At 38.4% G+C, this 288,358-nt stretch overlaps 6 protein-coding genes across 24 annotated transcripts; 5 read left to right on the forward strand and 1 right to left on the reverse strand.

Moving 5' to 3' along the window:
* Positions 1–30,141: 30,141 nt before the first annotated feature.
* On the forward strand, positions 30,142–31,284 carry BDKRB2 (bradykinin receptor B2; the record flags this gene model as incomplete). Its single annotated transcript, XM_080618221.1, has 1 exon — positions 30,142–31,284. The coding sequence occupies one exon, from the start codon at positions 30,142–30,144 to the stop codon at positions 31,282–31,284; it is 1,143 nt and encodes a 380-aa protein (XP_080474347.1).
* Positions 31,285–38,925: 7,641 nt separating this feature from the next.
* On the forward strand, positions 38,926–48,829 carry BDKRB1 (bradykinin receptor B1; the record flags this gene model as incomplete). The annotated part of the gene is given in 6 exon segments (XM_080618222.1): positions 38,926–38,961; positions 47,697–48,007; positions 48,009–48,429; positions 48,432–48,638; positions 48,642–48,783; positions 48,786–48,829. Coding segments are annotated over 6 exon segments (1,161 nt in total).
* Positions 48,830–77,935: 29,106 nt separating this feature from the next.
* ATG2B (autophagy related 2B) lies at positions 77,936–129,596 on the reverse strand. 4 transcript variants are annotated; one of them, XM_080619358.1, is made up of 42 exons: positions 128,943–129,593; positions 125,169–125,331; positions 123,150–123,302; positions 120,192–120,294; positions 118,688–118,850; positions 118,011–118,190; positions 115,290–115,386; positions 114,164–114,346; positions 113,342–113,496; positions 112,534–112,645; positions 112,115–112,376; positions 111,067–111,217; positions 110,465–110,557; positions 110,118–110,306; positions 108,408–108,681; positions 107,499–107,604; positions 106,229–106,421; positions 105,908–106,050; positions 104,603–104,760; positions 104,169–104,341; positions 103,726–103,873; positions 102,642–102,841; positions 101,675–101,755; positions 99,887–99,993; positions 99,410–99,502; positions 98,546–98,616; positions 97,477–97,553; positions 97,067–97,237; positions 96,538–96,679; positions 95,104–95,306; positions 93,912–94,138; positions 93,091–93,199; positions 91,038–91,232; positions 90,348–90,449; positions 88,575–88,653; positions 87,549–87,753; positions 86,545–86,614; positions 85,493–85,575; positions 84,926–85,047; positions 84,590–84,744; positions 83,450–83,599; positions 77,936–82,653 (listed from the first exon to the last, which is right to left on the reverse strand). In XM_080619358.1, exons 1-42 carry the CDS (start codon positions 129,102–129,104, stop codon positions 82,423–82,425), a joined length of 6,234 nt encoding a protein of 2,077 aa, XP_080475484.1. In that variant the 5' UTR covers positions 129,105–129,593; the 3' UTR covers positions 77,936–82,422. The 4 variants fall into 4 exon arrangements, 3 of the variants coding, with proteins under 3 accessions (XP_080475484.1, XP_080475483.1, XP_080475485.1); XM_080619357.1 differs by having other exon boundaries at positions 103,726–103,876; positions 128,943–129,592; XR_013957020.1 differs by lacking the exons at positions 77,936–82,653; positions 83,450–83,599 and having other exon boundaries at positions 84,709–84,744; positions 84,926–85,039; positions 103,726–103,876; positions 128,943–129,596.
* A 66-nt stretch (positions 129,597–129,662) lies between these two features.
* On the forward strand, positions 129,663–133,615 carry GSKIP (GSK3B interacting protein). Of its 8 annotated transcripts, none has more exons than XM_080619373.1 (4): positions 129,701–129,902; positions 130,530–130,621; positions 130,893–131,151; positions 131,760–133,615. In XM_080619373.1, the coding sequence occupies exons 3-4, from the start codon at positions 130,894–130,896 to the stop codon at positions 131,919–131,921; spliced, it is 420 nt and encodes a 139-aa protein (XP_080475499.1). In that variant the 5' UTR covers positions 129,701–129,902; positions 130,530–130,621; position 130,893; the 3' UTR covers positions 131,922–133,615. The 8 variants fall into 8 exon arrangements, with proteins under 8 accessions (XP_080475500.1, XP_080475499.1, XP_080475497.1 ...); XM_080619369.1 differs by lacking the exon at positions 130,530–130,621 and adding an exon at positions 130,175–130,405 and having other exon boundaries at positions 129,703–130,083; XM_080619370.1 differs by lacking the exon at positions 130,530–130,621 and adding an exon at positions 130,178–130,405 and having other exon boundaries at positions 129,703–130,083.
* A 97-nt stretch (positions 133,616–133,712) lies between these two features.
* Positions 133,713–162,735, forward strand: AK7 (adenylate kinase 7). Its single transcript, XM_080619366.1, has 18 exons — positions 133,713–134,594; positions 135,143–135,322; positions 136,422–136,530; positions 137,359–137,453; positions 138,402–138,512; positions 142,269–142,352; positions 142,952–143,040; positions 143,584–143,674; positions 145,066–145,143; positions 145,839–145,988; positions 147,254–147,382; positions 147,686–147,836; positions 149,347–149,475; positions 150,521–150,586; positions 151,410–151,607; positions 155,494–155,714; positions 159,648–159,806; positions 160,964–162,735. Exons 1-18 carry the CDS (start codon positions 134,505–134,507, stop codon positions 160,997–160,999), a joined length of 2,166 nt encoding a protein of 721 aa, XP_080475492.1. The 5' UTR covers positions 133,713–134,504; the 3' UTR covers positions 161,000–162,735.
* Positions 162,736–162,741: 6 nt separating this feature from the next.
* Positions 162,742–207,254, forward strand: PAPOLA (poly(A) polymerase alpha). 9 transcript variants are annotated; one of them, XM_080619364.1, is made up of 23 exons: positions 162,743–163,333; positions 174,722–174,892; positions 175,535–175,601; positions 176,992–177,073; positions 177,550–177,659; positions 179,622–179,675; positions 181,703–181,814; positions 183,133–183,222; positions 183,318–183,456; positions 184,945–185,017; positions 186,495–186,615; positions 187,498–187,582; positions 191,305–191,358; positions 192,141–192,260; positions 193,741–193,850; positions 196,449–196,570; positions 198,206–198,348; positions 198,961–199,061; positions 200,586–200,806; positions 201,204–201,269; positions 202,307–202,381; positions 202,581–202,649; positions 204,605–207,254. In XM_080619364.1, the coding sequence occupies exons 1-23, from the start codon at positions 163,326–163,328 to the stop codon at positions 204,698–204,700; spliced, it is 2,289 nt and encodes a 762-aa protein (XP_080475490.1). In that variant the 5' UTR covers positions 162,743–163,325; the 3' UTR covers positions 204,701–207,254. The 9 variants fall into 9 exon arrangements, 5 of the variants coding, with proteins under 5 accessions (XP_080475490.1, XP_080475487.1, XP_080475488.1 ...); XR_013957023.1 differs by having other exon boundaries at positions 162,744–163,333; positions 202,552–202,649; XM_080619361.1 differs by lacking the exon at positions 202,581–202,649 and having other exon boundaries at positions 162,745–163,333; positions 201,207–201,269.
* The last annotated feature ends 81,104 nt before the right edge of the window (positions 207,255–288,358 follow it).

The following is a 288,358-nucleotide window of genomic DNA, read 5'->3' on the forward strand; positions in this document are numbered from 1 at the left end:
ATCATGAAAACCTGTATTAAAAAATAGGTGTATGACAATAATCATTACGGGGGAAAAAAACCAAGATCACAGATATCAAAGTGGTAGGTACAACCTAAGAGAACCCAACTATCCCCTAAAGGAAACAAGCTTCCTTTAACAATGCAGGATCAGGCTTGCCTCAGTGCTCTTCCAGCAGCAAATCCACCTCCCAGAGCTGATTTTTACTTGATTTTGTAGTTTATTTCTCTGCAGGGATTCTTACATCCTCAGCGAATATGAATGATTGCTGGAAAGAAGTCAGATCTCCAATTTTAATAGAAAAGATTCTTTATTTCTTAAATAAGTGGGGGAAAAAAAAGACATCCAGACAAATGACATCAGTGTTCTAGGAAAGAATGGCAACACTTTAAAACATTACTTCTAAAGGCTTTTCTTACATCTACTGAAATGCTGACAATCTGATTAACATCTACCACTCATATTCAGGTCCTTTTCATGGCTTCCAAAAAGGCTTCCAGATACCCCCATATACATTTTTGTCTAAATGCTTGTGTTTCCCTCAACACCTGGTAAAAGTTATATTTTATTTTTGTCTTATAGAGAAGCCATTGTGCAAGATGACAAAATCTGAGTAGTTAGAGGAGATACTCATATTTTAATGATACCGAAAGATCCTTGGAAAAGAGAATATTGCAGCCTTAGCAATTGTCAGACCACATCTCTCAGTCATAGCTCCAAGCCTGCTAGAACAGACAGGAGCTAAAGTGGGAAATGCAGTATCTCGGAATAAACTTATTTTCTACTTGAAAAAGAATGCTGAACATTTCACTTACAATATCTTTTAGTCTGCATATTATAACAGAAATATGGATTTTTTTTGATTATTATCATTTTTTGCTTGTTTGTTTTTTGTTTTAAGCCAAGAGTACAAATCAGCTGGTGAACACTCCACACGTTCCTCCTGGCATCTCAAACAATGAAACACATGCTTTATTACCACTGCCCTTAATTCCAGCATCATAAGCTAATGGAGGCACAGAACTCTAGGATCAGCTAAAAGTGTTTACAGGATAATTCCTGATTTTAGGTCAAATAGCCTACATCCTCTTCATTGTTATAAAACTGAAAACATACCAAATGCCTTTGAAAGAGTCATGAACGCAGGACTGCAGGGGACATCCAAAGACCGCCTAGGTCATCTTCTTTCCTCACAACCAACAACACATAGCTTTTCCTAAAAAGATTAAGACTTCCTATGAAAAATACATCAGTGTTTCACTCTCCTTAGTGTTAGGATTTTTATAACATTCCGTCGGGATTTTCCTTGTCACAATCTACATCCATGATTTATTGGTAGCTTGAAACTGCGAGAATCTCCCATGCCTTTTTGTAACACTCTTCACATACCTAAGAGGCTTCTTTTCCTGGAACTGAAGAGCTCAAATTCTTTCACTTCTCCTGTATAGGCCATTTCTTGTAGATCTCTCGTTGTCCCTACACTTGACGGTTATTCATTTGATCCACATTTTTCTTGAGATGGAGCACCCAAAACTTGACGATACTCTTCTTTAAGCTTTACCACTCCCTGAATGACGAATAATTCTTTTATACACGTCTTGCTACATACTTTTTCCTTAATGAAAATATCCGAGGATATTCACGTGTTTTCATGCGATTTGGCTGTCTTATGTTTCTCTTGTAAATCACTATACTCTCTGCCTTCTATTTTTTCACATGGAGCTGGTTAGCTGAATGTGAATAGTTGGCTGACCAGCTGTAGCTCCCTATTCTTGTCCTTGCTGAAGTGAAAAGGTATGCTGCAATTCAGTTTTCATAAGGTGACTTTCTCCATTCTTCCAACATACTGAGGGGCCCTTCCCTGTTCTGAAGCAGTTTTTTCATTTTGTTTGGATTTAGTTGGGTGGTTTTTTAAGGAAAATCCCACCCTCCACAGAGATGTCATATAGCATTGTACTCAGTGCTTTAGTAGCAGCTACATGTAGCAGTCCTGTATTCACTTACAATCCATCCCTTCAGAGCTGAAGTCCCTTTACTCTCAGAGAAAAGAAAAAGGAATAGACCCATACCCTGCCCTTATACAGACATGAGGCAAAGCGGGAAGGAATATACATATTAGCGTGCAGCAGGATCAACCCAAGAGAGACTCCAACTGACATACTTATTCCTTCTAAGGGTACATTTCATACTACAGTTAAAAGGCCTCAAATTTTGAGCTCTATAAAAATCATAGAACAAATTACATCAAACAGCTTGGGCAGTTTTTGTTCCAATGAGATTTGTAAAGGAAAAGTATAAAAAGATAAACTCATCTTTCCATTCATATCCTTCAAAATATCAGCAACATAACTCTGCAGTCACCTGGTCTTCATACAGCTTGGTTGTAATATTCTTGCACACATTTAAGTTTGCACATATTTGTCTCTTTGTAACTGTACCAAGGTAATGTATCTTATTTCTTAAATCAGGGAGGAGTGATCAGAAAGGAACTGGTGGAAGTAATGCAAAGTTGATAATCAATTTTTTAGAAGTGAAAAAAGTGAGCTTGATTTTTAAAAATACCAAATTTTTCACTTAGCTGTTCATATGGATTAAATCCTGAGCAAAGGAGAGCTTTATTTTTAAAACACAAGTACATGTTTTCCAAGGATGTGTTTGTATTTCTTCTCCCAGTGCATTTCCACTTAAAAATCTAATTTGACAGAAAGTATGTAACATTTCAGTTTACACTGAATGAATGCTGCTGAATACCGAATTTACTGCTGTATACTGCCTTGTGTAAATATCAGAATTCTTGCCACAACCCTCAAAAAAATCAGTCTTTGATTGTAAAGGGTGCCCTAGAGCTAAGTTGGGAAAGAGAAGAAAATGTTAGGATAGGACAGAAAAAGAGGCTGTGGCTACTTTTCCCACTGAACTTTAGAAAGTTCTGTCTGTTCTGGCTTGTGTCAATATCCTCAAAGAAATGTAGAGTACTCTGTTCCTCTGCAGTCTGCCTTGGAAAGAAAATGGCAACTTTTACCAATAGGATTTCCAGCTCATCAGCATGGAAGAGCCTGCCTAAAAATAATGAAAGACCTAATTTTCACCGATAATCTTTATCAGTACAGGTTTATGGAAAACTGTTTTTTCTAAAAGAAGAGGCTTGGGAGGGAGGGTGCAAGTTTAGTTTCTGGAAGGAACCCAAAAGCAGAATTCTAGAAACTATTTAATCTGAGCAAGAACAGAGCAAGGATTAAGTGTGACATGAAACAATAGACAGGACAAAATTAGCAGTCATAAAACCAGTAAACGCTGAAGAATACATTGCTCATACCAAGATTATGGCAGATATGACTCACTAGTTGAAGGCGTGTGCTCTGGTAGCAGGGGGGTGTCAACAAGTTTATAGCCCAGTGCCAATCCTCTTCCTGCTGTTCAAACAAGAATATGCTCTGTAGCCAGAAGCTGATCAAAACAAGAAAACAAAAGAGGTGGACACTTCCACTGAGATTTCTGAAGGGTAAAGCAGTAGAACTCCAAAGTGAAAGGTCATTCACCACAACCGTTGGCTGTTACAGGTATAAAAATAAAAATTAAAAAAAAAAACAGATTATCATGGTCAGTTAGAAGGAAACTGGATGATGCAGCAGAGGCTTAGTAGCCAGCATTCATCATCCCCCATGTCACACACAAGTAATCCTAATCAGACTACTCTAGGAGTTCATGAATATGAAAGCGTCACCTTACCCAGAAATAAAAATAACCTTCCCCATCTCTGGTTTTGTTACAACCCAGCTGTCTTGTGTCCTTTTCCCGACCCTCAGCCAGAAGACAATAAATGCTTAGAATTAAGTCAGCCACGCTATTATGGGGACTATTACTGCCCACTGAGAAATCACTGGCATTCAGAAAAAGCAGAAAAAGACTCACATATATTTCCATTTGTAGCAGGAATTAGTCTCTGCCAGTAACTTGTCACTGTAAAAAGGTTAGAAAAAAATTACTTTTCATGTCTTTAGAATGAGATTATTTGGATTTTGCTAAATATGGTGGCCACATCTGTTTAATTTTCATTGCATTACTAACACATTGACCCAGAAAAGGACTAAAGCATTCGTTCCTTTGTTCCCTGCATACCAGATCAGCTTGTGGTTCAAGCTCTTGAGACACTTGTCACCACCTTGCTGCCAAAAGCAAACTCCCTTTTCACTTTTCTGGCTCAAGAAAGTGCCCAGTCAAAGCTTCCATTTTCTGCAAATGATTTCTGAAAAAACCCAGCACTATACTTGCAGGAGAGCACTTTTGAATCCATTTTTAAATCCTCTACCGAATTGGAAGTGTTATAAAAGTCAAACCCATCCCTTCCCCTACAATTTGTGGTTTGTATTAACACTTAGTAGGTGTGTGGATAAACTCAACATAATCAGCATGCATCGCTTTTGTGGGAGGTTGCATGAGGGAGAACCCCAATACGCATTTGGTTCTGTAAATTCGCTCCATAAGGAAAAGTTTCTCCTTTCACAAAAGGAAGTTGATAGGGTCATGAGTTATCATTTTCCCAGGAAGAGGCAACACGCTTTTTAAAGTAATATTAAAATAAAAAATTAAGTAGTTCACACTCAAAATCCCAAAGAACCTTACTCAGAGGCTAACCCTAATAGCTCATGTGTGTAGTCAGTTTGTCTGGAACTGTAGCATTACTTAACATTTCAGCTTTTGACTGTGCCATTTAGATGCAGCTCTTAAGAAAGAGACAGTAAGAAAGAGGAGCTGCATCCTTTCGCCTCCTGATAGATCAGCGCATGGCACTCCAGAGAAGTTCAGTAGACTGCACTGATCAGGAGTCAAATGGCATTACATTGTCCACTTGTCAGCTTTCAGCATGACTTCTAAGCCTCAGTAAAGAAGAAATACTTTGCTGCTAGATAACATTTCCTCTTCCTCCAGAGGAAACATTAAATAGTTAAAAGCATTAACTATTGCATTTTGTAGCTGATGCAGCGCTATTTAATTCTATGTAGTTGCAACAATTTCTACTGATAGAAAATATGCTACCAGGAAAGTGGCAGAAAAATGCTAGAAGGAGACAACAGTACATGCATACTGACCAGAGCAAAACAAAAGCATCAAAATAAAGACGTGGAAAGTTTTACAAAAGCAAGTTGCCAGCTATTTCATAGTGTATGCTACAAACCTATGACCAGCCATCAAAGTGCAGATAAACTTTTACTGTCATATTTGTACCTAAACCTTCATTTCCCTTAAGTAAAGCATATATGGACCAGAATATCTATAAAGACTGCCTTGGGCATCTGCATGACCTTACTAAGCCATAGTTCACCATATCTAAGTTAGTAGAGTTTTCATATAAATGATACAAGACCAAGACTTAAAGAGAATATATTGATCCCTGATGTATACGGCTGATTTTCACTGAAAATCCATTAGCTTTTTAAAATAAAAATAATAAAGAAAATGCAAAGAGTCCAATCACCACGGCATCCCAACTGGAATCACAGCAGTCTGTTTTGGCAGATTTTCACAGAAAACAGAAGGGAGTTTGAGTTTGGGCAGGACTTGATCCACACTAACATTTAAGCATATGAAAAAAACCCTCATGGTGCCACCTGAAGGGAAGTCAGGCTACAAGGACTCATAGGGGATGCAACTCTCTTCTCATCCTTCCCCTACAAAATCGCCAAATTCTGTGGTGCTCCCTCCTGTACCATGTTACTTCACTGTTACCCCAGTAATAGCCCAGCAAAGAGCAGATCACACAGCTACTCTTTCTACGCTTGTATAGCAGCAAACAATCAGTGCTATTGTCAGCCATTCTCACAGGTACAATCCTCATCAGCTACCTTAATTGGCTACTGTTGCACTTCATACTCATGCATCGAACAGACCATAGTTCATGCATTTGTTTAATTACGTAATTAAGATGTAATGCATTTGCATTACATCTCCTTTAGTAGAAATTAATGAATTAGTAAAAAAAGAGCTAAAAAAAAAACCAACTGGCAAAATTTCACCTGATAAACTCAGGAAGAGAACAGAATGCACTGGCAATTCTCAGCAAAGCTCAGTGAAACTGAGGCACATGGAGATTAAAAATCTTCTTCATCTCCAATTGAAAGTTATATAGTGTTGAACTATAACAGTTAATTTGGGGGTGCTCAATCCAAAGGATATTATAAAAAGGAAATATGCTTAGGTGATACAATATACGTCTTAAGTTGTACACTTGCAGAGTTGGATACAGACAGCAGCGCACATCCTTTGCGAAGTTCTCTCAGTATACAGAGGAATTCATAAATCTCAGCACTTCCAATAAGAACAAAAAAAAGAATCTGATGATTTCAATGAGGAGCAGAAGCAAGTTTCCTTCCTGAATGAAGGAGCTTAATTTGAGGCACATCGGTAACACTCTTCACAGGAAAATTTCAGTAACTGTGAAGATAGGTGCATTATCCAGTGCAGTTTTGGGTATTTTATTGTTTGGTTTTGGGTTTTGTTTCATTTTGGTTTTTTAAATATTTTCCCTGATGCCAGGCACTTACAGTCAATCCCATCTAATGACTACCAAGGGAAAAGCAAAAAAGTTTGATGCAGAACAGCAGAAAAGCAATAACATAAACCATAACAGCCTGCAGCACTGTATGTCAGAGCAGACAGGGGCACCCTTATGAAAGGCTTGGTCAGATAGAGCTGTTTGAGAAGTAGGAAAGACGTAATTCTGTTTGGAAATGCAGTGAAAAGCTGTAGAGTTGCCACTGAGTAGCAGAGATATGCCAAGCATTACCATGGGGATAAATCTAAATAGGATTACACTGCCAGCTCCTTGTGGAGGTTATAATCCCCTTCTTGGAGGTGTGACCAAATTCTGATTAAAGCTAGAGAAAGAAGGGCCAAGAGTTGCAGTCACAGTGACACTCCCTCCAATACTTCTGGAAGCACAGATAAAAGTCACTACTTCACCGTTTTTCCATCCCAATAACATTGCCTGCTGCAGCATGAGCTGACCTATCAAAGGTACAGAAAAGCAGAGTCCCCTGCTTGCTTTGCTCATTCCTTGGTCAGTAATCAGTGTCATGTCATCCAGTGTCATTTCCTTAGTCTCATCCAGTGCATATTCAACTTCTGGCTACACTGTTGATGATAGTTTTACTGCTAAAAGAGCATCACAGTATCCATTGCTCACTGTGGTTTTCTGTATGTACTTGCAAAGGGATAGCTTGAGATTCACTCTGCTACTTCCAAATATGAATCCTGCCTGTTTCACAAAACTGAAGAAGTTTGATTCTGACTGTGTACCTGTATGATACCAAGCATAGAGGATCCAGTTTTCAAACAAAGGAGGGTTTCCTCTGCTAAATAAGCTGCAAATATTTCCATCTTTGTTTCTCTGTTGTTGTTCTGTGCATTTGTAGTCAACATTTCACTCCTTAAAAGGCCTTTCAGGACTAAACCCATTATACAGTCCTTCAGTAGCTCATACACATTCTAAATTCTGATGAATTCAACACCCCCTTACAATAAGAAAAAAAAATACTAAAGTTATTTAGTTATAGGAAGGAAAAGACATCTTTAGGAATTAGAGAAATAAGATTTTAAAGTAAATGCAATGGATCTTGTTTTGAATGACCAGAAACATGTGGAAGAAAAAAGACTTTCTCATTCCAGAAAAAATCTGACCAAAATTGATAGTTGTTTAAACCATAATACATGCCAAGCAGCTGAAGCTCAGTGATGATACAAAAAGCTCACAGCTGATAGAAAACTGTTCACATACAATTTATTTAAGAGGATCAGACTCAGTACAGAGTAAGGAAAAGGAAAATAATTAGTGTCCTAGATAAAGTATCCCAATTTCTTCAGTCATTGAATGTAATCAGTGAACCTTGGGGAAACACTGAATTTCCAGGGGAAGTAGATACACAGACTTAGCTGCAAGGAAACCTTCTTTTGGGAGGTTGACCAGCATGCAGATACAAACAGACATACTTTAATAGCTGCTCTTCATCTGAGCACTGCTGCTTTCACTTGCATGGTCAATAGTCTAAGCCACCCATTGACACAGAGACTCCTGCTCAAACACTAACACTCAAAATTGTAGATCACTGTCAAAAAGCAAATGACTACTACCCTCTTCCAAACCTGGAAATGCAAAGACAGCTATAGCTTTGCCACTACGGTGGGAAAGGGCAAGAAATTCATTGAAAAGGTCAGCAATTTATCAGTAAAATCATGGGGTAAGATTTTTTTCCCCCAGAAAGTGCTAGCAATAACCCTGAGCAACTACCAAGGCAATGAATTATCCCATTATATTTAATTTTTACTCACTGCCTGTTGTCTTGAATTAATAGAGTCCAATATCTAGCTGTATTCTCTTTATTTCCTAGAGCAGGAATGCTCTCATGTAACCCCGTTCAAAGTGATTAAAGCTTTCAAAATTACAGGTAATGACTCGCCGCTGCAGAATCTTGCAGCCATCCAGGCATGGTGAGATTATTGCCCTAAAACTATAAATGAAGAAGCGATGGAGAGCAAGAGCCAAATATTTTCCACGCTCATGAGCAATCCTGGAAGCTGTTGTGTAAACACATGACTGTTTTATACACATAGTATGGCACTTCAATATTTTAACTGGATTTGTGTTGTTTACTTCCCATATTCAAGTATCAGCAGTCTCAATACTGCATACGGTAGACAAATGTTGCTTTTAAAATATAGTATGGGAGAAAATCCAGGAGCATGATGTCATCAACAGAGGGATGAGTCTGTTCTGTTCAGGGAGGGGCAGAAAACCAGAAGTTAGACTCATTCATACAACAGAAGGAGCTTGGCTGTTCCTGGAGACGTGTTGCACTGCACTTATTTGTATCTGCTCAGTGGTGAATTTGCAGTCAAGGTATGTTTCTGCTTCTCTTTACTATGAAAAGATCTCATTATTTAAATTCAGTATGGTTTGTTGCTTCTTGGAAACCACTTCTTGAATTCTTAATGTTTCTGGTTCAATGACAAAAGATGTGGTTAGTGTTCCAGGGACATAGAGGAGAAAAATAATTATTGTTAATTGGATTTTGTAACTTGCCAGGTTTTGCAAAGCAGTAGCATTTACAGAAAAGTGCTTTATTTCAAAGTTCCCAACATATCAAAGCCACAGAGCTTTTCACCTGCCGCTACTGAAAGGCAATGATTCCTTCTGTCCAGAAGATATTTCGTGGGCACACATTCTATCATCTCTTAAGAAAAAACAGAAAGTGTAAGAAACTAACTTTGTTTTCAGCTGAGAAATTACCTATAAAATAGTGATAAGAAACCAGAGGCAATACTTTTCTGTACATACTGATAATTTTCTCTCTGTTTATTATTTTGATTATAAACTTTGTGGGGCAGGAAGTGTGTATATATGTGTAACTTACTCTGCTTATCTGTTCGGTCTGAGCTGACTGAGTGACAAAGAATAAACATTTGAAGCTTTTTCTTACACTACAAAGAAGAAAAGTTTGGATGACTTTTAAACAACATTATCAGTTCCTTTCTAACACTTATATCCCAACAAAAAAAATGCAGGAGGAACATGATTTATAGAATGCTGATAAAAACAAAGAAAACCTTAGAACTGAGGTTGTAATTAGGACCATACAACAAAAAGAACAAAGGTTGAAATGTATGCTATAGTTTTAGCTATTCCTATTCCATTACTCAAGATCCTAAGCAGCCATCTTAATATAAAATAACAAAATATCCATGAAGCTGAAAAAGTTCAAATAGTTTTCCATTAGAATCCTAGTTTTAATACATACTCTTACTGATACCTCTTAAGATAAAAACATACTTTCATCTTGAACAGCTGTATATATTTTCTTAAGGAAGCTAGAAGACAGCTAGGGAATAAATCAGTTTTTACAGCAAAGCCTCTAAGACTGAAGTGTCAGGATATTGGGTAATATCAGTCATATGTTTTTTATCTTGTGCGTTGTTCTTTGAGAATGTGCAATCATTAAGAAGATAATTAAGAGAAGCATCTTTGCACCTCAGAATCATTCACAGACTTCTTGTTTTCAGTGTAAATAGTGAAAACACAAAGAGAAGGGGTAAATGTACCCAATTTAATAAAGATTTCAGAATAGTCAGAGCAGAGACACCTCCAGAAAATCTTTGTCAGGTTTTCCACTGGGCCATACATGCTAGAACAAGATTGAGTTACTCAGAGTTACCTGAACATTTTGTACTGACAATCCAACAAAAAACTGCCTTTCCTGCTTATTAGAGCTTCCTGGAATAAGGATTTCATTACTGCACTGGAACACAGCTTGAAGAAATTCTCACAGCTATGTAATATTTCATATATTTTCTCAGACAGAAAACAAGAGGAATTTGGGAGAATTTTAGCACATTCATTATGAAGACCTTAAAATTCATTGCTTAAGAATAGCCAGTGTTTGATAGTCTGCTTTTCATGGAAAGAAGGGAGGGGAAAGCTTTTAGAACCCTAAATCCCACTATTTTGAAAGTCACAGTAGGAAAAAAATCATATTGCAAGACCAGGGTAACTCATCAGAGAACAGAGCTCCGTTTTCAAAACAAATTCCTTCCCAGTAACTATGTCAACAGCAAAGGTACACCTGCACTCATTAGCAATGCTAATCAATATAAAGTTAAAAAAAACCCCAAACCCCGAGAATAAATGCCATTCAGATAAAACCTCTGCTTTTCTTTAAAAGTCACATAAGCCAGTCTTATTCTATTGTTATTCATGGGGGATTTTAACTCTCTCTCAGAACTCCATGTGCTTGAGTTTCCTCTACCTTATCTAAAGGTTTCTTTTCCTTCCTTCTTGCATTTAGCATACTTCAAGCGCCCAGCCATCTTTGTGCCTCTGCCTGGCCGACATGCAGCTGTAAAAAAACATAGTACTTTAAAGTGGAGGCGAAAGCTCTCCTTAGCCAGTCCTCTATAACTGGAGTAACTCTGGGTGAATAGGCAGCTACTAAAGAATAACACCCTTTGGGAGCACCCTCTGGGTGCTGACTCACAAGCTCAGTCACTGGCAGGCAGGTGGCAGAGTCAGCTTCTCTGGGTGCCTCTGATCAGGGATGGAGGCAGAAGAGGACATCCCTGTACCATGACAGCCCTGAGGTAGGTAGGCTCAACCACACTGGGAAAGAACAGAGGGTGAGAGCTCCACAGCAACATTAAATTTGGACTCTGCAGACTGCTGTCTTCATCTTCACACAAAGTTGCACCTCCTAGTGATCACCACAGTGGTGATACATTTACTTAGAAGAGATGCTAGTGCACTGGGACCGAGGGACCCTGATCAAGGTCCAATAGCCCACTAAGTTGAATATTGGATAACAGGCACAAACTGGATACAGATCACTAAAAAACACAAGGACCAAAGTTGCCTGCTAAAAGCATGCTCAGTTCAGTCTGATGATAATTAAGTCCAAAGCATTCAGACATTGTGGCACAGCTGCTACATCAAACTTCAACAAAATGCCTCAGGACTCTTGATGCTCCCTGAAGGGGTGGATTTGGCTTACTTTTGCTGCTGTGTTATATTTACCTCCTCTACATGTTAACTCCTTAGCTCAATTCAGCAAGGTTGAGCTGGTTTTTGTGATCACTGCAAACAAATCTGATCATCCAGGTATGCAGATCTGGCATTCTGAGGTATGCCAGAGTGATGACAGTTGCAAAAAAGGGCACACTTCAGACTATGGCTAATTTGCATAGAAAGGAGCTGTCAAAATGCAGAAATCTGTCTCTCCCACTCATGTTATCTGAGATTACAGGTAAACTCCACAGAAAAAGAAAGGGAGCTATGCTTAGAGGTCCAGGTCTCATTAATATTTCCAGGATTTATATATGTGTGCCTAAAGGCAGAATTGGCCATAGAAGATTTTTCCTCCTGCAGTGGTCTTTCTTTAGCAGAAGGGAGCATGCTGCAGGATCTCTTTGGGACTTGCACCCCTGTGTCTCCAGAGTTGCTTAGCCCCTTTGCCATGGTTATATGATTTCCTATCAACTGTCTGACTGAAAGGAAGCTGCTGTGGAGTACAAAACAAGGGCAGCAGGTTCCCCGCAAGAAGGGTGATGTGAGCCCTCTGCCCACACACAAGGAGCAAAGCAATAACCCAGGCCACTATTCCGATGAGAAGGGTAAATGACCTGCAGATAGTGGGCAGGTCAGTAAACTGGAACTGTTCCACCAGGTCAGCTGAGTGCTTTCATAAAAAGCAACTGTAAAGCCTTCTTAATTCGAAGGTGAGACCAGAACCTTGAGCAAGTAGAAAGACGGAGATATTGCATTATATGTCATTAGGGTTTATATTCACTAGATTTTATGTCACTAGGCTTAGTGCATCTCTCATCCTCTTCTCCAGCAGTCTTTCCATATAACAAGCTATATTCTACATTCTCTGTATTATATTTGGCTTCTGCTTAGATTATAAGATCCTCGAGGCAAAGCCTGTCCCTGTGCTTGCACAGCTATGGCACATTTATTATCATCGAAGCCTCCAGTCATAAGTATTACACAGATAGTATGGCAATATCTGCAGAGCCGTGCTCTGGGTCCTACCTCCTAGACCAGGACAAACAGCACACCAAGTAAACAAACAGATAAAGGGACATAAAAAGTGATACAATTAAGCACACAGGCTTAACTGTATAATTATATATATAGTATATATTGTATAATTGTATAATTATCCTCAGCTGTATTGAATGCTCACCGTGCCATCCCCATTAGCAGAGTAATGACAGTTTATAGCAAATGAGGTCTTAAATCTATTAGCAGAGATGAGTGATTTCCTCACCGGTAACCTGCTTACTAAACATGATAGCATAGCCACATCTTTTTTCTGGCTTCTCTTTCCAGAAGGAAAGATCTGTGAAAGGCTTGTTTTCCTAGCTGTGAAATCAGGAGACAAGAAAAGAGAAGAAATTATGCAGTGGGTGTTCCCTTAACTACCACAACAGGTAAACTTTGCTACGGGACACAAAATACGCTCCAAGTCAAATTTCAGCCTTTGTAACTGTGCAGCTTGAGCTCAACTCTGAACTTTGGTCAACGAATCTTACAACCAATCTCATGTCATCAGGTTATTTATTACAATGGTTTCATCTCAGTCTGTGGTATCTCAGCTTAAGGATAGATTTCTTATTTCTATATTTCTTTATTTCTTTAGACTGAGTCATCTAAATCAAACCTTCCAGACAGTTTGTACTCTGCAGAGCCCATCCACATGCTCCTCGTGCAGGATCTCGCTTTACCTGCCCAAGACCAGCTCACAGATGGCTATTCTCCTTGGCATCACTCAGAAAGGTTTGCTGTGCCTGGTCCTTCCAGCACCGGGTGCTGGAAACATGCAAACCACTTTCTCCAAGAGAAAAGAGCAAAACAGCAGGCAAATGGTTTGTGGCACTAAAGGTGACCAGGAAATGTTTGCTTTGTGGAAATTCTGTCTCCTCTATATACAACACATAGACATATGTGTAGACACACACATATATACACCTACATATAGACAAACATAGAGATTTATTATCACCTTGTCAGAGAAATAACATACATGTTCATCTACATAATCATGTTATCCATGTCCTACCCTTTCCTAGGGAACAATCCTACAAGGAACCACTACCACTTTCTTCCTCATTCATGGATTTTTACTTTGTACAAAATGATCAACAAATATTTTAATCAGACATTTCTGATGTGCCCATCTATTAGGATCAAGACCATTGCATTTGTTTATTCATCTCCTTTGCTTGGGCAAGGATCTTTTGGGTTTCTCTAGTTAATGCTGAAATTTCTAGGTCACAGTGATCTGGAACCATCCCTCATAGGCAGATTAAACAAACAAAAGTAGTTATCTTCTCACAAGCCTTCATTTTGTGTAGACGTTTACAGTAGGTAACAAAGTCAAATAACAAAGAAGATGGGCTACCTTTTTACAAAAACAAGGGTACTTCATTTAAAACTTAAGAGCTTTCTCAAGAGTTCTGCTGGTTTTCTTTTTTATTTACCTCTGTGAGTTGCAAGTTAATTTTCAAAGTGATACTATTGCAGTCATAATGAATCAGACATTAATGGAATTCATGAATGGCTGGGATATTGTTCACAGAAGTTTCAATTTATGTCATACTTTTTTAAGAACACCATATACAGGCATGTTGCATAAGACAGATGTGGGATCTCACCTTCTTGCTTACACCATTCCTCTAAGAAAAATCATTATCTTTTTTTTAAGAGTCACCTTAGCCAAGAAACTCCAGCCAGCTGGCTTAGCAAGAAGGACATTTCCCAGAAGTAGAAGGAAATAGAAATAAAGCAGAGTCAGTTCTGTGTAGGTGTTTCCTGCAACATTTTGGAAACGTTACTCTTGTTTGGAAATATAAGAAGACAGCTATTTGTTTCCTTCCGCAATAGATGTAGTCTACAAATTGGCATTTGAATCATGATTACAGCTCATAATTGTACAGTATGAGACATCTGGAATTTCATTCTGCTACACTTTTCATCTCTATCACTATAGACAGGTTTACTGTGTAAGTAGTTTCCACTGCACATTTGTATGTTTTTTTAAAAAGGATTAAATGGAACATATTAATAAGGTTTGATTTAGGATAAATGGACTCTGGTCAAACAACTTTAAAAAATTAAAGAAAAGCTTGACTTTAAATACAAGAATCAAACAATTCCAAATTTTGGACTGTTTTACAGTTAGGTAAAATAAGAATCCAGACTGTGTAAACTACCTAGGTTTTATAAGATTTTTAAATGAAAATCACAGGTAAAACTCTCTTAACTTTGGTATATACCTGACTCATGCAGGAATCTTTATTCATTGTTTGGTTTGGAAACTTTTTCCCTCTTGGGAAATTAAATCCCAATATTTAAATAATCCCCAAGATTAAATCTTTTTTTCCTTCCCTCCCTCCCTCCCTCCCTCCCTCCCTGTCCCCCTCCCTTTGGTCCTTCTGTCCTTTCTTCCTTCCTTCCCAGCAGCATCATTTCTCCTCTGCTTGTTTTCTATAACACCATTATGTTCTCTCCCAGAACTCATATCTGCTAATTTCCTCTTCACTTGTTCCTGTCCTGACATCCTGCCACGAGACTTGCTGCTTGCTGCAGAAAACTGTCATGTGCAATTCTACACAATACTTTATGTTCTGCAGCAGTTGCAAAAGTGATGGTACACAAATTCAAATATGACATGATTAACTTAAAACAGAACATTTTTCAAAATTAACAAAGCTGCTCAGAATACAAAATTTATGTTTCACAGAAAAATTGGGAAGGGCAGAAATAAGAAGTGAAATTCTCATCTAGAGTTAAAGAATCTTGCCATTTTTAACAAAACCAAAGCAATGGGAATGATTAGCATAGGTTAAGGATTTTGAACAAGGCATGTACCCCTTGAGCAAGTGCCTGGGGGATAAACTGTAGTTAGTTCAGCTCTTTCAGTCTCTTTTTCTAGAGCTGCTCCGTTTTGTAAAGGTAATAAAATCTAGTTGGCCAGACAGAGCATGGTGAGCCTGGGTCTACTGCTAAGCTGTTAGCAATCAGTATGTCTCCTACTTTGTTCAAGATCAGAAATGGCATCTTTAAAATATTTTATGTTAAATTCCCCAAACACATCATGAAAAATCTTTCTTTTAAAATCAGTTTCTCTAAAAACTGTCTGGTTTGATAGTCGCTTTAATAGGAAAATATAATTCCATTCCTCAAACATTTATTACATAGCTACAGCAATACATGAGTGTGAGGTGCCAGAAAGTGTGATCCATTAACTGTTGCCACTGTCCAGGCAGAAAAAGTTCTCCAAATTTGTGTCAGACTGCAGAGTCACCCCGTGACAACCCAACACCATGTGACTGCTCAATCTCTGAAGAATATTTGGGGTTTGTTAGCTTTAGGTACAACAGTTCTTTGAAGGAGCTGTGGAATCTGCTAAGATTCCAAGGAATCTGTCTTTCTAACTAAATTCTCACCACGTATGTTTTTTTCAACTCTGACATTCTGGAGAGAGCAGATAGACATATCTTTCTGGTGACCATGAGTGCCCAAACCCCATGTATACAGAGTGAAAAACAAATTGTCTGCACCAGATTCCAACAAGGCTCTGGTATCTGTTGCCATCAAAGGGATGACAAAGAGTTGACACACAGTTTAATTCCAGAACACTGGCAAAGCATGAAAAGGAAAAAATAATAATTAAAAAAAAAAAAATAATAAAAAACAAAACAAAACAAAAAAAAAACCACAACCAAAAAACTGCAATCCAAACACTGACTGTTGTAAATCAGTGCTGCAAATCACAGGGCTTCTCAGCTGCAGGAATGTCCTGAGCCTTCCAGACTTCTTAGTGTTGAAAGCCACAGGCACGTTTGTACAGTTTAACCACCACGTTGCTATCAGCATGTATTTGAATACTTCTTTCTTGCAACAGAAATACAGCGTACTCCCACGTAAGAACTGTTGCTATTAGAGTTTCCTTGGGTTTTCAGCAGAAAAACAGACAACATTTGGATGTATATCAAATTTTTATCTGCTGTGACTATTGAGGTAATTGCAATACAGTCCATAATTCACTATAGTTATTCACACACACACACACCACTACAGATATGTACATCTGGTTTTGAGTTTTTCTTTGTGATATACAGGCTGTGATGATTTTTAACCATGATATCTGAAAACTAACCTCTTTCCAACTGCAAACGCTTTGTGTAATGGCTGTGGGGAGCAGATGCATGAAAATAATATGAAATGATTGTGCCAGCTGCTCAAGCAACAGCCTAGCAGGACAGGTTTGACGTAGGAAGGACAAGGCAAAATGGCTTTCTAAAGTTTATCATTTAAGAAGTGAATCATGTTCCAAGCTAGGCTTCTCCTTGAGAAGGGAACTCAGCAGTGCTTGCACTGCTGCACTCTGCTTTTAGTAGTTAAAAGAGTATGGAGAAAACAAAACAAAGCAAAACAAAGCAACCAAAACAAAACACAAACCCTACCTATTCCTTTAGTAAATACAACCTGACATTTAGGCAATGAGTATCACGTCATGCTTGTATGGCCCTCCATGACAAAAATCAGTGACGCTGGGGATCATTCGCTGGTATGGTCCATAAGAAAAGTTTTTCAGGATGTTGAAATCTGAGTTTACAGTTTAATGTAGATTTTGGGATATGTCTACAGCTGTTGTCAGAGGTTCTAAATTAAAGGGAGGCCTTAAGAAGGCCACATGATAGAGATGCTAACTTGAACAACCTGAAGAAATATCATATCCTCTGTGTTCTACCTGCTTGAAATTAAAGCTGTAATTTCACTTGAACATTATACAGCTAATCAAACTTTCTAGCCCATTATGTTGTCAGAGCCCAACATGCTGTTTACTTAGCAAAACCACCTCTGGTGGCATTAGGCAAACACAAGGCATGCTAATTTATATAAAGCACAGATTCTGCTTGCGATGTCCTCTGCACTAGGGACTCCTCTGCTTGCACAGTTATCAGTGTATGGCTCAGCAACAGGAAAAGTAGTAGTGACCGAAACATTTCCAGCTGTTTGTGGGGATGATTTTGTAGTTGCAGATGCGTTTTGAAGACATAATACGACATTTTAGAACATCTACATTTTTGCAAAATGCAATAGAGATTTAATTACCTCCAGAGTAAAATAATCAGTTACCTGTATGATAAGAAATGAAGCAACCAGCAGCTGTCAAAGAAATAGTTATTGGACTTCGGGACAGCAACCTTCAAATCTTTGCTATCAGAGGCAATCAAGCTTTTCTCAAAGTCTGTACTTGTGAAAGACTGATGAAATGTGCAAGAAATGCTGCATTATTGCAAATATCCTTCACAACACTGTAAACATGATAGAGATTGGAGGCACTGGAGGTGGCAAATCTCTGTCTTTTTTTAAATGGCTGTTACAATGTTCTTAAGGTGCTAAAAGCAAAGTGCTTTCAGGGCACAGAGCCAGTTCATCTGAAAGGCAAATCTCTCCATTAAGTATTTCGTGCACATAGGGAGCAATATCTGCAAATATTTGGCCATTAGACCTTCACATTTTGCTTAGTCATCAGAACTTAGAGGAGCTACCTAGGGAAAACAGCATTTCTTTTTCAAAAGAGAATTTTGGGAAAACAGCATTTTTTTTCCAAAAGAAAGAAAATTCACCTATTTCTTTTCCAGCTTAGCTGGTTTTGGCATGGTACTTGCGATAGTTTTGATCTGTCTAGGTTTCAGGACAGTTTGTTTTCTAAAGCAGGAAATTATTACTTTAACAAAGAAATATAATCTAATAATAATATAATGTAAATATATTATTTATATATTTATATATAAATATATAATAATATAACTATATATAATAATATAATATGAATATGTAAAGAAATATAATCTAATAATATAATCTAATGGTAATCGTTCAAACTGCTCTTGATTAACTCAGTAGCATTTTATTTCATCATCACTGCATACAGGTTACCTTTGCTATTCACTGGGTTTAAGGTACATCTGCAACTTCATAGATGCATTTTACTGTTAGATACCATCAGACCTTCCATTTCACATGACATCAGATTCCTGCTATGGTTATTAAATTGGTTTCACAACATTAGTGCATTAAGGTCTTCGAATTTTGTAGTGGTGATGGGGTACAGCAATCTCTTACATAAAGCAGAGAATTCCTGTGGTGCCTGCAGTGCTCAAAGGAGGGGATACAATCCCTTTGACCCTATTACAACCTGATAAATTTACATGTTGTATCATAAAACTCAGGAAGTTTATAGTCTCCTATTTGTCTACATACTTCAGTGGACCTCGACATGCTTGTGAGGTGGGCTGATGCCAACCTCATGAAGTTTAACCATGCCAAGTGCAAGGTCCTACACTTGGGTCAGAGCAATCCCAGGCACAGCTACAGGTTGGGCAGAGATTCAGAGCAGCCCTGCAGAGAAGGACTTGGAGGTGTTGCTCAATGAGAAAATGAACATGAGCCGGCAGTGTGCGCTCGCAGCCCAGAAAGCCAACTGCATCAAGAGGAGCGTGACCAGCAGGTCGAAGGAGGTGATCCTGCCCCTCTACTCTGCTCTCGTGAGACCTCACTTGGAGTATTGTGTGCAGTTCTGGTGTCCTCAACATAAAAAGGACATGGAACTGTTGGAACAAGTCCAGAGGAGGGCCACGAGGATGATCAGGGGACTGGAGCACCTCCCGTATGAAGACAGGCTGAGAAAGTTGGGGCTGTTCAGCCTGGAAAAGAGAAGGCTGCGTGGAGACCTCGTAGCAGCCTTCCAGTGTCTGAAGGGGGCCTACAAGGGTGCTGGGGATGGACTATTCATCAGGGACTGTAGTGACAGGACAAGGGGTAATGGGTTCAAACATCAACAGGGGAAGTTTAGATTGGATATGAGGAAGAAATTCTTTACTGTGAGGGTGGTGAGGCACTGGAATGGGTTGCCCAGGGAAGCTGTGAATGCTCCATCCCTGGTGGTGTTCAAGGCCAGGTTGGACAGAGCCTTGGGTGGCTTGGTTTAGTGTGAATTGTCCCTGCCCTTGGCAGGGGGGTTGGAACTTGATGATCTGGAGGTCCTTTCCATCCCTAACTATTCTACGATTCTATGATTTTAGACCAATATGAAGATCAAGTAAACAAAACCCAAAAGAATGAAAGTCAGACATGGCACCATATGGACTCTAAGCTCAACAATACACTCAGAGCTTTCTGAAAGAAAATGCTGTAAACAAAGCTTAAGACACCAATGTGCAAAACTAGGCTGACCCAGTATCTCATACATCGTAAAACAAAAAGCACGGTAAGACAGTGTCAGATGTGTGAGAAATGTATGTATTGGCATGATAGGGCTTACCCTATCCCTGAAAAAACAGGCTCAGTCTTTGAGTGTCTCAGCCCAAACCTGTACCCTAGGCATGGGCTGTCTGGGATCATGGTAACCAGACATAGTTCCCATGAAAAATGCCTCAAGGAAGAATTCATTTGGGTGACTGTTCTTCACTTCTGCAGTGCTTCCGCAGTCCCACTCCTACTGAGGCTCCTACATTTTTCTCTCCTGACCTGAACTTAAATGATACTTGTTGGCTGAGCTTTTCAAATGAGCACTCATGGTTAACCTTACCTGTTCTTATATGGAAAATGCAAAAAAAAAAAACAAAAAAACAAAAACCAGAACAAAATACCCTGCCAGCCTTGCAGAGTGAGTTTGTGGTCACTTTTCTCCTGTTCAAATATTTTCTTCTCAGTTGTCAGAACATTTTGAGCAAACGTGCTACAATACACACAGAAAAAGTATAGATTCAGCTGTGACTTAAGTGCATTGTGTAATAGTAACGTGTCTTGCTGTAAGAGAATTAGAAAATTATCATCTTGGTTCAAGGAGACATAAAGCTGCTCAGGACTCCTGACACCAGGCTCTGGAACAGAGTCGCATTAAGTCTAAGGGGCAGGAATGGTGGGTACATGATGATTAAGCTCCTGAAGAATTAAAGATGGTTGGAGAGACTTGAGAATCGCAGCAAGTAATTCAGTATTTACTAGGAGACAGAAGAGTTGTGAAACTGACATTATAAATCTCATATTTTATGATATTTTCCTAAGGTGAAAGAATAAGATTCATGTCCCCACTTCTACAGTTATTTAAGTATTTATACTCATTTGAAATAGCTTCATAAAAAGAAAGAGTGTTAATCAATAAGCTTGTGGCCTCTTAGCACATGGGCAGGTGTATCACCTGAGTTCTAGGTTTTGTTCCAAGTTAAACAGAATGGAGACTTGAAAATAGGTTTCATCTGTCCAATGACTAGAGACAAACTAATTGAATTATGCTTGATCAACACTTGGATTTAAGAGCATCATATACTTCATTTCTTTGTAGACATGTTCTAAAAGCTGTGGATGAAGAAAAAAATTACTCAGTAAATCAGAACAACTTAAAATTTCTCAGAAGTGTTTGAACAGCAGAAATTGAAGTATGTACTGAGAAGGGGAGAAAGGCATTGATCATCTCCATTTTCAGAGTAGTTTGATAGTTTTTTAATTAATCTCCTTTCTCCTCTTGTGAACTATAATGGTAAAAGTTGATCAATAAGCACAGAAGTTTCTACTGTGTTTACCAATCCATTATGTAGAAAAGGGAAGGGAAAAGCTGCAGAGTGTCAGCATAGTAGAAATCTCCAGGAAAGCAAAAAGTTAAACCAGTTATTCAAGTTTGAATTTAACTTACAGAATGATTGCTGTGAGCACATCACTATGTACAGGTCTTGCATGTATAAAATTTTCAGTTCTTGATGGCCCCACAGTTGCAGATGTCATTTACTCTTATTGCCAAACTCCTTCAAATATTGGCAGAAAATTTATTGTGAAAAAAAAAACGGCTGAGGAATTTACCCTCATATTTCATTCCTTTGCCTAAACTGCACATTGCTGTGATATGTCACAAAACAACCCTAGAACAGTATTCATGGGATTTGGCGTTTTCTATTACTTATTTGTTTATATCTTTCCCCTTTTAATTTATTGAAGCTGATGCAGCCCTTCTCTGCAAGAGGAATGTTGTCACCCAGTGTATCACCAATGTCACTGCTTTTCTGGGATACATTCTGAAATCCAGTATCTATGAAAGGACTCGGTACAAAACAAATTACACATGTTACATAGCTTGGTCTCTAGTCCAACCTCTTGCTGAAAGGTGGATCAACAATGAAATCAAATCATGCAACTCTGGGCTTTATCCAGCTGGGCCTTCAATATTTCTGAGGCTGACAAGGTTGAAATTGAGTAATTCACTGGGTGGAGAAACTTGAAGATCCTATTGTTTCGATCCTGAAACAGCCAGCCTACAATGTTAAAACAATTACTTCTTGTTTCAGATTAAATAGAATTATTGTACTAAACCTGCTCCTTCAGAATTGTTGCAACATCAAGATGTGGAGACGTATGCAACATTTTGGAAAGCACTGCTAAGTAGAAAAGTTTTTAAAATATTGACAGCATGAAGTCAGAGGTCAAACATGGACAGTGATTCAAATACCATCACCAAATCTGGACTAAATAAAAACTGTGTTCATAATGAGATTGGACATTTTCCATATACAAATGTCCTGTGTTCAGTACTTCTCTCCAAACCAGTTCAGATTTTCCTCCTACTACCAGTTCTTGCAGCATTCCAGCCATTCTGTTCTTCTCCAACTCAGTTATAATCATTATACATTCAGATAATACATTTTGTCAGAATCATCTTAGTCACTAAATAGGGTACAGCACAGAAAAAATGACATTTCAAGTTATTTGGGGACAAAAAGTATGAGAATTTTTGGGAAAAGTATAACACTGGAGGGTCTAAAGTGAGTACATTCAAGATTTCTCTTTGGAAAAAAAATGTGCTACACAAAGTGCTTCATTGCACTTGATTGGGCTTGTGCACTTTCCACACCTTCTTTCAGTTGACTGAGATAGACAATATTGGAGTTGAGTGGCTTCACCTCTCACTCAGGGGGGGAAATTAATAGCCTCTTCTCACCTTAGACTCATTGTTATTGAAATAATTATTTTAGCAGAACAAGTTGGGTTTGATTTTTTTTTCATTTTTCTTAACATAATTGATGTAAATGCCTTTAACGACAACTGCTGAGCAATGGCTATCCTGCAGTGTGCTTTAAGTTTACAAGCCAAAGGGTCTCTAAAAATTCACTTTTCGGAGGTAGCTCCTCTGTATCTTTCCTTTATTGCCTTAATTCTCTGACAAAATATGGAGTTGATTCTAATTTAATTTTTTTTTTTTTTTCAAGTTTATTTTTGTCAAGCTCTTCAATCCGGCTTAACATGAAGCCTCATGAACAGCAAGGGCAGCCATATCATGGAAAGGGAAGTGAAGGGTGAATAAAGAACAGGAAATGTTTAAGCTAACATTGCCATGAAAAGCTTCCACTGACTTACAACCTCAACCATTTCATTATACGAAGACCGAAAATTAAAAATTCAAGTCACAGGGTCAGTAAAAGCAGAATATTTTTGGAATGTTTCTGGCACTTCCTCTATCTCTCCAAAACAACAAATGCCTCTTCAGTAAAACAGAATTAAAGCATATTCTGAGTAACTTCCTGATCACATTTCAGAGATGCCACAAGAACCACATAATGCCACCTTTTGATATTCAGTCAGTCAAAGATGCAAATCAAACCTCTTCTAAGGTCAAAGAAAGGGGTACAAGCAGTCACACTGGACTTGGATTAGATGGAAACAAGAGACTCAGTGCAGTTGGGATAGATGACAAAGATGGGGTTTTTTGCAGTAGTACAGGTTTAAAGAAGAGCAGGTTGAAATAGAAGATTCGAAAATGAGCCTTATAGATGAGGTATAAAATTTATGAGGAGGCCTTGCCTGCATTTATGTAGGTAGGAGTTCATCACAGGAGATGACTTCCATGTCCCAGCACACCTTTGGGTTCTTGCTGAGCAGCGCATCTGCTTATGCTACCCCATCATACGTGCTTCAGGCCTGGTAGACCTATAGGTGTGGAGCTAAAGGAGAAAATACATGTTTTAAGATTGTTTTGTTATAATCTCTTAACAGATGAAACCCCTTCTTTTCCTCACAAACAGACATAGTTCTGGAACCAAAACCTCCAAAGCCACTAAAATGAAACCCACCTCTCCTGTGACCATACCTATCAGATGGTCACAAATGAGGCAGCTTAGGAGAAATTTGAAAGCCTTTTAACAACATTTGAGTCAGTCAATCAGGTTTACACTCCAAGCTTCTGAGAAAGTAGTAGCAGTACTTATATAGATTTAGCAGGACACAGGGTTCCTTGCGTACACCTCACAGTGGAGGACAGCCCTTACCTATGGCAGCTTTTAAACTCCTGATATTTCTCATTTCAGTCACAGCAGATCTGTCAGGCAGATACCTTTTTACTTCTCACGGCTCTGACAGCTCCTCTGTTGCATTTGCTGTAGCTCTTGCACTAGCATGAAGCAGCAAGGCTGCCAGACCAATAGACACCACCAGGGCACACTTGGCTGCCCAGGCTGGGCTCAGGAACGATCAGGAGGACAAATCAACACAAAAAAATACATAGCATCAAAGCAGGCTTGGCTGTGACAGGAACAGAGGTTTGGAGGAGAGGATGTAGCAGACCTTGGGTGTTTTGCTATTTCTTGCTGTGGCTGACCTGCCTTCTAAAAAAGAACCCTGTCAGAAGTGAGCCAGTGCCCTTCTCAGTTTACAGCCACTCACTCAGAGCTGTGTTTTTCCTCCCAGCTTTTCCACCCCTCTGTGCCATTGAGACCTGAGTGTATATGTATGGCATGTTTTATGCTTGTATGCGTGTGTGTCTGTATGGCAAGCCAGCTATGTCTATCTGACAAACTTTTGGCCACTATTAACACTTTAAACCAGGTAATTATAAAATACTCATAAGGATGCTACAGACTGGGTGTCATACCCATCCTTCACAAGGCACATCCCTTGTTAAGAAATACCTGAAATAAATAGAAAACTAAGCTGCTCTCTAGGCAGCCTTCATCATGAATGATCATAGGTCACAGAAACCGCCCCATTTGGAGTAGAAAATTAGGGAGGGCTCGGATCTGCTGTCCTTTATCCTTGCACATTGGACTGTACAGGTTAACATCATGACTGCGTACCTACACTTTTAAAAATTTCACTGTTTGATCCACCAAACCACATTATAGGGGTTAATATTATAACAGCCTGAACGTTTATTTCTTTTAGGCTCCACCTCTTGTCTCTGAGGACTAAATTAGCAGGGTTAACATTATGACAGCCTCAGTATATATTAATTACAGATTTCACACCTTGTTTCTGCATATAACCAAGCAGATAGCGAAAGTCACAACAGCTTAAGATATGTGTTAAAAAGTTACTCTTTTGCTCCCAGAGAGAAGATTGCTGGAGTTAACATTGCAATAATCTGAATATTTACTATATAAGGAAGAAATTCTTTACTGAGAGGGTGGTGAGGCACTGGAATGGGTTGCCCAGGGAGGTTGTGAATGCTCCATCCTTGGCGGTGTTCAAGGCCAGGTTGGATGAGGCCTTGGGTGACATGGTTTAGTGTGGGGTGTCCCTGAGCATGGCAGCGGGGTTGGAACTAGATGATCTCAAGGTCCTTTCCAACCCTAACTATTCTATGATTCTATGATTTCAGGCCTTGTCCTTGGAAAACACCTACCTGAGACCATCATAGCAGTTTAAGTTATCCATGACATCTAGGCATACAAGCAAATGTTTAGCATAGTAGGAGCAAAGATTAACACCACTAGTGATGATACTAATAGATTCATGAGTCCAGTAGCTGTAGGGGTTCATCCAAATTCAAAATGGGTTGTGAAAAATGTTCACTTGATGCAGTGTGAGCATTTCCCCATTTGGAAAGTAAAGCATCAAATGGCTTAACTGTTCTGGAGCTAGCTCACATCTATTAGCAGCATTAACTGAGCTCTGAGCTGGCTTTTTCCTCTGCCCTTCTATTCCTTAGCTCACAGCTTTTGATCCTTAAAGGGCTTTTTGCCCTACTTCATCATATATAAGGAAGAAGTTCTTCACTATGAGGGTGGTGAGGCACTGGAACAGGTTGCCCAAAGAAGTGGTGAATGCTCCATCCCTGGCAATATCCAAGGCCAGGTTGGATCGACTTTTGGGTGACACGGTCTAGTGTGAGGTGTCCCTGCCCACAGCAGGGCTGTTGGAACTAGTCCTTTCCAACCCAAACCATTCTAAGATTCTACAATATCCTGCTTCTTTTCTTCCAAGACAATTCATAGGCCACAGCAAGTATGGTTGTAGCATAGAGGTTTTCCCTCCACACGACACTTATTCCAAGATTAACTACACCCCTGGACTCTAGGCATGATTTTCAGTTTGCTGATAATCTCACACCTGTTTTAGGGCACCCCATAGCCTCCCACTCTCTAAACCTTGCCATTTGTGCCCAGGGCTATTAGCAAAAAATATTCTGAGACAACATGAGTCAATGACTGACAATGTTTTTAGTGACTGTCAAGGATGAGGTAGCTAACAGTAGGAGGTGAACTCCAGCAGGGACAAATTCAGCCCCTACAGGAGTCCCTCATAATCAGTAATGATAGATTGCTTCAGCTGGGCAGTGTTTCAATAAAAACTGTCAGATAAAAGTTTTTTGAAAGTCGTACCTGAGACATTAGGCCTGTCTTGCATTGCACAGAAAGTATTTGTAGACAGTGTATGAAGATGTCACATTTATTTTCACTGAACTGTGATAAGCAAATGGCAAATCATGCCCTTTTCAAAACTGTGGTTGTGTCAATCATAATTTATTCAATAAACGCATACTTTAAATGAGTTTCCTGTGCTATAGAAAATAGCACCAACACATCATTTTAATAGGGTTTGTAAATAGACCATTAGCACCTTTCACCTTATTCACTCCCACATTTCTACTAATGCTTTATGGAAGGGCTTGGACCAAGAGCTAAGGACCAAGAAGGCAGGTTGGCATAAGCCTCATGTCATGGACTTGGTCACATCCTAACTAGCCTTTGCACACTGTTCCTAGACAAGAGTAATGTGATGTAACGTATTTATTTTAAAGTATTATAGAGTTTTCTATCAGAGAATAATTGTAGGAAAAATACTATAGGAAATATATAGGAAGGTTTTGAGCTGCTATTTGCTGTAAACTAATTCATGTTTATTGTTTTTCTATTAGACATATAATGAGGTAAAGGCACAGAAATTGCCAACATAGCCTTTATGACCACTCTCTGAATTACTAATGAATATCTTTTTAAATATATGCATACATGAAGCCTCAAAGATTAAAATAATACACTTAGAATTCCTTTTGCTGGTTCACAGCCTGCTACTAGCAGAAGAAATAGCTTCTGCTAATTGCATCACCCAAAATAGTTTCCCTGTTCTCAGATGACCTTTTGTTGATCATCCATTAGGATTTCAGTTCCCATGTGTTTTTACAGCGTAAAGTACCAACATATGCAGAAAGGGAGATTTGAAACTGCTGTTTGTAATTTGTTAATGGCATCTTTCACAGCCACAAAAGTTGGGCTTTGAGATATTTAAGTGTTTATGAATACCAGCACCTTGATGCCAGGCTTCACTATAGGGAGATTAATTAGATAACAGTATGGCTATCTAAGGTATCATTTAAGAACTCAGAAAATCAAAAATACCAAAAATATCAGGACAAAAATTATTTGCAGTTAATAGGGGACATAAGCAATACAAAATGTATCTATAAATACATCAAATGTAAAAGGATAATGAAGCAAAGTTTATGCCTGTTACGAAAAGGAAAATGGAACCAGTAACTCAGAGAATGATGAAAAGTTCAATGAAGAGTCTGTAGTGCTCTCAGAAATAAAGATCATGATCTGATATTTAAGATGATTGATGAGAACAATTGGATTTATGTGAATTAGGAAACAAAAAATTAAAGAATATATACAAAGTGGAGGGATTGTATATAACCCATCCTGTCATGGTTCAGGAATTTGGAGAGGAAATCTTTGCTATCAGTTTTTATGTCTGTGAAACCAAGAATGGGGACATTTCAGAAGCCCACAGAGGGGAAAATGCAATACCTATCTTTAAAAGGCACAAACAGCAGTGATTTATGAACCTGCCACTCTCATTTAAATACCTAGAAAGCATTACAGCAAAACAGCAAATAATTAATATATCCACATATGGAGAACAAAAAATAATAATGAAGTGAAAAGGAACTGCCATTGTAAACTTGCAAAGAATAAAATTGTGTTGCATTAATCCAATCTGGCCTAATGGATAAGCACAAGCAATAGATCAAGCATATCTGGATTTCAGTGAGGCTTTTGGTATTGTCCTATATTCCATTGTGCTGAAATATGAATAAAGTCACAGAAAAATGCACTATAGATGCAGGTGCTCTGCTATGCCAGGAAGGGCTCAAACAAAAATAAGATTTCTAACCAAAGCATTTACAACCTGCAGTAGCTGCTTGCTGCTGGAAGATTAAAAGAGGACATAATCAGAATATTGGTAATGTTGCATAGCATGCGCTGCAGGTGGTGTTTGCTTTCAGTACAGAATAAATAAATCCATACCCAGTACACATAAAAGCTCCAGAAAACCAGTGTCATCAAAACCATAGGTCATTGGATGGTTGTCTGCTAGAGGTAATGCTAAATAATAAAGAGACTCCACCAACTTATTCTCCAGATGCTGGTTGAAAACAATCAGAAATCAGAAGGATACAGTGACTTAAGATCAAGGTGGTTCTAACAATGATGAGGCTAATGAAGAGGCAGGATAGAGGATGGAGATATGTTCCCACAGTTAGATATGAGCTTGAAAAGTTGAGGTTGTGGAAGGATGAACTTGGAGGATGAGAATTTTTATGTTGTTACCCAGTTTCTGTAAATACTGTCCTTTGCTCAAGTTGTGAAGGACTGGAGGATTAGAAATACGTGTTGCTGACATTTTGGTTTGTGCTCATTAGTCCAGTTTAAGTTGCCTGTCTTCCAAGGTTCTCAGTGCCACTTGCCTGTTTTATTCAGTTAACCTGTCCTGCATGACACCCCTGTTACAATTTTTACAGTACAGTGAGAGTCTCCTTTATAAAAATACAGTCTTCTCTTTGCTGTTGGTTCTCAAGTACTACAGTGCTTAATTAAAAGTAAGTACACAAAATATGACCACCATTTTTTAGTAATTCTGCATCCAACAGCCAAATTTCTACATGCATATCAAGACCTGACACTTAACAACAAACAAATCTAGTAACCGGAGCACAAATGAGAACCCCATCTTTTCAGGAATTACAAATGTGTCCCCTTTTTACTTCCAAGTTACCAGCTGAGTCAGACGAATGTCTTAATGAAAAATGCATCTGAAAATCTTCCAGTTGACCCAAAAATAAACAGTGATATTTTAAAGACCTGGAAAAAGACAAACAGTATTTCTGTCACCCAGTCCAGAGAATTATATATACAGCTCTGGGAAGCGAATCTTGCATTAGAATACCTCAGCATTCATTATCTGAGTGCACAACAATAAAACCATAGTTAACATTTTAAAAGTACTGAGTGGATGCTGCATGCTCAACTTCCAGTTGGTTTCAATAACATTTAAATACACATCTGATATTTATGCCCGTCCTTACAGGAAGCTATATTTAATAGCTGTAACACCCCAAGCTTTTTGACCTGTAGAATATTTACAGTACAGCACCTGGATTTCAGACTGTTGTCTTGGACCCAAATTGGCTCAGTGCAGCTGGATTGCAGGCAGGTCCTGGCTTACATGATGACCACCATATTTGCCAAACTGCAGACCTATTAAAATCAAGGTCTCCCACAAAAGTGGTGCCATTTCTCTCTTCCATGAAAGAAGAAAAGAAAGAGAAAGCTTGCAGAAAGAGAATGTAGCACAGAGACATGAATACATGGGTGAATCCAGTGCTAAGTTGAGAAAAGCACAGTGCTTGCAAACACTGATCTTGCTCCTTGAGCTTTCAAAATGCAGACTAAAGATGCAAACTAAATGTGCGCTGTGACAGTCATAGTATTTGGGAAAAAATATGGTGTTGTCTGGGGAAGAAGGACCATTGAATTCCACCCAATTCTTGCTTTACAGGAGAGGGTGTAAAATGTTGAGGGACATGCCACGGAACTAGCAGCTTAACAATGAGCAACATGAGATTTGCAAGGTACATCTGTCCTTTAGGAGACTATGGCTATCAATACCCAAAGATAAGAAGAGAAAGTAATGTTGAATCTACCCAAAGAATTAAAAAATACTTGCTACAGCTTGGTTCTCGTGAATAAAGGCTGGCAAATGTTCTTTTCGGTTAAAATGTTGGTGGCAATGTATGCTGTTGGTTTATCCCCTGTTTCACTCACTTAAAATTTGTCCACACAGTCTATAGCAGTTTAGTCTGTGAGATCCTCTGCAAGCATGTATGAGAAAGCAACCCAGGGAATTGTAAGCCTGTTCAAAGCCATGCTTTTTAGGACAGTAATGAAAGCAGCATTAGGTTTTCTTACTGTGTCTTTTCCAGCAATGAGCTAGGTACAGCAATGTCATGTCACCTTTTTCTCTTTCTCTGCACAGAAATGGTTTCCATCACAACTGAAAACACTACGGAACTTTACAACATCATGGCCACGCAGGAGCTCACAGTCAGTCCAACAGATTGCAACAATAATTCAGGAGTTCATCAGCTGAATGAATATAAATGTATTAATTCATACGTATGGCAATGGCTGCAGGATTTTCAGCCTGGCTTCCTCTGGTTTATATTTATTCTTGGAGCATTGGAAAATTCCTTTGTCCTCATCGTCCTGTGTTTCCACAAGAGTCGCTGCACAGTGGCTGAAATTTACCTAGCAAACATGGCACTTGCTGACTTAATGTTGGTCTGTGCTTTACCTTTCTGGGCCATTAATATTTCTAATGGGTTTCAATGGCCTTTTGGCCTATTCCTCTGTAAAGCTGTCAACATAATGAGTAACATGAACTTTTACTCTAGCATTTATTTCCTGACACTTGTGAGCATCGACCGCTACCTAGCCTTGGTGAAAACCATGTCTCTTGGACGGATGCGACGAACTGTCTGTGCCAAATGGAACAGCTTTGTCATCTGGACATGTGCATTGCTCATATGTTCACCTACAATGGTGTTCCGAAATTTACACTATTATGCAGAATACAACATCACAGCCTGCACTCTTGTTTACCCAGCCAGCTACTGGGAGCCTGCAAACAACTGCTTGTTGAATATTGTGGGCTTTGTGATCCCACTTTGTGTAATTACCTACTGCACAATGCAAATCATCAAGGCCTTACGAAGTAATGAGCTACAAAAAATTAAGTTGATCCAGACAGAGAGGAGAGCCACCATGCTGGTCCTTGCTGTGCTTTTGCTGTTCATCATTTGCTGGCTTCCATTCCAAATCAGCACGTTCATTGACACAATCCGTTACCTTGCACCCACTCCTAAATGCCTGGAAGAAATCAACGACATAGTGACCCAGATAGGTACATACTGTGCCTTTTGCAACAGCTGCCTGAACCCAATCTTGTATGTAATTGTAGGGAAACACTTCCAGAAGAAGGTTGTGGAATTCTACAAGGACTTGCTCCCAAAGAGGTGCAGAAAATCACAGTGTGTGCAGATGGAAAACTCCCTGGACACTTTAAGAACTTCCATTTCAAATGAATATCAAAGGAAAAAGTCTGTTTTCCCACCACCGTGATAGCACAATTTGTTCATTACATTAAAAAAAGCCTTCTAACTTATCTGTCTCCACTAATATCAATCTACTACTAGTCAACAGAGTAAATGTGGTAGTATTCATCATTTGTAAGAAAGCAAGGGTTTGATCTTGATGGAAACTGCATACAGAGACTTGCATCTAATGCTATTGAATACTTTTCTTTATCAAATCCTCCTTTGTAGCATACTCACATATTCATGGATGAATAATATTTGACGCATGTAGTGTTTGCATTTCTAAGGTGTACATACACGTACAGACAGTACATACACGTACAGACAGTTGCCTGAATAGAGGCCTCAGTTCTGCCAGGATTGTGCAACTACTTATGGTACCCATACAGTTTGTTGGACTAGACTTCTGATAGAAGGGGCTTGTAGCTGAGTAAGTTCTGGTAAATGAATCCTGTAGGATTATTATTCAAATGGATTTTTAAGTTCAGCCATTTTTTTTCTGTGTTCAGACATCCAAAGTTATTTTGATTATTTGATCGACAAGCTGTTCCTTTTTGAGACTGCTCTGCCGCTGCTAGTGACAGGTTTACATCAGCTTGTATGGATGGAAAGTAGCTCTAAAAAAAAGGCAAAGGAGTACTGGAAGGAAGGCTGTAGCCAGCTGCATGAAGCTAGTAGAAGATTTTTTTACCCCTTCTACACTGGATAAAGGCATTCACTTACTCCTTTTGAATGAGTGAATATTATTTATTCATACCTACACTTCAGCTCAGACACTTAGTTTTCAATATTCACAAAAGATAATTAATATTGGTAATGTTATTTAATAGAAATATAAAAGTACAGCAGCATAAATGATGAAGTGGAAGAAACTGAGAACATGAAGGAGAACATTGCCTAAGAGTCTTAGAAATCTAACTGAAGCTAACAAGAGTCTAGAAAGATCAGAATATTCAGGAATGGCCTTTTCAGAGTCATACAGTGCCTACATTTTCTTTGTAGAGTTAATCTGAGAGATATTAATACAAGGTATCTTTTCCCTAACTGGACTCAATTAACTAAAGGAGGGAGAATTCAGGCTGGACGTGAGGAAAAAATTGTTTACAATAAGGGTGATAAAATACCGGAACAGGTTGCCCAAAGAGGTGGTGGGTGTGCCATCTCTAGAGGCATTATATTCTTTGGAGCTTGAATGGCACTATAAAGTTTCATTTAAGATGAGAAATTTGTATTAAACCTTCAAATAATTAAACCCGAAAGTGCTCTAAAAGTGTGTGGATGTACTGTAAAAACTATAGGATTTAGATCACCTCAGATGACTTATAGACAATTTCTATAGGTTTTCTTTAACAATCCAGTATAATCCTGTCACAAATATTTCTATTGTTCATTCTTTATACTGTCCGAGACACCTATGGGGAAACACTTCAAGGCTTTCTCTTATTTCCACTGTTGTCAATACTGTTTCATTCACAAGCATGCTGTTACACAGTCATTAAATAAAAGGAAGTCCATACAGAGATTATTCAGGAAACAGAGGAGATTTTTGAGTATTTGGTACTGAGAAGTAAAATATAAAAATGTTATTGTATTAATATGACATTAATTTAAATCTTGTAAATATATAGATATTATTTTGCTATGCAGTAAGCATGTACAACAGAAAATAAACTACTTTAAGAAAGTTTTGCTAGCATTTTCTTCTCTAGCCCTTATCCTGTTAGTCAGGAATGACTTGTCAGCAGTGCAACTGTTGCAGGTACTTTCTTTCACTTCCCATTTTACCAAAGGAAAATGAACTAAAACGGCAAAATTTTAGCTGCTTTCAAAGCTTTGGGTCAGCTTTCTTTTCAGGGCCCATTTCTGAGTGGTGCTGACCACCCTCGGACCCTTTGGAAGCTAAAATATGAATTAAGGCAGCTAAGGATACTGAAATCTTTCCAGTAGTTTTTCTCTGCACATGAAACTGCAGATACTACTTTGCTGTGTGAGGACCTAGGGTACACAAGAGCCTACAGGTGCTGTTTGCAGGATAGACCTTCTGCCTAAGGCCTTTTCTCTCAAAGCACGCAGACACCAGCAGCAGTGGAAAGCCCCTGCACCAGCCTCTGCAGACTGCACAATGTCAGCTCACAGACATTTGCGTTCTTGCCCAATTTCCAGCGCAGTCACACATTATGCAGTACTTTCATGTACCACTTGTGCCGATAACCAAACCCCTCAAAAGATAAAGTGCTATGTCCAAGTATTACATGCTGGCAGTTTACAGTCACAGGTGCTTGGCTCTGTTCTCACAGAAACAACTCAAAGTTATAGACAGATAGGAACAGCCTCATGCTCGCAGGCCCTTGTTCTCATGGGGGACTTCAACCACCCTGATATCTGTTGGAGTGAAGGTACAGACCGGCACAAGCAATCCAGGAGGTTCCTCGATTGTGTGGAAAACGACTTCCTTCTGCAAGTCACAGAGGAGGCAACAAGGAGAGGTGCCATGCTTGACCTTGTGCTCACCAACAGGGAAGGCCTCATTGGAAATGTGACACTCCAGGGCAGCCTTGGTTGCAGCGATCATGAGATGGTCGAATTTGAGATCCTCAGGACAGTGAGAAGAGCGTGCAGCAAGCTCACTGCCCTGGACTTCAAGAGAGCAGACTTTGGCCTCTTCAGGAACCTGCTTAGTAAGGTTCCATGGGACACAGCCCTAGAGGGCAGGGGGGCCCAAGACTGTTGATTGTTATTCAAGGATCACCTGCTCCAAGCTCAGGAATGTTGCATCCCAACTAGAAGGAAGTGCAGCAGGAGGGCCAGGAGACCTCCTTGGATGGATAAGGAGCTGCTGAGGAAACTTGGAAGGAAAAAAGAGTCTTATAAAAGGTGGAAGCAAGGACAGGTGGCCTGGGAAGAATACAGGGATGTTATCCTGGAAGTTAGGGACCAGGTTAGGAGAGCCCAGTTAGAATTAAACTTGGCTGGGGATGTTAAGGATAACAGGAAGGGATTCTATAGGTACGTAGCGAATGAAAGACAGACTAGGGACCTCATTTGGAGTATTGTGTACAGTTCTGGTGTCCTCAGCATAAAAAGGACATGGAACTGTTGGAACAAGTCCAGAGGAGGGCCACGAGGATGATCAGGGGACTGGAGCACCTCCCGTATGAAGACAGGCTGAGAAAGTTGGGGCTGTTCAACCTGGAGAAGAGAAGGCTGCGTGGAGACCTCATAGCAGCCTTCCAGTACCTGATGGGGGCCTACAAGAATGCTGGGGATGGACTCTTCATCAGGGACTGTAGTGACAGGACAAGGGGTAACGGGTTCAAACTTAAACAGGGGAAGTTTAGATTGGATATAAGGAAGAAATTCTTTACTGAGAGGGTGGTGAGGCACTGGAATGGGTTGCCCAGGGAGGCTGTGAATGCTCCATCCTTGGTGGTGTTCAAGGCCAGGTTGGATGAGGCCTTGGGTGACATGGTTTAGTGTGAGGTGTCCCTGCCCATGGCAGGGGGGTTGGAATTAGATGATCTTAAGGTCCTTTCCAACCCTAACTATTCTATGATTCTACGAGAAGGGTTCTTGGTAAAACGAAGGAAGATTTTATACTGAGCATTGCAAAGCTGGAGATGTCAAATTGTAATCACATCACCTTTTTATTCCTCTTTACCCTTCCCTTTTTCCTTTTTACCCGAGGCTGCCACTTCTTTCATAGAGGCTTTGGCCATGCAAATCTTGACTCTGCGTTCAGTCAAATGGAGATGGCTAGGGATCATCGCCAGAGGAACCATTGCCAGAGGAACAGCAGGGGTATCAACAGCCAGTTGATATTTCTAGCCTGCAAGTAGGTACGAGCAGGAATAATTCTCATCTTTTCACTGTCTGGTTTTTTTTTAGGTTACTATTGGCTTCACTTGAAATGCAAAATTACTGATCTTAATAGCTTTTAGCAAAAACAGCTGGCGTTTCTTGTGGATTGGACAAGGTTCCTGTTTTCTAGACAGGGTTTATGTGGAGAAGACATTATCTCAGTTCAGGTCTTCCAAAGCCCCAAACAGTACTTTGGCCATAAAATCGTCCTTTGACTCCACTCTTCCATCAGTACATTGTGGAGTTTCAACCTACATTGGCTCCTTCCATATTGTGCTGTTTCAGCCACTACAAACTGTAGTTATGTCCTGGGTTCAGCAGTAGCAGTCATTTTTTCTCCTTCTTAGCAGCTGGTGCAGAGCTGTGTTTTTGACTTTCGGCCTGGGAACAGAGCTGATAACACCGATGTTTGGTCTGACCAAGGGCTTTGTGAGTCTCATGCTCTGCCAGGGAGGAGAGGAAGCCGGGATGAAGCAGGGACAGGACACCTGACCCAAACTAGCCAAAGAGGTATTCCGTACCACAGCACATCATGCCCGGGATGTAACTGGGAGTTACCTGGAAGGGCGCTCTCTGCTCGGTCAGGTGGTATTGTATTCTCTTCCATTGTTATTTCTCTTATCATTATTATTATTGGTGGTAGCAGTAGTGATTTGTCTTATACCTTAGAATCATAGAATCATAGAATCATAGAATAGTTAGGGTTGGAAAGGACCTTAAGATCACCCAGTTCCCACCCCCTGCCATGGGCAGGGACACCTCCCACTAAACCAAGCCACCCAAGGCCTCATCCGACCTGGCCTTGAACACCGCCAAGGATGGAGCATTCACAACCTCCCTGGGCAACCCATTCCAGTGCCTCACCACCCTCACAGTAAAGAATTTCTTCCTTATATCCAATCTAAACTTCCCCTGTTTAAGTTTTAACCCGTTACCCCTTGTCCTGTCACTACAGTCCCTGATGAAGAGTCCATCCCCAGCATCCTTATAGCCCCCCTTCAGATACTGGAAGGCTGCTATGAGGTCTCCACACAGCCTTCTCTTCTCCAGGCTGAACAGCCCCAACTTTCTCAGCCTGTCTTCATACGGGAGGTGCTCCAGTCCCCTGATCATCCTCGTGGCCCTCCTCTGGACTTGTTCCAACAGTTCCATGTCCTTTTCATGTTGAGGACACCAGAACTGCACACAATACTCCAAGTGAGGTCTCATGAGAGCAGAGTAGAGGGGCAGGATCACCTCCTTCGACCTGCTGGTCATGCTCCTTTTGATGCAGCCCAGGATACAGTTGGCTTTCTGGGCTGTGAGCGCACACTGCCGGCTCATGTTCATTTTCTTATCGACCAACATCCCCAAGTCCTTCTCTGCAGGGCTGCACTGAGTCTCTTCTCTACCCAACCTGTAGCTGCGCCTGGGATTGCTCCGACCCAGGTGTAGGACCTTGCACTTGGCATGGTTAAACTTCATGAGGTTGGCATCAGCCCACCTCCCAAGCGTGTCGAGATCCCTCTGGATGGCATTCCTTCCCTCTGGCTTATCAACCGAACCACACAGCTTGGTGTCATCGGCAAACTTGCTGAGGGTGCACTCAATCCCACTGTCCATGTACTTACTAGATTGTTCTTATCTCAACCCATGGGAGTTACATTCTTACGATTATCCTCCCCATCCCTCCGGGAGAGGGGGGGGCGGGAGTAGAAACTGCGTGGCTGACTTGCCGACAGGGCTTAAACCACGACAGTTCTTTTTGGGACCCAACGTGGGGCCCGAGGGGTTGAGATAACGACAGATCTGACCAGAGTGTGTGTAATCGTATTTGTGATAAGCATTCATTTTTTTGGATTAATAGTCACTCGTCACTATGCTGATCTATTGGCTCTCAAAGTTGTTTCTCTTGATTTCACAGTTTCAGTATATTGTACTTTACTTACAGCCGGTATTTGCTGTGTTAGAGTTTTTCATGTGTGGGGTTTGGGCTAAGGTTCCTGTTTCATTGTACTTTATGGTAATGACTTGTAATACAATAGAGTCATTGATCATGAAGCTGATCTGGCTTATGTTCCCAGTGTGGTCACCACCTTTATACTTCGGGAGTTATATAATAGAAGCGCTTAGCAATTGCACATCTTTTTTCTCCTTCTCGGGTGGTCAACCTGTGAAGGAGACATTCTCTTACCCTCCCAGCCCACACACACCCCCTCCCCCCGACCATTTACAGCATCGTTTGAGAGTTTTGAAGTTTTTGAATGGCCTTTTAATACTGTTGAGACCGGTTTGCTGATTGTGATGGGGATCACCATGTTGGCACGCCTACAGAGTGTGTTTTGTCCACGACCATTACATCTGATTTTGAGAGTTAAGCAGAGTCAGGTTTGGGTCTTGTCTGGGGTTGGACAATGATATGCGGGAATCAGGGGATTTTCCCCAAGGCTGGACAGTCATGAGTGGCAGGGTGTGTGGGATAGTATGGGCAAGTATCTAGGTCAGTGGGCCCCTCCAGTGCTTTGGAATTCCACCACCGAACAAGTGCAAAATCCAGAAGAATTAGTACAACACTTAAATGAGGTGTGTTGTCACCCTGGTCATAACAGAGAAGGACAAATCATGGCAATGTGCTGGGGCTTGGCCTATGCTTACGGGGCCCTGTTCAACACTATCTAGCACCTTCAAAAGCAAAAAAATGTCCCTGGATCTGAGGGTAAAGCAACAGACAGCTTAGCTACCCCAGCTCCAAGCACAGCAGCTACACCTACCCCAGCGACAACTACAGCCACTACTCAAACTTCGACTGCAACAGACAGCTTAGCTACCCCAGCTCCAAACACAGCAGCTACACCACCTCCAGCGACAAGTACAGTTGCTACTCAAACCACAGTGATAATGAATGCAGCTAAACCAGAGGACCAATTCGTACCAATATCGGTTGCCCCTGTACGCAAGAGAAAAAGCAAGAAGGAGGCAAAAAGGGTGAAGCAAGATGAAGAAACAATGTATTCACCACCCGAGCCAGCATTTGATCAGGAGTCATCATCACATGACGAAGAAGAAGAAGAGGTGACTTCTCGATCTCAGACCTCAACTGAGTTACAGAATATGCGAAAAAGATTCTACCCGTCAACCAGGGGAGCACATCATCACCTGGTTGCTCCGATGCTGGGACAATGGGGCCGATGGTCACGAACTAGGAGGTACAGAAGCCAAGCAGCTGGGATCACTTGCTAGAGAAGGGGGAATTGACAAAGCAATTGCAAGACAGAAAAGGTCCCTCAGTCTTTGGAGGCAGCTCTTGGCAGCTGTGAAAGAAAGGTTTCCATACAAGGACGATGTTATGAGTCGTTCGGCCAAGTGGACTACTTTAGACAAAGGCATCCAGTCTCTGAGGGAATCAGCCATCGTAGAGATGATCTATCACTTCAAGCCGAATAATGGGGATATACCCATAGACCCAGATGAAGTCAAATGTACATGACCCATGTGGCGAAAACTTACACGGAATGCACCCTCATCATATGCCCATTCATTGGCAACAGTAACCTGGAATGACATAGTACCACCAACAGTGGATGAAATGATTCGTGAACTCCGAGAGTTCAAAGACAATCTCACCCCTTCCATCATCTCAGCTGTGGAAAAACTGTCCCAGGATGTCAAACAATTGAGGGACGATCTATCTGATTTACCCAGCTCCTCACGTGTACCAACACACATCTCAGCTATTAACAAAAGGTGTCCTATTGTTCAAGAGAGAAGTTATAGAAGGTATATGCCATGGGCCACCCTATGGTTTTACCCATGGGATCACAGAGAAGACATGACAAAGTGGGATGGAAAACCTTTGGAGGAACACGTGAGTGAATTTAAAAGGGGAACAAGGATCAAGGCTGATCATCCCATGAGAGCTGCGGCTTCAGTCTCTGGTGAGTAGGTTCCCAGATGGAGCGGAAGAGCTGATTTTACTCCAGCTCCTGTGATAAAGAAGAATAATCCCTTTCAACAAGACTTAAGTGTCCAGCGTTGTGATGACTGTTAGAGGGGCCCTGCCTCCAGCCAGGTGGAGGTAGGGGACAATCGGATTTATTGGACTGTGTGGGTCAGATGGCCTGGCACATCAGTCCCACAGAAGTATAAAGCTCTCGTAGATACCGGTGCACAGTGTACCCTGATGCCGTCAAGCTGTCAAGGGGTTTAACCCATCTATATCTCTGGAGTGACAGGAGGATCCCAAGAGTTGACTGTACTGGAGGCTGAGATCAGCCTGATTGGAAGGAAATGGCAAAAGCACCCCATTGTGACTGGTCCAGAGGCTCCATGCATCCTCAGCATAGATTACCTCAGGAGAGGGTACTTCAAAGACCCAAAAGGGTACCGATGGGCTTTTGGTATTGCTGCTTTGGGGACCGATGAAATTGAGCAGCTGTCCACCTTGCCTGGTCTCTCAGAGGATCCTTCTGTTGTGGGGTTGCTGAAGGTCGAAGAACAACAAGTGCCAATCACCACCACAACAGTGCACTGGCGGCAATATCGCACCAACTGAGACTCCCTGATTCCCATCCATAAGCTGATCCGTAGACTGGAGAGTCCGGGAGTGATCAGCAGGACCCGCTCACCCTTTAATAGCCCCATATGGCCAGTGTGAAAATCTAATGGAGAGTGGAGACTAACAGTAGACTATCGTGGCCTGAATAAAGTCACACTACCATTGAGTGCTGCCGTACCGGACATGCTAGAACTTCAGTGTGAATTAGAGTCAAAGGCAGCCAAGTGGTATGCCACGATTGATACTGTCAATGCATTCTTCTCAATTCCTTTGGCAGCAGAGTGCAGGCCACAGTTTGCTTTTACTTGGAGGGGCGTCCAGTACACTTGGAACCGACTGCCCCAGGGGTGGAAACACAGCCCTACCATCTGCCATGGACTGATCCAGACTGCACTGGAACAGGGGCAAGCTCCAGAACACCTACAATACATTGATGACATTATTGTGTGGGGTGATACAGCGGAAGAAGTCTTTGAGAAAGGGAGGAAAATAATCCAAATCCTGCTGAAAGCTGGTTTTGCCCTAAAACGGAGTAAGGTCAAGGGACCTGCACAAGAGATCCAATTTTTGCGAATAAAATGGCAAGATGGACGTCGCCAGATCCCCACAGATGTGATCAACAAGATAATGTCTCCACCAACTAATAAGAAAGAAACACAAGCTTTCTTGGGTGCTGTGGGGTTCTGGAGAATGCACATCCCAAATTACAGTTCAACTGTAAGCCCTCTCTATCATGTGACTCGGAAGAAGAATGATTTTAAATGGGGCCCTGAGCAACAGCATGCCTTTGAGCAAATTAAACGTGAGATAGTTCATGCAGTAGCCCTTGGACCAGTTCGGACTGGGCCAGATGTAAAAAATGTACTGTACACCGCAGCTGGGGAGAATGGTCCTACCTGGAGCCTCTGGCAGAAAGCTCCAGGGGAGACTCGAGGTTGAACCCTCAGCTTTTGGAGCCAGGGATACAAAGGATCTGAGGCCAGCTATACCCCAACTGAGAAAGAGATACTGGCAGCCTATGAAGGTGTTCAAGCTGCTTCAGAGGTGATTGGCACTGAAGCACAGCTCCTCCTGGCACCCTGGTTGCACGTGCTGGCATGAATGTTCAAAGGCAGGGTCTCTTCTACACATCATGCAACTACTACATGGAGTAAATGGGCTGCACTAACTACACAACGAGCCCGAATAGGAAATCCCAGTCGTCCAGGCATTCTAGAAGTCATCATGGACTGGCCAGAGGGCAAAGATTTTGGAATGTCACCAGAGGAGGAGGTGATGCGTGCTGAAGAGGCCCCACCATATAATAAACTGTCAGAAAGTGAACAGCAGTATGCCTTGTTTACTGATGGGTCCTGCCGTATTATGGGAAAGCATCAGAGATTGAAGGCAGCTGTATGGAGTCCTCAACGACAAGTTGCAGAAACTGCTGAAGGAGAGGGTGAATCGAGTCAGTTTGCCGAGGTGAAAGCCATCCAGCTGGCCCTGGACATTGCTGAACGAGAAAAGTGGCCAGTACTTTAAACTGACTCATGGATGGTGGCAAATGCCCTGTGGGGGTGGTTGCAGCAGTGGAAGGAGAGCAACTGGAACACAGAGGTAAACCCATCTGGGCTGCTGCACTGTGGCAAGATATCGCTGCCCGGGTGCAGAACCTGGTGGTGAAGGTACGCCATGTAGACGCCCATGTACCCAAGAGTCGGGCCACTGAGGAACACCAGAACAACCAACAAGTGGATAAAGCTGCTAAGATTGAAGTGGCTCAGATGGACTTAGATTGGCAACATAAAGGTGAATTATTTTTGGCCCGGTGGGCCCATGACACTTCAGGCCATCAGGGTAGAGATGCAACATACAGATGGGCCCGTGATCGAGGGGTGGACTTAACAATGGACACTAATGCCCAGGTTATTCATGAGTGTGAAACATGTGCTGCAATTAAACAAGCCAAACGGTTGAAGCCTCTTTGGTATGGAGGACGATGGCTGAAGTATAAATATGGGGAGGCCTGGCAAATTGATTATATCACACTCCCACCAACCCGCCACGGCAAGCGCCATGTGCTTACCATGGTGGAAGCAACCACCGGATGGCTGGAAACATACGCTGTGCCCCACACCACTGCCTGGAACACTACCCTGGGCCTTGAGAACCAGATTTTGTGGTGACATGGCACCCCAGAGAGAATTGAATCAGACAATGGGACTCATTTCTGGGATAACTTTATAGACACTTGGGCCAAAGAGCATGGCATTGAGTGGGTATATCACATCCCCTACCATGCACCAGCCTCCGGGAAAATCGAACAGTACAATGGGCTGTTAAAAACTACACTGACAGCAATGGGTGGGGGAACTTTCAAGCATTGGGATACGCACTTACCAAAGGCCACCTGGTTGGTCAATACCAGAGGATCTGCCAACGGGGCTGGCCCAGCCCAGTCAGAACTTTTACATATTGTAGAGGGGGACAAAGTTCCTGTGGTGCACATGAAGAATTTGCTGGGGAAGACAGTCTGGGTTATTCCTGCTTCAGGTAAAGGCAAACCCACTCAAGGGATTGCTTTTGCTCAGGGACCCAGATATACTTGGTGGGTAATGCGGGAAGATGGGTAAGTCCGATGTATACCTCAAGGAGTTTTGATTTTAGGGGAAAACAGCCAATGAACTTAATTGTATGCTGTTGCCTGCTGTGCAATATTTTTATAGCCCATCAACTAGAAGTCTGCAGGGCACCAGCGACTGGCCCTGACTTCCCTCCAACCATCATCCCAACAGAGAATGAACTTTGATAGAATCAGACGAGTTCTACAGTAAAGGAACGATTAGCATCAGCAGGCAAAGATCCAACACTGCACACTGCCTCTCCTGCCCCAAAAAACTGTTACAGGAGATGGAACCTGACATCATGGACCTAATGGACTCAGCAGCATTATAGAGATGGGTCCATGTACTAAGAAATGATCTCTTTCTCTCTGTGCATGTATGTGGATGTATATATATGTAAGAGCGATGGTATATTGAAAATGTGGGATGTGAGCATGACGTGAATGGTATGGAATAACGGGTGGATACTGTCCTGGGTTCAGCAGTAGCAGTCATTTTTTCTCCTTCTTAGCAGCTGGTGCAGAGCTTTGTTTTTTACTTTCGGCCTGGGAACAGAGCTGATAACACCGATGTTTGGTCTGACCAAGGGCTTTGTGAGTCTCATGCTCTGCCAGGGAGGAGGGGAAGCCGGGAGGAAGCAGGGACAGGACACCTGACCCAAACTAGCCAAAAAGGTATTCCGTACCACAGCACGTCATGCCCAGGATGTAACTGGGAGTTACCCGGAAGGGCACTCTCTGCTTGGTCGGGCTTGTTTCGGTGGGTGGTATCGTATTCTCTTCCCTTGTTATTTCTCCTACCACTGTTATTATTGGTGGTAGCAGTAGTGATTTGTGTTATACCTTAGTTATTAAACTGTTCTTATCTCAACCCGTGGGAGTTACATTCTTTAGATTCTCCTCCCCATCCCTCCGGGGGGGGGAGGGTAGTAGGAACTGCGTGGCTGACTTGTCTACAGGGCTTAAACCACAACAAGTTAGTAGAGCTTGATTATTACTGTACTATGATGCTACCAAAATCACTTATTAAGAACTATAAATCACTTCATGAGAGTTTAAGCTCTCCTTAATAATCACTGTCTATACTATGTGTGATTGAGTAAAGAAATCCAGCCAAGCTGAATGAAGAATTTTACATCACAAGGTCACATCAAAAACATTTCTTCTGTTCCAGAATAGATGAACAGCGACAGCAGATAACTGTGTTGATTTTCAAACCATTTCAATAAAGAAAAACAACCTCATAAATCATACTGTTCCAAAAAAATTAATTAGTTCAGATCATTAAATGTTCCAGCTATGTTAAGAGGAAGATTTTTAATGGCTGAACTGTTGGACCAAAAGCCATAACTCGGGAGACCTTTTGGATTTCTGCTGTTTGTCTACCACATAATTTGTGCAATAATTGAGAGGTCTCACCTCTGCCATCATCAAGATATCTGTTTAATCTTTCTGATCAAAGCGGCCCAGTTAGCATTTGTAAATTCTTATGCAGCTCTAGAGAATGCGTACTTTTTGCAGGAAAATAAGCATAGACAGAGTGGCTGAATATCATAACATAACCTAATGTGCTGTGAGTATCCCAAGTGGAAGACATCAATAGACAGTTACGTTTTAATTATGTATACACCGCAAAAACCTTTGAACTGTTGACTCCTATGTAAGTTGTTTTTAACTAACCCTTCAAATTCCTTTGATTTGTGGTCCATTACATTTGTGCAAACTATAAAATGTTAACAAATTATTATATGCTTTCTACAGGTTGAAATGAAGACCCTAGTTGCAAGGAAATAATACATTAAATCCCTTTTTGTATAAAGTTATAGCTTCTTATGTGGAGTTGTTCTAAGTTATTTAGAGGCTGGAGCTACAGCAGTGCCTATCCCTTTTACTTTTTTGCACCAAATACATAGACTCTCAATTCTGAATCTCTCTCCACTACTAAAAAAAGTTCTAAAGATGACAATGAAAAACAACTGAAAATACGAAACTAAATTTACAAAGAGAAGCTGGATTTGCAAACTAATATTTTGATCCCATTTTGAAGTGAAGAGTTTTGTAAGACTATAAATTTGAGATGCAGCTGCAGTTTTCATTCAGAGATCTGAGTAAATGTGGATGTTGGCAGCTCCTAGAGACTGATGTCCAAGCAAGGATGATTTCCAGACTCCTTGCTATTGCTCAAATGTTCTTCTTTATGGAAAAAATAATTTAAACTCAGAAATGCACTGGCGCAAGCAAAGAGGAAGTTTTGGAAAGTGTTTGATGAAGATCTCCTGTTCCATTGCACTTACCTTAATGAGTCAGTACGGGATGTGTTGTTTCAAGACTGGTCTCCTGTAGGTTATTAGGGTTCCCTAGGCAACACGTAATTCAAAAGACATTGCTTTTCAGAAACAGTGGAAATGGGATGTAGTGGGACCATGTTTCAGCAGCCCTTCCCATATACCTGTTGTGCTCTAACCCCAGCTCCTTGGCATGGTGCTCCCCCAGACTGGCAGAGAAAGGAGCTCCCACTACAAGAAAAACCTAGTTCAAAGTTTGTCTTTGTGTGCATTGGCACTGAGAGAGCTGTTCATGAGATTGTTTTTATTACAGCCATAGTTAATCATGCAAAAGAACTTTTAATTGACAAGGATCTGTACTTGAGAACCTTATTTAGTGGTCACAGGAGGACAAGCGTCACAGTATATGGCTTTTAAGATTTCACAATGAGCATGATATTTCACATGCCTTGAAAATTACTACAGCCAACATTTGGAGAAGTGAAAAAAAACCATATCCTGGGGCTTTCTTCCAAAATGCAACATCACGCACACTGTACATGGCCAACAAACCACACGGAACACACTCAGTTGTGCCTCAGGATGGATCTTTGAATCCTCTCAGTAACCTCTGCCCTGCTCTCTACCAACTGTTCCTGAATTTAGAACTTTACCTAAATCGCCAGGAAGCACAAGGATTAGGTATGTCTATCCAGTTTTTATCTTACCTTTATTACAATCATTTCATATACTTTTATGTATAAAAAAAACCTTTCATGCTCTCAGTTCTGATCTGTGCAGTCTACTAAGAGTTTCCCTTTCTTTTTTACTATGAAACTAACTCTGAGAGTCAGGATTAGTTCTCTTTATACGTAAAAACATGATCCATTTTATAAAATTTCTTTCCAGCCAAACGTGCTTAGCTGTTGACAGGATTTTCACTTTCAATGTAATCTACATTTAAAATTGTTCCCTAAGCTCAATTTGCATTTATTTAGTGTTTCCAGAACACATGATCCTAACTGGTTAATATGCATTAATAGTAATAGTGGTCATAAATTCACTGTATATTGAAATTAATCAGAAATGTGTTCAAAGCAGTAAAAATACATCATTATTTGAATAAAAGGTGACTGAAATGTGTTAAGTACATAAATCAGGAATTGTTCATGTGGTTAATTGCTGATTAGCACTACATACTTAAAAATACCTACAGAAGAAAATTCCCTTTGAAGAGGAAATGAAATTATACAGCTGAATATGAACTGTGTTTTCTGCCAAGAGGACATCTGGACCTCCAAGTTTATAAAAGGCTTGTGGTAGTGCTCAGACACTAGCTATTAGGCTCTGGAGAAATTTTTCCAATGACTAACTCTACAGACACTTCATGTACAATTGCTAGCTGACCAGGAAGTCATAGTTAGCTGCAGCTAAAATCTAAGTTGCACTGGGAAGTAAATGTTCCTGAGGTTTTTTTTAGTTTAGCTCATCGTGAATGCATCCGTGGCTCCAGCCCAGAGATCGTAAGCAAGGAAAATAAACCCTTCTTTTTCCTCTGTATTTAGTAAAAGTAATGATTCTGTTTACAAAAGGAAATATTTAACTGTTATATATCTTCTCCATTATTTTTTACATAGAACATTACAGGTTTTCTTCCATTGCTCTTACATCTTAGCCAGACACCTGCTACAACAGGGTTAGATTCCCACTGTCTTTTTAGTTTCAAATCCTCTCAAGTTATCTTAGTTTGCATGAAACTGTCAGTGGAAGAGATAACATTCAGACTATTGTGAGGGAAGACTGCCAGCTTGAGTGAGTTTATGAACTCAGATAAAACTTCACTGCTCTCTTAATTCCACAATGATAGAAAATGTTCTATGCATTAAGTACCAAATTGTGTGATGTGGAATATTTGTACTTAACCGATACCTAGAGGCATCGCAGACAGAAATATTGCAAGTGGCTGAGGTACAGACATCACTAAGGTTGTACATATATGTAAGAGATGAATGATGCTTTCCTCAGAAACTCTACCCTTAGTTATCTTCTGGGTGTAAAAATACAGAAACTTAAAGAGCAGAGTGAAATGGCTGTAGCAGAAAATTAACATTCAGGATGACTGATTGCAAAATACTGATTTTTTTTTTTTAAATGCATTCTACTTTATGACTGACATGCTCCACTTAAACATGAAATACTGAAATGTTTGATGTTATCATAGTCTCAGCAATGTCTTGTCTACCATAATGACTCTGAGACTGAACGCTTGCAAAAAACAAGATGCAGGCACTATTATCAAGCACAACATCACCAGGAGAATAGTCACCAGAGGAGGCAGCCCTGGCAACCCAGCAGATTTTCAAAGGAAAACAACATTTTACCTATGTTATCTTTCCTGCACTACCTCACACAGAGTTACCAGAGAGAAACAAAAGCATTGCTAATGCTACAAAAGCCTAAATGCTCTGGAGGCTGGGGCTGCCTCCCTCCACCTGCACTCAAAATGAAATTTTGAACTGGAGAGGAGTGCTGTGAATTTGGACCTGTAGGAGACCCTCTCTCCAGCCAAGATCTTCAGCATAGGATCTTGGAGGAGTCAATGCTTTATCATTATAATTGCTGACATTTGAGGGCAATAAGCTGTCTAATCTAACAGCAATGTTAACCCAAAGTTCAGGATCAGAGGAACTGAGAGGGAGCAAAAGAACGAAAAGTTAAACAAATGAGCGATGCACACGGAGAGTAGGTAGCATTCCTGGTGCTGGGGAAATGGGCATCATCCTGCTAAATTTATATATAATATGGAAAATAAGAGTAAGAGAAAGGGCAGGGAAGGGTGCACAGCTAGCTTTGTGTCACCAGCATGATTCCTGCTACCCTCAGGGAGCTGGAATTTGACTGTATCTGTTTCTGCATCAGTCTGGAGGAGACACAAAACTACTTACACTAAATTGGCACTTTCCTTCCTCTGTGCCACTGTAAACAATGGCAGCAAAGAGAGGAAATTTCGTAGGATTTAGAGGAATTTCAAAGCTTGCCAATATGAGAACATTTCTCACCATTGCACATACGAAGCATGGATTGATCTAGCCTGTAATAACCAGTGGGCACTTCCAGAAGTTAAATGTTTGTTATACCACTGATGGAAGACCTTTAAATGTTATGGTTCTTTTTTGCAGTCCCTTCCTCTCATTTCAAAGACATCTCCTGTTCACTTCAGAATTTTTTTAAAAACACCTGAAACTTCTCTACTGAATGTTCCCTCCTCAAACCAGAGTGAAATCAAGAGCAACTCAACTATTTGCCTGGACTTGAATGACTTGTGGGAAATCCTGTACTATATAGTACCCAAATATATCAACACTGTCTGTGTTATTGGAATGCTTGGAAATGCATTTGTTCTATTCACTTATTCACTGCACAAGGGTCCCCTGAAGAGAGCTGAAATCTACCTTATGAACCTAGCTGCTGCTGATCTTATCTTCCTCACATCTCCCTTTCTGGTCAGAGAACATCAGGAATGAATTTAACTGGTCATTTGGCAATTTCCTTTGCCGCAGCACCAGCGCATCCATCAGCCTGAACATGTACACCAGCATCTACTTGCTGGTGGCAGTCAGCATGGATCGCTATTTGACTTTTGTTCACACCTTGGACAACAGAGTGATACAGAGCAAAACTACAGCCAAATGGATCTGCTTGCTCACCTGGTTCTTTGGCAGCCTTCTCAGCATCCCAACCCTTATGTTTAGGACTGTGAAACACTTTCCCCTGTGGAATATTTCAGCATGCACTTTAGACTTCCCCACCCCATTGTGGGTAACAACTGAAAGGTTGGTATTCAACATAGCGGGGTTTGTATTGCCATCCACAGCAGTTATCTTCCTTAATTTCTCTACCATACACTTCCTAAAAAAAAAAAGGCAAGGGAATGCAGAGCACTCGGAATGAAAAGTTGCAAGGAGCACAAAGGCACAAAGGCTACCAGGTTGATCTTCACAGTGGTACTGATGTCTCTTCTGTGCTGGACTCCTTACCACTTTTTTGTGTTCCTTGATATATTATACCAGACAGAAGTAATCAAAGGTTGCTTCGGGGGGGAACTGCTCAACTTTGGTGAGTAGTTTGGTTACACTTTGGCTATCACCAACAGTTGCATTAACCCTGTGATTTATGTCTTTGCTAGGAAATACTTCAGCCAAAAGGCTTCAGAAGTTTTTTCACAGTTTATTCCTTGTGGATTTCGTTTGAGCTGGGTATCATTCAAAGTCAATATTTCAACATGTTTCCAATCAGGCATAATTTAACCTAATGGTTGTCAGTTTCATTTTCATCTTGCTGTTACAACTTATTTCAAGTGGTATTAAAAATTATTATGAATTGCACTGATCTGGCATTTACAGAGTAGCTAATTATATATTAAAGTAAATCACTCAGCTGCTTATTTGTCCTCAGTTTGCTTTTCTTTTTCTATGGTATCCATCCAAATGCATAACATGATACAACTGGAATTTTATACCAAAGGATCTGTCATCAGTTTTCAGTGACCTGAAAAAAACCTCTGTGACAGATATCAGAATTCTCACTTCTTTACAGAAAGCCATAAGCTGGCTAAACTTTTTACTGCATTGATCTGTGATGACAAATATGATCCCACCACTAATGCTATACATGAAATTATAATGTGTATTAAATAGAAAATATTAGTTTAATCTTCAGCTGATAGCTGCATTTGAGCAATTATAGAACAGCTCCAATTATTTTTAACAAGTTTTAAGTTGTTAAGTTCAAAGTAGCATATGGAAAATTGTAACGATTTTGTGCATTTCAAATATATTCAGTACATAAATATTGTACAAGACAATGTACCACAAAGAAAGTGTACATAAGCTGTAAAAAAAGGAAAGCAACCCAGTATCCTCTTTAAAATCTGACTTTTTCTTGATCCAGAAAATTTTACACAATTACTCATGAAATATCTAAAGATTCTTTTTATCTTTTATATGTGGAAATACCAGTGGTGGCCATTAATACTGTATTATTTTGGAATGTCTCTCATCTGAGGCAAATCCTTGGCTATATATTTATATTTTTATGAAACAAAATGAATAAACTGCATAACATCCCATTTTACACTACCCTCTTGTTCTTTCCTATATTTATTTTGCCTCTTTCCATGTTCCTTTGAGGAAGAGAAAACTGTAATTAAAAATCAGAATATAAACTCTGGTGGTGGCAGTAGTAATAATAATGATGACATAACAAGAATACACCAGACAGGAGATAAGAAAAAGGAAACTTCTTTTCCATCATGGCCACAACTGCAGAATAGACTCAAAACAACCGACATATCTATTCCCATAACTCTAAATGTGTGTGTACATACAGACATGGAAAAAAATAGGAGATATACTTGTAGTGCAGCCTATTCAGCCAGAGATAGGTTGAATGCAGAAAGGGGCATACAAGCACATCACTTGTATAACAGTTTATTTAATTTGTTATTATAAAGCCTGTTTGATCTTGTATTTAATGTAACAGTGCAGCATTTTCCGCAGTTTTTTTTAAGGTCACCATTTGAATATGGAATTCATCTCTTATTAATCATAGAAATCTGCCCGCTCATCTTCACTGCAATAATTTTAGTGTTAATTTTTAATAATTCCCCCAAACCTTTCGAATCTGAACAGTGGAAGACTTTTGAAGAGTTGGAAGTCTATCTTCCTGCAGTAATGGTTTAAGAATTAAGGGTGAATTAAGGGATAAGGAAGGAAGAATCATTCAGAGGTTTATTAGTTTCATTCCTTTAGGCTTTTTGAAATAAATGTCAGGGTTAGACATTAGCAGTAACAACAGAATGGGAAGTCCACTGACTCATCCAAGCCCAAAAAAATTCATTCCAGTCTATTGTAAACTATTGCACACTGCTTTTATTTAACACATCCCCTTTTGAATCCTTAAAAAAATTCCAAGCAGAGATATTTTCTGGGAAGAAAAGAAAAAAGAAAAGCTGAAATAATGAAAACATTTCCCACTATAAAGGGGGATCTTAAAAGGGAAAAAATATCTAGTCTTCTCTGACTAATGCTTGTCCATGTTATGCAATGTACACAAATAAAGGGGAAAACACTTCTTGAGCACTGTCCCATGTTTAGGGTATGAACTAAAAGATTGAAAATGAGTCTCTAATCTGAAATCAGTGGAAAGACTCACATTTACTTCAATGGGCAAGTGATAAAGGCTTTCCTGAAAATGTTGCTTCTATTTTACCTGTGCACAGATGTCAGGAAAAGCATCTGTAGCTTAAATACTACTTTAAACCACTTAATAGGGTCTTCCAAATCAATGAATCAATGGATTACTCTCCAATCCATATGTACGTAAATAAAAGTATTTTTTATCCATTAAGTAAAAATTATCAGCTTCTCTCATTACTGATTCTGTGAGGAAAAGATGAAGAATAAATGCAATCTACTCCATGGCAAATGCAAAATTCTATATGTAATCAGATATAATCCACTGCACAGATACAGCATGAAGAGTGAGAGACTAACAGCAGTTCAGCAGAAAAGGATTTATAGATTAAAAGTTGAACATGACCTAGAAGTCCCGTGCTGGTTTTGCCTTGAAGGTGTATATAACAGCAGGTAATGGACTTAAACTGTAGCAGGGGAGGCTCAGAATAACCATTAATAAAAACCTTTTACTGGTAAAGCTTGTGATAGGCTGCTTTGGAAAGAATTCAGCACCACAGCAATGGAAGCCTCTGAGACTACTTTGAACAGCTGCTGTTGGGAATGATACGTGTGTAGTCAGTTCTGCCCCTGCATAGGGGGGCATTTTTGATGATGTACAGCCCTTCACTGACTCTTTCTGTTGTGGTCAATAAGTAAAGTTTCCTTGTTTGTGCTTTCAGGGCTTTTCACGTATCACCTTTCAATCAATACTGAACTCATAGAATACCAAGTTGGAAGGGACCTCAAGGCTCATCTGGTCCAACCTTTATGTCAGCTCTGATTGATAGCTACTCAACAAATATTGCCAGACTCCACTGCCCATGGGTTATTCTTTTGAATAAGCACCCCTTTTACCTTCTCTCACTTTACTTCTCATACTCTCAATAAACAACGCAAGGGTTACTCATTAAAAAACTTCTGTGCTTCAATACTAGTCTTTTATAGTAAAGATCCCAGCAGCCTAAGAGCTTGCAAGTGTAATTTAACTTGTTCTCTCTATCCATCTATATTGAATTAGTATATTTTATAGTTTAATCATAATTTCTCTACGGCAAGGACTACCTTTTTGTTATCTGCTCAGGCCATGTTTCATGCCCAGTTTAGTCTTAGTTTAAAATACAGCCCTGCTAGCGCTACTGCAATGAAGTGACATTTAGGATTCACTGAAACTCATGTCAAGGAATATAGCTGATTCATTTCTAAAACTGAAGTTAGAAGAAAAGATATGGGTCACTAAAAATAAAGGCAGAAGCATTTTCAGAGATCAGTGGCAACATGGGCCTCTAGCCTGTCAGGAGTAATCTTCCTAGGAAGAAAGCTCTTAGTTATCCCTGTGGAAATCATACTAAATCAAGTAAAAACGTTGACTCTTCCATGGAAGAAAGCTATATGCACATAGTACAGATGTGCTGGAACTTTTAGCAGCCAGATCCCGTTCACACAGAGATGCTCAAACACAGTTGACTGTGACAGGGTTTCACAAGACCTGGTGACAGAGCAACAGGACCCACTTCACTGCCTGTGGGTGGCTGTGGGCCAAGGGTGGAGGACATGAAGGAAGCTGTTTTCTCATTGCCCTAGTGAGCTTGTTGGTGCACTCCCAGCAGAAAGAAAGGAACAAGAAACGAAAGCTCTGCCAGACCACAGAACCAGAATCACACTGGGGAAACAGGGCTGTGGCTGCAGGTTAACAGTGAACAGAGGCATATCTGATCGGAGACTGGGAGTCAAGAAACAGAGGATCAGACTGAGGGGAAAGAAGAAAGCAACTACCAGTGTCTGTGTCAGCCACTTCTCTATGCAGGAGTGTGTGGAGAAGCAGGTATCTCACACTGGCTAAAAGAAAGCATTGAGGGAGGAGATGAGACAGGAACTGGCTGTACTGGGAGACATGGCAGGAATCAGTATGTCTGTGCAGGAGAAATGGCTTTGACAAGGAACTGAGAAAGAGCTGGGACCAACTGGCCAAGAGGCCAGAGCAAAATATAAAACAGGGAAGAAGTGGCAGATGCCAAAAAAAAACCCAAAAAACTCAAACAAGCAAACAAAACATCAACCAAAAATCCTGTCAAAATTAAAAACGTTAGAAGAACATTGAGTTTACGAAATCAAGAATTCAGCGGCCAGGAAACATTTGGCCTAAGACTGCCCCTAGAATTTCAGCGTGGCCTCTTTCAATGTACAAGTTCTAATACCATCCTACGTGACTAAGCTTTGAATTTCCAACATTGCAGCTTAACCACTTCTGATTTAGCTTTGTGTCATCCTGCCTTATGTGGAAGAGAAACACACTTATATAAAACAGTGTCCTCAAGAAACTAAATCATTCATCCTGTGTATTAAAGAAAACCAGCAGTATTGATAGTAGACATCCTGCCTTGAATTTTACAGAAAGAAATCTTTGGAACAACGTATAATTAAACTGAAAAAATTTGCTGCAGTGAGATGATGTAAAGACAAATGAGTGTAATGATCATATATAATAATAAAAGATTAGAAGAAATTCTAAAAGAAGAACAATTACAATACTCTCATCACCACCGACGTAGGAGGGAATATCCCCTGTTCCTTGCAGCACAGTAGGATTCCTGACAAACAATACACACCACCCTTGGTCACTGGAAAGAAGGAGTGAAAACAACTTTATTACAGAAGAGTAAACAGGACTTTGGGTCCAGCAAGAGGGCAGGAGGAAGGCAGAACTGGGGATTCAAAAAAATCCTGTTAACTCAGGGAACACAGACGTTAGCTGGAAACACAGATCCCCTGGACTGGACCATGCAAGTGTAGCCCTACTTCAATTCTCCAGAACACACTGCATTGCAAATACCCATAATGCTGAGCAAGAGAAAGTATTAGCAAAGATCTTCTCCAAAGGTTAAGTGTACACCTTGTCCTTTCTTTCCTTTTTTGTTGCTGTTTCAAAAACCAGACAATCTTTCTGGATAATTACACTCTGCAGGTGCTCACAAAGAACCACGATTTGACCCATTCTCAAGTTTCACTTTGGTTATTAAGCATGGTTTGAACAGACCCAATTGCCTCTCAGGATCAATCCATGGGCAGCAATGCATCATACTACCTTGTGTGAATAAGGAATAAGCCTGCTTTAGCACTGTGCTCCTCAGTTTCTGGCTGGAGAACCTTCTCCCCACAACTTACTTTGGCCATGCTGTTACCACAAGTACAATAACTTTCTGGTGCCATCAAGCAGTGGTCATGGAGGGTTATTAAATTACACGACACAGTAAAAAGGGATCAATGAATTCCAGACTTCCTAGTTTTAAAGCATATGTGTGGCTAGTTGCAGTAAATTCTTAGGAAGAAAGATCTCTTCTGCCATCTTAATCTTGTACACTGCAGGTTTGTTCCAGCAAAATCTTCACTGTCTGCTAGTGATATTTTCTTTCAGGAGCCAAAACTTATTCTCCATCATAACTCTAATCTACAGCTAAAGCTGGGAGAGAAGTTCTCCTCTGGGAAGTAATTCGCACACAGAAAATTTCACACTTGGTTTCCTGCATTGCTATTTATCTATTTCAATTGGACAGCAAATCCTCAGCCACACATTAGGAATGAAAACAGGCACCATCATTTCCCACAGGAAGAGATGGAGTAAGTCTCACATCCATCACACAAGACTAACTCAACAGATAACCTGCAAGGTCCAAATCCTAGAAAAACTTTTTAAATTGTCCTAGTACCTTTATGATGTATGGACTAATGTACATTGCAGGTAACTATGGAGTGAGAAATGCTCATCGTTCAGCACTGAGAGGGGAATAACTAGAAATATTTTATCTGCAGCCTGAAGCACTCCTTATCTAAGTGACAGAACTATTCAATGAATAACAAGTTAGAGGCCAAAACCTCACTTCATCTATACCACAATGAACTGAATTTAGTGGTGCTGTACCTATTTGTACCAGCCAAAGGGCTAGCCCTGAACAGAGATATTGACTTTGACTGCCTACCATTGCACCATTTTAAAATTCCTATAATTTTTTCAAAGTCAAAAGAATTATAACAGTGTAAAAAGCAAGAGTCTCCTCTATTTTTCTCTAAGCTACACCTCTTACGTATAAAGCTTCTGATGAAAAAAATCTTTCACGTGACAAAACTGCTGGTGTGTACTGTGGAAGTTATTGGGGGATGGTGGGGTTTGCCCTTTTGCAGGACTAATCATGAAGAGACATAACCTTTGATCAACCTCTAATGACAAAGTGAAACTCTCATTAAGCTCAGTTTTGAAAAAGGTAAAACTACAAAATAATGCCAATACTTGATACTAAATATAATAAATAAAAACACAGTTAAAACATTTTCAGAAAGGGAAAAACCCAAGAAAATTTAAGGATAAGGCTGACTATTCTGCAAAACTTTAGTCAGTCTCTCAAGAATCACAAGAAGCATTGAACCTCTGAGTGAGGCCTCTTGCCAATATTGCTTAACCCTTATCTGCTGTTTGCATGCCAGCTTCCTGGCGTGGACACCAGTAATTCATAAGGCAAATCACACACAGCCAGAACATAAAGTCTCTCTGACATGGCAAGTGGTAGTCAGACAATGGGTGACTATATGTCTGATGGGATTTAAGGCCCTATAAATATCTTTATGGTTTAGGCATTATTGCAGATAAATAGTAATCTACCAGACTGGTCAAAATTATTTGTAAGAAGGTGTTACGACATTTAACACAGTTTTGTCTCTTGTCTTGCCTCAGACATTTGGATGTGAAGGGCTGCAAAGCTCCACTGGGTCAACTAAAAAAAAGGGCTCTGCAACTGTAAGAAAACTGCTTTGTGCAGCATCATCAAATACATATCCAGGCAAACTTACTTCTTCCCAGAGTATGGGCGAAAAGGAATACACTGCTTTGTTTAACAACTATTTCAGAGCTGTTAAATAATAACTCATCACCACCAGGCTATCATGGAAATGTTATCATTGCCCTATTAACATAAAAAGGAATTAATGATGGCAGAAGATTAATGCAACAAACTGAATTGTAGGTGTATGGGAACATATGTAGACTGCCATTTGTCAATGGTATCAAAATCTCTACAGCAAGGCCTGGGGTACTCTTCATAACTTGATAATAAAGGAGACAATTAAGTTCAAGCTCAAGCTAATGGAAAAATACCTACCAGAAGCAAGTTCCAGAAAAGAAAAAAACATATCAAAAGGCTTTTAGGTGTGCATACTACTGCATCTTCACACATCCTAAACTTCAAGGCAATTCTTTGCTCAATTGTTACTGCAGATCAAGAGTAACATTCAGGGTCTCAGGATGCATCAAAGACATAAACTTTCCTTCCAAATGCGGCCTTGTTCACACCAAGATTTAGTACTCTCTTTTAGGCCTACCCAGTACATGCATTTTAATAGACCAAGGGGAGAGGATAGCTGTCTAACTACCAATTGTACAACAAGTATCTCAACTTCCCAAAACCACACATCACAAGCTCGGGCATCAGCTGTATCTATTCAGCCCTTTGGGTTTCTGCAGCAAGCGTATTAGCATCACTGAGCTGACCTTGAAGGCTTCCCTACAGCAGTATGATTGTGTCCCAGGATACTCCAGTGACTAAGGCACAGTATGTTTTCTGAGTGACAGTTCCGGTACTCACCTCTGCTTTTTCAATGTTTTGGTTTTGATGGTTTTTTGTTGTGGTGGGGTTTTTTTGTTTTTTTTTTTTTAATCTTGGAGAAATCTTTTATTTCCATAATTATTTCTGTAATAGCTTTCTAAACTGGACATCTGATAGCTCTGGTTTACAGAGGCCTGTTGGGAACCAGCACCTCTTAGGTGTCAATAATTCACCTTACCTGCTGACAGCATGCTGCATTCATGCTGCTTAGAAATCCCATTTGCCCTGAGGCTCAGTGGGGCCAAAAGGTCCTCAAGGAGTCTGCAAGAAACAGCATCAGGCAGACAGTGAAGCCAAGCACTCATTGTGGGGACAGAAGGGGTAGATTGATAGCTGGGGATCTAATTGCAGCCTTGTAGACTGCTGGAAGCAATACGTGCAGCTGGGATTTGCTCCTAAAATGTCACCTCAGCAACGAAACTCTTAGACTAACTACTGTAGCCAGAAATGTAATTGTGTATTGAGGCTGCTGTGATCAGCCCTATACACAGCAGGGTCACTGTCACCAATGTGTTTCAGGCCATCATCAACAGAATGAGGCTTACAGGTTTCACAGATGTTTTGTAACACCTAAAAATTATACTCATATGATATTTAGATATTATAATAACACAGGTTATCAAGTGCTTCATTTAGACTATAAAAGCCAAACCTCTACCTATTGTCTATGGGCATATAGCACTTACTACTCTTGCCCAAAGCTTCCCTACAATACATCCTGCTGGTTGTTGCATCGTCAGAGGTGGCTGCACTCAGAGAAGGATGCAGAGTATTTATAGGTTGGTATTTACTAGTAAAATATTAGTCAAATAAAAGAAGAATTTTTATATTTGAATGTGAAAATAACTAATTACTTGGAATAGCTGGACAAAAAGACTAGATCTGTTAGAAGTAATCATAACTCATTTTTCATGCCATAGCATAAATCAAATATCCTTCAAGTTTATGGCATGTTATCCAAATAATAAGTCCTCTAAACAACACATGTTCCTGAGAAACTACACAAAAGTACCATTTATTGATCACTTTAAAAGTATTAGCCCATAGAAAAATCACAGAAACCAAAGGCACAGTTTCTGTATTAAAAAATAGTTGTGATGTTAGACCTCTATTGTTCTTCCTGCCCTGTTAGACTTCACTTCCAGGCATTCAACACAATTCATCCTGTTTACTTGTATGAGCGGTGAAAGGTCTGGGAGAGTTATTTTGGGATACTGTTCCAGACTTTAGGGATACTGATGTGAAACACAACTCCCTTTATGCAATGGATTCTTTGTTTCCTCTTTTTTTCAAATTCTAGTTGCTCAGACTAATATTAGTGAGTTATCTCCTGCCCTGACTTTAGTAAAACACTTCTTTACCCAGTTCATCATATGATTTTCTCATGCATTGCACAATACCAGTCCAGTCATATTGTAGGAGACGTATGTGAAGTCCCTGGTCACTAGGGGAGATAGTGTGCAGAAGTAGATAATAGGAGATGATAACCCTTCAGGAGGGCTCCCAGTCCATCCCTGCAGCCTCTCTCCCACTCCGTTGCCAGGAGCATCTTACAAAGCCAGGCGTCCTTAGTACATGCCATCCTGGAGCAGGAAAGCCCCTGTAACTCTGCAATAAAATGCTAGTCCAGTGGCAGAGAACTAGGGGACAGAAGCCAACAGTATAAGACAAATTTGATGAACTAGTCAAACCACCTTCCCTTTAGGAAAGATCAGCAGTATCTTCCTAGATGTGCAAAGTATCTTCTTTCTTTCACACAAACCAATTGGGAAATACCTTTGTTTGCCCAAGGTTATTGCTATGTAAAGTGACATTTTCTGTGCAACTTTCAGAAGCAAACAAGACAGCAAGATGCACTCAGTTGTCTGAACTGAGATGCACTCAGTTCCTTGAATGTTCTCCTATGGTATGAGAAAGACTCATACCATAGTATTATTTGGACTAATAGCTCTGATGCTATCAGTCCAACGTAGAGTAAGGTTAATACCACTTACTGAGCATTAGTAACAAACTCATTCCATAAAACTCTGTTACAGGAAAAATATCTATTTTGAGAAATGAGTGTATGTTATCAGAAGCCGCCAGCAAAAAAAAAAAACAGTTCATCTTAGATAAAGAGCATTAAAAATATGAGAATGTCTTAGTCATTCCCAAGTGACTAAGTTTAATGAGTTTTGTACTCATTAAAAATTGTGGTGGGCCAATTTTAAAATATAGACACATATTCTGGTTTCACAGAATCATAATTTCTTACTGTCTTCTGCTGTTACTGCTGAGTTACATGCTACACCTTAATAATGCACACTGTTAAGAGTTAGGTAATTGCATTCCTTTTCTTAGATGTTCTCTTATTTGTACAATTTTAGCTATTATTAATGTGAAGGTTATTTCTGAGAGATATGTTTTAGTATTCAGCTTATCAAAGTTCACTTCACTTCCTTAGGTGACAGAAAATGCTATGCCATGAGAAAAACTGACACAATGAAGAAATTGGACAACCAGCTACATCAAAAAAATAAAGCAGTAGTAAAGACACAGACATGTTAATGAAATTCTCTATCACATGCTGCGACCACACATGATAACAAAGTCTGGGGATCTTATAAGCAAAGCACTTAGAAAGGTCATATTTGGTAATAGAAACAAATATGGAGGACAGTAAAGCAGTTCAATGTTTGGAAAATGGTGTGTGTATCATGGAAGAGAAGGTTAAGTGAGCCATAGGCCAGCTGCAAGACCAGGGGCTGGTAGAGGTGGGTAAATTACTCCTCTCAATATGGGCTATTCCATCTGGCATTGGATTAGCAACTTTGTGTCCTTGGTGAAAGAAGCTAGGGAAGCAAACAGAAGAGTCGGAAAACTTAGGAGGCTTTTCCCATCTCACCAGTCTAGGCACTGAGAGAAATGATGGAAAAAAGACTGTGTGGCAATAGTTAAGTACAGTCATGTAATCAGAAATTATCCTAACACAACACAAACCAATTAAGGGGAGAGTTAATGAAGGTGAGGCAGACAATGGAGGTGGTTGTATTTGATTGTTTCCTGCCATCTGACTTCTCAGTGTTATTTGCGAAGTCATTTCTGTATGAATGCATGCATATGCAACTAAGACTACAATACCTTTTAGTTTTTAAGAACCCATTTTTTCTTCTGAAGGAAATATTGAGAAGCTACAGTGTTCTGCAAGGCAAATATTTGCTAATTTATGAAGTCTAGAAAGTATCAGATTACTGTTTGCAGTATTCTAGGGCATTAACTCTTCCTCCCTCCACATGCATATTACAATAAATACACTAAATTTCTCTTTCAGCAAATCTGGTTTTAGTAACTTCTAACATAACTGGCTGCAGTTACCATCTGATGCCGTTATAGCAAGATTGATCAGTTTGATTATAGATGGTGAACTGTTCCTAGACAGACATTTTATTTGAAAAACTGATTTACTTTTTTTCCTCACCAAATATCTACAGAATGAATGTGTTTTACATGTTTTAAATAATTATTGTTTAAAATTATGCAGCAGATGGTGTATACTGCAGCCTACTGAAGAATAATTAACCCTTTAATCTTGCTGCCAGTGATTTCAGCTGCTGATTTTAAGTTCAGACAGCCATCCAAGGCACGTACTTTAATTTATCCTGCATCACCTGGAATACTTCCCAGCCCACCAAGAGCTTTATACACCCTGTTGATAGGAGCACACTCACACAGAAGTAATTGATTCCCTCCATTCAAACAGGTTTGTGAACATAGTTTTGCTGCCACAAATACTGAGGAGGTGGGGGAAGAATACGAGAAAGCAAAGGTGGCTCCTTTACTTCCCTGAAGGCCAGGCTATGTTGGACTAGTAGTAGCCCCTGAAGCTGCTCTGCATCTGTGGTTCAAATGGACACTTCTGCTGGAACGTAGCCAGGTCTCTTCTGCTCAGACTTGTTGAAGGAACTTCTCTATCTCCACTGGGTCTACAGACAGGAAAACAAAGTCGTAGTTTAAGTCTGATTTTGCAGCAGCACTTACCAAGCTGGAGGACAGCTTCTCAACAGACTAATAAAAAAAGCAGCAAGCTGCACAGTGCTGTGTTGTATCCCGAAGCAGCTTCACCATAGTTTTACCAGTAGCTGCTAGCCTGAGCTATTAAAAAAATTGACATCGATTAAGGCTTTTGCTGAAAAGCTTCTCTCTTTGGTCTCAAGGAAAGGCCATGTTCCATATTCTGCTTGCTGCTATGCAGCTTACAGTGCTGATTGCCAAGTTTCTTAAAAAGACTAATGACGTTTATAGTGCTTCATATGTATTTGGACACAATATTTTCATGGTAATCACATCTAGAATTCAGACCACCCTGTGAGATGGCCTTCTTTGAGCAGAAAAAGAAATACATACTAGTGAAAATGATTGGTAAAGCAATATGGAGCTTCACAAATAGCTAATTTCTCTACACCTTTTAAAATTGCAGTTGTAACTTACATAATTACAATTATACAATTTCAATTTATGATACTTATAATAGAATTTCAAAATATATCAAAGCAGGTCTCTTGTGTTGGAACCTAGACCATTGCTGCAGACCTCTGTGCAAGGAAAATTAACTCACATCAAATTTTGGCCTATGTGAAATTACAAACTAGAGTTCTACTGTGTGCACAGCCATAGTGTGCATGCTCTTACTGTGAAGTCTGTGCGAGCTGTATCATTCTTCTCCCTCCTGCCCAGTCCTCATAAACATTAGAACTGCCCAGCAGAGCATGTGTTCACTGAATTAGAGGGTGCTCACATAGCCTCCTTGTCTGATCCCAATTCTTTTGCACTCCTTCATATAAATCACAATACACACTGTCACCACAGCAACTCTGCCAGCTTAGATTAGATGCTACTAGTATAACACACAATAATGCCATAGGGCAAGCCAGGTCCCCAGCTACATATGCAGTAAGGAAATCATCACCAGAACTGCCTATCTCAGCAGTGAAGACACCAAGAGATTATATATGGAATATACCATTAAAGTTAATGCACCTGAAAGAAAAATAAAAGGAAGTTGCACTTAAACAGCAAAATGGAGTGACCAGAAATGGGATTCAGTAATGGTTAGATGAAGCTGAAACTCCTTGACCCGTTACAAACATTCAACTACTTTGCTCTCCTTGATAACCTGTGTTAGGTAAAAACACTGAAGAGTCATACAGCTCCCAGCATGACCTGCTTGGTTAGAAGGTCCTTGTCTGAGAGGTCCACTGACCTGTTTTCTCCCCCATCTCTCATTTTGATTGAAGGAGGACTGAAGGGCAAGGCAAAGAAGCTTTCCTGAAAGGTAAGTGTTAGAAGTACAGAGACAGTTGCTAGTTACGTGTATAAGCATATTGGCAAAGTACGAAATTCCTAATTTTTTTTAAGAGTAGCTGAAAATCCTTACTCCTCCTTCTCTTGGTTGTTACAATCCCTTTCTATTTATAACCTATTTTTGTTGCTTCAATTGTTCTGAAAAACTTGACCTAATAGCCAGGCAGTAAACACCTGCACTCCATCTCTATGCTCTGAGAAACACCCATATTGTCCCCTTGAATTCTCTTTCTACTTCCTGAGAAACTTTTGCATCGTTACTTAGGCCCACAAATGCAGAGCTTTGTTAAAACACAGAAATTAAAATTCAAAGCAGAAGCTTGTGATTCAAAGCAAGGTGTGCTATCTCACAGGTACTCATCGACCCTAGCTCTGTCAAAGACACGATAATGCTTTTACCTGTCACATATTGTCCAGTAAACACTGACCTAAGGCTTGTGGAAGTCAGGAGATCCTCAATATGCCTATTTCTTTCCACCAATGAAGTAGTCAATGTGATACTGGTTTGTGTCACACGGTACTGGAATTCAAATAACCGGTGCAAGATGACTTGAATGAACTCCAAGTAACTGAGGATACTGTTGCCTTTCCAAGGGAAAGTGCCAATGTTGTCAGCTTCTCAGAAAGGGAGGAATATGTATCATTCATCAGCAACATTTGAACTACTTCAGAGACAACATGGGTGTACCAAAAACAAACAGCAGAGGAAAGTCTGTCTTTCATATGAAATGTCTCATGTGAAAGGTTTGAGATCTCAAGAGATGGGACAGAGGAAAGTAGAAAGACTGAGCACATGAATGTACGTGTGAGAGGAGCCGAGGGGTTGAGAACTATTAAGGATATATGCGAGTTCACATGGTAACAGGAAAGGATTAATGTCGTTCCCTCACAAACACATTCAGAAATGCTGTTGCCAAGAGAGAGGTAGGAAGGTCTGTAAACAGTTGAAGAAGCTCCGAAGGACACTTATGCAGAATTTTGTGGTAACCTAAACTGTTCTGCGCAACTTCTGCTAAGTACGTATTTTGTATGAGGCACATACTTCAAATTGCTTAGTTTAACTATTTCAAAGAATTTTCTCCCTGTTCACAGGTAAAGATGGAGAAAGCACACTACCAAATGCAATGTAATCTTACGAGATATCAGAATCCTGCTTTATAAATATTCTGTAAACAGAGGCAAGCTGCTTCCAAGCAGTGTGCACCTAGGGCTGAAGTTGCCATGACAGAATCATAAAATCATTTGCCAGGAGGTCCCTTCCGATGTCGTCACCTACTCTGATCCCCCAGCTCAAATAAGTCAGACACACAATTTGCTCAGGGCTTTGTAATCAGGTTTTTTTCTTTCCAGAGGGGGAGACTCCACAATCTCTCTGGGCAATGTGTGCCAGTGTTTGACCACCCTCATAACAATAAAATGTTTTCTAAAATTCAGATGGAATTTCATAAGTCTTAATTTGTGCCCATTGCCTCTTGTCCTGTCAGTGGGCACCACTGAGAAGAATCTGGTGCTCTCTACTTCATTTCCTCCTGTGAGTGCTTATACATGTTAATAAGACCCCCCTAGAGCCTGCTGTTCTTCAGTTAAACAGTCCCAGCCATCCCAGCTTTTTCTTATAAGAGACATTCTCCTGTCCCTTAATCATCTTAGCAAACCTGCATTGGACTCACTCTAGTAAGTCCATATTTTCTTCCACTAGGAAGTCCTGAACTGTCTGCAGCACTCCAGATGTGGTCTTGCCAGTGCTGACAAGAAAGGGAGGATCACTTCCCTCAACCTAAGAATTTAAACAATCCTTATACATGCATGGAGTCTCAAACACAGAAGAGGTAAAAAAGATAACTATAAAAGGACACATATGGCCTTGTAACAGGGGAGTAGAGAGCCAAGAGTCCTTAGGGATTTTAGTTGTCCTGCAAATAACCAACAATTTCAAGGCTGAGAATGCCACACTGCCGAACTCAAGTACAGGTTTTTGTTAGGGTGCTCTCCGGGAATCTGAACTGTGTTTAGGTCTCCACTCTATCTCAGGTGAAGGAGAAGACGTGAACGTTCGCCACATCTAACCCAAGAGCTAACTCGTAAGAAAGCGCTTTCCTTGGGCTCTTTCACCCCACTTTTTCTGGTTCCTTACTGTGAGATGTATGTGATCTGAACACATGCTGCACTTAACGGTTTAGGTGGGGAAGTCCTGATCTACGGCTCCCAGCAGAATTTAAGATCAAGGTATGCACCCAAAAATTTGGATTGTCCAAGGTTTGTGTGATCCCGCTAGTTCACTGTCAGAGTTGCAGGTGTCAATGGGACATATAGCAACAAAAATTTAAGGACCTGTACAATTAGATAGCAAAACAGTATCAATGCCAGTGGTGTGTATACATGGATGTCATGAACCTAAATGGCAAATTATCCCTGTTAGTCTGTTTTCAAGCTAATACGGCTGCTTTAATCTTGTTCGCCCTTTTCTCCTCAGCAGTAAATAATGCACATCCTATTTAATAAAACTGGATCACACCTCAGGTGACGGCAAACAGCTTTGCTTAAGTCACTTAAGTAATTTGCTTAACTGGAATGTGTTTTGCACCCTTGCAGGAGTTTTTTTCTCAGTTATAAGAAGACCCTGGGGCTGAATGCAAGTCTACTTTTTAAATTCTCTTGGCAGAAATACAGATTCCCCAAACAGCAGAGCAATATCAGAAAAAGGCTTCTTACAAAACACTGTTGCCCATTAGCTGCCTTCTTCAAAGGACAGTCTCCTACCCACTCATCTCTAACTACAGGCACTGCAAGATGCATGGAAGACTACAAAGCTACAGAGGCAGTATCCAACAGCATGGGTCTTTTATCTGTAATGAGGGTACTCTAGTTCACACTTCTGTGAGGATGCAGATAATGAATCATCTTGGAAGAATTCCTTCTGCCTTGTCTTTTTGTAGACTACATTTTTAATACATATTATCTCTGTGGCTTGGTTACTCTCAAACCTTCTCTGAATGCAGTTTTTAAAAACACATTTATTGCCTTGCCCATGCAGTCTCTACTGAAAAAGAAGCGATCACGGAAGTAGTGCTTGGCAGTAGTGCTTGGCAACACAGAGCTGGATGCTGACTGTTTCAAACACCATGCAGAACTCACCAACCTGCTCATCCCTACCCAAGCCCTTAGCTGCTGTATCTCCTATGTACTAACAACTCTCATGGCAGAAATTACTCTGTCCTGCCTTAACTTGACCCAGAATTATTCCAAAGTCTGTCTGATGAGGAAAGACCAGTTATGCCTTCAGAATTGCCAGTGTTTATATGAATAGATACATAGACCATAGAGTAGGAGCTCTGGAATTAAACACCATGAAGCAGTGAGAGTACAACACTAACAACTGACTTTTCGTTCCATTACTGCTGTGGTTGCTGACAAGTCCTGCAAATAGATATGGATATGATTCAAAAACAATAATGTGCAAAACTCAGAGCTACAAGATGGACACAAAACACAGATTTACTTGGTGTGAAGCTGCTCTCAACAAGCATTTTCAGTCCCTGAGATGGAGGATGGTGGTAGCTATTTGACTGACTTTCATGTTAATCAGGTGGGCTCAGGAGATGCCAGCATCCCAGCTAATTTTCACATCCATACAACACTGTATGAACTGCAAACCTTGGTCTGAATGTTGACCCAGTAATCTTGGATGGCCAGAAGCTGAGTTCTAGACTCACATTTTAACAAAGTTGAAAGCTTTTATAGGTGACTTAGAGATCAAGGCATGGTTTGGAAACGAGGCAGAAAGCTGTTGTGAGACACAGCCTTAAACTCATCCCTGCAGCTGAAGGGAAGTGAGAAGTCTCTCAGACTGGTGAAGAAGTTTATCTTTAACACACTTACAAAGTATGAGTTTATAGACAAAAACACTGATTTTCTGCAGGAAGCATTTGAGAGTAAAAGAATTGAAGCATAAGCTTCCGTATTTTGTGCTTAGTCTTGGCTCAAGTGGGAGCAATCACAGAGAACAATAAACAGGAGTCTTGGCAGCCAAAGAGCAATTCAGCTGGGAAAGAAAAGGTCCACAAAGTAAAAAGAAAAAAAAAAAAAAAAAAGAGAACAAAACAAAACATAACAGTGCTATAGCTAAATAAGAGAATATGAAAGGATGAAAGCCACATCCTTTTTCTATTAAGTTAGAGGTTGATGCACACTCTATCTTAGGAGTTTTGAAAGCAGCAGACCCAGATCCTCAGTGGTACAAATTGCATTTTTTTTCTACTTTCCTGTCCTTCTTGTTTGCATTCATTAAAGACAGTGAATGAACAGAACAGTCTCACTTATAACTCATGGCACATGGACACCCAGGACTCCTCTACCTTATAAGCTTTGTCAGAGTAAATCAAGATCATCTCTCAAAAATGTGCTCGTAAGTTTAATACCTTGGGCAGTCAAACTTCTTCCTGCTGTGTGTGGACGAACAGCAACCACTAAACCTGCACACACTCGGAGCTTGGGCTTGTTACTACCATTTTTTCCCGATGTTTTAGCACCTCTGACTCCAGCAACCAGGATCCAATTCCCTGCTCAGTCATAAATGTTGTCCATAGCTTTCACAAGACAGTCATCCTCAAAAACAGCTGTCATCACCCCCTCTGAACCAGTCTGCTCACAGCAGGATGCCTCCTCTCCTGTGATCCAGAGCCTGGGCACAGTGAGCTCCCATCACTACTACTTGATGAAAGGACTCCCTCAGGGGGAGCACAAATCCACAGATTCAGATCTGAGTATCATCCACAGACACATTAGAGGTAAGTGTGACTGGGAAGCAATACATGTTGGGTATAGCTGCAGCAGAGTAGGACAAACTAGAGAGCTATGAGCCTGCTCTGAGCCACAAGTGAAGACAAAGTTCACCAAATGACACAGGCTTTGTTCAGCAGGTGCCAAAAATCACTACTGACATCCATCCCCTTCTCCACCACTCTCCTCCTAAAGCCCACCATCTCTCTCTTCCATCTGACCAGTCCCTGAGTAAATCCAGACCCCCACATAACCTGCTTAGGGACCAGCTTTCCCAGTCTCCGTTAGCCCCCCACAATCTATATGTCCTACTCCAGTTGACCAGACACACCGAAGGAAGTCACAGCTGGCTGCCTGGGACTGTAAACCAAAGAGTACCCAGAAGACACCATCCAAGGCAATTGTGCAAGAATAGCAAAATTATTCTGCCTTGAAGAGCACAACTAGAACCCCTTTACCAAAGAAGTGGATGAAGATGATTTAACTCCGCTCATGTGCTTCTTGATGGCGGAGGAAATGTGCTTACTTTGATAGGAGCTGGCTGCAGTCATGTTCAACATCACTGAATGACAAGTGACCAGACAGTGAGTTCAGCTGATATGGTCCAGGCTCTGGTGCAGCTGGATGTCGAGGAGACTTCGGTTGCTTTGGAGCTCGACTAAAAAAGGCAGAGCAAAGGCTGTAAGCCAAGAAGTCTGCCTGACAGCATTTCAAAGACTGCTACAGCTGTGCAAGGCAGCTTTGCCTTGACTGTTTCAAGATTATGGTAAGCTCTGGTAAGGATAGAATGGGAGAAGTTGGCATGGGATTTTTCTGAAGGACTGCAATACTGTGAATTGTCATATTCTCTTCTTATCTGCCAAAACTGTAAGTCACTCATTAGTATAGTAAGAAGAGCCACAATGGTATGAAAAGTTTTTATTACTGCCATATTGCTTAATAATAATAATAATAATGAAAATTATTACTTTATTACTGAGTTTATTAAAGGAAGCTGAGGTAGAGACATGAAGAACTAAACCCTTCAAGAACCTCAAGCCCATTGACACTACTGAGTGAAAGACTCTGCCCTATGACTGATATGTCAGAATATCATAAAAGGCTTGATGAGAACTCATGCACACACACACACACACACAAAAGGAAAAGGAACCTTTCCAACAATTAGGGGGGCACAGACAAACATCTGACAGCAGCAGAGCTGCAGCCCAGCTAGGTTTTCCTTCTTGGGACGTCTGTATGGCAAAGAAACGGTTCCTGAGCAGCCTCTCCTGGTAGAAATTAATTACTGCTTTTCTAGAAAAATTTAGTTCCAGCTACAAGTCACTGCAACGGAGTTTTTCTTTGTCACTTTAACATGCTGCCAGTGCATATCTTCATGGATTTACAAATGCGCTTCATCAAATCATCTGTTACATTGAATGACAGTTAAGATCCAAGAGTTTCTTTTCACAAAGTCAGTCATGCCTTATGGATGCTTAAAAATTTGATTTTAACCATGTAGAAATAATTACAGCGTATAAAATGCACTGAGTTACATGTGGTGTAGGTAAAGAATGTTAATGCCAGCTCTGTACAAATACTAATGTTATTTTAATGTTGACTTAATTAATTGAGTCTTTGCCAGAGTCCACAGAATCCTCTAAGCTACTAACAGAATCTGACATTTAGACCAATTAAACTAGTATCACAATAGGCATAAAAACTGAACCACTATTGTATCACCAACATAGTACAGTATTATTTATCCCAGCACAAATGGAGATGCAGGCAGAATGGAGAGCGTTGTTTGAAGATGCTGACTATCAAGGGATTTTCTACTAAATTAATGTTAAAAAAAATAAATAATAATAAAAAAAAAAAAACAACAAAGAAAAGAGATGAAATCTTGCAACATTTTTGTCAAAGCCAATTCACATACTGTAACACATGGTAAGTTAACATATTATGCATATCAGTGTTGACTTAGTAAACCTCACAATTAGAGACCAGTGAGATAGTGAGAGCTCTTCCACTACTTAAAAAGAGAAGAAAAGGAAGAAAAGAGATTTCTTACCTTTGTTTTAGTTAGCAGAGAACATACCTTTGAGAGTGAGTTTGATAAGCAGATATCAAAATGTATTTCCAAAAGCAATCATAAGTCACATCTTAGCATGACAGGCAACGACAGCTAGAAGTGCTCATAGGCAGTGTGCTTATGAGACAGCAAGTTCTCTGTAATTTCTCCCAAAGAGTGAATGAAGAGATAAAGGTAACTCTGCTGAGGCCACAGGTTCCCATAGATTTCTTTGAAGAACTCTGGTTTGCCCTGCACCAGCCAGATTTATCTTCCACTCATTTGTTCTTTCTCCTTTAGCTGAGTCAAGACTGGATCTGTAGGTATGCGATGAACTGAATCAGTGGAGTGATCCAGATTAAATAACAGCAAACCATTAATTATCCAGTTCCTATTTTAATTCATTATGTATCACAAAACCAAAACCAAGTATCCTGGTACAGCTTAGGGAGCAGAGCAGGACACAGATGGAGTAGCTGCTGAAAAGGAGAGAAGTACAGCTTAAGCTGTATATAAATGCATATAAAAAGACTATAATTTCATAAGAAATACATGGAAACAAGAAATTCCTAATCTGTTTCTGTTTTTTAATTTTTAATTTTTTAATTCCTGTCTGTTTATTAGAGATCATATTTTTTCTGGAGATAACCATTTTGTCATCAATGCTAAGTGTATTTAACCCTCATTGTTAACAGGGTTTTACAGGTTGTTGACATGGAGAACCACATTCGATTCGAGCAGAAAAGCAATACAAAAATATTGTATACGTCAAAAAAAACCCCAAAGAAACAAAAACCAAAAAAACACCACCACTATTTGTTCAATTGCTGGACAAAAATTAACTACAAAATTTTCCAAATCAAGAATTGAAAAAAAAAAAAACACCAACCATAGAGAACATAAACTTGCTGTAATGTCTTTTTAGCTAAGGCATTTCAGTGCAGGACTCAATTCTGACATAGTTCTTTAGCTAGACTGCAAGCTGGTAATGAGAAACATTTTCTCCTCGCATTTCCATCATCTTCCCTCCATGGCTGGAACTGAATTTACTAAGGGAAAGCATGTCCTAAACTGTCCAGATGGTACACAGGCTTTTTACCAGCATCACACTGTATGAGTGGGAGCCATGCAGCTAAAAAACCATCATGTTGATGTGTTCCATTAACAGACAGAATAATGTCTTCTAACATTGCCATTGCACTATACTCTCATGATTCAAGTTATTTAACTGTAATACAATTTTTCCATTTTCAAATATTCTTAATGAAGTTTATAGAGTCTTTTAATTCTAAACAATACATATAACTATTTGTTAACATTGCAATACAAAGCAATTATCACTGTTCTTTGGGAGGCCATTTAGATGTATTTTCTAAATAAGCCTTCAATCATCTTCTCTGTTGAAAGAGAAGCTAATGTATTGCTAGTAATTAAAGTGGCCTTGGTTATATTAAGATGCATCACTTCAGTTGTGGATGGCTTGCAAAACAGCACCACTTAATTTGCTGTGACTTTCCCTGGTCTCTGTGAATGCCTATAGCTAATTTCAAGACAGTTTTCTTCAGTAACATTGACTTTCTTGTTAGTAGTTCTTGCCAGTATGATTGCTTTTTTACTGAAGGCTTAACCCCAGCATTTCATTCTGAACAACTAGAAACTTCTCCTCTGAAAATGAGAAAATTTGCAGAAATTACTGCTAAATCTTATAAACCATGTCTTTTAATTGCAGAAAGTGCAATGTCTATTGCTCTTTCACATGTATCTTGACTTCCTGGACTATCATAGTCACAATTACAATCCATATAAGATGTAAATTTTTTCCAGGTAGAATCATAGAATCATAGAATAGTTAGGGTTGGAAAGGACCTTAAGACCACCCAGTTCCAACCCCCCTGCCATGGGCAGGGACACCTCACACTAAACCATGTCACCCAAGGCCTCATCCAACCTGGCCTTGAACACCACCAAGGATGGAGCATTCACAACCTCCCTGGGCAACCCATTCCAGTGCCTCACCACCCTCACAGTAAAGAATTTCTTCCTCATATCCAATCTAAACTTCCCCTGTTTAAGTTTGAATCCATTACCCCTTGTCCTATCACTACAGTCCCTGATGAATAGTCCATCCCCAGTATCCTTGTAGGCCCCCTTCAGATACTGGAAGGCTGCTATGAGGTCTCCACGCAGTCTTCTCTTCTCCAGGCTGAACAGCCCCAACTTTCTCAGGCTGTTTTCATACGGGAGGTGCTCCAGTCCCCTGATCATCCTCGTGGCCCTCCTCTGGACTTGTTCCAACAGTTCCATGTCCTTTTTATGTTGAGGACACCAGAACCGCACACAATACTCCAAGTGAGGTCTCATGAGAGCAGAGTAGAGGGGCAGGATCACCTCCTTCGACCTGCTGGTCACACTCCTGTTGATGCAGCCCAGGATACAGTTGGCTTTCTGGGTTGCAAGCGCACACTGAAGCCGGCTCATGTTCATTTTCTCTTCGACCACACTCCCAAGTCCTTCTCTGCAGGGCTGCTCTGAACCTCTTCTTTGCCCAACCTGTAGTTGTGCCTGGGATTGCTCCGACCCAGGTGTAGGACCTTGCACTTGGCATGGTTCAACTTCATAAGGTTGGCATCAGCCCACCTCACAAGCATGTTGAGGTCCCTCTGGATGGCATCCCTTCCCTCCAGCGTATCAACCGAACCACACAGCTTGGTGTCATCGGCAAACTTGCTGAGGGCGCACTCAATCCCACTGTCCATGTCACCGACAAAGATGTTGAACAAGACCGGTCCCAACATCAGTCCCTGAGGGACACCACTCGTTACTGGTCTCCACTTGGACATTGAGCCATTGACCACAACTCTTTGCATGCAGCCATCCAGCCAGTTCTTTATCCACCGAGTGGTCCACCCATCAAATTGATGTCTCTCCAATTTAGAGACAAAGATGTCATGTGGGACAGTGTCAAACGCTTTGCACAAGTCCAGGTAGATGACGTCAGCTGCTCTACCCCTGTCCATCAGTTCCGTAGCCCCATCATAGAAAGCCACTAAATTGGTCAGGCAGGATTTCCCCTTAGTGAAGCCATGCTGGCTGTGACCAACCACCTCCTTGTTTTTCATGTGCCTTAGCATGCCTTCCAGGAGAATCTGCTCCAAGAGTTTGCCAGGCACAGATGTGAGACTGACTGGCCTGGAATTCCCTGGGTCATCCATTTTTCCCTTCTCGAAAATGGGGGTTATATTTCCCTTTTTCCAGCCGTTGGGAACTTTACCTGACTGCCATGATTTTTCAAATATGATGGCCAGTGGCTTAGCAACTTCATTTGCCAGCTCCTTCAGGACCCATGGATGGATGTCGTCAAGTCCCATGGACTTGTGCACGTTCAGGTTCTTAAGATGGTCTCGAACCAGATCCTCTCCTACAGTGGGCCTAGGGTCTTCATTCTCACAGTCCCTGCGTTCACCTTCCAAGACTTGGGTGGTGCAGTCAGAGCCTTTGCCAGTGAAGACCGAGGCAAAGAAGTCATTAAGAACCTCAGCCTTCTCCAAATCCTGGGTAGCCAGTTCTCCTGATGGCTTCCGCAGGGGGCCTACGTTGTCCCTCATCTGTCTTTTATTCGCTACGTACCTATAGAATCCCTTCCTGTTATCCTTAACATCCCCAGCCAAGTTTAATTCTAACTGGGCCTTAGCTTTCCTAACCTGGTCCCTAGCTTCCAGGACAACATCCCTGTATTCTTCCCAGGCCGCCTGTCCTTGCTTCCACCTTTTATAAGACTCTTTTTTCCTTTGAATTTTCCTCAGCAGCTCCTTATCCATCCAAGGAGGTCTCCTGGCCCTCCTGCTGCACTTCCTTCTAGTTGGGATGCAACACTCCTGAGCCTGTAGTAGGTGATCCTTGAATAACAGCTTGGGCCCCCCTGCCCTCTAGGGCTGTATCCCATGGAACCTTACTAAGCAGGTTCCTGAAGAGGCCAAAGTCTGCTCTCTTGAAGTCCAGGGCAGTGAGCTTGCTGCACGCTCTTCTCACTGTCCTGAAGATCTCGAATTCGACCATCTCATGATCGCTGCAACCAAGGCTGCCCTGGAGAGTCACATTTCCAACAAGCCCTTCCCTGTTGGTGAGCACGAGGTCAAGCATGGCACCTCTCCTTGTCAGCTCCTCTATTACTTGCAGAAGGAAGTTGTCTTCCACACAATCGAGGAACCTCCTGGATTGCTTGTACTGGGCTGTACCTTCATTCCAACAGATGTCAGGGTGGTTGAAGTCCCCCATGAGAACAAGGGCCTGCGAGCATGAGGCTGTTCCTTTGTCTGTAGAGTGCTTCATCCACAGATTCCTCTTGATCAGGCGGTCTGTAACAGATCCCCACAGTAATGTCCCCCATTGCTGTTCTCCCTTTAACCCTGACCCACAAACTCTCTGTCGACTGCTCACCTGTCCCCAGACAGAGTTCCATACTCTCCAGCCTATCCCTAACATAAATTCCAACTCCCCCTGCCCGTATGCTGGGCCTGTCTTTTCTAAAGAGTCTGTAACCTTCCATTCCAACACTCCAGTCATAGAAGCCATCCCACCATGTTTATATGAATAAGTTCATATGATGGCACATGAAACTGCCCTTAGCATCAACCATAGATCTCAATGGTGATCTGGCACCTTATGTGTCCTGAGCCAGCTAAAGCTTATATGCTGTCCTTTACACAGACCGTTTCTAACCCACGATAGATACATAGGATGAAGTTTGATTTATAGGAGACAATATTAGTTGCCAGGTTTTTGTAAACAGGTGTTATTCTGAAAATACATTTCAATCTTTTTTTGCATTATAGTGACAGCTGGCATTTCTGGAAACACTTTGTAGAGAAATTCAGGATTTTGAAATGTCTGAGGAATGTAAATTCTTGCTGCATGGAACCTAACAGACTGGACTTGATCTTAAACAGGAAAGTGATCTGAAGAAGGAAACAGCTTTCAGCAAACCAGACTCAGTCATGTGGAAGATCCCCTGGAGACTAAGAAAACTGTCAAACGCTCCCAGTTCTGTGCCTTACTCTAAGCAGGTCCTTCAATTTTCAAACAGTAAAGAATTTGAAGGAGTCTTCTCTTCCAGTTCTCCTCAAACTCTCGCTTTACCCTTGCCATAAATAGACAGGGACACAGTTTCATTTTTTCAGTTGTGCTATATGCTTTTAGAGCTTTTTTCAGCAGCTGAGAGCACAGGAAAAGGTATGAGCAGCCTTCCACCTGCCTCCATGGACAGCCATGCAAAATCGAGTCCCAGCATCACAGCACCTTGCAGCAGGCTGAGCCCAAGGCATTTATTTTCCTATGCAATGCAGAAGTCATGCAAAAGGCAGGAGAAAACTAGATTTTAAATATATACATATACATATATATATATATACACACATATATATTTTAAGCAAGAATAGAAAAAAAAAGGAGAAAGCATTTCTCCAATTGGGATTTTACAGTAAGAACAAGGTGTACTGAGATGCTGTTTGCTTAGCTTTTTCTGACAATTTAGACCTTTCCCAATTTACATCACAAATGGGCTGAAAAAATATCTCCTTAGAAAAGGAAAGGGAGTGATACTGATACATTACAGAAAGAAATGAAACTGTGTGCTTGTCAGTCCCTGCACCTGATGGCCCTGGCCTTATACCTGTTGCGGGGAGCAGTCGCGGCTGGTATTCCCAAACACATAGGAAGCTCAGAAAGGCCCTGTTTTCCCACCAACAGGGAAAGATACTGTCTGTGTTTTAGAAACAAACATCTCCATCGTTCTTCAGGAGGGCTGGGTGTTTGTACCCATAGCTTCCTCCTCAGCTCTGCAGTTTCCGTTTGGGCAGATGAACTGACTTTACTATCCTTTCCCTATATTAACTTCACTGGAGAGGTAAGCTCCTTACTCAGCAACATAGAGAGGGCTCCAGTGGACCTGTTTGGATAGCTATCCCTAAAATGAGTACTGAAAAAGAAAACCAAATGTTTTTCAAGTCTTCAATGTTAATCTACTTTTTCTTTCTTCTGTTCGCATGGCAAGTTTAAATTCAAGTGATTGCCTCTGGGATAGCAGTACTGACCAAGTAATTCAGACACAAGAGCACTTACCAGCAAAGCTCAGGGGTGGAAGAAATAAAAACACTGTTCATCTTCATTCATCATCCTTACTGTCTTTTTCTTCATCTTCAGAAATACCTGTTAAAAACTGTTCTTGGGGTTTCATGCTTAATAGGAAGCAGCAGAGTAAAAATTCAGGCTGAGGACAGCAAGAAAAGAGGGTTGCGATGAAAATTGCATTTGAAAACCTCTCAACATCAGTGTGGATCTTTGCATTAAATGATGTGAGAGGCTTTGGGCAATGACACAGAAGTATTAATGGTTAATGGAGTGGGACACCCTCCTTTTTAATCGCCTCCTGTCATTGACAGGTCCCAGGTTACAATCCCATGTCAATGGATGTTCTCAAACTTGGAAGTTTTTTTCCTGCTGGAATGAATTGTGAAACTTGACTGAATTCACAAATTTACTCAGAGGCATCACCTCTGGTCAGGAAAAGGAAAAAGGGGTATTAAGTTACAGCTCTTAGGAAAGAAAAACAATAAGTAGAAAACCACGATCTGTGACAATACTTTTGGGTGGTATGAATTAAATTCAGTTACCAAGTAAGAGGGTTTGCATCCAATGGAATTAGTATAATTGGTCCCTCAAGCTGCACCAGGGGATGCCTAGACTGGCTACTAGGAAAAAATTCTTCACCAAGACATGGTCAGGCATTGGAACAGGCTGCCCAGGGAAGTGGTGGAATCACCATCCATGGAAGTGTTCAAAAACCATGCAGATGAAGCCCAGTGACATGGTTCATTGGTGGACTTGGCAGTTGGACTTGATGATCTTGAAGGTCTTTCCCAATCTAGCTGATTCTATGATTTCCATCTTCTGAGTTTGGCCTGTTGACTGTTCTGAGGAAAGCAAGCAGTCAGAGGCAAAAAAGACATGGAAAAGAACAAGAAGAGCAGATACAATTACAGCAAGGTACTAAATACCTCTGAAAGGCCAAGAGAAAACAGAACTCGAGAGCATCACTGAAAGCCTCCTGCTCAAAATAAGTACCTTTAGTGTCTAAAAGACACTGAGTACAGAGGTACAGGCCATACTGATGGTGAAGCATTCTATTTTATTGAATAATTCCAGGAAACATTTCAGATCTGTTAAACACTACTAGAAAAAATAAATGATACCAGGAACTCTATTTCCTAAAAACTTGCATCTGTAATAAAAAATCTGTTTATCTGGTTGAGCACCACTATTTCCATCCACTTACATCATACTTAGCTTTCCTATTACGTATTCCTATTCCTAATTCCCATGCTACAGTCCTATAAACACTCTCACAGCACACCCTCCAGTTTTTCTTCTTTTGTGGTTCAGCACATCATGCCTGCATCTGCCACTTTTACAAAGAACAGCACAGTACTGTCAAACACCCTCAGACACACAACTCCTTTCACCTCCAAACAGACGTAAGCCTCCTTGTGTTGTACCCAGAGTAGGAAGTGTTCCCAAACTGAACAGACAGCAGAGGTGAAAGTAGGAAAATAATAAAGTCCTGTCAGATTCTCAGAGCTGTCAGAGCCACCAGCAAATCTTCAGTACCAAACAACTGCCAAGTGTTAAAGTCTATAGGTAAATGTTAAAGCTTTCTAATCAAGATAGCTGTTAACTTATTTTACATTTGTGCCCATGAGCTGCAATGGACCAAGCCCCATTTTACTGAGTTTTGTGCTGAGGCACAGGTAGTCCATACCTCCAAAACTAAAGTAACTTTTCTCCTGTTCATACAGGTACACATCTCTTCTACCCCCTGGAGGCTTCCTTCCACTCTTGGACTGTAAGAGCCAAGTTTAACACTCATGCTCCTAGTACAGTAAAGGTTGGACTTGATCTTAAAAAATCTTTTCCAACCTAGCTGCTTTATGATCACAGAATGAAACCAACAAGAAAGCAAGTAATCAGACACACAAATGAGAGCCTGAGACAGAATTACGCTACCCACAGCTATCTCACAAACCCTCATGGCAAACATCTAGGGGAGCTTAAACTGGGGGGGCTGTAAATACTTCATTGTTGCAATTCAGTAAATTCTGCTTTCATCTAATCACTCCGCTTCAGAACAAACCAGCCTGAAACCTGTTTATCAAAAGGCAGCTTTATGATGTCTTTTTAAATCTATAATAATACCAGATGGCTTAAAACACTATTTGCTAGGAATATGACTCGACAGAAAAAAAAAAAAAAACAACCCACCAAAAAACCAACCAAAACAACCTATATCACATTTAAAAGGTTGTTAGTCTGTCTCTTCTGCTCTTGGGACTAACCTGGAGACATCAGGAGTACCCTTGTTACACCTTAGTATTGCGTAGAGAAACAATTTGGCACTTCCCTTGGGCTGTGATTCCAGCTTGTGCCATCCTGTATCATCTCCCTGGAGCAAAATGAAGCCTGGTATTCTGGCCATGCGGATACAAATGGGAGACTTAAAATGAGAGAACCACGAACGCATACTAGTAATTTTTATAAAATTAATTTCTTACAAGTGACAGAAGACTCAAAAATCCGGGGAGGCACAAAATGCATATCAGAGTTCACAATTTTATCTTATCTATGAAAGGAGGCATTGGGAACAAGTGAAATAAATTCCTATTTTCCCATACTTTCCTGGAATGATCCTGGGAAATTCCAAGCTGTTCCTTATTTACCCTCTGTGGTCCACATTTTCCCTCAGCACAGCACACCATTTGTTTATAGATCCTTGATAATTTTTTATAAGCAACATTTAGAAAAACTGAGCAGCAGCTTGTCCACCTTGCTTACAGACGAAAAAAAAAACCCCTCATTCTGTCTTATTCTGCTTATACAGAACTTACTTGGAAAAAAAAAAAAAAAAAAGCCTTTAAATAATACTGAAAGCTAACCCACATGAGGTCTTGCTTAAGAAAGGGTGGGGGGAAGAGAGGAGGAGCTGCACAGCGTGGGCTCAGTGAAGGGTTCCTGTTTGGCAGAAGAGTTATCCAATCATTATACGGTGACTTTTTCTTCTTTTCTTACGCTATAAGAACATTACAAAACAGCAGAAAATTATTTACACTTGTCACATGTCTCATTATTTAGGGATCTGCACCAGTATTTAATATTACACAGTACTTAGCCTTCTAAGATGTCTTTTCAGATTCTTGTAACTAAATGCCTGTGAAGTGGACGTCATACATACATCCTGAGAGAAATTCATTATTTTGCATTCTTCACAGGTCTTGGAAGCTAATAAACCTGTAATATCATCACTGAATATGGAGCTAAGTACATGCTCAGTAACTAAATGTGGCAATGGACCTATGGGGAACACAGCATGTGACCATACAGCTAATGAGCACTTGGTTAATGCACAATAGAGGTGGGTTAAATCTGTAGCAGTCACATTAACTTATTCCTTAGTTTTTGACTTCTGTGCAATTCTTTTCTTTTTCCCTCAGTATAAAATGGATACAGCTGTATAGCCAGGTAGGTAAAAGGTTTTAACAGTGAACTCTGTTATTTTGGGAACCTGTTTTCTATATTAGTTATATTCATTGGTAGAGAAAAACAACTCAAGGAACAAATTAAGGTATTTATTTATGTATTGTTACAAATTTGTGGGTTTCTTTTTTTAATTAAACATATTTAACAGGACAACCTATTTGCAATCAGGCCTTTCAGCATTTTAAAAAGATAAAATATACACTTTTGGTGCCATATATATTATGGTCAAAAATAATTCTCAAAAGACAGACTGAGGGGTCAAGAACTTTAAGCAAAAAAAAAAACCAAGTAGAAATAGTCAATTCCCTTCAACAGTAGTTTCTATTTTATGAGGTTATATTCTTTACACAAGCCAACTATATACAAACAATACCACAAAACTACTATAAAAGCAAAAATGCAAAAATTATAAACAAACATATACACAAATTTCTGTGTTTCTGTCCCAGCTACCTTACTATTAAGAAATCCAGTACAAATGCATTATTAGTATTTATGTACTTAATTTGTAGTATTTAATTTTTAAATTGTAAACAGGATTCAGCATACAAAGCAACTTAAAAGAGTTGTCAGAAGTGTAATTCATGATGCCTGGAGACTGAGAGAATTATCCACACTAGGGAATCAAATTGACATAAATTCCCACACCTTTTCTGACACCACTTATACTGCTGTGAGATTTAGGGTATTTAAAATATTTAGAAGTATTTAATTACTCTAAACAAATTCTTGGATTCCACTGATTTACAAAATGCATACATTTCAATATTTAAAGTAGAATTAGTATCACATTTGCAGGTATATGCATCACGTTCAGTAAAAAGTGTCTTGTTCGTAACCATTTAACAATGCTTTGGTTTATTAAGAAACTTTTCTTGGCAACTCAAATTAAACAACTGGCAATGACAGCAAGCCATCTATGTTCACAGTCAACCACTTAATAAGAATATTAACACAGACACATCCCTTAACCACATATGAACTCTACAGTGACTGAGTGAATGGTTATCATTAGGCAAGTATACCCAGGGTACCTGCATTGCTAAAAAGCCGCAGTATTTAGGGACGGTCAACAGATATTGGAAAGAAAATGGAAACTGCCTGCGCATGGATGTGATGAGTGTTGCTGTCAGTCAATGCTAAAATTCTTATACAGCATAGGGTCTGTTCTGATTTTTCAAAAAGATGGCTGTCTTTCTTCAGCGACTTCCCTTAAGGCATTCATTAATGTATTATTTGAACTGCCAGGATACTTAAGAAAACCCAGGATAACAGTTCTGTCTATCAGGAAAGTATTGGAGTAAGTAGTAGTAGTAGCAGTAGTGTTAGTTGGTTCAACACTGGAGAATTTGAACATAAACATAGACTGTGCCAGTTTACACCCACTACAAACATGAAAAATGCTAATATCTACAGCAACTGATTTCAGTGGGAAACTCAAGTACAATATTTTTGAAGATCTCCTCGTGCTCAGAGACAATACAGTAATGTATCCATAGGCTTCAATTTCCAGGAAATATGTCCAGTCAAATCTCATTTTGGGTATTTTTTAAGTGCTTGAAAACTCTTACAGTGTTGGGCAGAGCATCTGATGAACCCCTTCTCACACAATATATACATTTTGATTTAAAACACAAGCCACTCCATACAAGACACATTTTGAAAACAAGTTCCTAAAATGTGAAGGCTAGTTTGGTGAGTTTTGGAGGCTTGGTTTTTTGGGTTTTTTTCAACATTTCATACACTGCACGGTCATGTCACAACTCAAAAACAATGCAGAATATACATCAAAAAATTAAGAAACTGCTTGTAAAAATGTTGGGAAAAATGTAAATCAATTTCACTGAAAAGGCTCAATAAAGTGCAAGCAGTAAATGTACGCGTTTACATAGTGGAAAGTAAAGTTTAATTATTTTGTACAATATCTATTGCTGACAATGAGAGACACTCTATTAAAAATGTTTTACCTTGACAGCATGCCCTCATATAAAAATATATTCTAATTGCATTGCAGTACAACCAGACCACGACAGAACTGAAAATGAAATGAACACAGAAATGCAACTGCTCCTTTTCAGCAAGGTCAAAAAGGAAGAAAGAATGCAGATTTTTACTATTACAGTATACTTCAACTAACTAGATAAACTGGACCAGCCATAATTAACAGTACAGTAATTGCAAATGAAAATGATGCATTGCTACTTACTTGCACTGACTCACAGCCATTTCTTGTGAAGGCATTCAGGAGGTGCCAAACTGCAAACCTGGAACTTACTCCTGTGCAAAATGCTCAATACTGTGACCTCTCACTAATGCAGAGCTCACTAATTACTGGACAAAAGTATGAACTGCAGCAAATATTTTTACATCAGAAAAATAATTTGTGCCATTAAATCAGCAGGTATTTGTCCTCTCAAAAGCATCTCCTTCTGCTTACAAGTTATTTAAGTTACCAAGTCCTCAAAGTGTACCACAACTTAGATGATTCCAGTAAATGAAAAAAAAAAACAAAACAAAAACCAAAAAACACTCTAATATCACTTGTCACCCAATCCAAGAATTTGTTTGTAACTGGAGTTTTGTTTTATGAAAAATAATCAACCCAGCTGAAGAAGTTTTCCCAGCAGAGGGGACATTTTCAAATCATTTACCTTCCAGCCAGATTCTCTGGCATTCAGGAATAGCTTAGCATAATATCAGGATGATCAAGCAGTAACTGTTTTCCTTCACAGATTCCTATTTGTCCTGTAAGGCCCAGCAGTGAAATTTTTGCTAGTGGCAGGTATTAAAAGAGGGAACTACTTCCTCATCACCCGTAGAAACTGAAGTCTGATCAAGAGCATCTGATATCTCTTTCAGTGGAGATTTTCCACACAGCATTTATTTATAGAATCTCCATTTAAGACAAGCACAGGATTATGACAAAATCATCCCAAGTGTTAAGTTGCTGAAATTCAAAATTAGTATTTGTCTATTCAGAACAGTCTTTACTTCTTATCCTCCGGTTTTTGCTAATACCAGGAAAAAAAAAAAAAAAAAAAAACAACCCACCAAAAAACTTTATTCCTGCACAGCTAGTGCTGAGCCTTTTAACTGCTCAGAAATGGCGTAATGTCAAGTTGCTTAATAAAGCTCTGTGGAGACTCTGGTCACCTATTAGACTGTAAATAATGTCAGTACCAAACTCGATTTTAAAAGTTTGTGTCTTTTGTCAAATCAAATGACCCCAAATACTCATTGTCAAATAACTCAAGAAGCACAATTTAAATCAGCTTGTGAGAGCAGCAACAATACGAACTTTAAAAGCAGATTATTAAAATAAAGTCTGTGTAGAATTTTAACTATGAAATAATTTGGGTTTACTTTACTTAGGATTTCTCATTCTTACAAAGAACAGTTGGCCACAATATTTAATTGCTGTTTTCCTGAAGAATAGTTATTTTTAGCATTGTAATTAGTGTACCAGAAAACAAGTGTTTTAACATGATTTTAAACAGATTTAAGACACTTTTCTGTAGGATCATCATCATATGATGCTCTTTTCAATAATTTTTATAAGCTTCTAAACCACATAAAGGATAATGCACATTACATTTTATTCACACTATAAAAAAAAGCACAATATACAGGCCATATAATTTAAAGTGCAACACAACAGAACGTTTCTGCAACATTCAGGTTCTTCAAAGACCCACAAAAGTAGGCATTTAATATTTAGGAACAAATCCTGTTCATAGGTGTATCAACACTGCTGTAACTGCCAAGCTAAAAGCAATGCTTATGACCACTAAACAATATTATCTACTTCCATATTACATAGCCTTCATGTTTCATGTCCAAAATGAAGGCTTTTATCCTTTAGTCAGTAAAGAGCATCGAAGACAGTTCTTTGACTATGCTCTGAAATCATCTTTAAAGTATATTTAGTTTCACCACACAGGCTGCTGCTTTCAGATGTTAAATCTACCAAGAAAAATATGGTAAACGGAATAGAGCAAGCATGTGTCTGAGTTGGCAGCGCATGCTTCACTATGTTGGCACTATCTACCAAATGTATTGGTAACACACAGTATAAGCAAGTACCAATTCGCTTTCCACTTCATAAATATTTTTGGTTGGATGTTTTGCTAACAGTAGCTGAAAACCTCATTTGTTCCTGAGATGAGCATGACAAAACAAAGTGAGCTCCATCTAATACTGCCAATGGGAAGTGTTCTGCATTCCCAGCTTTGCTACCTGCTGAGCCAGATATATAATCTCAATCCTCCCCAAGGCGCCACTTCTGAGACTCTTCTTGACGCACATCTGGCCTGATCTGGTTTCTCATTCCACCTAGAACATTTGAGGTTGCCTCTGTTGCGACAATGAAAGGTTTCACCACGGTTGGTGGAATCTGGCGGAGGACTCCTCCTACTGCTCCAGTTACTCCTCTGTTTTCATGCTCACGAGCAGCAGTTTCATAGATGGTTTGGGCTGTGTCCGTAATCCCCTTTAAGAAATAAACAGAAACTATTTACACTGAAAAAGAAAAAGAAACCACTCCTAATTTTAAGGGAAACTTAAAACTGCTCAGCATTTATCTTCTTTGTTATTTGTATTATAACTGTAGTGCAATTACACCAACACAAATATGATTTAGTTCTTCTAATGCGGCCTAAAATAACACTACTATGAATTATTATGAAAACATTTAATGTAACTTCTGGTGGTATTTCTTGTGCATTAAGTGAAGAAACTGTTGGGTACTATGAACTATTAAAAAAAATGACAGAATTCACTGAAACCCCTCCAGTTGAGACCCAACTTCCTAGACATGCTATTAGGTGCAACTAACTGAAATACAACACCAAAAGTACAACAAAACCAGGTCAGCATTCTAATTGTTATACACTGTAATAGCAAAAAGAGCCTTCACTCGTTTGAAATCCAGCATTACGCTTAAACTTCTTAACTCCAGAGTTAACAGGGAAAGGTGAAGGGGAGAGAGGTAAGGGGGAAGGAAGGGGAGACAGATGACACGAGATGGGAATCAGGTTTACATGTCTCAGAATAACCAAATCCTCACAACTGTAGAACAATGAAGTCCTATTCACACTTAGGAATTTATTTCTTCTCTGAATTTTCCAGGCAAGGTTTCTGTTGGTTTAAGATTACTGATGAAGAGTCTTACTCAAAATTTAAATCCCCTTCTTCATTAGCTGAACTTAAACCAATACCAATATTTTATTTGCTGTCCTAGAAAATAACTCTTCAGTTTGGTTAAGGAAAACTACTTTTGCACTCACCTCTTTTACTACATTATATGCTTTGGCTACACCTTCTCGTAGGTCTACTGGCTGATGAGCTAAACGATGGGGGTGGAATCGTTTGATCTTTTTTGCTTCAATAAAAGTAGGCCCTGGTGATACCATGTCATATGCAGTTTCAGCAGCTGCCTGAAGATCAGGAGCAAATGCAAATTACATAAATATCATTGAATCAAATCACAAATTTAAACTACTAATAGGGTGACATAATTGAAATAAAAGGAGTTCTAATTCTACAAATAACATTAATTTGCATCAGATTAAGGTTTCTAAAAGAACTTCTGCAATGGCTACAGCTGTAACTATACAAGTTCCATAATGAAAGAATGAATGTTGTAGGCTTTGATCAGTTTTTTTCCACCCTAATTGCTACTTCTTCAAAGGCATCTTCTACTCTGCACAAAATGCTCAAGACAGAAACTGAAATACTTGATCAATGGTATATTTCAAATAAACACACAAGCATACACTTAACTCCACTCATGTGAATAACACCACTGGGGTTTTTTACTACAGATGTTCAGGCTTAGCCACATATAACATTTTTGCAAAACTAGGTGATAAAAGCATAATTTCATTATGTACTTTACATTAAGGAACATAAATTTCTTAACACTTTAATCCATGATTACTTTAGGGTTAAATCCAGAAAGCCTTATAGACTTCTGTGTACATTAACATAATCAATATTGGTTTTGAGACACTTTTTTTTTTCTGGTTGGTTGGTTTGGCTTTTTTAAAGAAGTACAGATAAGCTGATATTTTAAAAGAAGTTAAGAATCTATTACTGGAAAATACATGTGTGTGAAGAGCTCATCTTTCTCTGTATCAGTGATTTTTTTAGTGCAGCTGAGTATTTTAGTATTAAACTGTACACTGCAATAAAGACATTAAGAAACATGTAACAACTTGCGTGTTCAGCAATATATTAACATCATTTCTAACCATTGATGCCATAGCTCTCACCTCACAGACTGCTGCAAGCTTTTCTATTTTCTTTTGTTTAAAAGGTATGTTCCCAACCTTAAATACATAGCATTAAGATACTAGCTTAGTATAGAGCACTTACTAGCAACACTTCTCAAGTTATGTCTTAACTCCAGAAGTAACACACTATACCTGTATAGTCTGAACCATTCTGTTTGTTAGCTCTAGTGCTGCCATTGCAGTGGAAGTGCCAAAAGAAGCCGCTCCTCTTTGAAAGCCTCTTACAATACGGCCATCCTTTCGGTACTGCTCTATTGGTAACCACACCAAGTCTTTCAGACCTTGGACTGAAAATGAAGACGTAACACTGTAGTTAGAAAGCTCTCTTAGACAATCAGATTGCCTTGAGAGGAAGTGAGAGAAGTGAAAACAAGTATCAACACTGTATACATTGCAGGTTTGTCAGATTTTGTTTGGTTTTTAAAGAAAATGCCATATGTGTCTGAACAGAAATAAGAATTAACTTACCTAACTGCACTAGGGAATGCATGGGCCCTACTCCTCCCAAAATTCCTGGTAGCTGGTTTTTCTTTATATCATTAAGCCATTCACTGATAGCATAGGAGAACAATTTATCCACACCTAATAAACTGAAGTAAATAAAATTATTTTCTTTTAAACATATGATTCCTAGTAAGACAAACGCATTATTCATTGAAGTAAACAACAATATTTTAACAAAAGAAAAGCTGTTTTCAAGTGTCATCTTCTGTTGCTGTTGGCTAACCCAAGCATTTTGCATGTTAAGTACTTCACAGAAGTTCAAGACTGCATAATCACATCCAGTTCAATAAAAAATAAAAATATGGCTAAAATTAAGTGTTTAGCACCAATATTAGCACATATATTACTATCTTGAAAATGAATGACGTTCTTGAACGCTATACATTTTATGAAAACTAGAATCAAGAAATATTTGTAAAGTCAGAAAGTGTCTTCGATTTTACAAGTCCATCTTATCACAGTTTGCCTTTTTCTTCCTGCATTCAGTTCAATCTGCAGTCCCAATGTTAATCTACAATTTGATAAACTTACCCATGCCTGTAACAAAGTCTCTTCAGCTTTAATTCTGAGCAGTTTAACTGGGCAAGCCCAATAAGAATTCCAGCTAGTGTCCCCTGTAAGTGAAATACTTTGTTATTATATTAGTTTACTCATTCTGTACAATCTGTGAGAAATAATTTCCACATCTCAACTCTTATTGCAGGCATTTCTGTCTAAACTGATTCTACCCTAGTGTCCCAAGTACTACTCACTACAGTGCTATGAAATTGTTACACGAACACTTGCAGAAGATGAAATCGAGCTTATCTGGCTACTTTAAGAAAAACATCTGGATACAAGAGGGCTTCTTAAGATATATTAAGATACAATAAATTATGTAAATGTAGCTCTGGCATTAGTGTGTTCCAGGCATTCTAAAGCTGCTAGCTCATGTTTTCCTTTTATTCAGTGGAAGTGCAAATGCAAGAAGTTGCTGCTTTTATTGGTCCATATATTCTTACTACTTGCCATGACCAAGTACAGATTTGGTTGTGCATGCAGGATTTTTTGAGGTCTGCTCTGTAAACTTAGTATGATAACCAATACATATTTTAAAGAGAAGTATCAGCATTTTTTAATTGACATTAAATTCTGCCATTGATGCTGAAGTCCATACACTACTTGACTGCACGGGATGGAAACAGGGAGAAGAAAGACTTTACTTTGGCATTACATGAAGGAGAAAATAAAATGCACAATTCTGGCATCAGACAGTGGTATTACCCTTCCAGGGGCACCACAGCTTTGTAGAAAGATATCCAGCCAGCCAATGAGTTGATAAATGTGACTGAAAATCTCATTCTGAGTTAATCATACCTGGAGGATCCACTCCCTAGTTTTCAAATTAAGAGTGAAACAAGGTTAAGCTTTATTGAAATTAAGTGGGGAGGGTGCAGGGGAGAAGTTCTAGATTTCTCAAGATCACATCCGTAATGAGTAGGGACATAAAAATATACCTCAGCTCATGTAGAGGGGGTGGGTGGGGGAACCAAAGCAAACAACATCTATTTTTTTTTTCTACAGCATCAGCACTATATACAAACCTGATCCATTGATACATGTTTGCCATGGTAATCAAGCCGTATTGGAACTTCCGATGTAAAACGAAATTCTCTGGGATACACAAAGGAAATTTTTCAGTGAGAAACATGAAAGGAAATAAAATTATCCTTACAAAAAAACCACGATGGCCTTCCCTTTTCTGGAAGCCAGAAATTCTCTTGTTACTGTGCTAGTACTTCAAAGTCAGTGTACAAAATACAGTGGCAAATTCAGCTTACCTTGGCTTATTAACATCTAGTCAAGGTTAGCATTTATAATAAATTCAACAATCCTGCAAAACTGCTACTAAGCCTGCAGGTGAACATCTTCCCTCAATTTTCACAGTATGAATTTCAGTTACAAAACCAAAAAAAGTATGGCTAATAATGGTTCTACGGGCAAAATTTAGCCGTGCAGCTGGAACCTATTAAAAAATTCTGTTGGTGGCTATGTGATGAAATAGAACTACAGTCATTCTCTCATAATTTGGCTCTGCCCAGCTTACCAAAGCACACATCTGTGGTTAGAGGCACTTACGATCTGAAAACATGAGAAAAAACTTCTTCATAATAAGCTGCAATTTTCATTATCACCTTCCAGTCAGGACTACACTAGAGTTTCTCTTGTGATATCGTAATCATGTACCTCTCCCATGATATCCTCTTCCTTCATATACTCTCATCTCCAATGATATCAGAACAAATGTACATTGTTAGATATCAGAGTACAAAGACTGCTCTTTTTATTTCTTCGTGAAACATCTCATTACTGGTTCTATGCATGGCATAGCTTTAATTTTATTTTCTTGTGCACAATAGTGTGCAGAAGTTAAAATCATTAGTTACCTTTCAGTGTCAAAGCAAATATATTTTATTTCCATAATCAGTCAAAAAACAAACAAAAAAATGTACCTTGTCATAAGGTCTGAATAGCTTATCGTTATACTTTCTTAAAACACTCAACAGAACAGCCGTGTGTCACTGGAAATTTCGTAATGAAAGATTACCTGAAAAATACTGGCTGATCACTGTATGACATCATTTCTTGTGGGAAATAATGATCTTCTCCATTAACAACATCCATAGAATCCATGCTAGCATTTTCATTTGCTTGTTTGTGTGATGAGAAAGAAATGACTGGACTTGGTTCCTTAAGGCTGCTGACATGCCTGGGCAAACTACATGTAACTTCAGCACCAGGAGACTTCTTAACTAAGAGAAGAAGTCATACATAGTAAACTAACTCATATTTTTCACAGTGATTACGAAAAGATTGTGTTTATACAATTACTGTGTCCTCAGTAAGCTCTAATGCTTATTAAAAGGAATTACTAGCAGCACAATATTTAGATTCTTTTAGTAGGATAGTATCTTAGTTCTCAACAGAAATTGTTACAAGAAGCTGAGATTTATGCATCAGCATAAATAATCCACCTAGCTTTAGTTGCAGCATACTCTGCGGTATTGCAGAGTACTTTATTACCTATGCATTTCAGTATGACGGCTCAACAGGTAAATTATAGCTGCTAACAGATTTACAAATATAGTTAAAAGAGGAAATACGCTTCTCAGTGTATACTGGGTTTTGCATCAGATGGTGTAGTTAATTGGAAGTACTGCTTTAACTGTATACATACACTGCACTGCTTATTTATAAACCTGAAATCTGTTTCTTTAGCAGTTACACAACTTCAAGCTATTAGACAAACTCTTTAATGCACAAGGTAGTAAATAATGTATTTAATAATAACTGCTAACATTGTACACATAGCCCTCAATTTTTTCAGAAGTTCTGATTAAACATACTACAATTTTGGTGAAATCTTTTATACAATAGAGATTCCAGATGCTGAAGACATTTGTTGCTATTTATAAAATACAAAGCTAAAACACACAACGTTTCTGTGTTCTAACAATTAGTTACTAATGTTGGTGTTTGGTCCTTAACATAAGTTCTTTTACACAGACAAGATTCACATGTGAATTTACAGATGTGAAGAAGCACTTTCATGTTAGATTTTTTAAAAGCTTACCTTCAGGATCTGGAGTAACTAAGAGTTCTACTTCTGCAGAGAGGCTAGTGAAAAAATCCTTCAGGAAAAACAAAGCATCCTAATGTCAAAAATAAAATACAATCAGGTTAAAAAATCAGGTTAAAAAACCAAATGAGCCCACAGTTCTCTAAAAAATATTATCTACTATTCTAGCTCTTATATATGAATCAAAACACATTTCTTCTTTTTGACTCTTAACATGTGCAGAAGCCACACAGAAATCTAGGACATGAACCAGAAAGACGCTCTTAGTCACTGCCCCCTGCTACACGTAATATGATTTCATAATCTATCTAGCTGTGTCTTAAACTCCAGAATTGTTTTCATCATCTCTACTCTCATTTTGGAGACTGATTCAGAACCCGAGTGTTTTAATTGCTATAAACTTTTCTCCAATTTCCAATGAAAGAGTATTTAATCATATTTTATATTCATCTCCAATACTGCCACTGTCAGACAAATTACTCCTAATCAGACCTTACCACTGCTTCATTTAAAGTCGTTAATACTGGCTATTAATGTCTTAACATACTGAAGTTATTAGTTTTCTTTTTTTTTTGGCAGACGCAGCACACTGGTGCCTTGTTCACCCTATCATTACTGATACCTGGACTTCTTTTCCTTTTTGCTTCTAAGTGATATGCAGACAACTTAAGTAGCAATAAGAATTTCTCACATGACTGCATGCAGCCTGTGCTTCCAAGAAAGCTGTGGTTATTTTGCAGAAGTTGTAAAGGTGAATTTTGTTTACAGTACAGTAGATAAAAGACCTAGAAGTGTAATCAAGAGGGAATGCATTTCCTCACTAGATGGCAGTATTTGTATGCTATTTTTCTCTATGAAATTATTACAAACCATACAGAGTTAAATTTTTCTAACAGTAAAATGAAAACCTGGTTCTCATGTGTGTTGAGGGAAACGTAAAACAAACAAATGAAAACCCCAAACAAACTCTTATTTCTCTGCAGATGACAAATTAAGCAAGAAATGCCTCAACAAAGTGCAATAACCACACTTTGAATGTCCAAACTCATGTAGCTTTCTTAGCAGTGTAGAGAAAAAAAAACCCAACTGTTTCTTAAGTATATGAAAAATATTTTGATAAAGTAAAACAATTTCTCCCATTTCTGCTCTGCCACTGCAGTTGATAGTGAGACCAAAGCCTTCAGAGCATGGAAGCAGCCCTCAGGTATCAGCTGTCCTTTGACTGGAATGTTGTGAACAGCTTCCAGATTAATGATTAATTTTTTTCAATTTAAAACACCAAAGCCACTTCATGAACAAACAAAGCAAGATCATTCAAGAAAAGCCATAATTTCAAAACTTTTGCTATCATCAGAAGTCTCAGGAGGTAAACTGGTATTACTGAGTAAACAGCCAGGTCTATAAATATTTTTAGCTTTTAAAGTAAAACAATAAAAAAAAGGCTAGTTTCTCTAATAGCTGGAGCACAAAACAAGTTCTAACAAGGATACAAACAAAGTGGTATAGGTCCAAAGATATGTGTGACTGACCGTAAAAAAAGGCGTCAACCAAGAAAACATGCGTACAATGGTTACAAATATCTGTTAAAAACTCCACTATTATTAAATAAATAAAAAATGGTTGCGTTTTGGTTTTGTCTGATTGGTTGTGTTTAGTTTTTTTGGGGGTTTTTTTGTGGTTTTTTTTTTTTGGGGGGGGGGTGGTGTGGGGTGTGCTGGTTGGTTGTGTTTGTTTCTTTCGGCGTTTTTTTGCATTGGCACAACTGACCTGGTCAATATTGAGGCGAAGCGGCATTAGTGAAACACGTAAACAACATTCCTGCGGGGATCTGCCAGACTCTGGACGGACATGTAATGCTTTAACTGTTAACTGAAAAGCAGCAAAACAAGAAATAGAAGTAGCAGCATTCACAATTATTAAATATCAGAACAATAGCAGAGAAAAACTTTTACTGCAAAACCTCTCTACTAGCCCAATTCCACCTACCCATAATAAAACTACTATTGCATAAATATTATGTATGTTATAAAAAAGGAAAATAGTAACCCCCCAAAAAAATTAAATTAATAAATCCTTTATAGAACCAGAAAGACTACAGTATACCATAAAACTACAACTCCGCATCTGTAGTGAAAGGTCTAATCATGCTCATGCAAGACGTCTGTTCAAAAACAGAATGTGAAAGCTACCAAAGTAGTCCTGCAAATCTACTGTTTTAAACTGACAGAATCTCAAAAACATTAATATTTGACATAGTAATATTCAAACTAAATTTCTGTTTTAATATCCACAAGGAGTCAAGCAAATAACAATCAACAAGTTGTATTACTTCAATGTTCCATGACCCCGTATTCCTTCTTCTGCAAGATCAAGAAATTTATACAATGCCCACAATGATAGTCCAACCACAAATAACATATATAACATATAATGAATTAACATATTCCGTAACTGTACCATGTTTGAATGTGCTTTTCTGGGCATCTCCTTACTGCAGTAGAGATAGAGAAATTTATTCATCTGTGATGTAGCTAAGCGATCTCTGATTTCAAGGTCTTGAACAATAAAAACCTGCCGTGACACGGGCTGCTCCAACAGACAGGATTCACCTTCTGCACCACCTGGAGGGTATACTTCATGCTGGAATTTCACCTTTTAAAAAGGAAAGAAAATGAGCATAATCAGCTTCAGTGAAAAACAACCATTAATAATAGAATAATAATTTAAACCCAAACAAACAACAAAAAAAACCCCAAAACAAACACCACCACAAAAACCAAAAATCCAACATAACTCATAAGATCTTTAAACCCTACTATTTTAAACTTACAAGAATAATATTAGGATTTCTGAAAACTATTTAGATTTTTGCATGACTAGCAGTTGACATTTTCCAATTCCTAGCTGCGCACCTGTTCATATTTTAAGATGTAAATTCCAAGCCAAAACAAAGAGTTAGTGTAAGACAAAGAACACATTTTGCATTTTAATATTGACTCCTCTCAACCCTGACATGTTTCTTGTAGCATTTTGAAGCCTGTACCAGGCCATCTCACAATTCTTAAGTCCTGCACATTCTAGACTTAGGAAAGTAAGGTTTCTTTCCTATAAACAGACTTTTCAAGTAGATTCTTCCAGTCTCAGTTTCCTTTTTCTTTACTCACCTTAGTCTATATAAACATTAATCCATTACCTTTCATCAATTCTAAAGAATTCTGAATTCTCTCCTTCTCCTCATCTCTTGATATAGTTCTCATTTTCAGAGACCTGTGGTAACCTGCAAATCATTCTCTGCCTCGGTAACCCTCACAGCATCCTGGACTGCAATGTAAGGAAGCAGAGCGCACGTACAAACAGAACAGTGGCCTCTACTGGCCAGATACTGATGTTAAAAATCACGGTATTTAAGTGCCTTGTACTCAAGATACCATGTGAACTGGAACATTTGAAGTGTTGAAGAGAAAAATAGATGTTTATCATAATCACGGCTCAGAACCTTTATGTTTTCCACACTCTTTGCCTTAATTTCTTGTTAAACATCATCATTATTATTAAGCCTTGTACTAAGGTGGGGAGCAGGGGAGAAGAGGGGCAGATATAACCAAAACAAAACAAAACACACACACAGAGGAATTAAAAAAAAAAAAAAAATCGAAAGTTCTTTATGCATTAAGACAGATTGTTACATTTCTACACATTTTTCACACAGAATATGAAATTCTTACTTTTTTCCTTTTTTTTATTGCAATGTCATGTGTTTTCTAGAAAAAGTTAATTACTATAAGCACCAAGCATTTAAGTTTGGAGTGCTAACAGGATGAATTTTAAGCTCTAGACATGCACATAGACTGTAAAAGGCATTCAGTTTTATGTAGTACCTTTCATGCTTACAGAAAGGTTTGGAAAGCTTTATTTCGAAAATGTTTTGTTATTGATCCGTTTAATATGAAATTTGAATACTTCCTTGACTATGTTCTTCACAGTGCCAGAATCAAGAATCTAGATTCTATGTTAAGAGCTTAGCACAAGCTTAAGAACAACAGTTATATACTTATGCCTTAAGGGTGCCAAAATACATTAAAGGAAATACAGGGATGATATTGTCATATGACTGGATGCTATTTAATATCCAGCTACCAAATGATGCACTGTCTCAAAAAAAACCAAATTCCAGTTATTTTGCTAGAACATTAGATTTGATAATAGGTGTATGAATTCAGAATAGAACTGAAGACAAACAGAACAGTCCTTGTAAAACATGTTTATAATAAACAAAATCTTTAAGAATATTAAATATCCTTCATCTTTAGAAACATGTTTATTCAGCAAGTAAATACTATTCTAGAAGAACAAATACATTTTTTGTTAAATTCTAAATTGATCACCTTCAAAGTGCTTAGATGCAGATATTAATGGAAGAAATCCTACAGAATTCTAATGGAAAGCTGTTATCAAACAAATAACATGTTAAGATATTCACACACAAGCATCTCTGAAGCTGTTTCTTCACCTTGCTTAACTGTATTTCCATCAGGAAGTCTGGGTTTCTTCCTCTTCCCCCACATGCTGTGCTCCGTCCATGTCTCGTTGGTGTATGAGAAGGTGAACTATGGGGACTTCTGAGGAAATAAACAAGAAAAATACACTTTTGCAGATTAAACATATGAGCTATAATCTAACACTAAAACCATATGTATTTCACTGGATATAACTTAATAGTATTTAAACAGTTATGAGAGAAAAATACTAGAAATCACACACCAAAAAAAAAAAAAAAAAATGGAAAAACAGAACTTGTGTTTCTGTTAACCAAATACTTTCTATTTACTGTTCAAGTAATGCATACTTAAAGAGAATGCAAGGTGCATGCTTCCCACCAAATTAACATTCATGAAACATTTCCTTAATTTTGGCTCTGATAATATTAATTACTCATTAGCTTACACGACATCCTGAAGACTAGACTCCAGCTACCACAGCCAGTCTTTCATGCTCCTTAAGCCCTAAGCTCTTCAGGAAAACTTAACTTGTAATACAACTGTTAAAAGGAAAACCCATCCCTCCATCCCAAAAAAACCCATCAAACCCAATGCCAATTTGTCCAGGTTAAGACACAAGAAAAATACACTCTGGTGTGTGGAGCTAAACTCTGTAAGAAGATTCTAGATGATCTTTGAGGTCCCTTCCAACCCAAACCATTCTATGATTGATTCCTTGTGAGAAGGGAGCAAAAAAGAAAGCAAGGAAGATTTGGGATTGAATAGTAAGATTAACCTCAAAGGAAAGTTATTTTTAAATGTTCTAATCCTCAGAATTTTACCAAACACTTACATGAAACTTTTAGCTGGAGATGTTGGTGGTGCAGTCCCAAAATCCTTTCCGCCATAGAGATGCCAAATAAGAGAGATTTCCTTTACAACATAGCGTACCAGAGGAACAGGAAAATGAAGGGGAGCTTTGCTTGTATCTGTTTTTTTAATAGGTTGGCTGAAATGATTTTCCTTTATGATAATTGCATCATCAACCAGTATTTTTATTACTGGCTCTTCCTCTTTTTCCTAATTGAAAAAAAAAAAAAAAGTATATAGCATGGGGAAGGGAAATCTGCTTTCCTACCTATGAAAAGTAACTATTCTGTACTGTCTTCCAAAGCTTATACCCAAGAGGCATTGTTTAGGAATTATTTAAACACCAAAAAATGCAAAAATAAACCAGAAGCTGAGAAATGTTAACAAAACAAAACAACACAAAACCCCAAACTACTTTATCCAAACTGTACACAAAACAAAACAAGAGTTGAAAACAAAGAAAAACCATGAAGAGTCCAGGTTACCATAACAGCACTTCTGGAAACAAACAAGCTCAAAGATAACTGGGCAAAACAGCTTCTAATTAGAGATTCAGAACTATTTCTGTCTATTATGAAGAATACAACCAGAGATACTATGAAAAACATGAACACAAGCTGTTTTCAAAGAGTTTGAGTGTAGTTTCCTAAATCTTGTAAGGCAGTGGACAGAGAGGAGTGTAAAGTGACATCCAAGCTTTTCTCTGAGGTTTGGCAAGGATCTTCAGCCTATAAAAGCACTGCAAGCTTTGACTATAAGATAAATTAATAAAAGAATAGCAGATGTGCAAAGCTGCTATTTTGATAAATACTGTATTTTGCTTAAAATATTTTTTTTTCTAACTATGCCATCCCTGTAAGTCAAATTGGTAATGATAAAACCTGACTAAAAATGTAGGAAAATTGCCAATATAGTTTAAAGTAATATTCAGATCAGACAATTACTTACTGCTGAGATAAGGAAAAATCATGTATATTTGAAAATACTCGCACTCATTCCTCGCAATAACAATGCCTGAAGTCCTTAAAAACAAGGATTATTTTTCTGCTACTCTGCCCACTGATAAGATTACCACAAAGCAATCATAAAAAGCTATGAAGTCTAATTTGCCCAGGTCTTACATAAGCTTTTCTATGATTTATCTTATATACATAGTAATTCTCAAGGCTTCTTACAGCAACAGCAACTTTCGGCGCAAAAAGAATGCAGAAATCATCACTTTCTGCGGGAATGTCTCCTATGGCCTCATTTATCAGGTGATGAGTGAATGAATCGTAAGTGGGACTTGGCTCTTGTGAGATATTTCCACTTTCATCTGGAAACAAGAAGAGATCTGAGCAAGATGGTTCCTGAGTTTGAGATCTGTCATCCAAAATTCCTGGGAATCAAATGAAGGTGGAAAAAAAAAACCAGACTTTAGTGGAAAAATCTTTACAAAGTATGAAAATAGAAACCAAATTACCTAACAGTTAACTAAAATATGTTACTTCAAATACATCAAGTTACTTATTGTACCTTGAATCAATTTCTACTATAAACAAAAAAAAAAAAAAATCTACTTTACAATTTGAAGTGATTACATTATAATCACGACCAGTTAACAGTAGATAACTGAGAAAATAGAGAAAAAAAATTTGAAAAAGAACCCACAGCTACAAAAAAACAAAAAAACTCCAACAACAAAATTTTGTGTTCAAGTTTCTCATTCTAGTATTAAGACCACACCATCAATAACTTTCAGTACTACACTGACTGCTCACCTTCTGCTACCAAAAAGAGGACCAGACCACCATGGAAATAGTGACATTCTCTATTTCAGCCAATTTAAACCTGGATTTAACTCTAACCATGATAAAGTCTTTTTGCAGCAAAATGGTCAACGAGAAAATGAACATGAGCCAGCAGTGTGCGCTCACAGCCCAGAAAGCCAACCATATCCTGGGCTGCATCAAAAGGAGCGTGGCCAGCAGGCCAAAGGAGGTGATCCTGCCCTCTACTCTGCTCTCATAAGACCTCACTTGGAGTATTGTGTGCAGTTCTGGTGTCCTCAGCATAAGATAAGGAGCTGTTGAAGCAAGTCCAGGGGAGGGGCACGAGGATGATCAGAGGGCTGGAGCACTTCCCATATGAAGACAGGCTGAGACTGTTGGGGCTGTTCAGCCTGGAGAAGAGAAGGCTGCGTGGAGACCTCATAGCAGCCTTCCAATACCTAAAGGGGCCTCCAAGGATGCCAGAGAGGGACTCTTCATTAGGGACTGGAGCGACAGGAAAAGGGGTAATGGGTTAAAACTTAAACAGGGGAAGTTCAGGTTAGATATAGAAAGAAGTTCTTTACTGTAAGGGTGGTGAGGCACTGGGAACAGGCTGATCGAAGAAGTGATAAATGCTCCATTCCAGGCAGTATTCAAGGCCAAGCTGACAGAGCCTTGAGCGACAATGGTCAAGTGTGAAGCTTCCCTGCCCATGGTGGGGGGATTGGAACCAGATGATCTTAAGGTCCTTTCCAACCCAAACCATTCTATGATTCTATTCTATGAAACCTTTCAATACCTCTTTCCTTCCAAAAAGGCTGTACTTCGTGTGTACTCATGCCTCCAGAGGATTCTTACCATTAGACTCTGGTTTCATAGCAGAGGCAGTCTGTTGAGTCTCAATTTCCTCCATTGCATCACTCATCAAATCCCGTAAAATCTGTTGCTCTGATTCAGCAAGGCCTGGTGCATGGGAAGATGGTTGGCTAAAGGTCTCTACCTGTAAGAGAGGCACTATACATAGTTAAATCTTAAAGACAACTGCAACTGCATTCTGAATAGGATTTTGCTAGAATGGCTTGATACACATCTATAACTGTAAGAAGTAACACCTTAACTTTATAAATAATCTAGTGAGCTGAAACTCCAAGCTAGATGATTCATAAAGTAGATTAGAACATTATGGTTCAGGGTATTTATACCATCAGAGTACTTGGACAGAATATATATGTCCTGGAATTTCCTCCTTTGGATAAGAATAAAGTGGAATAGGTAAACAGCACAAAATGTTTTAAAATATTAAGTACTGATCAAAGTAGAAAAAAAGTCACCATTTAATTACCAAGGAAGCATCAAGATAAGTTTATATTATTTTGCCATTTTATACCTTCATTTTTGGCTTGCTAACTCCACGTTTAATCTCTGTCTTAGCAGGTGGATGTAAATCACCGTAACTTGCAATATATTGTATTAGGTTCATTAGGGCAGCACACGAATCGGAGCAGGTACGAATATGGATTACATCACTGGAACAGTGCAGCTCAAAACGTGGTTTAGTCTAGATAACAAAAATAAAAAGCTCAGAATACACTTCAGATCAACATTAGGTTCCATGAAAATAGCATTAATACACGTCTGGTTTTAAATTAATTTACTTGACTAGGTCAAAAAAATTAAAAAGAAATAGTGCAAGTAAACTGAAAACCTTCCTTGATTCTAAGTATAATAAAGCAATTTTCAAAGCACAATCTGTCATGGAAATTTTACATTTAATTTCATTTGTGATTTAATACATACTCTTTCCCCATCAGAATCAGATTTTACTGCTGTAATGGTTAGTTCCAGCAGTCCCATATCCATAACACGAACATAATCTGAAAGACAATGAGTTATTAAAAAAAAAATAAAAAGACTTAACAACAAATACGATCCATATTATGTATTTTTGGTTATTAAACCATTAGAAATAGCATGAACTTGAAAAGAGATCTTTTTTACCAAAACCGTTTCCATCTCTGATTTCCTTCTTTTATGAGGATTACTCTCAGAGTTCAAATTTCAGCTACTCAAACTCAATATATCACTCCCACTGCCACCATCTGTCTGCAGTGTAATCTTTTAACGTATTTATCCTTATCCCATCTGTGTGAGTTAGAGAAAGACGCACACAGAAGTTGGGTGACTAAGCATCCTAGCAGTTTTTTAGTTTGGGTGAGAGAGGACATTTTCATATTTTACTAACCTTTCAGTACCATGAATATGTTATTCCCCTTTTTCTTGTTATAAGAAAACAACCATATCTTTACTTTGTCCTTTGCTACAGATCTCATAGTTAAGCTAAATACACACTTTTGTGGGCACAGGATTTCATTATTTCTCCAATTAATTTGTTAAATATTGATTCAAGTTCCCCAGTCCTTGAAGGCTGTAACTGTACGACAGCAAATCAGTTGGTATCATTCTCTGCAGAACCTAGAACTCTGTGCCATATAACATCTTTCAATTTGAACGATTTAGAATACACAGCTCATAAAATGATATCTCTTTTCTATGAAGACTTCTTATGGTACCAACTGCAGATTTTTAAAAATATGCTTTCTTTCAAATGCCTATTATGGAACTGCAATAAGAAAATGAAAGACTTGCAAGTTGCTGTTCCCTGACATGCTTCCGCATCCACAAGTTCAAACTAGAGTACCAAGATTTTTATCAACACTGCATTATTCATTCATATTCAACTTGCTTCTCCTTGTCTCCTCAGACCTCTTCTTCAAATGACCTTTATAAATGTTGAATATGCCTATAACTTTGGTTGTTTGTTTCTTTAGGCTCTGCAATTCGTTAGTCACATCTAAAACATACTTACCTCTGTGGAGGTTCACTGTAACAGTGTTGCACTTGTCAGACAGATGCAAAGTAGCTTCATCTAAAATTATCCTAAAAAATAAGACAAAATTAAACATGCTAGAGAAATCACATGCAATTCACCAGACAAAAAAAATTAGCATATAAAAAAAATCTTAAGATATCTAGCATATCTTAAATCCAACTCTTCAATTAAGCCTTTCATAATTTCCAAATCCCTTGGTAACTAACCACTTCAAGGTATTTTTGCCATCTCTAGTTATACTTGCATTTCAATTCATGTATTTGATCCTCCATAGAATAACAAGTAATGCTTTCAGCATACATAACTCACACTTCTTATTTCCTTTTTTGCCTTTATTTCTTTTTAAAAATAGACACATTTGTTTTCAAAGTTGATTTATAAAGCTTTATCAATAGTAACAAGCAACTTAGTAGATGTTTCACAACAGAACAGATTTAACAGACTGAACATTCAACTAAAGTTGCAATAAAAGTTATTAATAAGTTACAGATACGTTCAGTAATCACTTTTTCCGTAAATAATATACTGTCTCCAAGTAAAAAATCTTTAAGAAATCTTAAGGTGTCACTATTTGACAAAATAGGCACAATTTCACTTCAGAACATCTTTAAATCCTATGAAAAAATGCAGAATTGCTAGCTCTTAAAGAAAGCAATCCAACTTAGAAAAAAATAAAAAATTAGCCTAATAAACCAGAAGTATTACCTATGTAATATATTTCAAAAGATGCAAACTAGTGTGATCATTTACACAACACAAATATTTCCTGGGTTAAAAAAGCATTACAGGCATTACAAGTTTTACAGGTGCTTCCATGTTTCACAATCACTTAAATTATACCTGAGAGTAGAAGAGGATTTATCCACTGCAACACTGCTGGAAATGCTGAAAGTTTCAACAGTAAGAAGAGATCTGACTGGCAAAAACAAGGGCCTAACAACAAAGAGCAAAAGAGAAAAATTTATACTCTGTACTTAGAAGTTCAATCAAAGCCTTATAGGCTACCTAACTAGATCTTCCCAAGCCTACGCAAATGCATATCCTACTTTAAATTGCTTACAGTTTAAGCACTTCTAAGTTCTCTGAAGGACTTTTTCCAAACAAGCCTAAATATATATTACTTACAATATGCAAGCTTGAATGTTGCATATATATTTATTCCTAAGGAATAAATATAAGGAATAAATAAATACATATTTATTCCTTAGGAATATTTATTTTATTTAATTAAAATTTTTTATTTATTTAATTTTATTCCTAAGGAATAAATATATAGCTGAAGTGCCACTGAGTGACAAACACTTGCATTTTATTTACCTGTAATCAAGAGCACAACTCCAAAGATGTACATGAAAAGTTGTGATTGTAGCTGGAGGATTATATCCCAGAACAGGCTCATCAGAAATATTCAAAAAATACAAAATCTAAAAAATTACAAAACATATTATTATAATATTTCAGTATCTGTTAAATTACTAAATGATTATACACTAGAAAAAAAAAATCTACAACAGGTATGACAATAAAATGTTTGATTAGTAGAAGGAAAAAGGAGTGAGTAATCTCAGATATTTAAAGATGCTTGTCCACTATCTGAATACAGAAAAACATGGAATGTAAACATAGCAAAATATACAAAATCCAAACTACAGCCTCAAAGGTATGGAAAAGACCAATCCACAAATGCCTAAGTAGCTCCTTGTATAATGCTTCACAATCCATTTTTAAAGCATTGCCCAAATACAGTCTTAATCAGCCTTCTTTGAAGTTATTACAGCGTTAGTATTTAGCTTGTTCTGTTTATCTGAAAAGCCAGTTTTTCCTGTAATACTTACACCACTAAAGTAATCTTCAAGTTATCTTTCTTTTTCTTTGGGAGATGGTAAATATGCTCAGAATCAGAAATATGTACACATGCATTGTATAACTACATAAAATAAACTCCTATCCTCCTCTTTAAGATCTGTCACAGTTCTCTCTCAAATCTGTTACACTGAATTACTTCAAGCCTGGGGCATATCGACACTGCTAGCCTTTTAATCATTTCCTCTATCTCTCTCTTTGGCCAATTTTTCCCCCTTCCCCTCCAAAATAGATTCCCAAGTGCATTTCAGGTAATGTTAATTGAACAATAATTCACAGAGAAAATAAGCAACACTGTATAAAGCAGGCTACATGAACACATATGAATACCATGTTGAGAAGAAAGTGATGACACAAACAGCCCAAAGCACTAAGTTCAGCTCCACGTAGTTATACAACAAAAACACATGTAAAAATAAGCATACCATACATACAGGAGGATAAACAGGATAGGCTTGAATGACAGGGTTTACTATTTGTAATCCTGTATGATGCAAATACATTAAACTATACTGCTATTGTACTACTGGCTCCCTAGCTATGTCTGCTATGCTACACGTGTATCAGTACAACCATTCTAATTCAGAGGTCTGCATTACAATCATTTGTGTAAACCGTTGCTCACTACTTCCCCAAAGTCTTCTTCTCCATTACTACTATTCAAACAATGCAAAATGAGACAGACAAGGGAGAAACAGGACTTGAGGAATTAGGTGAGCAGAAGGGGAAAATATAGAAATGCTTTCAGTGCTGCAAGTAGCATGTTTATTTGTTTTGAGAATGTTTTTTTACATCAAGGGTTATCTAAGTGCTTGGGTAACACTGGACTACTGAGATTTTCCATCTGAATTTAAGAAAGAAAAAAAAAAAATATCAAACCCAAAACATAGAAAACCACACACAAACAAAACCCCAAACAAAAAACAACAAACAACAACAAAAAAAAAAAGACCTCAAAAAACCCCCAGAACTTTCCTGACATGTTGAGTGCAGAGATTTCAGATGATGGGAGGAACTGTAGTAAATGAATATACAAGTAAGAATTCAAGAGCAAGACTAGACTGCTAAATGGTCTCAAAGAGAGACAAGAAAGAAAAGAATAACATTTTTAAGAGCAGAGTAAGATAAAAGACATAGCCTAACACAAAGAGTTTCCATCAAGGTTTAGTTTGATACTTAAAGCATTTGTTAAAGCAGTGAGACTGAAACTGAAGACATAGTCAAGAACTGTAGCAGCCTGACCTGTTCATGCCAGCTTAAACCTGAAGGCAGGACTCTGTGCTGAAGGGTGGCTCCTCTTAGTCCAACAGCAACTAGAAATTCCTGCACAAGAAAGTTGCAGGAGTTAGTTTACGTTAAATAGATGTAACTGTTTGACATCTAGATTATGACACACAGTCATCCTATTGTCCTCACAATCTCCAGGTGTTTAGAAAAGAAGAAAGGACTGGGACAGGATTAAATACTCAAAAAACCTGCTTCATTATACAGAAACCCTGACTAATACAATGTGTTACTTTTTGCAACAGGATCATTTAGAAACAATAATTTTGTGGTGGTGATAGGAAGAAAGTATCCCGTTCATTCATTCTGGGATTCACCAGGAATTACCAGGAGTACCAACTCAACGTAGTTCTGTCTCACACTGTTCAAATCCAAGTCAATCGAGCCCCCACGACACTATGCTGGTCTGCATATTCCTTCTTCTCTAGATAGCTCTGCAAACCTGTTTGTCATCATTTAGCCATGCTAATGAATGCTGCTGTCAAAGCCAAATACTCATTTACTCAATACAAAGCCAAGCACTCATTTATGAGTGCCACTCCAAAATCAGTAAGCAAAGACTGCCTATTAGGTGAGACCGCAAATAAGCTGAGCAGAAAGCTTTTAACTCCTTATATTTTTTCTTGCACCAGATTAAAACTCAGCCAAAAGAAAAACAAAAGAAAGCTCAACTGGACAAGAAATGCATTTATTAAAAAAAATAAAGTGTGAGCAGCAAACTGAAGCATTGGAAGAACTAATAAATTATGCTGATACTTAAATTTTACAATCCACCCAAAAGATTCTAACAAAAAATTATAGTTTGAGGATGAATGGCTAAGAATTATATGGTTTCTTCGTCTCTAACTCTTGTAAACCCACATCTAGATGTTTTCATATAAACTGAGATAATTCAATTTACAAAAGCACAAATTTAATAACAAACCTTTGTATTGCTCTCTATTTTATCTGATTGTATTTTGACTGCAACAGTCAGCATACTTGGACATTCCACTCCTACACCATCTGAAGTAGTCCTACTAAGGCCATCTTCTTCAGAAAAACAAATAGTAGGTTCTAACCAATGGGGACGTATTGTGCTGGGCAGTTGTACTTCAGAGGAGGGGACAACCCCATCTACCATACCTGCAAAGAAATTTTAGAATGAGTTACCTTGTGCTTCAAAGCTGTTACTGATAAAAAGGTAAGGAAAATCCTTTTTATGCGTAATACCTTTAAAATTATTTTAGTTATCAAAGTTAGTCACATACACTGACAAACAAAAATTGTGAAGAGGAGGTTACAAGTCATATAATATTTAAAACCATGGTTTTAGCTAAAATATTCAAAGTGACTATAGGGCTTTTTTATTTGCCCAACAAAATGGCAAAGTTGAAATAAATGACAGAAATCTCCTATGGGTTACATGGAGAGATAGGAATATGTCTCTCCTCATTTTAGGGTGCCAGGTTAACTTCTAGACACACGGTAATTAAGCCTTACACTGAAAAATACTTTAACTTGACTACCACTGATTGAGAGACAGTTGAGGCGGAAATCTTCAGGTTTAACTACATAGGGGTTGCCAGCCATATAAACTACACAGTCAACTTAAAACCTTAAAACTCTTCGCCTGCTAACTACAAGTAAGTACTCAGGAAACATACAGTAGCCACTGTTAACCTGTACCTTTTTAAAACGGAATAACCAGTAACATGTAGGAAGTGTTTATTTTCATAATAAGGAACAGACTGTGCAGCTAACACGCCAGAGAACCACAGTACCTTTAAAGACCAACAGCTGTCAAGGAGAATTTGTGCTAAACTGTAACTAAGTAAATACAGTTATCATGAAGTTGTATTACTGCAGCATTTAGGAGCATTAGTTATGAACTAAATCTATTGTACCAAATGATACTCTATCAGACGGAGGAAAAAAAGAAAGAAAGCAAAGACAGCATTTCTCCTAAAAACCTTGAAGCTCATCTTATTTCAAATCTAGTCCCAAAGCCACCTCAATCCCACCCCTACCTTGATGATATAAATTGAGGCTGCTAGAATGGAGGCAAACATAGTGTCTGTCCTCAAAGCCTTCATATTTAGTCACACTGAAAAGTGAACCACTGTTGAACTCCAACCAGAATTCACCATATTTTCCTTCCAGTGTACTTCCATCATCCTGCTGAAGGAAGAATAGAAATGATAAAACAACTGCTTACTGAGTCTGCTGCAGTTAGACACTCTAAACTAAAAACACTTGCTACCAATACATATTTTCCCGTTTGCATTTTAGTTTCTTATGTAAAGCAAACACAATTGCTAAAATATTGTATTGCATTATTGTCTATAGTACAAAAAAATGAAGAATACAGAATTACTGTTATAAGGACTTGTTCCTCCCAAAAATAGTACATATGACATGAAGGGGATCCCATGATCAGAACAGACCAGATTTTTCAGCCCCAGTGTCTCACCTTTACATCTGTGAATACTGACACTAATCCATGTGTCACATTTAGCAGAACAGACAGAAAGCTTTGTGAGTTCTTATTCTGCAAGTCTAGCTTTTTCCTTCTGCGTGAACGATAGTTTGGATCAACAGTGGAATAATACTGTAGTGTTTCTTCTTCAGATCCACTCTCATCATCTAATAGATAAAATGAAAAACATCTAACTCTCTAGCTAGTACACATATTATGCCAATAACTCATTGTTTTCCCATCAGTAATACGATTCATTTTCATACTTATTTTACTTGATTATACAGTAATCTTATAGTTTTTTTCTTCTTGGTTTAAGCAAATCCTTTCTTCTAAGTTTACAAATTCTTTCCACTGTCAGCTTCACCACTTCAGACAATTATGCTTTTGAATCACTATAGTTCTACATGATTTATTATGTGTATTACCATAATGAACTGCAGATTTAAATTGACTAAAGCTGTCTTTACTGAAAGTGTTGATGAGCTGGCTGGCCACAGATAGTCCAACACCATAAGAAAGGTTTTCAAATGTTTCTACAGGAGATGGAGCTGTGGGTTCCCACAACAATAAATCATTGCTGATCCTAGGAAGAAATACATTATCATTATACAAAATACATGACTACATTCCTCCTTAATATAAGGACAGTCAAGCAATATTTCCTTTGCAGACTTCAGATTTTATAAACAAGAAGGAAAACATGCTCAGGAGCACGAGAAAGAATAATGTATTAATGAGTAAAAGCTAAAAACTAGCTTTTTTGCTGTACTTACGGTACACATGTATCAAAGTCTACCATTTGACAGTGATACAAAAGCCACTATAAGTAGGTGTGTATTAGCTCACTACACTGAAGGAAGGGTGACAAAACCCCGTTTTATCACATCAATTTTCAACCAAGTTGCAGGAAATAGTTCTTTTACTTCCAAGTGACTTTGTGTCTGCCAGGTTTACACACACATGTGACACTCAGTACATGACTACACCAAGAGAATATTTAATGAAAGGCTCAGCTTTGACACTCTGGAAGTGAAAAAATGCTTTGGAAGTAAAGTAATGCCTACCAGAAGCTAAAATTGATCAGCACCTCTCTGTGTACCTAATGACCAGCATAATACCTATTTTCAGTTGATTTAATCTAGCTGTATTTCTTTATTTTCAGACAGAAAACTAAAAGAAATAAATGATGAATGCCAATCTCTAAGTTGTGTCCACTTTCTCCACATTTTCATAAGCCTTTATAAGGCTTATAAACTCAGTAGTTAGGGGTTTTTCCACTGCCTGCCTTGTGAACTCCTTAATTTTTTAGATGTAAAATCACTGAATAAAAAGGAAAGAATAATAATGAATGCAACTTTAAAAAAAAAAGAAGAAAAAGTTACAGTGATCTATTTATAAATGAGACTTCAGAAAGATTAGAGCAAAATGAAACATTGAGAACAGAGATCTGAACGAAGTAGTCACTGAAAGCTAATGACTATTTAACTTTACCCTTTGCTCATAAAATCTGCCAAACACTTTTTAGCAGATGGCTGCTATGGCACTGATCAGGTATATGTCAGTGGTGTCTCTGATGTTAACTTGGAAGAATATTTATATAGCCTTTAATGTTCTTAGAAAACCATACAAGGGAATTCCTGCTACAGCTGCTCATTCAGTTGCTTTTATCAACAATGAATACAGATCTAAAAGTACAGGTCACGATAACCAAGCAAAACAATTATACTTGCCTATTGTACAGTTTTTCATAAAAGCTTTTGTTTGGTAATGTTAAATGAATGTTTGGTAACGTGAGTTCCAGTACATAATGAGAATTGCTAATTGTTTTATCCTGAAACTCGGTCATTTCAACTACATCTCCTGGCATCACCATCTGAAAGAAAAAAAAGAAAATGCTCAAGTAAATGCTCAAGTTAAAAAAAAAAAAACAAAAAACCACAAAACCAGAACACCAAAAAACCAAAACTGGAAGCCAGAAAACGTGCATAAAGTGGTAAGAATATTAATTTTGTCTACCATAAGCACAAAGCAGTAACAAAATTTTGTAGTACCTCTTCATTTTCAAACATGACCCTACGAGAAGAAAAAGGAGAAGGCTCTGGTCTTCTAATATCACAGACATCCTTCAAAGAATGAGACCCTCCTTCTTCTTCTTCTTGAAAGTTATTATCACCTTCTTCCTCCTCAGCTGCTATCCTTTCCAGAATAGAGTGCACAGCCAGAGGGTTTATTTTCAATACAATCCTGACATTGAAGAAGTTATGCAGAATAAGCCATTAGAGATGCTTGGAATTTTTATACCGATGCACTGTCACATGTACCCCAGGTCTACTAGCTAGCCATTAAATACACATAGACTAAATAGCTCAAAGACCAGGGATTTTTTTGCTAGACAATATGAAATTTATTAGACAAATTGATACCATTAAGAAAAACACCAAAATCACAGGCACAGAGAGATGCGGAAAAAGAGCCATCAGGTTGAGAAGGTTAGTGTCTGCTTTTTCCAACTCCATCAGGTGACCATTACATGACCTTTGAAAAGCCTAGCACTCTCCCATAATAATGCTTGTATCATAAGACATCAACAGTTATTAATAAATACTCTGCTACATGACATAGTGTATTACACGTACATACTGTTGTAAAAAAAATGTATTTGTACCATTATAAAAGAAAACCATGCTGAAAAAATGCCCAAACACATTGTCATAAAGCTACTAAATTTTGTGGCAAAAAACATATGTAGCAGATTTTGCTGCAAATCTAAAATTGCCTCTTTAAACATCTTATTACATGCTACAGCTGTTAGGTCCTTCTGTTCAGTAACTCCTGAAGTATTACATTGCCTTACATGTGATCTAAGCTCCAATAATTCAGTCACAATATAATTATCCTTATTGTCATTATTAGCTCTATATCAGCTTACATCAACATTTTGAAGTGAAATCCCACTGAGGTTTTGTTTGTTTAGTATTCAGTCTTGAATGTAAAAGCAGCAGAAAAGGTAAAGTGTCAGGAAAAAAAAGAAAGGACAAAGTTTCAAGTTTCTTAACTTTCTACGAATTTAACTTTCACTGAAATTTACTCAATTCTATGCAGAAATCACTATACATTAAAACAATCTTGCATTATCATAAATGTAGACTTTTAAAGATTTAAAAAGAAAAAAAACTTGGGTTCTTCTCAATAGCTACATGTTCTTTCTTTGCAAATTATTTTAAAGCGTTTATTACACAGCCAGTCTATATTAAAATTAGAAAAGTAAGAGTGCTTCATAAAAATCCAAATAACCCACATCAGAAAATAACATTATTTTACCGAGGCCAGTCAAAATTGTCTGATGATGACGTTATATCTCCATCTATGCCACCAGACACTTGAAAAAATTTTATTGGTGCTTCTGCATTATCTTCTTCGAATGAACCTGAACAGAAAAGAATTTTTTTTAAAATTAACACAGGAATGACAACTGCGAACTTTAGGTTGCCCACTCCTCAGGTTAGAGTCCAACAGGGTACTTTGTCAATGCTATTACTATGGCACTTATGTAAATGCCATCTTTTCCTCCAAAAAAGAAATACCAATTTTTAGAAACAACAATTATTTCACATTATCTTCTAACCACCAGCAGTTAGAAAACCAAATGCTTCCAATGCAGATATCTGCATTTACATTTACAGCACCACTACATTATGTCACAGCCTTGAAAAGTACACAGAACGACAAATCAGCTGAGCAGGTTGCAAATATAAACAAGTCTCACAGATTTATTAATTTGAAAGATATTAAAGGCATAAAAGTATTAAAGTTTTCTAAATAACAGTTATTTAGGACATCTTTCACTTCTTTTCTAGACTAGACATGAGATTCCTAATTTGTGTAGCTGTAGTAACCCTCCACAAATCTTCTAAAATCATGACAGATCCCAGAGATATACTAAATCGGAACAAAGTAGTACAACAGTATAACAGAAAGTAGCAGAAATACTAGAGAGATATTAAAAAACTAGAATGCAAGCACTACACCTTACACAGGTTAGCCTTTCTAGTATTATTTTGCCTTGTGCTGGTATTTAGTACACAACACTAAACTGCAGCAAATGTATCTGTTCCAAAATTCAGGTGGAAAGACACTCCCGTGTTAATCTATATGAGAGGACTTTTGTCTCATCTACGTAGTATCTGGAAAAACAAAAAAGAATATTTGATATAATGTTAACATTCTTACCGGTTAGCTCTTTAAAGGTAAGCTCTAATTTAACTTGTTCTGGAGTTGACCCTCCAATAAACTCAGTTTTAAATTCCACATCTGTATATTCAAGGTGAAGAACCTCCTTCTGAAGTGATTTCTTAAACCACGGTCCTCTTTCCTGATCTGACCGTAGATCAGGTATTGGGAAGCGAACAGACAGATTTAATGCTGGGGCAGTCACTTGAATTGAAACTCTACAGTTTGCAGGAGTATGTGAATCATCCAGAAAAACTTCAGTAAATGCTTTATGCTAAAAAACAAAGGGGAAAAAAAATTAATTAGGAATATTGCACTAAAAGTGACTACAGGAAAAGCTTTGATGATGCAGTATCTAAAAATGAAAAATAGTTTTCCACATATCACACAAAGCACACATATAATTATTATTACTCTTAGGTTATTCTATTATTGGTGCTAAGATTCTACTTAGTTAGAAATCAAGCACTTGCAGAGATCAGCAATCTCAAAAAATGGCTTTCTCTCTTAAATTAGAAAGTGTGAGAATCAAACAATACTCAACTGCAGTTAGGAATACCACATCTCACGGATTATTTTGTTTGCTTTTCCAGATGTTATTGTTGAGAACCCAGGAACTACTATCACGCATATTTGCCCCTTTCATTAAGTCATGGCTTTCAGCTCCCATCACTGACATGTCATTCAAAACCTTCCAGAGTGTAGCTTACTGCTGACCATCATTCAAAAGAATCAAACTTTTATAAGAAATTATTGAAGTTTCACAAGTTTTTTAAATGAGGATTCTTTAAGATTTGAATACTAGTTTTATGTAATCAATCAAAGCAACAATAAAATTACATGAAGATATTTGTGCTGTGTAGAAAATCAGTTAATTGCATTAACCCTACCTCACATATTCCAAAAAAAACCCTTCAGTTTTATGTTATTGTGCTAAATATACTAACACTTAAATCCCACTGACAACCTGAACCAAGACTAACAAGCTCCAACTTCTGCTGGTGCTTAGCCACTAGAACACAATGTGTATGTTCCCCACCCTTTCTACTACCTACTATAAAAGCGGGTAAGACACGGCAGAGGCAACTGGGCTGACTGTGACACCTGAAGATTTCAATATAGAAGTGGAATTGTCAACAACAGTTGACAACCCCCCCATGGCAGGGGGGTTGGAACTAGATGATCTTAAGGTCCCTTCCAACCCTAACTATTCTATGATTCTATATAAACTGTTGTGCGATGGGATGGATTAGGGACTAGCAATCAGTCAAGACTCCTTTTTTGCCCAGTTCTGCTTGCTGCAAGAAGCTGAGAACTTACGCAGTCTGTGAAGCTGCTAGCGTTGCTTTTAGGTCTGTTATCAAGCATGCAATCACTGAATCCAAAATGAGTATCTGCATCAGATGGCTACTGTTCTGTATCAGAAGGGAACCCCTCCATGCCCAACCCCCCCAAAACCAACCAACCAAACAATACCCCACACCACCAAAAAACTGGAAACTAAGAAAAACCACAAAAAATCCCAACTAGACAACCAACACCACACACAAACCATAAAAAACTAAAACAAACAAACAAAAAAAACCAAACAAAACAAAAAACCAACCCATCACCCATCAATCAGAATTAGCAACTTCGGGCAGACAGCCATCCTGCCTTCTTCCTGCAAACAATCAGCAAGTTTATTAATCAATTTCATTTTCAACTTACCAGGCTTATGTGCTTGTTATAAGAAGCATACATATGAGATGCCATCATCTCCACTGTAGTTAGTTTCTGTGGTTGAAGCAAGGAATTTAATCTGTCTACAATACTAATATCCAGCTCACAAAACACTGGACTTAACTTTATTTGTAACTCTGCTTTCTGTGGAACAGAACTGAGTCTCCCTTGACTACCCTGAAAGAAAACAGAAAAAGCACTAAAATCCTTAAAAACAATACAGTGAAATAAATCATAATAACTGGGAGTTAAGGACTCTGTTTTACAAGAAAGATACCTTTCTGTTAAAATGAATTACACACAGATTGTTATACAGAAACTTTGTCTCATCTTACCTGAGGTCCTCTATTATCTGAATGCTTATAATGAAGCTGAAGGCATGGCATAGCGTGAGAATCATTTCCTTTTTCAGAATGAAATGTCAGCAGCTACAGAATAAAAGAGAGTTAAAAACACTTAAGGAGAAAAGAGTTGCCACAGGAAAAGATACCTATGATGTTTTACCTAGAACAGACAATAAGCAACCCCACATTCAAGTCAGTCAACAGAGCCTCAGCCCAACCACTTGTTCAGCCACTGTGTTGGATGTCTCTGACCATTAAAATAGCTGGAAGAATAATCATCACCAAAAGAAACCTTCACATTGCTCAATTCCATCAGTTGGTTTTTGGAAAACATTTACTCTAACTCCCAAACTGTGCTGAGCATATTTAAAACAGAAGTAAACTAGCGGACTTTGGCTACTTAACACTATTCCTGTCAGATATGACAGAAGCCTGGTTCTCTATTTGTTACATTTGTTCTCTATTAAGTTACATTTTAAACCCATAACATACTTAAAAAGAAAATTGAAAATTGCAATAATTGTAAAATCTAGCATTATCAGTTACACTATTAACATTTCTTTTCTATGGAACTCCCTGTATTTTTTACATACTTCTGTATAGTGAGGCTGAATGGAATGAGAGTCAGTAGAAAAAAGGCATTCCAGGAATTCCATATTCCCAATGGATAAATCAGTACTAAAACTTCGAGAGGCAGTCCTTTGTCTTTGTTCATGGGACACTTTAACGCCCGTACCTATAAATCTGAATTATTAAAATTATGATTTATGAAAAGTAGCATAAACCAATACAATTATGAAAAGTCAAGATTGAAATATGTAAACAATCGCTACAATCCTTTTCAGAATAAAACTGACATTTCTTCAAAAATAAGTAAAATTTCTAACAGATTTATAACAGCTAATTATAACATTTTATATAATTCTGTAATTATAACAGCTTTAGCAACGATGACAACAGAACTCACTTATATTACACATTCAACAACGATCAGTGTAGAGATATTTGTAAAGAACACTTTAGACATCTAACCTAAGGTGCAAGTCACATAAAGCTGGGAATCTAACATCCTTATATAGACATCGAAAAAGTCAAATGCCTCAAACAGTCAAAATCACATGCATAAGGGAAGAAACTGTATATACACCCTTAAAATTTTACTTCATACACTGTACTGGGATAGTAAAAACTGGAAAAAAAGACTGTTGACTAACTTTATGGTACTGCTTACACATCCTTTTTATTGCTACTGATATACTATTTTGATTCAAGTAAAACCCTAAGCTCTTTCAAGCAGAAAACCCTGTATTTGAATAAATATGATCCTGTAAAATACAGCTATTTCTAAAGAAATAATTTACTTAATGATTCTTGACTCTGTATTTCTGTGGTAGAAACTGTACCTAGTCTAATTCATCTATTGTTGAAAAGGGGTAGGTTGATTTTAATGCACTTGTTTTTTTATTTTAAAAAGTCTTGGATAACAGATGTCAAAATTCAAGGCTATTTTGAAATTAACAAAGTATTCTAATGCAATTCAAATATTAAGTGATACAATTTCTATGTAAATAAACTTACTTTATTCAAATTTACTTAAAATATATTTTTGTTAATTATATTTATTAATAAGCAAAGTTATACCTAAGGTGATCATGAGAACAAGCTTCTGCAAATACTTCTCGGAAGGACAGAAAATCTTCTGTTGAAAACTTAACTGGCTCAATCTTTTCTATTCGGGTAAAGAAATCCCGAGCCATTGGTGTCAATGGGTTAAGATTCAGTGAACTTTCAGGTGGGGGTAAAGGGTCAATATGAAGTACAGACACTGAGAAAGTTCCAACTGCCAGTCTAAAAAGAAGCTCAGGTCTGGATTCATCCACAGAAACAGATCTGGATGGAATAGCTGAAATACAAAATTAAGTTCACATAATTTTTCAGCAATAACACATTTATAAGATCATCTTACTTTTGTTTTTCACATCTTTTTGCCAAGTTGCTGCATAACAATTCATTTCCAAAATTATCTAAGGAGCAGAATGCAAACCAACATTTTTACTTACATGTCCTTCTTAAGGAAGCCTGATGAACCATGTTGGCTGTCAGCGAAGAACTTCTTGGAGGTTGTAATTCTTGTTTATTACGATCAAGAAAATCACCCCAAGTTGGTTGAAGCTAAAAAAAAAAATATATATGATCTTAAATCCAACAAGTAGATGTTAAACTTTAGATCAAACATAAATAATAAGTTAAAGGAACACAAAAGGAAACACATGCATAAACATTTCATGACATACTAGTGCTCTACTAAGTAACAAAGATATTTACTTTGGGCTTCACCTTCTAATTCTATGATTGTCTACACCACATATTTTTAAAGCAAAGTTGCTCTCTCAATGACTATATAGTCTGTTTCTCTGTACAAAGCGGAACTGTTCCCCAGGGCTTTCATTAACCAAAACATTAGAGATGTAACAGATTTGGGAAAGATGGCAATATCGACAGCATAATTTTTATGTTGTTTCAGAAATAATGTTATACAACAATTTTGTACTTTTTATTGTCATTGCCTGTGTAGTCCATATTCAAATAAAGTCCAGATGGCAAACATGCAGTTATTAAAAAGAAAATAAACCATAAAGCAACCTATATAAGCTTGAAGCCATTTGAAACCAAATATGTTCCATTTCCTGGTAACCAAACAGGTAAGAAACTTCCCAATACAACATTCATAACAGAAAAGAATTACTAAACATTTTCAATTGTCCTAGAATTTTGCAATAGTTCTTGATATTGTAAAGAATATTTATGCACCAGTTTCAGACAAAAGTGTTAATTTCAAAAATATTTTAAAGGTAGTTAATACTATACCACTGTAGTGCTCAGTGGAGAACTTGCTGGCGTAGTAGTGTATGTACTGGTTAAAGACAGGTCTAGATCCATGGTTGGAGGGTCTCCAAGAGGTGGAAGGGAGGAAAGGCTGTGAGACATGTCCATTTCAGCCATTGAGAAGAAAACTTCTTCTTCTAGTAAGAACCACAGATAGCTAAGTATTATTTTCTAATACAAAATAAAAAAGTTTACTTTTAACAGAAAAGTATTCAGAAGTTCAGAAATCTATTTGCCAGACAGAATACGCAGCTAAATATATTATTTACAGAAGTTCCAAGTTCTCTTGACACTTCAACTAGTAGTATCTATGGACAGAGGTTATTAAAAAAGAATTTAAAAAATTATAAATACTAAACCAGTTAAATATTTCATTTTAATATTCAAGTTGGCATAATTTCTATAAATTCATACACTTGCCTTTTGACAAATCAGTTTGTATTTTCACATTAAAAGTAATCACCAAAAAATTATTCAAATAAAAGTACAAATATGAGGGCAATGCAACTATTATTCTATATTTAATTTCTTCAACCTTGCATTTGAAATGATGTTACACGGCATGCGTATTTACTATGTTACACAGTAACATACACATTACTGAACAGCTTTAATGAAATACTGAATCAAGTCTAGCCTGATACCTAAGCTAAGTATTAATTTTTTATTCAACAGTACAATTAAAGCGTACAATTATTCTACATCAAAGATGTTTTGATACTTAAACTCTTAAAAGATGAACAGTTGATTTATTTAATCTCAAGAACAGGTTATTCGCTACGCTCCATCATCTTTTATACTTGCCGCGACTGGAAGGCGTTCTGGCACTCTCTGTCTCATAGAAGCTTTGTTCAGATGATGCCCCTGCTGACAAAGACTCTTTTCGTAAATAACGTTTCAACTCCATCTGAATCCGATACTCATCTTCCTGTTGCATTGGCCGATTCTTCCTGTCTTTACTTGATAATTCTATCCTGCTTAGGCTCTCTGAATTAAAAAAAAAAAAAAAAAAAAAAAAAAAAAAAAAGGACAGAAGCCCACTGTAATTTCCTTAACAGCACCCCACAGAAAAATCAAAAAAAAATTTGAAATTAATCAACTCTTGTTGCTGTATTGATATGCGCACGTATATCTATATCTATACTTATCTCTTGCATGTCAAATGTGGATATACATGCATTCTATTGTTTTGAAGATCTTCACATATAATATCAACAGTATTTCCCTTCTCAGTCAGTACAACCTCTGAAAGATACGGCTATTAAGGAATTAATAAAATTTCAGTTTGAAGATGACACATATATGACCCTTTTCCAGTTATCCAAAAAGAATTAAGACGTCCAGTACAAAAAATATATCAGTATCATTATAAGAGTATTAAGCATTTACCCAGGACATGACAAATCTTTTAAAAAATATACTATCTACTTTCATCGAAGTGTTGTTACATTGGGAAGAGTCGGGGGACAGGGATGTGACACAAACCAAAACACCCTCGTGCTGCTTCTGCAGTATTTGAAACACCGCTATTGCTTTGCAAATGGGGACAAATGAACACAATTACTATCTGTTCTACATACTATTTGCCTTTCACTAAAGCATAGGACAGAGAAGGAAGCAAACTTATGAGACAGAACTGTTCTGAGCTCCTGATTTTCTCCACTTATAATTTCCCCATTTCTTCTTCTATTATATAGCCACTTGTCAAGCCTTATTTGTTACCTGGATTTTCGTTACCTGCATGTACAATTTGCAATTTAAGTCAATAAAGTCAAGAGGAGCTACAAAACTACTTTGCTAGTTTCAAATAGAAATTAATAATCATCTACCAACACAAATATTTTTTGACCTGAGGAAACTTGTTTATCTTGCAAAGTTTATTTTTCACCCACTGTAATACATATGTAACATTTACAGAATGTTCACTTACCTGGTCCAGCAATTGCTGCCATCATGTCCAACAAAAGATGTACCTGCCTTGGTGACAGAAACAGATGTACAGAGTCTATCTGTCCATCTACATCCAACTAAAAAAGAAAAAAAACCAGAGCAACCAAACACTTTCAAGAACACTTCAAGAATTTTTCTTTAAAACTTTTTAATCAACTATTTTGATAGTAGATTTAGATGCTGTCAAGGATACAGCCATTCCAGCAGAATCTTCCATCTTCTACACAACAGCTAGAAACTTAACTGTGTATTGCTTCCAGTCTGTAGCTTGGTAGGATAAACCCAGGTGTGCCACTGACAGTTTATTAGCTTAAAATAAATGCACAATCACCTAACAGGAAAATTCAAGAATACCATTAATCTGCTGGTTGTTTAACTTTAGTAATTCTAGAAGTTATCAACAATATAAAGTTAGTATTATGCATTAATTATAAAATACTGAAGTCAGCACCTCTGAGGTAGACTTTAAAAAACTGTCAACATTCTCTTCTGGACTCATATTTAGTATATGGATGAATAAATTAACATACTTCCTTCATAAAGAGCAGAATGTTTATAGAAGTTAATTGGTTTGAGATGGCAGCCACTTATCTTTTGAGAGCAGCTCAAGTTAAAATTATCTTAAGGACTCAAATCTAGAATCCTGTACTTCCAGACAGCAGTCCATTTGTGTTTATTATTCACTGTATTGAGTGCAGGTGTAAAGGTGTTGGCAGCAGGCTACAGTGCAAATGCAGCCTCTGCACTAAGGCATCACAGTCTGCCCCATGCTAGGCAGAGCTGGCTCCAACCAGTTCTGTAATGAACGCACCACAGGACAGCTGAGCCCATCAGCAAAGCTGGTGGTGCCTCTGTGAAAACATATTTAAGAAAGGGCAAAATGTTGCACGGGCAGTGAGCTAAAACCAGCAAGAGAAACAATCCTGCAAACACCAAGGTTAGGAAAGAAGTAGGTGAAGAAGGGCTCCAGGTGCCAAAGCAGATGTGCCCTGAAGGAACTTCTAGCCTTTGGAGAGCCCATACAGGAGCAGGCTTCTGGCAGGTGCTGCAGTCTATGGAAAGAAAGCCTCACAGAAGCAGGTTCTCCTGTCAGGAACTGTGATTCAAGGACACCCCATGCAGCAGCAGGTTTATCCTGCTGGACTTTAACCCATGGAAAGAACCTACAGTTTGTGAAGGACCACAATGCAAGGGACCCACACCAGAGTACAGGAAAAGCACAAAGAGGAAGGAGCAGCAGAGAGGAACTCATATGAACTGGCTGCAACCCTTCAATTCTCCATCCTCCCTGCACTGCTCAAGCTGGTGAGGAAGTATAGAAGTTGGGAACATTGAAATGAAGTTGTGCCTGGGAAGAAAAATCGGTGAGGGGAAGGTGATTTAGTTTGTTTCTCATCATCCAACTTCATTCTAATTGTCAATAAATTCAATTTATTTTCCCTGAGTTAAGGCTGCTGTACCCATGACAGTAACTGATAATTATCTTTATCTCAATCTCTGAGCTTTTCATCACATTCTCTCCCCGTGTACTGTTGAGAAGTGTGAGTGAGAGCAGATGGATGGGTGTAAGGCAGCCAGCCAAGGTCAACCCACCACAGTCATGGAGGGGAGGAGGGAAGGCATTCAGAGGACTGAATTTATATGAAAATATACTTTCGCACATAAAGGCTGTAAGGGAGTATTTACCTAAGTGGGGAAAATAAATGAATACGTCCTGTATACTGTTTCCTACTATTTTTGTCATCCTTTGCAAAGATTTGTAAAAAAACTAAATTACTGAAGTATGTCACACTTGCCATGAACTTATATTTTGCAGTTTACATGCTTGTAATGCCTACTCTAATAAATTTGTTGAACATAGTAGAGTTTTCAGACTAAAAGTTTAACCTAGACTAAGCAATGTAGTTTATCTCTGCTCTTTCCAGTCTGCATGAATTCTACCCACTAAATCAAAAAAAAGAGGTCCTTCTTTAATTTTGTCACGTAACATTACCTCCATTCACTAGTTCAGATGTTGCTGTTATTTAGTATAACAGTGTTTTTGCCTGTACTCAAGCGCAACTTGCAGAGAGCACTGCTCTGCATTCTATTATACTGAACATCTCCTAAAAAACAAAAATTAGTCTCAGTTTTGCCCTTGATAGTTTTTCTTTTGGCTACTTAAAAATACATATAATGATATTAAAGTTGGAAAAAAACCCTAATCTTTAGAAACATCTGGACATCAGTTAATTTAAGCATTTAACCATTCATACTTTTGAAATAGACAGCATTTTTCTACTTCACACCACATAAAATATATTATTTCACTTTACAGAGGGCTCAACTGAATAAACAAGAAAAGTTAAAGATTGACTAGAAATTGCTGGACATAAAAAACTTCTACTGTAATGAACAGTAGCAAAGCTTCATGAATACAAAACAACCTTCTAAAGAGTTACTCCAATACATAAATTCAGTCTAACATAAAGGAATTCTACTTTACCAGATTTCAGTGTGCTCCTGACTCATCTGGTTACTATAAAGATGTCTTATTAGACATATTTACTGATTTCAAATGCAGAGAATCTACAACAAAAATAAAGGGATTCTTTCCCCTTGAGAAGCTCATTGTTTGTATGCAGCAGGAAAAAAAAAAAGAAAAAAAAAAAAATCCTATGTAACTATTAACTTAGTCAAAGACCAGGAAAGCATGACTAACCTTAGCTCCAGGAAGTACTTCATTTTGCTTTAATGTTAGACTCAACTCCATTCTACCAATCAGCTTACTGATCTGGACAGGATCAGAAGGCGTAACTTCTGGCAAGTTTCTTGTTAATTGTGGATGTGGCTCATAAATGATTTTTGGATTCCAGCTAGGTGAAAGCTTTGGTTCAGTTGCCTTAAAACATTGCAGAGAAAGGAATAAAAATGTATCCCATTTCTTACAAAAGAACAAACAAACAAAACCAACACGCATTTCAAATAATCTTAACACGATCATTTTACACAAATATAAATTTGATAATGACATTAAAAACATGTATACATCACTGTGAATGAAACAAGTAATGTGAAAGGTGAAACAGGCCTTTGCAAAAAAGTGGTGCAAGCTCCCACAGAACAGTGAACTGTAGGACTTCTACACATTCAAGTTGCAAACAGATGCCAGTACAACACATGGTAAAATTCACTCAGGTCTAAAGTCTCCATTTCCTTTTCCCTCAAAATCAAACAGGAAGCAATTATGAAATTTATCAAACACAGATTCAAGAAGCTGAATTTCTATATCCTTCAGAATAAATATATAAATATGTTATACCTTTTATATATATAAAAAAACCATAAAAAGTCTATCCTTTATTAATTTACATTCTCATACAATGTATTTAATTTTACCAGCTGTGTGGCTGAACACACTGGGGAGGACTTTGCTGATGCAGGAAACTCATCCCAGAAGAAAGAGACGCCTGAGAGCTGCAGTAACTTATGAGCAAAAGCTGTGGGCTGATGCACATTAATTCCAGAGCACTCATCCGCAGTTTCATCACAGTACGTAGTTCTAGGGAATAAAAGAAAATAAATAAAGATGGTAGGTGCATGTAAATTGTTACATTTATCACGCCATTTAGCCTCCAAGTTTGTACATGCTCTCTCTCTCTTCAGACTATCTATGCCAATAACTGTCCTGAAAGAAGAAACCACCACCCTGTTGGAATGGGTAGAAATCTTACCTTTTCTACAGGGCACCACAGGACAATTGTGACATGCTTTCAGTGTGAACATACCCTAGCACTTACATCTAATCTGACCACAAAGCGAAGGAGTCTGTCCAACACGTCTATACACACATTTCCATTCCGACATACACAATTCTCACTTCAAAAATCTGATTTTTTTAAAAATCTGCCATCTAAAATTTTTTCTGTGGTATAAAAGAAAGACTTGAAAGTAACATTCTGTCAAAATAAAAAATGGAAATTGAGAGAGTAGGCGCCAGTCCTGTAAAATTTCAGTGAAATTAAATTTCTTACACTGTAATACTGAAACACAGCATAAATAGTAAACTCCTAAAAAGATGCAAGTCTCCACATAATAACATTTACGGTGGGAAAATACACTTACCTTTCTTATAAAAAATAGTATCAAACATCAAACAACATGCTATTTAAGAGTTTCCTTCAATCTAGTTTTTAAAGAACAGAAAAGGAACTTTGTTCTGGCACTGGACTTCCATGAGAAAAATAATTACAATTTTACTAACATCTCTCCTAAACATAACAACCTTAAGTTTATAAATGTTTAAACACAAATACATTTAACTAGCATTTCTTAGTAAGACTCAATTTAATTTAGTAATGATTTCAATACTTTGCAAGAAAGTATGATTACACTATCCCATAGCTCGAAAAACCACCAACTTTAAGAATGAGTACGGTATTCAAGTTCAAAGTAAGTACAGCATACATGTGGGCTCTTCTGAAAGCTCACAGAGGACCTAAAATCTTCCAGGTTTTTTATTTTTTCAGGACTATCTTTGCCTCTGAAAATATTTAGTGTCTTGCTCAAAAGGGTCAGTTCCTTTTGTGTATCAAAGAGATTGCCTGATCTGTCAATAATATCCATTGGTGGTTGAACGTCTGAGAAATTGTATTAATTTTGGAAGTAGTTATTAAGTTATCTTTGGAAAATCCAGAACTCTAGCAATTTGATGGTTAAACACCTTTAGCTTACACATGTTAAGTGGAAGCTGAATGGAGAAAATGCTCACTGGCATTATAAGAAGAGGTAAAAGCTAGTGTCTAAGACTAAGAATGTGTGTGCATGGGTAAAATATATTGCACAAGAAATAGCAAGAAGTGCCTTAGGAAGAAAAAAGATACACATTAGAAAAAATGTTTACCTTTCAATTCTGATTTCAAGTGCAGCTCCACTTTTAGAGTTTTCCGGCACATGTTCTATTCGCAGAACAGTATCTAAAAAGGTAACTTTCACTCTTCTTAGAACTTTAATGACAAAACAAAATGAGATCATTCAAGCATTTAAGTTACTCAACAACAACTTTTATGACCAAATTTAAAACTGTCTTCCATTTTGTTTAATTTTTCAGTATTTCAGTGTGAAGAGAATTTAATAATGGAACAAGACATCAAATGACAATGTAAACGCCTACTAAATGCCTGATATGTACACCCATACCTTGCAATGGACCTTTAATGCATGGATATTTGAGCAAGTCACAACACAAGCCAAGTTCTTCTATGGCTCAGTGTGGCGATCCTCAAAAAAAGTTCCTGCTTCATTGTGCATTACATCTGAACTCCTAAACATTGCTTATAGCACCATGCTACTCTGGCTGAATACTTGTTTCTAGACCTGTTTTTAAACACTTCCCTTAGCTCAGACATTTCAGCACCAGATTCTCTCTACTGCAAAATGCGGTCATAACACCAGGAGGTCTCAATGGATGGATAAGGAGCTGCCAAGAAAACTCGGAATGAAAAAAAGCTTAGAGAAGGTGGAAGCAAGGACAGGTGGCCTGGGTGGAATACAGAAGTCCACGAAGCTGAAGATCAGGTCAGGAAAGATAATGGCACAGTCAGAAACAAGTCTGGACAGGGATGTCAAAGAACAGGAAGGGCTTCTACAGGCATGCTGCAAACAAAAGACACTAGGGATAATGTGGGTCCTCTCCATACGGAAATGGAAGAACTGGCTACCCTGGATTTGGAGAAGGCTGAGGTTCTCAATTACTTCTTTGCCTCAATCTCCACCAGCAAGTGCTCTGATCACACCATTCAAGTCTTGGAAGACAAATGCAGGGACTGTCAGAATGAAGACCTCAGGGCCACTGTAGGAGAGAACCAGGTTCACAATCATCTTAGGAACCTGAATGTGCACAACAAGTCCGTAGGACCAAATGAAATCCATCCGCAGGTCCTGAAGGAGTTGGCAAATGAAGTTGCTAAGCCACCGCCCATTGTATTTGAAAACTCATGGCAGTCAGGTGAACTTCCTGACAACTGAAAAAAAGGGAAACATAACCCCCATTTTTAAGAAGGGGAAAATGGAAGACCGAACTACAGACCAGTCAGTCTCACCTCTGTGCCTGGCAGGATCATGGATCCGCTTCTCCCGGAAACCATGCCAGGGCACGTGAAAAACAATGAGGTGGTTGGTGACAGCCAACATGGCTTCACTACAGGCAAATCACGCCTGGTCAATTTGGTGGCCTTCTATGATGGGGCTACAGAACAGACGGATAAGGGCAAAGCAGTTGACATCATCTACCTGGACTTGTGCAAAGTGTTTTACACAGTCCGACATGACATCCTTGTCTCTAAACTGTACCAACATAAATTTGATGGGTGGACTACCCCATGGATAAGGAATTGGCTGGATGGCTGCACACAAAGAGCTGCAATCAATGGCTCAGTGTCCAAGTGAAGACTGGTAATGAGTGGTGGCGCTCAGGGGTTGGTGCTGGGACCGATCCTGTTCAACATCTTTGTTGGGGACGTGGACAGTGGGATTGAGTGCACCCTCAGCAAGTTTGCCGACGACACCAAGCTGCGTGGTTCGGTTGATATGCTGGACGGAAGGAATGCCATCCAGAGGACCTTGACATGCTTGTGAGGTGGGCTGATGCCAACCTTATGAAGTTTAACCAAGCCAAGTGGAAGGTCCAACATCTGGGTCAGAGCAATCCCAGGCACAGCTACAGGCTGGGCAGAGAAGTGGTTCAGAGCAGTCCTGCGGAAGACTTGGGGGTGTTGGTCGATGAGAAAATGAACAAGAGACAGCAGTATGCGCTCAAAGCCCAGAAAACCAACCATATCCTGAGCTGCAACAAAAGGAACGTGACCAGCAGGTCAAAGGAGGTGATCCTGTCCCTCTACTCTGCTCTCGTGAGACCTCACATGGAGTACTATGGGCAGTTCTGGTGTCCTCAACCCAAGAAGGACATAGAGCTGTTGCAGCAAGTCAAGAGGAGGGCCACAAGGATAATAAGGGGGCTCCAGCACCTCCCAAATAAAGACAGGCTGAGAAAGTTGGGGCTATTAATTCTTGAGAAGAGAATGCTTCATGGAGACCTCATTGCAGCCTTCCAGTATCTCGAGGGGGCCTATAAGGGTGCCAGAGGACATCAGGGACTGCAGCAATAGGACACCGGGTAATGGTTTTAAACTTAAACCGTGGAAGTTTAGATTAAATATAAGGAAGAAGCTCTTTACTGTGAGGATGGTGAGGCACTAGAACAGGCTGCCCAAAGAAGTGGTGAATGCTCCATCCCTGGCAGTGTTCAAGGCCAGGCTGGACAGAGTCTTGGGTGAGATAGTCCAGGGTGAAGCATCCCTCTGCCCATAGCAGGTGGGTTGGAACTAGATGATCAGCATGGTGTGATTATTGGGATACATATGTCATAACAGGTCAGCTTTGTGTAAAAATAAGTGAAAACCCATTCTTTGTTTCCCCCTCAACAGCATCACTACTAACAATCAAAGTTTGTGTAATGAACTAATTGGCACCTCCAAAACTATATGGGACCTCACCACTCAAGCACAGATTTAGCTAGATTTGTTCTAGCTTGTTCTAGGTGTAAACAACTTTTGGATCCAAAGTAGGATTCATTCTGCCCACTGATGGAATTATACACATATTTTAGTAAGTAAGTGGACTTTTTTCCCCCACTTCAAAAGCACAATCAATTGTCCTGCTTTCCTGTTTAAATTTACAAGTAATGCTAACAAGTGAAAATTCGTGAGACAAGTTATGGCAAATGAGATGCAATTTTGTAAAACAGGGACACAACAAATTCATTTAATCTCAAATGTTCATTCAGATCTCAATTATTTCATACCTGTTTCAATAGTTTCTGCAAATTTCTCAAGTCCTTCAAAAGGCTGGGACCCTTCTCCTTGTTCATCTGTCAATTTCTGGCTAAGACACTCTTTTGCAAGCTGCATACTACTGGTCATAAAACTTGACCAATACATAGGCTCAGACCCAGATGCTGCAGAGTAAAAGAAATCTTAAAAAAATCTGACTGCAAACATTTTGAAACAGTAAGGAAGAATAAAAAAAAAAAAAAAAACAAAAACAAAATAACCAAAAACATTTGGCATATCCAGAAAAGAATTTCAACAGCTTAGTAAGAAATCAAACTTTAAAATAAATTTAGTTACAATTTCTCTTTATACACTGTACTACTATAAAATTAATATATTTAATTTTATTTCTTAGATTCTCATATTTGAACACTCAATATAAACAAGATAAACCAAGGACTTAGTGTAACTAATCTTTAGCACTGGTTTAAGTGGATAGCTTCTGAAGTACTTTTATTATATTGGCATGATTTTACAGGCATAATTGGCAAAAAGAAATCCAAGAATTTACACCATCCCCCCCCAAGAATTCTTTTAAGGTTTCTTATTCCAGTTGAAACACACCCTAGATGGAAAAGACTAAACAAGGTTTAAGCTATTATCTTAGCATACTAAAACACTTTTTAAATGTCTAACACAGACCTGACATGATAAGTAGATCACAACAAAATGCGAGAGTGCATCACATAATAAGCTGAACAAGTGTTTTAGCAGTCAGATTAATTAAATTCCTATCAGCTAACGCCAAGCCCACTGTGAGCAAATACTGTATAATACTGGATTAGAAAAGTTAATTAATTCAACTGTAACACTCTAGTATAGGCAAATAAACGTAAAACTAGCACATATACTAACATGTTAAACAGACAAAACATTCCAGTTTAGCATCCAGGTCTGGAAACATTCACATGGCTATAGAAGTGTGATAAACCCAGCATTGTAGGTTTTGCTTACTGTATTATAAAGCCTTGCACATCAAAGAGGAGTAAATGGGTGTGAGTAAGTAAAGCTTCCTCCTAATACTAACACTCTTTCAGAGCAACAATCTTACATCAAAGAGTAAGACTGCTCAAAATGTAATTCCAGTTAAACAAATAAAAATGAAATGCAGAGTAAATATAAGCAAGTTATTTAAGGTAACTTGCAAAAGATGGAAAATAGAGTTCATGCATTTTTTCCTCTTCTTTATGATGCATTTAAGAAGTGTTTTCTTCCATCTTCTCTATACTAAAGGAAAACAAAATCCTTCAGATATTCAATAAAAATTTTCTACACACTTAAATTGTACTAAATGTCCCACACGCATTGTAACAACACATCTTAACAGAATTTATGGAAGCTTGATAGTCGAAAATTTATCACCAGGACAGTCTAAACTAGTTCAGTTAGACTCATACTGATGCAGACAAGCTAGAAGAGCTCAGCCAATCCTCTAAGCATTATAATCAAAGACAGTATTTAGAGTACTTAAAAGTCATTATTTCAGACTGTGATAGACAAATAGTATTAGTTGTTCTCCAAATACAGAAGATGATGCATCTTTTACCCTAAAGTTGCCAAAGAAAGACAGAATCTCACTGTTACCCCCCTCCGTTCTCTTTCACTATTGTGCTATGTTGCTGCTATCAAACAGCCAGCTATTGATGTTGACTAACAGCAATTGGCATACAATCCCCAAAAATCCTAGCTAACAAAAACTGCCACACAGTATTATTTTCATTTCAGTATGTCTGAACAGTTTGGGAGAAGAGATACAACAGTAAGAACATTAGAAACATTTTATTTAACAGAACAGCAACCACTTGAGAAACACTTGACAAGCAATTGACTGACAACATCTGAAAGTTTCTTTAATATATTCCCTATCATTAATTTGCGTAAGTTAAATGGCATTTTAAATAAGGCTAAGAACTGACTAAAGCAAGTGTAGCATTTTGCCTCTGGAAAAAATGTAAAGAATCTCCTTTTTGAAAATTAAAAAATAAGCCTACCAAGCCTTGGTCTTGGCCTGAAGACCATCTCTAATCCTTTTACTTCTAATGCACAGTTATCCTGTAGCAATGACCCCCATGGAACAGATAAAGAAATTGATTGGATAAATCCATCTGTGACTTCCAGAGGTGCATCTGCAGACTCCAGGATCTCATTAAGACACTAGAATAAGATAATAATAATAATAATAATAATAATAGTAACAACAACAACATCCATAGCTTTGCATGCAACAAGTAAAATATATTGAGGCTACAAAAACAAATGATAGTCAGAAAGACAATAAATTAGCCATTTTCAAGTATTTTGATTCCATCGTCATTTATTTTGCATTAATGACTTGGCTTTCAGCATAATACAGATTTCTCTGTGGTAGCTCTCTGTATAAGATGTACTTTTGTACCATACAAAAAAATAAAAAATAAATAATAAAAAAATACACACAAAAAAACCCCAACCCTGCTATGCTACTGTTACAAATACTGTTACAAATACTATGGTACTGACATAATTAATCTATTGTTCCTCTAGCAGAACTTGAGGAAAGTTGAACAGACTGACAGCAAAAACATAAAAAGCATCTGGTTCCTGTGGCAAGAGTATCTCACTAGCATGTAATTTCAATGTGATATTCATGGTACATGTTTCTCTCTGGCACTGGAACACAACTATTTATTCACATCTTGCTGTATAACATACTTCCCATTTCTACATCATAGTTTAAGGTGTTCAATGTTGAGCACTAATTTAAAAAATCAAAGCTCAGTGAACAGACCAATATTCCATGCAGACTGTTCAGTTCATCCAGTCCTTAATAGTGACATTAGAAATAAAACTACAAGCAAGTTGCCCTCAGTGTCATACAGACTAAGTGAAATTTATTAGAGAAGTTTTCCACTATTCTCAGAAAAGACTTACATTACATAGATTTCATAACATCCATACAGAGGAAACATATTCTTTGCATTTATGTTGGGGGGAAAAAAAGCAAACCCCTGAAACTTGTTTGTGCCCCAATTCAAAAATGTAGTTGAAACTGAAGTTATTGAACAAGAACTACCTAGGCTGCTTTAAGATAACAAAAAACAACCTAAATTACATACTAAATTTGTTGACTGGAACTTTCTAATACAACCTTCCTGTGTTGAACAGGGCCATAGATTTTACCTAAGAAAATGCATATATTTGACATCGTAAGGTTTGGGGGGGAGGGGGGGGGGGAAGTTGTCCATTTTAATTATATTTAAAATGTTGTTCTAATCATATAGAATAGTTTACAAATAAAAATTGCCAAAAATGTTTTCAGAAAACATTTTTCATTCCTACGTCTCCGGGTGCAACCTTCTCATCATGTTAACTTGTTGCTCTGCTTATGCTCTTAATAACTTTGCTGTTGGAATTTTGTTTGCTTTCATGTTCAGTTTTTCTAGTTTCTGTTCCAAAGTCCACTCAAGCAGCAGAAAAAGACACCAACATGAAAGAAACAGAACCAGAAGCAGTTCTGCTGGGAAATATAAGAATCAATAATTGAGATTCACTTTCATTAAAACCTGGTTTTGAGCTAAATATAAGAATTAAAGGTGCAGTAATAGCATAAGGCAAAAAAAAAAAAAAAAAAATTGGCATGAAACCTGTATCTAAAAATATCAGATTCATTTAAATTACTTGAATCTTTACAAAATAGTTTTTTAAAGGTTCTTACAGCAAGAAGTAAGCCAGTTACCATACTTTGAATAAATCTGATTCATATGTCCTTTTGCTACTAACATACATGGCAATAAAAATGAATGCATTTTAATCCACTCATTTTTTAATAGAAATTTACTATCTAAAAGCAAAACTCAAGTATTCTTATAGCTAAATTACTTTATAAGCAAGCCAGTTGTTCCTTGAAAGCAGCAATTAGAGCATTCCAAATGAAATTTTAAAACTGAACACAATATTCATGTCAGGACTTGTTTCCACACTACTGACTGAGTCTCCAGGTGGACAATACTAGTAGCAAAAGCACTATTCAATGTGTATTAAAATTCAGCCACAGACATCAGGGGTTACACTTTGATTTTTCTATAGACAGCCCAGGTGCCAAGAAGCAAAGAGGTTACAGTAATAATCCCAGGTATTCCTACATATCTCTAGAATCCATAAACACATACAACGTTGGCTAAAATACCTACAATGTTAAGATGAACATTAGTATTGACAAAATTATATAAAAAAATGTGTAAAAATACAGTCATCCTGGTGATTCATAGAGAACAAGCTTACAGTGACTAGTGCGGAGGGTTGGGGTGGAGGGAGGGTGAAAGAGCTGTAGTACTTCCATGACATCTGTTTTTGCAATCTGTCATACATGAGGAAGTCACGTGCAGAGAACCTCAAACATGTCATTGTTTACAAGCGAAAAAGAAAAATTATGATCTACGAATGGGGAAGATAACCTGAACATTATTGTATATACATTTCATCACTATCACTGTTTAATCACATAATTAACTGTTCATTCAGTACTGGTCCTGTTTCAAAGCATTCACATTTTAAACGATGTCACTTTGACTATGAAGAGTGGGGCGATACCCACTAGAGGGCATAATAATTCAATTAAAGCAAGACAGCCTTACTGCCTGCCTCGGAAAACAAGTTGCACACACAGCCATCAAAGAAAAGAGGAAAACAAACAAGCAAACAACGAAAAAAACCACCACGCTAAACCACTAGTAAGATTGAGCATTTCTGCAGACCTATGTCTCCTGCCACTTTCACACATATTTTTGCATTATCAACTGGAAAAGCATTATTTGAAAACATCACATTCTCCCAAGTATGTTGAATATGTACCAGCATGGCTTAATACCAGAACATAGCAAAGTAAAAACGTGTTTTGAAAGTACTCTGTAAAGTAATAAGCCTGTGTACCCGGTTCATCATCTGTGCTACCCTCGAAGTCAATGACTAACTCACAGCACCGCTTAGGGCTCCTCACGACAGTCACTTGACTGGCAGGTAGAATTCAGTAACATCGGTAATTAACCCAAGAAACTTCATGAAATACTACAAACACGGACACTGACCTTTGGATTACTACAGTAGGCTGAAAGTATGCAGAGGTGTGTGTGCACAGACGCACACACATACATAGATATAAAAACATACACATCAGGACTGAAAAAAAGCTTCAGCTGGTTCAAAGCATGACAGCCCATCTGCTAAGCAAACTCCAGCTAAAAACAGCTTTCCATTTGTCAACAAGTATTTTTTCCATTGCAAGACTAGGTACAATTTTTAAGATATCTACATGGACTAAGCTCAGTATAACACTGTCAGTGAGAACCAAGATCCCTCCAAGATGAAGACAAAGCACAGACAGAACAAGATTATTTTGTTATCATCATCATATGTAGTCAGTAAACATACTCTTCAATAACTATAGCAGCAATTTCTGGTAGTTTGCACTACAGTAGCTCTTTCTCCCCAAAATATCAGCAGCTACTGCCTTTTTTTTAGTTTTTGTTTCCTTGCTTATACTTAAAAATAACAAAAAGTGTGACTTGAAAAACACGTCCGCAGTAAATGCCTAGATTTTTTTTCCCCCTTTTTTTTAAAAGCTAGGCTAACAGAGAAGAATTATGGATGAAATGCTAATTATGGCTGTAACTTTTTACATAAAGGAGGCTGGGTACTGAAAATAAAGTGGGTGGTAGCGGGGGGCAGGGAATCAGCTGGTCCCTCAGACGAAGCAGGAACCCAGGGGGTGAGGCGACAGTATCTCTTACCCACTTATCCAGAGGGACCTGCGTCAAGGAGCCGGTGCCCTGGTAGAGATCCAGACTGAGCTGCTCTAGGCTGAGCTTCTCCTGCAAGAAGTGGCCCAGGTACCTCTGCAGCAGGTACCTGCAGGCCCTCTTCTTGATGGACTCCGAGAAAGGCCACGGCATGGCGGCTGTCCGCAGGGGGCCGTGGGGCCAGACAGCGGGCCGGGGCCGGGGCTGGGACGGGGACCGGGCGGCGGGCTGGGGCTGGCCCCTCCGGCGGGCGGACAGAGAGAGGTGAGCGGGAGCCGCCAGGCCCAGCCTCGCCCCTCAGCTCGAGTCACCCCAGGAGCTTCCTGCTGCCAGGCGGCCCCCCCGCAGCCCCTCACACCACCCGCGGGGCGGCACTGCCTCCCCTTCAGGGCGAAGAGGCGCTGACAGGTAGCTCCATCCTCACTCGGACACCGTCGCCGCCATCTTCTCGGCAGCCCGCGAATGCGAAGGGTGCCGCCGCGGCCACGCTCTGCGCAGCGAGACACTGCGCTAACCGGGAAAGCGGCTAGTGAACTGACAGACCCACCCCCCCGACCGCGTCAGCTCCGCACCGCCAGCGAGGACGGCAGAGCTAAGCCGCACTAAGCTGTTTGTCTCCCTCCTCCCCGCGTACCCTCCCCCACACACCGAACGCCGTCCCCAGCACCGTGACGTCCGGCCGGAAATGGCGTAGCGGAGAGGAGGAGGCGGGGGCGGAAGCGATTGCAAGCGGTGGGGAGAGGGCAGTGTTGCGTCGGAGGGACTTCAGCTATCGGGTGTTGCCGAGAGCACTCTGTTGGCCGGTGGGGGCTGTGGCCTCCTCTCTGGTGAGCGGCCCTGAGGAAAGCGGCGGGGCGGACTGCTCTCCGCCGGCAGCGCAGCGCAGCGCAGGGCGGAGCCGAGCCGTTTGGCGTCGGGCGGCAGTGCCTCGACTGCCTGCCGCCGGGGCTGGTAGGTGGGCTCCCGGGACGCGGCGCTCCTGCTCGCGCTCCTCGGGCAGCGGTTCAAGCGTGGTCTATGGCTGTTCCGCTGTCAGTGAATCGGAGTGATGCCCTGCTAATTAGAGACTGCGGAGATCGGTGGCCAGCTCCCCTGTTGCCTTCAGTCTTCGGAATATGTGTGTAGATCCAAGGTGGTATTTGTTAGGGAATGATAAATCTCATGCAGCGAACGTCTTGCGTGTTGCCGGTCGGTTATAGCTAGCTCCCTTTCTGTCCTGGCAGCAGCTACCAGAGCACTCGGGGCCGCGTCCCAAGGGGCTTTCCCCGGTGCTGGGGTAGGCTTCCCTGCTGGGTAGGTTGGCTGAGGCCTTCTGGCCACACTGGTACCTGAGAAGCCTAATGCTGGATTCGCTGTGGTCACCACCAGAGTCTGTCCCTTACTAACGACAGTCCCTTACAAAGGCGAAATGTATTGACAGTTGTCCATAAAAGCTGAATAGGAGAATTGTGACGGTAAGCAGAAAGTTGGTGTTTACATGTCTATACTCTCTGAAAACCCATTTAGTTCACAGACTTAGTTCTAAGTTTTTCTAAAAGTCACAAATAGGCTTTTATTTTCTACAGCTATTGGTTTTAGTTTTTCCAGGCTAATGTCATCCTACTGCATTCTGGATCAGCAAGATGCAGAATTAATTACTGCTGAATCATAACAGTCTTATACAACAGAATGTGAGTTTGTTGCATAAGAAGCAACTTCAGCAATACTGATACTGCTTCTACATGCTAATGTAACTTTCTTTAACCCTTGTTCTCCGCTTGTTCATCTTGGGTTTGAGTTCTCTGGACTGTCATGAGTTCTAGAAGTCAAGAAGTCACTGAGTCTCTTTTTTTTTTTTTTTTTTGGACAGTGTTAAATATGTCTGTTTAAGATACGTTTCTTTGTTTTGCAGTGTTTATTGAGTGTAGTGGTATAATCTAAAATAAATGTTTTTATATGCAGAATGGAGACCAATTGCAGTCCTATGGAGTTGCCCAATAATACAGAGTTTGAAGAGGATTCTGATTATAGAGGCTTTGAAGGAACAGATGTGAAAGATATGAGACTAGAAGCTGAAGCTGTTGTGAATGACGTTCTGTTCGCTGTCAGCAACATGTTTGTCTCGAAAACCCTTCCTTGTGCTGAGGATGTGGCATATATCAATGTGGAAACCAGGGAAAGGAACAGATACTGTCTGGAGCTCACCGAAGCAGGACTCAGGGTAAACTAATTTGTTTAAAATTTGTTAAGCCTCTCTGTTTTGAACAATGATTGTGTTCAAAAGATGCCTAGAAAAATACCTCAGCATACATATTCCTGTTGTACTTTCGTTAGAGCCTATTCTACATGTTTTCTCCTAGCAAGTAGAACTTTAATTAGTTACTTCCAACAAAGCAAGAGGGAGACTCATGAAAACCCAGGCATTTATTTGAGACACAAAAATTGAAGCAGCAGTTTTTTACAGGCGCATGTCAGTCTTTGGGTTTCTCAGGTACCCAGTTAAGTCAGTAATACAGCATGTATACAACTCTTTTTGCATAATTTGTATTTTTTGTGCCATCATGTAGATGAACAACTTCTCTTCAAAAGTCATAATGATAAATTTTACTAATATTCTAAGTTTTGGACAAAAGATACCTGAAACTGTTTGAATACTGTATTGCCACTAAGCCCCATAGTAGAAAGCTCTGATTGCAATTTAAATCTAGTATCTTTTGTTCTTATGTTACTGTACTACCCTGACTAGCAAAATTAAGTGTTGTGATACCTATTTCCCACGGCAAGGGAATCCTAACCACAGAAATTTAACCAATTATTTCTTTGTTGCAGGTAGTAGCTTATGATTTTGATCAGGCTGATGACAGATTGCAAACTCCATACCATGAAACTGTCTACTCCTTATTGGACTCTCTCAGCCCTGCATATCGAGAGGTTTTTGGAAATGCATTACTACAAAGACTAGAAGCTTTGAAGAAAGACAGTCAGTTGTGATTTACCCACATGCAAGGAAGTTTCCATCTAGAAGGAATTGTTAACATGGGGCTCCAAGATCTTGCTTACAAACATAATCACAAGCATCTTAAGCTTCATTTTTTGCATTAATATCCGATTCATGCTAGTACTACTCTATAACATTTTGCTACAATGGATTTGCATATATCACAATGCTATTAAAAACCACTTTGATAAATAACAAGCATTGCTTAATTTTAGTTTTTTGTTGTATGTAAGCAAGTTGCTTCTTACAACTTTCAAAAAATTTGGTCTCTTTTCAGAGTTATTATCCAAACATAAAAAAAAAAAGACTGAATGTTAAATATACAAGTATTAATTTTTGTGTTTGTGCTTACTGATAGTTTTTCATATCTGCCCTTTAAAATAGAAGCTAACTACTTGCTCTACCCAGGTAATGAAAAATAATTGGGAAAAATACTGTTCTGCAAAGAACAGAATTTCAGCTTAATTTGCTGCACACTTGTTAACAAGAAAGATGGTTCTTCAGCAGTCAAACATTGCTTATATAGCGACAGTATCTGAGTTAAAAGGAAGCTTCAGTTTTATTTGATCAGTCCTCGTCTGTAGCAACCAGCAATCTCCAAATAATAAATGAGATGTACTGCTAATATATGAATGTATTGTCTGAATCGCAAGAGTTAAGCACAGAGTTTGGATGTAATGGGCTACATTTCCTAGATATGATGTTATATATGATATATATATGTATGTTATATTGTAACTGTATGGGAGGCTTGAAAGACATTTTAGCCTGTTTACTACTATGAATGTGTGTTTACATGATGTACAGGATATACCGAAGAGTATTTTTGCTTCAGCCTTTACTTTCTATAATACAGTACTTTGATACTCGTGTTTTTCACATTTTATCCTTCAATTGTACAGCGTCCTCTCCTAATGAATACTAAGTAAGCACTGTAATTTTAATTGCGTTGTATTGGTTTGAAACCAAAGGCTGTATGAAATTTGCTAAGACTAATACAAACTGGAAGAGATAACTTTTATTTTCTACTTGAAAACTGGTACAAATCTCTTTATGAATCTATTGTTCTGCTGTAACTTTTCAAGTATGTACTGAATGGTAGACTTTTTAAAATTACAGTTGGTTAGAAATACCAGTACTGTTGAACTAACATTCTGTGCTTATCATACTTTTCATATTCTTATGTTATTCAGTATTTGTGCATATTTATTTAAATAATCCTGCCATGCTTTTGTGACAAGTACATGCAGTAGCTTTTTGGGGGCCATACTTAGGGATACATCAGTTTTCATGAAGTCACAGATCCCAGTGACTTCAGTAGAGCTATATTGTCTTCTACCTGCTAAGGGTTATTCGTGTTAGTTGGAGAAGCCTTGTAGCATTTTTGTAGTGGGTTTGGGGTAGTGATGTACAGCTGTGACTGACAAGACAACTGTAGTTAGTGCTTCTGTTTTCCAGAGCTTGTTTGTTACCGTTTTAGGTTGAAACTTCTGATATTAATCCTCTTCCCTAGGGTATGCTTTCATGCTCTAAAAATTGATCATAGGCTCTCTTTTGCACACAGGTCTGTGGTATGTGGTTAGTCCTCTGTGAGGAGAATATACTTTACCAAATTTATATTTGAATATTTTTCCGTGCTACTAATTTACTTGATCAATTTCAGTAACTAAAGCATTAAATAAATAAACTGGTGTGTTGTAGTTTTCTTGAGGGGAGCCACTGAAAAGGGAGATAGAAAACAACAAAGTCATCATGCCCAGAAAAAAAAAAAATAACAAGTATTTGAAAACCTTTGACTGTAAACTTGTGTCTGCTGAAACTTAGTAATGGAAAAACAAGGCAGGTGATTCTAAAGAGGGACTCGGAAAGGAAGTGTTAGAAATACAAGTGGAAAAATGCCAAATTAAATGTTACATTGCTAGGATACTTTGCTGCCTTGACATCTTTAAAATTATTTGTAATTTTATGTGCTTACTATAAACATAAGCTATGAAACACTTTAGAAACAGGTGTTTTGTAGGTGTTACCAGAAGGAAACTTGTTTAGTATAACATCCTGCAGTGTTAACTCAAGAATGGGAAACTCGTGTCACTTCACTGCGTCTGGGGTACTGAGCGTGAAGAAAATGCTCCCCAGTCCCGGTTGTTGCCTGTAGGGAAGGAGCTTCTCTACAGCCCTGGCAATGGAGAATTTAAATATGTCTCTTTGGTTCTCGGTTGTTTTCATTATCCGAACCCCTGAATGAGTCCTGATTGGCCTAATATAGCTGTTAATCTATGAATTAACCAACAAAGCGGCAAAGCCTGCCTCCTACCCGAAAGGTACACTTTGTCCTGTTCGGCGTCGGGAAATTGGGAAAAAAAGTCTCTAAGTTATTGACTACCGCTATCGCTGTTTGTCAGACGAAATTAGGAACTAAAAGGTAATGCACGCATGCCTCGAGCGCCTGCCCGCTCTGGCAGCGACCCGCGCCTGCCGCAGGGCTGGCCGCAGTGCCCGGCACCGCCACTGCTCACACTGCGCAGCCCCCGCTGGTCGCGCAGCAACGGTCCGCGTCCCCGGCACAGGTTGTGGCGATGTTGGAGGAGTCAGCGGAGGAGCCGGCGCAGGGCCGGCGGGTCTTCCTCAACCATCTCGACTCTTACTGCGGCCGCAGCATTGGCGAGGTGACCGGGGGGGGCGGCTTCTCCCTTCAGCGTTCGCTGCCTGACGCGCCACCGCCCTCCTACCTGCCCCAGGCCGTCGCGGGGAGCGCCTGCCTGTCCCTCGGCTGGTAGCGCAGCAGGAAGCTGTGATTGGCCTCCAAGGTGGCTGGGATCACCTGAAATAGCTGCTAAGGAGATGGACTGGGGGCAAGAAGGGATTAAAAGGAGGAGAAAAGTGAGAGTTAGGGGCAGGAGATGTGGGTAAAGCAGGTCAGGACACCTCAGGCAACAGCTGATTGCTGTGGAGAGAGAACAGATCTCCGAGGTAACACCAGCCTGAGAGGAGTCATTCTGTGAAGAAGAGACATGCAGGGACTCCTTTGACTTTGAGGTGTAGGACACAAGTCATTACGTACAGGGTTGAGGAGTCCCTGATGTTTTCCTGTTCAGTGGAAAGTTGTGTTACCTACAACAGGATCAGGGCTAGTTGGTACCTTCCCAAGATCATGAGAAGCTGTGTAGGGTTCAATATATATTTGCATACAAGTGTGTGTCTTGTGTAATTGCAGTATTTATCCACATGTGTTGTTGGGGCATCACTTGAAAGCATAGAAGATGAGGAGGAGGAAGAGGAAGATAATTCGGCTGCTGAAGTTTCTAGTAGGCCAACGGAGGGAGTCTACCAAATAGTGGGTACCCTTTCTAAACCAGAGAGTACTAAACCAAGTTTTGCAGAGGAAATATATTCAGTAAGTGTTTTACTTCAGATTGCTATTAGACAATATTAGAAATATTGACATGAAATAGGTCATGTAAAATGGCCTGCATAAATAAACCAGTATTTTGTTGCTGCTGGCAGCTGTACAGATGTATTTTGTTTCTTCTGCTTCCTCCATGCTGTTGTCTTCTCTCTGATAGGTTTGATATAGCAAATTGTAAAAGGAGGGAACTCAGACTCAAAGTAGACTTTTTAGAAAAGATAGTTACGGACAGGACATCATCTATCCTCATGATCCACAGATCTGCTTTCTTTTTTCCCTCAGAACACACACTTCAAGTATCTCTTGTCTCTTCTGTGTCTTTTATCACCACTTTAAAGGCAGTGGTGCTGGAATCAAAGTTGGTGTCCCCTTTCTTAATTCTTCACTGAAATCAGCTTTCACTAGCAGTTAATTGTTCTGAATACATAGATCTTTTTATAAAGATATGTCCAGAGTTTAGTTAACTGAAAGAGACTTGCCTTTAAGAATGTAATTGCTTATTGCTTAATTTAGTTTTCTGAAACTAAACGTGCCTCTGTCTCAGACATCCAGAATCTCTTCAAAGATTTGAAAAACATTGGTTTAAACCTCTATACAGCTGAGCTGTTCAAACATTAATTTATGGCTGGTGGAATTTAATCTTAATCATTGCTCTTGCCCAAAGTGTTTGTTGGACTTACTCAAGTGATGAAGGAATACAACAAAAACGATAGGATGCAATTTTGCAAGGAAATGGACTTTTTTTTTTATGTCTTCTCCATTCTGCCACCTTGTTTAGAGTAACTATTAAAGTTATTTTTGTAATACTCACAATTGCATTGAAAATATAAATCTTGAAATAGCAGTGAAAATTGTACATCTTCTTGAACTATATTAATGTGTACTGTAAATTAGAAGTTTCAGTATTTTACATTTCATCACTTTATTTGTAAAATTTGATACGTGTCTTATGAATTATTCTAACATTCTAGTGTTAGAAAAATACATTCTACCAGTAAATTAAACTTGAACAGAAAGCAGGAAATTTTGGAATATTTTTTCCCCTTTTTTTTACTTAATGACAGATAATAACAATCTTTTTCTCCAGGTGTCTTCTCAAGAAGAGCTCTTAAGTCACTTGCTTGAGTGTGAGATTGTTTTGTATAATATCACTGAGGATGCAAACCAAATAGAGGAAGCAATATGGGCTGCTTCTGGTTAGTACAGCTATCAAATATAACATGAACCATGGAATTCACGCTAGCATTCATAAGGTAGAAAAGCTGTCATGGAATGCTCCAACAAATAACATATCTATGTAGGCAGTTATTTCCCTAAATAACTATCAACCATCATCTTATCTATTTACATAGGGAGGTGGGTAGAATATTTGCTCCTGTGATATTCAAATAATGTTTCAATATTTTATGTAATTATTTAAAAAATATTTTTACTTAGAAGTCCAATAAAAGGTACTGCTAATGGTCTTTCTGAGTCTTTCTTCTGATTGTTATATTCAAATACTAATGGTTATCTGGAATCTTTTTATGGTGACAGCGCAATATTGTTCTTTATATGATAGTTAAACTAAATGATGCTTTCCTGTTTTTATCATAAATACTTGGATAATATCATAAGTTACATAACCCACATTTAATTATTTTGTTTGAAATTAAAATAAGGAAGTTTAATTCTGTAGTTTTTATATTTCAGTCATGAAAAAACCCACACTTTTATTTTCTTTCAGTACCTTAGTAGTCAATAAACATTCATAGTTTGTTTCTTCCCCTAACCCCACACCCAATATGTATCTTTTTGCAGGTTATGTTTATTTACAATAATTTGATTCTTTATTATGGTTATTTTTCAATTTTTTCTTTCCTGATTATTTTATACCAACCCAAATAAAGAGTATTTGCTTAGAAATACATATCCCATTGAACATTACAGTATAAATGTGTATACAGGACCCTTATGTAAAAGCAAAAATACAGTTCGAGTAATACAGTTCGCAATAAATTAAAACCTTTTCTTTCATTTAACAGCCCTACATATGGAAATAGAGCATTTTGCAACACCAAAGTTATTCATCCTCATTTCAACAATAATGAGCTGGGCAAAAAGCAAACCTCCTGACCCCGTAAGTAATACGAAAACGTGAATTATTTTTTTATCCATTGAATAGAAAATATTCATTAAATTACATTAAACAAAATATTTTAGTATGTACTTCAACAATAGCAAATGAAGGTAGTGGCAGCAAGTGTGGTTTTTGTCATGATCCTTTTGCTCTGAACTTACTGCCAAAATTGTTAAATTTATTCTGTTGGACAATTTAAATTGTTAAATTTATTTTGTCGCTGGTAAGGCACTGGAATGGGTTGCCCAGGGAAGCTGTGAATGCTCCATCCGTGGCGGTGTTCAAGGCCAGGCTGGACAGAGCCTTGGGTGACATGGTTTAGTGTGAGGTGTCCCTGCCCATGGCAGGGGGGTTGGAACTAGATGATCTTAAGGTCCTTTCCAGCACTAACTATTCTATGATTCTATGATTCTAAGAAGTTTAGGCACTAGGCTACAGTGATATAGGCAGGCATTGGAAACTGCTCGGACAAGATATTAAAGCTATGTTAACCACAATATGCTGTGTCCTTCAGTTATGAAAAAATCCCGTATTTAACGTATTTGATGAAATACATACTTAAATTAGTGCATGGAGATATAAATAAATACATCTTTATGTATGGTAAGTATCATCAGGAGCCATGGGGGATGCTTTGTAGTATGCTGTTGCAGCTCTCAAATTCACTGTTACAGAAATAGTTTTTCAAGCTTGTGTAATGCTATATATATAATTAAAATTCACATTTCTTAAAATATAAAAAGTAGTTTAAAATCTTACTGTGAAAATTGAACTATTGAGGCTTTCAAAATGTTGAACCTCAAGTATCAGAATCAGAAATTTTAAGAATTTAAATTAAACCAAATTTAAAACAGATTTTAAAACTATTTTGAAGAACTTATTTTAACCATTTAGTCCTTTAAAAATTGTCCTACAACATGTATAGCAGCTACATTTTGTCCTTTGTAGGAAGATCCTGAGATTGCTTTTACTGATGAAGATTACCGCAGGAGAAAAGCTCATCCAAACTTTACAGATCATATAAATGCTGAAAAACTCATTCTCAAACTTGGGAAGACTGTATGTAAAAATTGTTTTTGTGAAAATTGTTTTTGTGAAAATTGTCGATTAGTCTTCTTACGGAGAGCTTAGTAAAGGAAATTATCAACAATTTGAATATTTAAGAGTATTTTATTCTTTTATATGGATATGGATATCATCGATATCGGTAACATCTATTATTAATAAAATATCAAGTACAGAGAATACTATAATGTCATTTGAAACATAAGTGTCTGCATAATACAAATCCCAAATTCCGTCTTTATTCTTTTGTTAATAAGTAAATCATGCTCATTTCATTTAAAAAATATATTGTTTCATTTGTTGTTATCAGAGAGAAAGCTGAGGTCTATGTGGGGAAAGACTTGAAGATGAAAGAATGTAGAGGGAAGGGATATTAGTGTAGTTTAAAAGGAAAGCAGCATCTTTAAATACGAGCAAGCTATGTTAATATTGTGTCTTATCTGAATACGTGGAAGATGTTCTGGCCCCACCTAACATATTCCTGGATAGTTTGTGCTCTTGAATCAGAAGGCTTGTTGACTTTTATTCCACTCTATAATTCACTTTAAATTCATGGCTATAGAACTGACTTGGAGTATCTAGAATACGTGTTATTACTTCTTGTGTGTTTTAAAATCACTTCCTTTAGCTTCATTTGTTTCAACCAGATTAGACTCTTAATCTTGCCAGAGAACAGACCATGCCTCTTTCTGTATTTAAGAGCTATTATTAAATACATACCTCAGGCTATGCTTTACAACTCAGGAAAAGTGATGCTGTTGCTATTAGCAATGGAGTGTTGTGGAGGTTAGAAAAGAAAACTGGAAGACAATGAAATGCATTGTATGATGAAGGTGTCATTTGGTCATTCTCTTTGTGGGGTAGCAGTCTCCCAAAATAAATACAATTTAGTGTCCATTGTAGAAATTTAGCAGGCTAATTATAGAAGGGTGAAAAAACCTTTAGTCGGATTTGATTACACACTTGCCATTTTATGCCCTGCTGAGAAAATAGCACTAGAAATTGCATCTTATTCTAACATGGATTTAGTAGTACAGAATGCCATGCAGAATGCCATACATAATGTCAATAAAATTTGGTAACTAGTTTTACTTCTACTGTGCTAACTTGAAGTTTTAAGCCTACAGAATAACTTTCATACTTGTAGTATTAAAAACATGAAGATTATAAACAGCCTCTGCCAAATCTCTCAATAACTTCTGCCACCAGTAACACCCAGATGAACCACTGACTCAGATTTTATGACAAGTCCAAAGCACTGAGTCACTAGTAACAAAGTTATTAAAGTAATTAGCTTCTAAATGTTTGCCAGGCTGGAATGTCTGTTGAGAAGACACTGGAACAATATACAACAATTTGAATATTTTCACTACATACCTCTTGCCAGCCTTTCAAAAGAGCCCTTTTCCTCCAGAACTCCAGGGGCAGCATCAACGGGTATCATTGCTCTGTTCAGTTTCTGTCAGCATTTTGGAACAGGAGGGCTCCAAAGCATCTGTTCTTCCTAGCAGATCATTAGCTTCCTGTGATGGCTGGTGACTTTTGGATGGTGATTCTTACACATTTTAAGTTCAGTGGCATCTGGGGAATGTGCCATGTGTTAAACAAATGGCATTGTCCCTGCAAAGAGCTCAACAGGGTTCAGCAGCCTTCTTAGCCATGTGGAGAAGATTTTGCTCTTCTTGCTGGAAGAGTTTCTTAGCCCTGGTATCTGTTCAGAGTGCAATTCAAAGGCTGGTGTTGCTTAAAGCAAGATTTCACCCCTCTGAGTTAGTGTATCTCCCACAGATTTTGCTCAAAATTCAGCAAGAGTTATGAGCTAGAAGTTTTTGCTTTTTACCAATAGCAATTCTTTAGCTTTGTGGCAGAGCATTCAGGCTATGTAGCTTTTCTCTGAATTCACTGACTCTGGGGTCATGCCAAATTCAGAATCCTTGGAGAAACATCTGCCTACCACAGACAGAAGAACTCTTAATCTCCCAGCTCTGTTCTCAGTGCAACCACAATTCCTGTATCCATTAATTTACACCTGTTTCCCTCTTCAAACATTTTATTCTAATAAAACAAACCTGAAGCGGCCAAAGCCTAGAACTGATTATAATAGCTAGAATGTGACATCTGGTGGCTTTAGTGAATATTACATAGGAACTTGAACTCATGACTTAACATGCTTCCTGTAACTATAAGCTTGCTTATTTTTTAAATTCCATATATCCGAGTCATCTCAAGTAGTACCTTCTCATGTGTGACTTGTGACACTAAATGAATACTTTCAGAGGAACTGAACCTGTTTCGGAGCTTTGTATTTCAGTGAAGTATAGCACTCAGTGCCAAACTGTGATTTGTCTCCACAATTGGCTACTGCAGAAGCTCCTGCAAGATAAATAGAATAAAATCCTTTGTATTACATTCTTCTTAAGGGAGATGAGGAATAGTACTTCCTGTGCTTTTGCAAGACGCAGACGTTCCTGCTGGGAGATGGAAATTCTCCGGGGGCATGTTTGCAGTCTGCCCAGAGCAATCATGGGAGATACTGCTCTTTGGGCACTAACTGTGTCATGGTACTACCCAAGCAAACTAAGTGTGGGAGCTTTTATGCAATCTGTAATGTTTTCTAATTTTAATGTTTCTTATGATTGGTAACAACCTGTTGAGAGTTTAACAACTGAGTTAAGATAGTTTTTATTACAGTTTTATTTTTGAGTAGGGAGATAAAAACACATAGGCAGATACAATATACTGATGTTTTAACTTGTCTTCCCTTTATATGATGCTTTGCTTACATAAAGATTGGCTGCCACTGTTCTTAGTTTTATGTTTCTCAACCAGTATTAAAATGATAACAGAAGATGCATTTTTTTATTTTTTTTTTTCACCAAAAAAAAGTAGGTCTCAAATCTGGGCATTTATTCCCTCTGCTGGTAAATACAGATTCTTTTACATAGTTATGTAGGTACACAATGTCTAGGACCTTCACAACATGAGAATTATTTAATAATTTTGTTTCACCTTTAAAATTTCAAAGTGACTGGTCCTAATTTAAAATATTTTCTTGAAAGTTTTTCTCCTTAAGATGATTTAAAAAGCCTTTTTTTTTTTCTTTTTTTTTTTTTTTTTTCCCTTGTATAACCATCCTTAACACTGATCCAAACAGTAACATTATATGTAAACAGGCAGGACAGGCAAATTTATTACATTATGCAACAATGGTCAGCAAAAAGTGTGTGGATTGATCATGGTGTGTGTCTAGGAAAACACTTAGTTCATGCATTTGGGTTTTTTTTAATTGTATATCAAAATGAAAGTAAAACAATTGCAAAATCATCATTCCTGCATTTCCCATGTCTTTAGGCAGTCAAAGGCCAATATAATGCAATTAGAAAAATAGCTTCAATGAATTTCAGAATTATTTTTCTTGGAAATAGGAGATAGAAGCATGAGTTATCCTGTTCACTTTATTGATTTACTTAACTTCCAATTTTTTTAGCACAATATTTTTTTTAGAATCTCTGTTCAAACATAGACAGATCAATTCTGATCGGGCAATGCTTGTTTTTTAGCATTTTTTTTTAGCAATATGACTTACAAAACTACAGATATGCAACAGTTGACTGAGCTACAAATTTTAAGTGATACAATTTACACACTCTGTATTCTCATTACACAGGTACTCTGGTTTCAGGGTAAGCCAGTATACCATTTGCAGCAGCATATTTTTATTAAAACTTTCTCGTTGATTTTACTTCACAGAACAAACGTAAATTTTCAACTTACATTGTTGCCTCAGGACATCAATATGGAGCTGGGGAAGGAGTCTTGCACTACTTTTTTAAGGTAGACATCCAGCTGTTTTTGAAGGTTCATTTAATTTCTAGGGGAAAACCACACTGGATTAATGCATTTTTAGTAGCTTTGGTATCATAAGCTTAATACTTTTGTAAACAAAACTGATGATTTGATCCACTTGAAGTGTTTTATCTACAGTGGAAGTGTTTTCCACTTTTTTGGGTCTATATTACAGTTTTTTAGTTTTTTCCATAGTTTTTTAATAGTATCTCCATATGTACTTTACAGTGAGAATGTATCTGTCATATTAATGGAATCAGGAAAAATTTCTTTCTTCTCAACATTTTACTATCTTTTTTTCCAAGTATTTCTTTTATTTGGGATACAAAATAAAATGTGTCAAGATCAAAGAATAGTTGAATAAAAGCAAATATTTTATATTCTATTTAAAAAAAATTTGTTTTTAGTAGGCTGCCAGTCTGTATTTCTCAAGAATTCTTTCCCTACTACAGTTCCATTAATAATTCAAGAAACTGAACTTTAAATCCTGAATATACAGATTTGCCTAGTAAACAAATGCTCCTTTTTCTACCTGTAGTTAAAAGTAACCTCTTTCTCCACACTTCGCTCTCTATTTGTATTTTCAGAGAGGTTGGCTTAGTGAGACGCCTGCAATACCCATTTTTGGGGATGGAAACAATTTTATTCCAACCATTCACATTCTTGATTTAGCAGCGTAAGTAAAAAAAAAAAAAAAAAAAATCCCCTGGACAATAACTAATACACAGCTAGATGACAAATCCAAATCTACTAGAGAGTACTGTTGCTTTTAAATCGGGGTAAGTGGGTTTAAGAGCATTCTTTGGCCTTTCTGACTGAGTCAGAGACTTAAGTTTCTTTAGTACTAGACCTGCTACTAGACATAGACTTATGGAAACCTTATCTGGCTGTTGCACTAGTACTAAGGTTTTAAGAAATGACTAGCAGTAGTCCATTCAGAGTGTGATACCAGTTAACTAGCACAGAACGGGAAATTGATCGTGGGCTCTACAACAGGCTAAGTTAGTATCTTCTACAGATGTTGCTTTTTATCCTTTAAACTTCTTTCCAAATTCCAAACAAAATATCTAGCTGTGCTTCTTTATTAAGGAAAATACATGCTTTGAAAAGTTCTGCAAGATTTTACAAATTCTTTGTACTGTTTTTGAAAAGCATTCAACAACAAAAGCCCAGTATGCTTCTTCAATTACTGGCCCTGACTGTGCTTGCTATGTTTCAGAGTGTTACAAAATGTAGCAGACCACAGGCCCAAGTCTCATTATATCCTTGCAGTAGATAGATCTATGCACACTCTGCAAGAATTAGTAAAGGTAAGAGATTTGATTATTATTCTTTTTTTTTCAGATATCTTCAAGGTTTTAAAAAATACACATTTTACTAAAATAGTGGTTCCTAGGTCTTCCTGAATTATCTTGTGTAATGCCATAAAAAATATTTTTAAATACTCTGAGAGTTCTCTCCTTTGAACAAAATACATTATTTGGACCTGAATTTGCAGAATTAACTCTTGCAGTATTATTGTTAATCTAAGGAGAAATTTTACATAAGAAAGTTATGGGATTCACAGTACTGTAATTAGATACTGAAAGTCTTTAAGCTTTTTTTATCATAATAAACAAAAGAACACCCAGATACATATTATCTATTTGGGAGCAGTCTGTGTGAATTTTGTAAAATACTTTCCAAGAAATACTTTCCAAAAAGTACTTTGAAATACTTTCGAAACCTCCTGAAGTTCTTTGATGTGGATAGTAAATGTGGGTTAAGGTGAACAAGCTAATGTGGTCTTCCCAAAGACTTTCAAAGTAGTCTTTCACCAAAAGCTGTTGAGAAGCAGCTAGGCACCCTAAGAAAAGCCGTTGGGTGCTTTCATGGATATGTGCTTGTTTACAAATGGGAAATAGAAGGCAGGAGTCAATGGACAGTTCTTGTTGAGACAGGAAGTTTCCAGTAGAAAGAGCACTGCAGAGAGCTACCTTGACAGGAAGCTGTACCAGCCAAGGTACACGGGAGAGAAATGCCTTGAGAAATTACTCAAATACACAGTAGCTATTTATAGTTTAGGAAGTCTCTGAGCTGAAAATAGTTGAAGATTAGAAGAATATCTGGAAGGAGCATCCTATCTGCTTTTCCCAAAAAAGTGGTAAATGCTCCATCCCTGGCAGTGTTCAAAGGCCAAGTTGGACAGAGGCTTGCGTGACATGGTCTAGGGTGAGGCATCCCTGCCTATGGCAGGGGGGTTGGAACTAGATGATCTTAAGGTCCATTACAACCCCAACCATCCTATGAATCTATGATTCTAATTTTTGTTTACTAGCAACTGGTAATTGACATCATTTGAGACAGAATGCTGGAATATATCTAGATTTGATCTGTTGCTCTATATCAATTTTTACAATTTTATAGAATCTTTTGGGCTGTTGCTTTGGGTTGTGGGTTTTTGTTGTTTGTTGAGTTTTGTTTTGTTTTGTTTTGTTTAATTGCAAGTACTAAAAAGGAAGTGGTATATAGCAAAACAAAGCTGTTTAAACCTACATTGAAGTTAATATACTGTTCTTTGATCTGTCTATTTCAAATCAGTATACTGATTTTTCAGGTATTAGTGTAACATAAAATTTAAAGCACATTTTATACACAGAAATACTGTTCAATTTTTTTCTAAGAATTTGATTTGATAACCGTATTTTTCTTTTCCTGATAGTGTATCAGTAAAAATGTTGGACCAGGAAGAACTGAGAAGATTCCAACAGAAGATGCATTCCTGAGCAAAGACTTAACAGTCAGTACTTTCCTTCTTTTTATTACTTAAGGGAAGGATAAGTATAATAACATGAAATATAGATTCTTTTTATTTCACCAGAAAAATTAAACTCTAAAACATGCCTAAAAATATATAAAGTGAGTTTAACTCAGATTTTAACCATCATAGAAGAAATTATTTTGAGGAGTTACAGCCTGATTTAGAAAAGCACTGAGCATACCAGAGCATTCTAACAAAACCTACACAAAATGATAAAAATAATAAAAAAAAAAGAGTTAATATTGAGGTGCCACTAAGGTTGATGAACACAGCATACATAAATTATCTTGTATTCATCTAGTTATATGGAATAAACTGTTCATAAGAGAAATAAACAAATTACAACCTGGGTAGTTTGAAGATGGTACTTAGTAAATTTATGAAAGAGGTTATTCCCTGCAATTATATGAAATCTTTGCATTGTACAGAATGATTGTTTAATGTTTCATGTTCTAATAGTTCATGAGAATATTTAAATGCCAATATATATGGAAAATGTTCGTATTTTTGAAAAGCTTAAAATGTCTGTTTTGCTTTGCGCACAAAACTTTTTTCCTTATGCTTTAATTCTTTCCATTCTCACCCCTTCATTCTGGTCTTTAGTTTAAGCTAACTGTGTTCTTTTTAACAGGCATAGCTTAAGCCTGTAAATAAATGTAGCTTTGCTCCCTCAGCAAATGCATTTGGATATGTTGCTTGTCAACCTGCGAATGGAATCTGGGCTTGTGAAAGAGTCTTTCAACATTAAGTGGGTTGCTCAGGAGGGACTGGTGGAGAACATTGATCAAATTGTCAAGGAATACAAGCAAAGTCGAAGATTGCTGGTAATGCTTTTGGTGTAAGCTATTTCAAAGTGCATCTTTCTTTTTTTCTTCAATAGAAGTGTGTATATAAAATGGTTATATAAACACAAGCTTTAATTTCTTTAAGTAAAAATACATGAAAGACTGATATAGCTTAGTGAACATAAAACCTGGAAATTTAATGAAGTAGTTAAAAAAGGTAATATTCATTAAAACAATAATCCTTAAATTTTCTTTCTTTTATGCCTAAAACTGAAACCCTGTAAATGCAAATAAGCTTCCTGATGGAGGAGATACTGTTGTGAAACTAGTTTCTGCATGCAATATATGGCATCCCTGGTATATTTTTCTCCAAGAGCAGAATAAGTGTATCTTTCATTTAAACTTTTTTATAATAGTCAGTAGTTGGGTGAGTATTTTGTGTCCTTCATTATATTTAGTGAGCAGGATATTCAACTGCAATGTGTTTTACCCTGCTCTGTTGCATAATGTTCTGAGCAACTTTGCTGTTTCCTGTATTAGCTTAACATTTAGAATTTCCATATTGAAATGTATAGGGAAGGTCCAGAAATCGAAAGGTCCAGAAAAAGGCTGGCATACCTGCACATATTTATTGATATGATCAAGCTGTTCAGCATGTATAAATTGCATTCAAACTTTGAACAGAAGTTCAGGAGGTGTAAAACAAAATACTACTACAATTGCTCAATGTTATTCATTAAAAGTGCTTGTTTACCTCTGGAAGAAATATCAGATCAGTGGTTGGGTTAAACTACTCCATCTGACTATGTATGCATCTAGTTAAAAAAAGAATCAGTACAAAATATAGACATACAAGTGGATCTGAAATTTCTGAGCTCAAAATAACCATTGTAATGACCACGACTGCATCTCAGCTGGGAAACAGAGCTATTGCACGTGTATAGTAGAGTGTCTGCCTCCTCTTCCAAAATTCACTATATCCTATTTATAGTGTTGTGTTTCATCTCTTTTGATCATACAAACACTAATAGTGCCACCACAAAACAGTCTGTGAGTCTACTAAATAGAAGCATACTTTTTCTCCAATGGTAACATCATACATTTAAATTAATTGTGTTCCTCAAAGCCGGTGGATGATACAGGAGATATTCAGTGAGAAATATGCAAATTAATAAAACTAAAATATATTTTCTGTTTTAATTATAATTGTTATTTCCCATTAGTTATAGTAAAAAAGATTGTTCTTTTACATAAAAACATCCATATTGTTTGAATGACATTATATCTTTAACCTTTTTTTCCAGTCTCTCAAAATTTTCATTCATGGTCCTCCTGGGGTTGGCAAATCTACCATTGCTGAAGAACTCTGCAAACACTACAAGCTACATCACATTAAATCGAAAGATGTGATTTCTGAAGCAATAGCAAATCTGGTGTGTTGCTGTTTTCTAGTATTACTAGTATTTTAATTTCTGTGATTTAAAATTGTATGGCATAATTTAAAAATTAGTTTTAATTCCATTATTTTATAATGGAAATATATTCTGACATTCTGATCACCTCTGGAGAGGGCATTACACTCTTTCTAGAGACTGAAGGTTGTTCAGTGTCTCACTGTCCAGCAGCTTATGTAAAACGAATTGTTTAATATTTTTTTTCTTTTACTACATCTCTGTATAAAAGAAATTTGGGTATGGAATTTCTGAGCCTATTCTTATTTCTGTTCTTGTTGTCAGAAAAAAATTGTGGCTCCTAAAGAACTAGACACTGACAATGTGGGAGAGGAGGGAGAGGGAGATGATGGTGAGGAAGAGGAGCAGGATGAAAATGTAGAAGAGGCACAGGAGTTATTAGATGCAGTAGAAGAAAACATGGAGCAGAATGCAGGTAGGAAGCACAAAGTACTAAGATGGGATTTAGGTAGCTAGTGCAACCCTATCCAATGGAAAATCAGGAAATAAATTTGTGCTTTAGAACGTTTACTTCCTATTAAAAGCAAGAATCATGCCCTGTCCATTTGTATATATTTAAAAATCAAATACATTATAATTATACTATGTAAATTGTATATTAAAAAGGGTATATTTTTAAAACACTGTGGTGTTTTTTTAATTGTAGAACTTCCATCTTTCTACTTTTTTATACATTTTATATAATTATATTTAGCCTATAACTTGATATGTAAGTAACAATGATATACTCAGAAGCATAAAATTCTTGGCTGGATTTTAATAACATGTTTTCTTCTTGGAACAAGCAACATAATTTATAAAAAAGTTGGTGAATAATATCTTTATCAAATTTGCAAAGAAGTATTCTAGTAAGAAAAATAATTAGTGCACTCTCATACGAGCTTGTGGTGGGGTTTGAGTACCTTATACCTCATTTTGGGCATCTCTACAGTGTAATTAGTATTTAGTGAATCCTGTAAACAATTTTAAAGCCTGCAGATTGAAAAAGGTCAAAAAAATTTGCCATTACTGGAAAGTACTAATTCTCATCTATATATGAATAAAATCATGTAGGTTTGGTCTTAGTGCTTAACATTTTCCATGTGTTATAAAGTGATCCCCCTTAAAAACACATTTACCACTGAAGGTTTACCTCATTTGGATCTTGTGTAGCTCTAAAGCAATAAATTTGTAATGCACCCGGAAGCTTCAGTAATGACATCTATGGCAGCATCACTTCTGCATGTCTTGATTTGTTGTTAAAAGTAATAATGTCTTTTAAAATAGTAACATACTGATGACAGGGGTTTATAAATATTTAAGACTTTTAAAAGCCAAAGCAAAACAAAGTAGAAAACTGGGGTCAATGGTTGCAAAAGGAGAAAAAATCAGAGAGAAAAAACCCAAAGTTTTTACTCCCACATATTTGTGCAACAATGTAAGCCAAGTTAATTGACCACTTCATATCTCAATCTATTAATCTAAAAATGAAACTTGTAAAACCTATTTCATGCTTGTTTTGCAGGACTATCTTTAAGACTTACTGTTAATTGTAAACAGAAAATTATTTTTTTTGTCTCATTTTTTTTCTATAAATATTTTTTTGCTCCTTCCCTTAAAATCTGATGGTATTATTTTAAAAACAAATAGACAAAGAAGAAAAAAACCCACAACAAAACCAAAACCGATATTTTCATGTTTAATATCTTTAAAGTTCTAATATTTACTACCTTGTAAACACAAATGTAATTTTATTTTGTAGCTACACTTTTATATTCCACAGATCGCTGACAACATGTAATATACAAACATTAACTCAAATTACTTTTTTTTCGGGGGGGTCTTAATAGAAGTTTCTCCAATAAATGAATTAAAATGTTATTAAAATAATTTCAGATATCTCTTTGCTATCAACTAAGTGCCTATTAACCTACTTTGCATCTTAGGTCAACTAGATGATGAGTATATTACTAAATTTATGAAAGGCAAGCTCAAATCAATGCCTTGTAGGAATCAGGGATATGTTTTAGATGGGTTCCCAGAAACCTATGAACAGGCAAATGACCTTTTTAATTGTAAGTACTGCTTCTTTTTTTTTTTTTTTATTGCTACCTTGTTTTTTTATTGCTGCTAATATTGTCATAATTATTGTTCTCAGTGCCATATTAGTTGAAGTGCATCAGCATTGCAATGACTGCAACCCAGGACACACAACAAAACTGTTTTCATATGATGCTTAAAATGTAAGAAGGATTATAAAGCACCTTACTTAAATTAAGCACAACATAGTTTTCATACTTTCCTGGTAAAGTGCTAAGTAAATACACAGATGTGATGATACTTTCTTGTTCTGCGAAAACATTCATTCTACTCAAGCAAACTCTGAGGCAGAATTTCTTCATAATATTTAAAGGGCTGCTTAATGAGGGGATCCAGCCAGGGCAGCAATATATGTTTTATGAGCCAGGTTAGAGCGGCTGTATTAGATCAGCTACAGTAGATATGACTTCAGAGGAGCTCTGCGACATACATTTCTAATTGTGAGCAACCACTGTCCATGCATTAGGACCAAGAATTATCTCCATGTGTAAATTACATTTTGAGCTTTGAAGGAAAACAGAAAACAGTCTTATTCAGTTTAATCTGTTGAGCTGTAAATTATCATGCTCAGCTGATTCTCTTCAGGCAGTTTCCTGAGTATTCAGAACAGCAGACACTCAGTGGCAGAAACCATTTTAACCATAATACTGTAAAATATTTCTACTCACTGTTCTGTGCCTTGTCTCCATTTGTGTCAGAATTATGTATTTTGCAAGGAGGAGAGGCCAGGATCAGGACAGCAGTTTTAAAATTGAACGTATTTTAAAATCATGTATGCATGGGCATACTTCCGCTGTACAGGCAAACAACTATCAGTGTCCCAGGGTAGAATTCTGTGGTGGCTGGCACCATGAATTACATACTGAATCCTCTGTATGGTTTCCAGGACAGATTGATTTTCAACAATTAGTATTATTTGAATGTAGACAAACCTGTGTTTGTACTGGGCACATTTTTAGGAAATATAATGATAGCGTTGCTTCAAATTAAAATGTCAATCATTTCTTACTTTTATTTTAGTGGAAAGTGAAGATGAACAAGGAGCAAAAAGCAAAATACCTAAATATGATACATTAATCACACCTGGTAAGTTTGACAGATTTCTTTTTAAATAAACTTAGGAGTTTTCAAATACTGCTGCCACCAATGAGGAGTCTAAAATACACTCCATCTGTTCATATATAACACAGAATAAATATCTAATTCATGTAATGCTGATGCCTTTTATTTGAAAGTGAGCAATTAACCAGAAGGAAGGTTTGGGTTCAGTTTGTGGGTATTTTATTCTTTTTGGTTGGTTGGTGTTTGGTTTTGTGGGTTTTTTCTTTTGTGTTTGTTGTTTTTTTGTTTTTTTTTTTTTGTGAAAATGCTGCCAACTGTTGGCTGGTAACAGTTATTATTTGTGAGATTAAAAATCAAAAAAATATTAATTGTGAGATTAAAAATCAAAATACAGAGTGACAACTTTTGGTGACTTGACAGACAAGTGAGTTGTTAAATTTTCCAGTGTTACTTGCTGCATTCATAATATTATCTTTTTTTACCCTCCTATTCTTATTACATATGTTGGTTGTATGATAGCTTTCTCAGAAAATGTGGACAACACTTTATTGCTGTTCTTCAGATTTTTGTGCTGCTTACTGAAAATTAGTCTTGTTGATAACACTAAGAAACAATTTGGTGAAATTGGAGTATGCAGCTTCTTTATAGACATGTCTGTCAGTATTGTTAGATTGCTCTAACTGGAGAAGTGGAATATAAGCATTTGATAATTAAATTCTCTATAAAGATATACACAAGTCACATTAATTTATGTTGGATTATGTTTTAACATTTATTATTAAAATACGTAAGAAAGATGAAAGACAATAAAAATCTGTGGGCACTGATAATGTGTTCTTCTTCACAGAATTTGTTATTTCATTGACTGCATCTGATGAATTCCTTATAAACAGAATAATAAATCTGCCAGAGAGCATTGTTGCTGGAACTCATTATACCCAGGACTGGTTCCTGCAAGCTTTGAATGTTTTCAGAAAGTTAAACACAGATGACAAGACTGTTCTCAACTATTTTGATGAAATTGAAATACATCCTCATTTTATAGGTATGAAATAATAAAATTAGTACATTAAGTATGCAACTGTACATATATAAATAATATTTTAATTATCATTTCAGTGTACATATATATTTAATTATATACCTGCAAAAATGTCTGTAATACTCATAAGGATTCTGAATTGTTTTCATACAGTTAACTTGGTTTTTTTTTTTCCAAAAAAAGGGGTTTAATTGTTAATTTTTGTAAGCTAAATGATTTTCAAATAATTTTCTGATTTAGGATCTGGCATCCTTTCAGATTGGAGTAATAGACTTACGGACTTTCAGTATTATTGTTGCTTATATTTTTTCTTTAGACTTATCCTCAGATGCCATGACAATATATGGTTAATCTGTAAATAATGAAGCACGAAAGAAAATGATTGGAAATTAAAGGTAGAAGGCTAGGACTGAATCTGTTTTGCACTATACCTGTGCGTGAGAAAATTTGTGTTCTCTACACACTATCTAGAAAATTGTGATCTCTGGAAAATCTTGAGGAGACTACTAACATCTGATTATTCAAAACCAGCAAGATTAGGATGACAGCATTCTTAAGGAAAATTGTGGTGGTAGGGGTTTTTTTGGGTGGGAGAGGGAAAGGGAAGCAAGGAAAGAACAAAGGGAAGACCCCACATCTAAAATCAAACTGCTGATATTTGGAATGTCCATCTGAGATGACTTATGACAAGTTAATTGTTGAATAACTTCAGCCATAACTGATTTCCTAAGTTCTCCTATTTGATGTCAGTAATGGAAATTACCTTGAGAATAATACCATATATGTTAGGAAGTGCAGAGGTGCAAAAAAGTAATGTGTTATTATAATCATTTTAAAATTGAGGTAATTCTGCTAAAGAAAGTAAGTGTAAGAAATGGTAAATACTAAGGCCTGATGCCATCAATTGGTCATATTCCTATCTCACACACTTCTGGATATGCAAGTAGTAGCACTGTCAAAGACTGTGTTTTATTTTGGTGGGGACTATAAAGTGTATACTCTATGACAGAATGTTGCAGTGTTTTCTGCTAAGAATTACACCCAAAGATTGCCCTTAAACTCTAGTCTATTTCAAATAAGGAAACACACTGGCCTACTAATTTTAATTACTGAGGTATCACAACTGTGCTGTTCAGTGACTTCCAGATGATTCTTTACATTCAGTTTACAGTGTTAATTCTCATCTTCAAAGAAGCATTATCTGTAGGTCCTGCTTATCTCAGGAACTCCCTCTTTACCTGTATTCATATCCCCAATTTCTACCCTCTGAAGTATGCAAGCATATAGCTTTCTGTTGTAAAATGGTAACAACAGATTACAAAGATAACTTCAGTGAGGAACCTTCAGCTCTGCCAATATCCCTCCATTCTAGCTGATGTTCCAGTTGGTTTACGAGATCCATAAAATTAAGTACAATCAGATTTAAGCAGAAAGCCATCTGCTTTCTTAGTCATATTTTGAAGGAGTTTAGTGGAAAATGGTTAAAGAAATCATGCCTGTTTTGTTAAATATTGACAAAAATAATCAAAATTTTCTTCTACCTTAATTTTAGAAAATCGTAACATATGGCTTTATGGATTACTTTTATGATTATTATTTTTTCTGAGTCTGAAATATGATTAGTACAAAGGAGTGGGCTTCAAGATTCTGGAAATCCTACTTTGCTACAGTGACTCACTGCATAAAGTCTACAAGTCAGTTATCTTGTGTTTTGTTTTTCTCATCTGGGAATGGTGATACAGGCATATTAGATCATCTACAAAAAACATGTTAAACTTTTAACAGCAATTTCCTTTGAAGACCTTAATTTCTGAACTCTTTTTCTAGTGACCTTTCCTCTCAATTAGCATCAGTGCTAAACTAATTTTTTGTATATGTGTATGTATATGTATATGTGTATATATATATATTTCTGAGGATACATGTAGTTAATTATGATTGCTGTAATATTTTCATTGTAACCTTGCTTGGCCATCTAAGGAAAAAATGCAGTGCTTGAGACCTCAAATCCAATGCTGATAGCATTCTTAGCAATACTTTAAATGACTAGAAAAGCTGTTTGCTCTCCGATTTGTATATCCAGTGAAGCTAAAATTGCAGAAACAATGGACTGCTTGACATAGAAAATGTATTATTCATTCAATTTAGAATACTTCAGGAAGGAGGTGATCCTGCCCTTCTGCTCTCGTGAGACAGTACTTGGAGTACTATGTGTAGTTCTGGTGTCCTCAACATAAAAAGGACATGGAGCTGTTGGAACAAGTCCAGAGGAGGGCCACGAGGATGATCAGGGGACTGGAGCACCTCCTGTATGAAGATAGGCTGAGAAAGTTGGGGCTGTTCAGCCTGGAGAAGAGAAGGCTGCGTGGAGACCTCATTGCAGCCTTCCAGAATGTGAAGGGGGCCCACAAGGATGCTGAGGGGGACTCTTTCAGCAGGGACTATAGTGACAGGACAAGGGGCAATGAGTTCAAACTAAACCAGAGGAATTTCAGGTTACCTATAAGGAGGAAATTCCTTACTTTTAAGGTGGTGAGGCACTGGTGCAGGCTGCCCAAGGAAGTTGTGAATGCTTCATCCCTGGCAGTGTTCAAGGCCAGGTTGGACAGAGTCTTAGGCAACACGGTCCAGTGTGAGGTGCCCCTGCCCATGGCAGGGGGGGCGGAACTAGGTGATCTTAAAGTCATTTCCAACCCTAACCATTCCATGATTCCATAATTCAATTTTATTAGTGAATTTTTAAAAGAAGAAGCTGTGAAAGAAATTTTACCATGTAGAATTATGTTAGCTTTCTCCTCAATCTGTTAGCAGAGTTTGGACTTCAGGTCCAAACCACAGACACTTAAACTCTTGGAATAATGGTGTTAGTATTGGACAGCTATCTTCTCTCTGAATTGGTGGTTAGAAAGAAAGTGGAAGCATGCTTTGCCAACAGCTTTCAAAATAACTTCATAAAGCAGAGGACTGTGGAGTAGGGACTGTTAGATTCTCATCTAAATTCTGGTTTCTAGCTGTTCTGGTTTTGCCCCTTTCTCTGCTTGCTCTCCTTACCCATTTCTGGCCCTTTGGATCTCCAGTCCCTTAGCACTGAATCAGACCTTTATTTCTGTTTTCTCTGGATACCTGAAATGCCCTGTTTTCCTCTTTTCCATGTACATTTCTATACTAATTCTGCCAGATGCCTCTCCACAATGAATGCGTACAGAGCCCAGAAAGCCCTGGAATCACCCCCATTTTTCTGTTGGTTTGTGTTTTTTCCTTTTTTTCAAGTTTAATATGCAAGTAGCCTCCAGCAATTAAAAGGCAGGAGGAATAAAATGAAAGAGCAGGTCTATGTTCCTACATGAAGTTACAAATTTGTTTTGCAGCAACACAGTAAAAGCTCAGCTAGAGATAGATCTCTGTATTTGTAAATCCATATGAGTGAAAACTTTGGAGTTTGTTGTCAAATCTTAACAACCTATCGTGTAACCTGAGGGGCAGATGAGGTCAAGAGCTGGTGGTTTTATGCACCTGGATAAGTTGATCTAAGATTTGTGACAGAAACATCTCTGATAATTGAATGACCTCATTTTCAAGTTTCAAAATTTAGCCAAGCTGCAACTGATAAACACAATAGTTGTAAAAATTACTTTAAACTATTTCTCCCTTACTTCATATTGAAAAGACAAACTATTTTAGTTGAAACTAGTAAAGAAAATCAGATGTAGAAAACTTAAAACTTAATTATGTATAGCAAAAAAATGACATTTATAAGAAACTGAAAACATCTTATACCTGAAAATTTAAACAACATGAACACTATGTATTTTTAGGTCTTGCAGTTATTTACTCATGTCTATTGATAACTTACAAAATCCTTGACAAATTCTCTTGTATTATTTAAAAGATGTAGCCAAACTTGAAGACCCTGAGAACAGGTTTATTGTAAAAGAGATCATCAAAGAAATCGGGGAACCTCGCAATTACGGTTTGACAGATGAAGAAAAGGAGCAATTAGAACACCAAGCAGCAGAGGAACGCCTTGTCAAAGAAGCTCAAGAAAAAGCTGAACAAGAGCGTAAAGAAGCTGAGGAAAGGGCTGAAAGGATGGCAAACTGGGAAGAGTGGGTAAGTTAATACATATTTTGGGGGGAACCATTATTATTTATGTGTATTAGATTGCTTCCAGTGGGTAAGTTAATACATATTTTGGGGGGAACCATTATTATTTATGTGTATTAGATTGCTTCCAGTGATGTCAGAACTTAAAGGTTAACATTAAGTTAGCTAAACTGCTTGGTGGACTTGTTCAAATTCTAACAATTGGTAGCAATCTATCTCTGCCTCAGATGGTGACCATAGAAGTGAACAATGGTTTGTTTGAGCAACAGTCTGTGAAGTACTGTTTAGAGTTGCCAAATCCAGATGAAACTGGGGGAAAGGTAATTCTGGCAGGGAGAGATCACAACCACAGACTCATAGACCACCTACCCCAAAAGATTATCCTTCTCAAAAGATTAAGGAAGTGGAAATCTTAAAAGTTGTATTGAGGTGCATATTAACCTACTTGTTAGGCAAGTTTTAGCCAATCATAGAATAAAAATACATATGTATTAGAAGACTGACTATGTCAATATTTGGTGTATACTTAATTGTGATTTGAGAAGCATTTGTGTGCTAGCTCCCATCTCGGCAGGTGCAAAATAAATACCTTGACCCTGAGTCTTTATTGGCTTCCTGCACACCTGGTGAAAGAACCCAGATTTGGGACCCACCAACAATTTGTTATGTAAATACACCTGGAAAGCGTGACATAAATTCTACAGTTCCTAATTTCATACTTTAGATCTGGGTTAAGATTCTCCTCACAGTGCATTTTGAGGCCCAGCCTATAGAATATAGTCTCTTTTTGATTACAGGCATAGCATTTTTTTGGCAAGTTGGCATCAGCATGTCCTTAAAATACTTTTATGAAAATGCTGCAGATTATCTTAAGTTTTACTGAATCTTTCTGTGTTTTGTGCTTGTTTGTGAAACAGCTATAAGAACATCTTGATTTAAGAAGTTAGATTTGATGTTAACATTATGTTAGCATTTATTAACCAATGATGTATGGGTTGCTGTGCTGCTTGAAATCCGATGCTGTGTTGCTTGAAGTCCCTATTCTCTGGATCATGTTAGCCTTAGCCCTTATTCTGTAGACCATAACCAGAGCACCTAGAGTCTATTGTACATAGGATGAGTTATTTGACAACCTGGCAAGGTAGAAATCTATCCTGCCAACTTGGCAACAAAACTTAATTTTAAGGTGTTCTGAAGAGAACTGCCTTCACTGTAATACTAAAAAACACACCCACAAATTGAGGAGACCCTTGCCCAAGGGAAGACCCTTCCTCTGTGCAAGAATAGTAACAGAAGAGAATGGCACAGCAAATACTTGTAACTACTTGTACTACCTTGTAATTTTTGTGTATAAATGTAACGATGAAATCAGCATGGGGTGTGCTTGATTTGTGGAAATTCCACCTAGCACCCAGCGTTGCAATAAAGAAGTGCCTGCTTATCTGCTTTGTGTAGTTGAGTTCTTCATTCCCTGGCTAACAATACCTTGTTGCTGTGCTGTAGCTATTTTATTTTACCTTTTAAAAATATCTACTGTAATCAATAGTGATTTTCCATAGCCAGTCTTCTAGGACTGCATCTGCTCACCTTACTTCTAAGCAGCTGCCCAAGTCTTAATTATCATGGTTTCCAAACTAGATTTTTAACTCAACACTGATCAGTATTCCAGTCTGCAATGCAGAAAGGCTTCTCATCCTGGGACAGACACACCTTTGAGAGCTGAGTCCTCAGTTCAGGGAAGACTACCTGATACAGTCTAAAGAATGCTTTTTGTTTGCTAATACTTTACTAAGTACTTGATATTTAGGCTACTTGACCTCACAGGATTTTCACATGATGCTGTGTCCTTATTTACTTTGCCACACCTAAGGGCATTTTAGGTAAATAATGTAGAATGCATACTCTAACAATGTTCTTGTTCACACCTGAAATCAGATTGTTTCACCAGAAAGGCATTTCTTCTGTTGTCATCTTTTAGAACTATTTAAAAACAAACTGATCATTCCACAGGGAAATCCTTTTCTTATATTTGAATGCCCATGCACACCTATAGGGAAATAATGACCTGAAATTCCTCACTTTTAAAGAAGCATTTACTTTGTTCTGATGTTGGCTTGTAAATAAGTTTTCTTTGTTACCTCTACACTTATTTACAGTTCATTCAACACTAAAAGCATTTTGTACTCTGTGAACTTGTCTAAAATAGTAGTAAGGGCAGTTAACACATTTTTAGATATGTTCAATCCAAAGCCATCTAACTTTCAAAAGATGTTAGATGTTTATTCAAAGCTGAAGTAGGTATTTACATGTGAGCTTAGGTTTATCCTTTTAAATAGGCAGATGCTCAGGAAATCTAAGCAACTTTTCATTTGCCCTATGATAAACTGTGGATTAGCTGCTGTCTCTGAGTAGTGGCCAAAGATCACTTGCAGGATTTATTCAGTAGCACTCCTGGATTGAGTGAATAAGGTAAATATCTTTTCCAGACATTGGTGTATCAGTTTTAACTGAACATTGCTTTTGTGTTATGCCTTGAGTATAGAAAAGCAAACTTCAAAGTCATCATCTGCTTGCTCTATGTATAGATGACTCAAGCTACTGATGAATAAAATGAGTGAAGAGTGGACAATAAAAATGGTTTTGAGTAATCTTCTGGACACAACTACTGCGAGTATGCATGCTATTAAGTGCTATTAAATGGAAGAAAAAACTCGCAGCAGTTTCATTGCCCCACCCCTCCTGCTTTTTGAGTGTAGTCATTGTATTTGACTTAACATTTGATTCGGAGAAAACTCCAGGAACGAACTCGCCAACAGAGTTTCAAGTCTTTATTGCGGCGCCGGGAGACACGGGGGATAGCTCCTCCTAATGCGTGTCCCCGTATTGCTATACAGGCCATTCTTATATAGTCACTGGGCACACATACATATCCCTGAGGCTACACATGGATTACATAATTTTCCAGAAAGTTTCTTACATGCATACAAAAATGTGATGGTAGTCTTTAAGCGTCGTTTACTTCTCCCAACAATCTTCATAACTTCTGGCAGTCTTTGAAGCACCAACTTAATTAACATTACAGACATAGCAATCATCCTGTCCTTCTACTTATCAGTTAGTGTAACTGCTCCCATCCTGGACATCTGCTAGTCCCATATACTCCCCATCCACAGGTCCTGTTTTCCTATTCTGCTTTTCTTACACTTTTTGTCCTAAGGTCCTAAGGACCTAAAACTATGTCAACTACCTTCAAGCACCGCAGTTATTTTCCATTACAAAGTCATCAAACTTAATGTTACTTAGAACTGTTTACATTGTGCTTTTGTGCCTCCTTGTCTCAACCTGAATTTAGGAATAAATTTAGCTGATGTGAACAGATGTAATTCACTGTGATTTTGGTCTATTTAACTCTCACCCCCCCTTAAAAACTGACATAAATGAAATAAAACTAAAACAAAGCACAGAAACCAAACCTAAAACAAGCAAACAAAAAAACCCAGCAAAATTCATAGTTGTTTAGTCAGGGCTCTCTTCTGAGTAAAAATATTCTCCTCCCCCTTCAGTTAGAAGAATCCTAAATAAATGCTCTGCATTTGTAATAGTATAGTGTATTCCAACCATGTTGACAAATACCTTACAGAAACAGGACCACAGGGAGACTTCAGAATAAAGCTCCTTTTAAGTGTTATAGAGAGAAAAGTAAAATAATTTTAATAAGGAGATTATTTCAGTTTTCATTTTAATTCTTTGTCCTCAGTGTGCCATGTGCTCTAAATTTAATAAACAGTTCATAGTTTATCCTGCCAAGTAGTGCATTTTAAAGTTCTAACACAGCCTCTAACACTATTGTTATCTCTAGCCCACAATTATTATTCAGTCAAGTGCTGTTTTTAAGATGTTATAAACCTTATTCTTTATTATTTTGTTCACTATTTGAAGAATAAACATCTGGAGGAAGTGAAAAGACAAGAACAAGAGTTACTGGAGGCCCAGTCTGTTCCACTACGAAACTATTTAATGAGGAACGTCATGCCAGTGCTTATGCAAGGGATAAACGAATGCTGTAGGATCAGGCCAGATGATCCAGTTGATTTTCTGGTAAGCAGATTACATCATATTTCTTAAATATATTTGAATATTCATAGAGACCCAAATAATCTCTGTTAACATAAGGACTGAAAATCTTTTTCCCCACAGTCATGATAAAATTAATTAAGGGTTTGGATTTGCAGTTCTGGTGAGCAGTAATTATTGTGAAAATTGAAAAAACAGCAACTACTCTTTATGGGATCAGTTGATACTGTGTATGAAGTAAGGACACAATCCAGCTTTGCTAAACAGTGATAGGACAAGAATCACTACCAGAATCCCTTTGGTATGTGTACTCCGCATCTCTTAGTGACTCTGCCAGTTCTGCTGTGACATAGAGACCAGAAAGCAGGATATCACTCTCTATCCACCCTCTAGAAAGGATACACCCCTCTAAGCACAACAGAACACACTATTGTAATAATAAATTAAAGCCCTTTGGTAGTTCCCTTTACAACACACAGATAACTTCATGAGTAAATCCTATAGGATGTCTACTGAATAATTCCAGTTGCAAAGGACCTCAAGAAGTTACCTAGTTCAGGTCTCACCAGAAAGCAGGGTAGGTCAGAATTGCATTCAGACAAGAATTCAGATGTTGCAAAGTTATTGCTGTACCGCTGTTCTTCCTGCACATCCTAAGAAAGTTATTAACAAGCTCTCACTGTTTTGATGAAATGTTTTACTAACCAAGCAAAAGCTTAAAATGAAATGCTGTGTGCCACTTCAGGCAATAAGGAATGCTCAGTTGTTTTAACGTTTCTGCTTACTGATGAGTGCCAACTACCTGTAGCTCTAGGAGCATGAGATCTTCCTTACCAAATGCATAACTTTTCAAGATCATCTACTTTTTTGTGTCCAGAAATCAGGCCCTTGGGTACTCTCTTGGATTTTCCATGGAGTGACAAATACTGCCATAAAGGGCTCACTTCCTTCTCTTGCTCACAATAGAGATGGGGTAACTGCTACCAAAAGGGACAAGGAGGTGGATAGTATTTGTGGGGTGTGAGGTTTCTTTCACGTGTCTGCCAGAAATTACATTTTAGAGCCATTTAATACTTTCCGCAGTGTTGTGTAAAGTGATGTTATTCACTATATTTTTGTTATGTTGCATGAATTTTAGAATTGGAGACTTGAAAATAACTTGGAAACTCTTCTGTTTCTAGGCAGAATACCTCTTCAAGAACAGCCCTGATATTTAATGAGATGAACGTTCACTCCTGTCAGATGTAGAAACTGTGAAATAGAAAAGAGGACATTCGTAATGCATTTTATGTAAAAAAACTTAGTTTTTGAAATTCCTTTTGTTAAGGTTTATTATGTAATCTCAATTTTTATTTCTCATACTTTATTACTAAGTTGTATTGGGGTTTTAATATTTGTTCTCTAAAAGTACCATTTACTGCACATATTAACAGATTTACACTTCTGCATTTCATGTCTATTTGAAACTGAGAACCGTAATAATCTGTTCTCTCAAAAATTTTCTTCCTTGATTTTTTCAGTTACACATTCTATTTAAGCAATATATTACACTGATCCATAGTGAATGCAGGCAGCTAGACTGAGAAAATCTTTTCTTAGAAAAAAGGGGAAAAAAGCATTTTCACTGAAAACAGTAATGAATAGATACAACAAGCTTTCCTATTTCCCCTCCCAACTACCAAGAGGCAAAAAGTCATGCACTGCAGTAAACAGTTTCCAAGCACAGGTAGGTTATAAACCCTGGGGTTTTCTTTGGTATCAAAAATGGATGTAGTTCTCATTTCAGTCTTCTTATCATTCAATATTTGATACATGTTTTTTATAGATTCTTGGAGAATCTAGGCTTTTCAGCATGTGGCTGGCATTCCATTTTTTGTTGACTTCACATACCTCTCACAGAAACTGTCAATATCTCTGCAGACACAACTGAAACTGGCAGCATATTTGGTGCAAAACAAATAACAGGATTTTGTCAAAACAGAAAGTAAGGACTGTTTGGTGGGGGGGTGCGGGAAGAGGAAAAAAAGAATGACAATACAGAAACATTTTCAACTCATGTATTACTTTAAGCATTAGCATTTTAGATGTATTAATGCCCAACATTCTTACTCAAAATACTAATATTTTTAAAGTATTTTTTCATTTGTTTTCAGAGTCACACAGGCAGGTCAGTGACAATAGCCAGGAACAGAGTTCAGAACCATCATCTCCACCTCTAAAGAGATAAGATTTCTTTGGGATACGAATTTCTTTTATGCTGCCAGTTCAATTACCATTTATCACGAGGCAGTCAAACATTAACTAATCGGTAACTTTGGAGAAATTTAGTTTGGGTACCCTATTTTTCAGAGTAAAGATGAAAATAGAACACTTAAAAAAAACCAAACCACCAAAGATTTGGGGTTTGCTTGTGTAGAGTCGCAGTAATACATTTGCTTCTCTAAGAATAAAATTTTGAGATAATCCGTAAAGAGTGGTGTTTGGGTTTCTTTTAATACTTTCTGACATTTACGCAACCCTATCAGCGCTTAGAAAAAAAAAAAAAACAACAAACAAAACCAAACTAGAGAAGGATCTCGTTGTTTTGTGTGCGGCATGAAGCCCAAAGTAAGCTCGATGCAGGTAACGAGACATGCGCACAGCTCCCGCTTTAAACCGAAACTTTTAAGCTTTCCACGGACACGGAGGGTGGATTCCAGCGGGTTGCGCTCGGCCGAAGTGAGCCGATTACGGGCTCCGCCGTGCCTCCCTTGGAGCTGTTCCCCCGCGGAGGGCAGCTCCGGCCGCCCCGCTCCCCAGCGGCTCCCCGCACGCACCAAGCGGGACGATCCCAACCCCAAGTTGTAGGTGCAACGCGCGGGCCGTCTTGCCGCCTCAGTTCCCGAGGCGACTACAGCTCTTCCTGTTGCTCGGCCCCTCGGTGCCCAAGCACACCGACACTAGCACCAAGCACACCGACACTAACACCGAGCACCCCGACTGTCCTGAGTCACATCCCCCTCCCCAGCCGGCCTACTCCCGGTCGCCTCCGGCCTCGCCCGGCGTGAACCTGACAGCGCGAGACCCAAATACTGCCTCACCGCGCACGCGCCGCCCCGCGACCGTTGGCGCTTTGTTTTCAAACTGAACCTCAACTCCCACCGGAACTACAGTTCCCAGGATGCCCTTCGGCCTCGCGGCCGCCTGAGCATGCGCGGGCAAGCTAGTGTGCGCGATATGCGGGGGTGGCCGTGCCGCTGTGTCAGGCCCCCCGGTCTAGGATGTTGCTGTGGTAGTGTCTGGGCGCCATGTTAGAAGGCCGGAGGGGAAGAGGAAAGTGAAGCGGCAGCGGCTAGGCCTACCGAACGGCTTTCTCTCCCCGAGGCCTGATTCTGGCGTGTATCATGGTTACGATTCCCGTTTCCCAGCGGGACGAGTGACTGGTCCGGAGGCGGCAGTGGTGGGGGAGAACGAAGAAGAGGAGGAGGGAGAAGGGGACGACGCGGTGGTGGTGGTGGTGGCGGCGGCGACGGAGGAGGAGGAGGAGGAGGGGCTGGAGAGACGATGCCGTTGTAAGTTAGAAAGCTGTCGGAGTGTCTTAAAGGCTTGTGATTTGACGGCTTTTACTCAATGCTTTCCTCGTAGCTCCCCGTGCTCCCTGCCCGCTCGGGCCCTTTCCTCTCCCTCTTGCCCTTCCCCCTCCTGCCTGTTCCTCTCCGGTCCTGGGCTCTTCCGGTGCCGCAGTGTGCATGGCTGTGGATCCGCTGCTCTCCACCCAGCCCGCCAGGACTTGCGGGCTTTCTTGTTGTGTCCCCAGCTATCGGTATGCGTCCCGAAGGACATGCTGATGTGGCTTTTACGTTGTTGTCGTCGTCCGCTCCTTCGCGATCTTATAGGGGCAGGCATGAGGGGCCGAGTAGCCACGGGGCGGGTGGCTGCTGTGGGGCCCTTCGGGTCGCTGTTGAGTCAGGTCATACGAAGTGCCGCATGTTGATCTTTTTCTCGCCCCGGTTGCGAAAGATGAGCCTGTATTCTCTTCGAAGTTCTGACAAAGCCTCTCCCCCCGTGGCGACTCGAGCAATTTTGCTTCATTCCGGGGGCAGGGGGGACACAGGCGTCCGTTCGAACAGGCGACCCGAGCTGAGCTTGCTGTCCTTGCAACACCCCCGGGTCCTCGGTGGCTCCTGTGCCAGGCCGCCGCGGGGACCTCGGTGCCGGTCGTGGGGGCAGCGCCCCCGGTCGGCGGTAGCCATAGTGGATGGCAGCACCTCGCCACCCCATCGCCTCGCCATTCTGCAGCCCGGGAGCCGGGGGGTTCTCGCTGCAAAAGTAGGCCTTGAGCTTCGGACCGTAACCCGGCTGGTAGTCATGAGTAACGAAGTGGGACGGAATTTCATTTCATCCCAGTTTCTTCGCCAGTTTCCTTCACCCTCCCTTCTGCCTCTTTCCACACCCCAACCCCCCACCCCCCCCCACCCCCCCCCCGCGCTATTTTCTTTTCTTCTTACTTTTTTCCTCACTGATGTTTTCACGGCCCCGGGTTGAGTGACAGAACTTCCTGCTCCTCAGTTCCGTAGTCCATAATGTTAGTATTTTATCATACTGTATAATTCGAAGGGACCAGCGATGGGTAGGTAGTCAAGTGGGCTTTAAGAATAAGGCATGTTTATATGCTAGGTTCGGGTGATTTTTGTTGTGGGGTTTTGTTTGTGTGTTGCGTTATATTTTTGTTAGTTTTTTCCATTGAAGGAGAAATGTAAAGTATTTTGGATTATTTTTGTTTTGCTACAGTTATTTGGGATTATTCATTATTATTTCATTGTTATTAATGGGGTTTATTTACTATTGTTTTAAATGTGAATTCTTCACTTTACGTGAAGAATAACCATGCTTGCCTGTTGTGCTTGTTTTATTCAGTCTAAAATACTGGTAAGTTAGTCGTGGGTTAGATAACATGAGGGGAACTTAAATGAGAGAGTTTATGGCAGGAAAAACACAGTGGTTGCATGCAGAAAAGAAAATGGTTGTGCCAAGTAGCTTTTGATGCTTGTATAATGAAGCTACAATGTCTTTATAGATAAGTTCTGCACATGTTCATTATGGCAGTGAAAAATTACCAGAAACCAGCTTTGAAGCTGTCTGGGCTTTTTGGCCTCAGGAAAGTGGGAGGGTGTTTGCTCTGCCTGCTTTCATTTTTAGTTTATTTTGTTGTGACTGCATAAATTCTGAATGCTTAATAACATCATCTTAAAGTTTGGGCTCCTTCTATGAGTTGTAATAATAGTGATTTTAAACTTAGACAAATTTGGAATGACTCGGTCATTTTTCTTAATGTAGGTGTTTATGATACTTCAGCTAGAAACTTTTAAATAACATTGCATAGTTAAATTTACACTAATGTATTGCTATTTCAGTATAAACATTACTTGGCGACCTCCCTAGAACAGGACGTTTATTTGAGTGAAGAAAAGCAAAGCTTTCTCAGATTCTGCATTGGTTCTATCATTTATATGTTTGTAATCATTGACTTTGTATTATTCAGTCAAGGCTTCAAAATGAGCATTGTAATGCTGATAAGTTGCAATGCTGGTAATGTTAATTCTGGAGTTTATGAAGTGATACCTCTGACTTAAGTTTAAAGAAAAAAAAAGGGGGGGGGGCAATCTTAAAATGTCTCTTTTTTGCTTAATTCTTTCCAGGTGATATTTTCATGCATTTGGATGATAATCTGTTTGAGTGAGTAGAACATCTGTGTCACTCCAAAACTTTAAAGATGACAAACAAAATACATGTTTTTGTCCTGACCTTTCAGGAACTCTTTTAAACTTTGGGTTTTTTTAGGGAGGTGTTTACAGTTGACAGGCCTAGCTAAAGCTGATCTCCCATACAGAGATTGTCATCACTGTACTTTAAAAATGTTAGTTCAAAGTTCTCAAGAGGTGTACGGTGTTGTTGATATCGCACTGTGTTTACATGTGCATATTCTCTTAGCAGTATGGTGCAAAACTATAGAACCAAGCAAACTTTATGTACAAGGCACATCAGTAAATGGGAAGCAAACTTGGGTTCTGCTGATGCCGTTAGCCATCATTTGCAAAAGCCTTTTGATGTTTAAAAAAATCCCAACGTAGATTTATACTAGGAACTTATGTGACTTTTAGTTATCATTCTCATTAATCTCTTGTGTGAAGGGATAGCAGCTGCATAAGGGAAGACTCAAACTTTCAGTTGTTCCAAAAACTGCTTAGCAACAAAGGTGAATATTTCCCCTATTATAAAGATAGGCACATTTTAATGAACTGTTTGGTACAGGATGTTCCTATGCATTATCTGAAACATGAGATGGTAGGGAGAAATGAAGCTCACTAAGTTTTAGTTAGGACTGGGCTTTACACAGAAAGGCTACTAACTCAGTGAAGCAGCAGCCATGTTTTTGTGGATTGATGCAGCCTTGGCCTTTCTGACCCTCTCAATAGAGAAATGGCACCATGAATTTGTTCCTGGTTAAGCTACCAATACTGTTTATTGCACTTAGAGCTTCTTTGCTGAACTTCCATGTCTGCTGAAATCATTGCAAAAGTCTTTATTGATTTTTATTATTATTAATATGAAGTGGAAAAGTGCATTGAGTCATATATCCAAACACTCAAAAGTGTCATAAACTTAACTATTGTTGGTATTGGTAACTTTTATATTAGAGTGCTGAAATGTAATTAGTTTTTTCAGTCTTTATTGTATACAGTCAAGCCTATTCTCACTTCTGAAGTAAGTCTCTGTATATTTTCTTTCACTGAACATTGATTTAGGCATATGCGATGTCATTGTTTTCTTGACTTTTAATTAGCGACTGTTAACTTGTATGCCAAAAGTACAAAGCTATATTTACAATGGCTTGCACTGATTGGGAGTGGATAAATCGTGTTTCTGAACAGAGAGCACTCAGGTTTTTATAGACTGTTATGGAGGGAATTATTTCCAGCTTTGCAAAGCACAGGGCCATCTTCAGAAGAAGAATTTCCTTGAAGAGATCGCTTTTATTAATCAAGAAGAAATACAAAAATCGATACGAGAAGTCATTTGTTAGACATGGTACAGAGGAACTGGATAGCAAGTATATGTGGGTTTGCAATAGTTCCTAGTCTTCTAATGTCACTCCAAAAAGACTGCATTTATACCTTTTAACATGGAGGTAGCCCACAGAACTTTGAAACCCGGTTATTTTGGGCTGAGCAGATTTCACTACTGAGACAAGTTAGTCTCTTGCAGTGAAATGCTTTATGGGATTCCTAGCTCTTCATTTGATACTTCTATCTTTTGATTCAACCTTACTGAATTTCTTAAATTGCTACCTCTGGATTTTTTTTTTTTTAATTATTTATTTTCCATAATAGTAATAAACCTCATTTTTGGCCCAAGTGCTGCTTGTAGAATTCAGTACAAATTAATTTTCTTTAAACTTGAGAAACTTCTGAAACTGTTTAGTAAGAATCTTGTGGATGGGTATGTGTTTAGACATGCTGCCTTCACTGATCTTCTGTATAAGTGGAAGAGCCAGAGAACTCAGTCTGTGAGAATTCAGGCTTGAGTCAAAGGTTAGCAGAATGTGTATGAATATTTGTTCTTCTACCAGGTGAGTCTCTCCTTCCATAGGTACATTGCTTGTCCTTTCTCCAATACCCATGTTCAAATCTCATACTGAGAGTTGAAAACTTATTTCATGGTGTAAATATAGTATCTAGCAATTTTTTTTTTTGCTGGAGACTAAAACTTTCAGAAAGGACAGATGGATTATCTTAGCCTCTAACATGTAAGTTTCCCAGTAACAGATTTGCACAGGCTTCGTTAAGATTTCTGTCCTAGATATCTGAAGTTTTGTATGGAGTGATATTGTTGTCAATTTCAGATTAAAGTTTCTGGCTTGAAGTAGTCCTGCTGGAGGAGTCTTTAGAACAACAAACAAAACCCCTCAGAGCACTTCCTCTGAAATCTGACTCAGTGGAGCTTGAGCTTTGTGAATTTAGCTTCCAACTGACCAGATGGTGTGATGACCAGTATTTAGGAGTCTGACTTGGGTGTGTCTTACATCAGTAAATAACAAAGACTGACTTTTACTGAGATAATGAGTAGAGGCAAATAGGAGAGGGTAGTCACTGAGATTCCTGAAGCTGTGTACTTTGTTTTGGTATCTGGGGGCAAGACTGAATGAGCTGAAGGTCCTGACTGAAGTTTAAAGTTAAGGTTATGTGGGTTGTTGACACTGTTCTAAGATGTTTAACAGTTCATGGTTTTTCTTGCTTCACCAGTGCTGGCCTTACTGTGCGTGTCTGCCTGGGCAAACTTAATCCTCAGCTGAGGATAGTAACATATGAAAGGGTTTGTATGACTTGTAGCAAAGGCTTGATGGCTGAAAGCCAGAAGGGGTTTTTGCTTGCTACATGGCACACATTTAGATGAGTTAGATCTTGGGTGGTTAAGATTTATTTCAGGGTGGGTTAGAGATAAGTTTAAAAGTTATGTGGGATTCAAACTGTTACAATTTGTTAAATATTATGGCATCTGTGTTTAAGATTTCTGTTTATCTTGGTTTTTATTTGTGAAGCATTCTAAATTTCAGGAGTATAATGTTTAGGTAATGCAGTGCTGATTTCAACTGTATTTTGTTTGTGATAAGAAGCATAAACACTTAAATAACACGATATAAATATTACCAGTAGAACTGAGGTAGAATACTGGGAGGAAAGAGGAAAAAGTGCTTAGAAAGATGGGATTTTAAGTGGAGGAAGAGAGAGGATAAAATACAAAGTATACCTGAAAAAGAAGTTTGTGATGGAATTTTTGTTTCTTCTGAGCCAGACAAAGGTTTCAGTGTTGTAAAAGAAAACAACAGTACAGTACTTAAATTTTATGTAACTCTTTAGTTATGTACCTGTATTTGCTCTTTTTCAGTTTATATGGATAGGTGTTCAGTGTGTTAATCTGATCTTAAAACATGGATTGGAAAGTGTTAACCTTTAACTCACACTCTTCCCCCCCTCTACCTTTGAGTAATGTGTAGTCATTTCCATTTGAAGGAGTTTAAAGCTGTACACTTTGGAAACTGTAAAGCCTCTTAAAAGTTGTAGGTGTTGTGTTTGTGTTTTGTTTGGGCTTTTTTTTTTTTTTTTTTTTTGTTTTGTTTTTTGTTTTTTTGTTTTCCTTTCCTTCCAGGCTCTGCTGTGTAATGGTTTTAGCAGTGGCTGTATTACCAGGGTCTGTTCTTTTTAATTCTTTTTAAGTTATTGATAACAATATAAGAATATGCTGCCTACCAAAACTTTAGGTTCTGGAGAAAGAAAGGTCATTTGGCTGTACTGCTGTCAGCTTAGTGCAGGCTAGAACTTTGTGTGTTTCTGTTTTTATACCGGGGAAAAAAATGCATGTAGGTTTATCTGACATGAGAGTAATTCATACTTGAATATGAAGTATTGGATTGTAACAGTAGAATTAAATGACTGTAGCTGTTGCCCAATTTGCAGGTGGTCTAAACTCAGCATATGCTCTTAAAAAAATTTAGGTCAAACCAGAGCTACAACAATAGCATGTTAAATTTAACTCCACATCATTTTCTGCAACTTATATTTGATGTTTGTGCTATTAGCAGGTAGCTCATATTCACAGTGGAGAGGGAGCAAGATTTTCATGTGTGTATGTGGTTGACTGGAAATAAACAAAAAAAGCCCCAAACTGCATCTTCAACTTCTTTGTGATGTTAAAAAGGTTTGTCGCTTTTAAAGCTAAACATGCTTTGAGTTGTGTCAGACATTGACAAGTTTATCAAATCTGCCTCTGCTATGGTCAAGGTTGAGTAGCTGGGTGGGATTTTCTGTTGTGCTTAATACTCTTCGATTTTTGGCAGTGCTTAACTTCAGTGACTAGTAGATTTGACATCAGCAAGGTATTGACTTCTGGCTGCTTTCCCCTTCCACCCCCTCCCTCTAAGGCCTTAACTTCCCTAATCCTCTCTGGTAGGAGGTTAGCATTTATATTTACCTGTCCTTTCTCTTTGAATAAATTTATTAGTTTAAGGGATTCCAAAAGTGATATATCATGATATGTCACAGGTAGAAACTAGAATGTTCATGTGTCCTTCCAAGAGGAAAGATACTGAAGTAGTGTCATCTTTGTGACTTTAGGAAAAAGTAAAAGATAAGTCTATGAGTGGTGATTGTTAGCATTTTCTGGCTAAAATGTAACATGTAAATACAACATTAAAGTTGGAAAAATGAGCAGTTAAAGTTTTTTTCCAAGTGATAATTTATTCTTCATTAAAAAGCAGCTACCAAATGCTTTATTTAAAGTTTCTTGGTTTTGTGGAAGTTAGAGGGTGGGGAGAGCATCTACCTTTATTTGTTTTCTTTATAGTAACTTTCATGACTTGCTGTCACTTAAATGAATGAATAAGCGTTACCTAGCTTTAGTTAGTTTGTTGAACTAATTTAAGGATGCAAACTTTTTTGCCAAATGCAATTTTTTTTTTTTTTTTTTTTTTTCATTTTATAAAAGCAGTGTTCTGATCTCTTTTTGATGTGCTACCTTAGAATAGCCTTAACTTCAGCAGGTGTAAACAACTGATCTTCAATTTAATACTAATAATGCTTCAATATTAATATGTGTTAAAATCATAGAAACAACTAGGTTGGAAAGGACCTTTAAGATCAAGTCCAACCATTACCGAAGGACTGCCAAGTCCACCACTGGATCATGTCATTAGGAGCCTCATCTACACAGTTTTTGAATACTTACAGGGATAGTGAGTATGGGGGGGATGATCCCTATATTCATTGCTTCATTGTATCTTCATTGTATGCTTTGTTGTATCTTCTGTCATGGTAAATCTATTAGGAGCAGCTATGCTGAGAATTGTTAGGTACCGTCCCAGTGAAAGTGTTAACTTCTCAACCTTCAAACACAGGTGAAACATTTGTGTGGGAAGGTCCTGTGCTGTTGGAAACCTTGTTATTTTACTATTTTAAAATATATAAATATAAGAGCAGTAAGTGTAAGGACTGTAACTGTTTTTGTGAAACAATTCCAAAAAGATATTAGGTGATTGATTTAATTGGTTGTGTAAAGCTGATGTTTTAGTAAACAGTTTCAAAGCTTATTTTGTGCCCTGTGACCATGCTCTGATGGCTGTGTAGGGGTTGGGGATAAAACATATTTTAAATCATGTCAGTGTGGTGTTCTGCGAAGACAGATCTGCTCATTGCACCACCAGGATTATGCTGTAAACCAGATTAGGGAAGCGATCTAATGTTTGGTTGGGTTTTACATATTGTAATTTTGGGGCAAGGCAAAGGATTATTTTTAAGTTGGTAGTTCTCAGATTTTTGAAGCATGGCTTTCACAAGCAGGTGGGGTGGGGGGAAGGGCTCTGTCAATGTTATTGACTTCAGGAGTCTGCTTCACAGAATCTGGGTCTGAGTTACATTCAATTTTTTTTTTTTTTTTTTTTTATACTTAGCAGCAGTGTCTGCCAACCTGTGTTTTGCCAGCCCTTCCGATGATGTCTAGTAGCTGTTGAATTGGATACAGTTTCTAGTTACAGATGAGTAAAAATCACATCAGGCCATCAGGAAATTTTTACACAACTGAACTATTGATTGCTTTGTATTACTGCTTCAAAGACCTGTAAAAATAAATTGCAGAATCTTAAAGAGCAAGTCTATTTTTTTCCAAGTTAACAGCTGATAAAAAGGGGAGAAATTGTAGTTAAAATTTAATTACATTGTGGTGTAAGTAAAAATATTTGTACTTCCCAAAAGATGTTCATGTATGAGACTTTTTTTTTTTCCTGACTTATAATTTAGTAACAACTAAAGTGGCTGTAGTTACTGTTTGTGTTGACATTCCATTACCTTTTTTTTTTTTTTTTTTGAAAAACAGAAAGTATTTTAGTGGCTTCCTTTGGACTGAATTTGAATTACTGTTCTTTATAATTCACCTGGACAGTTTTTAAAAATGTTTTCATTCACACAAGTCCTAAGGTCTTTATGATTTGTTCAGCTGTTGCCAAATTCTTTACTAGGTGATTAAAATCCTTTAGCAGAGGAAGCAATACCAAATAACGTTCCCAGACATGATTACTTGGGGGTTGTTTTTTTGGTGTTTTTTTTTTTTTTTTTTTTTTTAATATACAGGTTTTTTAGTCATTTTCCCTTTTTTGCTAACAAGCAAAGGGACTAATGTGTGGAACCTGCTTTGTGGGAAACTTCATTGGGACTAAATTCTTGATTTCAAGCAAATTATAGTGCTCAGAATAATTTTAAAATGGGTTTAATTTGTGGAGAACTAAGTTTCGTTGATTCCTGCTGATTTTAAGATGCTGTTCTTTTTCAATACTTAGTCCTCATGGAAATAAAGAGTGAAATCATGAGGAGATAATGACAACAGATTATAGAAGTGAAAGTGAAATTGTACTCTAGTTTTTCCACATGCAATATCTGGTTAGCCTGAAAATTTTCTTGTTTCATAAGATAGAAATAGCATATAACATGTATAAATATGAAGGACTGATAATACAGCAGTATACAGGGAAATGTTAAGCTTGCAAAGAAGGGGACTTTCACATAAGATGTTAGGTTGACTTTCTGATGTGGGGAATTCTCTTTTCTTTAGACTTTATGAAAGTTCAGAGAGATCATATTGATGGTAAAGCTTTTGCTGTAGTGCAATGAATAAATGATCAGGAAAAAATGCTAGTGCACACTGAATTAAAAATATTTGTTATACATTTGGTATTAAACAAAACACTATGTCTTTGAGGGGGAGTAATCTTATATAGTAAGAAATAATGCAGATGTGACAGTTGTATGCAAGCATTACCTTAACTTTCAGGTAATTCTTGCTTTAATTGTTGGTAAGACTTTTAAATAGCTGTTGATGTAATACCTGTGTTTCCTGAAATGTGTTTTGATGAGAGATCATAATGTTTTTGTTTGATCTCTGGAAGGTTGATTAATTTAAATAACAAGTTGGTTTCAGAAAAGCAGCTTTTTAGTATGCTTAACTACTGTGATTCATCATTTGCAAAATCAAAGGAGGAGTAATATTTATTATTTAGAGGAAAAGTTACCTATCTATCAGTGTAAAACATTTAATACTGAAAGCAACCTTTACAACTTTTGAAATACAGGTTTAAGTAGTGTATTCTTATTTTTAAACCTGTGAAGTATATAATGAGCAAGACTAGATGTTCTTAAAATGTGGCTATCATAAATGTTAAAATATATAATTTATTCTACAATACTGAAAGTGTAAGAATTTTTTTTTTAGTGGCTACCTGTTGTTGCTACTATCAGTTAAAAAAGTTTTAACTATATGGGTACAGCATGCAGTAATCACCGAATCCAGACACTTGTATGTTTACACAGGCCCAAGTTTAGTTTTGAAATGCTTAGAATTATTACCCATAGAACTCAAATTTTTCTCAAAAAAAGACTGTTTTAAGACATGAACATTGCAAATGTATGCCCATTATGAAAAACTGCATGACTATTTTTCGTCCAGAAAGCTCACCTAGTTCTCACAATATGATGGTAATTGCTTTTGTGTTTCTTCTGAAGTTCTTTTGCATGATGGTCTCTCTTGTGGTGTTGAAATGTGGGGGATTTACTTGAGTATCATCCTTTTGCTTGAGGTTTGCCTCCATATCTGTCTGGATTGCTTGAAAAATGCAAGGCAAGTATGCTATGAGGGCTTTTGATTTCACTGATGTCGTGGTTCAAACTCAGTCAGCCACGCAGCTGCTCTCTCACTCCCCTCTCTTCCTTCCCCCCGCTCCTGGAGGGATGGGGAGGAGAATCGAAAGAATGTAGCTCCCATGGGTTGAGATAAGGACAGTGGAGTAACTAAGGTATAACACAAAACCACTACTGCTACCACCAATAGTAATAATAAGGGAAATAACAAGGGAAGAGAATACAACCCCTCACCACCTGCTGACCGATACCCAGCCTGACTGAGCAGTGGTCTAGCCCTTCCGGGTAACTGCCCCCAGTTTATATAGTGAGCATGACGTGCTGTGGTACGGAATACCTCTTTGGCTAGTTTGGGTCAGGTGTCCTGTCTGTGCTTCCTCCCATCTTCCCCTCCTCCCTGGCAGAGCATGAGACTCAGAAAGGCCTTGGTCAGACTAAACATTAGTGAGCAGCAACTAAAAGCATCGGTGTTATCAGCGCTATTCCCAGGCTGAAAGTCAGAAACACAGAACTGCACCAGCTACTAAGAAAGAGGAAAAAATGACTGCTGCTGCTGCTGAACCCAGGACAATTGTTTTCTAGTGAACTAGGTCCTTGCATTTTTAACCCATTGTAGTGGGTTAGTTTTACTTGAGGCTTATGTACTTATTTAGTGAAATACTTATATGAAGTGTCATGTTAATGAGATATATGTGATGTGGAAAGAATATTGCTTACATCCTTGGTACTTGAGCTAGGCAAAATCTAGCACAAACCTAATAATCTCCCCACACCTACCTCATGAAGCAAGGCCAATGTTCTATATAATATTGCCAACATGAGTTGAGCTGACACCATTCATCTACCCACATAGTTATGCTAGCCAGCAGAGAAGTCAACTTAAAGCAACTGTATGTTGCTAATGGGCTCAAAATACGTTAGAACCTCTTACACATGTGAGTGCTCTGAGTGCGTGAAGGCAGCTGATGTAAAAAGTCGTGCTTCTTAATAACTTGTACCCCTGCAATCAGTATTTGGAGTTGGAGGAAGGTAATTCTATTGTTGTCCGTAATACCACAGATTTAATACAAATTGATCTGTGATGTAAAAACTAACAATAGGCTTAACTTTCTGTTTTCCTAGTATGTGTCTCTTGTCTGTTTCTCTGAGAAAAAAATAATTCTAAAATGTTTTTGTTTGGTTTGATTTCTGTCAGTAACTTTATCTAATTGCCTTTATTAGTCCCGTTACAACCCAGGGATCACAAACACAGCAACTACAGAAGCATTATGGCATTACCTCACCTATCAGTTTAGCTGCCCCCAAGGAGTTTGACTGCATGCTTACCCAGAAATTAATTGAAACCTTAAAACCTTATGGTGTATTTGAAGAGGAAGAAGAATTGCAGCGCAGGTAAGTAAATGCTTACTTTAGCAGTAGTTTTCTCCTATCTTGAGGTTCATGCAGTTGAACTTCAACTACTCAAACATGTTTATGTTCTTTCAAATGCTTTCCTAAAATCCTAGTAGAATATTAAGCTTATTTTTTTTTCTTATCTTAAAAGGAATACCAAAGAACAGATAAATGAATGAAAATGACCTTTAAATTTTGGAGGCTGATTTTTCCTTTTTCCTCCCTTCATCACAGTCTTGTTGTAGTGACTTTTCTACTTTTATTCCTTATTAAGCTTTCTAGAGTTTTTTTTTCCTCTCAGTAGTGCATCTTACTGTTTTTAGGTGCATGTGTTTTATGAATGAAGGTTTTATTTTGGAAGTGAGCAAAACGTGTGTAAAATGTGTGTAGGCCTTGCATGCTTGCATTTTTTCTGAATTTAAATCACTTGAAGATCTTTAACAGGGAAAAGACAGTGGGAATGTTGTAAGACTGACTTTGAGTGTGTGTGTGTGTGTATAGAGTAATATCTGTAATTAGTTCTGTGGCATTCCTTTAGTTGAATGACTGTGTGTAATGATGATCAGGGTCTCAAAAATTTTTTTTTTTGAGACTTAGTTTTGTCTAAGTTCCTGACCTGTGATTCTGCTGTTTTATCAACAGGATTCTAATTTTGGGAAAATTAAATAACCTGGTAAAGGAATGGATACGGGAAATCAGTGAAAGCAAGGTATGGATGTATTTACATGGAACCTGCTCATAGGACTGCTGTAGGAAGACAATTGCAAAATATGTTCCCACTCTAAATGAGATGAATCTTAGACTTGGGCATCTAGTTTAATAAAAACGGAAAAATAAATAAGACCTGTGTGTAGCTGCTTTTGTTTCCAGGTAGTGTTCACCTCCAAAGTAGAATGTTGTCAAAGAAAGAAACTGATAAACACTGGAAAAAATCGTTGTAGTTGTAACGATAATTTTCAGTTGTGCCCTCATCTCCCTGGGTAGAAATGCAGCTTAACTTTTTGTCAAAACATGTATGTATGAATTATGTTAATTACATGCTTAGATTGTTTGCCTTTGTGAAGCAGTGCTATATCATAAAATGGACTTCTTGCAGATTTATGATCTGCAGTCTTTAGTGTTTGTCCTGTAATGTTACTTTTGTAGAATCTAACAATGATAGTAGTGGTTTTGCCAGGTTGTAGTCCTCCACACCCCTACACGTGCCTTTTTTTGAATGATTATAGACTTGCAAAAATTGTAAAGATGGAGGTGATGCTTTTAGGGATAAACCCCTATTTTTTTAAGCTATTATGCTTTAAATATATTTAGGATTGTGTTTCTTCTGTAAGCTTTTGAAATGGAAGTTTATATATGAACAAGATTATGGGTGGGGGCAATCCTTGAAAACAAAATAATGAGACTATCTTAGCTGGTGTAAGACAGGAAGCTACTTAAGTTAAATATACATTGCAAAATAATTATTTTTTTATTATCTTTTGTTGTGTAACCATTAATGTAGAGCTTCAGATGGTAACATTGCATTGTGTTATGAAGGGGTAACTGTCTTTGCCCACAGTACTGTGGGTTCAAGAGTTTTTTTTGAAGATGCAAATTTAGGAACTTTAGTAGATGTACCTGAACAATTTTAACATAAAATAAGTACCTCTCCCAATCCCAAACTTTTATATAGAGGTTGTAGTATGGATGTCTCTGCAAGTAATTTAATAAACACTGATATTGAAAGTGGTAATATGTTTTGCCCTCTAAGTTGCAATTAATCATAAATTTCTAAGTCAGTCTTAAAAAGTCTGTGTGTTAAGCAAAATGTGTTCAAAGTCCTTAATATTTTAAAGCTGTTGCACTTGAAGTGTAGGACTGCTGAGCAGTTACTAAGTTTGAGACAGTAGTGTGTAATGTAGTTGAAATGTTATAGGTAGTTCCCAAGTGGTAAACATAACTTACATCTTTTCTGTAAATGCAAAGATTATTAATTCAGTAATAACTATACCTTAAAACAACATAATTTTGTGGAATGTTTTTCCTTTTGTTTGAAAATCAATTGTTTGTTTGTTAAAACTTGTTAAGGTAAGATAACCAATTTTGTTTGCTCCATTTAGAATCTTCCGCAATCTGTAATAGAAAATGTTGGAGGAAAAATTTTTACGTTTGGATCCTATAGATTAGGGGTTCATACAAAAGGTAACATTTACTTTTATTATAAAAACTCGTGTTTGAGCTAATGACATAGGTGTCAATGCCACCACCCTTAAGTAACAAAAATTCTGTATTTTGAGGTGGTGTTAGATTTTTAAATTTGTCAGCCATTTTTACTTATAAATAAAAGAAATATGTTTCTGTATTACGCTTTTGTGATGGGTTGGAAAAGAGATAAAAAAAGTTGGAAAGTATTTAAAAATCAAGTAGTATACCTGGATTCTCATGGTTTGGTCTTTAAAAATTACTACAAATATTCCACAACTGCAAGAAGAATGTATGTATTTATTCAGTATGGTCCTTGGCCGTGAACTTTTGTGTGTGATTTGACCTAGTTTTCCTGAAGAAAAGCTGTTCTACAGGAAGAGAAATTATTTTTTCCTGGTTTTAAAAAAGCTCTGGCTAATGCTGGAACTACACACGTGAAGTGTGAATAACTTGTGCTAAAAAAACAATTTCAGGTGCTGATATTGATGCCCTCTGTGTTGCCCCAAGACATGTTGAAAGAAGTGACTTTTTCACATCGTTTTATGAAAAACTGAAACAACAAGAAGAAGTAAAAGATCTGAGGGTATGTGATGTGTCTGATACAGCTAGCTGAACTGATGATGCTGCTGAAAAGTTAGTGAAAGATGATGCATTAAATAAGTAAATACAGCTTTACTGTTAAAGGCTTGCAGTGGATTTTTAGTTAACCTGCAGCAAAGCCTATCATCATAATTGAAATAGATATTCTTCTGTTTTCTCTGTTTCCACTTAATAGAGATAGTAATTTTAAAAAATCTTCATGGCAGAATGATGTCCTAAGATGTGTGCTCGAATTGCAAAATTTCTGCTTGTTCTCTAGCTGCAGACAAATGCAGATGTGTTAGCTTGGAAAGGATCAGGATCAGGTGTCTTATTGAAGTTTTGAAGAATCCAGTTATGCTGATGTTTTTATAATTTCATGCTTTATATGGACAATAACAGTGGTTCATATTAACTGAACATTCTATATTGTCTGTCAGCTGTGCATTTGAAATTGGAAGTTACATTTTTAGTGTGTCCAATTATTAGATGCTTTGTAAGACTTTCAGGATGGTAAGATGATTTCTTGTGTAGGAATGTAAGACACACTGGTATACAGTATTTTGTTTCTATTATACATAAATGACAAGCCTCCCTGGGTTAACTGGTAGGAACTTTAATCTTTATGTTGGTTTCAGAAAATTTAATTTTCTGTGCTGCAGTTTGGTGGTTTTGGTTTTGGTGTGTGGGTTTTTTTTTTTTTTTTTTGGTGTTTTTTTTTTTTAATAGAGGGAGTTATTGGCAAGTCTGAAACTTTGGTTTAGTTGTGTTTCCATAGAATAAATGAAACTGTCTCTGCAGTATTCTTCTACTCTTTGCATCCTGTAGTTGGTAACTACCAGGGCAGTACAAACATCTGGTGGTAATACTATTATTGAAACAACTGTTTTGAATGCTTTATTATCTGAGCACTTCTAATAATCCTCTTAATTGTAGGATGTGGATTTAAAATTCTGATTTGCAGATTTCCGATTAACTTTGCTGTAAACTGTGACTTAAGCTGAAGTTGATTTAGCAGCAAGCTGGATCGGTGTACACTCTTCAGTGTAGCGCTGCAGTGATACAAATGGCCTTTTAGGTCAGGGTGTCATAACACTTTAAATCATTCAAGCTAGACTGAAGAAACTTTGTACACCTTTACTTAAGGTAGGCTTTCTTAATGATTGCTCTAGTGAATGACTCTGAGAGACTTGTGAATATTATATTTTGCTTAGGATCCATCCTGATGTCCAGTAACATTAAGGTAACATTAACTAAGGTTAGGTGCAGAGGGTAGTGTTGTCTCTTTCTCTTGTTAACTCTTAAAACCACGTTAAGTCCCTGCAGTTCCTAAATTACTTATTAGGAAATATGTGGTGTTCTTTGCTTTTATGAAAGCGGTGCTCTGCACATCTGCATTTAGTTTGGATGCTGAGTTCAGGAAGGTTGTAGCAGAGGAGGCATCAAGTTCCATTGTTTCACCGTGGATGCGGTTTGTCAAAGTACCTTATTAATGACCACATTTATGAAAGATGCTTAAGCTCTGGAGACTGGTGACTTGCAGCTGGTTTAGGTAGGCGATGTAGTTACACGGTTGTCTCCTTGTCACTTCTCATAAGATACTGACTGGAGAAACCATAGAAGGAAGAGGCCTCTTGGAGTAAGAATTCTCCTTAAGTTGGCCTTAGAGATTATGTGAGGAGTAAAACATTTGATCATGTCCTACATGTAGTGAGAAGAGAGTTGGACCTTCAGGTAACATCATCAGAGCTGGTTGGTATGAGTTTAGATTATAATTACCATCTAGACAGCTGTAGGATGTAGTAGATCAGGGCTTACTGCATGAGTCCTCAGTGGTGGAGGAGACATTACTGACAAAAATCAACCTGAAAACAAAAAAAAAACTTTATAATGTCAGTGTGGTTGTTTAGACCTGTTTGTAAATGTTCTCTGTACTGAAAATAATATATAACTTTTTCCCCTCCAGGCTGTTGAAGAAGCTTTTGTCCCAGTTATTAAGCTTTGTTTTGATGGAATAGAGGTAAAGATCTTTTATTTTGTTTTGGTTAAAATGAAGTTTTCAAGATATCTGTAATTCATGGAGTATTAATGAGTGCTATTAAAATGGCTCTCCTAAGTTCATGACAATAGTCCTCAGTTGTGTAACTTAAAGTGGGGCTTCAAGACTAAAACAAATCTTTCTTGATGTACTTAGATCTTTGTATAGGATATCTCCCTGTTCTTTTAGGCACTGCTACTTGCTAGTACTGATCAGTTTACTGATATGCAGAATACTAGTATTGGCATTATTAAGACTTAATAGAAATTATATTAATAATGTGGCTTCAATAATTTTTTGGCTGCTAATAATTAACTGTCAGAACCTTAAATTCAGATTTGTTTCAGTGTCTTTAGTATAGGAAGTGTGATTTTTTTTTTTCATCTGTTTCAAAAATGTACTGCTGAAGGCAAACAGGGTATCCGCTTAGTCCTGATCTCTTCAGATGTCTAAACACGTGACCAAAACAGTCGTTTTGGTGGCTGTAGCCTGATGGATAAGCTGTCTTGGAGTGATCGACTTGTTTAACTTGATTTTTACTATTTCGGGTGAAGTTGCTGAGAATACAAGAATATTGCTTTCCAAAGATACTCTGTTCATCTTTCTCAGCTTGGTTTATAGTTAACCTGTTATCTTGGTGACCAGACAAAAACATATAAACTGTCCATACACACAGTACCTCAGACTGGGGTGGTATAAGAAGGGTACTTTACAGTGGGGAGAAAATTCCCATGTAATTCACGTCCTTCAAGTCAAGGACGTGACTTGAAGAGCTGTAGTATTGTATACAAGACTGGGTGCTTCTCTGTCAATTTTAGTTAAATCTCTGCCTTGCATGATGAACTACCTCCTCTGCCCTCATCTATCCAGCTTTACTTATTTGCACTTTCACTGATGCGTCAGTTGATGCTTAGGCAAAGAGATGCATTTTCTCCAAATGAGGGAGATGTGCAGAAAAATGTGATACTGTACAGTAAGGTAGCCAGTGACTCATCTGTGTCAGCAATTTTATTACTTTCCATATATAATTGGGTATTGGGAACATTTTTCTGGGGAATCTGTTTTCTGTTTGCATAGCTTAGGTATTAATTTTAAATACTGAAACTTTGCATAGGCATCCTCTGGCTAGCATTTTTGGTTGGTTGGTTTGTTGATTTTTTTTTTTTTATTATTTTTTTTCTTTGGGGGGGGTTGGTGCTTTGTTTTGGTTTTTGTCTTTTTCAGTTGCATTTAAGTCACTGTTGTTTCTCCTTGTTTTAAAAATAAAATTCAAAATACAAACATAAATAGGCTATTAAAAAGGGTTGTCTGCTATAAGAGTAGTAGTATCTTGCTTCAAAATAGTAATTTATGATGGATTCTGATTAGGGTTATGACTGAGACTTACCCCATGTTGCTGACAGCAAAGGAGAGTTCTGTAGCCTTGAATACTAACTCAGAAGCACTCTTTTTATATATACACAAGTGTTGTTGGGTCACAGTTTCTGATGGTTGTGTTTATGCCCAGAATGTCAGTATTGGAACATTTTAATTTAATTTTCCTTTTCCTAATCCAGACAAAAAGTGTCTGAAGTTATTCTGTCTATGAAGAAAACCTCAGAACTGAGGGAAAGAAGTTTAGTTCTGTGGTGACCCTGTCAGTTAAGCTTCAGAAGTTTCTGCCAATGCTAGTTTTTACATATGCATTTTATGTTCTTACTTAAAATAAACAAGAAACTTCTTGCTCTTTTTTAATTTTTTCTTCCTGTAGAAAAATTACTTACACAAAAAGACATAGATCAGGCTATTTATTAATTTATTTGAAAAATGCTTTTGCTTTCAAGGAACTTTGACTCTTCAGAGGTCGGAGACCTTCTAGAGATAATAGACCTTTACTCTGAAGTTAATTTTGAACTTGTTTTACATTGGGAAGTAGTACTACTTGATAAAAATAGGTTAAAGAATTAATTCTACAGAAGAACAGTTTTCTAATGTCTTATCTCTTTTTTTTTTTTTTTTTTTTTCCCAAGATTGATATTTTGTTTGCAAGATTAGCACTGCAAACTATTCCTGAGGACTTAGACCTACGAGACGATAGCCTACTTAAAAATTTAGACATTAGATGCATACGAAGTCTTAATGGTATGTATATATACAGTTTTGCACATAAATTTCTCATCTTCTAATAAGTATCCTAGGTTGTTTGGTACAGTAATTCAGTTGTGGACTTGTCTGAAAATGTAGCAACTCCATATCTGGAAATGAAGTCATAGCCGGTTTCATTTAACTTTGGAAAGAAGGGTTGTTTCTTATTGACCAGATCTTTATAAAATTTTTTTGTTTAATTTGGGTGGTAAGTGGTGCTGTGTAGACATTAATGGGATTTGCAAGACTCTGGTTTGGATCAATCTTTCTATACATAAAGATATGTAAGGGTTGGGTTTTTTTGTGTTGGTTTTTTTTTTTTTTTTTTTTTTTTTTGTGTGTGGGTTGGTTTGTTTTGTTTTGCTTGGGTTTTATTAATTTTGTATGTGTTTTAATATGCATAAACATTATCAAATTGCTTCAGTGATAAATTTGGGATATCAACATAGTGTGAGTTTGAGGGCAGGTCTTTTGTAGCTTACCAGCTTTTGTAATGCTTAACTTTTCTATAGTACTGCAGCTTAAAAGATGTTTTATGTCCAGGATGGCAGGAGCTTCAGCCTGGATGCAATTTGGTGGGAAAGACGAGCATGTTAGATAGCACTGATTTCTGTTATGAGCTGAAAATTATTTGAGATTACCACAGCAACTTGGACTGTTCTGTGAGATTCACATTTGTGCTGTCTCTAGAATTCATGCTGCTTCCTTCCTTTGAAAGGAATTCCTAGTATTAGATAACATTATTTTCTTGCAGCCAGTTCTCTCTAACTATTTAGTAACAATGAGCAGCTACTTATTCCTGATTAAAAAAAATAATAAATCAAACTGTTAATATTATCATATGTAATGTTACTCTTAAGCCTGAAAATATCCCATCAAAGTAATGATACTTGTATGTTTAAAAACAATTCTTTTTAGCCTGTTCTCATAAATTCAAACAAAGCTTAGACCTATGACGTCAGGTTTTCTGTAGATCCATGAAGGACTCATGTTTTCTTAATTTTTCTGCGTGTTCTATGATATGCTGCATCTAATCCTGTATTTAAAACTTGTTAAACAGCTTGTGCAGTTCATTAGTAACAGAAAATCAAGTTCCAATTCCAAACCATAACTGTGCATGCATGAATTGTCTAGAGTGCTGCTAATGAACAGTAATGAACAGTAAGCTTTGTAATTCAAAACAAAAGTGATGATCAAACTACAAAATGTGTTTCTAGCTTGCTGATCTAAGGTTTGATAGCTTTGAAGGTGAGGGAGGGTAAGCAAGCAAAAACCTTTGGAGGCAGCAAGTGTAATGGATTCTTTCTTTTGGCAGGTTGCCGGGTAACCGATGAAATTCTGCATCTAGTCCCAAACATTGACAACTTCAGGTTAACACTGAGAGCTATCAAACTGTGGGCAAAACGTAAGCAGTTTTATTCAAAAAATTGTAAAGTTTCTTTTAACTCTTGCAGTTACTGATACCTTTCTTCTTTTGTCTCTTTCCTTTTCAATCCACAGGCCACAACATCTATTCCAATATACTAGGTTTCCTTGGCGGTGTTTCCTGGGCTATGCTAGTAGCAAGAACTTGCCAGCTTTATCCAAATGCAATAGCATCAACTCTTGTACATAAATTTTTCTTGGTATTTTCTAAATGGTATGTTTTTTGTTTTGTTTTTAGTTTTTTTGGTTTTTTTGTGTGTGTGTTTTTTTTTTTTTAATTTAGATTACACTAAAATAAAATTGTTTGTAGACACTAAATTTTAGTCCTGTTTTTATGATATCATTTTCAGATGTTACCAGATAAAGATGTAGTTATAAGCATTGTTCTTCCTGACAAAAAATTGTTAGCTTTTTCAATAAGTTATCCAACATACTGTGTTCTTAAAGTATCCACCCAGTTTTTGATAAAAATTTTCCTAGGTATTGTAACTCAACATTACTCTTTAGATGAAATACTTATATAGCGCAGAATAAGAGCAGACACCCCAAAATTTAAAGTCTTTCAATATTCAGGTACTGAGGTAATGGAAAAGAGGAGGTGTGTCAGTATCTGGTTTAGGCATGTAGATTAAACGCAGTTTTGGAGAACCAGTGGCAAAAGTCTGGGTTGTATTTTTTATCTTGGTGCGGAGAGGTAGGTGTTTTGCAGTTACTTATGGCTTCATACTCCTGAGCTAGTTACCTCAGAAAGATGATTAGAATAACTCTGATGGGAACAATGGTAACATTCCAAGTAAATTTAGAATGAATAGGATGAGAGTGGACTTTGCAGATTACAAATGAATACTGAATACATGTCTCTACCTACAGTCTTCATGAGACATTGACACATTTTAAGGATCATTGTGTGAAGTTGCTTTACTTCAAGTATAGTGTGTTTCCTTCTTAACATGAAGGTAATTTCCAGTTTCTTGAATCCATAGGCTTTACGGCCTTTTTGGGGTACCTAGTGTTGAGTAGTATCTTGCCACACAAAGCTAGTAGAGGAAAACAGGTTGCAAGCTTTGTTCACTATATTCCTTATGCTGCTATTCAGTTTTATATGTGCATAGCATAGGAGCTTTAATGTACAAATAGCAAGAGATTAACTGACTTCTACTTCTTTATAAGAAGATAACTAATAGGAGTAGAGATGCCTTGAGGAACAGAAGTGTTGCCTCTCTTTTTAGTGTTTCATTCAGCATGGTTTCTTTTTTACTTGATTGAATTTTTTAATTTTTTTTTTAAATACATATGCCTTGTAATGCTGTAGCCATGCTGGCTGGTTTTTGTGTACTTTGTTCGTGAAACGGCTATGTTGAAGATGGACCTAATCTCCATCTTGGTAGTGGAATTTCTCTTTGCTAGGTGTATTTCAAGAAGAAATTAGAGGAGTTTTAGTTCCCTGAACCAGTAGTTACGAAACTCCCAAGACTACAAAAAAATTAATTGTTCTAATGGCCTGGAGAAGCTAATTACACATGTATTGTAGTTCAGTAATACAGCTTATGTAAAGAACTCCAGTTAGACCAGCTTAGTCTTACAGAAATGATGCTTTACCTTGAGAGCAGAGTTAAGAAGAATCGCGTTCAAAAGTATTGTTTGTTGAACATACATGGTTGTATCCAGTAGTCTTATTCAGTGCTACAATCTTTTTGAACAGGGAATGGCCAAATCCAGTGCTATTGAAACAGCCAGAAGAATGCAATCTTAATTTGCCTGTATGGGACCCAAGGGTTAGTGTATTATTTTTTCCCCTATAAGTCACACTGTGAAATAAGTTCAGTTGCTTAAAGAGTCCTAGGTGAACTTCACTTTGGGTTTATTAAATGTAATATTTTGGTGTTACGTCTTCTTTATAATTAACTTCTAGTTCTCCTGAATGTGGAACAAAGCTTATCTTTCTAAATGACCACTCGAAGCACACTTGCTGAACAATGTACTTTTTTCTCCAAACTTTTGCAATAAGTGATCTTAATAAATAATTGGCCTAATTAGATATACACCTTAAAGCAATTAATTTTTTAAAAACTGCTTATCTTAAAATGGTTTGCTTCTGACTGAAAACCTGTTACTTTTACAAGTCTATTGAATTCACTTCAGTGCAGTCACAGCTAGATATGTTCAGTTCCATGCAGTTGTAGTAATGTCTCTTCATCTTGAACCAAAGAAGATCATAACTTGAAGACTTCAAGTTGCTTTGTATATTATTTATAATATTTGATCTCCATATTTGTAGTACTTACATTAAGGGCAGTGGATGTTAATGTCCTTCAGGCAGTCAGTGAAACAGCTTGCAGCACAGCTCACGTTTGAGGTTTCAGTAGGGCTTAGTGTGAATGTGTTTGATGCTGTTTTGTGAATTTTAGAATGGTTGCTGTAAAAGTAATCTTTTTTTGGTGAATAAAGCAAGCACCAAAGTTTGAAGTTTATGCCCTGTTGTACTTCAGATCTGTTTTTCTGGTTGACAAAAGTCCACGTTTAAATAATGTGAGACAGTTGAAGTGTTCTCGAGTCTTACTGTTAATCTTGCAATGGGGGTTTGAGATCAGTGTGATGGGAACTGTTTCTGTTATAGTAGCTAATAAGAAAAGTGGGGTAAGTTAATGTCAGCATTTTATCTTTAATTTACTATCTACAAGAATGCTACCCTAATGCTATTTAAAACATATTTTGCATGTGTGTATTTTGTCACTTTTTTTTTTTCTCTCTGTGTGCTGTTTAATAAAAGATACGCTAATGCAAGTGATGTTTCTGTCAGGTTGTGTAGAGCTTCTTAAGTTAGCTCTTTGTTTTCAGTAGCATTACAGAAATAAAGTATAAGATATTTTTCTCAAGGTCTGAAGATAGTTGTTCTTCTGAAGGTACTCATGTGGTGATAAGGTATCGTTTTGATGTGCTCCCAAGCTAATTTCTGTTAAAGAGAGAAATTATTCTGTTCAGTTGGCATTTCTGGACTTGGAAATGCCTGCAAGTTGATCTTGATGTGCCGACAGGTTACAGCCCTCCCCACATCACTGTGTTTCAGAATGATGTCCTTCGAAAGCATTATTCTTGTTTTCTAAACTTTCTCTGAACTGTTGGTAACTTTAACGTGGTCTGAAAATTGAAGTCTCTTAGATTTTAAGACTCAGTTGTAGTAAAGTGAGAAATCCAAATTTGTTAACTCATGTGTATGCTTGAAGAAAACTGATTGGCTGTTGTTATGTATAGGTAAACCCCAGTGATAGGTACCATCTTATGCCTATAATTACACCAGCATACCCACAGCAGAACTCTACCTACAATGTGTCCGTTTCCACACGGATGGTCATGGTTGAGGAATTTAAACAGGGTAAGTGTTATCTTATGTCTCTATATAAATGTTTTCAAATGGCTTTAAAACAGTTCCGTTGTGGGGTATGGGTTGTGAGGGGGGAGGTGGGAGGATGTTCAATAGCGTCTTGGTGTGAGACTGTCTTTAAGGGAGATAGAACTTGGCCTGTTACGCTGCTGTGGCTTAAAGTTCCACATTCGGTAAAGACTTCTGCAAACCTGTCCTTCAGTCTTAGAAACAGGGTAATTAATTAGAATGCCTTGTTTATTTTAGTGGCTTTAGCTTGTATCATGTAGCAATGAAGATAAGTGTAATAATCCAATCATGGCCATTTTTGGGTCTAATGTAAGATGTATACTTGCTTAGAGATGAGTCCTGTAGGTTTTTCCTAGTAATATGCTTGGATAATTACAATAAATAAGGGACAGTGTTATCAAAGCAGGAAGCAGACTTGATGAAGAGAGCAACTACCAGTAGCTATCTCAGGAAGAGCAGTAGCTTATTGTCTTACTGTTTCTTTGCCTTTTAAAAGAGATGATTCAAGTACTGTAAGGAAAAAGATCTCTTATCTTCTTTGAATTGAGTACTTACTGTGGCATACATGGAAGATTGAACTGAGCAGTGTTACACTGCAAAGCAAAACTATGTGAAGTTTTCAGTCTCATCAACTAACATACATTTCTAATCACATTTTATTGAGGTTCTTAATAACATGATTTGTATAACTAATGACCACTTAAGGTATGACTGCAGTATAAAGCTTCATAAATTCCTTTGAATTTTAAGGGGGTGAAATAATTTTAGTAACTTTTTGCTAAGTTAGTAAGCTATTTTTACTCTGGATACTAAACTGTATTTTAAAAAAAAGTTTAAATTTTTTTTTTTTTTTTTATAATTTAGGTCTTGCTATCACAGATGAAATTTTGCTGAGTAAGGCAGAGTGGTCCAAACTTTTTGAAGCTCCAAACTTCTTTCAAAAGTACAAGTATGTATTTTATGGCATGGCAGAATATTTTAAGTTTTACCAGTTAAAATATCTTACGATGCTCTGTAGCACAGGATCTTAAATTACACATACATTAGAGTTCCAAAATGTTAGAATTTTTCTATACAGAGGGGGAGTGAATGCACTGTTATCCTTTCTCTTAGAAAATAATTTCCTCAGATTTTTTTTTCTTTTTGTCTTTAGCATGTATTTCAGAAACTCTTAGTCCCTGACCAGATACAAAATGTCACCAGTTACGTATACAATTGGTATGCTACCAGTAAAATTGAAGACGTATCAGCTGGTTTGACTAACAGAAATGTTCATTAATGGTGTCAGTAAGCATTCTGAAATTCAGTCTTGCCTCTCAGGAAACAAGATACTTAAAGAACTAATTCTGAAAGTCAATATTTAAGATGAATACATGCTTGAAATTGTTTGTTTTCTTCTGTCGACATAGTCAACAGTTCATTCTGATAATAAAAGCTATTTTTGCAATTGTGTTGACTAACTGCCAGATGTACTGGGTTTCACTGAACTTTTTTTCATTAAAGCTTAAGGCTTTTGGCTCTTCATTAATAATCTTTCACACCTAGTTTCTCTAATTTTGTTATGTCTCTAAAGGAAATATTGAAGTTTACACTTCAATTTTTAGGGTTTCTAGTAATATGCTTGTGGGGCAGAAGGTTGTTAAATGTATATGGACTTACTGAAAGTTGTATTTTTATAATAAATGCGGATTATTAAAATATGGACTACATCTTCTTTGCCCTCAGTTGAAATTGGAGACCCATTTTTCTTGAATCAAGATCAGATATCTTTTACTCTTGTTTCTGTGTTGGGTGGTTGGTTGGTTATGTACTAATCTAAACAAGATTGAAATATACAGTTCCCCCATTAAAAGAGACTGATGACCTTCATAATGTGTCTGTGTTTTGTTTCTATACCTTTTGCATGATAAAAGCTTTAAAACATTTGGATGGCTTTTATGTTGTACGTTGGAAATGTAAGTTTCAGAACACTTGTAAAAACACTGTAAAGTTATATTATTTTTTTCAAGTTAAGATGAACTGCAGACAAATCAGCTTCTGCTGAAGAGTTAATAAGTTCCCTAGTAAGTTTTCTGGTTTTTTCGAAACTAGGAAAAATGGGAAACATTTAGTGTCATTTAAAATAATCTCAATTTAAATATATTTTTTTGTGTACTGGCTTTAGCCATTTTATCATTTTTAGCAATAAAAATTTCTATTGCTAACATTAAGTATTCAGGGTTTGTATGCTTTGCACAAAATGTCTTTGCTTTTTTTTTTTTTTTTTTTTTAAATTGTGGAATGATCATATGGAGCTGTTTAAATTACCCAAGATTTTCTGGTTAACTGAAAATTCTGGTTAGTAAGCTCTTACATATTCTTTTATATACAGTCATCCATATGCAATAAATGTGTCTCTGTTGCTCAAATCTCCATTTGAAAGCTAGATTATTTTTTTTTTTTTCCTCTCCCTCCCTCTTCACACTTTCCTCCTAAATTGTAGTTGCCTTGAGTTGTCCCTGCTGAAATTCAAAGTAGCATGTAGTGCTCTGTCAGGTAAGACAAGGTCTGGGCCTTGATCTGAGACACAGTTTTAAAAACACTTCTCTGATTGCTTTAGTAATCTGTAGCACTCTTGATAACAATTGGTTGCTAAACATCGATGTTGATCATAAACATTTTTGACTTGTTAGCGGTGTTTAAACTTTGTGACTAAGGAGGCTACTGCATACCTGCATGGCAGGAGCAGATTAGAAATTGGGTGAATGGGGAAATCTGGTTTTATGTGTGTATTTTTCCTGTTTTATACGAAATGTCAACAATTATTTGGAGTTCTTGGTAGTGACATGTGTTATCTGCCCTTCATATATTTTTTTATAATTTTCAGGAGGGAAACAACAACAAAGGACATACACTTGGTTGGATATGGTGCTTTCCAGTGAAATTACAAAAATAATTTCAAATCGGTATAACATCAGTCTGAAGTGTTAATTAAGAATGAAATTATTAGAGTTTAAAACCAAGAGGGAAATACAGTAGTGAGAGGAATAACACTCATTTAATGAGCTCTAGCATATTGTTTTTCTGTTACAAGGATGCACTGCTAAATAAGTGGAATGTAAACATACCTTTTCAAAAGGTGCTTTGAACACTTCCCTTGATAGGACTCTATCTAAAGGACTGAATAATTTAATTTAAAGAAATTTGTTTCAAAGAGCTACTTTTAATAAATAACTGGAAATTAATTTTTTCAAATACTTGAGATCTTTTTCAGTTCATACATGGTTAAAAACAACAAAAAGCTTAAGTTGTCTTTCCTACTAAATGAAACATTCTGCAAGCTTATGTGGTATGTATGATGTAGGAATCTTATGAATGATAGTTGCATATCTAGTGCTCATTAGGGAAAATTGATACCAGAAGTTAGGAGCTTCCCATATGGAATTTGAATAAAGGACCCTTACTATTTATTAATGCCAAAATGGAAAAAAATATTAGATAAAACCGGCTCAGAATGGGTGAAAACTCAGATTTTTATCAGAAAGATTAATTACTCGTAATCTATTCAGAAAGGGGAAAACGTTTCTCCAAATCTCTTTTCAGTCCTGTAGTGTCATTGACATCCTCTGACTGATTTCAAAGGACTGTAGCATTTAGAAGGTTTTTTTCCTCTTGCCACTTAAAGATAGATACGTAATTATGTACTCACTAATTTCATCTGTTGATTTTTATTTACCATTACGATTTGAAGGCCTATAGCTTCATAGGACTTTTTGCACCATAGTTTTTCACCATCTTTGACCTTGTGTTCCTTTCCATGAGATATATATACTAGGGTCAAATCCCTTATGTTACTTATGTTCTTTAAATCCTGCTCTGAAGATACCTAAATGTACCATATCATTGTGGACTGATGCCAAGTTGAATGACTTTGGATGTTAAAATAGTTTTTTCAGCTAAACTTCTGAAAAACCTGTCTGTAAACATGTAAGGTTCACTCACCTCCCTTATTATGAACTCAAAAGTAATCCATTCCACTCTCCTTGGGCTGCTTTGTTTACGCCACCATTCTTGTTTTGTGTTCTGTTTATTTGAAATTTACTTACAGTGTGTATACACTGTCCTGGAATATAGTTGAGAGCTTAAGAATTATTGTCAGAGGAAACATTCCTCATGAAGTTTCAGATAAGTGTCTTAAGACAGTTCTAAACTGCAGATACTGGCTTTTTTAAACCACGCTTGTTAGTGTCATTTTTTTTACTTTGAAGAAATACATTTTTTGTTAACTGTTCTTCTAAATAGAAATGTGACTAAGCTAGCATATGTATAGATGGCTGTGAACAGTTGTTTTCACTTGCAAGGAATCCCTAGTAGTTATTTAAATCCCTGATCTCATGTCATATTGAAATATCTGTACTGTTTTCCAACTAGTGCTACATTCCTAGGCTTTTATTAAGGTTACTGGTATTAGTGTGAAAGTGAATCCCTAAAATCTGAAATGTTTTTTGGGAAGTCCATTAGTCACATGCTTGGGGGACATAAAAATGCGTAATTATATTAATGGATATATATATACTTAAGCTAATAATCTGTAGTTTGCAATGTAGAATTTTCTGCAAAGTTTTAATGTTAAGGTTTGATGTCTTATTTTAGAAGTATAAATAGAATAGCATATTGTCTTTATTTCCAAAGGCATTATATTGTACTTCTAGCAAGTGCACCGACAGAAAAACAGCGACTAGAATGGTGAGTATAATGCTTGCTATTGAAAAGAAAAAAATCACAACCCAACACCAAAAAACCTCCAAACAAACCCAAAACCCTGTCAACCTTGGATATAAGGAAGATCTAGTCATTCTTATATCTTTTTAGTGGAACAAAGTGGCATTTCAGTGTTTCAAAATTAAATGGATGAAGACAGCATATTTCTGAAAAACAGTAAAAGTGAAGAACCAAGAAGTAAAGGCTGTTGCTTGCATTTTGCTTCTTTACAGCACTGTCAGATGCATTGGACAAATCTTGTTTTCTTAAGCCTTATGCACATTTTTAATAAGCAGCGTGAGGAGTATGTTTTCTGTCCCTTCAAATACTGTTTCTCAAAAAAAAAAGAAAAGCCTCTTTCCCTTGTTTCTGCTATCTTATAGAGAAGTTTTAAGATTGTCATGTGTTGAGGATTTCTTCAACCTATAAATTGATCATCTAAGGCCAAAAGAATGTTGGAGAAGTATGTTGGAGTTTCTTTCAGCTTGCCTTTTACTTGATGTGGAATGTCTTGCTGTTTAATTTGATTTGTAAAATCTGGTCATAATGAGAGCTTCAGGCACTCTTAAGCTTCTCTTGTGTTAGTTTTCAGAGCATGTTCACTTGGTTTATTGATCTGAATTAGTCTGTCATCTGTAGTGCACTAGTTAATTTGCAGACTCAACTATTAGTGTAGGGAGGATGTTGAGGATTTTGTCCTGATATATGATATTAGATACTTCTATTTCATATTAATGAGACCTTGCTAATAAATGACATTTACGCAGGGTGGGCTTGGTGGAGTCAAAAATTCGTATTTTAGTTGGAAATCTGGAGAAGAATGAATTCATTACATTGGCTCATGTGAATCCACAGTCATTCCCAGCACCCAAGGAGAATCCTGACAAGTAAGCAAAACTTCTTTAATGTAATGGTGAGGAACTAACTTAATAAAGCCAATTCATTAATAAATACACTAGCATTTTTATAGAATCTTAAATGGATTAATTTTCAGTTACATCATCTAAAGGCATGTAGTTTTGAGCTCTTATGTACTATTTGTAAAATTAGACACTATTCTGTATAAGAACATTTCTAAGCTGAAAATTGTATTAATTGCGTATTATCTTGCCAATAATCTGCTGTTACTTAGCTGCTTAGCTGCTGTTTGAGCAGCTAGCATCAAATAATAAGACAGTTTTAGTTAGGAGGCAGCACTGAGAATCAGGAAGAACATCAGGCACGGAACGGAAATCTTAAGTAACTAAGTGCATTTAATGTTGTTAGCAGTTGAGATGCATATAATTGAAACTTGGTAATGCCTGATGTTAGAATTCCTTGGGATGTGTGAACAGCTGAGAAGATACCAAGTACTTCAGATTGTTTGGCATATATTTTCAACTACTTCTGAGCTTTGTCGCCCCACCCAAAACAACTATTGTAGGTTAAAAACTCCTTTTAATACTTAATTTTATTTCTAGATAGTGTTATAATTGCGAGGAATCATTTCTTTGAGAAGGTGGAGAAAATTTTTGTCTTCACCAGGAGTGTGTGAAAAGCCTTGTTTGCTTACCTTCCGCATGGCCTTTCTCAGACATCAGCTGCTTCAAGTGACAGTATGGTGCTACTGGGTGGGGTTTTTTTTGTTGTTTTTTTTTTTTTTTTCTTTTTTTTTTAAAGTTATATACATAAATTACATGTGTGTTCGAAGTAAAATTGGACAAAAGCAGGCAATACTTCTTCAGCGCCATGTTAGTGGGTAAATACAGCTACAGCTGCCTGTTGATTGGAAGACAATGTTCTTCGGAAATAGTCCTATGGGAAAAGACATTTGAATTAAAACATCAAATGTCTTTAGTTGTTACAGAACTGTTATGCTATATTCGGTAATAAATTATAATCATCTTCCATATATGTTATGTGAAGGTGAGCTGTCAAAGGGAGGCTTTTCTTGCCCCAAAACTGCACTTTGTCTGGTCACAGTTAAGAAATTTGAGAGTTAAAGTTTAGGTGCCAAAATAGAAGTTGGTTAGTTAGGAAATAGATTCTAACTACTTTTCAGGGTCAGGTGCTGAAAATCTGTTTTCTCCTTTCAAATCTCTCCTTTACTGTGATGGCTAATGAGAGAGTCTATACAGAAGCACAGTTGAATGAAGTAATTACTGGTGATACTAGTTCATTAAGTTTGCTGGAGATAAATGTGTTAGTTTTTCATGACTTTTCCCAAATGAAAGGGGAATATCATTGTCAGCGTTGGTTTTTGCCTTTCTATGGCTAGCTCCCTATTGCTAGTGGAGCTAAAATGTACAACTGTTGTCTGTTTTAGTAGTTTATATTATTAAATTCTTCTGTCAGTATTATATGATTGTTTTGTATAATATTTTCCAGAGAAGAATACCGTACAATGTGGGTGATTGGGTTGGTGTTTAAGAAAACAGAAAATTCTGAAAATTTAAGTGTTGACCTTACCTATGACATTCAGTCTTTTACAGACACAGGTAAGTTTTGCTTTCTAGATGTTCTGGTATTAATAAACTCATTGAAGCTATTGTCTTTGTTCATAATGTAGTCTGTTTCAGTAGCAGAGCTCTGTCTAGGCATACAGAAGAAAGGTTTAGCTAAGGAGTTGAGGTTATTTAATGAAACACAGTTTTAATGAGTTTTAATGCTGCTAGACACTCAATAATAATTTTCAGTTTTTTTCATTAAAACTGGTGAAAATGATGCACACATCTTTTGCATCTCACTAAAAATATTGTGTTATATTGTGATCTTTGTTAAACAGGCAGACTGCTTACATGCTAGCTGCCTAGCATAACCTCATGTTTAAAATGGGTATAATTTAAATATTTTTATTGTACGATGAGACTGAATTCATTGGTGGGTTATAGCCAAGTAACTACCAGACTTCAGAACAAAATGCCTTTTATTCCATAGCATTTCATACTAGCTAGTTGGTTCAGTGACTTTCATGTCCAACACCCAGTGCAAGAAATCTTTTTGAGGATTTTTTCTGATGTTTACTTTTTGATTCATGAAAATAGTTTAGAACATGCATAAGAAATTTGTAAGCAAAGAATTGGTAACAGCTGAAAAGTGTGCATCTCCAGAGTCCAGGACTAAGATTTTTTTTTTTTTTTCCTTTAACAAATAATGGTTAAGGCTCAAGTGTTACCTTCTTACAGAGTTACAGGAATATATTCAGGTGTTACCTAATAAAGCCCTGGTCCCTGAATTTCTACTACTCGGTCTGTAAGTGAGGAAACTGTACACACACACGCACCCAGTGTGGGTGTATGAGTGAAAATTAATAAATATGTATATTTATAAGTAAATTATGCCAAAGTACTGAAGTTATTTTTTGTCATGTAAAGCTATAGTGGGGGCAAGAGGATTTTTATTGAGAGGTGGAATCTTCCTTTTGATTTTAAGTGGTGAAGGTGAAACCATTGACACATCATCGTAATTTTTCAGAATTTAGAAAAGGCATAATAGCTTGGCTGCTGCTTTGAAAGAGTGAAGGGATCTGTGAATTAGAGTTTGTCTTTTTATGTTTTATAAGTGATATTTCAGTAGTGTGCTTGTCAGATTTTTGGTAAGAAAATACTAAATGTAGCACTTAATGGGTCTGATTTACTTGCATTACATGCAGATCTGAAATTTGGGTACATGCAATTTTAAGTTAAGTAGCATTTTATCAAAAACATTATAGACTGCAATGTATAGTTTTCCATTCAATTTGTAAATATTGTAAAAAAAATCAAACTAAGAAACAATTTGTGTGTTATGGGTTTCTTTGTCATCTCAAATTAAAGTGGGTCTGTTTTCATTGTTCTTAATCCATCCTGAAAACATGCTTGCCCTGTCTTTTGGAATAGATCCTAAGATTTTTTTTATCAGAACTACCAGGGCATTTTCAAGAATGAAATTATGGAATAGCCTACTTTTTAGAGCAGGGAGAGAAAGAAAGCCATGAAGAGTGGGCTAGGTTTTTCTTGTATTGAAACTTCGGTAAGACCTAATGTTAGGAATTTGGAATGCTTTAACCATGTCTGGCTTTCCTATGTATGCCCCTGCCTTAACTGTAACCTGTATAATCTTTGCACAGAGGCTTTATGAGCTTCAATGCCAAAAATTAGTGTAGTGGGCTCTTTAATATGCAGAATTCATTGAGCTATTTGTGTGTCTCTTAATCAAATTTTAATTACATACAGCCTAATCAATTCCTTAATGAGATTCCTTAATGTTGATAGAATAGACAGTGAATAAGGGAGATAACACAACTTAAAAGGTGAAGATCTGCAGAAAATGTTTTTGTAATCATACACTTGCTATGGCTTTGTTTAATATCATCTAGAAAATTGATGTGAAAGAACGTATTTTTCATTTTTACCACTTTCACCTGGCTTTACTGAAACACAAGATGTTGGATTGCAGTGTTAGTTCTTTTACTAGCTCTGTGTAGACTCTCTAGAAGTACATGTTCTGAGGCAAAGAACATTTTAGAACATTATAGTGGACATAACTTGAAAAAATAAATAGGGCAAGCAAAAAACACAAACAGACACCCCCCCCCCCCCCCAGACTACAACAACAAAAATGTAGTGGTATCTGAGTTGTCACAATGATTTGTAATATATTAGTTGGTGGGTCAGTATTCAACTCCTGAATTAGAAACAATTTGTTATAGGAGGTACATAAATGAAAATTGAATCAACTCTGAAGAAAGTATTTTTATGTGAATAATGTAATTCTCGTGAAGGATATCGTATTTCTGTCTTTTGTCCCTTTGACATTAAGAAGTCACTTCAGAGCTGTTACTGTTAAAATTTGTTAACAATATAGTTTAGAGAACTCTGTGCTTGCAAGATATTTTTCTAGAAAAGCAGGTCACCTGTTTCCAAAGTAACATTTTCGTGTTTGCACTATCAGTGGTGGTGTAGTAGGCAGTTCACTTTCTGCCTCCAGAATAAGGAAACACTGTGCTTGTTCTTTAAGGTAGTAAGTGTTATGAAATGCAAATTTTTTCTTCCTGGGCAAGTAAGTGGATATTGCAAAATGCTTCAATACGTCTTAATGTTATTCTAATTGTGTAGTTTATAGGCAAGCAATAAACAGCAAGATGTTTGAGATGGATATGAAGATTGCTGCGAGGCATGTGAAACGTAAGCAACTTCACCAACTGCTACCTAATCACGTGCTTCAGAAAAAGAAAAAGGTAAACTTGACTAATATTTGAGCAATAAAAACACTACTGGGAAATGATTTCTCATCTTTTTAGACTTACTAATCAAAGAACTAAAAAAACATTTTGAAAGCTTAGTTTTATCTGTATATTTGACTGTAGCAGTTTTACTAGATGCACTAAATATAATACCAGATTTCCCAGAGCATCAACAATGTCTTCAGAGCTGGCTGAAATATTTTATTTTGTTGGCCTCCCTAAACTGAATGGTGTAATAATAAAGTTTTAAAGCACTCTTGCTATTTTAACATGCAGGTCACCTAAAGGAAGCATCTGTAACAATAGTAATGGAACAATCAGTCAAGCAATTCTTGCTATCTCCATCCCTTTTCTCTTGTTATTAGATTATCCTATAAGTTTCATAAATGTAAAATTGCAAGTTATCAAATAGCAGTGTAGAACGTTGAATTTGTTGCTACCTTTTTCTATCTAACATGGTAGTCTGTTGCTGTAACTGATGTTGAATACTTTGAGGATAATTTGGAGGAAAGCATTCTTCAGCCTGCAACTCGGCAGCTTTTAGTGTTGCATACAACACCAAAAGCTGCTGAGTGCTGTTTTAAGAGTATAAGATTTAAATGACAGTTTTGACACCAGAAAGTTGCCCATTGTCTAGCCAGGGTTATTTTCTCCATCAGTATATAGTTTACCTGTGTGGATATATCTGAGAATGGTAGCAAAATTTTTAATTAAGCTGTTGTGTTGGCTGTGATTTACTTTCAGTGGAGGCAGGCGGAAGGGGTTGGAACATTGAATTTAATAATTTAGTCTTTATTTCTAAATCCTCACTTCTTTGTGTTTGTTTAGCTTAATCCAAGAACAGTGCATGTTTGCTTATTTTTGTGAATAGCTAGCCACTGTTAGTATATACTCTGTTTTAGGTATATCTGAGTAACATGCTTTATTACTATAGCTGTTTTAAATTAACTGCGTTTTTAAAGAATAGGAAATCTAATATTGAAACCAAGTGTAAAACTATAATATTTACGTTGTCCTCTGAAATGTATTAAGTAATTAATAGATCGCTCTTTCAAATAGTGCTGTGTCAGAGGAGGGTTTTTCTTCTATGCTCACTATAAGTTCAAATCAGTCTCTCAATTTTTTGTATTAATTGTGGTTTTGCTGTACATCAGTATTACTTTGAAGTTAATGAAAGCAGTATCTATAAGCCAAAGAAACTTGAAATAAAGCTGAAAATACAATCACTAAATAGATTAGTTTGTCTTGTGCTTTTGAACATTGTTGATTCAGACAAATCTGCACCTGAATTTTCAATGTGAAAATCTAAATGCGTGTAGTGACACGATGGTGTATTATTTACACATAAAAGGATTTTAAATTTGTCCACTTTTTTTGTAGTTTTAAATGCTCCTGTTTTGACACCAGGTTTTGACACTATATACTTAAAATGTAACTGCATTTAAGGCATGCATACAAACTTTGTTTATGGTGGAAGCTTATCGCTGTTAAATCATCTTTTGTTTCTTTTTTCTTCACAAATGTAACAGCTTATATTTTGCATTATGGAAATATTGCATTATTTGAATCTTTGCTGATATTTAAGACCTTAATAGGACTAATGATTTTCTGTTGTCTTGTGGATTGCAGCATTCAACAGAAGGGATCAGGTTGACAACTCTGAATGACAGCAGCCTAGACTTGTCTATGGACAGTGATAACAGCACGTCTGTGCCTTCGCCTACTAGTGCTATGAAGACGAGTCCATTGAATAGTTCTGGAAGTTCTCAGGGGTAATGAAGACTTTCAGTCTTCTTGCTGCTTTCTGTTTTTGAAGTACTTCTGTTAGAAACTTAGCAGATACTGCATATGTGAGATATGATTATCAAGGTGTGAATGGTCCAAATTGGAGCTTGTAGACACTCCTATTTCCAGTTTGAGCACTAGAGCAGGACTGAATTTGGAGTTAGGCAGTATGGTGTTGGACTTCAGGTGAAGAATAAAGTTGGGTAAAAATGCTTAGAACAACAAGATAATATGAAAACTTGGGGCACTGCAGTAGGAGGCTGTAAGTGGTAGTTAGCAATAAATGCGTTATTTTTTTGTGTCCGTCCCCCCCCCTTTTTTTTTTTTTTATTCAGCTTCTTACTGGCCTAAAAAGCTATCTCTGAAGTGATTCAGATTAAATAGTTGAAATAGCTTCCTTTACTCAAGTTTGATGGTAGGTTGCCAGTGCTCATTTCTGTCTTCCTACTGTGACACTGTATTGCAAGTTCTGGTCTCTAACGTAGGTAAAATCCTATCAGCTGTGGTTACTGGCCATTCATATGATGTGATGAAAGGCAGATCATATAGCATTGTAACTTTACGTAATGCTTAGCATCTCATTATTTTTCTCTTTTTAGCAGAACCAGTCCTGCGCCAGCTGTAACAGCAGCATCTGTGACCAACATACAGGCTTCTGAAGTCACTGTGCCACAAATAAATTCCAGTGAAAGCTCAGGGGGTAAGGAAAATGGCTTAATATGCTGGTCTGTTCATTTTTAACTTTTTTTTTGTAACACTTATAAAGGGTTTTTTCTTCCAGTTCGGGTTCTTTACTTAACACATGCTGTAACATGTTCTCTTTGTATACAAATTTAACTTATTTCTTTGGGACTCCGGAAATCATGGCGAAATGATGTGATGATGTTTGTTTGTTCTTTTGTTCTTAAGGATTTTTATTTGCCATTCACAATAGCAGTAGTTTTCTGTTGTCCTGATGCAGGTCTGTAGTTCACTTGGTCAAATGAGGAAAAATTATTTAAAGCTGGAAGAGCAATTTTTGTTTTTATTTTTAATCCATTTTATAGTTAAACCCAAGATGGGGTTCTGTACTGTTTGTCATCTGTGCTCCCATGTTCCTGCTCCTTGTCCTTCATGGAAATTTAGTCTCGGAGTGAAAAAGACTTGGTTGTAAGCAGAATGCCTGCTTACTGATGTCTTTTCAGCTATGTCTCACTCTGTGTGTGGGCTTTATCTGTATTTTCTACAAGAAAAGGTACACTTCACTCAGTAATATTTTTTCTTTTTAAAGTATTTTTTAGTGAAAGAGCAAAGGCATCTGATGAAATTGTTCACTTAGAGTCAGCTACTCCTCTTTTTTGATGAATGTTAGCTGTATACAAGGAGCAAGTCAGAAATAGATGGGAAAGGTGACCAACTGGTTTGCCTTTCAAGATGAGATTTCTCTTATTTCACTCTGACATGTGAGACGGTGGAGCCTTACTGCTCACTGATTTTTATTGTAAGTCACAGATGCATCAAAGTGAGTAAGTTTGTCCATGAGCACTAAATGGAGCTTAAATGATGTGACTTTTTTGGATTTGGAAGCATATCAGAAGTTGCTCATTCTTGCACCTGATAGTTACTAGTGAAAAATGGCCTAAGTGTAATTTTTCTCATACTCGAGCATCTCCCTGTGTGTGCTCATTGGTTTGAGGTGGGCAGCTGGTGAGCTAGAGCTTTGTCATATGCAGCCTTTTTCAAAAGGACGTGTGGAATGTCAGATTTCTATCTGCTGTTCTGTGACTTAGCCTGTCATTGTGTACTCTAGGCGTGAGAAATGATAAACTTCATGTTTAAGTGACAAAAGGAGTACCAGATTGCTCTTGAATTTGATTTAAGGCACTCCTTGGCAATGCATATATATGGCCAAGTACAGAAACAGTAAAACTTCTTTTGGGTACCAAGAATAATATAGTTATATTAGCACAGAGTTCTAACCCTTCTGCAGGGTTAATTAGACCAAACAGAGCGTCACTGATGTGCCTACTCTGTATCTGGTACACACGTTATCTCAGAATTAACTTGAGCCTAACTGTGTATGCACACCTGCTGTTCCAAATATGGTGCTTATACAACTAACTGTACCAATTCTTTGATGCCTGCTTGATACCAGTGATTTTGAGAGACCAAAAATACCAGTGATTGACCTAAAATGGTTGTATCAACTCATCTTGCTGAAGCTTTTAAAATTACTTATCCATAGGTACTTCAAATGAAAGCATTCCTCAAACTGCCACACAACCAGCCATTTCTCCACCACCAAAGCCTACCATCTCTAGAATTGTTTCCTCAGCGTGTCTATTAAATCCATCACCAAGAACTTCAGGAAATGTTGCAACAAAAATGCCTAGCCCTGTCACAGCAGTGAAAAGGACATCATCTCCCCATAAGGAAGAGTCTCCCAAGAAAATAAAAATTGAAGAGGTATTTGAGATTTTTGAGGTCATACCATAGCAATGTCCAAAACTTTACATTCATATATTCATATCAGCTGCACAGTATTGATTATAATATTCCCAGTTATAATTATTTTGTTAAGTGGGATGTATATTTCCTACTCTGACTGCTTTGCTGCTTTATGTATGCAACTTGTTTAGGTGTTAGTGGTTTTTCACCATGCTGATATTCATCACATGATGCACTGCATTAGCACAAATGCTTAAATTTTAAGTTCTTGTCTTAAAAGCTACTTTTTTTTAGAATATGAGCATGTTAAGTCTTACAGCTAATTTTGTCTTGAAAAACACTTTGTGACCTTGTTGATTATTTTAAAATATGTTTTTATGATTTTTAATATTCTCTGGGTTTGTTTGCATTTCAGCAGGATGAAATAAGTGAAGATACTAGCTGTATAGATTTCAGTGAGCATGAAAAAATGGACATTAAGGTATCTATGCCTAGCCCATACAATTTTTGTATATTAATTGTGACTCTTTCTTGTGAAGCTTACTGTGCTTTCCTGTAGGAATGATTAAGAGTGTTTGCAGATACATTATAGACTATCCAGTGAAGATACCAAAATGATATGTTCTTTTTTCAATATATGTGCCAACATTAATGAATTGCAGTATGTTACTTGCTGCAGGTTAAGCTGAACCTGAGTCTATGTTCGCATAGGAGAGTGATTTCTTTGCTGGTCATTCACACGGTATTATGCATAGCAAAAAAATTAGTGATGATATTTGTATTTAAAATTCTTAAATCAGGTAAAGGATGTGTCTGCATACCTTACTTTGCCTGCATCCCAAACGCAATATGTTACTTAGTTTAAGAATAGTTGTCTATTGGGAGTTTTGCATGTTGGGCTGAGAATCCCAATGCCAGGTGCAAACTTGTTCACTTTTTAGATTAAAAACCCCAACAAACTAACAAGAAATGATTGCAAGTAGATTTCTTCTGATAGTGAAATTATTGTATGAAGTTACAGCATAACTTCTCAGGACTTGCAGAGATTCACTCCAGTATCTTGTAATTTAGCAGACAGTTTCTGCTTATTGGTGAATAGAAGGATGAAAGTCTGTCTTCAGCTTTATGATTGCAGCTCTCCACTTGGGCATACACGGTTTTTATAGGGAATATTTTGTTGTCTTTGGAATGTCTCTAGAAATTATCTCAAGAAATTAAAATATCTATTAAAATGTTTAAGTGCTTTGGTTTATAGTCTCCACACCCTCAGATGAGGAATTGTATCTTATTATGTAGTCACTTTGAAACTTCTTTCGAACTCAAGATGGGTGAAGGCTGAAATGCTTGTAATTCTAACATTGAAAATAGATCCTCTGGATAACAGATCATTATAAGAGACATAGGTAATCCTGTTAGCTTTTTACTATCAGACTCCTCTAAATCTTATGTGCTTAATATTCAGGGAAGAAATGGAGGAATCAACTTTAATATAGTATGTTGATACTTTTGGTTTTTTAGGAGCAACTTGAGACAGAAGTGAATGTTAATTCTCAAACAGAAACTCTTCAGACAACTTCTCTGCAAGCTCCTCAGGTACTGTTTTTTAAAAAATAACACTTCTCTGTGTATGTGTATGTGCTGATCTGTGGTGAAAATATTGAAATTAAAATTAGTCCAGATGTTAAAAATAAATGTATAGTTTTTAATTAAATCCATTGTATGGAAAGCTGGTTATTGTTACTGTCACAATTTTTGTGTTTTAGATGGTCATTGATCTTAATGTGCATTGTAGCTAAACATGTATGGCTTGCCATACAAACTGACCGAAGCTGGATTCGCTCTTCTGAATTGTGCCTTCAAAGTAAGGGCCTCAGTTTATTCCTTTGTGCTTTGCACATCACAGAATAATCCTTTCTAACAAGGAAACAAATGCTTTAAACAGCTGCTACTCAAATATATCCTTGTAGAGGTTGAGAATGTTTGAAATGTAACTTTAGGCTCTGAAATTCGATATGAGAGAGAGGATTTGTTGTCATTTTGTAATTCGTTAGCCAGCTGTGTTCCTTCACTGCAGGTATTGTAACTGTAAGGAGCATTGGAAATATAGACATTAAGTTACAAAGTCTGTGGCATTCACATAAACTTTTGTTCCTAATATTGTAACAACTTTTAGAGAACACATTTATCTTTACTAGCATTTTTATGCTTCTTAGTGCTCTACTGATTAAAGTCTCACTATTGCAAAGCATTTTATGCACAATTATTAAATGATGTCTAGTAAATGTTTTAATTGAAAATAGGGATACATTGCAATAGCATTTGTGGTATTTGTTAGTGGACTTTTTGAACTATATGAGCAATACTGAATAAAAGTGCCGAATTATTTGGCAAAAATTCTAGATGTTACATGGTCACACTAAGCTGTTTCAGGGAAATTTTTAGATCAGTTAGTACACCAAGTTTGTCTTACATATTGTTGAGGGATGATTATATGAAGCTTTGTAGCTTTTACTAATTGTGTAGTTATTACTTTAGCAAAAGTAATCTGCAAAAGACCTGCAAAAGACCTGCAAAAGAATGGTGGGCCTTTTTTCATTTTTGAGTAGTATTGTTGGCTTTGGTTGAAATGCTGGTCATGTGGCAGAAAATAGAGACATAGTAAACCACAGATCAGCACCAACCAGAGTGGGCTACTGGGGGAAAGAGGGAGGCAAGTGGTCAGAACTGTTCTGCCCCAAGTCCTGGTTGCAATGCTACTGTATCAGTTAGTGTTAACTCGATAAAACAACAGTTAAGAGCAGTCATTTTAATGCATTTTTTCCCCATTTATCAAACGTACCTCATATTAATTTTCAATGCTTATAGTATAAGATAACCTTTTATGATAAATGATTACAGGAAGTAATGCATAATAACTTGGTTATTGGAATGGCAACTGATCTGCCACAGTGGAAGAGAAATACTTTGAAGCTTACCCCCCCTTCTACCCACCCCACCTCCACCCCCTCCAAAAGAAAAAGAAAAAAAAAAAAAGCCACAAACCAAAAAACCACAACAAAACAAACAAACCCACCAGCCAGCAATAAAGAAGCATGTGAGAAATTAATGAATCACACTGAATATTGGGTGTATTCCTTTTCTATGGTTTACTTCATTTGGCTGTGGATGTAACTTTGCTTAATTGGATTTAAGTCTTTTAAGTGAGTGAAAGAAAGTGTTCGAAGTATTTTCAAGATGAAATTCTTAACCCAGCCATATAGCACTATTCATCGTACCTTTTGTATGTAAATCTAAACGGATAAGAAAAGTTGGAAATTTGGCTGTAAGAGGTTCCGCAGAGTCTGAAATGGAATGTATTGAAGACACACTTTGCACTGGAGACAGTTTTTTGTCATTCACCTGCAAAGGGCTGAAGCTTAACATTGAATTGTTCAAAGGAATTTTTAAATACTAAACATGTAGATCAGATACTAGGTGTAACCTGTAACCTACCAAGCACCCTAATTCTGTGGATATTATGTTTTACTGTAATACAGGTTATTAGTAGGCTCAGACATATCTGCACTTCCTAATTTCTTGCAGTTGTCGAAAAAGGAAACGCACGTTATGGAAAAGACTCTGGTACGAATTTTCCTTAATGACTATGTAGGCAAAGGAAAGATCTGCTTCTGTGTTTATAGTTGGTAGTGATTCTTATCCTGGTATATTTTTAAAAACTCTTCTAAAGATCTTGTTTTTTGAAGTTAATGCCAGTTACTACAATATTTTTCTTTCGATATTGACAAAGTTAAAATGCTTCATTTCTTTTCTTTTCAGAAAACACCCAGTACAGACCTTTCAGATATCCCTGCTCTCCCCGCAAATCCTATTCCTGTTATCAAGAATTCAATAAAATTGAGATTGAATCGGTAAAAACAACCTCAGGGGTCCATAAACAATATCTGCCAACTCAACCTGTTGTCTTCTAATGCTAGGAAAAAAGGAGAATGGAGGGTGCAAGACTAGAACATAATCGCAAATGGATTTAGGTATATTTTGTGCACTTCCCTTTCGGGGCTAAAATCACCACTTGATTGGAAGTCCAGGTTAGTATGTGAAGCCAGGAGTACAATTAATGTGTTAGCAACAGTTGCATTAAGTATTTTGAAGGATTACTGCCTTTAAAAACATGAACACTATTTGTAGCCATATTTGACATTCTAATTGAATTTGTTTGATGCATTGTTTCAAAATTGAGATAAAACTGGCATAAGAATCCCTTAAATGCACTTTTATGTACTTTTTTTATTGGAGTATGACTAATTTTAGATCTTAGCTCTGATACACTTTCATTTTATTGAAGAATATCTTCAATAGTGCAAATTGGATGATGTTCTACAATATACTATACATTGAAAACAAGTGTGTAGTATATCTAGTTCAACTGCCATCAAGCAGCAGTAAGCCTTTAGAATGAAATGTCAAATCTTGAGGTTGTAAGACATAAGTTGAGGGAGTAATTGGGAAGTTTTGGTGTTGGTGGGACTGGGACATGATTAAGATGTGGTCTACTTTTTATTTATAGGATTGTTTTTAAGGTGCATACAGATCAGCAGTGAAACAGCAAATAAACTTTCCTTTGAGCTAATCAAACTCTTTATTACCTTTTGATCCCTTTATTTCTTGGGAAAAGCTTTTGTGTTTAATGGTGGGTGGGTTTTTTTGTTGGGGTCCTTTTTTTTTTTTTCCTTCATCTCCAGCTTGCATGCACCATGTATGACAATGGTTATTTATACAAAATAAAAACAAGCCGTGTATTCATTTGGGTTCCCTCCTGCCCCTTACCTTGTCATAATACCTTGTGGCCTGTAGGCACAAATTCAAAATTTTGTCCCACGACTAATGTGTTTAAGTAAATATTGTGTGCCTGTGAAATATAACATCCGTCTTGATGGCCTTTGAATCACTAAATATAAGGTGATTTTTGTACACTCCATGAAAGTCCTGTATGCATTAAAAAGCTTCGAATTTTAAATAAAAGGCAAAAAGATTTTTCCCGAAGAATTTTAACCTTTTTATTTTTAGATGGCTCATCAAAAAATAGTTTTACATACTGAAAAATGCTGAATTTTTAAAAATCATATTTCTAGTAGACTCCTGTTTTTTTGTTACTGTAGTCCTATCAGTGAAGTGAAAACTTGTTTCTTTTGAAAGAACTAAATCTCTCATGGCAAAGGACAGCAGTATTTGAGGAACATGAGGGATACCAACAGTAATACCAGATGTAGATAACAAACTTCATTTTACTATTACTTAAGTCTGGAATGTGGGATGTCAAATCATACTTCCCATACTTTGATTAGCATGTTTTATGAACTTCCTTCTCCCTTTGTGCTCCATCCTATTACACGTGCATCTTTCATGTTAAAATTGAATTACTTACACTCTTCCCCTTATCCTTCGAAATTAATTCTCTAAAGTCAGAGTGTAGCTTATCTTTTACTTAGGCTGTGCAGTAACTGAAGGGTTTTTTTTGCCATTTGTCTAAGATGTCTAGTATACAATATTTCTCTTTTCCTTGCCCTGTGCAGCCTGCTGTCATCCACCCCCCAAAGAAGGTTATATTAACAGTTGAAGTGTACAAGGTGTCTGTGTATTTTGTGTAGCTATGGAGTTTAGATCGAAATTGCCAGGCACAAATTTAGTCTTGTCATTTTGTTTACACATCAGAAAATCTTTTTCATTTTATTAAATGTTTCATGTAACTGCACCCAAGTTTTGCCAAGCTGGAAACTTGGAACCTTTCTGTATAGTGACTTTTTAATTCTAGTTTTCATAACCTGGAGATCAGACTGTTGCTTTCGCATGATGTACGTAGTGTCTCATGACTGGAGTTTGCTTTGTTTTATAGTATCTGTACTCCTTGTATTTTTCAAGAGCTATTTTGTAAACAGATGATGTATTTCTCCATTGAAAACACAATAAAAAACAGCACAATCCCATAATTGTGTGATTTTTCTGAATGTACTCTCAATTCATATTTAGCTCTTAAATTTTCTGCTAAGACAAACACAGTGTGTCATAAAAGAGTACATAAATAAATGTTCTCTAACGAAGTGTGATGTTATAGGAAGTGGAAATAACACTCAGCAGAATGTTGAGATCCAGTCTGTAAAAGGGAAAGGTCGTGGAATGTGTAGTGGCTTGGCGTGGGCAGAGTTTCTTGCCAAAAAGAATACCCCATTTTAAGAGCATCCATTCCCTGTCTATTGATTGGGAGGCCCTTTCAAAAATCTTATATGCTTAAAAGCTGAAAAAACCAGTTTGGTATCAAAAGTGTGAAGTACTCTATATTTAAAAAGTTTGAAGCTCCTTTCTCAAAAACATGGCTATAACAGTTTTGGCATCTTACACTTGCTTTTCTTGTGACTATTTCTTATGTCAGCAGATGGCACTATTTCTCTTCTTGTCAAATAATTTAAGCTTGCCCTGAAATAAAAGTAAAAATTAGAAGTAGCTGTGCATCACTTCATTGATCTTTGTATCAGCATGAGCCCAATCCTCCAAATGCTTCATGTGAGTAACTTTAAGTAGCTTCCTTTTGACTAAAATTTCTTTAACTGCTAAAACCACTGATAGTTTGGGTGTTCATATTATAATTACCCTGCCTAAAACAATAAACCTTTGTGATGTATATATTTTTCACAGCATGCAATTGCTTGTCTTGTTTCGAACAGATTCATCATCTTTATATCTTGCCCACCACATCTCCCTTTCATCACAGCTCATGTTATTTATGGCTTTAATTCCTCTTTTATTTTCTCCAACCAATAAAAATCTGCTAGTAGATATACAAATTTCTGTTCAGTGTTTCTCGATCTACTGGTAGTAGGCTTCAGTAGGCTTGTTTTTCTGAGTTACCTTCATGAACCTCCAGAAGTAAGTTCACGGACTCAAGGATCTGCAAACAAGAAGCTGAAAATTACTGTTGTAGCCAAAATAATTAACATTAATAAGCCATGGTTCTAACAGATGGCTTTAGACATACTGATTGAAATCAGACATTTGAGTTGATGAGTTCTAGCTAAACTTGTCCTTCCTTCTTGCTGTAGGTAGTGTGTGCATGCCATTTTTTAATTTTTTTTTTTTTTTTACTGCAAAAGCTTTTAGATATATAGTAACTGAGTGGTAGTGAATACCAATTGATAGTAAATGTACCTTAATAAGAGAACTGATTTTAATCAACAATAAAAGTTAAAACTGAGTTCTTCAGCTTCTAGAATAACCAAAAATAATTCAGTATAGATATTACTGAGCCATAATCTGTACTTAAATGCAAGACAAAATACATATTTTGTCATAATATGTATGTAGTCTTTGGAAGTTGTATGCATTTGAACAAAAAGCATTTAGTATATTGAAGTAATCCTGGTATCATTTATGTGACTTCCTAAGCACACCAGTCAGCTAGCTTTGCTATGCTTTTTATGCTTTGTTTCTCTTTGGCATTGTTGTGGCTGAATGATACTTACCAGAAATTTTGTGACTTAAAATCATGCAAGTCTTAGGCTAGTACATCCATGAATATCTGTATAGACATATAGTAGCTGAGTACTTGGTAGGTTCACTTTTTTAAAGATCTAATGTTTGTATTGGAAAAACATCAGTAATAAACCATTTTTTGGGTTACTTCAATAATCTTAGTAGAAGGATCTGTTCAAAAGAAGCAAACCATCTTGGGATTTGTTGATAGAGGCAGACGCAGTTCGATGCATCGGGAGTTCAAGCTAATAATTAGAAATATCTACAAACATCAAACATCTGCTGTTATCATCACCAAAAGAATGCGAACTTTGGTATGAAACTTCAGAGGCCATTTTTTGCTATGAAAAAAGTAATACAATGAACTGCTGCTGGATGTCCCATCGGCCTTTTGGATATTTAAACTTTGGATATTTATTTTTTTTTTTATTTTTTTAAATGAAGTTTAAGCTTATTTGTATTGTTCTGATTAAATTTTAGAATGCTATATTTAGGTAGGTTTTTTTTCCCCATGCAGCATGTCTTCCTCACCAACACCCCCCACCCCCCCTCCCCCCTCACCCCCAATTACCTCAGTATTTTTATGACCTTTATTCCAGTGGAATGTTTAAAATAAACTAATAATGATGATGTCCTCTACACTTTCTTAAGTTTTTACCTCACCACCACGAAAGAGACTGAATTTAAGAGAAAGTCAAATTTAATAGCATGCTAATGGATGAAAGAAAACCATTTAATGATATATGCAGATATTATCAAGCTTGGCTTTTGCTGTAAATTGCTGTCTTACAATAAGAGCCAGAATCCAGGTATGTAATAGGAAAGGATAAAGAAGAAAATTACTGTTGATGTAAAATTATAAAAACTCTAAATTGTTGGGTAAGGAAAGCTGCGTTTATTTATTTAAGAAAATAGCCAATGCATTTAAACTGCCCCATAATAACTGTGGCCCGCATAGGTACTGGACAGCTTACAACTGCAAATGCCTTTTTGTCTCTCTTATTTGTGAGCTAGCACATCTACTTTATGCACTCATTTTATGTTTGTATTTTTAGAAGTAAATATTCTCAATACTGCTGCTTAAGGAGACATTTTACATGCTTAAAATCTACAGATCAATTCAAACTGTTCATCTAAGATTATTTCGGTGCCATTTCCTTCCGTTACAGTAATAGGCTAACCTAAAGCAGATGCAGTTATTAAAGTTGAAAAGAACAGAAGCTTGATTCTAAGTAAACGTAATAAACATGATAGTTCCTAAGATGGCAGGTAAGAGTTTTGCACTACAGCTTCTGCTCCAGCTTTCCTGAAACCTTGCCCTGTCTGGTGTCTGATGCTGTGTGCCTTCCAGAAATCTGGCATGCGCACTTTCCTTGTTTGCATTCTCAGTCTGCAGTGGAGCTGTTAATAAAGAGATTGATGATAAAGTTGTCGAAAAGAGACAGTTGGACAGGACTGCTCGCCATGAGTGACAGAGGGCATGCTCTGCCTTCACAGCCAAGAACGTTGCCCCCAGCAGAGAGCCTGGCCATGCCTGGACGCTGTGCCAAGCCTGCTCAGAGTGGCGGGGAGAGGAGTCTGTGGCTTACACGAAGGATTTCTATCAGATTTTTTAGCTTGCTGTCTTAAAGTGAAATTTCTTTTATTTAGGATCAGCATACAGTTTTTCAATAACTTTACAGCCTCTTGAGAACAAATGCAGTTTCAGCAGCAATCTGAAGGCTAATGTAGATCTGATTTTTTTTTTGTGAATAATCTGCTAGGACTTCTAAAATATTTCATTGTGGTCTAGTTCAGTGAAGTGAAATAGAGATCCCTTGTTCTTAAAATTAACAATTTCTTGCTTTTATGGGGAATAAATGCATTATTCATGTACTCAATCTAGATATTAGCTTCTGTACTAATCTTCCCTGCCAAGATGTCATAAACTTGATTCAACTCAGTCACATGGTTGGAATAAGAGAAGCCCAAAATGATGGATGGAAGCATTCATTGTCTCAGCCACAGTTTATAATGTATAATTTTTATCCATCACAATGTAAAAACCATTAAGACTGATAAAACATTCGATAGTTCAGGCCATCTGCTTGCACAGTATATTAGAATTATTAGTGATTATTCCTACTGTTTCTTATTTTCATCCAGAACAGTGTGTGGATTTTCTATACACTAATGATTGCTCTGACCACTAAATGCTGTATCTCATCTAGGAGTACTTGTTATTTATATCTCTCTTGTAGCATCTAGTCCTTGTAGGTTGTGAGATAAAAAGTTCCTCTCAACCCTAATAAAGAACAATGACTTAAAAAGCAGTTTCAATAGCGCATGCTTCAATGTGTTGCTTTTGAATGTGTTTATGGGAGGAGGAGCAATCCTTTTGGTCTGATAGCATTTTTAAGTGGTGGTGGATCTTTTTTTTTGTGGACAAATTGTACAAATGCTAGCATAGACTTTTTCCAGGGTTATTTTCTGCAAGACATTGTGGTGTTTTGTTTTTTTTTTTTGGGGGGGGGTGGTGGTGGTGTTGGGGTTTTTTTGTTGTTGTTTTGGGGAGGTGTTGGTGGTTTTGTTTTTTTTTTTCCATAGATTGAAATATGTAGTTTACCAGTGAATTAATAAATTCTTTACATATGTATTCTTTCTAACTCTTAAAGAACCACCACCACACTAAGAAAAATGCTCCTGTTATATGAGCCTTTGACCTAGATAGGGATGAAGTCTTGTTTTGTAGTAGCTGTTGTGAATAAAAAAAATATTGAACTAAAGTAGTAATGTTTTTCTGGTAGTTGATACAGACACAAGTAATTTCTTCTCAACTCTTAGTTTTGGCATCTTGAGTGAGGCTACTTAAAAAAAAATATTTGAAGTTTCTCTTACGAAGATGTAAGTTTAATTCCAGAGACTCTCAAGTCTGTGACTTGATTGGCTGTGATTATAGTAACCTAAGCAGCTTGGTTTTTCTGTTTTTTTAAATGTAGGATTATGAGATAACTCATTCTTGCATTTATGTTTGTTTTGAAGGTGTAGGAATTGGTTCATAGTCTCAGTAGTGTTGCTCTGAACAGGACCTGTCTAGCCAGAAGCACAGCAGATGTTCTGTCTCTGCAGATAAAAGTCAGAATGGCAGGTTTGAGCTAGTACCATTAGGATTTTTTTTTGTTCGTTTTTAGCTTGAAGAATACATTTGCTTCACTGTAGGCTGTGTTTTAAAAAAACACATGGGAGTCACGCTTTGAGTTGCTGCGATCATAGTGACTTGTTGATTTTTCCTGTCTGGCCCATTAGTTTTTAAAGGATAATCTGAACATTTGCTCCGGAAGTAGGCTTCTAGTTTTGTTTAGAATAGGGGATATCTTTACTTTCTATTATTAATTAATGTTCTAGGATGTTAAATTTTTAGATTACCTGAAATTACTCATTTTCAGCACTCACTGTTATGCATCAAACTGGATGCAGCTTTACCTGACAACAGACAAAATTTTTCTAAGTATTGTGGGAATGAATCGTCCATTCCTGTGCCTTCCACCGGCATCACATGCCAGCAGTGCTGCCTTCAGCTGTAACAGCTCATTTTGATGCTATAAGATGTTTCCTGTTATAAAATAATTCTAGTGTTTTAATTGCCTCAAAATGAGAGGGGTCGTAGTCATGTTATTTCAAAGATGCTTTTATGTGGTTATATGAGGAGAAATAATATATAATGTATAAGCAAAGAAACAAACTCCAACTATAATATGAAGCAGTTTATTAGGAGGACTGACTAACAACAAAGCCAAACCTGAATTCTAATCCTGGCTTGTGTGTATGTGACCTTGACAAGGCTATTGGCTCTTGGCTTCAACCTTCTTGTATATGAAATGAGATTAGCGATTATCAGACATTTCATAAATAATGACTATTGAGAATGTCTTGGAATTTTCATAGAGAAGATGCTTTAAAATTACTCCATTGGATACTACTGTAAGCATGAATCACACACCACTTGAAACTCTTACGCTAGTTTTCCAATTTTTGTTTTGTATCAGATACATCATCTTTATATCCTGCTGTAAATTAGTTCTAAGGGCATTACATGAAAGAGGAAAGGTTCCTGTACATGCTTTTAGAACAGTCTTGCAGTAGAGGAAAACAGCAAAATTGGGCAACTTTATTTTGTTTTTGTTTGGATTCATACTGCATTCTATTTTGCCTTTAGGGAAAAAAAAATATTACATAAGCACAGACCTGCATATCGTGTTTTTTCCACAGGAAACATACAGAGAGGTTTTAGGGATCTAAACCCATATACCTGTTTGCTATTCTGATTGTCAGTTATTTAATCCTGTCATCTTCTTTCTGTTTGCTTATGTATGGTCTGCAAGCTTTGTAGCTCACTGTTACGTTGGTACAATGCGTATTAAGCATAACATATCTTTAATTAAATTCTGGCTATACAACTTTCCAGCTTCTGACAGTACAAACTAGTGATGTATATCTGTGGTCTGTCTCACCCTGTAAACAAAACCAGTGAAGGTGGCAAGGGCTTTACTGGAAGACTGGCATCTCTTTTTTGTTTACAACTTAGGAATTTTTCTAGTTGTCCAGACTCCAGTTGCTTTCATATGGAAGCTTCTCTGAAAATTGGGGGAGACATTATTGTATGAGTCTGTTCATGGTTTGCATTTAGGTAGTTCACAATAGTCAAGTGTAGAAGGGTTCTATTTTTTTTAAGGAAAACTTGATTTTGAAGTGTATTTTCCATAGAAGTGGTAGAGTATTTTTGCATTTACTTTTTTTCTGTTCTTTTCCATTATAGTATGTCTGACAGCTCTAGATGAAAGAAAGGCACATTGGTTTTACAAAGCAGCAGAATGCTGTGCATTGCTACTCCAGCACACATAGTATTGCACAGAAACACTACCTTGGTTCATAGAGAAGTTAGTCTAAGGAAATAATGGAAGTTAAAGTTTAGCACCTTTTGAGGGTCAGCCTGTGCAACACTGGAATAAAAGCTGGAACTGACATGGACCCCCATAACTGTCATTTTGACAGCTACTTCTAGGCTGGCTGGCTTGATTCAAAAACAAGTGTCTGTAGTCCTATAGTGGTGAATAGGATGTCCTCCATGGTGATCCCATTTTTCCCTCAGATCTTAACATCTTCCGTTTTTCTGTTGTTTACTTCCAGCACTCTTCTAAGTACTCCTGGTATTTTGAAATAACACCTCCTACTTTATTCTACGTGGAGGCAGCAAAAACTAAACCCGGCTGCGTGTTACATTAATGTCTGCTACACTGAACACTTGCTAATCATGCTTTGATTGCTATCCACATCTCTTACCTCTTATCTGAGCCTGTCTCCATCAAAGGCCCCTCAAAGTATCTAAGGCTTGGCCTCATGTCTGCTGCTTTGCATGTATTTTTGCTGGACAGCTCAATACAGCACTTTCCCTTCCTACACAAGGCCACTTAAAACCTTTTTTTTTTGGGACATAGGTTGCAATTAAAAACCATGAATACAAAAGGCATGCCAAGCTTTGGGGTGGGTGAGAAAGTGATATGCCATGGTATCAAGCAGACCCACCTCCAGCTGGCCTGGTCCTGCCTGAAGCAAGATAGTGTTGTGGTATCTTCGATCGCTTTTGTAAGCAAGCCTACTTATCCCCAGGTTAGAAGGAAAATTACGAGCAGTGTCTTCTGGTGGTGTTCCAGTCAGCCAAGGAATAGAGTTTACTTGGGATCTTGGAGTTATTTCTAATTCTTTAAGGAAGAAGTTAATAGCAGTGACCTAGATGCTATAGCTTTGGGGTCCTTGAGGAGAGGGGATTGTCTTATTAACGCTGGTTATGTGCTTGCAAATATTAAGTTCAAGCTCTTCCTTGTAAAACAATCAAGGAAAGATGCTTCCCAGGGTCCACTGATCAAAACCCTACAGTGTATAGAAATGTTAAATCAAGCTCCATGTAAGTGGTGCTAACTGCCATTGGGAATTCTTCTATAGAGTGTAGAACCTCTCTGGAAAAAGGACTTTTGCATTGGAATCAAAGCATAATATGCATCTTCCCAAGAGTTTGTCTACAGCTTTCTAACTGTTTTCAGATCTACAAACTGTGGCGTCCGGTTCTGTACACAGTGGAACATGCATGAGACTTTATTTAAACAGCCGTGTATATTTCCTCTGATAAAATAGAAACTGAAATATGGACACTACTGATAGGGGAAGCCGTTTGTCCAATTGACTCTCTTGGCACTTATCCATTTTTTTCTCATTGACTTTATTATATTTTGGACTTGTATAAGCACCCTTCATCTGACGATCTCAAAGCTTTTTGCAAACATTAATTAAGCCTCTTGATGCCCCTGTGAGCTATAATAGATGCAGTTTAGATAAGTAAATGGAGATACAGAATAGTTGTCTTGCCCAAGGTCACCTAGTAATTCAGCAGTGGAGCTAAGAGATAGAAAACTAGCTGCCTAAATCCCCTCTGATCACTAGGTTTAAGTCAGATTCTCACAGATAAATGCAAGTGGTGACCAAACTTTCACACTGGGAAAGATGGATACAGCAAATTATTGCAGTTTGTTTCTGACAATGACCACAGCTTTTCGACAACTCTGAATTGTTACTAGTTTTTGTAAAAATAATGATCTGCTTCATGTAACCAGCCCAGTGAAAGAATTAATTAAAAAAAGAAGTTGCAAATCAAAACTGTAGTTCTGTTTGTTTAATATTTAATATTTCCTGATTTTACCTCGTATCTCAAGACACATAAACCACATCTCTTCACGATTTACTTATCAGCATCTAAGAAGAGGCTATCCAATACTTTACAAATATTCTATATCAGGAATGGGATTAGCCAGCAATATGAAATGGGAATGAGGAAATAAAGAGAAATGGAGATAGATCACAGAGGGTCTTTAGCTTAGTATTTTGATAGGATTTTATTTCCCATCAGAACTGTTTTGAATTTACCTTGTCATCTGAATACAGAAGACGCATACCTCCTTTGCTGCTAGGTTAAAAAATGGGGAAATCTGTCTTGCTGTTTGAGTATATAAAGTGTGTGTTCCAAATGCATCCTATGAGAGCATTGCCTTCACGCAGGACATTGGTTGGACATTTTTTCTCATAATTCTTTTAGTGCATGAAATATTTTGGAATTATAGAATCATGGAATAGTTTGAGTTGGAGTCCTTTTAGGATGTGACAGTGTCAAACTCATTGCCTCTGATGTTGATTCTTCTTGCTACTATTAAAATAGTTAATGCTACTAGTTAATTCAATGGTAACTTCATTATAGACAAGGTTTTGCATTCTGCATCAAACACCTTTGTTAGGCTAACAACTAGTTAACAGTCTCTCCTATCCTGCTGTGTTTCTGAGCAGACTGCTGCAGATGCTGTGTTGCTAAACTCGCATCTTGCAGTGCAAACTGCATTTTTCAGAGTGAGATCTTCAAGAAGTTTTGAGTTAACTTCTGTAGGAAGACATATTTATATGCAGTATACTGGTCCAGGAATAAACACCTCTAATCATTCTGATACTTAATGAAAGTGGCAAGCATTTTGTAGGCTGCTGCAGAGAGCTGGGGGACAAAAGTAAAAGTCTGAACGTAGCTCAGTTTAACTACTCTGTTTTCCAGTTAATTCTCCTGCATTTTGGTTCTTCCTATGCCTGATGCAGGAATAAGGACATAGCTTAAGTCTGGAGCTGGGAAATGGAATAAGGATCATTACTTTTTGAAGAACTGAACACAAATACAGTTCTATCTTCATATATTTCTTGAAGGTTTGGTTAGGGGATTTGATGTAATATTATACACATGCTTGTTCTGTCTATATCATGTTTATTACTTTTCAGTTTCTTTCCCCATTTGACAAAATATGTAGGTTGATACCCAGTGAAATACAGCCATTTCTCATCTGGCAATCAAATGGTACATGAAATGCAGCACAATAATAATGGAAAGCTATCAGCTCAACAACATCTTGATCAAAATCAGGCTGATTTGACCTTACAGTACCTTGCTTACCTCAGAAGTGATGATTGTGGTGCCCTTGTTTAGCCAGGAGAAAAAAATTAATCCAAATCAGCACCAGAAAGCACATTGCATGAACAATCTTTCAGAGTGTAGAAAAGGTGAATAAATTTAATGTAGGAAGATTGTACTTTATTTATTATTTTTTTTTTAACATGGCCACATAATGAATATAACATCAGTCCAACTTCAAAAATTCACATTTGAAGTTCTAAGTTCTGCACTGTCTATGAAATTCATCAAATGATTCTTGCCCATATCTCATTTTTTTCTTAAGTATGTTTAATCAACTCTGAATTAAAGTATTTTTCTATCAAGCTATTTCATGTATGTTATCCTGATTTTTTTTTTTTTTTTTGATAATCCTGAGAGAGAGATGAGTTTTGCATCACGATCTGAAGTTCAACACACAGAGATCCTGTCAGATTTGGATGGTAGACAAAGCAACTTCTTAAGATGAGGAGTCATTTCAATAGCCTACCTTTTAAACCACTGAGATACAAAGCTATCATCATGATCATCATTATTATTTTAATTAATTAATTTCTTTATTAAGAAATCTCACCACATACAACTGGCTAGGTTACCTTTAATTAGATTGCCTAGTGCCCTGGCAGCCACTGAGCCTGAGCTCTGAGAACCACCAGGTATAGGAAGACATTTGGCTAGAGTGACTACAGCAATGCTACAAGGACTGGATAATGTGTACAATTTATATAGTGGATAGGACCAGGATGCGTGCAATGCGCTGGGAGCACATACACTGCTGTAAAGGCTCCGTACGCAGTTAGTGTTGATGTGCACTCCTTCCTTCAGTATGTTGCATCTCATTAGCGGTCTCTTTCTGTGGAGTGTAAGAAACTCCTTTTGACCAGGGCATGTTGTTTACTTCCAAACCTGTGTTACAGCTGGCATAAATCCCTCCAGGCTGTGGTCAGAGCTGGAAGTTGGCCATTAATACAGGCTGCTTCTTTGTCATGGTATAGACTTAAAGAAAAGAAAGCAGGTGCCCTCCTGGCATTTTATAAAGAGTCATTCATGAATATAAGATACCGCATTTTGCATATTAGTGTGAGTGCCAATATAAACCCAGCTGTGTGCAAAATAAAGTGAAATATGTATTTCAAAAACTAGGCCACAGCTTTTCTATGGTGCAATCTGAAAGCATTTGAATCAAGTTTGCATATGCATAGCCTTTTCTTCTAAAATTATATTTTCCTTGGGTTTTTTTATCTTCTCTTTTTCTTCCTTTCCTTTCCTTTCCCTTTCCCTTTCCCTTTCCCTTTCCCTTTCTTTTCCCCTTTCCTCTCCCCTCTCCCCTCTTTCCCTTTTCTATTTTATCACACTTTTCCCAAGCTAATAAGACAATAACAGGAGCACAGTGTGAGGAATGCATAGCAAGATGCCACAAAATGCATCTTGAAAATGCACCTCTGGGGCAACTTTTCATCCTCTTCTCTGGTCCCATACTGGAGCCCTCCTCTTTGAACTGGGATTAATTTCTTTCACATGCAACTGTTTCTGAGAAAGTGGTCAATAATTTTGCTTGGGATTTTGTTATATTTTAAATCAACCCCTACAAACCTAAAAGTTCTTTATTGCTACTCTTTTTTTTTTTTCAACCTAGTGGTAGAAAAAGTGGATTTTTAAGGTCTCTGGTATACAGTTGGTACTGGGTGATCTTCATGCTGAAGGGAGGAGAAATAAGAGGAGAAAGGGAGTGCAGGGTGAGTAGAAGAGAACCTTCTGGACTATGCTGGAGTTATCCACCATAGCAGGTAATATTTACCAGGCAGGTAACATCAGGAGTCACCTTTTTTGTGGGCCTGAGTGTAAGTTGTCCCTTCTTGATCGCTGTATACTTTCTTGCTTTTATTGCCTTTGCAGATAGTCAACTATTTTAAGAAACACTTGCGTGGAAATAAGAGATGTGTCCAGGGTTTGGGTTTTTTTTGTCAGGTAATTACTAACTGCAAAATGCATTTGGTGGCTGCAGCACAGACGATGTTTGTTTCCCAGTAGTTACAGGTAGAGTGTGGTTGTGAGATGCTACAAGCTATTCCTTGCACCAGCTTTCAGCACTTTTTTTCTAAAGAAAACTGAAACTGGCTTCTCCTTGCTGTGATCCTGCGTTACCTTGCTCCAATGCAAATAAAAAGAGGTGAAAGGAGGAATATAGGGAAGGAAATTTTGTCCCTTGGCCTGTTAGGTAGAGGGTGTTTGCCTATAAATTAAGTTGGAAGAGGTTATTTGTATAGTAAATTTGGGCCTCCACTGCCCAGCCTGCGCTGTGGGAACCACAGTGATAGGACTGCTTTAACTTGCACGTGGCTCTGAGGATTCACCTGAAAGGCTGCCCCAGTCCTGGGAGGTGAATTGGAAGGCAGTGACCTGCTGCTGAGCCTCTTGCAGGGACCTGTGCCAGGGACAGCTGAGGGGTATGTTCCCATTTGCCCGAAACATCCCCTGCCTTCTCCTCTGCATCGTCCAGGAACGGGAGGGATCATTGCTGAGGAGCGGATGGGCCAGGCTTGAGAGTCTGGCTGTGAATGAAGGTGAAAATGCTCTCATTCCATATACAAAGATACTCGGGTGCTGTACCCAACTGCATCCCAGGGTCACAGAGAGAGCTGGTGATGCAGCAGGAACCTCCTCTGTGCCATGAGCTAAGTTTCCAGGTTCTGCAATCCAGCCAGCAAATGACACCACCTTCTTTTTTTTGTGCGCTTCTCTTAAACCCCATAATGGATCCAGCTGCATTCATATGCAATCAGGAAGTCTGATCTGATGACAACTCATTTCTCTGCAGTGAATTGTGACTGACAGAGTGTGGCGCTAACAAAACCAGAGAAGTTTAAGACTGCTTGTGTGCACTTGTGAAATGGCAATGTGGGGGTTCAAGATGCACTGGTAATAGAAATGAATCTGTGTAAAACTGTATCTGATTTATTTTAATCTATGGTTAGCCATGTTTTGTTTTAATAGGATTCTCTGGTTTTTGCTAACAGGTGCTTGGCTTTCACATCCTTTCACTGTTTGGTTCTGGTAGATTTAATAGCGTAGTTGCCAAATTGAGTTTAGATGAGTTATCCTGTATATATTTAGATATAAGAAGTTCATTTAGGGATTAGGGAATGCTTCTTGTATATGCACCATTAAGCAGAGCGTATCCGCTGCTGAACGAGCAATCAGCAGAATATTGACAAAAGTTTTAAAGAAATCTTTTTGTTCTGTGAACGCGTTTATATGTGAGGTTCTACATGTCCGCATGACAAAAGGAGTAGCTCCAAGAGCTGTAAATGAAATATGGATTCATAGTGTACTTAGGTGAAACACAAGTACCGATCTTGGTTAGAAACTGCTGTAGTTGAAGTGAATTAAGAGAATTGGTGATAAAAGAATCATCTTACAGCAAAGTAAGATTTATGGTTTAGTTGCAGTTTCTGCTTCTAAAAGAGAACAAGGAGCTTGTTTCCTAGTATATGGGAGGAAGCTGAATAAACAGTAAGTTAGGATAATAGTGAAAAAGAAAAATGGTATGTAGACTTCCACATCTTATTTGACTGGAGAGTCGGGCCTCTAAAAGTTACCTTCAGAGCAGTAAGCAAAGCACACTGGTTTTGTTAAAAAAAGCCCCAAACCCAAAACACAAAGTGCTCTATATAATGGGGAAACAGTGAAAACTCCTGGACTGTCTGAGGGAGAAGGAGAACAGGGTGACCACATTACTGACACTCACCAGCTGGTAACCAAGAACAAGGAGAGAGCAGTGAAAACGGAGGGGATTTGTCAAATCCTCGAGTTATCTCGTCTTTATTCATACCAAATGTAATGCTTTATATTGCAATTAACAGAAAAGTGATTAAATCTTTGAAATGTGGAGATGAGCCTTTCAGACATGCAGGTGGTTCTTCTGAAATGCCTGCTTGTGGAGGAGAGATCTGTGTGTATGTATATGCATGGGCAGCTCTATTCCCACCAAGCAGCTCAAGGAAGCTTTTCTGGGCTATTTATATACTTTATGGCAGGCTGTTTGCTTTGTAAGAGGAAAAGCTGATTCATGCTGGTGTAGAAGCTGATTGTGCTGCCAATGGGAGAGGCAAATTTGAGGTACCCGAGGATAATTAAGCAGGAGATATGCATGATTCAAAAATATGGACACATTTTTCTAAACGAGTTGTTCGCGTGTTAGTGCGTGGTGCTCACTGCAGGTGTCACTGTTAGATCTAAAATAACGGTGTGCTCTTCGACTACTGCTGTCACAATAGACTCTTTTTCCCTACCAAAGTCACACTTGTGATAGTAACGTAAAATCTAGAAAACGGGTAGCAAACTGTAATCAATTCGAGCTCCGTGTGAGTGTGCCTGTGTGCACACATGTGCTTGTACAGGTCCTGATGGTGTATCTATACTCTAGGTGTGTATCTGGGCATGTTTACATCCCACCAAGAGCTATCGAAGCATCTTTACAATAAACTCAAACATCTCTATGAATAAGACTTACAAGTTTTAGTCTGAAGACTCTGCAGTCCTCCCATGCTTTAGGATGGGTGTTTAAGTTCCACTGAGCCTCAGCAAAGTGGTGATGAAATCTTTAATATAGCTGTAGAATGTATAAGCAGTAATACGGGGATTTGATAGCGGGCATCTGAAATTGTTTACAGCAACTTGCAGTAGCTCAGTAATTCTGTTCTCTCCAAATGGATTTGCTTGGGTTTATTTGTAGGTTGTTTTTTGTTGTTGTTGTTGTTGTTTTAAATAGTCTCTGTGGTTTTTTTGTGTTTTGTTTTTTTTTTTTTTTTTTTTTTTAACCCAGCAAGTAGGACTGATTCTTCCAGGATTGTTATTCAGATAACAAATAAAGTGCTGCAAGATCACTTACTCTCTTTTTCACCTTCCCTCCCCCCCTTGCTCTTTTTTTAAAGAAAAAAGAGGGAATGAGCAAGAACTGAAAAAAAGGGGATTTAAAAACTCTTAACACAATCTTCCCCTGCGCCTGATTTGAAACTACAACATTCTGTTTAGACAGTGAACAAAAAACACGATTCTGAGGGTATTTTGGAGTGGCTCCCCAACAGCTTTTTAAACAAGAAATTTAAAGAGAAATGCAATGTTCTCATTAAGTAGCAATCTCCACAGCCTGTTCCTCCCCACCTCGATACCCTGCCTTCAAAGCTGGTAGTCTGGTACGTGACACTGATTAGCTCCCTGTATTAACGTTTGTGATGCTTTGTTGTTTTGTTCTTGGTGGTAGCAATTCCTAAGTGTTTATTCAATCTTATAAGTATACCCCTAATCTATATCATTTCATTTCTATCACTTCATTCCTGATTTTCACTCTTTAAAATGCTGTTTTACGCACCTCTGTAGGATTTTTTTGTTTCTTCTCAAATCCTGCCAAATACTTTTGGTAAAGCAAAAGTGTTTGTGAGACTGAAAAATACTCTTTCCTCAAATCAGACAATGGAATTTTTCACTTGCACAAATAAAGGTATATATCCCTGAATAATCTCACTCTAATTGAATCCTGAAGGTTCTGGAGGGATTTAGCCCTCCCTTTTTAATTTTTCTCAAAACAAAACCTAGAAATGAGAAAATATTTTGAGGTGGGAAGGAAAGGGAGGGGGAATAGAAAAATAAAGCAAATAAATTTTTGAATAAGAATGACCCATGTACTGTGACCAGAGGGCAAATGCAAATGCCTGTTTTCAAACACAGACTTGTGAATTCTTATTAGGGGTTCGTGACTGTGCCTCCAAGCACATCATTACATATTCATAAGTGTGAAGAAAATAGACTCCTTCCACATTCAGGTGTGTTCAACTAAATGCTGCCCCTTTAATCTTAAAGAACAGCTCATTTGGTCTATTTTCTTCAGTTCACAAAGTGTTAAGGGAATATGAGATAAAAGATGCACACACACAAAAAGAAAAAGAAGCAGCAATATTCCACGAAGATCTTTTTAGTGTCAACTTAAATGCACACAAATAGCAGATGATGATCTCTTTTATTGGACTAACATTTATCCACTAATATCCACACACTTTTAAAACCATTGAGACCTCCTCTTCAGGTGTTCATTTGAATAGAAATAGCTGAATGAGTGTTTTTATAATTGATCCCCTGAGTACTGAATGTCTAGTGCTGCATAACCAACATTTTCCCATTGCTGATTTTTTTTTCCAAATTGCTACTCTGCAAAATTAGGATTTTGTATAGTTTTGATAAGAAAATTAACCTTCCAAATGCCAGATCCCCGTAATGTTACTTACGAAACGGTGTGGAGGTACAACTGGGACTCCTGTTCTCAAATTCGTTATTTCCGGTATGTGAGGGGAAAAAAATAACCTTTTCTTCCATAAAAGTACACAGAAACTAAAGCTCTCTCCCCACCCCCCTAAAAAGATTGAAAGGTGTTTGTTTTGGTTGTGTTTCTTATCACTGTCCCTTAGATGAGAAGCTGTCACCTGAATGAAATCGTTTTGCTTTCAACAGCACCACAGAAACTTCCCAGTACTTGTTTGCTACTGTTTGACTTTTACACTGCATGAAAAATTTGATATATTTACAACTTCTCTTTTTATCTTTAAAGTCACCTTTAGAAGGGTTTTTCTTGCAATATATACTGTGTGTCATAAGAACTAAGTTTTCCAGACACACAGCCAGGTAGAGTGTATATTTATTTTCTTTTATTTTCTTTTTTTAATTTCTTTTTTCCCCTCTCTTTCTTCGGTGGTTTTTTGTTTGTTTGTTTGTTTTTAGTACGAAAACTCTGTAGGTAATGCTTGCAATTTTGGACATGGATTTTGTCAAAACTGATCTTGTGAAGACACAGAGCAGCTGAAGTTTAACAGTCTGCATTACAGGTGGTTGCTTCTTCAGTAGCCCCTTGAAGGAAATGGAATTCCTAATTGATATGAAAACATTCTGCAGCAGCAACACCTGAGTAGTAGAGAGAAAGGGGAGAAGATATGATAATGACTGTGTGATAAAACCGGTTAGCATTTGTGTGCCATAGTAAACACTCATGAGTATAAAGAAAATAGTAGCTAGCCACTAGAGATATCCACTTATGGTCATGATACAACCACTACAAACTCTAGTTCTATCAAACTAGCATAAAGCACAAGATTCATCTTTAATTAATTTAATCCTGTAGAGCTGAGACTCATTTTATTTGTGACTGTGCAGAGAGAAATTACACTTCCATACTTGCCTTGAACTTCAACCTTATCCTTCACTATCAGTCATATTGAATAACACAATAGCACATGCTCTGAAATTCATGTCCTCTTTTTTTCTTTTTTTTACTTTTTTTTTTCATCCCAAAGATTATTCAGATCTTCCCACATGTGGCTCACTCAATAAAACGCACAGAAAATGCCTCTCCCTACTCCTCCTTCTTTAGGAGAGTGATTTCTTTGCAGAGGGGAAACAGCTTATTAAATCAAAAGTCATTCTCATAATGAGTGAGAAGGATGGTAATTCTAGAATAAGGCAGAAAGATTTTTTTCCTGTCCTTGGTATAGGAAGAAGCAAACCATACCCCACTGAAGGCAATATGTAATGCACATAAGATAGTGTATTTTGCCTCTTTTCCGCCCTTTAAAAATGTGGTTTGTGGAAATTACATATTCTGCATGGCTACTTTCTGTATCAGTAACCCATTGCAGATGCTATGTAGGTGTCACAGTACAGCATGTGACCAAAAAGGCAACTGTGCACAGTTCTGGGATTGGCCCGGCAGTGAGGGTGCCGAAGTGCTCCTCGAGATATCCGTTAATTTCCTGAGTTCAACTCTTACAAGGAACAATACAAAAGTTCTTATTAAGTTTTTTCTTTTTGCAGAGAAACAAGGTCAGAACCCTGTCCCACCCAGTGCAAGTGCTTCATGAACCTTTTAAACAGCACATTTCTAGGGCAGGAGTGCTGCTTCTCACCCTGGACAACCAGACTCAGTGTGAAGTTGTGGTATTGCTGCATAAGGCATGTGTCAAAGTTCGTAGAATCTCTGATAAGGCCATGAGAATATGTGGATTGGAAAAAACACTGTGTGCATGTTGGTAGCACATATTTAAGGTGACAAAAACTCCAGCTTTCACACAAGCCTCTAATTGTAGGCCCTTCTCATGTACAGGGATGCAGGAAGGAGAGTTCATCATGTGCCATTTCAAAACAGAACAGCGTCTCTCACTTTTCCTTACAAAAGACAGGAAAAGCTACAGGAGTGCAAGAGCTAAATTCTAAGATCTAAAGGAAAAAAAAACCACTGGGCTTGCCTTTGCCAGCAGGTTGCTGGAAGGCTATAATGTGCCTTTGGTCCAAACCAGGCCTTTTGCTTTCGGATCTACCCCAGGGAAAAGTTTACTTTCTTCCAAATTCTCAGGTCAGCCCCGTGTGCAGGAAGAGGAGTGGTGAGAAATAATTTTTATATGTCAATTAAAAACACAGAAAATATTCTCTGTGAAAGAAAAAAAAAAGGCATTTTATTTTGTTGTTTTTTTTTTTTTCCCACCACTCACTTGTAAGTTTGAGAATCCCTGTGTTTTTAAAAAATATGACTGTTAATTTGCACGCATCCAGTAATGTAATTACACATAAAGTTAAAAGTCATGTTAAACTTGCAACTCTCTCTCATTTACTGGCAGATATGAGAGAGAGAATGATATGGGCAACCTCTTCAAATTCGCCAAACAATTTTGTTTCTTAAGCTGCCAAAATTAGACTGATCTCAGACAAAATTTCTGTGCGTTGTTATTCCCAACTGAATCTGTGCACGCTCTGACTTGTAAAATGCAAGGCCTTCAGTGCAAGACACAAAAGTTATGACAACTCTCGAATAGTTTGATCCTCTTCCTCCCAGTCTTGCTCACATGAGCTCCTACCTTCTTTGGAAGATTACTGTTATGCCTGCTTCCTATTTTTTCCCTTCAATATTCCTGTTTTCTCTCGCACATAAAAGGAGAGAATAAGAGAATTAAATGTCAAGAATTATCTCATTTTAATATGTGGGATTTCTGTGATTTGAGCCTGCTGCCAGTCTACCATTCAGCATAGCCAAATTCCTGTGTTTTATCACTAGCTTTATCAACAAGGCCTTTTCTAATTCTTCACCATCTACAAATACAGTCATATTATTATTTTTCTATTCAAATACAGTTCAATTCTGTTCTGTTCTAGCTTAAAAAAGCACTGCTTTGGCATTAGGTTTCAGCATCTTACTGCCCTTTGCCATTCTTAGCTTGCATTAACTCATTCTGCTGCCTTTTGACTCGCCTTGTTTTCCTTTTATGAATTTTACTCCACTAACTGAGGTCCCATCTCACCTTTTGTGACTTTTACTCTGGTGTGGGAAAAGGATGGATCTCCTGCATGAATATTCCCTGTGCCAGGCCATCTTCCTCTGGTAATGGAATTGCCCCTTGCTGTGACTGAACGAGGGAGTTATTTTCCACCCTCTTCCCTATTACAAAGTCAGTTCTGACACTTAATTCCACCTTCCTCTTCTTCTATCATGAATTTATCTTTTTTATGGGCTAATAATAATAATCCTTACCTGCCTCTCAGGGGTGTTGTGAAGATTAATTAGTTAATGAGCTCTAAAGATGAAAAGTGCTGCATCATTGCTAAATATTATTGTTGTTCTTATCCTGTATAGATTGAACTCATCAATATCAGTATTTCAATTATAAATCTCACCCTACCATTTTTCAATTAGGCCCACTAGATCACACTATCCATCACTCACTCTACCTTCTTGTTCCTCTGGCTTATTTCTACCTTTCTGCTTTTGAGAATAGACACATAATGACCATATGTTCCTGTGAATAAAGGATTCACCTTTTGCTTTAGAATGCCCCTATCTTCTTTTAATACTAAAAATCAGAGTCCACAGTGGACTCTGAGCAAGATGATGATAGTTCCTGTTCCTTTATCTGAAAAAAAACCTCTTTTAAAGTCTGTTGCATTACTCACTTAAAAGAGTACCCTGAGCAGAAGGTCTGTACTCAGTCACATAATGAACTGATCTCCAATACCTCTCTGCTGTTGGATTATCATCATGAGCTATGATTTTTGCCTTCTTTTAGCAGTTATCTTTGAGTCCACAAAACCTTTCCTTGTCTCTATGGATTGCAGTGGATCTGCTGAGTGAAACAATGCCTCTCAGCTCATCCACAAACTTTTCTTTCAGAGCTCCTGCCATGGAAGTTAAGAAGTACTGTGCCTCATTATTTCTTCAGCTGAACTGGAGATGTGCCTGACTGTACTCTTTGAGCTGTCAACACCACTGGTTTTTTGTGTGTGTGTTTATCTTTTCCCCTTTTCACTCATGGTTCATATTCTGTCTTTAGATACTGCTCAGTCGCTTATTCTCTAAAACGTGCTGAAAAGATATCTGGGGAATGCAGATTTGCCTGGGACTCTGTGTCACCTAGCCTATCTTTTCATCTGTTGCTGTCTCTGGTCTACACTACCTTGTTTCAGAAAACATGATGACATAAAAAATTATCCTCAACCTTAACTCCTACAAGTTCTCTCAGTACAGACAGCAGAACACCTAAACCGAGGGTTGCAGTGCTATAAACATGACAGGAAAGCCGAGATGCTCTGGTTTGGGCACTGGGGCACCTTTACTGCAGTGTATGGTTTCCGGTGCAGCAGGCAAGGATTGCTCAGGCGTAACTCCAAGATTTTGATTTCTTCATTAAGCCAAATCTGAACTGCTCTTGAAATCTGTAAAAGCAAAATCATTCCTGACACCCTGCTTGCTCATGTGGGAGGGGACACAAATTCAGAACAATCTGAGGCACACTGCCTATTTACATCCAAGGGAAGTGCCCTCAGCCCATGACTGCAGTCATTCTCAGCCACCCTCTCTCACTCTCCTTGGAGTTGTTCCACTTGTATAAATAATTAAGTAGTCATTGGGCCTGAGAGGGAGGTATCTACAACACTGCTTGCAGTAAGGGAAGAACATGATCAGCCCAAACTGCGTGCAAAAGAGCTTCTAAACTCAACAAACCCTGTCAGATATCTTAACTCCTCTGCCTCACGTCTAGACCTTGGGAACCATAATCTTTCTTTGGAGAGGCATTGTCAGACCAAGCAGAAATAATGCTGGCAGAGCTTAAACAACAACCATATTTGATATTTTCTGCTGATTGAGCTGTCCAGTTGACTGGAAAGGGCTGACAGCAGAGAGAGCCCTGGTCTGAGCAGAGCAGCTCCCAGGCCAGCTGGTGAGGGAATGGGTCTGCGCCAGGTAATTATTGCCTAGTGCAGAGGTCGAAAGCCTCAGAGAGACTGATGTACTAATGAAACACAAATGGGACATCTGTGCTCAGGAGTTCAGTAAAGCACAGAAAACAGAGCTTTGCCAGGAATATATGTACTACAGAAAGAAAACTCACTTTCTTGAGCTAGGGGAAACCCACTGAAGAATAAAGGCACAAGAAAGCTTTTGCATTGGATTTCTTTTTGGTTTTGCAACAACTTAAATGTTTCTAGTGATTGCTGTAGACACTGCAATGTCACAGAGGGAAATGGGTTCATCTGAATAGCACTCATGATGCAAGGTCACATGTGGATTCTGAGAAGGGTTGAGAGACATAGTAAAAGAAAAGTCAAGGTAAATGAGGTTACTGGGAGTCTTTACTGAGATAAAAATCCAGTATGGTACTGGGTGGGCAGGTTGTTGCTTCTAAATGTCTGTAGTTACAGATACAAATGTTAGCATATGAATTCAGGGTCTGATTTTTGTGCCTCATACAGCCATGTCATTAGAACTGTGTTTCAGAAGTTTCTCTGTTTAACACTGGGACAAAGTGGACGTATTAGATATATACACAAATATACACACACACGTATTAGTAGAAGTTTAAGAGAACACTTTCTGCAAAATAACCGCCAGAAGGCTCAGGGCACTGACACTCCTGAAATAACACTGCTATAGCCACATCTGAGTGGAGACTTAAAGTACGTATCAGGTAAAAGGATTTCAAGTTAAAGCCTGCATGTCAAAAACAGCATCTCAGACTGGCCAGGACTGACAAGCAGTTCCTTAGGGCCTCCCTATCAATTCAACTTCACTTGCATTAGGGGATGTTAGCTACCCATTCTGGGGGTGCAGGATAGTTGGGTAGAGGACAGGTTGTGAGGCAGCGAGCTCAACTTCACCTTTCTGACAGGGAAAAAGTTTAATTGCAATATCCTTCAAGTGTCTGCAAGCTTCACCAGTGTGGGGAGAGAAGGAGGTGTGCTGAGGCTTATGCAGGCACATCTGTACGCAGCCAGAGGCATGTGAGTACCTGTCCTGCTACTCCCAGCAGACCACAGGCTGAGTGGGATGCACTAGGGCCTAGGGCAAATCTTTGCTGGCTACCACAAAGCTTGAGAGATGAACGGCTTCAGGTGCTGCTCAGCCATACCGGTAGCTGGGCTTCATGCACTGATCCTTGTGTGAGCACCTGTTCAACAGGTAGGGAAAACCAGGCTTGTCTTTGCGTTTCCCAGATTCGTTCTTTTCCACTAAGCAATGAGGAAAGAAAAAAATCAATTTAGCTGGAGATGCTGTACCTTTTGCTCTCAGAACACCAGGACTTGGAATTAAGTGTCCCTTTTTGCAGACAGAAACTCAGTATTTCTGATGCTTGGAGGAAGTCTAGTATGTTCTCAGATTGTCCCTGTGAAGGTTAGTACAGCACTTCTCTAATATTTCTTTGCAGTGTCAGTGCTGGGTGTGAGCCGGTATCTGATGCAAGATGAATCTAGGACCTTCTGGTTTGGAGGCGAGAGTGTGAATGCTGGCATAGAGGTCTTGACTATGAAATGTCATGAATGAACTTTGCTCAAAAGTGGTCTCTAAAAATAAGTAACAGTAAGAATAGTATAGGGTTGGGGTATTTTTTTTTACACTTTCTTCTTAGCTGACTCTGAACATATTCATTTTGCCCATAAGCTATTTGATGACTCATTATAGAATTAATACTTCCAAATATGAAGAATGTATGCATATTTCCTCCATGATATAAAGAGTATAGTCAAGAATGGCAGGCCAAAGCATTTGCAGTACAGGAAATCTGAGCTGGAATTGGCTGGTGCTGTGTCACTGTCTAAGGTTGTGACTTGGTCACATCCCTGTAGCCAGGCAGGAGGCCCCCAGGGAAAATATGTGCTGGTTTCGGTGCTTAACCAGGGCATTTTCCCCACCCATAAGCTGCTAATTCTCCCCCATCACAGAAGAGACTCAGGCTGGCTTCTGTGTGAGGCATAACCAGTGTCTTCAACACTGACATCTTCTGCTATTCCTGTAAGAATGGAAGCATTTGCTGTGTCCTCCTGCTAGCCACCAATTTCTCCTGCTTCCCTAACTGCATGTAGTACTCATAGAATCATAGAATAATAGAATAGTTAGGGTTGGAAAGGACCTTAAGATCGTCTAGTTCCAACCCCCCTGCCATGGGCAAGGACACCTCACACTAAACCATGCCACCCAAAGCTCTGTCCAACCTGGCCTTGAACACCGCCAGGAATGGAACATTTAAAACTTCCTTGGGCACCTCATCCCAGTGCCTTACCACCCCTACAGTAAAGAACTTCCTCCTTATATCGGATTTAAACTTCCCCTGTTTAAGTTTTAACCCGTTGCCCCTTGTCCTATCACTACAGTCCCTAATGAAGAGTCCCTCCTCAGCATCCTTATAGGCCCCCTTCAGATACTGGAAGGCTGCTATGAGGTCTCCATGCAGCCTTCTCTTCTCCAGGCAAAGACATTCCTTGTCTTCTGTGATATGAATATATATCATATTCATTTACTTTGTTTGAAGGTTGCAGATTTTCAATGGCATTAACAACCTCATTTCAGTGATGGGTGAATCATATTTAAAATTAAACATCAGTTTACTGAACATGGTTTGGGATCCTTGACTAAAGGTGCGATTTTTATGTCATCTGTTCTTGTAAAAAAACCTACCAATCTACACTTGGACAATGTAATGGGGCAGGTAATGCAATGCTGCACTCTGCCACTGCTTTTAGACCCTTCTATTTCTTTTCTATGTTCTTATATTACTAGTTGTTTTCTTTCAAGATGTCAGGATTCAAGACTTATGCTTAGTGATGTATTTGGATCAGCTACCTTAGCCTGCTTCTTGCGCACTGTGAATACTGACCACTAGAGCAGGCTTTGGTTACTATATTTACGTCTATTTGCAGATAGGTATGACTAATCTGGAGGGGCAGCTTGCTAGCGATGAGCCAGTGACTACAGGATCAACTGGGACCTTATGCAAGTGAATACAGGATTAATTGCTAAACCTGAGAAGACAGCATTTTGGGGAAGTGAAAGTGAACTCTTATTGATGAGAAGCAGCTTCTTTATTGCTTCTGGCTCTAGAGTAAACTTGCAGGAGTAAATACATAAAATATACTTGTCTATTGCTGTCATTAAATCTTAGCCCACTTGTTTGAATTACCTGTTTGAAAAAGAAGTGGCTTCTTTTTAGATTTGTTCTAGTCTTGGTGAAGGATGCCTGTCCTTTGTGGTAGTAAGAAGGAGGAATCTAGGCTGGGGAGCCCTGAGAAATAAAGCCCCAGGTGAGAGAGAGAGCCAGGAGTGCAGCACTATGTAGCAGAGCTCTGGAACCAGACACCACTGGAAGTAAAATCCAATTGAATTACTTTAAAACAAATTCCTCTAGAAAAGCATGCAATAGTCAGTGTAGTTGAGAAAAAAGGCCACATGGTCTTTTGTTTCACTACTTTATTAACAGAATGAAAGGTTGGAAGCTGAAAATGAGCTGAGTTCAACTTCCTTAGCATTATTCGTAAGTGCTATCCTGTAGCTCAAGGAATGAGACTAGACAATTATTTTTGTTCAGATACTGTTCCTCATGTTCTGCCTTCTCCCTTCTCACTGATGAAGTTGGCTTCTGGTTACCTGACTTTAAACCAAATTCCAGACACAGCCAGGACAATCTGTGCCAAAACACACATACAAACAGCTACTGTCTAGATATTAACTCCTCCTGTTAATATATGTGGGACTTTGTGGAAACAAGCAAAAAGAAAACAAAGTGTGCTGTAGTGAGGGACTGTGCTGGTCATTTTGCCAAGGCAGAGACTGGTTGAACACAGCCAGGTGAATTAGTAAGGTGGCACTGGAAATATGGGGTCAGCCCCCCAGAAGGCTACAGCTAACAAACCTGGGATGTATACTGCAGCCCTGGAAAAGGTGGTTGCAGCAAGTACACTAGTGTAACAGGAGACCTGCACCTCTTGAGATTGATTGTGCTTTTCTTCGCACTGCTCCTGGCCGTTAGAAATGTGGGAATTTGAAGTCTGCTACCTACTGAGCATTGCTGAGCGTACTACCCACTTAGCCGAGGTTAATGCTGTTAACTGTTCTCTTAGCTAAGTCCAAAGATGGTGTAGAGAGGAGCAGGTAGAAACTATTTTCTATCTGTTGCCCTTCCCTCTGTGTAATATATCTAAAGTCAGTTTTCTTACATTTTCTAACACTCTCTTTTCCTATACTTGAAGAGAAAAGGAAACATCCCAGCCAGCTCTAGGGAGGTAGAATTATCTTAATTCAGTTAATCCAGATCTCAGTCCAAATCCTTTTGAATTATTTTTCAGAAATGGTTGGCCTGAGAAATCTGGAGTACTGCACAGTATCTCCAGCTGGGTGGCTTTGTTTAATCTATTCAGTGACTCCACAACACACAAATTAGCCCATTTAATATGAGGGAATGTAGATGAAGCTGGAATCATTTGTTCTAACAGCTTTGGGGAAGATTATCAAAAGGAGCTAGAACTGGAGCCTAGAGAGAAGAGAGGGAAAATCTGTCCAAGTTCTCCAGACTGTAACTGTCAGCGGAGATTACTGATACTGGTAACCGGATTACCTTTAGAAAATCCTGTAGGAAAAAAGGGTTGAAAAGTGGTGTCTCTTCTTTGGACCGTTGCTCCAAGTACAGTTCCTGCTGTGCCAGAAAAGTGAAGATGTGTTCTGGAAGAAAATCTACTGCCTGGCAAGAAAAACATGCCTGTAACGCCACTAGAGAAAGGCAGTTTGGAGGTGTGAGAGGTCAGCTTGGAGAAGAGGGTGACTTTTCACTGGCTCACTAGTGGGTGAGGAGGATTCAGTCCAGTCTTGTCCTGTCCTCATCACTCAACTGTTTAGTGTCCTGTTGTGCATTACCTAAGAAAATCCCAATCTGCATTCCTGAGAAAGGGACAATAGCTGATTTGGAAGCCACCAAAATCCACTGTGGCTTGTGTCCTTGGACCATTCTCACAATGGCTTCTGTTTTTGGGCTCACAGGCAGTTTGTCAAAGGCTTTTCTTTGATTTCTCTGTACTATGTGGAGGCTCGATCCACACCCCAGAGGACAAAATGCAGGGGACAACCATGTTGTAAGGTCAGTTGTAAATGGCCTTCCAAGTGGGCCTCTCACTCCATTATCTCCGCATGTCTATCAGAGATGAAATTGCCCAGCTGTCTCCACAAAGAGGCAAATCCCCACTGCCAGGATGTGCTTGCCCTCCTCTGGTGACCATTTAGCTTCCCAGTGTTTACTTCTCAGAGCCCAGTCCCTTCACCACATGCTGGCTCTGTAATTTGCCTGGGCTCTGTACAGCGTGACCCAAGCAGCTCCAAATTGAACAGCTTCATTTTCGTCCTCACTGGGGGTTATGTGGACACTCCTACTCCCACCCTTGCCTGTGGGCTTGCGTTCCCGACTCCTGGGCAGGGACAGGGACCTCCTCCTTGTGGGTGTAGAGCATTGCAGGTGCTAACCCCCTGGCCATGCCACTGGGCAGTGGGGTCAGTCAAGGTCAACATGGAGCTTTGCTGGTTGAGACACATCTTGATGCCTCTCTGGATGGCCACACATGGCTGGGCACACCTGCTGTTGAAAGTGATGAGTGACGAAGGACTGTCAGTTGTGCTTCCCTTTAAGGTCAGCTGCCCCAGGTCCAGCAGAGGCCCAGCAGAGCTCTTAGAGGGCATGTTCAGTCTGTCTAATGTTTCTGGTTTAGTTTGCTTGTTTGAGGCTTTTTTGAGGTGCTGTGTGGAGCACACAGGCCTTGACCACACCTCAGGTAAGGACAGCCAGGAAATAACATTTTGAGGAGGAGGAAGTGGGTCTCAGTGGTTTGGGCACGAGGCTGGTGCTCCAATACACAGACTCCTGACTTTGCTGCTAGGCTGATGAAGGACTTGTCCCAGCAAGTCACAACACATTTCTATTCTGCCCGGAAAACAGAGATAACAACAGTGTCGTTTACAAAATCCTGCAGTCTATGGGTGAGAAATGCTATAGTCAGGTATTAATGGAGGGGTCCTTGTTTCTCTCCTGATTTGTTTCTGTTCGCAGGTCTGCTGCAGGTTAGTTGTGTAATGGCGGTCTTCAGGTTTGCTTCTGGCTTACACTGAGTATTGATAGAGCAGAGAGGATACTGTTGCCCTTTGTCCGGATTTCTAAATAATGCTTTCAGCCTGTTCAGGTGCCATGAGATCTTGGGTGCCTGTGTCAATAAGTGACAGACCGAAGAAAGGCCATTTTGGTATCAGAAGCATCTTTCCTCCATAGGTGCCACCTTTCCCTCCCTTTGTTTTTTCTCCATAGGGCTTCCCAGGTCACAAAGCATGCAAGATGACAGGAAAGGGAACAACCCCTAACCTGGGGGGCAAGGAGGGGCAGCTTCATCCTGCAGCTAGTGCAACCCAGGCCATATTCCTGGGACTACTTGAGCTCTTCAGGGATCAGGCTGCTCTCCCACTGAGCTCTCCTCAGTGCTGGTGATGGACAGACACAGCACTACCCTGGAAGTTTTCAAGATCCAACCTGGGTCTGAACAACCTGGGCTGGGCTCAAGGCTGACCTTGCTTTGAGCACAGGATTGGGTTAGAGCCCTCCTGAGGTCCCTGTCGGCCTGAATTACCCTCTTATAGAAAGGCGTCAGACAAACTGGTGAATCACTGCTTTCCTTGGCTGGAGATGATGGTGGTGGCAGCTGGCAGAGCCCCAGTGTACTTCCTTGGTGGCATTGTGGAAGTTGTCCAGACTGTGCTCTTGCCTTTCAGAGATTCAGGATGTGACTGAATTTGGGGTTTCCTAAAGAAAAGAGCCAGTGGAAGTACCAAAGATATTAACAGCCACAGGCCTGTTTCATAAATGCCTGTCGATTTAGGCATGATTGGATTATTCAAAGTGCTCCACTTGCCCTGAGTCATCAAGGGAAAGGTCTCATTTTGGTACTAAGATGGGAAGTGCTGTGCTCCTTTAAAACTCTGGCTGCAAACATGGCTGTTGGAAGAGCGGGACTCCCACTGCCCTGAGAAACCTAAGCCTGAAGTGTGTAAGTGGGATCTGAATGCTGCTGAAAGAAAGTCTGATGTGGCATTGGGTGCCAAGACCTTGAAAATGTGACTCAGAGCTGTACTTCAGCCTTGGCTCAGAGCTGTGAAAATGGGTATGAAAGGACACTGTCCTGTCTGAGCTGTCTCTGACACTCCCATCACACTGGTATGAGTGATCATTTAACATGGAGCACAAGGGAGAGGTGAATGATACCACGTGAGCACAGCCAGGGGTCAGGGTGAGTGCTGACAGAGATTTTGAGAGCACTAAGGATAAAGGAAAGGCTTCCTGAGCCCAGTTTCGTGCTCTGAGTAGATAGTACTATACAGAAAAGGCAAAACCCCCATGCTCTAGTCTTCAAATAAATTCTATGCTTTCAGTTAAAAGAGAAGCAGAAAAAACAAACAAACAAAAAATCCCCAAATAGGCTTTTAATCTTCATAAATGCAGATGATCTGTACATTCCACAAAAAAGAGACATAGAAAACACACACACACACACACACACACACCTTTTAACTAGTGAGCAATTTAAAGACTAATAGGATTCATCCATAATTACATAGTTAAGTAAAATTTATGTATGAAGGAATTAGCTGATTTCCCTGAGGGCAATATAAACCATAGAGACAGTGCTCTCATTTAAAAGTACCATCTCAATGTTAAAATACTTTGTCATTCTTCTGTAGAGATGGTTAGGTGCTGTGAGAGCCACATGGAAGTTTATTTACTGATCCACAGACAACTGATAACAGATCTCTGCTTTGTTTGGAATAGAAAACTTGAACAGCTTGTCTGCACCTCTCCACTCGGACATTAAATCAACATGGCTCTATTAGTGGCCCTAGGATGCCAGCTGAGCCATCTCTAAGCCTGTCACTGTGATGTCTTCATCTGTAACCAGAGCAGACGTGAGCTCCTGGCAGCTTCGGGAGGTGACAACAAATCCAATTAGCTCCTCTCCATGGCGCCACAATACTACTGTGAAACGGCCTGACAGGGAGGGTGGCTGCAATACCCCGCACAGTGGGCCATATCCTTCGGATTAAAAAAAATAGTAAAAAAAAAACCCTACCAACACTTAATTGCTGGAGTTACTTTGCAGGCGGCTGCTGGAACCTTGTGCACAATCTGGTCAGAAATGTGAGCTGTCCTGGAGGGCTGGATCGCGCACAGCTTGGGGAGGGCTTTGAGAAAGGGTAAAATGCTCCAAAAGGATAACTCTGTGCCAGCACTGTCATCCCCCTCCCTCACAAGGAAAATTCGGTCTGGAAATCATGCAAAAGCCAGACCCATCCTGCTCCAGTCCCATGTTGCAGAGAGATGGGGACTTTTGGTGCCCGGAGGTTGTATGTGCTCTGTCTCCTTTGAGTATGGTATACGCCAAAATATGGAAACCAAGTCCCTGCTCCAGACTTTGTCTACAGGAAGGAAAATGGGGGGCTGTTCAGTGTCAGCAAAGTACGATTTGGAAGTACACAATCTAGTGAAATTATTTGAGCATTGAATGGGAAAGGGTTGATAACACTGCTCAGAAGTTGAACCTGGGCTGGCTGAACTTGGACAGTTGTATTTAAATCCAGCTTCTTTCCTCCCAAACTAGTTAGTTAGTGCCAAGACATATTTCACATACTGATTAAAAGTTGTTGATATCCCATGAGGCGTAACACATTAAGTCATTTAATTCTTTTAGGCTTTTACTAATGTGATATTTTCACATTTTCTGACCAATTCTTGTATCTAACAGTGCAAAGTGAAGTAGGCTGGGGAAAAATAGAGACTGAATATAGGGTCCCCCTGAGCGAGGAACTAAATCTAGTTTCTTCTATTTTATTCTCAAGGTCGTAGAGGCTATCAGCAAAACCTGAGCATCCCTGCTGCTGAAACATAGCATACTTGGGATGCAGGAATTCTTCCCAGTATTTGTGTTCAGGTGGTCTCCAACCCCATTCGTGTAGGTAAATTCTGTTTTTTCCAATGTTGGAGGCTATTAGGGATCATTGTAACCATAAGCTGCTCTTAGAGAAAGAATTAAGTTAGTAACTAGCCTGATTTCTCTGCTTTTAGTGAAGTGAGCCTGGAGTTGCATCAGGCTGTCTTAAGCACAGTCTAGTGACTGTGGTCACTAGACTAAATCAGACAGCTCTAACAATATAAATTCTGCTTTTCAAGTTAGAGATTATGCGTTTTGCTGCGCATCATGAGTTTGTGTTAATTTGTATTGTTAACAGAATTGGTTTATAGGTTTTAAAGACTGAACTTATGGGAAGGAAGTGTCCAGCAAAGCAACAGTAAAATGGTTACATTTCTGCATGTCTGCAGATTTGTTTGAGTGAAGAATCTTTACTCCTCCGAAGAGAGTATGTCTTAAATCCAGACAGAATGTCTTAAATCCAGACAGAAGACAACATTCATCTGAAGCATGGCTCTGCCTTGTCTGTGTGGTGACCGGTGATGAGGGTTCAATGCAGAAAAAACAACTCAAAAAATGGCAGAAATAGTGTTGGGAGGAAGCATATCATTATTATTTCCCACAATTTAAAGGCATATTTTTAACGGGTTCCCCTGATATTCAACTTCCATGCTTCAGAAGTGCAGTGAGATCTGAGAACATTTCACCAGTAGTCATGATTCCTGAGAACGGATTTCTCCAGGGAGAGCTTATTGCAGCAGTGCTTGCCTCCCAGAGCCAAGAACACACTCCAGTCCATGGGTAGCAGTTGGCAGGCCATCTCTCCCTTGTCAAGAAGCCAGTTGTTCTGTGGTCTCCTGCCACACCCCTAAGGAATACCTGTGGGCACTGGCAGCCACACAGCTGATGAAAGAAAGGGGAAAAAAGGGAAAAAGGTGTAACTGGGATAAAGAAAAGAATTTTTCTTTTTTTTTTTTTTTTTTTTTTAACACAAGCTGCTTGTTGCAAATATACTTTGTTAAATCAAACTCATTCCAGATTAATTGGGCACGATAGCTAGGCATGTGGCTGGTTTACAGAGCAACCAAACACTCAGTGAGCCTTGGAACTAATGGACTGGTTTTAGAAACCAATTGAGTACTGCCAGGCCCAATTATTTTCAGCAATATCTTTCTGTTACCAAAACGTGGCACTGTGGACTTTGGCCTGCTTGGTATGAGCTGCTCTGCTAGCTCACTGATGAGCACAATCCAGACTGCAGAAATGAGCCTGCAAAGCATGGACAAAAGGATGCCTTGGTCAACGGAACAAGCCTTTGTCTTGACCACCAATTAGCAGTGGTAATGGTTAAGCCTGAGTTGTATTTTAAGATAATTACACCTGTGTTGTGTGCAACAGTGTAGGAGGCAGTTGAAGTAAAGCCTTGCATTCTTCAGGATGAGGATGCAAACAGGTGATAGGAGTTAAGGTCTTAGTTACCCCAACTGTGGATGCACATGGACTTGCATCCATATAGCAAAGAGAAAATTTTAGGGAGAAATATTCCTAGAGATCTAGAGCAGGGTGTGATACCATAGGGATGATTTGTTGGGATGACAGCACAGATGACATCACAGGCTGCTCAGCTGATCTTATCTGATCACAAACTTCACAGTCAGGCCAGGTCCACAAAGACAGTAGTGACTGATGTAGATACTTTGCAGTGAGTGTGATTGATGTAGTTCATGAGTCAGCTGAGAATTTGCATTATTTTGTGGCTTTAAGGCAAGAATTTGTGTGGCTTTACTGGTGGCAACTGAGTTTTGCATTGCTATTATAGGGAGACTGAAGGGGTGGCTATGAAACGAAGCTTGATGATTGTTACTTCTGTTCTGGGCATCACAGAAGCTTTTCTGAAAGCTCCATCCTCTACCCCTCTCAAAGTTGCACAGTCCTAATGTGCTTGCAGGTAATAGTACTTTGAGAATGATGACTTGGTGCCCCAGCACGCAAGGAGAGCTTACCGTGATACACTGGCATTGAGGAATAGAACATGATTTTCTGTTGAGCTGTTAGTCTATCATCTCCTAAAATTCAGCTTTTATGATGACTGCAAAAAAAGGCCGGGCATAAACCACTGAGTCTTGCTAAGGTGACTGGATACTGCAAATAGCACTGAGATTGCAGAGACTTGATATACAGGAACAAGAGGAAGCCTATATAGTCTCTCTTGAAATCTGAGGGAAGAACAGAAGACATTGGTAGTGACAGCAGAAAGGTTTACAGAACAGGAAAGAAGTGGAGAAGTTATTTGAGTGGGATAGGAATGAAAGAGATATCTTATTTGAGAGCCAAAGGCAATAAAGGCACAAGAGGATGAGTGGAAGGAGGAAGCATGAGAACATGTGCTTCTAAGGCATGTGCACCAGGGAAGCACAAAGGTGTTTTATTTCCTGGAGGTTTTGTGCCAGGAATAATAACATGAGCTATATGGAGCCTACCAATACCTACTTCTCTAGCAGATAATCCCAAACTGAATACACATACTAAAACCTCTAACTTTTTGCTGTTCTCTAGTTAACAGTAAATACTGACTACAATTATGTTTCCTGCCAAATCTTTTATTTTGATAGAATCTGTATCAAAGCAAAACATATGGCTTCAGTTATTGGGAAGCTTGGGGTAAATTAGCTGCCTGAATTATCACAGGCATTGACAAACCACTTGTGAAACACACTCTCTAAAAGAAAATTCGTATAAGAAGTCATGCTCTTTATTTGAGGACTGAAGGTCTTCTCTGCTCTGGAGGTCTCTGTGATACTGTTCTACAAAGATTTGACAAGAAACCTGCAGGTTTTTCTTGGAAAACCTTCATCAGCTATCATCTATTCAAGACAAGATGTGCCATGTCTTGAAGGAGGAGCTCCTAGGAAATCATTCCCTTCCTCTTTGTGGCATGTGGCCAGCTGTGACTGAGACTTTCAATTGAAATCAGAGGCACGTGCTGTGGATGATGGCATTTATGTCAAGCTTCAGTTGTGATTTCAAAGCTACTAATCAGAATAGTATGTCTTCTGGGCATTCCCGACACATTTAAAGGTTGGAGAGCATCTCACAAGAGCTGGCATTAGTAAAACAGCTCCCTCAGCAGACAGAGGGTCTGTTCTGATATCCTGAGGGAGTCTATAGCTTAAATCAAATATATTTTGTTGACTTATTTCCTTTGCACAAAGTCTTTAAATATGTCAGAGGTATTGGCCTCTGTTGGAAGCAGAGGTTGGTTTACACAGTTGTGTCACCAGTCCTCCATCCTACTATATGGTTTCTTTAACTTGAAGAGAAATCAACAGTTACAAGCTATAGTTTTACAATCTCTTGGGCTCTCTTGCAGCTTTGGCTCCTGGTAACACTGGAATTCAAGCTTTTAAAGAGACCTATTCTGAAATGAGACTCTTGGAAAAGTATAGTGTTGTTATGAAGAATATAGCTAGCAATGATGGTGGCACAGCCAAGACAATTTCCCCTTTGTTATTGGTCAAACCCTCTGGTGCTTATGTAGATACCATCTACCTCTTTCCTCTATGGTATTGCAAATCCTCATAGGCTTTAGGGGTCCTTTAGGCAAAGAAAAACAACTGCACCAAAAATCATTCTTCAAACCACAATGCTAAGTTTCACTTGGGACAGCAACTTCAAGAAATACTACTTTTTCCTTCTCTCTTCTACCAGGCTTGTTTTTATCTACCTAAATGCTACCTTTCCCAGGCTTGTAATACTGCTGTGCTGAGTACTTGCATTACTCTAGTGTCCAGGAGTCCCAGTCATAGACTTAACCATTTCAGGGGCTAATCACAACATTAAGGCTAGTTTTCCTTAGCCACCTAGTGAACAGAGCCTGGTGCCATGAGGCAATGCAGCTTAATGCCATGTGGTGACACTAGCTCCTGTTGCCCATGGAAAAAGCATCATGGCCATATGGCATTGCATGTGAGGTAAAAAGCCCTGTACATTTTCTAGAGTAACGGGACCTTCTCTATCTTCTAGAATTAGGGAGTATTCACAGTGATTGATGGGGAAGGGGTGTTTGTCTTGCTTTTACACATTTTCAGGAAGAAGCTGAGTATCAAAACCCTGTTAGTTGGGTTCAGAGAGCCTTTCCTCCCACCCTGGAGGCTTTGCAGCTTCTGGCAACTTTGGAAACAGTCTCAGTTGGGGTTCAGACTCAGGCTTCTCACCTGGGGCTACACAACATTGCTTCCTGACCAATGAGCCATTTTGTAGGTGACTTCGAAACATGCAAAGAAAATGAAACAATTTCTTCAAATATCCTTAGCCAGAAGAACGGCTCAGAGGGTTACTGAGTTTTTTTCTTTTTGAGTGCACAGTTCTTGTTTACTTGAATTCTCCATCAAAGCTCAGCGACAGGCCATTGTGACTTTGATTGGACTGGAATTTGCAGCACCAGCATTGGCCAAAGGCAGTCCATCCTCTTGCAGGCTCTTGCATGTGATGCAATGGGGAATGAGGGAGGGGGAAAATCTGACAGACAAGCAGACAGATCAAACACAACACATCAAAGAAAAGAAAAAATGCAAGAATTAAGCAATCCAGCTCTACAGTCCCTCAATGCTGTGAAACAAAGCAGACAACCCTCTACACATGGCCATTCCTGCCATCCAGAGACTGAGGCTGTATACATGAGATCTTACCAAAAGCACTAGGGAGTGTTCTCTAGTGACTACATGACCAGTTATTGCACTATCCGTGCTCAGACACTCTGAGGGGCTAATTAGTGCTTTTAATATGTAAATCAGAGCCTGAACTGATTAAATGTAGGGAAAAAAATAACCCAGCTGGTGAATATGTTGTTTTAATTATTGCTCTAAAGAAAATATGGACATGACTGAAGATGATGATAGAGAAGAACCTTTAATACCGTCTTATAGAAGTTGTCCTTGTTCATAGAAAACTAGTAGGAGAAGTTTGATGCTGAGTTGGAGCAGAGGAGGAGCAGCAGGAGCACATGCAGGGCCAGCAGAGCCCTGCCGGCTGCATGCTCCCTCCAACTGGAGGATCTGAGATCCTGCAGTCCAGCCAATGGAGTTTTCAAAATCGTATTAGTATGGGTGCTAAGTATGCATATGACCAAAGGCTCTCTCATGATTTCATCTTGCTGGTTGTTGTTGAAACATGGAGGAAGAACTATTCCTTGCCCCATACAGAGATTTGGGGGAGAGGGGTAGGGGGATTCATACCACATGTTACGCTGTAGAGATGAAAGTCTGTAATCCATTTACCTCCAGATGCATCTGAAACCTTTGTGTTACAAGGGGACAGAGCTTGGAAAGGAATAAATATTTCATTTTCCCAGGCTGAGTTTGTCTGAAGGCAGAGGAGAAGAGAATTTAGCTAGAATGGACAGGAAAGAGACTAAGATGAACTGAAAGAGGGAAGGGACAGATTGGATGATTACTTGTGTTTGATACAAAAAGCTGTAAGAAGGAAAGAGGCTATTAACTTTTGTTGAGCTGTCACCACTGATACTGGAATGAAATAATTTGCACAGCAAGCCTGGACTGCAATCCTTTCTGCCAAGCATGAGCTGAGAGGAGGAGGTCTGCTTTCCAAGAAAAACTTTTCAGAAAGAAGGGCATCTGTATGCCTCAAAGGCTTCTTGCGTTATTCAAGTCAGACCTGCCTTCCAACCTGCCTGAAGGAATTCAGAACAACTTTCCTCTGCGTCTGTTGCTGAGGCTCTTTCGCAGCCTCCAGTGAAGTGAACACTTTTCTATGGATCAATTTTTAGCTTTTGTCAGTTTTGAAAATCTGAACCTTTTTCTATAGAGCAAGGGAATAGCAGGTAATTATGTTTCCTTTGAACATACATGCCCTTTTATCTGTGCCCTTCTGCCTAGCTGTCTGCCTGCCTCCTTATTTATCTGTGTATTGTAATTAAGGCTAGGGAGTTGCAGCAGAGACAAGTTCCTTTTCCTATTCTTTTTCTCTCTCTCCCTTAATTTTGCTAGCACTTGGTATAGATGAATTGCTTGAAACAGATGATAAAAAACGTCTTTTCTTGTTCTCCCAATATAAGTATAAAGATACATGCACATATATATCTCTAGGTATTTAGCCATGAGAGTCTACATAACTGCATCTGTTAAGTCATGTAACAGACTCCTTCAGTATAAAGTTTCATCAAGTTCTCCTCATCAACTATAAGAACTAGGTTGACTGACCTGAGTTGCCTGGGGTGTCAATACCCCTTCATTATATTTTTGGTAATGCTGTTTTAATAGAGTACAATTTACTCTTCTTTAACTTCAGTCTTTTCTCCTGTTCTTTCCATCCTCTCCTCCCTGTTGCTGCACTGTGGGTGACCTAGAAGGCAAACATGTTTCTCTAAAAGCTCTTTTCCTTTAACCTATATAACACTGTGACTGTGGGATATGATCTTGTCAGTGTTACCTCCTTTTTTTAAGTCAAGAATCCCTTCAATGGAGCAAATCTGCATGCGTGTAACCTGTCTGGTTAAACTCTTGAACTCCTTGAAGGGACAGAGGAATAGGTAGGATAGACACAGGATGAGAATTTAGGAAATCTGTGTCTGCCACTCTTGCTTTGTCACTTATTTCCCCCATGACCTTGGATTAATCCTTTCAGTCATGTCAATGCTGTGCAATGGCACATGATGCTGGTATCTCCATGCATGCTCCTATATCCACGTTTTTAAATGCAGTACCTTTCAGAAGTTCTACCTCTATTAGTGCTACTGAGAACTAATTAGATCAGGTACTGGTGCCACCGATGGGGGAGCTTCTGAGCAAGCATGAATCACAAGCATGGTGTACACATGTCTGCAGTGTTAACGTTTCCACTGTAAATGTACCATTGGTTTCTGTGTGCTATTAGTGGCTAAAAATTCAGAGACTTCTGTTCATTTTAAGACCTGATGCCTCAGTACACAGACACTTCCACTTCCACATAGTGTGGACTTTGGATTTTCAGTACATATATACATAAAAATAATTTTCCTCTTCTAGGAAAAAAGATGAGTGCTAGAAATTGGAATACTGTGCTTGTTTGATAGTGTTGTTACTGTCCTTTTAGCCCTGATACAGACCTCTTCATGTGTGTCCAGCACTTCCTAGAGACCAAAGACAATCTGGCTATCCTAAGGAGCTTTTGCTCTATGCGTTCTACAGCTGAGAACACTAAGTGACAAAACACCAGCTAAGCCAGGGACTTAAAGAAGGCTTCTTGTTCCCTCAACGAGATTGTCACATTTTTATGATTACTAACATTTACTCTGTCATAAATACATGTGCATTACTGGGGGAAGAGGAAAGCAGACAGCATATATCAGCCTTGAAAGGAGATTTTCTTTCTGAAGCAGAGAGTGTGAATATCAACGAATGGGCATGAATGGGAGAAGTGGAAGAAAAGGGCTGGATAAATGTGGCAGCAGTGCTTCTGTGTAGCTGTTGCTGACAGTCACTGCAGTCATGTCCAGGCAGTGAGAGCTTGCAATATGGAGGCTTTGCTGGTTCCAAGCAATTAAAAATAAAGACTGAAATGGATCCTAGAAAAATAGTTAGTTTGATATGTATTTAAACAACTCTTTGGTTAGACTCTGCATGCAGGAAGCAGGGTGCCTCACATTGCCATTACTTGCTGAAGAGATGTGGAATCCTGGATGCATGAATGCTTGATACCATGATTTACCATCCTGCAGCAGAAAATTTCCTTCATATGTAGTCTGTGCACTTTGCACTCCCACCAACTTTCACCTTTCACCTTTTCTATAGAGGGATGAATACAGTGCAATTAATAGTATGAGGAATTCTAAAGTAGATTTTAGCAACACAGGTGGTTGTCCAAATGTCTTTGTCACTGTGCTCTGTAGTCTTGCTGCAGAGCTTCCTATTGTGGGGACTACTTCCACACTTCTAATGAAAACAAAACCAGTCATGTTTTCTTTCGATGACTTTCCCAGCAAAGATAATTCTTTTGTTTGAGCTCTAGCAATCACCTGTTAAAGGCTCTTGCTTCAGCTCCTCCAGAAGACTGAAGGTCTTCCTGTTTCTACAAATGCAAGGCTTCTATTTTGGGCGTTCAGTAATGGTTAAACCAAAGGGAAAAAAACAAACAAACAAACAAAAAATATCTCACTTCCATGGGCCTAGTAAGGTTCACGCTCAAGTCACCACAAGGGCTGTGTGCATCTTTCTCTTAATTTAAAACTTGGATAATAGCATGAGATTTTATTGTTACCTTGCCTGGGAAGCTACCAATATGGATGACCCTTTAGTTAGCATTACTCTCCCACACATCAATATTCTGATACTCCCAGGTAAGTCCCCTCAAATGCTGTGTAGACTCTTATTTGTCTTGAGCTGAATGTTACCAAGGGATCTCAGTGCCCATGCATGCAGTCCAGGAGTACAGTGCTATCACCAAATCCTGTTCTTTCTTCAAGGAGACCTAGTTCCACTGATGAAAATGACTCCTTGTCTTAGAATCATAGAATCACAGAATAGTTAGGGTTGGAAAGGACCTTAAGATCACCTAGTTCCAACCCTTGGAACTAGTCTTGGGCTGAACTTGTTGGGGCTTCAAAGTGAGAGCTGCCATGTCATGAGTCTAAGGTGTAACTTTGGGAAATTGCTGGAAGTAACTTCTCTGGCTGAAGCTACAGCCTTAGAAATCCCATCTCTTCAGTGTTGTTGTTAGTATAGTGATTGATTAGCTCCACATGAGCCTACTTTGAACTTTTGATAGCTTGCTCCTTCCAGCAAAATCAACATCTCTATTTGATCATGCTGTTTTTCTTGATAGGTCTTGCAGACTAGGATAGTTCCTAATTTTTCTAACTATTAAACAAAACAGAGATTTCCCATCAGCTCGTTATTTTGCTTTTTCCTGTAATGACAGGCCAGATCAGAATGCTGCAGATGTATGCATCGCAGCTGATTTTTGTCAGGTTTCTTGAGTCCAAGTGGAGAATTGGTCAATACAGGAAGAGGAATTTCCTGGGATTCATAATGCCATGAAAGAAATCTCAAATTTTTTTGTCAGATTTTAGCATTCTTGTAATTAATAGATAGATACAAGCTGCTGAAGCCAGTCCTCTATCATTTACCTATAGCGAAAAATAATTTCTAGAAATATTTTGCTGATATTTCAAATCCACAAATGTAACCGAATTAATTTGCCCTAGACATTTTCCATTTTAGTGTCTATATACACATATATAAAATATAATCACATCCATATTTATAAGTATGAAAATGAATATATTTTGTACCTAGAAATATTCCCAGGTACCTCTTGACTTGTCATTGGGAAATATACACAGAACTCAACAGTAAGTAATAAAAGCATCAGAGGTGATATCCTAGGGTTTGCTATCCCACAGATTCATTATGTGGTGGAGGAGAGCCCTGACAGGGTGAATGTCCTTGACCCTGCAGCTCACGGTGTTTTTTTTGGCTGTGCTAAGGGGTGGTTCTGCTCCATCTCCTGAACAAATTCATGAGTACATGAGGATGCTGGTCCGCATCATACATGACAAGGGTGACCCATACCCCTAACCAGAGTTAGGCTTTAGTCTGGTCAGCTGTTTAACTCTCAGCATTGGATCACATAAAAATAAGCACGTGCTTAACTTTAAGCACATAAGTCTTATTGTCTCAAAGGCATATTGCCAGCATCTGACCACGTGGTCTGGACATGCTTGCCCTCTCAGCAGTTGATGGTGCCCCTCCTTTTCCCCTTCTGGAGAAAGGTACACCTCTCTGTTTGCCAGCTAGAATTATACCCAAATAATTGAAAGTGTCTGCTGTTGAAAGGATGTCTGTCTGAAGGGACATTTTGGCAAATAATACTATCATAGAAAAATTGTGTCTAAGCACTTGCTTTCTTCCTTAAAATATTTTCACTACAAAGCTAGTCATTTCATTATATAAAAACATAATTTTTTAATGAATGAGCAAATGCATTCAACTGTCTGGAGCAATGCAATCTGTATCTATATTCCCTGCCCATGGCAGGGGGTTTGGAACTAGATGATCTTAAGGTCCTTTCCAACCCTAACTATTCTATGATTCTATATATTTGGATAAATTTATGCACATGCACACTCACTGATAAAATATGCCTTTTTCTCTTACACTGAGGGATACTTCCTTGGAATTGTATTTTTTTCCCATGTATTACAAAAATATAGAAAGCATTACTGTATCTCTGAGAACTATTTCATGCTCTAGCATAGCCAAGTGTCTGCAGGCAGAGACTATGGTTTCTCATTTTCCTCTGCAAAATTAGCTCAATAAAACCATCACCTTGTGTCACCAGTGGGGATAGTGGAAAGCATTAAGATAAATAAATAATAATATAACAAGTATTAATGGGGAAAAATTGAATATGGGGGGATGTGTGTTTGTGTGTCTCCACAGTTTGGGTTGTTTTTTTTTTTTTACTTGAAAATAGTTTTGAGAAGATTTCTGAAATTACATGGAATTTAGGGAAAAAAGGGATGGCCAGCAGCCAGCAACAATTTTAATTTGATACTTGTAACAAAACTGAATGAAAGGAAATGTAGTTTAGGGGAATCTTTCTGGTCCTTTTCATTCCAGAAAAAATGCCCTCAGTAACACAACTCTTTCACAAGTGATAATTTCCAGGTGTTCTCTTGGTGCTATTTTTCTGTTAAACTGTTTTTAAGGCAAAAGCACACCCAGTTAAGCAGTTATCATTTTTTGCAAATTTTAATACTTGTTTTTTTAAAGCTTGGAACAAAACTGATTTTCTCCCCTGCTGGTGAGTTTTGCAGAATAATTAGGGGGAAAAAAAACCCTTCCACCAACACAGAACATTGGCTTTGAGGAGGTAAATGTGGGGCTCTCCCTGCTTCTTCTGAGCTTTTGAGAGGCTCAATATGCTCCTAACTTTGCAAAAAGCATGGCTTGAGGAACAAAGCCTGCAGATCACCACCGGGAAGTGGTATTAGCCCTTTCCGTAGCCTTCCCACTGTGGATGCATGCTCAATTCCTGGATAAATGCACCTTTTAAACTATATTAATGTAAAAGTTTTATTTGAAAGATGCCAGCTGTGGTCCTAGCCCAGGTTTATTCATGTGGGACATTTACTGGGTCAACTTAATACTTGACTACTGCTTATTATCCCATCAGTCTTCAGGGACAACCCATGATCTAATTGCCCAGCATTTATGTTGCCCTGGCAACTATAAATACAGAGTAATAATCCTTAAAGGGGCAGTGTAGAATTTCATGCCCCTGCAGTGAACTGCACTTCATTTCCCAGAGCACACTGTGTATTTTAATTCAGTGAATAAAAATGTGTAATGAATAATTAATTATGTGCTTGGAGGCACAATAGCTGCCTACTTTTGAATATTCATCAGTGACATTATTAATTCACTAGAAATCCCAAGGAGAAGTGGGATAGGCTTTTAGCCTAGCTGGAGGACTTACAGATAATACTCTGCAACATGAACAAACTTTTCAAGCAGACTTTTCTTTTGCAGAGTTTTTTAAATTTCATTTACATCTTAATAAAATAATAATAAAAAAAGTTCTGTACTGGATATAATCAAGCAGCAGTGAGCAATAGCTGACTGCAGTAAGAAACTTGCAGTCTGGAGCCTGTTCCTCCCTGACCCACTGCCATGCCTGACCTCTGCTTTAGGACCTGGTGTGCATCACTTCAGAGAAGATAAACCTTAGGAGCTCTGAGTAAGACTGTAGGGGAAAAGCAGCTGGCCAGTCATAATTTCTGGTAATGTGTCAGGTTCTCTGATGAAAAAACATCTTATTTGCCTGTCCAAAAAGTAAACATCAAAAAACCTGCCTACGGTAAATAACTTGTTGTCAGGCTACAAAGAGGATTATTCTAACCCTTGAATAAGCCTGCAAGACTTTTTTCCAGAGATAGGAGGGTGACTTTCTATATCATGAAGTTAGTTTAATGGTGCCATTCCATTTAAAGCAGGAGATTTATTCCAGGTGAAGGCTGATGCTGAAGAGCAGAGACAAACCCTATCAGTTTCTTGGCAGAGAAGAAATGGTATGATTCAAAAGAAATCTAAGGTCTTTTTCTGAAGTTTTTCTTCTTTCTCCATCTGATTTGCAATGCCAATACAGTTGCAATGCAGTTTCTTTTCACCACTGATACCTAAGGCCAGTTTCTGTGCTGATACTATTTCTTTGACTTGAGAGAAAATTTGATCTTCAGCGCTTTGGGCCAAACCTTGCAAGAGCCGTCTTCTCACAGATAGCCCACCTTAGGGTCTTGTTGGGAATTTTTCTTCTGAAGAATTTTTAGATGAAAATGTTGTTTCTGCAGAGATCAAGATTCGTGGTTACAGTCACCTGAACTCCTGTGAGGCAGAGCACTATCAGAAAAAAATGTAGTTTAATCCTTGAGCCAGTCCAACAAACCTAGAATATCTGTTAAGATCTTTCTTTTTCTCTAGGGTTTGTTAGAAGCTACAATTCCTATTGGAATATTTACAGGCCTAGCTCTTTAGTCGTAAAGGAATAAAACTTTTCAATCCTTTAAAAGGCAATTGGACTGCTAAATCAGGGGCACATTTTTAAAAATGAGATCTGCAATCCACAGAGGTTCTTAATGGGAAGAAACCATTATGCTTAATTAAACTGAAAATAGCTCCATTTGTATAAAGCTGGCAAAAATGGATCTTTCTTGGAGCATATGCTTGTAATAAGTTATATTTAAACCACCTATCATGTGATAAGGTTTTCTTTATATAGGACTGAAACGTAATATTTAATTATTTTCTTGCATTTGTCTTTGACTTTCTCCTGGCATGTGATGAGCTATGTCTGTTCTGCTGCCCTGATGCTCAGTGGCTCCCTCATCTGTCTGTCTTTTACTCCAGCTAAGACCTCCAGCAATAGCAACCAAAACAGTGCACCAAGGTTTGATCAATCTTGATTCTCTGCTGCAGAACTTGTTAAAAACATAGTGATGGAAAACAGCAATTGCATACATTGGCTAATGCAATGTAAAACTGATCAGCAATTTTAGCTGCTTGTTTTCCTGTAGGAAAACCAGATCTTTTTCTTTTTCTTTTCCTTTTTTTTTCTTTCTTTTTTTTTTTTTTTTTTTTTTTTTTTTTTTTTAAACCAGAAACAGTATTTAACAACAGTTTTAGGTATCTAAAATATTTGGGTTTATTTCCTGTAGAGTCATAGTATGTACTCCTTTAACAACAGTACTGATAGCATACAGCTTGGTCACAGGTTAAACAATAGTCATTTTGCTCAGCAATTCAAACTTTCATTACAATTTGTAATGCAGTAGAGCACTTGGGCTATGTAGTCATTTATTGCAGTGATTTGCATTAAAGAGAGTGTCATTGTATTGCCTCTTAGCTTTGGTTGAGATTAGAAGTAATATCTACATTTATCTTTCACTCCTAGGAGTATGAAATTGTTCTAATAATAACAATAATAAAGCTAGTTCCTAAAAGCAAGAGAACTCTACACAGCTTTTTTCCCCCTTTTTTTTTTTTTTCATCTGCTCAAGTAGGGGAGTAGAAGAATCATGAATAATAAATATGGAGATAAGAGAACTAAAACTGGGAAATCAATTTACTGCAAAATATTTGCATATTTTATTAAAAGAAACTGTGCATAAACCCCACAACAGGGTGGAATGATTTATATTTTGATTTTATTTGTATACATTACACCTCTGGGAGAACTGATACAACTTAGTCATTCCTGCAGGACTTTTTTTTGGGTAGGGTTTTGTTGTTTTCTTACAAATATCTTCGACAAGGGTGCAGTAGAAATTGTAAGTCAGTTTGATGGTATGTGTTACTTTTGGAATCTCACACGTGTCCAGGACTGTTCCTAGCAAATACCCAAGTCCCTTTGAGGTCTGTCTGTACCCAGATGAACCCCAGGGTTTCTCCAAAACTATGGCCTAGGTCAGAAGGCATGCAGCTCTAGCTTTGTAAGAAAGCTACCTCAATCAACCCAGGCAGTATTTACGGTCTGTTATTAGAAATCATTAACGTAAGGGAGAGTGTTTATACTCTCTCCTACATTGTAGCAGTTATATTTCCTGTATGTATATTAGCAAAATACTGTCTAATATCACAATATCTCACTGCTCAACACATGTTCAAGGTGTCCTGTTAGGAGTGTGTTGGGTGTGAAAGCAAGTTATGGGCGTCGGAACAGCTATGCAGTTTGGGGTGCTGTGATTTCTGCTGCGCAGGAGGCCTTAAAACTGGTGTCGTGGTTTAAGCCTAGGCCGTAAATCAGAACCACACAGTCTACTTCTCCCCCCACCTTTATTCCCTCCGCTCCTGGAGGGACGGGGAGGAGAATCAAAAGAATGCAACTCCCACAGGTTGAGATAAGAACAGTTTAATAACTAAGGTATAACACAAATCACTACTGCTACCATCAATAATAATAATGATAAATGAAATAACAAGGGAAGAGAATACAACACCTCACCAACCGGTATCTTGCCCCCACCCCGCAGCATTCTAGGCCTTCCAGGCGACTCTCAGTTCTACATCCTGGGCATGACATGCTATGGTATGGAATACCTCTTTGGCTCGTTTGGGTCAGGTGTCCTGTCCCTGCTTCCTCCCAGCTTCCCCTCCTCCCTGGCAGAGCATGAGACTCACAAAGTCCTTGGTCAGGGAAAACATTCTGACCAGCAACTGAAAACATCGGTTTTATCAGTATTATCCCCAGGCCAAAAGTCAAAACACAGCGCTGCACCAGCTACTAAGAAGGAGAAAAAATGACTGCTACTGCTGAACCAGGACAGTATCCACCCCTTATTCCATACCATTCACGTCATGCTCAGATCCCACATTTTCAATATACCCTAACTCTCATCTCAGTGCACTCTTATCTCAGTGCACAGACCAATCCTTATAAAGCTGCTCAGTCCATTTTGTCCATGATGTTAGGTTCCATCTCTTGTAACAGTCTTTCAGGGCAGGAGAGGCAGTGTGCAGTGTTCACACTCTTGAATAACCTGGGCAATAGTGTCTATTGCTAAGTCCACCCCTCGATCATGAGTCCATCTCCATGTTGCATCTCTGCCCTGATGGCCTGAAGTGTCATGGGCCCATCAGGCTCAAAATAATTCACCCTCTCCTTCAGCAGTTTCTGCAACTTGTCATCAGGGACTCCATACAGCTGCCTTCCATCTCCAACGCTTCCAAAGCACTGGAGGGGCCCAGTGAACTAGATACTCGCCCATACTGTCCCACACACCATGACACTCATGACTGTCCAGCCTTGGGGAAAACCTCTTGGTCCCCCTATATCGTTGTCTAAACCCAGACAAGATCCAAACCTGACTCTGCTTAACTCTCGGGATCAGACAAAATGGTCGTGGGTAAAACACACTCTGTGTGTGTGCCAACATGGTGATCCTTACCACAATCAGCAGGCAGGTCCCAAGGGTACCCAAAGGCCATTCAAAACCTTCAGAACTCTCAAATGCTGCCGCTGTACTTGTCAGTGGGGCTGGTGTAGCTGCTGTGCTTGCAGGCTCTCTCACCAACAGCTTCTCTTTTTCTGAGCCCAGGTCTTCCTCCTCTGCCTTGCTGGAAAGTGCTGCGGGGTCTCCTGCATCCTCCTGGGGATTCAGGCTCACGGGGCTCGGCGGACGGCTGCTGGGGGATGCCCTCGGCCACAGCGGGGCTGGGCTCAGCCGTGGCGCTAGGCTCCTCCGCCGCCTCCTCCCGCTGCTCCGCAGCCGCCTCGTTCCCGGCCTCCGGCCCCGCTCCCGCCACCGCTTGGTCCCCGGGGCCCCTCTCCCGGGCCGCTTCGGCCGCTGCCGGCTCCCGGGGCCGCTCCCCCTCAGCTCCTCGCAGCCTCAAGAGGACAGAGGCGAGGCCGAGGGCCAGGACGGTGAAGAGCAGCAGGACGGCCAGGTACAAGTCCATGGCCACGTCCATCCCACCCTGCTGCCGGAGCCCTCCCGTATTACAAACCATTACCATAAAGTACAACGAGACAAGAACCTTAGCCCAAGGCCCACACTTGATAAACACTAACACAGCAAATACCAGCTCTAAGTAAGCTACAGCATACTGAAACTGTGATATCAAGAGAAACAACTTTGAGAGCCAATAAATCAGCATTGTGCCTCGGTCAGATCTGTTGTTATCTCAACCCTTCGTGCCCCACATTGGGTGCCAAAAAGAACTGTCATGGTTTAAGCCCAGGCCGTAAATCAGAACCACGAAGTCCACTTCCCCCCCCACCTTTCTTCCCTCCGCTCCTGGAGGGACGGGGAGGAGAATCAAAAGAATGCAGCTCCCACGGGTTGAGATAAGAACAGTTTAGTAACTAAGGTATAACACAAATAACTGCTGCTACCATCAATAGTAATAATGATAAATGAAATAACAAGCAAGAGAATACAACACCTCACCAACTGATATCTCGCCCCCACCCCGCAGTGTTCTAGGCCTTCCAGGCGACTCTCAGTTCTACATCCTGGGCATGACATGCTGTGGTATGGAATACCTCTTTAGCTAGTTTGGGTCAGGTGTCCTGTCCCTGCTTCCTCCCAGCTTCCCCTCCTCCTTGGCAGAGCATGAGACTCACAAAGTCCTTGGTCAGGGTAAACATTCTGACCAGCAACTGAAAACATCGGCTTTATCAGTATTTTTCCCAGGCCGAAAGTCAAAACCACAGCGCTGCACCAGTTACTAAGAAGGAGAAAAAATGACTGCTACTGCTGAACCAGGACAACTGGCAAGTTCACCAATCATAAACATACTCGTTTTTACAACAATTTTTTTTTTTTTTCTTTAATTTTGTGGGAGTTCACAGAAAAAGTTGTGAAAATTAGGCTTGCTTTTTGTGCTGGTTTTGGCAGGGTTAGGGTTGATTTTCTTCATATTAGCTAGCATGGGGTTTTGGATTTGTGCTGGAAACTGTTGATCATGCAGTTACTTACTGTATGAGCTGTGCTTACACAGAGTCAAGGTCTTTTCTGTCTGTCACACAAACCCACCAGTGAGCAGACTGGGAGAGTACAAGAAGTTAGGAGGGGGCAGAGCCAGTACTGACCCAAACTGACCAAAGGGATATTCCATACCATATGGTGCCATGCTCAACAACAAAAGTAGGGGGAAGGTTGGCTAAGAGGCCACTGATTGGGGACTGGCGGGGCACCAGTCAGTTGGTAGTGAGCAATTGTTTTCATTTGCATCACTTGTCTTTCTTGGGATTTAGTTCACTCTGTTGTTTCCCTTCTTATTAAAATTTACTGTAAAATATACAAATTATTATAATTATATTTCAATTATTAAACTGCTCTTATCTCAACCCAGAAGTTCTCTCACTTTTATCCTTCCAATTCTCTTCGCCCGTCCTGCTGGAGGAGGAGTGATTGAGCGGCTGCGTGGTGCTTAGTTGACAGCTGGGGTTAAACCACAACGCTTTTCTAGCAACAAAATATTGCCCACATTTGTTTACATGTCAGGTACATGTTTCAGACATAATAGTGCTCACCTGGTTATTCAAATCTGCAAGTAATAAACTTTTGCAATTAGCACAAAAGATTTCCACCAAGCATGGAAACCCAAAGTTACAACTGCCTTTCCCACAATAATGCTGTCAGTACAACATACTTTCAAGGGTTGAAATTTGACCTGAGGGGTATGGAAGAATAGAGAAAGCTGCTGTTCCATCCTGTTTTCTGCCCAGGGAAAACATCTGTACGATTTCTTAGAAATGCTGCATCCTGGCATAAACTGATATATTTAATGTGGGCATTTCAGCATTTGATGAAGAAGACAGAAAAGCCTCACCACATTGAACTTCTGAATAAGAAAGCAAATTTTTCCAGTACTAATTGAGATCTATACTTATACATACACATACATGTATATGTACTGTTTTTCAAATGTCTTTCTCAGATTTAGAAATTTCAAAAAGATAAAAAAATTTTTAAACACACATGGAGAAATTCCATTCATGCCCATGAAGTCAGGAAGTTCACATCAGGAAATCAGAGGTAATATTTCAAGAGCAGCTTGAGGTTTTCTCATGTTTTAATACTTGTAGTGACAATATTTCTAGCAGCTTCCAGGGGGTCAGAATTGAGACCAGTGAGAACATGAAAATAATTCCAGGCTAATTTTTACTCTTTATTGCTCAGGCTTTGCTCTTTATGGGGCTCCCTAAGGTTTGTATACGTGCTCTTAGAAGTTTCTTAACTGCATATTGGATGTTTTACTCTTGGAGATCAGAAGAGCTTCTGTGTGCTTATGGTGCCAGTGAAAAGTGATGTATTCTTTGTCAAATATGAAAAAATGTTTTGTCAGACATCTCATGGGTACATGAGCAATGAAATTCAGAAAAGCTCCATAACTGATCCTTGCTATATATCTAGGTTTTCAGCTTACTTCAGTTGGCTCCTGAATGTAATTTGTATTTTCTGAAAGCTGTGTCCATTTCTGAAGCACCCCTGCAAATAGGCATTGATGATTCGCTGAGGGGCATTTCATAAGTATAGAATATAATCATCACCATCATTGTATATTTGAAAAGGAAGTGATATGTATGTATGTTTGGTAAAGTGTGTAATTCATTATTTTCCTCAATCATGATGCATTCTATAGCACCCTTGTTTCTGTGGAACCTTTAAAGGTTAATATAGTCCTCTCCCCTGCATTGCAATAGGATTAATTTAATAATTTACTAATCCACTCATCCAAATTACTTCCAATCTATAGTCATCTTTATATTTTCAGATTTTGCTATCTTTACCTGCTTCATCATCGTTCCATGTATAAATTACAGAGAAGTATCTAAGGTCCTGGGCAGTAGAAGGGGGCTGCTTTAATGAGATCAGCTCACCTATTGAGCATGTTAGCCACATTGCACCATGGTGTAACCCAAACAGCAAGGTGAACCCATACATACATGGAAGTAGCAGGTATTTGTCCTCTGGTGAGTAAAATATCCTATTATGTCATATTGGCATATATATGGGACTGGAGTGTGACCATTGGGCAAGTGAGCAAGGGACTAGGCCAGAGACATATTAACGATAACCAAGCTCGGGACAAAGGTTTCATCTGGGTTTTTGTTGGTTTTAATGTTTTCAGTGAAGCATGACACAAATGGATTTGTGCAGGGTATGATTATGCTATGTTCAAAACAAGGTATCATTTGCTTGTACTTGTTTTTTTTTGTTGTGACTTCATGGATTAATGGTCTGTTCACTATCTCTCCCAATGTCTAGAAACTGCTCTTCCATTTCCCTTCCACTCTCTAAGCAAGGTCAAATTCCTTAACTTTTCTTCACAAAAGTTGGTTGCCAAATCCTGTGCTATCTTTTCATTTTTGTTTTCTCTATGCTTTCAGTTTGTTTCAGTTTTTTTAAAGGTAGTAGATAGCCCTGTTCACATGCTAAGTCAAGATACTATTTTTACTTTGGTTTCCTTCTGTCATCTATGGTATATGCAACTTTAACTTAAATCTGGAAAAGAAAAAGGAAACCCAGAAAATTCACACAATTCCTTTGTATGGCTGTGTAGCTTTACAGGCAGAGTGTGGCCAAATTCCTGCACTGTGCTGTAGTAAGTGTCCTGTATAAGTGCTGAACCTCACCAGTTGCCAGTCAGCTCTGGTGACTATTTATACCTTTGAAAAATTCCCTATAAATTCAAGAAGCCTAGAAACATCTGGTTGACAAATGCCATGCAATTCAGAGAGTAGCAGAAGTTGAATGTTGCTGTCCTGGCCCCATGTTTTCAACTTGGATTGTCCCATACTAATGAGATAGAAGCTTTGATTGCAACTTCTCCACCAATTACTTTTGAAGTATCTCTAACTTATTTGGATTTGCTTGTGTCTAATGATGCTGGTGAGATCAGTTTGTATTCTTTTCCACAGTAGGGCACTAATCTGAGTTTTAGTACTCCATCTCATCAACTCTTTCCACAAAACTCACTGGAAGTTAGTATATTAACAGGGTAATTTTGTTTGAAATTGGCCACTGAGTTTTGACGTTACAAGGAGAAATGAGCACATACAGAAATTTGGAGAACACCATAACTCTAATTTCTTTGTCAAACCTGCAATACCATGATCCCAGAGCTGGAGTTAAGCTGGGGTTTAATAATAGAACTTTGCGCATCAACAAAATCAGGAAATATATAGGCCTTATCAGGGCCTGCCTGAGATTTCTAGTACTTCCTATGCAAAGTCATTGGAGGCAGTCATACGATTTCTTTGAATTACTTTAGCATTTCGAAATCTACTCTGAAAGCAAAGAACAATGAAAGTCAATAGGAATTAAAAATGAAGTACTGAACATTTTCTCTTTTGGGTTAACTAATCTAAATGCATATGAGAATCAGAAGGCACAATTCCTTAATCCTGTTACCTCTGCTTTCAATATAATGCAGGAGAGGAAGCAGCACAGATGACAATTCATAACCTTAAATGTAGTAGGATCCATGTCTACACATTGAGTTTTGTTTTACATTCCCAGCTGTAGGGATGAAAAACCCTGTGGTTCAGAAAATACATAACTCTCTTGTTAAGTCAGCATGCTCAAGTGAAAGATACACTGTTCCTCTCAGCTAATGTTCATGTGAATTTACTAGTCTGGATGGCATGTCGTCCACACTATGTGGTCAGTGTGGACTGTGGCTTATATTTGGCAGCTTGGACTGCGTGGGATGAAGTCTAATCTGTCTACATGTCTCTAGCTGCATCACAGAGTCCTAAGTCCTCCTTTTGTACAAACTCAGATCTGTGAACCAAAATTTAATGAAAAGCTAGCTCTTTCTGCAGACAGAAGACAAAGCAAATTTTTACTTTCACTTTGCAAACAGCCCACATCAATAGGGACTGTATATGAGCAGGAGAAAGACAGTTCTTTACCCCTAAGACTATTTTGAACATCCAGGTTCAAACTTGTGACAGCATTCAGTTCAAATGGCTTTTGACATCTAGTGAAACTCATGAGGTACATTGATATGAATGCTGTGGTGGGCAGGGTTGGACTCTTGCTATGTTTCTGAGCAGTGAGGTTCAGATACTAATGGGTCAGTTGAGTTTAAATTTTCTTCCTATTAGGACAAAAATTTTATGGAACCTTGGATATTTGGGGCATTCTTACAGACTTAAATTGGGAATGGTGGTTTCAATCCTCACTATCCACAGACATTTACTGCAAAATTGCTTTTCCTTTGAGCCTACGCAGCTACTCTTTCTTGCAGAGAACATCAGGCCCTGCTTTGCTGGTTAAAGAACATTTTGCTGTCTCTGTTATTTGGTCTTTTCAGCAGCTATTGTGGACTGAAGTCTCAGCTCCTTTCACAGAGAAGTTGTGATGCCAGAGTACATGGTTGCCAGGGCGGCATGGATAAGAGCAGAAGGTTTCTTTTTTGTGGCCTGAGTTTGGCTAACATGCCCTTATTTCAGTAACAGTTATTTCTGATGCATCCAGTCCAATGCAGGAAGTGAGTAACTTTGGAAATGATGGTGAAATTGAGAGAAATGAGAGTCAGGAAAATGATCCTGAAAAGTCAGGATAACTCTGTTGCCAAAACATTTGAACATAATAGCTGTACACTTTAGCTGCTTAAACTGCCTCAAAGACCAACAGTTTTGGGTATAAGGAGTCTGAGTTTCAACTTTAAGATGAAGTTAGAGCATTGGTGACAGCAGCTTGGAAATATTCTAACGTTTAGAATTTGTTCTTGAAGTCACAGTAACAAGTACCATATTTTTACTTCTGATTTGGTGCCTTGCAGCAGCACATCCATTTTCTGCTATTAATGAGTTGACGGCTTGAAAACTTACTCTCAGTTGCAGTGTAGCCTTTGATTTCACAAAACTCCTCCAAATGCCTCCAGCTAATCGTGTTTTCAATATTAAATTGTGGAAGAAATCTTGGCTTAGCTGAATTTACTTCAATTTGATTTAATTAATGTGTTTAAAGCCCACTATCCTGAGCAGCTTGGACTACCGGATTCCTTGTGTTATTCGCAGGACACCGCAGATGGGACTGACCCAGAATTTACAGCCTTCTTTCACACCATCTATTACATTGTAATGCCATAATTTAAAATAATGGCATCTTCCCGCCTTCATACAAAATGATTTTTGCAGCTGTGAAGACTCTGACTTATTATTGGGAATTTTTTATCATATAAAAAGCAGAACTCAACATCAGTGGCATGTTTGCAAGCTAGACTGATTTACAGAGGCCAGCCTCTATTACAGGTGGATTACAAAGCTCCAGAGCTTGCTCTCTCTTTTTTCAGTCATGGCAATCTTTAAGGTGATTTGTACCAATAGTACCTACTTACTGTATTCTTATGTTCTGCATTGTCTCATGTTTAGACTCCTGGAATTTACCCATTCTTGCTTTTATCATTGGGAAACCTGATGCCATCACAGCCAATCTTGTTTGCCTTCCCCAACTCATTTACTCAGCCATTCCACACCAAGTAATTTCGGTAAGACTTAAAATAGCAATTCAGGTTTTATGATCAATTATATATGGCCTGTTATTCTCTACTAGAGCTGCAAGGAACAGAGATGTCATAACATAGAATTCGCAGATTAGCATTAAATGATAAAGTATGTGATCTGCTGGACAATGTGGCATCACACTTTAGAGATATGGAATTTGCTGCTAGGAGTAAAAAAGCCTTTGGTCTGGGGCATGGAGCTATTCTTTCTAGCCTAATTTTGAACAAGGAAGCACTGTTGTCAGTTTTCTGAATTACCAAGAGTTGCAGACATCTTAGCAAAACAGTCTTTCTAAGACTAGCCAGATGTTTGATATTAAACAAACATCTGTTTTGAATATATCTCACTCCCCTCTGCAACTCCTCTTTAACATACCAGAGAATGGCTGGAAAGAACTGTCACAGCTATAGTTTTATTTAGTTCTCTGAACACTGCTGTCCATAGTGTCAAAAGCGCACCAAAAAATAACCCTTGGAAAGGTTAATAGTGGCCTTTCCAGTGTCATATTCTACATTTTATGTGTTGTGGTAATTATTATCATTATAGCTGTAAGGATGTCTAGTTATCTTTCTTAATCACATACTATAAAAAGTGCTTCTGAACACATATCTATTATTTAATCAAAATTTCACAGTTATTGGCATTTATGCTCTGGAAGGGCTGTGTTTATTTTCTATTTGCAAAGGGGAACAGTGTCTCCCAGAAGAAAGGGAGACCTCTATCCAGGCCCACTTTAATCACTGTCATATCATGTGACAATCTGTACTATTAATATCAGAGACTGCTAATACATATTATTATGTCCTGTTGCCTTATACTTTTTGCACCCTAGGAAAGCACTTTCATTAACAGACTAAAAAAAGATTGTGTGAGAACTGAACTGTCTTCCCCAGGCTGAGCCAAGTACAAGAGCTCTCCTGCCTGGAACTGCCTGAGATGGTTTCAGGAATGTCTGTATCTAAGAGGGTCAGCCATACATGTCAAATGGTGTCTATTCCACCACTGCATTTTTAATCTGGCCCTCTGCAATAGAGTGCTGAATCAATTCTCCAGATCCCATGTCAGGGCCCAACACTGAGTCTATTTAGAGGACTCAGTTGCTACTGCTATCTCTATACTTCTCTGTTAGACCACTCCCAGTGATTGCTTGTTGCCTCCACACTACCAGTTTGTCTCTGGCAAAGAATATCTGGAAGGCCATCATTCTCCTACATCATTCTCATTACCCCAAATGTCATCTCAGACTTCAGGATAACACCATACCCATAGCCTGCTCTGCCACAGCACTGATGGGGCACAGCTTCACATGGTGTTCCTATACAAGTGCTTCCTGGCTTTCAGCCTAATTGCATGGGTCACCATTCACCCCTTACTCTCACTTGTCACTGTCCATGATCTGAGCACTCATGTCAGCCATGTTAGATGTGTGTACATGAGGTTCTACCATCTGCACAGCATCTCTGTTCCTTGAGAAATGTGTCATCAGGTGTCTTAAAGCTCCTATGAATAGCACTTAAATTCCATGTTGTAATAAATCCTCCACCTCCCTCCACCAAAAAAAACCCCACCCCACAACCCACTAGTTTGTTGCTGCTTTTCTGTTGTCAGATTGTCGTGGTTTAAGGCCAGGCCGTAATCAGAACCACGCAGTCTACTTCCCCCCTCACCTTTCTTCCCTCCGCTCCTGGAGGGACGGGGAGGAGAATCGAAAGAATGCAACTCCCACAGGTTGAGATAAGAACAGTTTAGTAACTAAGGTATAACACAAATCACTACTGCTACCACCAATAATAATAATGATAAAGGAAATAACAAGGGAAGAGAATACAACACCTCACCGACCAGTACCTCACCACTCACAGACCAATACTGATACCTCGCCCCCCCACCCAGCAGCATTCCAGCTCTTCCAGATAACTCTCCGTTACATCCTCGGGCATGACATGCTGTGGTATGGAATACTTCTTTGGCTAGTTTGGGTCAGGTGTCCTGTCTCTGCTTCCTCCCGGCTTCCCCTCCTCCCTGGCAGAGCATGAGACTCACAAAGTCCTTGGTCAGGGTAAACATTCTGACCAGCAACTGAAAACATCGGCTTTATCAGTATTATTCCCAGGCCAAAAGTCAAAACACAGCGCTGCACCAGCTACTAAGAAGGAGAAAAACTGACTGCTGCTGCTGAACCCAGGACACAGATGCAAACAGCAAGATAGAGAAGCTGTTGTCAAGGAGCAAACCCTGAAGTGTAGTCCACATTTCCTAAAAAAACTTACCACAAAGCTGAAAAAAGAGAAAGCAGTGATGTATAGAACATCAGCAGCCACTTGCATCTCATATTAGACACAGGTCTGACACACATCAAGAAAGACCTTGCTTGCTAAGCCCATTTGGAACCCTCCTGCCTGTTAATGTGAAAATGTATCTAGGAGTCCTTCTAGGACTCTTCCTTGGCTAGTTGCCCAAAATGACCAGAAGGACGTGTTCTTGCCTGGCCTCCAAGGCAATTTAGACACAAAAGCCAGGCTGTTAAATGTGTGGATCCATGGAATCCAGGTCCAGAGACCTGCTTTGTAAAGGGGTACTTGAAGTGATATAAAATATGTGCCTGTGCTGTGGGCTCAGCATGTCCGGCTGAAGGATCACTTTCACGCTGGTCTTTGGATATGTGTGTTGTGAACCATGTCTTAGGACATGTGAGTGCCTGGCATGTGAGTTGTGTTATCCATTTCCTGGACATCAAGGACTTGGAGATCTCACAGAGAGATGCTGTGCATAGCCTAAGGGGTTGCTGGGCCAGTTACAAGACATGATGTTATGGACATTCTTCATAGCCACTTTACTGCCACAGACTGGTCGAGTTTTGAAGCAGAATCTGAGAAACACATATTCATTCTGTATATTACATTTCCGTGGTAAACTTTAACCATTATTAACAAGCAGCAATTGATAGGATTGTTTTATTCTTTATCCTTTAATCTGAACAATTTCATCTAAGTCTTTAATCATTAAAGCAAACTTGCACGTTTGAACCTATGGTAGAATATGTTGAGTTTGTCACAACACATGTTTGTCTGGTAAAAATAGCATGAAATTCCTGATTTTCTGATTCAGTTGTTATAGTTTACTTACAAACACCCCAGAGTCAAGAATTACTTCAGACTGGGGAGATTTTTTCTTCTATTAGGCCTCATAGAAATGCATATGCTTGTGAGTCACTTTAGTGTATTTAAAGAAAACACAACAGCAAAGAAAAATACTTTCTAATGCAAAACCCAATAGCAGTGTATGTGACACATCAGTGCTGCTATCAATTCCATTTTGCTTAATATATCTCACCGTGTGATTATTCTTAATTTGAAAATATCCATCCAGTATATACTTCTGCAATGAAAATGCACTTGCACCTTGTAGATATGCTAATAAATTTAACACAGAGGTGCAGCCATTGATTATTCAACAAGATGAGCATATCTGCTGTAAAATATATTTTTAAAGTTAATCTCTAATAGCCATTTCATAGCAGCTAGGCTTTGAGATAATATGCTTGTCTAATGTCCCATTTAGATTCTTATATCCCAAATTAGTGATAAATCATGGGTGGAAATTTGTATTTTATATTCCTAAAGTATCAAAATAAAGTGTGACTTCAGCTGTGTAGGACTAGAAATTAGTAATGCTGGTTACAGGAAACACTTGTGCAGGTATCTTGGGAGAGGGTCTGTCTTTCACCATAAACCTTTAGCAGAAGTGTCCATCTTTTATGGGGGTTAGTAAAAGGATGTGAGCACTGTTTAACTCAAACCAAGACAAAAGCATGCTTAACACTAGTTCTAAATTAATGGGCTAGAGTTAGCTCTGAGCAAGGCTAGAATAGCATTGAAACCTTCCTGAAGACACACAGACAGCGATGCACTTAGAGAGCCTTGCTTCTACGGTGAGCTGGGAAGGGGGCATGGGAGTCTGACATCTGCACCTAAACCAGCTGTTCTAAACATAGGGCCCTTCATCCTCTGATACAGAAGGGTATACCAGGAAATTCTTTATTGATATATTTTGAGTACTAGATATATCATTATAGTCAGTGCAGTTTTCATCCTCTGATACAGAAGATAAGGGTGTACCAGGAAACTCTTTATTGATATATTTTGAGTAGTAGATGTATCATTATAGTCAGTGCAGTTGTGAAGCCTAGGATTTTTAACCTGTTGCTGTCCCTTCCTTGTCTTGTAAAAGATTTTAGAGGTAGGTTAGGTGAGAAGTTCTTACTTATCAGGATGCACTATAGCCAGATATTTGGAACATAGATAGAAAGATGAAGAAACACAAAAAAAAGAAGAAAGGAAGCATGAAAGTAGGTTCTGCATGACATGCCCTGGGAACCCATGACAGTTGTTCATGCTTCATCCAGAAGTTGTGTTTGGCATTCGAATTTTCCTTTACATGTTTATAGAATTAAACTAGAATTGCATTCATGTTTGTAAAACAACTAAAGAATGAAAACTTTCCTGCCACACTTGACTTCCTTCAGGGTTTTCAAGAATAGTTTCCTGGATAAAGACTCAAATTCCAGCACTGTTTTCCAAAGCCAGTCTGTTAGCAACAGCTACTGAGTTTTAAGGCAAAAAAAGCCAGGAGGGACTGGGTGGCATAAGGACCTGAACACTGCTACATGAGCACCTCATTCAGCCTCCTCTGGCTGTCATCTCAACATTCCACTATTTTCAGTACAAATCCACTGGGAAAAGGAGGGTTACAGAATAAGGGATCAAAGAGGAATATGTCTGAATAGAAAGTACTCATTCGTTCTGTCTTATTATAAATGAAAGCTAGATATTCTCAACACTTACAAGGCCACCTCATGCTGTGGCAAAAGGCAGTGGTGTAAATATCCTGGTTAACAGAGAGTATAATGCAGGAGTAACCAGAATCAGCAGAGCAACACCAGTGCAAACAAACTGAGATTCAGTATAACCAAGTTCCTAGAAACATCACAATTTCCAGAGAAGCCAGACGTGGCTCCCCAGCTAGCCACATGCACTTCTAGCTTGCCTAAAATGTGAAAAGAGATTATCAGTAATCAGTTTCACATGGGTGTGGTGCCCTTCTTTCTGACTACAAGAAGGGAGGAACAAGAAAGCTGGAGAGCAGTTTTTCCCCCCTCTGTTTCAATGATCAGGGAGGAAAACAGAAAAGCCACTTCATATATCCATGCCATGAGTTTCCTCCATTGTTCCCCCAGCCAGTCTTGGCACAAGAGAAAGCACTCAGCCCTCTGATTGCTTTACACACTTCTCTCAAGCCTGTCTCTTTCCTGCTCTTCTCCCAGTGTTTCAAGCTATGCTTCCCAACTGTCAACATTTAAAATGGTTAATGATGCAACCTGAGGTTACTATGGCAACTAATGTCATTGCCTAGGTGGTGCTGATCATATAATGTGCATTGCCATTGAAATTTAAAATTATTTTCCATAAACCTATGAAGGCCATGCAGAGGGTTGCACTCTACCTCGTTCCAGCCCCTGAAAAATACACAACCCGAGCGGGCATTACAGAGGAAGTTATTACAGCCTTTTGGAACACAGATTTTTACCTCATTAACATATGGAATTAAACTTTCAGCTCTGAATAGGGTGATATTTTAGATATTTATTTAGTGTGATCGATATACTTCTGAGCAGCATAAATTTTTTTCTATCTGATGCAACCATAAACTCTGATTACTTTCAGTGCAGCTTAGGCATATTTACATTCAAAAGCAAATGATCCTCTATTCACATAAAAATACGGTTTTGTTCTCTACATTAATCACTAGAAGAGCCACCAAATTCTAATGATGTCACTCAGGTTTTCCTCAGGCAAACATCCTGGTAAACTGCTGGCACCTGTTGGAGTGCCTGTTGAATGTCAGCATTTTTGATGGTTTCTAGCTTGCAACTCAGTTACCAAAGATACCCTTGTGATGAGCATAGCATTTAAAGCTGGATACACAGGGATTAAACTGTTAATTAAATTTCAATCCAATACATAATCTAATAAATCAATGCATTTCAATAGCAGGGATTCTAAGAATAGCTTTTACTCACAGAGGCAGTAATTAAAACAGAAGTGAAAGCACAGTGGTCTTTTTTTTTTTCTTCCTAAGGTGATTTCTTTCTGGCTCACATCTCAGTAATAACAAAGATTTTGCAACCACTGTTTGATAAAGAAAAGCAGATCTGAACCAGCTAACTTTTTGAGCCTTGGGTTGGCTCTGCTATCTAAGCAGAAACAAACCTAATTGCAAATTAAGATACAGTACTGGAAGGGACCCTGCAGGTCATCAGCAGGCCCCCGGTTACAAGCAGTGAAGCTGTATAATCCTCTTTGTGTATGTATCAAGCTTCATTAGAAAACTAATTGCCTGGAGGTTTTGCCCATGATGCTTATACTGTAGTTATTCTAGAGCTGGTAGCTAGAAGTCACTGTAAGCTATTTCTTTCATATGCTCCATATATACATGTGGGGTTTTTTTAAATCATTGTCAGTTGTAAATCTAGCCTTTTCTTGATGTATCAAGGAAGATGGCTTTATATATAAAGCCAGAATGGATATTTCTCTTTTATCTAATGTTGATACCTTCAGTCTATTCTCTGTCAATGCCAGGTTTATATGGAAGCTACAAACATGGGGATGGTTATAGAAAATCAGCCATTACTAGGAAGACATATGGAGGTTGGTGAAAGAAACAGATGCAAGGATTTTGTGTCACCTTGTAGATATGTCTTGTAAAAATATTTCTTGTTGCTGGATATAACACAAACTCTCTTTCTAGGGATTTTATATTGTCATTGTTATCCCTATATCTGAGTGATTTGCAAACAACATGCAATACAATAAGGGCTCTTACAGGCTCTGACAAGTCTCTGGCTGCAAGTTTGTGAACAGATGAAAATTTCAATGCCAGGAAGAGGGTCTTTGGCCAAGTAAAATTTTCAAGCCTTTCTGAATGGATTTGTCCATTCTTTGTTTTGTTCCCTAACCAGATATTCATGCTTATGAGCATTCTGTCTTCTGCTGTCACAGACTTTATCTTGCTCTTGAGTTAGAGACACACAATTCACAGGTTAAAATTTAGTCTTTAATATATCTTGCAGTTTGGCTCACTATTGGGTCATTTGTGTGGTATGATTTTTGTTCGTTTATTTGTTGTTTCCTTTGGTACTGGGTATTGAAATACTAAATTACTATGATATTTCAAGTTCTTTTTGCGGGCTTCCATGGCCAGCTCAAGACAGCAGCTATCAGGAATTGTATGAGTATTTAGTACAAGATTACTGATCAAGTTTTATGTGAGCTGATAATTAAGCATCCACCCTGTATCCAAGAAGCTGTTGAAGTTCAGCCACTGCTACCTCCATAATGCTTTACCTTTCCTTCATTTACTGAAGGATGGTGAAGAAAAATAAGCACTGAAAGAGTCAGTGTACAGGTGTATTTTTCCCTTTCCCTTTCAGCCTTTTCAGTCCCAAAGCCCAAGATGATGCATCAAACATTCCCTGAGGTAAAGAATCAGCTTAAATTGAAAGAGAATGTATATCCATTCATTTTGAGTGTGAGCTCTCCAGTTCTTTCATATTAGGCATCCATAATGCCTGCAGACAATAAACACAATTGCAGGAGTCTATGTAGTATCAAAGCGAGAGGCAAAGTTATTTACAGCATGTCAAGGTCTTTCTGTGACAGTGTAAGAACACTTCGATAATAATAATATAGCACTTAGAAGTAATGATGTACTTATAAGTATAGATGAAGCACCTTTAATTTATTTGATAAAGTGAAAACTGAAGAGGGCAGCTTCATAGAAGCGTACACCTCTGGTCCTCACTTGCACTGAGTATTTACTCTAAGAGTATGTGAACCCCTGCTGAAGCTTTTTCATTAACAAAAGAACTTTATAAATGCAGCAAATACCGAGATATAAAAGATTTTTTTCCAAATAGGGAAAACCTGTTCGTGGGAAAATACAGTATGAATGTCATTTGTGGGCGAAGTCTCTAGCATCCAGAGGTCAGCTCTCACAATCCGCCACAAAGGGTGAGTCTTGTCTTAGAAAAATGTCTAATCAGTTTCTTTCACTTAAGAGACAATCAGGATATCATAGAATCATGGAATAGAATAGAATCATAGAATCATTTAGGTTGGAAAAGACCTTTAAGATCATCAAGCCCAACCGTTAACCTAACAGTGCCAAGTCCACCACTAAAATATGTCCCTTAGCACCACATCTACATGTCTTTTAGATACCTCCAAAGATGATTACACAACCACTTCACTGGGCAGCCTGTTCCAATGCTTGACATCCTTTGAATGAAGGAATTTTTCCTAATCTCCAATCTAAAGCTTCCCTGTCACAACTTGAGGCCACTTCCTCTTGTCCTATCACTTGTTACTTGAGAGAAGAGACCGACCTCTGCCCTCACTACAACCTCCTTTCATGTAGCTGCAGAGAGGGATAAGATCTCCCCTGAGCCTCCTTTTCTCCAAACTAAACAATCCCAGTTCCCTCAGCTCCTCCTCGTAAGAATTGTGCCCAGACCCATCACTAGTTTTGCTGACCTTCTTTGGACACTCTCCAGAACCCCAGTGTCTCTCTTGTAGCAAGGGGTTTCTGTTAATAGAATCAGACCACATGTATATTCAGAGCCAATGAAGACATCTCTAAGAATGATAATATTAAAAGCAAGATGAGAGAGAATGGAACTCACTGGTGACTTGAAAGCCTTGCTGAAATCTGTAGGGGATATAATTGGCAAGGTTTGAGCTCTCAGCCATATGCTAAGCCAGTTCGTTTAGTCCTGGAGGCCCCTTTTCATAGTCTCTGGGGTGTCTGTCCAGGAATCAGCCATTGAAACAGAAAAATTGGAAAATGCAAGCAATTGTTTGGCCACTCAACACAGGGGGGAAGAATCTAGGTGAGAATGGGAGGTGAGCCACGGAAAAGGCTGCAAGGATCCCAGGATATATAAAAGACTGAAGTTACATGTATGTAGTAGGAATCAATTTTATATGGGGAAGCAGAAGAGGAAAGAGTATGAATGTTACAGAATACTAGGTCAGCTTTAAATGTGTTGTTTTACATTTAAAGAACAAAAACAATAGCTTTAGGCCCTGATGGCCCAATTTAGAGATGTAGATATGAAATAGTTCTTCACAGCATTCATCTCAGTGAAGCAAAATCAAGACTGAAATATACTTGCAAAAAGGGAAGCTTTTTGCTTACTGTAATTAGTATAAAAAGAAATGGCCTTCTTTGGGTCATTCATCAACAGAACTGAAAGATGCATTTAATCAAGACATACTCAGAATCAGCAGTTAGTTCAGTTCCAACTTATATATTGTACAGTGTTCCTTGAAAGGGAGACAATTTAAAGATGTAACATGTTCTTTCCGGGGTGATTTTTCCAGACTGATCTAATCTGCTGTGCATGAGTGAACCTTATGAAACAGGCAAACTGTGGAGAAATCTGTAAATCACAATGTTTGCTTTTTGTTGTTTTTTTTTTTTTTTTTTATGCACCTAACTTAGAGCAAATCAACGCACGCAATCTGCTGATAATTGTATCTGCACTTTCATAGAAGTCTAGTAATTTCCACGATGTTTCTCTTCCTTAAAAAAAACCCAACCCCAAACAAAAAGAAACATCTAATTGTGGTAGCTGCAATAAAAACCTTACAAATTTAACTCAGTACCAACTTACCTCTCTATGCTTTCAAGTGTCTAAGCCAAAGCTCAGAAATGAATCACTGTTCTGCTGACAGGCAGGGTATGCTACAAAATGACCACACATAATATTCACAGTTTATTAAACAAGCACACTAAAGCGAACAAGCACACTAATCTGAATCGCATATATATGTCTATATATAGAATAAATAAGTAAATGAAGCAAATCTGAGATATATATATAAGTACAGCAGAAAATTAGCAATGCATCAAATTATTACAGCATAGAGAGAACAGAGGTCAAGAACAAATACATCACCAATTACCACCAAGTCATCATCCAGGCCCACACTTCAAGCTGGGAAGCCCCTTTGCAGCCAATGCCAGGAGTTTCAGGTAAATGGGAAAATTCCTACACAGTGTCTCCACCCATGGGTGAGGCTTCGGATTTGGCCACAAGAGGGTCCTGCTTTTATTCCCTCAGAAAAACAACGGGTTTTAAGCCAGCTCTGTGATTGTTTACTTGTAGAGCCATGCAGTTTCTCATGATCTCACTGTCATCCACTCCAAGTGCGTTGACCGGATGCCCCGGTGCGGCCAAGTATGAAGGTCATAGAACAGCTGCACACCTATACGTTCCTGCTTCTTTCTGACAAACAGTCACAATGAATATAAACATATATACTCTACTGCATACACTTTGACAAAACCATATTCTGTTATGTCTCTCGGCCAGGAGAGGGAATCAACTCTCAGCTAGGCTCCTATCCATTGCAATCCTTTATGCATTTAATCCAAATTTGTTCCCTTTAAACTCATGCTGATAAAGTCACACTGATGTTTTTCTTTTCCTCCCCCTTTCCCACACAGCCCACATCTTCCCTTACATGTCCTTTCTGAACAAGGAGGCAGTCAGGTATGTACTGTGCATGCTTATACTGACAATTTTCTCAAGATTAGACAGAAGGTTTTAGCAAGAGAACATTGCCCCATGCAATGCTTCAGGATTTCAGTCCTCACCCACCAGTGTGCAGCAGGACTTGGCTGGACAATTGCTCATGGGGGGGAGGAAGGGCAGCAGGCTGCTAACAAAAGCATGTGAAGGTCTCAATGACAGGTCTTAATGTGGCAACACTTAGCAGAGCTGAAATGCCTAGTTATCTGCATGCCTCCAGCTATGGCCCAGCCTTCCTATCTACCACAGGTATGGATGGCTGCATAGAAGGAAAAGTTGATGGAAGTCTTGTGGCTACAGCTTTGACCCCTCCTGCCTTCTTCCCTCTTTCCACAACTTCAAACAAACACCTGGAAAAGCAGGTGAGCACCATCCCTCCAGCACTTTGAGGCATGACCATGCTAACCCATGCTTATTTTGGGATAGCGTTATTTCCATCTTTTTTCTAACTCAGATTAGGTTTCTTGCAGTGCATTGAACTGTGGGTTTCCCTAGACTACAGTGGACAGATGGATGGATGGATGTCTGGTTTCAGAGAACAGGACAAACTCTCTTCCTCTCCTCTCTCTGTGCCTCCTGCTAAGGTCAGACCAACATTGCACTTTGATGGAGGAACAAGAAAAAGAGGCATAGAGGAGTGAAATAGGATCTGTAAGAGACAAAGCCAGAATGCTAAGGGAGGCAGGAAATGAAGACTATCTCCAAAAGCCCTAGCTTCCTGCTGCTTTCCTTCAACATGTTTTCAAACTGTCAGAGGATTTTTCTATCCTATGTGCTCATCCCATTGTCTTTTATTAATACCCTGTCCCCTCTTGACTGAGCCAGCATGCCAGATGCCCATGACTTTTTTCTGCTGCTAATTAGTCTGGAGAAGAGGTATCAATTGCCCTATATTTTCTGCTAAAGTTTAAGGCAACTGAAGAACTTACCCCTTGGTGAAAAAATTCGTACATTAAGCCACGCTAATATTGTGAGTTCTAACCAGTTCTGTCTAGGACAAACATATCTGTTTATGAAATTAGAAATACTAACCAGCATTCCTGATTATTCCACAAATCTCTCTCAAATCCTTCTTTCACTCCTGCTTCTACATTTACTTCTTTTCTTTTCCATCCCAATCTTTGTAGAGACTTTTAATACCCCTTGAAGTTCTAAAGTTGGTAGTATCATTTTATTTCAAATCCTTTGACTGAGTCAACTAGGTCAGTACAAGTCATATGGACCATCGCCCACATGTACCCGAACATGCTGAGTCAGTGGCAGAAGGTTGCACCTCACAACACGACTCCATTGTTATTCTAATTTTCTCGTTCCACAAGTGCTCTCCCACCATTTCCCTCCCACTGCAAGGAGCTTTGCTACAGAATGAGCACAACTAACAGCGCACAGGGCTGCTATACAAAGGAAAAGAAAAGCTGGTGGAAATTGCTACAACCTCTCATGTCTGTGGCAACTTTATTATACCACTTGACACAGCTTGAAGAAAAACTAGAGATTTCACAAAAGGCAATATTTAAAAAGAAGTTCTTTCTTGTGTGTGTGTGTCAATTAAATCTAAGCGTTTTAAAAAACTCAGCTCTGACAAGGTTTGTTTTTCTCTTCCCCACCCCTCTTTTAAAGGGAACTTTGAACAACACGTTTTCTTCTAAGTTATACACATTTCATGCACTCTAGTACAGAAACATAAAACATAGAAAATGACTTGGTCCAACCATGTCCTAAATCGTCTGATTACTCTGAAAAGCAGACAGCTGCAGCAGTACAAAACACTTTTGAGTGGGCAATCTGAGAGACTAGAATAGGACTGGATATAATTCCAGAAGTTCCTTTTATCCAAGTAATTCTCATGCAGATGACACCCTATACCAAATACTTTCCTTGGTTTGACTTTTAGTGCCTTTGTCCCTGCCCCTTCCAAGACGACTAAGCACTGCTCAGACAAATGTCTCATAACCTGAACTTGTTAATCATTCAAGCCTCTTCAAAACCAATGCACTGAACAAGAAAACAGTATTAAAACTTCAAATATAAAGACACCGAAGTCCTGGAATTGCCTAATCCCGAACCTGCAAGATTTTTTTCTACTTACTCCAAATCATTATCCAGATCACAGGACCAGATCCTCTCCTGCTTCACATCACTTGAGGGCCACAAGAGTGTATTCATATGATAGTTGCACTCCTGACAGCAGCTGCTACTCATACTTCACCTTTTACCCTTCAGAATGTCAGTCAACAAAGCCACAGTGTGCACAGATAGTTGAGCAGGTAATCTGGAAATTTAACAGAAGCCTTTGGACTCATAGTCCAAAACTGTCTAGAAACATCTACATGTAGATATAGAAGAAGTGAAGAAAGTAAGAGGCTCCAGGTCATTTCAGGATCCTGAAGGGTCCTTTTCTAGAAGAGACCCAGCACCTACAGGTCCTAAATGAGTTTGATTCACAAATGGCATTTTCACTTCTTTGCTATAGATAGTTGGAAAGTCTTTCTCCAAATGTGTTGGGAGAGGATATGATAACAAAATGGCTTTCCATGCCCCCAGTAGTTCACAACATCCTCTTGGTGGGATTCTAAGAGTATCAGATAACACAAAACAAGCAGGCTAAGAATCAAGTTCATGCATGATAGTGATACCCCGGATTTGTAAAGCCATGTTACAGTTTTTGTCTACTGTGAGCTAAATGGCTGGTGGAGATTGATGACAGATAGGAAGGGATTGTCATTGATTGCAGAACTTAAAGAATGAACTTCCTGACCTTCATATTTTAAAAATTTGAATTCAGCATTAACAGAGGATTTCGATGCATGCCAAAGTTTTCTTTTTATAACAGGAGTGGGTTTTTTAGTTTAATTGTGATATATGCATGAGCTTAACTTTGCTTTAACGAAGATTTTTTTACTGAGGATTTAAGATCATTATCACTCCCATTACATCCTTTGTAAATTATCTGATAAGTCTATGGGTACATGTCATTCAGCATATTCAAAAAATAAAAATTTTATGGCATGCTGCAGGCTTGAATAAAAATAGATTTGTCATTTTTGCAATAGAACACTTTTGGCCTTTTTTTTTTTTCTCACAATATATTATTCCCTTTAAATAAGAGAGCGAGGCAGAATTGTCAGTTTATACAAAGCTTTTCTATAGTGATGACCTTTTCTGACCCTCTGTGAAAGTTAAGCATTCACTAACAACCAATAGAGATGATATCTAAAATTAAAGATCTGCATAGAAAGAATTTCGACCTAGGTACATATTTGGGTTAAAAAAGGATATTTTTAAGGGACACTTCATGACAGCGTAAGAAGAATCCACTACAGATCAAAATAATAGATTTGTGTTGTTGTAATGCTCCATTCATTGTTTACAATAAATGGGTTATTCATCACAAATGACAATAAGGTCATTTGGTTTATTTGAGAAGGTGGGAAATTTAGCACCAGTAAGACTTGAATTGTTGTTCCCAGCTTTGCAGCTGGCCTTGAGGGTGAACTGGGCCAAGTTATCTTGCCCTGTGGTGTCTCTGTTTCACCATCCATAAAGCTTTATGTGAGATGGATACAGTTCCTTTGTACAGTGCACAGAGATCTGATGAAATGTGCTGTCTTGGAGCCAGGTGTTATTGCTGCTGATTTTGAAAGGATTAAAACTTGTGTCTACAAGTGGTGTCTGTATTTAGTTGTAGGATTACTGTAGTCCTGTGTGCTAATTGGGTCACTGGGTAAGAGGCTTGGTCTGTCATTTGAACTACTTGGTTACCTGGAAAAACATGATGACTCTTTCTAGATGCATGTGCTAAGGTGTCCATCTTTACATCAAAGATTTCTTGGGAGCAAAAAAGTGCTTATGCCACATCATTAAGTTCAATGTTTCTGAGAGATGGTTTACTTCTTTAGTGCATGACTGACAACTATACCTCTGGCCAGCCCATGGAATTTTTTCATAAATGGAAAAATATTCCTCAAACAGTGTGTGTCCAAGCTATGGACACATTATGAACAAAAAAATAAAAACTCTCCCAAATCTCTGCAAATCCAACTTTTCACAAAGATGAAGAATTTGGAATGCTCTGGAGTTCATTCTTTCCCTGCCTTGCATAGGAATGGATTGACTGCATCAGCAGTCAAAAGAAGAGCTACTTTGAAGTCCCTTCCAAACCAGACTCTTCTATGACTCTATACAATTCCTCCTGGAAACAGAGCCCACATGCCTGTCATAATGTGTCTGTGACTCAGCAAACCCCCCCCCTGCGCTAGAATGACCAATTTATGTGTGTTTCACTCCAGCTGCTTGCTCCCACCCCAGTGAACCATCTCCTCAGTTGTATGTGAGTGAAAAATTAGTGTTTTCAACTCAAATCAGTTCATTGAGTAGCTGAAGGTGAAAGATGGGGCAAACTAACACTGTCACCCAGGAAAAAAAGAGCTGTAGATCTGTACCACTAGACGTCTGAAATGACATGTAAGAATAACAGTAAAGAGTAAAAAGCTTCCTTCCATCTCTGTGTGAGCTATCCAGATCAGGGTACAGGGAAAACTTTTTGGAGGTCCCTAGAAATTGTTAATTGGAAGAAAAAGTGTTTCAGAAAAGTTAGAGGGGTTTTTAGTATGTGGTGTCACTTTTGACAAAGCTTTGCACCTAAACAAATGTTTTCAATTATTTTTTCTTCTCATAGGACTTAGTGTTGTGGAAAAAAAAATAATCAAAATTTACTGTCACTTTGTTAAGATAGAGTGATTCCTTGCTAATTCTGATGCATTAACTTAATGATAGCTGAAACATTCTGTTCCTTTATTTTATACTATGTTTTGCTCTATTTTATTTTTTAAATCATTTAAGACAGATGGTATATAATACGTATTTAAATATTTGTTTTCTATATCAAAATGCCACCACTTTGTGTTGAAAAAAAGTTTTACATTAACTTATTCCCTTGCTGAAACTGCCAACCCATTTAATTTCAATGCAAACAGGAGACACATTCAAAACAAAATATAAGCAGATTGTCAGGCAATGTCACTGCCATCCAACGAAGGCACATATTCATCTGGAAAAGACAGTATTTCAAATTGTACTGTGTAGTGGTTAGACTTCATTATTTTTACAGTAAGCTAAAACTAATAAACCATAAAATAAATTATGTTAATATTTTAACAATTGCATCATGTCATGACAGAATATAGCATAACACAGCTTTGAACTGTATAAATTGTATCATGTATTTCTCGTTCTGGCATAAAACAAAATATTACAATAGTCTAAGCAGGTACATTTCAGAATTTCTTGAAACATAAATATGCTCAAAATACCTCCTTGCAAAATAAAAACAAATTAGAAACACAGGAAATGGAAAATGAAGGCATCAAATTGATCTACAACTGATACCATTTTTCTCCTACACATGGTGGGGATGGGAAAAATAAAGCTTGAGGTCTGCTCCCCAGTATGCAGGACAGCACAAATAGAGTTGCCAAAAAGCCATCCCAGTTAGCATATGTCAGAAGCAAACAGCTATATCCTTCCTTGTCCCAAGGATCCGCAACAAGAGAGGTAGCACATGAGCATTCAACAGACACATGTGCAATGTGCTTGCTGGGTGTCTGGGCCTTAAAGACATGAACATGGAAAATGGATGAGAAAGAATAATTTGGCTCTTACCTGGAATGCATCTTATCAAGATTTATGTTTACTGGGAGGTGTCTCAGGTAACTGGTTTAATCTAATGACAGTGAATACTAATGACTGCCACTTATTAGTGTAAATTTGGCTTAATGGAGAGGCATTCAGCAGGTGCCAAGTAACTGCATGGTCAGTTGACTCTGTCAGGTCAAATTAGACTCAAATTATAGGTCCCATAAAAAAGAAGTGTTTTCTTATGCTAAGGGCATCATAAATGTTTTATTTTATTTTATATTATTTTTTTTTTAGTCAAAAGCAAACATATAAAAAATCAGATCAAAACGGTCTTTGCAATCACAACATTTGCTTTGCTAAGACTAAGGTAACTTTGGTTTTGACCACTTGAGAAGGTCAGCAGAATGGTGTGAATGTTCTTTCCATACAGCACAAGGGCACAAACTCATTTCCATGCCCGCAGTTAACGTGATATCACTGCTTTCACTGCTGTTCTAGCTACCATGAATGGCTCCAAAAGGGGCTGGGAGTTGGGCATCAGGCAAACAAACTACACTGTCTGGTTTCTTGTTTTGTATCAGTTGCAAACTATGAAGATAAAGCAGCCCAGAAATGCTGTACAGTCTGGGATTTTTTAAAGGCCTTTATAAGCAGGTAGCCAAGTGTGGCATATGTGGCCATTGACCCATGTCAGTCCTTTGGCTTCCTTTCTGGTTGTGCTTTACCCCAGTGTATGTACAAAAGCAGAGTAATGAACAGTTCTTCTGGTTCTCAGTCCCAGATGCTGCAGTTCTGGGTCCACCTAAATATTGCTTGGACATGCGAAAGGCAGTAACTATCCTCAAGTGGTCATGTCTATTGTCAGGCACTTTCAAATCAATGAGGAGGCTATTTAAGAGCTCAGGTAAGTAGGTAGCTCAAGTTCCTTATATGAATTTCTGTTTTGTTTTGGGTTTTTTTGGTAGCTGAAGAGCACTCTATATTTTGCAAGCACTGTCTATTCTGTTTAGAAGACTTTTTCCCCCTAACCAGTTCAAACATGCAAAGGGAGTCTCTTCATGCTCATCTGAAATTGATGATCCTTTCCAAGCAATTCCAAGGCAGGCATGGTGCAAGCTCAAAGCTAGCAGCAGCTCCACCATCACTGCTGGTATTTCAGCAGCAAGGTAGGTACTGACAGAGCATAAGAGGGTCTCCGGCTTTAATAATTCAGCAATTAGAATTGAAGTAGATTAGACTGAGAGAGTGTTTTGTCAAGAGTATGAATGTTATCCTTGACCAGTACCACAAAGATTTAAGATATTTCTGCTCATAATTAATAATCTTTAAAAATGTGAAGCTAATAGTGTGTGTTCATACTAGGGCAGGGGAGAATTTAAGAGGAAGGAAATGGAAGATGAAGATGGAAGAAGAAAGGGGAACACAAAAAGGACAAACATTTTTTAATTTATTACAGTTTTGTGTACAGAAATAAGCCTTTCCAGACACAGAATAGTTTGAACCTTCATTTGCCGAAGTATTCATCAAGAAGTAGAGGATCTTCAATTTAATCTCTTTCAGTATAAATCGAAACACTTATTAGTAAAGGTACCAACATAAATGGCTATTTTACAGTAGCTCTAAAATCTGTGGATAAAATTTTACGCTTACCTACCCCACATAGATTGAGTCCACCTGCTGGGATAAATTCTTCGTGAAAAGATACTTGAAGGATAATAAATCCTCTTTCTTCTTCAGTGATGCATTAGGTGTATGGCATAATTTCTCTTTTTAAGGATTCTTGCTCAAAGAAGAATTCCTGCTTCCAGAAAGGTATAAACAAAAGTGTCAGAAAAATTAGACCAAAGCATGAAAAAAGATGTAATCATAACAACATTGTATATTTTCCTGTTATTCTGATTGTTCTTGAGAGAAAGAGTGAGAAAGCAAAAGAAAAGCAAACACAACTGCTAGCCTCCAAAACTTACAGGAAATTAATAACAGCATCTGTGGTTTTTTTTATACTAGTGAAATTTTCCCTGCTGTTCTGAAAATAAGATAAGACAAGCATAAAGTGACAGAACATCAGCTGGTGTAAATCATCATAGCTCCGTTTAAAGGATGAATTTGTCCCAGTAAGTTTAACAGGAAAAAATATATTTACGTTGATCTAGTGCTGGACGATAATTGGAATGTACATGCAATACATATTTTGATGTTTTGTTTTTACTGCCATTTCTGCAGCATCAATCACTGTAATCTTTGAGTGAGGAGCTCAGAAATCCTTCTTGTCTGACCAGATGCCATGAATGACTGGGGCAATGTTTTGCAGTCTTCCGTGCCCAAACACCCACTGAGGGTAATCAAGTGGGAGCTCAGCACCTTACAGGGTTTTGAAAGCAGTATTTGTTAACGCTTACCTTGTTTGCAGTCCCAGTGACATAAGGGGACAATGCCAATGGTACTGTTTTGGGGGCTGGAAGCTAAAATAGGTTTTCAGAGGCCTTGCTATGCTCTAGGATTTCTCTAGTTTCTCACACAGCCACAGTGGCTGGAGCCTGGCCAGGTAAGAGTGACAGAGCAGTAGTGCTGAGCATACCTGGCTAGCATCTCTACCTCCCAGAAGCAGCATCTGAAGAAGTGCAGAACTTCCACTGATGCAGGGTCCTTTGCAATAAGGACATTTGGAAGCTCTTCCTTTCTGCCCTTCCCTCCCTTTCCTACACAAATATGAGAGAAATAGGAGCAAAATTGGTGATGGTCAAAAGCAAGAAAAGAGGGAAGACTTAGGGCATCAAGGATGGAGATGGTAGAGTGGAAAGGGCTGGGAAAGCAGAGAATTTAACAGGCACTGAGTTTTGGGCAGATATTTAGGAGACTGGGATGAAGCTGAAGGTGCCACATGGTGGGTGGATACTGTTGCACTGTACACAGTGAAACAGGCAAAAGATGATGGAAAGGTAACCTAACTTTCTGGTGGGGTTTCCAAGCCCCCAGCTTGCAGCAGGATGGCGTGCAGTTATGCAGAGCCATGCCTGTTGCAGATATCAGCCTGCAGCTCCCCAGGAGGTGCAGAGGCAGAGCGGATGCCTGTATGCCTGGCAGAGTGGCACATGTTAGCCTCAACAGCCCTTGGTGTTGGGCTAGTCAGCACTTGCTGCCCCTTTGAACCAAAGGGATTCTTCTTGCTAATGACTGCCAGGGCTCCTGCCTGAACAAATCCATATAGATAAGAAGATTCAACATCAAATATAGCTGCAAAAATTATTTTTTTCTATCTGCCTAAAGAAAGGACAAGGCAAGGAAACAGATCAGTAGCCCTCTGTTTGTAGCTCTGCCACAGTTTTTGCTATTAGGCGAATTGTCACTCAAGGCAGCAGACACATCCCCATCTCTGACATCCTGAGCTGCTTTATCCAGCTCTACTCTCACACAGCAAATGTTCCCACCCACTGCCTTTACACCTTGCTTCCCAAACTGTGGGCTTCCAAAAGGCTGTCTAGCAGTGTCCCAGTTTTTAATTTTCCCCAGCCTTTTTCAGCCGTTGAGATAAATTCAGACTGAAAGATGCAAAGAAAGAATGAGTAACCATTATCATGCTCAAGGCTTGATAGAAAAATCATAGCTAGAAAGGCCATAAATTCCGTATTTACAATGCCAGCCACTCACAGCATGGCTCTATTTAATCACTGCACGTGTGCTTTTAAAGCCCCAGACTTCTAGAAGAACATTATTTGCATGAATCACAGGTTTCAGTATGAGCTGGTTGCAACCTCTTGCTCGCTTGCAATTGTGTTTTCACAGTGGGTGGGAAAATGCTGGAAAAATCATCAACAAACCTCCAATTGTCCACCTGACCTAAAGAAAGCCGAAGGTGTGTTTTTGAAAGGTTTTCTTTTTAAATGCTGGGATAAGGGAGAATATGGTCAGTTATAGCAGCTAGATGGGACCTTCGTGCTAGGGATGAAACCAGGATGGTGCTGGACTGAAGTGGCTTGGGATGCAGATTTCCTAGGAAGTGAGATGGAAAATAAGGGGCCTTTTATGGGAATGAAAGGACCTCAAGAGAGAGGTGAGCCAAAGCTGAATGATCCTTCTACCTTTCTGATTCCATATCAGTGGTTTGGATGTACCTGGATTATTTTCATGGGTTAACTTTAGTGCAATGCTCCTGAATTGAAAGGTTTCTTAAGAAAAGAACGCGAAAAAAGCAGGTGTGCTCCTTGAAATAGCTGTTCCTGTCAGTATGTTGGATTAAAAAAAAAAATTTGAATGAAAATTTTTGCATTCTCACGGACATCTGAATTTAACTATCTCATGTCTTATTTCTGACTCTCCTTAAGTCCCTGCACTGTTTTATTGTTTTATTGATCTTTGTTTTCCTAATGGTGTTGTTATTTTACCAAGTATCCAAAATATTTTTGAGAATATGTAATTGAAGTTGATTTTTAAAAAAGTCTTCATTTTCTCTATGTGAATTCATTGTATAGGGGGATTTCAACATGTAAGAGCTATATTTGAGAAGCTGTTACCTATGCGATAACATAAATCCAGGAAATTTGGAAGCACAGAGAGGGAGTAAGAGTTGCTGGGCTTCACAGCGGCCCCAGTCTTACAGACAGCATTGCACAGGAAAATTCTTTAACTGAAATTAAGTCTTCAGTGAGCCGTCATGGAGATTAAGGAGCTTGCCTAAGTGGTTGCAGGATCATGGTTGCTGCTTGGAAAGAAGGTGATCTGGGATAAGTCTGTAAAGACATTGAATCAAGCGGTTCCCTCAGCCACTCCTCTGTACTCTACTTGAATTCAATAGGATCTAAATGTGTGGCCTTCATTTTATAGTCAAGGAAATCAGTATTTCAAGCATGGTTGAGAAAGATGATTGTCAGCACAACACAAAATTATTTTCTTCTCAGACTCCAGCTTCAAAAATTAAAGTAAAATAACCTGCCTTTACTTACAGCAATATAAGGAGAATTAAAATGATTTTATTAGATTTTTAAAAGACTACATCTTTCATTATTTATTTATCAAGAATAGCTCAAGTTATTTCAAATTTACTTAGGGTTGGAAATAAATAAAGAAGTTTTGGTAAGAAAGAAAAAGCAATAGAAAATGTACAAGACCAGGAATTGTACTGAACAGAGTGAGCTGTTACTGAGGGTGATGAATCAAGAGTGATAATGCTCCACAAGGGGAGGAAATGCTGAGTAGAAAGATAAAACCTGAAAATGGTGTCACAGGGTCAAGGTTATTCAACAAAATCAGGAAGCTTCTGTATGTGATAATAGCACAAACATATAAATATTTCTCTGTATTCAAGCAGTGTTAAACTTCCTGGAATTCTAACTCAAGTGCCCAGTAAAACCCTAGTTTACTTAAATCTAAAATTGCCCAAATGAAAATTCTGCCAATACAGTGCAGATGCCAAAACAGTTCAAGTAAACCTCATCTGCATACATTAAACTCCTTCTCTAAGGCACAAAGCCTTGAGCTGGTCCCTAAATTTACATGTCTCTGAAGTACATACTTAGTTGTCAAGGGCACCCTAAGTACCAAGTGGAGATGGACACACCCTTCTAGAGGGTGGCTGAGATTTTAAGGGATGAATTGTATTCTGGGATTTGTCCCTCCTCATCCATTGACTACTTGGAATGAGGCAGTAGTAGCAGTCTTAGCTTAGGCTCCTTTGTTAAAGTTAGATGGTTTCAATGTGCCTCCTCTTCCCTGGAATCTCATCTGGGAAGAATCTTGTTCAACGGACAGAAAGATCTACATATTTCATTTAAACTGCATTTTGTATTTCTGCTTATCTTGGATTAATGCCTAGTCAGGAAAAACGAACAATTTAAGATGGGTTTTAGTCAGAGAGTGGTCAGAATTGTAAAATTCCCATTGAGGTAGGAATTACCTACAATTTATAACATTTTCTGTGCCTGTATCCTCACCTTATCACCAACCACCGTGTTATTAGCCTACTTGGGAAAGGGTGGTACAATAATGAGTTCAAATCAGCATCAGACACTCCATTGTCTTATGGTATGATTTTATGGCTTTCTTCCAATAAGAACTGACACTGTACCTGGTCCTGATTATTGCTGTGAAGTTTACATACTGTAGGACAGGTTGTAAGGTTTGGGGGGAGGGCTATACTAGAGACAGGAGACAAGTCTAATCCCAAAATATTCATAACTGTCTCTGATCCTAGGCTAAATTCTGTAAGTGGTGAACAGTCTTTTGAAGATGTATTCACAAAATCAAATGAAACCTTGGCTTGCAGAAAACTAGGAAACAATTCTCTTGCAATGAGAAGTCACCATGTGGGCTAGTAGTGGGAAAACAAACTGGTTCAAACATGTGGATAAACTGAATGGTGCCATCAATCTCGTAGTTCCAGATGGACAGTAGATACAGAGTTTGTACCAAAGAAGCTGGTTTAGAAATGAGTATAAGGAGGCAAATATCTGACTTCTCCAACAGTGTCTAAGGGGTGGCACGGACAAAGGCTAAGTTAATTTCAGAGAGGTAGTGCCATTGCTTTTTAGGGGAATACTGATGAGGCAAAGGCTTAGTTTCATTTCTTGACCTCATTGCATTACTCTGTTCAGCAGTATCTAATCCCTTAATGATTTATCTCCTTATCCCAGTCCTACAGAATTTTGTTTTTAAATTTGCAATTATTAAATGTTTGTTGTTTTCTAACTCAGTGAAAAATGTGCTGCAACTTAATCCTTTTGCCTAGAAGACAGTCCCATGGTGTCTGGGGTTTATACTGTCAAGTCCAACCATGCAACTGCAGGTGGAGCTTTGTATGGATTTCTCCGGAGATCGTATTGCATAGGCCACAGATGCAGATATGCTCCCATGACTTGTGAACGAGTTCCAGAGCTACATTTTTAGGTAAAATAATTTGTCATTCCCATCAAGAACACATTTTCAGAAGGCTGTAAAGCCTCATTAGAAAGTTGCATTAAATTTAATTGTCCTAAACCAAGGATTATTGTTACATGGATTTCTGTGCTTTGGGGGAAATATTTAGTGGACCAGCATAAGTACCTTTCACCAAGTAGCACATGCCAGCAGAAGGCTAACCTGCTAAAATCCCTCTTTCGCTATCAGTAGACAGTATAGCTGCTAAAATCCACTCTGTTCCTGGCAAAATAAATTGTACTTGGCAGAATGCAGGAGAGACAAGTAGTCATCCAGGCTCTGAGAGGCACTTCTAGTGGTTACTAGAAAACTGTCAGAAGTGAGACATGTCCTATTTTAACCAGAAAGCTGATTCCAGGAATTAGTTGTGGGCTTTGCCTATTGTATTCATTTCTGCAGTGGAGCCAACATCCATGTGAATAGACACTGCACTGCCTGCTTAGGAAGAACATCCCATGGTCAGGAGAGGACATCTTTTTTTCTCAATCCCGGGTATACATGCTCTTCGGAATGGTTCTCAGTTTAATGTGGACCCTGAATTAAGTAGTCTTGCAAGGCAAGTCATCACAACTGTAGTTGCATGTGTTGTCACCTCAGTATTCCCTGGTTTCCATTTTACAGGATTTATCAGAGGTTTGTATCCAGAATGTTTAGTATGAATATTCATTGCCTTTTAAAACTTGTTTTTCTTCTCCTCAACTGCTAATGTGCTCTGCAGCAAGGGCTTATAATAGGGCATGATAACCAGGGACTTCATATTGAAAACAAATAAATTATCCATACAGAAAAGCATTCTACCTAGCCATATATAGACCTCACATTTGCTATTTAGTGGTTTTGGTGTTAAATCTTATTTGAGGACTTGAAGCCATTGTAAGTCTGCTATTTAAGCCCTGAGTGATTCCCCTTAACAGTCTTCCTCCCTTCTCCCTCCTTTTTCCTTTATGCAACAAAAACAAGGTCTTTGCATTAAGAATAAGATAGATCACAGGCTATTTTAACATGCCTCACCAGCCACTGTCTCTCCCCTTTACTTCCTGCCATGTATCCATTTCTACTCGTGTGAAACAATCATACTTCTCATTTATAAAACGTAGCAGCAATATGTAAGAAATTAATATAATAATTAAAGGAAATATTGCAAAATCTAAGGAAATATAATCCTCACATTTAAAATGTTCATTCCAGTTAAAAAATAGCCATCAAGCGTTGTGCATGTTCCTCAGAGAGGGTCTTCAGTACTATCTATCTCATGGGTGTCATTGGATGTAATTGTTGCCATGCTAAATATTCATGTATGAGCAGTCTGGAATAAATTCTCTTGTAAATTGACAGAGGGCAAGTTATAACTGTCCTTGAATCTCTCATCTGCATCTTCATTTTTGAAAAACTGTCTAGTTTGTGTGTGTGTGTGTACTTGGTTAGATTAAACAGAGAAAGCTTCTCTCCATCACCTGTTACTAGCACTGGTTATTTATATCAGCTCAGTTGTGTGAGGTAGAAGCTTGTTTAATACAGTTTATGACTGGCAATAGTTCTTTAAGTTGTTGTGTCTGCTGGCCCCCCCCCGATAGTAGAGTTGGTTCTCCCAGGCAAACTGTAAGCACACGCAGCAAGGCAATCTCTGTTCTGTGATACTTGACATTTACGTGGGATGGTAAGGCAGGGAGAGAAAACTTTGCAAGGGTCACACAGGAATTTTCCAGGAGAGGCAGAAACTGAACCTATATCTCCCACCCAGCGATTCCATCATAAAATCATCCAGTCCTCTTTCCAGCACACTAATACTCTGACATAAGTATTTTTGATAAAAATACTAATAGTTAAGGTAGAGCATTATCCCTTCTGGTATCTAACCTCTACCAGGTGTTGGTAGTCCCTACTGGTGGGTTTGGAGGTCTGGATTAATTTATCTTTCCTGGTTTTGGTGCCACATAACCCGAAGATCTCCTCACCCTATCTTCTTTCTCTCAATGATCTGCATAGATGTGTTTGGGATTTTTTTCCTTCAGTATCAGTTGTGTTAACTTTGCTAATTTTGCTCAATGGAGGGAAAAAAGTGGGTGTTTCTACACTCCTCTGTGTGCTGAACACTGACAGAGATACTGCTGCTTCATTCAGTCTTTCCTGGGTCTCATCGTTTGCTCACAGTTCTTCCTCTGGCTTGCACTGTGCTCTGTGCACCCTGGTTCCCTCGTCCAGTCTCTGCCCCCTGTGTCTGCCCGCACAGGGTCTGTGCTAGATGCTCTCATTGAGGGGAGGTGACCTTCAGTGACTTACCTGTGTCCAAGGACCTGTGTCAGACTGTCTGGTTCCAACGCTGCCACCAAGTCTGCTCCCTAACACTTTCTGTGCCAGTGTGGTGTTTTGAGCATTGCATCATACTGTTTCAGACTACATGAGGTGAAATGAGCAGAGCAAACTCTGGTCTGGGTTTGCTGACTTTCCCATCTTTGGTGCTGGCATAAACCAAGCAAAGGCTTTCTCTGCTTTCTTTCTCAGTATCTTCCTCCCCTTCCTCTGGCCCTCACCTGTGCACTCTCCTGGCTCTGCCTTCAGCCATGGAGCTTGGAAGATGAAAGCTGCTTCAGGCAGCAGATGCCTTCATATTGCTCCCAGCTCCCTGCAGTAAGACACTGTCCTCTGTGGACATTGAATTACTGGTACCTTTACAGCCAAAACCAACAGGAGTTTGTGCTGTTGCGGGGAACCACAATCAACCAGCCTCCAACGTTATCTTCCTTACTAGCAGATAAGCTGGTTTAAGGGCATGACCTCCTTCAGTGAAAGAACTGGTAGAGAACCTTTGTGGTGGCAGAGCGACATTTTGCAGACCCAGTACTGAAATCAAAGTTCTTCTGTGCAGGTGCTATGTGGTTTGGCTGGCATCCATGAGGAAGAAGACAGAAGGTAATAGCGCATTATGCTTTCTTACAGTTATGTATTTGGACAGGTCATAGTTTTAGCACAAATGCTTGAACCAGGCAAAAAGTACTAAATCAAATCCATAAACTCAGTTGTGTGGCCAGCCTGTGATACCCGAAAGGAAATGCCTGCGAACTTTTGCAAGTGAGCTTCCAGGCACATGGAGGAGTGACAAGCTCCTTGTCACAAGCCAGCAGGAGGATCAGCACTGCTGCAAGGCATCCCAGTTAAGACTAGGTGGCTGGCTGGAAATGGCTGTAGAACATGCTGATTGCCCTTCCAGAAGAAAGAAACTGCATCTTCCCTTTGATCCCTGCTGTTGCCCAATGTGCTTCATGACAGGTCATACTGGCAGAAACTTGCTTTGTTGGTGGGAGGAAAATGCTTCTGCTAGTGATCAGATGAAACCCTGCGTGGGGCCAAGCACTGGGCAGACAGGCAGCCCTGCTCCTGGGGCTCCATTCTTGGGAACAAAGGGGATATGCCAGCCAGCCATGTGTTAGGCCTAAAAATCTGAAAACTCTAAAATTCTAGGAAACTTGCCTCTTCTCTCAGCAGGGAAGAACAAAACAGTGCTGCATGCCTCAGGGTGCTGGTGGGGGCCACGCCTGGACAGTGGAACCAGTGAGGACTTTGGGACTGGGAGCGGAGGGGCTGGCAGACGGCTGGGTTGTGCAGTTAGCAGCATAAACAATCTTGGCTCTAGAGGTGAGGTGGTAAGATATATTTTTTTAATTATTGAGCTGTGTACACATTATGGAACCATTACAGAGCCAAAGTATATAAAATTCCAAATTACAAATACCAGCTTATACAAAGGGGTAATAAAATAAATAATACATTAACTAGCTCCAGTACTCTGTATTCATAGACAGTAATGGAACCATATACATCAGAGGCCATAAAAATGCATACATTAAACAGGGTGCACAGTGGTAACTGAGGCTTCATCTTGATGCTTCCTGACTGCATGAGGGGTCTATTAGTGCTGGGGGATGGGAACTCTATTTGCTACTTAAGCCATTATTGATCGAGGGAGGGAAACACAAACCTCATAGACCAGATGGGCAGGAAAAAGGGTGAGAACTTAGCTTGACATAACACATTAACACTGTAAACAAACTGGGCTTTGAAGGTTATTATGCATGACCACTATGTCCTGCCATGCAGGGTCTGCTTTGGTGTGGGACACCAACAGGGAGGACTGCACTTTCTACAGGTGAAACAGCAGCACATTGTGTTTGGAGGAGGTGTCTTCATCAATGGTCACTCTGCAGATTTGGACAGGGGAAGAAATTTGCTCTAGGAATAAACATCCTTTGATCCAGTAAAAATATGTAGCAAGACTCCTCCTCTGACTACTATAGGGTGCAGCAGCATTGGTATAGCTCAGGTAGCCCTGTGATAACCTTTGAATTTGCCAGAGTTGGGTCTGTCTGGCTTTTAGAGGCATCCTCTTCTGCCATGGCTGTGGATATGTTTCTCCATCTCATGGATCCTGCATGACACCACAAAAAAAGGGAACATCTAAATTTGGGCATCTACAAAGGAGAACAGAATATTTGGCCAAAGACCCAAAATCCAATCCCACTTCAGTCAAGAACCCTTTCTGCTCATTTTCTGCCAGCTGAAGCACCTTCATTTTTATTTCTGTGCGTATGTTGCTGTGACCCCAAGGAACAGCAGTGTGCATGTGCTCTGTTGCAGAGCCCTAGCTCTTTAAACAGTCTCTTAGTGGGAGAGTTTGGTATGTTAGGGTCTGCTCATCAAATGGCTTACAGGATTGGCCTAGTGGGAAAATCTGGGGGGATTCTATCAAGGGATAGAAACTAAAGAAAACTATCAGTCTGTCGAGGTGAGTGAAAAAGTGTGTGTATATATTTAATATTATCATGATTGCCATGTAATAACATCAGATTAATTCAGATAAAAATGAACCTTTGACAGGGTTCTGTAGCTGCTTTATTTCCAATGTGCAGGCAGATTCATGCCCAGAAATGTTTCTCTGAGTCAAGGGATCATTCTGAAGCAGAATCTCTTTGTCCATTTGACTTGACTGGTATGAATGTCGCTATCCAATTGCTGGCACATCCATTGTGGGGCTCTATTAAGTCCCCAAATCTTTCATTTTTAAATTTCTAATGTACTGGTGAAGAAAAAGGGAAATGGAAGAAGAAGAGGAGGAGGAAAAGGGAAGAGAGTTTAGGATACTTCTCTATATACCCTCTGCTTTCTCTTTGGCCAGATTTTCATGTGATATGAATAAACATTATTCCATTGATTTTATTGACTTATTATAAGACACAGATAAAGCACTGTAATCAATGTGATATGAGGAATAGCTTACATCCTGATTTTTGTTCTGTATACAGACAGAATGTGTGTTTGATTCCTGAATATCATGAAATGAAACCATACTTCTCTGCCTTGCTCTGTTTCTGGGTCAAGTTCTCGTCTCTGTTACCCTGATACACAGCTAACAGATTAAAGTTGGTGTGGGAATTGTGCTGTGCTTACACTAGGATTTCTGGCTTCCTCTTCTTCTTCACTTATACGAACTCCAACATAATCCATAAAGGAATTCACTGAGTTTTAATAATTTAAAGGAAAAAAAATTGTGAACAATTTGTTTTGACATGTATGTACTAAGCAGACGCAATACCATCTCAGGTACGCTGAGTTATCATGCATCCTGTTTTTAAATTCTGTATGATTTCAACCATCAGAAGGGTTTAGAAAGTGTTTTACCCTTGACAATGACCTGTATGACAATTAAAGCTCATGATGCAAATTTCTTATTTGCCCAAGAAGACAAGAAGATTTGCTATGCAATTTGAGAACCGTTTATAATACTGCTACCCATGTTGCAAGCTGATTATAAATAAAGTTCAGCAGAATTGCTTCCATCAGAAAATCAGAATTCACAGTCAAATAAAGTGTACAACCCTGATGTGTAGTTGCTTCTAACTGCTACTGTACATAAATCAGATTCTGCTTAGCAACTGCTGCATATCATGTTTATTAAACACCTTCTGCTTATTACAGCAGAGGGTACTAAAATTCTCCATGAAAATTTCTCAAATATCTTTTCACGTCTTGGATATTTTTA

The sequence above is a fragment of the Psittacula echo genome (genome assembly GCF_963264785.1).
Source record: "Psittacula echo genome assembly, chromosome: 5".
In the NCBI taxonomy this organism is placed as follows: domain Eukaryota; kingdom Metazoa; phylum Chordata; class Aves; order Psittaciformes; family Psittacidae; genus Psittacula; species Psittacula echo.

Coding starts and splice junctions, on each gene's coding strand:
- PAPOLA (XM_080619364.1), top strand. Junction 175,602..176,991: donor GGGAAATCAGTGAAAGCAAG/GTATGGATGTAT, acceptor TGCTCCATTTAG/AATCTTCCGCAATCTGTAAT. Junction 199,062..200,585: donor TTCCAGTGAAAGCTCAGGGG/GTAAGGAAAATG, acceptor ACTTATCCATAG/GTACTTCAAATGAAAGCATT.
- GSKIP (XM_080619367.1), top strand. Junction 131,152..131,759: donor TCACCGAAGCAGGACTCAGG/GTAAACTAATTT, acceptor TCTTTGTTGCAG/GTAGTAGCTTATGATTTTGA.
- AK7 (XM_080619366.1), top strand. CDS start 134,505: ATGTTGGAGGAGTCAGCGGAGGAGCCGGCGCAGGGCCGGCGGGTCTTC. Junction 135,323..136,421: donor TTGCAGAGGAAATATATTCA/GTAAGTGTTTTA, acceptor CTTTTTCTCCAG/GTGTCTTCTCAAGAAGAGCT. Junction 147,837..149,346: donor AAACATGGAGCAGAATGCAG/GTAGGAAGCACA, acceptor TTTGCATCTTAG/GTCAACTAGATGATGAGTAT.
- ATG2B (XM_080619357.1), bottom strand. CDS start 129,104: ATGCCGTGGCCTTTCTCGGAGTCCATCAAGAAGAGGGCCTGCAGGTAC. Junction 112,646..113,341: donor CTCCACTGAGCACTACAGTG/GTATAGTATTAA, acceptor TTTTTTTTTTAG/CTTCAACCAACTTGGGGTGA. Junction 95,307..96,537: donor TATGAAACCAGAGTCTAATG/GTAAGAATCCTC, acceptor TTTGATTCCCAG/GAATTTTGGATGACAGATCT.